Source organism: Cryptomeria japonica, chromosome 10 (genome assembly GCF_030272615.1).
Source record: "Cryptomeria japonica chromosome 10, Sugi_1.0, whole genome shotgun sequence".
NCBI classification, from domain to species: Eukaryota; Viridiplantae; Streptophyta; class Pinopsida; order Cupressales; family Cupressaceae; genus Cryptomeria; species Cryptomeria japonica.
Window position 1 is genome coordinate 388,949,599 of NC_081414.1, and position 288,358 is coordinate 389,237,956.

Consider the following 288,358-nt stretch of genomic DNA (forward strand, 5'->3'; position numbering starts at 1 on the left):
GTTCTGACATGTTTGAAACTTGGGTTGGTGTGTGCTGCAACCTTTGTTTCTGAATGTTTGGTTGTAGTTGTTGACATTGATATTCCACCATTGGTTGAACTATTTGTGGACATTGTATAGTTGGTTGGACATATTGTTGAAATTGGACCATTGGTTGTGTTGGTTGTATATGTTGGACCATTAGTTGTGTCTATTGGATATGTTGTTGATTCAAGATTTGATTGAATGAAATTTGACCAAATGAATTTTGATTTGGGACTTGATTGAAATTTGTGCTTGTTTTTTGAAATTGTTTCATCATCTCTATTTGAGAGATGAGAGCTGGTATGTCTGATCGTTCGATAAGAGCTTTTACATCAATTGGATCAAATTTTGGGCTTCGACCTTGAAATTTTTTAAATGTTTTGGACATTTGGGATCTAATCTTCTCACTATTTTTCACTTTTTGTTCCAAGATCTCTTTTTCTCGAACTAGTTTTTCCTCTAGTTTTTGTATTTGGAGCCCTGTTTCATCATAAAAAGTTTGACTAATATTGCCTTGTTGTTGGGTTGGATATAATTGTGATTGCCTTGGATTAAAATTTGATTGCATTGTCGGTTGATACGTCAAACTTTGTTGCATCATTGGTGCTTGGAACCTTGTTTCAATAGACATGTCACTATGCAATGTTTTTGGGATTTTTTATTTTAAAAGGATGATGTATGATATGCAACTAAATGCAACCTAAATAAATGAAAATGCAATCTATGGCAAGAATGTAACCTATGTTTTTGTTGTTTTTCAAGATTTGGACAAACTTTTTGGAATGCAAACCTAAAGACTCAACCTTGGGAAGTTGAAATGAAGCCAAGACCTTAAAGGACAAAGGACCAAATGACAATAGGACAAATTGACAATGTCTCACCTATATGCTTGGATACTAAGCTAGGTTTGACAAAATGATATTAATGAAAGGACAAATTTTAGACAAGGTCAAGACTCCCTAACAACAACTTAGGGTATCATCCAAAGTTTTGATTTTTCAAATTTGACAAACCAAATTTTTGAGACTAAATGCAAGAAGGCAATGATTATGACAATGAGGATATGACATGAAAATGATCTAAGGATATGATATGACAAGATGAAGCCAAGACAAGATGACAATACAATGATAAGGATATGTGAAGACCAATGACTTGGAATATGCAAAATGCAACCTAGGCAAGACCTAATTTTAGCATGACAAGGATAATGCACGAATGTCACCTAAATGGAAATCTAGCCTGGATATGACAATGAAATGCAAACTTAGGGAAATGATTTTGAACCTAAGTGCAAAATGAGGACGCTTGCAATGAAAAGGACTAAAATGAAGGGAGATGACAATATGCCCTAGGACCTAAGTTGGACTATGCAAAACCTAGCCTAAAGTGACATGAATTTTGAAACAAAGACATTCAATGTTTTGACAAGCCATGTTCAAATGTTGGATGAATACTTGGACAAATTTGGACTTTTGTTTGGATTTTGTTTTGAATTGAAGGTTGTTGATTTTGAAAACCCAAGTTGATTATGAGCACTTTTGAAAGTTTATTTTTGATTTAACTTTTAACAATCATGGAAGACAAAATGTTTGTTTGACTTTGACTCAAGACAATCAAGCACATTTACAACAAATCCTATGGCTGGCAAGGGTAATATCTGTTGAATCCTCTAACCATAAAATACAACACTCAGCCGGATAGCTAGATGCTTGGTAGCATTGGCTCCCCCTTATAGTGCACTCACTTCTCAGGCATACCAAGCTTCAAGTTCAAGGGGCATCACTTCCCAAGAACTTGCTATCTCTAACTGAGGAGTACATGAGAGGTGTCTTTGGCATGCGCGTATCACAACGCCTGAGCCAATAGATAGAAGGATTTTGGCATCTAAAAATAAGAGATTCTAGTAAGGGCATTCGTTCGGGTGGGTATTGATTCGGCGAATAAATCGTCGCAATACCATTCCAGCACCTGTTGTCTACAACTTTCGTTGCATCCATAGTTATTTAGAGTGGTTCGGAAGAGCTTGGCTTTAGCCCGTCACCACTTTGGGTCATTCCCTCTCACCAATGCCTGTGCGAAGTGCCAGGCAAATCGAGAGGCGGGCCCAATTCTAAGGGTTAAAACATGCAATCAAATTAAAAACAGACAAAGCATGCATGGTGTTCATTAACCTTTAAGAAATGAAATGTGCAACTACTTTAAAAATCGCAAGCAAGATGTTTTAATGAGAGCCTTTGATCGTGTCCTGCATAAGATTCATTAGTAGTTGCATTTTTAGTCTTCATCACATGTAATGCCAAGATGCTGCACAAAGAATTAGTACCAAAGAAAAACTAGAATGCAAGAAAGAGAATGAAAATAAACAAACTTGCAAGTAAAAATAACTGATTTTACCTCTGTTTCTGGCCTTACACAAGCGCATAATGCCTCAACACAGGCGCATAACCCATGAAGTTGCGCTTGTGTACCTTACACAGGCACAAAACCCATCAAGTTGCACCTGTGTACCTTAAACAGGTGTAGAACATCACTACACAGGCACAAAACACTTTGACACAGGCACAGAAGTGTCTAGAGAGCTCCGAGTCGCCCTGTTTCTTGAGTTTTTCACCTACAAACAACTCAAAAGCATTCACAACATGGTTAAGGGGTTAGTTCATGTTAGGTTCACCAAAATGTAGATCAGGAAATTGAAAATTCATCAAAACAAATAGCAATTAGGACAATCACAAAACCTAAAGCATCTATGAAAACAATCCCAATCCAATCAATGAAGACATAAAGACAAGATATTCAAATTACATGAAATTGAAGCAAACCGATGCATATATCTCCTTCATGTGGCTCCATTGTTCTTCTTTCACCTTCAAATTTGATGTGGATCTCACCTACAAGTGCAAAATGCAAGTAGAAAGCAAGTTGTTGAGAGATGAAATTCGCAGCATAAGGCTACTCGAAAATGTGGTTGATTACTTTTTTGATTGAAGAAACTCATCCAATTTATAGACAAATTGGAGAGAGGACAAGATTAGCATGAACAGATTTGAAAGGAAATTCAAATCAAGAATGGCAACACTATGACAAATGTATGACAATTGCTATGCAAGATGTATGACAAATTATGCAGAAATTATGGCAAGTTGCTATGCAAAACGCATGACAAATTATGACAAGATTGAAATAGAAATAGAAATTAGAAATTAGGAGAAATTAGCAAATTAGAAAATTGAGGAAAAAGATGAAATAGAAATTAGGTGAATTAATTAATAGGTTTTCATCCATTAATTAATTCATGAAAGAGACCTAGGACTAAATAAATAGATTTATTTAACCCACAAAGAAGAAGAAAAGGATTAAATGAACAAATCATAAAACCCTAGAAATAAGAGGACAAGGAATTAGGTCAAGACAACAAGAAATTAATGTAGGTTCGATCATGATTCTGATTGACAAAGGACCAATGTTGATAAATGATTAAAATTGGTTGACAAAAATCAATGACAAATTGACCAAGATTGACAAGGAGATCAAATTTATAGGCGCCAATTGACGAGGAACAATGACTAATCGATCCAAATTGACATGATTAAAAAGGACAAGGATCGATGACGAATCAATCGCAAAATGACAAGATTGACAAGGACAAGGATCGATGAAGAATCGATCACAAAATGATGAGATTGACAAGTTGAAGGATCGATGACAAATCGATCGCAAAATGACAAGATTGACAAGTTGAAGGATTGATGACGAATCGATCGCAAGATGACAAGATTGACAAGTTGATAATTGCAAATGATTACTAACAAGCTAAAGATGATTAAAATATTGACAAGAGGAAAAAACCCTAATTCTGTCATCGATTAGGATTGACGATGTCCAAAATGATGATAAATGAGGACACACCATGATGCGACAGGATAAGATCGACCAAAATCATGATTGAAGATTGCTATCGACAAGACCTAATTTGAAAGCGATAAAAATGAGGAATGCAGAAGAAGGACTCGATGCTCGCAAATGATAAAGACCAAGTGCGCAACATAGAAGAAATGTTAATGCAATGCAAGAACCCTAAAATAAGGCAATGCACAAATATTAAAGTATGACTCCACAAGCATTGACCATTTTTAGATGTCTACAGTGGGTTTGGATGATATAGGGTAGTTAATACAGTTGGATCTTGGTTTTAAGTAGTAGTTGATCTAGTTTCAACTAGTATTGTAATCTATATGGATATTATATGTACAACTTTTTGGAGTAATATAGGGAGCTATCCCCATAAAGATAGCACTTACCTTAAAAAAAACAAAAACATTCCACCTCACATGTCACAAAAAAATGGCAAACCAATCTCAACCAACAAACACAAACTTCAAAAAAATCCTAAATCAAAACCCATTTAACCAAATCTTAAATCAAATCCAATTCAACCAAATCCTAAATCAAAACCCATTCAAAAAAATCCCAAATCAAATCCAAATCCCTTACAACCAAAACCATCACAAACCAAGACCAAAACCTCAACCAAAACTATACACCTCAACAACAACAACAACAATAACCTTCTCTACAAACACATACAACCTAAACCCTCAAGTCACACATCAAAATAACATCCCCAAAATAACATAATCCCCAAACAAAAAATGATATACACACCTACACCTCAAAAAAATTAGATATACACATCCAATTTCACAAAACAACCCAATCTATGATCTCCCATCACTACCAAAAAACACATCACCCAACCATGTCACTGCATCCATCCCCATGACAAATACTCAAAACCAGTCACATGTTCCTCCAAAAAATAATCACATACTAAATCTTCTCACAATGTCTCTCCAAGCATCAAGACAAAAACACACTAATCAAGACACATTTTCCAAGCATGATCAAAATCATCTACCTATTTCTAGCAATGGCTTATCCCAAAACAATCACACCAATGATATATCTACCTCTAATGAAGAAATTGGACCTCAAGTAGCCTCCATATCTCCCACCATTCCTTCATCTCCTAAATCTTCATAAAATCAATCAACCCCATCTCCATCAAGCAATGCATCCAACAATGAAACCTTTCAAGTTCATCCCCAAGGGATATCTATAATATAAATTCAAGCTAATCTATTTCTTGATATAAATCCCTTCTATAATTTAGAAATATTAGATCCAATGCCACCATACACCCCCTTTCCAAGCTTTGCACTCGAGAGATTCAAAATCCATTTCTATCATACCAAAATATGGATTCCATCCAATTATTCCCCATACATATCCAAACTCCTACTCCATGTCAATAGGATAATCAAAAGTATAGAGAAACAAGTCTTGAAATAAATCAAGATCAAGATACCAAAATTCTCCCATCCCATCCATTTGTTTACCAATATCCCATTTTCTAATAATATAATGAGGATCCCACCATCCCTTATAATTCCATCCACAATGATTCCCTTCATCTCAAGAGAAAAACATGCTTCCAAATCCCATTCATAATCCACTCCTTGAGAAAGATCATGATATCCCTTCCATCTCATCCAATGATCCCATTCAAAATCAAGAGCAAATAACCCTTGAAGTGGAATCCAATGATCCTCTCCCAAGTCAAGATCAAAGTATCCCTTCATCTCCAATCCATAATCTTACATGCCCTCCTCAAGATCACATCATCCCTCCTAATCCCCCTCATGATCCCATCACCTCTACCCAATTTTTTCATGAACCCCTTACATATCACATGGGTTCCTCCAATTTCATCTAATCTGGGTTACTTCATAATCCTATTATTCCTTCCATACCATATCCCCCTCAAAATGGACATGTGTCTTGTTTCAAAAGTAACAAGTATCCAATTGGTAATAATATTTATTAAAGTATGCATTATCAAGGAAAAGGGTTAGGAATATGAACAAGGTATATTAGAATCCCTTCATATCAAATAAAATATTCATTGTCATAGCCTTGGCTACATAGCTCACTCTCAAGATGTTGGTATCCCTACGAAATCCCACATTCCTCCATCTAAATCCAAACATGCACATCCCCCTTTATCCCTTCCATCCATATTAGGTTCTTATATCCGAAAAATAAATCCTTCATCCCTTCCATCCATTTGAGGTCCTTATATCCATCCATCCACTATGCTTATGATCCCTAGCTCATAATCCACTTACCCTATCATAAATCAAGATCAGAAAAAGTACACATCTTTGAGAACCTTCCAAACATCTACCTACATTAACTCATTCAAAATACCTAGATATAATTCATATCCACCCATGAATTACATTCCTCTTAGAAGCAATATGGATTGCAAGCATATAATCCATAAGTCTAAAAATCCATATACATTAAAGGATCAACATGTGTCATCTAAAAGACATGTAAAAACAAAGAAAATTTTAATCAAAAAGAAAAAACAAAAATCCAAAAGGTCACAAAAGCCCATCAAGCAAAAATAAAAATCCAAAAGGCCACAAAGGCCCATCAAGCAAAAAGAAAAACCCAAAAGGCCACAAAATCCCATCAAGCAAAAAGAAATAAAAAACCATGTAGATTCCTAAGTTTCTCATGGATGAAAATAATTCCAAAGAACTACAAAGAAAAAAGAAAAAAAAAATTAGATTCCCAAATTGCTAATAAAAGCACTACATTGTAATGGAAAATCAAAAGTGGCATCCAAAGTTGCTATTCCAAAAGCTTCCTTCACTCTTCTAGCTAAACATCACCCACCTTTCAATGGTATTTTGGGTTCCTATAACCCAAAATCCACTATCTTAAACCCTCCATCATCTTCTTCATCCATTTTGGATCTTTGTGTCCCAAAATCCAAATATACTCCTCCATCAAAATCTCAAAATTCAAAACCCTATTTTCCTTTATCATTCCATGACCTCTCAAGTTGTGTGCCAATGTTGATCTTGCCAACATTTCCATCCACCCATACACAAATCTTCCAACATCCTATTTATTATCCAACACCTATTTTCTATCCTTCCATTCCTCCCATCCAATCTTTGCATAAATCCTTACCCCATTCCATCTTAGCATTCATTTCATCTCAATTAACCCTACCAATGTCTTTGAGCATACCTTTATAGCCATGGTCTATTATAACACAATTTAAGGATACCATCCAAATAAAAAGACACTTGAGTCCGTCCAAGGGGTTGAGCTTAACTGGTTAAAACACTGGGTTCTCACTATGGAGACCCAAGTTCAATTCCCAATAGGGACATCTGAAGTGGAATTCTAAACTGTGACTCTTTGCCTTCCATAGGATGGGGAAGGTCTTGGGGTCAATCTAATCAAACATAATAATAATAATAATAATAATAATTCAAAGATATGTAATGGGGATGGGCCCCCCTACTGTGTCCCCACTAGTTCATAGCTTCGGTCAAAAGCTATTCAAGCTTCGGCCAATTACCGATAAAAAAAAAAAAAAAAAAAACCAAAAAAAAAAACAAGACACTTGAATCCTTCCTCCATCTCTTAGCATGCATCCATTATCATCCAAAAAAGTTAAAAAAAATTAAAAAAAGGTTAAAATGGAGAAAAAAGTAGTAAAGAGAAATAATTTGTCCACTAGTGAAAACCACTTCTTGTGTGCCTTGAGAAAGAAGCATGATCAAAACCTGACAAATAGGAATCATGTGTAATCCATCATCCTCTTCTTCTCTACACTTGGGGGCATGTTTCATCCATGATATCCTACCTGCCACATCCTTCTTTATCCTTCATCCTCCACTATCCATCACCCTATCTACATCCATATTCCCTTGTCTACCTTTGATATTGACAAGGCTAAGGATCTCCATAAGCATTATGCATTCTATCTACTTCACCTTATCCACATCCTTCAATCCATATCCCTTATCCATTTAAGATCTTGCTTATCTTATATATCATATCTCTATCCTATCTAAATCCATCCCTTGATCTTGGGCAAAACTAAAGACATAAAATACAAAAAAAATAATTTCAAAGACCTCTTGGCATGTCCATCCCTATGGACCACATTCCATTTAATGCACTAGGCCTTCACCTTGCATTACCATATCTAATCCCTTAGCTTGGATAAACATGTTATCTCATCACAAGATAGTCCTTTAGAAACCAAATCAACTTTGATTCCATAATAAGCTACCTTTGTCCTTTACTTTTTCATTTCTATTCCACTAGTTCCTTCATCAATTCATAATGTTCCATGCCTTGCTAGACACTAGGGAAAACAAATACATTTTGCTTGGAAAAATCACAAAAAATAACAATAAAAAAATATCCTAAAAAAATCCCTAAAATTTGAAAAAATATCTTAGAAATTCCCTAAAAAATAAAAAATGTCTTGAAAAAATTCATAAAAATTAAAAATATCTTGAAAAAATCTCTAAAAATCAAAAAGTGTCTTGAAAAAAATCCCTAAAATATCAAAATGTCTTAAAAAAAGCCCTAGAATTGAAAATTGTCTTGAAAAAATCCATAAAAATCAGAAAATCTCTTGAACAATCTAATAAATGTAAAAAAATGTCTTGAAAAAATTCAAAAACATTCATAAAATGCCTTAAAAAAATGCAAAAAAAGTCATAAAATATCCTTGTAGCGTCATAAATTGTACTTCTTTAATTATGGAGTCCTATTACACACTCCTAGAATTCATTTTAGTATTTCCCATTCCTCGATGCATTATAGGACCTTTTATTGTTTTAAATTAATATCTAATTCAATATTATGAGTTGTATTTCATTTTAATACATCAACACTTTGTTATTTGAGCCCTTACTTTAAGTGTGCTCTTTATCTTATTTCATTTCAAGTTTATATGGGCCTTATGCCATTCCAAGTTTCAATGAACCTTTTCCCCGACTTATGTTAGTGTAGTTTCTTATTTCCTAGTTGGTTATTTATTTTACTATTCTTAGGTTTTTCCTACACTTTTAATTAAACTTTCTTAGGATTAAATAAGCGAATATTAATGTGAGTGGGTGCAAGGTGTTGGCATCTTTCTTGGGAGTTGCACTTGCCCTTTTTAGGCTATTATGGTGGTCTCTTCCCATTGGTCATATTTGCCACCTCTCCCCTCTCTCATTTCCTATATATACTCACTCCTAACTAATCTTTGTATTCCATTCTATTGCATTGTAATTGCATTCTACAACTTTTTTCTCTTCCATTCTCCTTGTAGACACCTAAAAATGGTCAACGCTTGCGGAATCATACTTTAACATTTGCGCATTGCCTCATTTTAGGTTTTTGCATCGCATTAACATTTCTCCTATGTTTCACACTTGGTCTTTATCATTTGTAAACATCGAGTCATTCTTCTACATTTTTCAATCGTCTCACTCTCGAATTTGGTCTTGTCAACAACACTATCCAGTCATGATTTTAATCGATCTTATCCTATTGCATCAATGTGCGTGCTTATTTGTCATCATTTTGGACATCGTCAATCCTAATTAGGGTTTTGTCCTCCTATCAATCTTGCGATCGATTTGTCATCGATCGTTGTCCTCTTATCAATCTTGTCATCCGGCGATCGATTTATCATCAATCCTTATCATTTTCAATCTTGTCGTTTAATGATCAATTTGTCATCGGTTGTTGTCATGTTCGATCTTGTCATTTTGCGATCGATTTGTCATCAATCGTGGTCATTTTCAATATTGTTGTTTTGCAATTTATTTTGTCATCGATTCTTGTCCTCTTGTTCGATCTTGTCATTTTGCGATCGATTTGTCATCGATCGTAGTTTGTCTCAATTATGTCAATTTGGATCAATTTGTCATTGTTCCTCGTCAATTGGCGCATTTTCTCAATCAAATCATTTATCACATTGGTCATTTATCAATCCAAAATCAAATCATGATCGAGTCAATTATCTTTCATCAAGACCTAATTCATCTTCTAGGGTTTCGTGATTTCATCATTTAACCTGGTTTGTCATTTCTTACTCTAGGATTAATAAATTATTATTTATCCTAAGTCTTCTTGTCACAATTAAATGTTCATTTAATTGGTTAATTATTCCTCTTTGTGAATTAATTAATAAATGACAAGTTATTAATTAATTTACCTAATTCCTAAATTCTTAATTTCTCTAATTTCTTAATTTTTCTAATTCCTAATTTCAATTTCCTCCTATTTCTCTCCTAAATTCATGGAAATGACATAAAAATTTGTCATAATTTGTCATAAGTGACAATCAATCATTCCTTGCATAGAAATTTGTCATAAATTGTCATAAATCTTTGCATAGAAAATTGTCATAAATTGTCATAAATCCTTGCATAGCAATTTGTCATACACATGTCATAATTTTGCTATTCTTGATTTGAATTTCCATTCGAATCACTATCATGCTAATTTGATCTTTTTCTCCAATTTCTCTATAAATTGGATGAATTTCTTCAATCAACATCCCCTAATCAGATTATCGAATTTATAGTTAATCACGCTTCGAGTATTCTTGTGTCAATGTCAATCTTGCTTTCTCAATTAGGTTTATGCACTTGAAGGTGAGATCTACAACAAAACTATTTGGAGAAGAAAGAAGGACAATGGAGCCGCATGAAGAAGCATTCAAATCATACCTTTGGTTTGATTAATTTCTAGTTTTGAATGTTTTTATTTCATGTCTTTATTGAGTGTTGTTTAGGATAGATCATTGCAATGAGTGTTTTTGTGATTGAGCTAATGATTAGTATGTTTATAATGTTTGTGATGATTTCCTATTTCCTAACGTACATTAATTGGTGAGCTCGACGTGAACACTAGCCATCTAACCTCTTTATGGTGTTTTTGAGTGCTTTCAAGTTGATTTGCAGGCCAAAAACCCAAAAATAGGGTCATGCAGGGTTTTTTGGAGACTTCTGCGCATGTGTGAAGCAACTTGTGCCTATGTTGAAGACATTTTGCACCTGTGTCCTTCATTCTGCGCCTGTGTCCTAAGTTCTGCGCCTGTGTAAAGTCCAGAACAGAGGTAAAAATGCAGTGTTTTACTTGAAAATTGTCTTGATTTTGCATTCTGTTTTCTGTGTTTTGGTTTTTGGTACTAATTATCTATGCAACATCTTGGCATACACATGACAAAGACAACAAATGAAACTACTAACATGTGTTATGCAGAATCGATAGTCAATGACAACAAATCAAACTTCTAACTTGGGTTTTGCAGGTTGCCTTGGAGAAACAACTAAACTTGGTGTTTGTTATTAATGTTTTAGGCACCTAGTGATTTCTAATAGGTTGGAATGAACATGTTTTTGCTTTGATTGTTGAGTGTGACATTGGAGTAGGAGAGTATGCTCTCATCCTTTTAGGGTGATTAGAAATCCAGATCTTTGATACCATGCTTTTGTCTTTGATTGTGTGTCTCCTTTAGAGGGCCTGCCTTCCCGACCACTTTGCTTTTGCAAGCAAGTGATAATCATGAGAAGGGAATGACCCAAAGTGAGTACGGCTAGAATACCTTGGCATTCTAACTCACTATAAAAAAAATACCCGATGAGCGAAAGCTTTGAAGGAAGTGTTACGTGGGAATTGCAGTTACTTGGGAATTGATGACCCTTGAACTCTTTCTCATATCAACATCTAAGTAGGGCCTCTTGGTCTAAATCGTGCTTGTGCGACTACATTTGTTTGGTATCTTGATGGGCTTAATGTCTCAATCATGCTTGCGTGACATCAAGGAGTAACGCTTAACATAAATCCTTACTACACACCTTGTTTTTAGAGGCCAAAAACCCTTCTAGTTGCTTGAGAAGGACAAGTTCGGATATTTGGAAGAGATACTAAGTTCGCCATGGGGAGATTTCCATGGGGACTGATGCTTGGCTGCCCTGAGAAGTGAGTGCCATGGAGGGGAGCCTGTGGGGTCAAGCATCTATGTATTCTCCTTGAATCCCATAATGAGTCTACCTCTCGAGTACCTAATGTCTTTGCCTACCATAAGAAATGTGGAAATGAGCATGATTGTCTTGAGTCTAAGTTGCAATATCTTGTATTCTTTGCTTGTCAAAAGTTGAATTGCATCTCATTTCAAAAGCAAAACAAATTGATCCAACATAAGATTAAACACAAGAGACATTCATCCAACAAAGGTTCAACAAGATTCAAAAACTCATCTTCAAACATGGTTGTCAAATATTGTTCAAAATCTTGTCTCAAGAAGCATGTCACTTACATTTAGGTTCATCCTAGGTTGCATTTTGCAAAGTTCATTGTCAAGTACCAAGGTTAGGTTTCACCTAAGTCATACTCCTTTGCATATCAATAAGGGTCATCCATTTGCATATGTCCTCTTGCATTAAAGTCATACCATTGTCATACATTGCTTACCCTAGGTCTCTTCATTAAGCTTAGGTCATTATCATATCATATTAGGGTCATTTGCATAGTAATTGTCCCTTTGCATATAGTGCCAAAACTAGGTTTTGCCATACTTGAGTAATCCAAATCTTTGATAAACCCTAAGTCATTGTTAGAAGTCTAGACCTTATTAAATCTTTTGTCCTTTGTCATCAATATCATTTGGTCAAACCTAGCTTAGTATCCAAGCATATAGGGGAGACTTTGTCATTTGTCCTTTTGTCACTTAAGTCCTTTTGTCCTTTGAGGTCTAGATATCATTCCAATTTCCTAAGGGTCCCTCTCTTAGATTTGCATTCAAAAAGTTTGTCAAAATCTTCAAAAACAACCAAAAACATAGATTGCATTTTCATCTATTTAAGTTTGCACTTAGTTGCATATCATACATTATCTTTGAAAATTCCAAAAATATTGCATTTGCATAAGTGACATGCCTGTTGAAACAAGATCAAAATCTAAAAAGATGGGCGAACCAATGTATCAACCCATGGACAACATAGCAAATTCGCAGTTTCAAACTAGTCAGATAGCACAAATTGAAGGTTCATCAAACACATCTCTACCACCATATGAAACAGTTCAACTTGGACCACCTCCATTATATGAACCAGTGTTTGTACCTATGAAACCAGGACATGGGAGTGTTCCACCAACTCCAAGAGGAAGTGCGCCTTTCAATTTGAATCAACCACACCTGCAACATGACATTCAAACTCAAACATTATATGAAGAACAAACTCTCTCACAAGGATTTGGTTTAGATGAAGGCTTTCACCAAGAAATGAATCCAAATGTCCAACCAGATTCTTCATTTGATTCTGATACTTCTGATGATGTTGACATGTTCCTTCAAGATCCAAAGATAACAAAAAAGATGGATAAGTTCTTGAACAAAGTCTTTAAGATGTTTCCACAAAAGTATCTTAACATGATGAGTAATGTGACATCTTCAAGTGACCAAATCAATGTGCAAGAACAACAAGGTGGTGAGTTGTTAAGTTTTTCCCTGCATCCAAATGAAGAAAATGCAGAACAAGCAACTCAACCTACATTGATGAGCAAACGTGCTTCAAAGGCATTGACAGTGACTATTCCTCAAAAGTCACCATTTGAGACAATAAATAATCCACTATTCAACACAACACCTGTAACACAAGATCAAATGAAGAACACCCAAATATTGACAGCTGTCCCTCAACAAGAAGTGGTTCCTTACATGCATAAAGTGGGATCAAAATCTAAGATGCAGGAAAGCTTCACAACTAGAATGCCTAATGTCACCAATGTCCAAAATAATTCCACGATGCAACAAAGTTCTTATGTCCCATTAAGTTCAATATCTTTGCCGAACACTATTGCGACAAATCCTTCGATAATGGCGACACAAAGAGCTACAGATAGTGGTTTGCACCAACAACAATTGTTGCAACAAATGAGTAATATACAAAAGGTACAATCGAATGTGCAAACAAGTAATGTGCAACAACAACAATTTCACATTCGACAACAAATTGCAGTGCCTTCGGCACCATTACAAGTTAATGCAAACTTGCAACCATCACAATGGATTGGACAAACAACACAACAAGTTAATGCAAGTACTATACCCCATCCTAAGGAGAAGCAACGAAAACCATCTAAACAAAGTTTTTTACAAATGATGGGATATACACCACGACAACAATTGGCACAAAGTCAACAAATTTCGATCCGTCAGCTTCAACACCAACATGTGCCACAATATGTGCCAAGGCAAACAAGCTATCCTACTTCACAACCGCAATTGGCGCCTGTACAATATCAACAACCTACTCAATTGCAATATCAACCTAGGCTCCAAGAAGCACAACAACAAGGTCAATATCAAGGCATAGCACAACCGCAACAACAAGCGATGTACCAAGAACTTTATATGCCGGAGACACCAAAAATGGCCATTTCAGAGTATCAACAACCGATCGAAAATGCGATGCATCGACAAAGGATACCAACTGGGATTAATGATGGACCTCTAAATTCTGATACAATTGCGCAACAACTTGAGAAGTTGCAATGAAAAGTTGACGCATTAGAAACTAAAGGAACAAAGAAGTTGTATACAGATCAAGATTTATGTCCTAATCCTTTTGACAAGAGTGTATACATGCCTCCATTCCCTAAGCATTTTGAGGCACCTAATTTTGAGAAATATAAAGGGAATGGCAATCCAAAAGATCACATTCAAGCATTTTTCGCGGCATGTACTGAGGTAAGCTATGAAGAGACGTATTTAATGTGCTTATTTGCACGAAGTCTCATAGGACAAGCTATGGATTGGTATTCACATCTGCCAGGAAATATAAAGACTTGGTTTGAATTGGCTCAAAAGTTTTTATCTCATTTTGTGTTCAACATCGACAGTGATGTGACCATGTCAGATTTATGCAACACCAAGCAAAAGCAAGGTGAATCATTAGTGACTTTCTTGCAACGATGGCGAAGCTTGTATAGTCGTTCTTCTCTTGATATACCCGAAGAACAACAAGTGAATCTGTTTATCCAGAATTTGGTCCCAGAAATGATGTATGAGCTAAAATTGAAAAGTCCGAGTACTATAGAGAAACTCATTAAGAAGGGAATGAGCATTGAAATGGCTCTAGTAGCTAAAGGAATTATTAAGCTCAATAAGGACAATGACAACACCAATTATTCAGGGGATAGAAACAGATTTTGGTATAAGAACAAGAATGTCACTAATGATGGAGTTGTTGATGCAAGAGCGGTGAATGCAAATCAACCCCCATTCATGATCAAGAAATTGAGTGTTCCTAATATGTCAACTATGGAACAAAATCAAGCACCAATGAGCAATGTTACTCAACAGCCGCAATACCAACAACATACTTAGCAACAACATACTCAACAATATAACCAACAACAAGGCCAACAACAAAACTAGCAGTGCAAACCCTTTCGATCGCGGGATGGGCCTCCTCGACAATTTATGCCATTAGGAGAGCCCATTGAATCAGTAATGAGACAATTGATACAAGCAAAATTTATTAAGCTACCAGATATCAAGGCAGAACCAGCGGCAAAACCACATTGGTGGAATGATAATGCGTACTATGAGTATCATCGGTCCAAAGGACATAAAACTGCATCATGTTTTCAATTGAAACATATGATTCAAGATTTATTAGAGCAAGGAGTAATTGAGGTAGATCCACCCCATCCGACCTCTAACACTGATCATACTATTTTCAAAACTCCTTTGCTTGATCATGACAAGGGTAAAGCATCTTCTTCCAACTCTGCCCAAACAACAAATTATGCAAGTTCTGGTTATAATAATGTCATTAATTGTTTTCGCACATCAACTAAGTATGTTTCTACCCTGAGAATAAAGGGACAAGATCCTTCTTGTGCAGTCAACACTCATCGATCCAAAATAGTCCTGAAAGGAGCTCCTGCAGCTCCTCCCAAACCAACTCCTACAAGCCAGTATAATCTTTTGGATCATCTAGGAAAGACACCTGCCCAAATATCAGTTCTTGAGCTACTAAAAATGTCTCCCATACATCGTGCAGTCCTGGATAAAGCTTTAATTGAGTCCACTATCCCGACAGATATTGATGTTGACCAGTTTCAAGCCCGGATTGGACATTTAGCTGTTTCCCAAAATGTCACATTTTTTGACAATGATATCTCACCTGATAAGATCCCTCACAATGATCCTTTACACCTTGAAGTCTTTGTTCATAACTGCAAAATCCGACGAGTCTTGATAGATGGCAGAGAAGGTCTTAATATTTGTACTTTGAGAGTGCTTATTGGCCTTGGATATACAGAAAATGACATTGATGCTTCTAAAAGAATAACAATCAAAGCATATGATGATGCTGAGCACCCATCCAAAGGGATAATTACATTGCCTATCAAAGTTGGTCCAGTGACAGAAAACACTTTCCTACCAGTCCTCGACCTTGATCTCCCTTATAATATGATCCTTGGCCGTCCATGGATCCATGCAATGAAAGCAGTTCCATCCACCTATCATCAATGTTTAAAATATCCTTACAATGGAACTGAGATAACAATTCCTAGAGATCCTAATCCATTTCAGTTTTGTGCTACTCTAAAGGATACCCCTCAGCAACAAGTCCCAGTCAATAGAGAGGCCAAATTACATAGCTATGTGGATCCTAATCAATTGTTAGATGCTGTCAAAGGAAAATTGAAGATACAAGACCAAGGATGTGGAGAATATTCAATGGATCAAACATTCCTCATCGGGAATTTGCCAATATCTCCAAAATCATATGGAAAACCACATTTATTGCAAAAGGAACCTAAGGTCCTTATTCAATATCAGCCTCCCACTACATTTACAAGATGGGGTGAGCTTGACAAAGAAACTGTAGATGATGATGTCATAGATTGGCTTTATAAAGATCCAACTGAGACCCCACCTGTCAGATTGCCAGTGGAACGATATGGCAAAGGATTTACTATGCTGCAAAAGAAAGGATATGATGGTTGCAGTGGCTTAGGCCTAAACAACAATGGAAGGCTAGAACCTATCATACCCAAGAGGCAACCTCCAACTTTAGGGTTAGGTTTTGTGCCATTGTGAATTGGATCTACATCTACCAAAGTACCCACGTGTAGAAAAGGGCGTGATTCTGACGATGAAATAACACCTGAGGATACCCAACCCGAAACTGATTCCAATGAATGGGAGTGGAGTTCTTTTTCTTCTAGATCCTATGCCCTCGACAATATTTTCATTGACCCTGATAATTTGCCTATGGAAGACAAACACGAAATAACTCTGCTTCCTAAAACATGTCCTCATGCTTGGATAGAGACATTTTGGGATCCAAGCTCCGAATCTGATACAAGCAGTTCGGATAGTGACACCACAGATGTTCATATCTTTACCATATCAGCCCTCTGTCTCCTTACAACTGATGATGACATGCCCCTCATCTATCCCCAGCTTATCTAGCATGACCAACAAGAACCACTCACATTGGACTGTTTTCAAAATGATGAAGCAATTGCAGAATTCCTTGGACTACGGGAAGGCATACCACAAGGTGATCATAAGGAAGGATTTGCTATTGACCTGGATTCCACAGCATATTTTGGGGAGTCAACTCCCTCTTCCAGTCATCAAAATGAAAAAAGAAAAGAAAAAGTAAAAAATCAAAAGAATAGATCTTTGAGTGAAAACCGTAAGGCACTCTCTGATCATACAAAAGTCAAAATAAAAGACGTACCTGCGGGTGAAAACCTCTCTGAGGCGCCCAAAGGTGGAAGAGTGGACATACCCCTATCAAGTCAGGACAAATCAACATTGCTAGTGGAAATAACTGAGGAAATCAATTTGGGTACGCCTGACAACCCTAAGGTCATTCATTTTGCCGCTTCTCTCTCACAACAGGAAAAAATAGATTTTGTCAATTTCTTTCTTGAGAAGAAGATCAGCTTTGCATGGTCCTATGCAGATATGCCTGGCCTCGATCCAGAATTGGTTCTTCATCATTTGCCACTAAAAGCTGATGCCAAGCCTGTCAAACAGAAACTTAGAAAGATGCATCCTCAGGTGGCTCTTTTGGTCAAAGTGGAACTAAAAAAATTGCTAGATGTGGGCTTCATTAGGCCCATTGATTATGCAGACTGGATTTCAAATTTAGTACCAGTTAGCAAAGTAACTGGGGGCATCAGAATCTACACAGATTTTAGGGATCTCAATAAAGCATGCCCTAAGGATGATTTTCCATTGCCAAACATAGATATCATAGTTGACATGATGGTTGGATATGAGATGCTCTCATTGATGGATGGTTTCTCCGGCTATAACCAAATTCGCATTGCTCCTGAAGATCAGCATAAGACAACATTCACCTGTGCTTGGGGTACCTACTATTGGAATGTGATGCCCTTCAGTCTTAAAAATGCAGGCGCAACATATCAAAGAGCAATGACGACAATTTTTCATGATTTCATGCACACTTTGATGGAGGACTATGTTGATGACTTGTTATGCAAATCTGTCACCAGAGATAGTCATCTAGCCATCCTGGGCCCAATCTTTGACCGAATGGAGACCTACAAACTCAGGCTCAATCCAAAGAAGTGTGTCTTTGGTGTCACAGTTGGCAAGTTACTAGGGTACATTGTTTCTCACAGAGGCATTGAGGTCGACCCTGCCAAAGTCAAAGCAATAATGGATATGCCTCCACCTTCAAACCTCTGGCAATTAAGAAGTCTGCAAGGAAAGCTCCAGTCAATTCACTTCTTCATAGCTCAGTTGGCCGACAAATGTCATCCATTCCAGCATCTATTGCATAAAGGTGTCGCTTTCAAATGGACTGAGCAATGTCAATCAGCCTTTCAAGCTCTCAAAGAATATTTGTTGTCGCCACCTATTCTAATGCCTCCGATAGACGGAAAGCCATTTTTATTGTATATTTCTGCAACTGAAATGACATTAGGAGTTCTCTTGGCCCAACATGATGAGAACGGCAAAGAGCGAGCCATTTACTATATCAGCCGGACACTGGTAGGCTATGAGCTAAATTATTCAACTATTGAAAGGGCATGCTTAGCAATGGTATTTGCAACGCAGAAACTCTGACATTATATGCTGAGCCACTGAACATTGTTGATTGCCAAAAATTGATCCCTTAAAATATTTGCTTAGCCGAGCAGCTTTGACGGGTCGCCTAGCAAAATGGGTCATGATTCTCAGTGAATTTGACATTGAGTATATGGAGCGAAAGGCCATAAAGGGACAAGTCATAGCAGATCAACTTGCAGAGGCTCCTATTTCTGATGATCATCCCATGTTGACCGATTTTCCAGATGAATCAGTCTTTGCTTTCACATCCTCTAATGAATGGAAGTTATACTTTGATGGGTCCCATACTAAGTTTGGATCCGGAGCCGACATCTTGTTTGTCACCCCTCAAGGTGATGCTATTCCAAAGTCCTACAGAATAACTTTTCACTGTACCAATAACATTGCAGAGTATGAAGCACTGGTTATAGGACTCCGAGTAGCAGTCCACTGGAACATCACACATTTGCAAGTCTATGGAGATTCTCACTTAGTCATCCATCAAGTGAATGATGACTACGAAACAAAAGATGAAAATCTTATTCCCTATAAGCACATGGTAGATTTCTTCAAGACCAAATTCATGGCTATCCATTTCAATCAAGCTCCAAGAATGCAAAATAAGTCGGCAGATGCGATGGCTACGATTGCTTCCATGTTGAATATGCCAAACAATATGGACAAATGTGAATTTTTAGTCGAACAATTGCTGGTTCCTTCTTTTGACATTTCGACAGTGGATGTGATGTGCGTTCTTGTTGGTCCCAACTCCCCATGGTACAATGACATCTATCAATATTTAAAATCCCAAACCTTACCACCCAACCTTTCCGCTAACCAATGCCGAGCCTTTATCCGACAGACAGCCAAATATGTCATCATCGTCGACACCCTTTACCGTCGTTCCTTTGACCATACCCTCCTCAGGTGTTTGGATTCTGATGAAGCACAAACGGCTTTACACGAGGTTCACGATGGTATATGTGGGGGCCATTTCAATGGTCTAAGCTTAGCCAAAAAGTTGATTCGTGCTGGGTATTATTAGCCCACTCTAGAAAAAGATGTTCATGATTTTGTTAAGAAGTGCTACAAATGCCAGATTCATGGAAACTACATTCATGCACTAGCCCAAGAGCTTCATTCTATCATATATCCATGGCCTTTTTCTCAATGGGGATTGGATCTTATTGGCAAGATTCACCCGACATCTGCAAATGGACACAAGTTCATCATTACAGCTACAAAGTATTTTACAAAATGGATCGAGGCTATCCCCATGACCTATATCACGGGTGTCCAAATTTCAAAATTCCTACTGAATTATATCATATGCCGGTATGGGTTCCCCTTGCCATAGTCACAGATAATGGTCGTCCTTTAAAGAATAAAGATGTTAAAGAACTCTGCGAAAATTTTCATATCCAACACCATTTCTCCAGTCCATACTATCCACAGGGGAATGGTCAAGCCGAAGCATCAAATAAAACCATTATCAAGATCTTGAAGAAGGTTGTCAATGATGCTGGTCGAGATTGGCATGTACAGTTGAATCCAGCGCTATGGGCCTATCACACTTCTATCCGCACACCCACTGGCGCCACACCTTATTCCTTGGTGTATGGTGTGGAAGCTATTTTACCTTTGGAGGTGGAGATTCCTTCCTTGCGTGTTTCCTTGCAACACTTGATTGATGACGAGACACACAGAGTCTCTCGGCTGCATCAGCTTGAGATGTTAGATGAGAAACGTTAGACAACTCTGACACATTTGCAAGCATATCAAAACCGTCTCCGTCGCTCTTATAATAAGAAGGTCAAAGGGAGACACTTCGAAGTGGGAGATCTAGTTTTAAAGGCAAACCCTAAGAATGCACAGTCTACTGACATCATCAAAGGTAAGTTTGAACCTAATTGGGTTGGTCCTTTCATAGTAATTGCAGCATATGGCTCGGGGGCATATCAGCTTGCTACCCCAGAAGGTGAACCTCTATCCGATCCTATAAATAACATGCATCTTCGCAAGTACTGGGCATAATTTTCTATCAGTACTTCTTCAAATATGATCCTAAAAAAATACAAAAAAATCAAAAAAGCAAAAAAATACAAAAAAAAAGTGAAAAAGCGAAAAAGTAAAGAAAAAAATGATTCGCCCTCTAGTGAAAACCTCGCAAACAGGCGCTTTGGGCAAGTACCTTGGTGAAAACCTGGCAAACAAGCGCCATGTGTAAAATGAGATCGTTGCTCCGTCATCTATCATGACCTCTCAGCTATGCTTTTTCTCGGCCGGTTTCTCACGTATATCTTTGTCTTGACCCAATGTTCTATTCCAGGCCTATTATTGGTCAACATCATTGTCTTGCATATTCTGGTTGCTTGTACATATGTTTTGGTCCTGATCTATGCATGTCCTTCAGATGCGCATTGGGTGTGTTTCCCTTGTCATGATCAATCACTGGAACTTTTAACATTTAAAAATGTCTTGAAAAAAGATCATAAAAATTTAAAAATGTCCTGAAATAAGATCAAAAAAATTGAAAAATGTCCTGAAAAACATCTCATAAAAATTGAATATGATCCTAAAATAATCCAAAAAAAAAAATTAAAAAATGTCCTGAAATAATCCAAAAAAATCAAATAATGTCCTTAAAAAATATCCAAAAAATTGAAAAACTGTCCTGAAGAAATTCTTAAAAAGTCATATAAAGTCCTGAAAAAATGCACAAAAAATTTTCAAAACACTAAAATCCAAAAACAAGCATTTTGCAATCAATGATCCCTTTTGTGCATAGACAAATCGCTAAGCATACATCCAACAACACACAATTAAACTCATACTTTAATGAAATCACGCTTAAACAGATGAACCTTTTTCACTCAAACTGATCGCACTTGTCATATCAATCAACCTCAAAATCATTCGTCCTTGGCACACTATCATGGGTCTTATATAGGGTGTGGTCTACTTGAAACCAGACTATGTCCTGTCTTAGACGGGGTACCACATGTCCTGAAACTAGACAGCATGATCGTCCTATCAGCATGTTCAACTTTTGACAACGAAGATCAAGATGTTTGTTTGATTTGTTGGAATTTGTGCATCTTATCTTTTTATTGATTTATCTTTGGCTTCGGTCATGTTCCTATGTTGCTCGATGATATCACTGAGTGATTTAGAGTGACCGGGATGGATCATGGTCCTTTTCTTTTTGATTGTGATTGTTGTTTGTCTGTGATGTGTCTGTCTTTTGCAAAAAAGGGTTGCATTTCAGCTCTGGCCCTCAATGCCATGATGCTACGCATCCATTTTGCTACATTAAAATAAAGGTTCTCACCTACAAAGTGCATTACTGAAAGCAAGTTTTTCTTCATCTCTAACTGTCTTCTGTCTCATTTTCTTCTTACTGACATTTCTTCCATCAGTTCGGATAGTTAGTTCGGTCTAGTACTCCGATCTCCAAACATACATGTTGCATCTTGCATCCATTTGGTTAGTACATTTGCATTATATCAAGCATTACATTGAGCATTATATCAAGTATCTTATCCATTTCATTTTATAAATGCATCAAAAACACATAAAAAAATGCATCCATGCATGTTCCACAATGGTACATAAACAATGCATAAGTCATCCATAAATAGAAAATAACATCAGTCATAACATATTGCATCCCATCATATTGATGCATATCATATCATATGTCATAATAATATCGGAGTACAAAATCAGACTGTCTGTCCTAAGTATGGTCCGCAAGCTGACTACAACATGTCAAACTACCTAATATCTACTATCTGTCCTAAGGAGCATGTGCATCTGTCACTGGGTGCTCCCTCTATCCTCCTCATCCCTGCCATGTCTCACGGATGATGTCCCTCCTGGTCCTGGCTGTGGTGGTCTCATAGGTCCACTCACCCCCATGTTGCTCAATGACCTCCGAGAGTGTGCCCTGCTCTCTGTCCTCGATCGTGCCCGATATGAAGGTGCTCTCTGCTCTGGTGGAACTGCACTCTCATATAGTGTCCTCCAATGGCATATCTCCTCTCCGATCTCTACCAGCATCTATGCCATCTCCCGTGCACTGGCATCCCGAATCGACCCAATATACTCAGTGACCCTCTGTTCCTCTCGCTGTGCCTGAGCAATTGCTGCATCTCGAGCCACTATGAGTCTAGCTATCTCTGCTCTGAACTAATCCTGCTGTCTCTCTAAAGTCACAATGTGATCCTGCAGACTCGCTATGGTAGCCCTGCACATCTCCATCTCCTCTGTCCTAGCTGTCTCTAGCTCTATGGGTATATCCTGCAATGCCTCATGCTCGCCTGAATCTGGCTCATCCTCATCATCCCCACCATCCTCATCTCCATCATCCTCATCTCTGTCATCCTCATCCTCATCCTCCTCATCTCCCTCCTCCTCTCCTGTGAGTGGGAAGTCCTCCTATCGCCTCGGTACTGGAATATCCGGATCTGTCAATGGCACTGGCCGCCGTCGTGCAAACCATCTATCATACTCATCTGTCGTCCTAGCGTCCACCACATCTGATCTCCAATCCCACTATCTCTGCTGTAGCTGTGAGAAGTCCGCATGTGCTGTGTGTGGTTGAATCATACTCCCCCACTGACTCATCTCTCTGTGAGATTGGGCAAAGTGTGCAGTCTTCCTAGGTACATCCTGCCTCTCTCCAAACTGTCGTCCGACTCTCTCTGGTAGGTACAACTCAATTACTCTCTGGTGATTCACTGGTCACCCAATCAGGGACCTCTCCTGTCTACAATAAGGTAGCTCCTCACTGTCATCTGACCATCCCGGGCAATCATGATATGGCCTCCATATGAACTCTCTCAGTCGGTCTAGCTCATGTCGCTAGTATAGTATGTATCCAAAAGGACCCTGTCTCAGTGCTCCCCCATAGCAGTACACATATGGTCGGTGTGGTACTACTTGTCTATCTGTAATCGGTCGACATATGGCTATGTGCTCAAATGCCCATACCTGTAGCAATGTGAATCCATAGCTCAATGTCTGAACTCCCTGATACGCTATTTGATGCAACTGAAAATATAGCATAGCCAGCACACATGGTCCCCATGCATACACTGTCCCCTCTATCGCCATCCACTCCAGCACCCTTCCCCATCCAATAGGGAATCCATTTCCTCGTCTGTCTCCTACCAGTAGACATGCTATCACCACGGCTATCACCACATATCGTCGATCATACTCTGATGCCATGGTCTCCCAACCAATCTCCCTCTCTACGATATCTAGGTCATCTGCATCGCACTCAAACAATCTGCACAATGCATCTCTCCCTATCACTGGGTCATACTCTATCATCTCTCCATGAATCAGAATGCGAAGGATACGCCATACATCCTCCAGTGTCATCGTTGCCTCTCCAGTCGCCAGATGGAAGGACGAAGTCTCTGAATGCCATCGTTCTGCCAATACGGTAAGCAGTCCTGTGTTTGCCCTAATCTCGGGCATGAATGTGACATAGTATATCCCAAGTCCTGCTAATGTATCTCTGTCTGTGCTTCTGAGTCTATGTCGTAGCATGAAGCAGTCAGGTCAGTTCTCCCGTGTGATCAACGGATACTGTCGACTCTGCATCACAATTGGGGCATATTTTGTCAGTTTTAGGGTTTTCTCCTACGGGTTGCATATCCTCATTTTCATGTCCAAATCAGGGTGTTTTTCATCTAATCTGACCTATCCTACCCTTATCCCCTTTTTCTGGATCATTTGCATGTCATTTTGACCAAAATTAGGGTTTGCATTGCACAATTACACCTATGTAAGGTAACCTGCACCTGTGTTAGGTACACAAGCGTAGAAGACCCTACACAAGCACATGATTCCCCCTACACAAGCGCAAGAGTCCTTTTTGGCATCCCCTGTGGGCCCCGCAATGTCCCGCAAGCAATCAAAATTCATAAAATTGAAAACATGGGTTTTTGAGATCCATACCACTGCTCCTGCATCGTCTGATCATCTGTAAGTATGTACATGTTCCCCGAGGTGATCCACCATTGGAATGTTCGCCATCTATCTGCAAATGTCCTTGTCCAGAGCAACAAATTCTCCTCTTTGGCTAGTGCAAATGAGCCAATTTTCCCTCTCTTGGTCTCATTTATAGATCTTTGTCAGTGCCTAGATGGACGTGCACCCTCTCCATCTTATGTTGGTCATGGTATTTTGCATCTTCAATTGCATGTCCTTCATGCATCCGATCTCCGATTGTCAGTCCATTCGATCCTATCATTTTTATAGTTCAATTGGCCTCTTTTCTGCATGTTTCCGGCCAATTCCTCGAGGGGGCATGCATATGTCATTATTATTGTCTAGGGCATTTTCATTATTGTTCTTTGAAACAACACTTAAAATTGCATTGTCTCAAAGAGGGGCAAAATGTAGACACCTAAAAATGGTCAACGCTTGCGGAATCATACTTTAACATTTGCGCATTGCCTCATTTTAGGTTTTTGCGTCGCATTAACATTTCTCCTATGTTTCGCACTTAGTATTTATCATTTGTAAACATCGAGTCATTCTTCTACATTTTTCAATCGTCTCGCTCTCGAATTTGGTCTTGTCAACAACACTATCCAGTCATGATTTTAATCGATCTTATCCTATTGCATCAATGTGCGTGCTTATTTGTCATCATTTTGGACATCGTCAATCCTAATTAGGGTTTTGTCCTCCTGTCAATCTTGCGATCGATTTGTCATCGATCATTGTCCTCTTATCAATCTTGTCATCCAGCGATCGATTTCTCATCAATCCTTATCATTTTCAATCTTGTCGTTTAACGATCGATTTGTCATCGGTTGTTGTCATGTTCGATCTTGTCATTTTGCGATCGATTTGTCATCAATCGTGGTCATTTTCAATATTGTTGTTTTGCAATTTATTTTGTCATCGATTCTTGTCCTCTTGTTCGATCTTGTCATTTTGTGATCGATTTGTCATCGATCGTAGTTTGTCTCAATTATGTCAATTTGGATCAATTTGTCATTGTTCCTCGTCAATTGGCGCATTTTCTCAATCAAATCATTTATCACATTGGTCATTTATCAATCCAAAATCAAATCATGATCGAGTCAATTATCTTTCATCAAGACCTAATTCATCTTCTAGGGTTTCGTGATTTCATCATTTAACCTGGTTTGTCATTTCTTCCTCTAGGATTAATAAATTATTATTTATCCTAAGTCTTCTTGTCACAATTAAATGTTCATTTAATTGGTTAATTATTCCTCTTTGTGAATTAATTAATAAATGACAAGTTATTAATTAATTTACCTAATTCCTAAATTCTTAATTTCTCTAATTTCTTAATTTTTCTAATTCCTAATTTCAATTTCCTCCTATTTCTCTCCTAAATTCATGGAAATGACATAAAAATTTGTCATAATTTGTCATAATTGACAATCAATCAATCCTTGCATAGAAATTTGTCATAAATTGTCATAAATCTTTGCATAGAAATTTGTCATAAATTGTCATAAATCCTTGCATAGCAATTTGTCATACACATGTCATAATTTTGCTATTCTTGATTTGAATTTCCATTCGAATCACTATCATGCTAATTTGATCTTTTTCTCCAATTTCTCTATAAATTGGATGAATTTTTTCAATCAACATCCCCTAATCAGATTATCAAATTTATAGTTAATCACGCTTCGAGTATTCTTGTGTCAATGTCAATCTTGCTTTCTCAATTAGGTTTATGCACTTGAAGGTGAGATCTACAACAAAACTATTTGAAGAAAGAAGGACAATGGAGCCGCATGAAGAAGCATTCAAATCATACCTTTGGTTTGCTTAATTTCTAGTTTTGAATGTTTTTATTTCATGTCTTTATTGAGTGTTGTTTAAGATAGATCATTGCAATGAGTGTTTTTGTGATTGAGCTAATGATTAGTATATTTATAATGTTTGTGATGATTTCCTATTTCCTAACGTACACTCCTAATACTATTTTTCTTTTGTAGCATTTGCATTTTTTTCTTGGAGACTAACTTTGTGTTGTTATTTTGATCTTGTATCATTTACATTCACGGTTTTATTTCTATTCATTTGTACTAGTTATTTTGGGTTATTTATATTTTCATATTCTAACATAGTATCGAAGCTATTCTAGTTATGAATAGATTTTAGTTTCCTTATTTGAGAGATCTGGAGGGACTAATAAGTTTCATGTAGGTTTCTTAAAAACTAAGTATGCTCTTCACCTACATTTCCATATGAACTTGAGAGTCAACAAAGTTTGAAGGAAAGTTTAATCTCTAGTTTTTTATTCAAATATTTTGTAAAATTCAAGTGTTAGTAACAATTTGGTAATTTTGGTGGCTTTGTTAGCTATTCTATAGCATTCAGAAAGCTCAAGAAAGTCATATTTGACTTTCATTTCACCGAAATAAGAGCACATAAATTTAGAGAAAGATTGAAATTGTCTTCATTTTTGCATCAGATTTCTATCTTTTGTAAGTAAAATTGAAAAATAATGTTTGGGTTTCCTTGTTAGCTCCAAGAAACCATTTGGGTACCTTTTAGATTTTGTAGATATTGATCAAATTTGGCAAAATTTTATGTCCAAAAAACATCGTACAACCATTTTTTGGCTAGTTGAAAGTTGAATTTAATTAATTTTTTCATCTTGTTCTTGGTGGATTCTCATTATAACTCCTTACAATTTTTTTGAGTGGAAATCATGCAAGGCAATCCGCTTAAGAAAAATTGGTTTATATGGGATAACAATGGGATTGAAAACTAAACCTATATAGATGCAAAAACGCCTAAGTGGTTTAATAGATGTTGTAGACACCTAAAAATGTCTCATCGCTAATATGCTAATTATTCCTCTTTATTAGTTAAATAATTCCTTAACTATTTAATTAAGCTAAGTAATCTTATTCTTCTGAATTAATTCAATCATAACATCATATCCATCATATTACTAATTATCCTATTTGAATTTCTATTCCTCATAAATTAATCATTTAACCCTTTTTCTAAATATGAATTAAATATTTATTATTTAATTAATTATGATTTAATTCTTTTAATTGAATAATCTTAATTATTTAATTATATTCAGTTTCTAAATAATGAAATAGTTTCTTTAAATTATTTAACTAGCTAATTCATTCTTCAATTCCAAATCCCCAAATTCTATTTTCGTCTAATTTCAATATTCTTCTAATTGAAATTTAGATTTGAATTTCTCCAAATTCCAATTTCAATTAATTTCATTTACATGTGCATTTCAAGTTCATGATTCAAAAATCAAATTCAAGGACATGCAAAAATTAGATTCAATATCATGCACAAATAAATTAAAATTCTTAAATCAAGTTTAAATTGCATGCAAATGGAATTGAATTTCAAATAAAATATCCTACAACACATGCTAAATTCATAATTAATTGATTAATTAAATCATGTTTTCAATTATCCTCCAATCATTCTTTTTCTATCTTCCAATTAGCTTTTTTCTTAAAAGCATTCAATTAGTTAACTCAATCATTCCTATTTCTATCTTTCAATCAACTTTTTCTCAACCAGTCATCTCCCCAATTAACTCAATTATCTATTCAATCTATTCAAGTAACAATTAAATCTATTTAGTTCCACCTCCCAATCAACAATTCAACTATCAATCAACATGTGAGCTCACTTGAGTTCCACCTATTATTCAATCCTCTCCAAAATTCTATAAATTCAGCATCAATTCTCCATTTTCAACAATCACAAACTTTAATCTTTGTATCATTTTTATGCAAGTTAGCAGCGCAATATTTGAGAGACAACATCATTACTCAAGGAAGAGAATGACAATGGAAGCGATGTGCAATCATGGAATAGGGAGTTTAAATTGATTATTTTATAGCCCTATTGTCTTTAATTGCATACTTTCATTGATTTATTGTTAAATCATTAACTAGTTAAGGATCTTGATTTCCTTTTATTCTACTTAGCGAGGATAAATTTTACTTTCAAACATTTGGTGAACCTGTTGGATATTGTTGGTCATTTCTTTTGCTAGGATATGTTGTTGTCATTGATGTCAACATATTCCAGTGATTGCAGATTGGGAAGATTTTCTGATCCGGTTTGTAGTGTTGGTTTGTTGATCACTATTTTGCAGAGTTCGATATATCCTCTAGTGTATTCCAATGTGATAAGATCTGGTGTTGAGCCTTTGGGATATTTCTTGGGATGGTCTTGTGTATCTTCATTTCAGTTGGATCATGATTTGGTGCTCCACAAATTATCTTTCTTCATGACAGTTGTTGATCGGTTGTGTTCTTGAGCTTTCAGATGTTGTTTAATGAAGATTTGAAAAGTAGTGTTGGTGCAGCTGTTATGGATGATTCTAACATGCTTTCTAGTTTTTCTTAGTCATGTCCTATTTGTTTTGGCAATCCGCATTGATCCTTGTGCATTTTTTTGGTGGTTTCTATCAATTGATGATGATTTGCATGTTATACAATATTTCTGGTGGTGTAGCATGTTGCGGTTGATCTTGGTGTGATTTCTGATGGAGTTGTGAATTTGGGAATTCAATTTAGGACCATGTTATACTATGTAAACCATTATATTGGTCTGGTGGTCGATCTTTGTATTGTGTGATGTAATTTTGTAATTGAGGGTTGAGGGTTTAGCCGACCTTGTTATCAATGTTGTTGAATTGTATATATAGGTGATATAGTCATGTAGTTTGGGTGTCGATGTTGTGTTTGCATTATCAAAGAGAGGTTTGTGTGTAATCAAGTGATTTATCCTTCGTTGTTGATTTTGTGGTGATATTGGTGTTGCAGGGAAGACATATGTGCTTACCCGGAACTGTAATTAGGCATTTGGAGATGCTATTCTTTCAGTTCATTTCTTGTAGATTTGATTCTGAATCTTATTGTAAGTCAGTGAGACTTCCCTGAGGGTTGTAGCCTTCCAAGAAAATATCTTTTGAGCAGTGAGATCTAGGTAGTGTGCCTGAATGCATGTGCATTACCCATTGTAACATTTTCACATACTATTGCAGAGTATCATCTTATTGTGGGTAGGTTCCCACCATGGTTTTTCCCTTAACTAGATTTTCCACGTGAAAATCTTGGTGTTGTGTGTTGTGTTGTTAATTTGCTTATCTATCTTATTGCTACAATTTATCAGATCTATGTTTTGTGGTTAAGTTTGATATTCCGGTGAAGACCGATTCACCCCCCCTCCTAGTCTTCCCTCTTGGTTGCTGCTAACAATTGGTATTAGAGCTCGATCCTCCAGTAGAAGCTTAACCACTTGAGGAGATCTGAGATGATAGCTCAAGGTGTAATCTTTAAGAAGGACAGTCTAAGATTTGATGGAAGTAACTATGATATATGCAAGGACCGAATGAAAGTGCACTTGAAATGTCTCAGTGAAGATTATTGGAAGATTACAAAGAATGTCTATGTTGTTCCTCAGAATAGACCATCTACTCCTGATGAGGTTAAGGAAGCAAGACATAATATTAGAGTGAAGGAAGCACTGCTTAGTTTCCTTATTGATTCTGAGATGACAAAAGTAATGGGACTTCAGATGTAAGATTACTGATTATTGAAGTATGAGACATTGAAGATGGGAGATGATGAGAACATACACTCTTTTATGGCTAAGGTGAATGACCTTATCCTAGGTATCAGATGTGCCGGTGGAACTATTGAGGAAGATGAGATTATTGCTAAGTTGCTGAGATCTTTCCCTTCTACCTATAAACATAAGGTTGTTTCTATTGATGAGATCTAGAGTGTGACTACTGTGACGAGAGATATGTTGGTTGGAAAGATTACTACATTTGAGTTGAGTGAATTTGGAGAATCACATGGAAAGTATGAGACAACATTTAGAGACTCTACATCTATATCTGGTAAGCAGAAATATGATCCTAATGAGTGCAAAATATCTAGATATGAAAGAGAGAGAAGATAGACAAAAGATCAAGAGAGGGAGTTGGATGAACTTGAAGCACTAATTGCCCAGAGATTACCTAAAGGTGTCGATAAGTATGATGGAAAGTTGTCTTTGAAATGTTTCTCTTGTAACTAGACAGGACATTTTGCTTCTATATTCCTGGAGAGAATGGCTAAGTATGACAGACACGACAAGTTTGATAAGCATGATAGGAATGATAGATATGAGAAGCATGATAAGTATGGAAAGCCTTACAAGCCTAACCGGAAGTATACTAATCAAAGGAACTATTATTATGCTGCTGATGAAGGTATTATAGATGAAGAATCTGAAGGAGATGAAGTTGTATTCCTTGCCATTAAGGAAGATGGACCTGTACCTATTGATTCCACTAGTTGTACTATTGAGGAGAAAGCTTTAGTTGCTAAAGTTGAAGAGAAAGATGAATTGGTGATTGTTAGTGGTTATTCACATCATATGACCAGTGATAAAAGAAAAAATGTAAGCATGGAAAGATATGATGGTGGAATAGTCAGATTTGGAGATGATAAAGCCTATGTGATTTGTGGGAGAGGTTCTATTTCTTTTGATGGTAAGCATAACACTGATGATGTCTTGTATGTTAAAGGTTTGAAGCATAATATTTTGAGTGTTGGATAGATGGTTGATAAGGGTTATGATCTACAATTCAAGGATGGTAAATGCAAGATCTTAAATGCCTTTGGTATAGAGATTGCATCTAGAACTAAGACTGAAGGTAACATTTTTAATTTGAATGCTGGTGAGAAAATCTATTTGATTGCTTAGATTGATGAGAGTTGGTCATGGAATAGGAGAATGTGTCATGTAAATTTTGATTTAATGATTAAGATCTATTCTACACATGTTGTTAGAGATTCACCTAAGATCGTTAATCCTACTAATCCGGTATGTAAGGAATGTCGGTTGGGTAAGCAAACAAGAATTTCTTTCAAAAGCAAACAATATACATCTGATGGATTTCTAGATCTTGTGCATATTGACCTATGTGGACTTACAAATGTTAGAAGTGTGTAGGGTGATAGATATTTTATGCTGCTAATTGATGATTATTCTAGGATGATGTGGGTTGTCTTTTTGAAGGAGAAATTAGAAGAATTTGATAAATTCAAGATATTCAAAGCTAAGGCTGAGATTGAGTCTGGATTGAAGGTGAAGTGTCTGAGATATGATAGAGGTGGAGAATTTAGTTCTGATGAGTTTAATTCATTTTATGAGAAGCATGTGATTAGAAGACAATTATTTGCTCCTATAACCCCTCAACGGAATAGAGTCATTGAGAGAAAGAACATAACTATTTTGGATGCTGTAGGAACTATGCTGATTGAAGGGAATGTTCTGAAGATCTATTGGAGAGAAGCTACTAGTATTGCTGTTTACACATTCAACAAAGTTCACATCAAAAGAGATATCGGTAAGACCCCTTATGAGCTTTGGTTTGATCATGTTCCTACTGTGAAATATTTCAGAGTATTTGGTAGCAAATTTTATACCAAAGAGATGAGGATATAGGAAAGTTTGATGCTAGAAGTGATGAAGGTATTTTCTTGGGATATTAAAAAAAGAGCAAGGCCTACCAGTGCTGCAATATGAGATTGAGAAAGATAGTTGAAAGTGCAAATGTGAAGGTGGATGAGAACCTTGGGAAAGAGATCAAAGCATTTGGTTATGATGATAGTGAACATATTATTTTAGCCCCTATTCAACCTGAAGAGACTAAGAAAAATGATCCAAAAGAGATTGTGACTCTGAATGTTGGTGGTGGAGTGCAGGAACCAAAAAATTAGAACAATCAGAAGACTCCGAGGTATGTAAGATTGAATCATTCTAAAAATTAGATTAGTGGTGATAAAAATAAAGGTGTGATGACTAGAAGAATGTTAGCTACTGAAGAAGTATGTTTGATTTCCAAAATTGAACCTAAAGATGTTGTTGAAACTTGTAAAGATGAAAGTTGGATGAGAGCTATGGAAGAAGAACTAGATCAGATTGAAAAGAATAACACTTGGGAACTTATGCCTAGACCTAAGGATAAGAATGTTATTGGTACTAAATTGGTATTCAGAAACAAATTGAATGAAGCCAGTGAAGTTGTCTGAAATAAAGCTAGAGTGGTCTGCAAAGGGTATTCACAACAAGAAGGGATTGATTATGAGGAAAATTTTTCTCTGGTTGCTAGACTTGAAGCTGTTAGATTGTTGCTTGCTTATTTTGCTTATAAAGATTTCAAGGTATATTAGATGGATGTCAAATCTGCCTTTTTGAATGGTGATCTTGAGGAAGAAGTTTATCTTGAACAACCTGATGGATTTTCACTGTCAGAAGATGGAGACATGGTATGTAAGTTGAAGAAATCTCTTTATGGACTGAAACAAGCTCCTAGAGCCTAGTATGCTAGACTAGATAAATACTTGTTGAAATTAGGAATTAGTAAAGGTGATGATGATAGCAAGATGTACTTTAAGATTGAAAATGATAACATCTTGATTGTTGAAGTCTTTGTTGATGATATAATATTTGGTGGTGATGATAACTTGAGCATGAAGTTTGTTGGTGATATGCAGAAGGAATTTGAGATGTTTATGATTGGTGAAATGAATTTTTTCTTAGGTTTGTAGATTGCACAGATTGTAAAAGGTATATTCATATCTCAAACTAAGTATGTGAAAGAATTGCTAAAGAAGTTTGGATTAGATAAATCCAAACCAGTTGGAATTCCTATGGTGATTCGTTGTAAATTGTCTAAGAATGATGAATCTCCTAAAGCTAATCAAAGTTTGTACAAAGCTATGGTTGGTGGACTATTGTATCTTACTCAGACTAGGCCGAATATTATTCTTGCTATGTGCATGGCTGCCATATATCAAGCTGATCCAAAAGAGATTCATGTCACTGTTGTGAAGAGGATATTCAAATACTTGAAGAGAATTGTGGACTATGGATTATGGTATCCTAGGAATGATGATTTCATGTTGTGTGCCTATACTGATGTTGATTGGGCTGGTGATGTTGATGACTGAAAGAGCACTATCGGTGGAGCATTCTTTTTGGGTAAGAAGTTGGTTTCATGGGCTATCAAGAAACAAGATTTCAGTGTCCTTATCTACTGCTTAAGATGAGTACATTGTTGTTGCTAGTAATTGCACTTAGGTAGTTTGGATAAAGAAAATGTTGAAGGATATCAAAGTTATTTATGATGAGCCTACTGTTATATACTGTGATAATTCCAGTGCTATCAACATGTCAAAGAATCTAGTGCAACATTCAAATACTAAACATGTGTCAATCAAATATCATTAATTGAGAGAGCAAGTCAATGAAGAGAAGGTGAAGCTGGAGTATGTATCTACAAAGGAACAAATAGCTGATATTTTCACTAAACCTTTGCCTGCAGATACATTTGTCTACTTGAGAGACAAGCTAGGGGTATCCACCCCTCCTAATGAGAACTAGATGCATTAAGTTTCATCAATCCGGTGGATTTTTGTGCCTTATCTTCTTATCCAAATTGGTGAGTTGGTGTTGCTCCTCTGGTGGAGTAGTTTGTTGATATGGTTATATAGTTCTGGAGGAGAGAGTTTGGTTTTTTGTTTTGTGAGATTTGGCATTGTTGTCAAAGGGGGAGAGAGATCATGTGAAAAACTTCTTTCTAAGTCTTGATCTTAGGGGGAGTTTGCTGGAGATATCTTCTTTTCTTTGCATTGATTGTTTTTCACATTCATATGTTGCCATCAATGTCAAAGGGGGAATTGTTGGTCATTGTTGCTGCTAGGATATATTGTTGTCATTTATGTCAATATATTCTAGTGATTGCTCTAGTGATTGTAGATTGGGAAGATTTTTGATTTGGTTTGTAGTGTTGGTTTGTTGATCACTGTTTTGTAGAGTCCGGTATATCCTTCGATATATTCTAGTTTGATCAAATCTAGTGTTGATATTTTGGGATATTTCTTGTGATGTTCTTGTGTATCTTTATTTTAGTTTGATCATGATTTGGTGCTCCACAAGTTATCTTTCTTTGTGATAGTTGCTGATTGGTTGTGTTCTTGAGCTTTCAGACGTTGACCGATGAAGATTTGAAAAGTGGTGTTGGTGCAGCTGTTTTTGACGATTCTAACATGCTTTCTAGTGTTTCTTAGTCATGTCCTATTTGTTTTGGCAATCTGCATTGAACGTTGTGCAAATTTTTGGTGGTTTCTATCAATCGGTGATGATTTCCATGTTATGTGGTATTTCTGGTGGTGTAGCATGTTGTGGTTGATCTTGGCATGATTTCTAATGGAGTTGTGAGTTTGCGAATTTGATTTAGGACCATGTTATGCTATGTAAACCATTATATTGGTCTGGTGGTTGATCTTTGTATCATGTGATGTAATTTTGTAATTGAGGGTTTAGGGTTTAGCTGACCTTGTTATCAAGGTTGATGAATTGTATATATAGGTGATATAGTCATGTAGTTTGGGTGTTGATGTTGTGTCTGCATTATCAAAGAGAGGTTTATGTGTGATCAAGTAATTTATCCTTCGATGTTGAGTTTGTGGTGAGATTGGTGTTGCAAGGTAGACATCTGTGCTTAATTGGAACTGTAATCAGGCATTCGGGGATGCTATTCTTTCAGTTCATTTCTTTGTATTGTAGTTTGAATCTTATTGTAAGTTAGTGAGACTTCCCTAAGGGTTGTAGCCTTCTTAGCAAATATCTTTTGAGTAGTGAGCTCTAGGTAGTGTGCTTGAATGCATGTGCATTCCCCATTGTAACATTTTCACATACTACTACAGAGTATCGTCTTACTGTGGATAGGTTCCCACTGTGGTTTTTCCCTTAATCGGGTTTTCCACGTCAAAATATTGATGTTGTGTGTTGTGCTGTTAATTTGTTTATATGTCTTATTGTTGCAATTTATCAGATCTATGTTTTGTGGTTAATTTTTATTCCAGTGAAGAATTATTCACCCCCCTCTCAGTCTTCCCTCTTGGCTACTGCTAACAGAACCCAATGTGAATCTACAACTGATTATCTTTTTGTTTTTGTTTTTCATGTTTTTGCAGATTTGTACTGATTTTTGCAGGTTGCAGCATCTGTATAGATTTTTGCAGGCACAAATAACTATTTTGTATTTGATTTGACACTATTTCATATTAGTCTTGACATAAATTCACATTCATGTGCATAAATATTCGCATTTGTGTGCATAGAAATTTGCATTTGTCCACAATCCATGTCGCAGTTGTCTAGATTTATTTTCCATTCATTTAGTTTAGTCATATAAGGTTGTGATTCTGATTTCTATCTAACCCCTCAGTAATTTCTCAATTCTAAAATCCTTCCTTTCATATGTTTCTTAAAATACATGCAATCTTATGGCAGGAAAAGTAAGGTTTAAAATTTCAGGTTCCAGAATGACAATAAAGCAGAGAAGACAAGCAAACTATTATCAAAGAATATTTAGAGTAGAAAGAAAGATCCAAGATTTGGAAGATCTAAGTGCCCTTGCTAAATTTTATAACCTTGTTCAATCTTATATCATGAAATACAACATGATCAACATAGGAACGCTAGTGATTAAACTAATGAGAGATTAACTTTTTGTTTGCAGGTTTATTCATTATTTTTTTTAGGTTTTCTATTTTGCATTTTGCAATTGTTTAGACAGTAATTTGCAATCATTTAGATAGTAATCCGCAATCATTTAGATAGTAATTTGCATTCGTATGCACAGTGTGTCACATTTGTTTAGATAGGTTTTTGCATTCGTCTATTAGGATAGGAGCTTCACTATCTATATTTTTTCTGTTCTATTCAGGCTTTTTGATATTACCAATAATCTTTTTACAGCCTATGGTGAGGAAAATAGGGAAGGTTTTGATCAATCCAAGATTTTTGGTGAAACTACTACTGTGTTTAATTGTAGGATCTTGTAGATTTTAGTTCATTTTTGGAATTGGTGCTTAAAAATTGACATGCATGATCTCACTTTTGGATTTGGTGCTTAAAATCGACATGAGATACAAGTAAAATTGACATGCAATACAAATCTCACATTTAGACTTTGGTGCTTAAAATTGACATGAACATACGTATCTCACACCTTAGTTTGGGTTTTAAAATAGACGTGAATCTAGCTTATGTTTAGTTTAGTTCACATTTCAATATCTAAAGGAAAAATAACTTTTTTGTGCCTAGGGTGGACCCACTGTTGCATTGAGTACCTTTCCACCCACCTTCGGGGCCTTGGGAGAGAGGGAAAGGTGATAACGACACTCACTTTTTCTTTCAGTAGTTGAGGGGTATCTTTGACTAGGGATTTCATCACCCCACAAAGGTATTTCGAATTGGGATGCGTTGGGGATATCATCTCTCCCAGCATACTCTCGAGTGGGTTTTTCGAGTTGCTATATAAATATACTAGTTAGGGGTGTTGAGTAAATTTGACGTATGTGAAGGCCTTCTTTGCACTGATAAGCTCAACTAAAGCCTTAAGTGGCTTACTCTGAGAATCCATAATTGGATCGGAACCCCTCAAAATTACACTAAGAACCAAATTAGTAGCCCAAATCCCAAATTTGATGATTCAGGGAGTGCGGATCGTACCCTGTAGATACCCTTCATGTACCTTGCATTATGAGATAGAAATCCCTCAGTGATAAGATCTTCAGATCTTTGGAGTAAGAGAAACTGGCATGCTCAAGAAGTGTGTGTTGTGGAGTGAAGCCAATGTTGTTAGATTCTCTATCTGTCCCTTATTTTGGTATTTCATAAGGGCCTCATTGGATGGTTTAAAATTCCCAACCTAAGCTTTGTTTACTTTGTTTTTCTGTGTATCGCTCATGTTGAACCAGTATTGAGTTAGTTTTTAGGCTAATTTAGGCCCTTCACCTTACATTACTCTAATTCACAGAGTATAAGAACAAAATTCAATTGGCCATACTTATTTATACATAGTGTTCACAAAATCATTAAAATTCGTCAGTCCCAAACAAAGTTACCCCGACAAAGAGTCCATTCAAAACAAACAACATTTCAAACAAAGGTCCCTAATTATAAAACATAAACATTTTATTCTTTGCGATCATAGGTCCATAGTCCTTACATAGTTCTTGCATAGTCCTCATTTACGTCCTTACTTTGCATAAGTCCTTGCATAGTCCTTACATAGTCCTCATTTAGGTCCTCATTTACATCCTCATATTGCATAAGTCCTTACATAGTCCTCATTTATGTCCTCATATTGCATAAGTCCTTGCGTAATCCTTACATAGTCCTCATTTATGTCCTCATATTGCATAAGTCCTTGCATAGTTCTTACATAGTACTCATTTTTCACTTAATGACGAGTCCAAGTTGCACTATGTATAGCATTCATTTAGTCCTCACATTGTCTCATTCACATCTTTGTGATCAAAAGTCTATCCAAAATCCATAGGTCTAATAGGTTGCATAATCCTTATTTTAAACTTGCATTGTGTTAAGATTTAGTCTAGAGTCTATAGGCACATCTAGTTCATCTTTTTAGAGTCATCTTAAGTTCAAAAAAAAAATCCAAAAAACATAGGTGCATTTTAGTTGCATTATCATCCAAAACCTCAAAAATTAAAACAATATGTCAAAACCAACTCCAAAGAGTACTGTTCTTATCATGCCAAAGTGTTGATTCTGATGAATCTTTCCAAGAATCCTCCATACACATCCAAATTCCCACCTCATGTCAAGAGGATAATCCAAGGTTAGAAGAAATGAGTCCTGAAATAAATCAATATTCTTTACAAATCTTTTCATCTAGTCCAATTTTTTATCAAGATCCCACATACCAAGAATCTTATGAAGATCCCCTCATCCTTTTTTATTCCACCCAAGATGATTCCCTTCCACTTCAAGAGAAAACCATCCTTTCAAATCACATCCAACACAGACCTCCTAAGCAGGATCATGATATCACTTCCATCTCCTTCAATGATCTAATTCAAAATCAAGAGCATAGCACAAACTCTAATGATCCTATTACAAGTCAAGATCAGAGATTCCCTTCACCTCCATGTCACAATCATCCTAATATTACACAAGATCCCATCACCCCTATCAAAGCTATTCATGTAGTACTTGCCTATCAAATGGGTTCCTTTACTTTAAACTGAGCTAGTCTACTTCATGATCATGTCATTCCTTCCATACCATGTCCTCCTCAAAATGGACTTGTGTCTTGTGCTAAATATCATATCCCTTCTTCTAAATCCAAATATAAGCATACCTCTTCATCCTTCAAATCCATTTTGGGTCCTTTTATTCCAAAGTCAAAGCCTTCCTCCCTTCCATCCATATTAGGACCCTACATTCCTCCATCCACTATTCGTATGACCCCTAGCTCCCAATCCAATTACCCTATCATAAATCAAGATCAACAAAGGCATACATCTTTGAGCACCTTCCAACCATCTATCTACATCAACCCATCCAAAAGACCACCATATCAGTCCTATTCATCCATGAATCCCATTTATTTTGGAAGCAATTTTAATGCCAAGCATAAATTCCACAAGTCCAAAAAGCCACATACATCTAAAGATCAACATGTCCCATCTAAAAGACATGTCAAATCAAAGAAAAATCTGATCCAAAAGGCTACAAAGGCCCATTATGAGAAAATAAAAATAAAAAACCATGTGGGTTCCTAAATTTCTCATAGAAGAAATTTGTTCCAAAAAACCAGAAGGAAAAGAAAAATCAAAATCAATATGGATTCCCATAAAAGCATTGCATCCCAAAGAAAAATCAAAATTGGCATCCAGACTTGTTGTTCCAAAATCTTCCTTCAATTGTCCATCTACACATCTCCCACTTTTCAAATCTATTCTTCCATCACCTCCTTTGTCTATTTTGGATCCTTATGTCTCAAATTCCACATCCACTACATCAAAATATCAAAATCTAAAATCCACTTGTTCTCTATCACTCCATCACCTCTCAAGCTATGTGCCAACGTTGATCTTGAAGACATTTCCATCTATCCTTGTACAAATCTTCCAACATCATATCTATTATCCAACACCTATTTTCCATCCTTCCATCGCTGTTCAATCCTTTACCTAAATCCTTCATTTGTGAAATAAGAATTTGTATCATTTTGTCACATGCTATTTCCTAGATATCTATTCATGAAATGCTTTAGAATCTAAGGTTGTTCCTCTTTTAACATTATCTTTTGGTTAGGATTTGTACTCAATCTGGAAAGAGAATCACTTATTGTATCTTGATACCAACATCTTTTGATTACTATATTTCACACACTTAATCAATTGCCCTAAGTCATTGCGGTTTTTTAGGTGAAGACGTGGCTAGTGAAAAATATAAAATCCTACTTCAGCACCATTGTAATTCTCTAAGCTGCGTGAGCTTCATTTCTTATGAACCAATGTACAAAAAATTATTGACAAGAGAAAATCAATATCAAGAGATCAAAACAAAAGAATGAGCAAGAAAATAAATATCAAGAAAAGAAAAGAAAAAATACTTTGAATTGCAATATCAAAATGCTTGGCTTTGGGAATATGCAAGTAACTCCATTGGGGATATGGAGACCTGGTTGGCAATGGAGAAATATTCATGAGATTACAATGATAACCTTGTCGAAGTTATAGATGCTCGTTGGTAGTGAGGCTCTATCTAGGATGTTTTTGAAGTTAGGATAACTCACGTAGCTGGTCATGCTAGATTCTAAGGATTACAATGATCATATGGAGCAGAATGAACCCACTTGCACACACATGGGTAATCAAAGACTAAGTACCTTGATCCATTTTGGGATACTTCTTCCATTTTGAGTATGCTTCCTAGTCACTAGATATGTTTAATTGAATTTTCCAAACGTTCTAAGTGTGGATTGGGTGTCTATCTTTGAAATGTTCAAGAACACTCATTCGGGTGGCGCTACATGTTCTAAAGATTTCACACATCACATTTTTTTCAAATGGATACCTCTATACTTGGGGGAAATTTTTATCCACTCTATCCTTCCAACCACATCTCCCCTTTTTCTTCCTCTAATGTCCATCACCCTATCTACATTCATCTTGTTTTTCCCTCTTTGATCTTGACAAAGCTAAGGATCTTCATAAGCATCAAGCATCCTATTTGCTTCACCTTATCCATACCCTCTAGTCCATATCCCTTATCACATCAATTCCTTACTTCCATCACCCATCAATATCTATGATCTTGCTTCTCCTATCGATATCCTATCTCCATCTATATCCCCTTTTTCCATCCTTGAGCTTGATCAAAACTAAGGACAAAAAGAAAAATGCAAAAACATGGGTTTCAAAAATCTCTTGACATGTCCTTTTATGTGGACCACATGCTATTCAATGCACCATGCCATTGCCTTACATTGTCAAATCCTCTGGCTTGGAAACATGTTATCCATTGTAAGATAGTCCTTAGAAACCAACTCACCTTTGATTCCATAATAAGCTACCTCCATCTTTCTCCTATCTATCTTCACCTCAACAATTCATTCATCCATTCATAATATTCCTTTCCTTGCTAGACACTTGGGGGCAAACAAATAAATCTTTCTTGTAATCCAAAAAAAGAAATCAAAAGATCTTTCAAAATCCAACAAAAAAAATCATAAAATGTCTTGAAAAATCCAAAAAAAAATCATAAAAAGTCTTGAAAAAAGTCCTAAAAAATCACAAAAAAAAAGAGAATCAAAGTAATAAATTATCCTGTGCAGATCGAATACCTAAGTGGATACAAAGAAACCAAAGATCGTCCATCAAATCAAATCAACAACAAACAAGCTCTCAAAGTTTACAATCAAATTGATCACATGTCTTGTTAATCAATCCATCAATCAAAATCAATCAATCAATGAGCATGTCTTATATAGAGAAGGATACAGTAAAAAAAAAATAGATCAATCTTACACAGGCTACTCACTCTTTGAAACCAGACATTCCTATCAATCGTCAAGCAATGAAAAAATGACAGATCAATATGGTTGTTGGATTTTGTCATAGTCAATCTAATCTTTATCAATTGATGCCAGGTCATGTTTCATCAAATCCAAAAAAATAAAATACCAAAAAACATTCAAAGACGATCCTGAAAAAATGACCAAAAACATTCAAATACGATCTTGAAAAAATCATCAAAAATATTCAAATACAGTCCTGAAAAAATCAACCAAAAACATTCAAATACGATCTTGAAAAAAGCACTAAAACATATAAAAAGCTCTTGGAAAAGAACTAAAAATTGAAAACAATAAAAAAAATTGCAATAAAATGTCTCGCAAGAATCAAACACCCTAGTAGATATCCAACAAACAATTCGCACAAAGTTAACAAAGGATGCAACTATCTAATCAACAATATGCAATCAAACTGATCAAGTTGTCTTATCAATCATATTAACTATCCATATCAAGTGATCATTATCTTGTCTTAAATAGAAGAGGATATAGTCGAAATCAGACAGGTCAGTCTTAAATGGGGTCCACATTTTCTAAGATCGAACATTATCAACCATCACATCAAACAATTAAAGCAAAGCCACAAATCAGTATGGCTATTGCATTTTGTCCTAGTCAGTCTTTATCTTTTATCATTTGGTGATAGGTCATGTTTCTATGCTACTCAAGGATGTCCACAAGTGACTACAGGAGACAAGATCACCATGATCCTTTTCTTTGTTTTTTGTTTGTGGTGTGAACCAATGAAGTTATAGGGAAATGGTGCCATGGGTGTCTGTGATTGTTACATCAATTCGGCAAGTATCCCATGAAGGATAACTATGCTTGTGACTACCCCACATACCTCAACCCCTAGAATTGTACCCAGAATGGAGGGTTCACTCCTTGTCTACAACGTGTTTGTTTCTGTAATGAGATATCTTTACACCTTGGTTCCTTATACCCTAGTGTGCAAAGCTCCATTGTTACATAATAAGCCTCACTGATGAATATATATTGCGCTAAGAATAAAGGCACAAGTTAGTGTATCTATCACTATCAATCATTTCCATTTTCTCATCTTAATTTTGCTGATTCTTTCTCACGATCACTCTCTCTTCAAATATCTCTTTTTGAATCATCTATCATTCATCTAACACATTTTCTCATCAAACATCTCTTCTCAAATCAATTTCATCAATTCTCTCTAATCTTTCATTCTCATATCTACTAACATTTCTTCTTAGTTAATTGAGTCAAGTGGTACTAACAATTCTTCTATTACTCACTAGCATGGTATCATTAAATTGGTCTCAATTCCATATTTTTTCAAACACTTTTCCGAGGGGGCATATTTACACCCTAAGCGTCGTCGGGGCACACTGGGGCAAGAATTTTTTTGTTTTCTTTGAAACAATGTCATTCCGACATTGTCTCAAAGAGAGTCAAATGTAGACACCTAGAAATGTCTCATCACTAATATGCTAATTATTCCTCTTTATTAGCTAAATAATTCCTTAATTATTTAATTAAGCTAATTAATCTTATTCTTCTGAATTAATTCAATCATCACCAAAATCAACCCAAAGATTTTGCATCACACATTACACCAAAATAGCTCCGTTCTAACTAAATTATGAGATACCGGACCATCAATCTCACTCGTGAATCAACACCAGATATTAGGATTATGGAATAATTTGCCTCGAACCTCAAATCAACTACCTCTATCACCACAACTAAAGTTACACAACCAAAAACAAGATATGTAAAATATACTTGTACTCTATCGGCTACAGTGTTCCACCTTATAGACTTATGCCTTATGAACAATATGACTTTCGATAAATCAAATCTATATACACCAGATGTGATTTCTTAACTGGGTTGCCACCAATGACAATTCCTAAGCATCAATCATGCATCAATCTTCACTGGAACAATGTCTCTTGCCAACACTATCCTTCTTATATTTCCCATGGTTTGTTGGGCTCTTTCCTCTTTCCCTCTTTCTTCACCTCTTCTTAGCAATCAAAGCATTACGTGATGTTTCATATGTACTTTTTTAGCACATTTATTTCTATGGATAACACCAACCACATAATCAAACATTAAGGTGTTTGAAACAAAGATAGAATTACTTACAACCATGACCAAGCTATTCCAACATTTTGGCGATGAGCACAAAATCAAAGATCCCTAACCTCGTCACCAAAAGTTACTTTTGTAGAACTTAGCTAGCTAGTGACCGTGTTAAGCTCATTTAAATGATCAACAATAGATCCAACTTTTGTCATCTTCATATCAAATAAAAATTTCATAAGAAATAACTTTTTGGAAGTCAATTTTTTTCATACATTTTATCTGACGTCGATATTAGGTCCACCATTGTTGTTTCTTTTTCTACATTGAAAGCCATCAACACTAGAAGGCAATATTGTATTATTCCTAGTGCCTTTCTACTAAGAATGTCCTATTATAGATCTTTCATAGTTGTTGGATTCTTTTCTTTTCCAGCCAATAGTAAGAAAAAATCCTTTTGATATAGATAATCTTTCATTGCCAATACTTATATAGGCCAACATGTCTGGGTCCTTTCTTATACACATGCTAGGTTAAATATCATGATGATATAATTTGGTGCGATGATGTAGATAGATGCATAGAAATATAAAACATACATATTCTTAACACCCACACATGGACACATTATAACACATAAAATAAAAGAATGTGTTAATGAAAAAATGCCAAGGCAAGATGATCTTAGAGAACTAAGTATCATGTGCATGACACATAATGAATTATATGCATAATATGATTGCAAGTGTATTGGTATAGGTTCTTTAAGCAGTGTGTCATCCATTTCATACAAAGCGTAAGCACCAGAACCATAGACAGAGGTGACTATGTAAGGACCTAACCAATAAGAGTTGAGCTTCCCCTTTTGGTTTGACAACTCATTCACATTTTGCTAATTCTCATAGAGAATGAGGTCACCTACTTTGAAATTTTGAGAAAGAACATTTTGGTTACGTTATTTAGATAAAGACTTTTGATAGGCTTGAAGATGCTAGAGGGCCTTTAATCAACTCTTGCCAAGCAATTCAAGCTAGTTGAGATGAACAGCAAGGTAAGAGTCATTAACAATAAGCCCCTTAAGGGAAACCTATAAGGAAGGGATTTCCAACTCTAGAGGCATGATAGCGTCAACACCATATACAAGGTTATAGGGAATTATTCCAGTTCTCATACTAACACTTGTGTGATAGGCCCACAATGTGTATACTAGTTGAGTATGCCAATCCTTACCGTGCTTGTTAACTGTCTTGCATAGGATCTATTCAATGGTCTTATTTAATGCTTCAACATGACTATTGGATTGAGGATAATAATGTGTAAAAAAATAATGTTGAATATGAAATCTCTCAAGAAATTTCTTCACTTCTTTATTCTTAAAAGATGTGTCATTATCAAAAACAATAGTAGAAGGCAATCCAAAATGAGAAATAATATTTTTAAGAAGAATTGTCTCAACAATGGCATAACTTAATGGTATACCTTCAACCCACTTTATGAAATAGTTTGTAGCTATAATGATGAATGTATGTCCTTTAGAAGAAGGAGGAGCTATCTTGCAAATAATATCCAACCCCCAAGTTTGAAATGGCCAAGGAGAAGCTTGAGCTCTAAGTTCCTATGTGGGAGCCTAAATAAGATTACTATGATGTTGACATTGAGGGTACTTGTTGACAAAAGAAAAGGAATCTTGCTCCATTGTTTGCCGATAATATTCCATATGAATTAATTTGTGGAGAAAAGATTTAATACCAAAGTGACCACCTCTAGATCTTGAATGGAATTCTTGAAGGGCAATGGGTATCTCTGCTTTAGTCAAACATCAAAGTAAAATACCATTATAAGAACTATGGTAGAGAATGCTATAGTGAGCCGAATTTTTTTGAATTCTAATATGAGTATTTTTATTAGCATCATTAGGAAAACTTATAGATTTTAGATGATTGTAATGTGAGAAAACCATTCCCCCGAGTCTATGTGAGCACACATGAGATCATCAAGCCTAGGTTGACCGAAATTGCAGGAGAACGAAGGACTTGTACCATAAAGTGATACTCATCTGCACTATAATCAGGGCGTACAAGGGAGGTTGTACTTGTCATTGCATCTGTGTGATGATTCTCTCTCCTAGGTATATTATCTATAGTATAAGAGGAGAAACATTTAAGAAGGGCTAGAGAAAGATCTCTATACTGAGATAACTTAGACTAATTAGCTTGATATGATCCTATGATTTAATTGATAATAAGTTCTTAATCTCCATGATTGAGGATATGTGTAACTTCAATGACAATCACAACATGTAAGACAACAATAAGGGCTTCGTATTCAATGATATTATTAGTACAATGTGTAAAGGAAAAAAATGATTTCCCTAGGGTTTCCACCCAAGGGATGAAAACTGCTAGAGATATTTTTCACTTGGGGGCCTTTACATTCAAAAGAGGATTGAGAATTCACTAGATCTAGTCATGAATCAGATCAAGACTAAATGCTAAGTGAATTTGGATTGAAGGGGTTATCATCTTTTGTGAGTTGAGAGCTGAAAATAGGTAAAATGCTAAAAAATGAAGGTAAAAGCATGAAAATAGTGAGCTATAGTCATAGGATTTTTGCATGCACCTGGAATTAAGCAATGCAAGTCAAATCAAACCTACTCCCAAAAACTGCTCAAAATTTTCCAAGACTATGGTGCATCACAACTATCCTCTGAACTTTTCGCACACCAAAAAAAATATGATTTGTTGTTGTGAATGAAGCTTAATCTGAGGAGTACAACTTTGTACTTGTTTCCTAATCACATAAATAAAGGGAACTATATTAGGAATAGGGATTTTCCTTTGGTCAAACCTTAGTTTTGGAATTAACCATGAAATTGAAATAAATGTAATCAAAATGACTGAAAGGAAAGGATCTCCTTTTGAGGGAGATGCTGAATTATGATTGAAAATTGAATTATGATACCTCCTTGTGAAGTTTTCCTTTCTTCCACATGGAATTAGGGTTTAGGAAGTCTTCAAAAAAATAGGATGAATAATGTCTCCTTCAATTCTTGAAACTTGACTTTACTGTTGCTCCTAAGCTGAAAGAAGGTTGATTGATGCTCAAATGCTCTTGAATGCTTGATCTCATGTGTGCTTCATTGATTATGTGTTGATGTGTTTGATGGATGTCCAAATGAGAGGGGAAATCCTCTTTATATACTTGCATGTCGGTGAAATTGGCTAATTTTCCCACATGAGCTGACATAGAGGGAAATCCTGCTCAATTTTGAAATAGGACCAAGGGGTCAAATTGGGCCCAATTTAGGGAGGACCATGGCATGGCGCCTTGGTCCTACCCTATTTTGGGGCAGGAATAATGTGCTATGTGAGGTGCAATTTTAGTTTAGATGCCATTTGTGATGTGCAAGAGCATAATCAAGTCTTCAATCGGGCCAAGGGGTGCAAACACTAAGGTGAAGACCCAAATGCGGTCAAAATTGAAAAGGGTACAATTTTAGGACACTACATTTAGCCCCCACTTTAGCAGGAGTATGAATTATATCATACTCTTGGTAAAGTACAAAGGGTTTAGATTGAAAACCTTTACCAAGTCATCAAAGAGGCAAGATACACCAAGCCCTCAGTGGACTTTAGGATCTTACAACTTTGATAACAAGATAAAAGGGACATTATGGGAGAGATAAATAGAGAGCACCATGACTAAAAACTAGTAAGGTTCTCTTACTATGAGTCATGAAAATAAAAAATACAAAAAATTACAAAGCAAAAGGCAAAGTTTGCTAAGTAACTTAAGTATCAGAAGAGAAATCCATTGAACGGAGTGTATGCCCGCGCGTTAAAGCAATTGCGCACATCTTATCAAGGGTAATTACTTTAAGGTAGGATACACCCCAAGAAGATAAGCATGTTATCACAATGATTTAGCCCCCAAGAGGGTACAAGTCAAAGGATAATGATCACAAAATATAAACACAGGGTGGTTTTACATAACCCTGGGGTCAGTGTGCATTTGTATGATAACCAATGTATATCAGGTATATATATATATATGCATATAATTGTCCTCATTCCCCAAAGAAAGGAAACCACCTTGGAAGAAGAGCACACGTGTCTTTTGAGTCAACATAGGAGAGACCAAAAGAGGTCTCAATGTTTTGCATCATCCTCAAGTCGACAACAGTAACAAATAGAAGAAATGAGAGACAAATAGAAGAATGTCACAAATAAGCAAGAGAAGAGAGGGAGAGAGAATCTAAGATGATAATGAAGTTGATCAAGAACCTTATCCACCTCCCAATCTTTCTCATCATTATTTCAGGAAGGAGGACAATATGCAAGAGGAGCCACATTAAGCACAGTAGATGGAGCTATCACAAGTTCCAAACACAGACCATGCTCTAATGATGGATCACTAGATTAAGGCTTGCAAAAATCTCTTAGATAAATCATTATCAACATCAAAATATTCATATTCATCATCAGAAATATTAGGTCTCATCATTAACAATATTCTCACCTATTTCTTCATCAATATTAATGAAAATAGGAGCTCTAATAGGAATAGAACTTGAACCATTATTTGTCTGAAGCATTTTGTGTCTTGGAGATTTAGTTTGAACCTCTTCATTATGAGAAGATTGAACAAATGGAATTATGTTAACAGTTGGTGTCTTGGGAGAAGGAATTGTTTGAGAGATGAGTTCATGAGATCTCGCATGACATCTCCATCAACATTCTCTCATAGAATGGTTTCATTTAGTTTTAGCCGAAGGTTGAAAAGGTTTAGGTTCAACTAGTGTAGGTTCTTTTTCTTCATTTAAGGAAGGATACATAGGTTGGGGTCTTCTATGTTGAACAATAGGAGGTGTTGGGTGCTTCTCTTTATAGGTTGTAGGAGGTGAAACACCATATAGAGGATGAATAGAGGGTGTAGGAAGGAGACCAGGTCCATCATGACGAGGAGGAATAATATGTTTATCCTTATGTTGAGGCTTAGGAGGAAGATCTTTTCTACCTTTGGGAGAAAGAATAGACTCATCCTTAGGAGAGGGAATGGATTCTTCCTCAGGAAAAAGAATATTGCTTTCCTTAGGAGGAAATATAGTCTTATCTTTGGGAGAATAAATAGAGTCCTCTTTGGAAAGAAGATTATTTCTTCCTTAGGAGGAAGAACAATCTTATCCTCAAGAAGAGGTATATGATGATTAGTTCAGGGAAGACTAAGTGTTGGATTTCTAGGTTTACTCAAGGATAAAATCATCTCTTTTTTAAATTTTGATATGATTTAAAGAGAGCATCACTTCTAGGTTGAAGAGGTTGGAATTGTTTGGACCAAAAATAGTCAAGACAAATATCTTCTCGTCTCATTGTAGGTTGATATATGATATGATTAACAGTTATGATTTTACCATCATGAGGAAATTTCAAACACTTATGAATAGTAGAAGCGACCACTTTCATGGAAGAGAGCCAAGGATGTCCTAAATTCACACGAAATTGGTCGGATGTAGGAATGATAGCAAAGACAACATCTAAGAATTTAGTGCTAACCTCAATAGGAAGCTTAATAGAACCAATAGAAGGATAAGAGAAACCATCAAAGACTTTAACTATCACATCAGATTTATCATATTTCCGTTAATGCAATTGCAAAGTATAAAGAAATTCTTCAGTGATAACATTAACCATACAAGTAGGATCAATAAGGATCCCTCACGAGGGCATGCCCTTGATCTTTGCAACAATATATAGAGGTCCATCAGGTTCTTAAATACACGTCATTAGGAGAATAGGCACATTGTTCAATTTTAGTCACATTAGCAGAATGAGAAGGTAAAGGATCAATGAATATTTGAATATTTTTGTTAGGAGGAGCAACATATTTGTTTCCTTTATCATTCACACCAACCACAAAAATAGTATTATTATCAATCAAGTCTTGAATCTTACTTCTAAAGGAATAACACTTTTTCATGTCATGACTAGGTTAACAATAGTATTGGCAAAATGATTTGGAATCAAAGGAAGGTGACATAGGCTTAGTTGTATCAATTGGTTTATTAAGGGGAAGCTTCAACACATTCCTTTGTAACAACTGCGTCATAACACTATGCAAATATTCATTAAGAGGAGTGAATTATTTTCTAAAATATTTGGATAAAGGAGGCACACCTATTGTAGCTGCTACTTGAGTGTTGTTGTTGTCATTGAATTTGGTGAATCCATTACTTGGTTTGAACTTCACAAAATGTTGTTGAGCACTTTCACCTTTATCACTCGGAGCCATTGAAGAGGATGATTGTTCCAGTTGACTCATGGTAAGATGATAATTGTGAATTTGCGCACAACTGCATAAAGGAAGTAAACTCAGAAAAGAGAAGTTTATCCCTAATATCTTTTTGCAAATTAGCAATAAAAATCTTTTGAATATCTTGATTAAGCACAGGAAAAAAAATTTGAGAATAAAAATTCTTATTTCTACCAATTAAATTAGTCACTTTTTCTTTAACACCTTGTTTACAATGCATCAAATCAGTCATTTAATTTTAGGACCAATATTACTGTAAAATTGTTGAATGAAAACATTAGCTAATTGTTGAAATGAAGTAATAGAATAAGGAGACAAAGAATAATACAATTGCAAAGATTTATCCCTTAATGTTCTAGTAAACAATTTAGCCAAAAGTCTTTGGTCATGAGCAAAGTCACTACACATTGCTTGAAATATTTTCACATGAGTCAAGGATCACCTTTTCCATTATAAATCTTTAATTGAGTAACTTCCGCATGTTTAGGAGGGACAACACGAACAATGTAACTAGATAATGGGATCACTACATCAAATGTGGGCACACTATACTTAGATTGATTCATGGAAGCTATTTGTTATTGTAAGGAAGACACTGTTTGGGCTAAGACTATTGATGGTAGCTTTGGTGGAAGAGTTGAAATTGGACATGTTAGATTGAGGAGGGGTAACATTGTTGAAAGAGGGAGGGGTGATGTTGTTGTATGAAGGTGGTGGTTGAGAATAAGGAGGGATATTGCTATATGAAGGTGGGGGTTGAGAATAAGGAGGTGGAACACTATGGTAGGTAGGTATTGGAGAGGATTGGGTAACAAATGGAAGACTCATAGTAGGAGGAATGGAGGAAATATGATTAGAGGAATTGCCCCCTTGACTAACATGTGTAGGTATGACATTTTGAGTAGAAGTGGCCATGATATTAGATGTAAAGGTGGGAACACTAGCCATAGAAGTAGTCAAAGGAATGGATTGGTTGTTTTGACTAGGAGGTTGTGTATAACCAAGAACTTCAACACAACTCTTCATAGACATAATATTAGAATCAACAATATGAGCAATACCACACAATATATCAACACCAAGTTTATCACTTTGAACCATTATTTTCAATCCCTCAATCAATGGGAGAGCTTCAATTTCCAACTATTGTTGACTCATCCATTGTTGAAGATTTTTAAATTGATTGTCAATCTTCTCCAATTGGTCAATGGAAACCCTAGTTAGTGATTCCTCCACATCATGAGAACTGTCTAAAGAATGAGGATAAATGGGGACATTTGTAGGATTGGAAGAACCACCAACATCCTCTTGAAATAAAGTTTCCAAATTAGGCTCCATCTCCTCGGTAATTAAACCTTGGGAAGCCTTAATTATATAACTTCTTCTCATGGGGATATCATACGATGGAATAATAGTAGTAAAACTCATGCACTAAGGGAGGGAATTTGGAATTTTGAAATTTGAATCTAATCTTGAAACTTGCAACAATAATTGAATAATGATTACTCAATTAAATAAGCAAATTTATTGAAAAGATAGAAATAATAGTGAAAAATCATGCAACCCACAAATAAATTTAAATTTAAATTAGGGCTTTGTGAAAATAACCTCTTAATTTAAAAAAATTAAATTTAAAATTATGCACAGGGGATTTAAATTTAAAATTAGGGTCTTGTAAAAGAACCACTTAATTTTTTAAAATAATATTGAAATTTGGAGATTGAAATAATTAATTTAAAATCTAAAAATTAGGGCTCTTTTAATTGACCACTTAATTTTAAAATTTAAATTTGAAATTATCCACAATAAATTAAAGGGTCTTGTGAAAAGAACCTCTTAATTTTAAAATTTAAATTTAAAATTAGATCTAAGGTTGAAATTTTAAAAATTGGAATAATTAATGGAAAATTGGGAAATGCACAAGATTAATTTAAATTTAAAAATTAGGGATTTTTTAGTTAATTACTTAATTTTAAAATTTAAATTTTGAATTTGATACAAATTTGAAATGTGAAATTCAAAACTTAAACAACTAACAAGCTCAATTTTTAAAATTTTGGAAATTAGGGTTTTGAAAATTAACCACTTAATTTTAAAATTTGAAATTTGAAAATTTGAATTGGAAATTGAAGAAACCTAGATCTCAAATAATTTATCCAAATTAAATAAATCACAAGTTCAATTTTTAAAATTAAAAATTAGGGTTTTAGTGAAATTAACCTCTACATTTTCAAAATTTGTGTGGAAATCAAACTTGTAAATGAAAATTTGAATTGTAAATTGCATAAACACTCAGATCTGAAAACAAAAATCAGAAGCAAGCATAGGACATATCAGGTTCACCAAAATGTAAAAGGGAAAAAATGATTTCCCTAGGGTTTCCACCCAAGGGATGAAAACCGCTAGAGATATTTTTCACTCAGAGCCTTTACATTCAAAAGAGGATTAAGAATTCACTAGATCTAATCATGAATCAAATCAAGACTAAATGCTAAGTGAATTTGGATTGAAGGGGGTATCCTCTTTTGTGAGTTGAAGTGCTAAAATAAGGTAAAATGCTGAAAAAATGAAGGTAAAGAATGAAAACAGTGAGCTATAGTCACAAGATTTCGCGTGCACCTGAGATTAATAAATCTAAGTCAAATCAAAACCTGCTCCCCAAAACTACTCAAAATTTGTCAGGATCATGGCACAACACAATGGTCATTCAAACTTTTCGCACACCAAAGGGAGATGATTCGTCGCTATGAATGAAGCCTAATCAGAGGAGTAAAAGTCTATACCTATTTCCTACATAGAGAAAGAAAGGGAACTGTGTTGGGAATAGGGGTTTACCTTAGGTCAAACCCTAGTTTTGGAATTAACCATGAAAGTAAAATAAATATGATCTAAATGACTTAAAGGAAAGGATCTCCTTTGGAGGGAGATGTTGAATTAAGACTAAAAATTGAATTATGATACCTCCTTGTGAAGTTTTTATTTCTTACACATGGAATTAGGGTTTAGGAAGTCTTCAACAAAATAGGATGAATAATGTCTCCTTCAATGCTTGAAACTTGACTTTACTGTTTCTCCTAAGCTGAAAGAAGCAAATTGCTACTCAAATGCTCTTGAATGATTGATCTCATGTGTGCTTCCTTGATTGTGTGTTGATGTGCTTGATGTATGTCCAAATAAGAGGGGAAATCCTCTATATATACTTGCCCATCGGTGAAATTGGCTAATTTTTTGACATGAGCTGACACAAAGAGGGAAATCCCGCTCAATTTTGAAATAGGACCAAGGGGTCAAATTGGGCCCAATTTGGGGAGGACCATGGCATGGCACCATGGTCCTGCCCAATTTTGGGGCAGACATAAGATGCTACGTGAGGTGCAATTTGAGTTTAGATGCCATTTATGATGTGCAAGAGCATAATCAAGTATTCAATCTAGCCGAGGGGCGCACACACTAAGGTGAAGACCCAAATGTGGTCAAAATTGCGAAGTGTGCAATTTTATGACATTACACAATGAAATTCTAATTGAAAGGATAGGGGAACTAGTTTTTCTTCAGGTGAGATCAACACTATACCTTCTCCAGATGCATTTTGACACCTTGATCATCAAAATAAATATCCCATATAGGCTCATGGTTGATTATGAATAAGGAATAGGTCTAGAGTGGGAAATAATTTAGGTGAAGGAGCCTTGGCTAGTTGATTGGCAATAGTTTGACCTTTAATTAATTTTTGAGTTATGAATTTGAGATCAAACTTAGAGAGAAACATTACCCATTTTGCTAATCTTCTAGAGAGGTCAGACTTAGAAAAGAGATGTTTAAGAAGATAATTTTTAACTATCACCCATGTACCTACATAAAGGAGGTAATGTCTTAGATTTTGTGTTGCAAAAATAAGAGCCAAACATTATTTTTCCATGGTAGAGTATATATTCTCATAGTCGAAAAGAACAAGACTTATATAATAAACTTCTCTTTCCTTACCATCGTCATCATAATGAGCCAACAAGGTTGCCAGAGGATTTGGTGAGGTGGAGATATACAAGAGAAAGGGTCTATCCTATATAGCCAACATGAGAATAGGGGGATTTGCCAGATATTATTTGATGGAATCAAAATATTTTTGACATTCTTCACTCCATTTGAAATGTACATCTTTCTTCAACAATCATATAAATGGAAGAGTATGATCGACCAATTGAGAAAAAAATCTACGAATGGTTTGAATCTTTCCTTGTAGACTATGAAGTTGTGATATGTTCTTGGGTGGTGGCATGTTAATGATTGCATCAATATTGTTTGTATAAGTCTCAATCCCATTATTAAAAATAATAAACCCTAGAAGTTTGCCAGCATCAATGTCAAAAACACACTTAAGAGGGTTAAGCCTCATCTTATATAATAGAAGTCTTTCAAAGATAAGCTAAAGATTCTTGATGTGATCTTGATGAGTTATGGACTTTGCCAAAATGTCATCTACATAATCCTCCAGGATCTTATGAATGAAATCATTAAATATGAGAGTCATAGCATGCTGATAGGTTGTTCATACATAATTGAAAATACCCCAGGGTGTCATGAAGGCTATCTTATATTGATCTTCCAAATTAATACGAATTTGATTAGAACCCAAGAAACCATCCATGAAAGAAAGTAAGGCATGGCTTGTAGTTTAGTCTACAATCATATCAACATTCAAAAGTGGAAAATCATCTTTAAGAGAGGCCATATTTATATTGCAAAAATCAATGTAGATTCAAATGTGGCCATTAGGCTTGCTGACTGGGACATTATTCAAAATCCAAGGTGAATAGTCAATTAGATGGATAAAATCAGCTTTTCATAGATTTTCTTAGTCTTAAACTAATAAGCCAACCTTGAGATTCATCTTTTGAATCTTTTGTTTCATCGGGTTAGTGTCGAGACATACCACAATATTATGAATCACAATCGATTCATCAATACCAGACATATCCTCATATGACCAAGGAAAACATTTGGATACTGATGTAGGAGATTTGAATGTGACTTAGATTCCTCTAGAGAGAGGAATTTCCTAATTTTAATCACCTTATCATGAGCCTTGGCATCCATGATAACATCGGTAGTGTCTCCTTTGAGAAGGGAACTACGGTCCTCAAGATGAGATGCAATTATATTTTTCTCATCATGAGATAAGGATTCCTCCTTATTTACACTCATAAAAAATTCTCCAAAGTATGTTTGAGCATTCAAACAATATGGAAAATGATTCTTCTGGTGATAAGAAGGTAAGCCAAAAAAAACACCCATGAATTATTTTAGAGCCTCCTTTGAGGAGAAAAGGTCTAAAGAAATTTTAGTTGATGTAATAATATCAATATACTCGAGATACGTAAGCTTAAGAGGAAGAGGTTCGACATAAATCATGTTAACATTCAACTATGGTTTTTTCTTGTGCGACATAGGTTGGTATTCGAGTCTAATATTATGATCACAAAGTTTAGGGTCCAGGGGAACTCGAATACCTTGCTCATTAGGTCCACAACCTCTACCATCATAACCAATTTTAGAAACTAGATCACACCTTGGATCATAGATGACATGTAGCTCCTTGAAGGTCAATGAATTTGTATACAAAAGATGATCAACATGATAAGTATTACTTGGCTTTATGGACACATAGTCATCTTATGTAGCTAAGGTGAACAAAATTTTAGGAAACTTTAGGTGGAATGGATTGACCTTGTATTCACCAATATGAGAATTGGTCAAATCTAAAGAACCCCAATCATCACCTAAACATGCATTCCCTTTTGATAGAGAATATGACTTGATAGAATGTGATTCAATAGAGATAGACTCAAGGCATCATGCTTCCAAAAGATCAACTCTTGGAAGGTCCTCTTTAGGTGTGTTGATTGAAAATTAGGGTTAAGGTTAAATTAAGATAAAGAAACCACTAAATGACCTAATTAACCAAAACATTTATAAATAGAAGAAATTGAATAAATATAGCCTTAAAAGATTGAGATTTTGATAAGATTCAAGCTCTTCGGGTAGGGCCTTTCACTTTCCAAAATTGAATTGATTTGATTGTTGATGATTAGGGCAAAATAGCTGATAATTGAAGTATTCTAATAGAATTAGTAAGCTAAAGATGTCCCATGGAGCCATTGACCTAGATTTGGCAAAAATAAGCTATCTAGAATATGTTCTCAAAAGTTCAACTTGATTTTTCAAGACTAGGTAGTATCAATTCGCCATGGTCGTCTGAATTTTATCGTCGAAAGCTAAACCTATTCGTTAATGTGAACTTTGTCAATCCTCAGTACAAATTTTTACCCGTTGCTTCACATAAAGAGAAAGGGAAATATGTTGGGAATAGGGATTTTCCTTAGGTCAAACCCCAATTTTGGAATTAACCATGAAATTGAATTGATAAAAGTAAATAAAAGACTGTAATGAAATACTTTCCTTTTGAGGGAAAAACTGAAAAATGCTTGTAACAATATTGTATTCCTTAATGAAGTTTTGTTTGAACTTCACAAAAGAATTAGGGTTTCATGTATGTTGTCTTTGTTATCCTTATTTTTTGCTTGAAGGAAAAACTATATAACCCCTACGAATCATTTTCGAATTCATTCTCATTTCTCTAAAGGGTTTGTTTTTTTAGGCATCTTGGTCACCTCATTAGTCCTTGGGAAACTTTGTAGTTGTTTCTCATCTTATCTTTGTTGGTTAATTCAAAAAGTTAACTTTAATGTCTTTTTGTCTTTTGGTACGAAGTCGGAGTTAAGACCTGAAATTACACCACCTTTTAGTCTTTTGTGCAAAGTCGAATTTTAACTCTGACATTACACCCCTTTAATTTTTCAATAATGTGATTTAGACTTATAAGTCCAAATTACACCATTTTGAGTCTTTTTTGTTTGAATTAGACTTATAAGCTTGGATAGCATATTTATGTCACACGATTGAGTGCATTAATTGTTTAAGGTTTCCTAAGTCTTTTTATTTTCTTCTTCTTTTATTTTCTTTTTAATCCATTTTTTCACCCTCATTAGTTTTCTTTGCTCAAGGTTTTTTAGTGGATTTTAAGAGAGACTACACAAGGTCAAAGCCTTTTCTTAGCTGGTATGTCTTTCTCTCTCTTCATATCATTTCCCCTTTTTTTTTTCAATATACATCAAAGGTTAATACTTGACACACACAATTTTTGTATTTGGTGTATGTCGGGCCTTAATCTAGACATACACTATTTTATCCTCTTTCACTAAAGTTTCATGTGAATTACGGTGTATCTCGAGCTTGTGCTCACAACATACACCATATTTCATATGATGTGTGTTGGGAGCACAAGTTTGACACACATTATTTTTGATATGCCATGGTCATTTGGTGTAGGTCAGGGTGATAACCCCAATATACACTGAAGTCTCACCTTATGGTGTATTTTGGGGCTATACCCTACCCTACATCATCACCGAACTCACCAAACTTTATGTGCAGTTTTTCCAAGTATTGCACATGGTGCATGTTAGAGTCATAAACCTGATATACACCAAATTTCCTTACCATGGTACATGTCAGGGTTATAACCTTGACATACACAAAATGCAGTGTATTCTTTCCTTTTCTCTTTTACATGGTGTAAATCGGGTTTGAAAGCCCGATTGCCACCATTTGACATCATTTGATCTTCCTAGGTGCAAATTAGACTTTCAAGCCTAATTTACACCATTCTATATTTTTTAGCCTCTCAAGTGCAAATTGGACTTATAAGTTTGAAATGCAATTTGTTTGTCTTTTCTCCAATTTTTGGTGTAAATCAGATTTATAAGCCCAATTTACACTAGATAAACACACATGTAGATAGGAGATTCGAATCTAATTTGTGATCAAAGGTATTCTTGTTTTATCAACAAACTGGGGTTTTTGGAATCCTAATAAGGCAATTTTAATGAGTTAAAGCATGGTGATGATCTATTCAAAATCTTGCAGTTGTAATCACCAGTCAGATGACAAAGCCATCACCAAGCAAGAAAGAAATGAAGTTCAAGAAGCAAGACCCTCATCAGGTCTTCCTGTCTTCATTTGTGTCATCTAATATTGACAACATAAGGGACATAGAGATAAGTCATATTGATCTTGAAGAATTTTTGAAGAGAGTCAAAGAGTCACCACAATACTACAAAATAGAGGCAACCATCAACAATGGTATTCACTTGGTTGTGGTTTTATCAATGTCAACACGTAATCCTGAGTTTGTGTTAGCATTAGCTAGCAAATATGATCTAGTAAGAAGGCCAGACAAGGATACAGAGGGAAAGAAAACTATCATCAAATTAGATGAAGATTTATTTGACACTATCTTCAAGTATCCTAACATTGATCAATATGCCAATATTGATATGCAATCAACACAAGCATATTATGATAAAAAATCAGATAAGTGTAGAAGAAATATCAATGATAATTGGTTGAAGACACCAAGGCCCACTATGCAAGATGGTCTGATAATATTCATCAAAGTGACTTCATTGAAGAAGTAAATGATTTGATTACTCTCCTCAGTAGAGTAAAGGGACTTCATGTTTCAGATACTTATCATAAGTGGATGTATCAATACATCCATATTATCTGACAAAATAAAAAGATATATTGGGGTAAACTAATAAGTGATGCTTTGTCTGAGAAGTTAACCAAAGTTCCTACCACTTTGAAGTTCTATATGACTTCATATCTAGTATATGTAGTAGCCTCAATGAGGCATTTTCCAAGGTTGTCTACCACAGGAGACATGAGTCAAATTCTTGTAGATTAGTATTACTCACAATTGACTCTCAAGAACAATTTACATCCTTTCAAGAGAGTGAATGATGCTTTCTTTTATCATTATATGTGCATGTTAGATAAAGATATTCAAAAGAAGAGAGTATTGGATAAAGCTTGGAATGTGGTGAACCAATATGGGTGCATATTCTTACAATTCCCTACTTTTACATATCTCAGAATAGGATTATTTGATGGTGAACCTTTCATCCTTCCTAGGTACCCATCAAACAAAATTGTACTCATGGAACTAGCTTGTCAAATGATAGCAGTGCATGAATGCCAATTTGGTTTGTATAAGACTAGTTTCAAGTTCTCTCTCACTATTGGGAGATATTCAATCAATTCCATCTATAAAGCCAGAGCCATGGATGAAGAGATGAGAAGACTAACAATGAGGTTCTTCAAGATCATAAAACACTTTGACTATAGAGGTATGGAGAACAAACTTAAGAAAAATTACACTCATTTTGACCAATTGGAGGATGGATTGATTGCATGAAAAATGAGGATATCAGAAGGCTCAATTATTGCCACCTTACTATGGATCAAATTGGGAATCTAAATCTTGAAAAAATTCTTGAGGATCTTGAAGATGATGGAATCATTGTAGATCCTATGCATGAAAAGAAAAAGGTTGTAGATTCACCTTTGCATCTTATACAATGGTCCCAAAAGGAAAATACTTCAACAAGAGATAAATTTTAGAATATCCTTGCCAATACCAATGTATGGATTACACAGAAGGGGATTCAGTTAAAACCTTTCCAAACTAAATCTAAAGATGACATCGCAGGACTAGTTAGGAAAATTCTGAATTGAGAACTAAGAATAGACAAGATCAGATGGCTCCAAAGGGACCAAAATTCAAATTCACAATTGGAAAGGGTAAGTCAAGGGGAATCCTCAACCTAGGATATTCAAACACAGGATGAAGCTGAAGAAGAATTGCTTGATGAGGAGCTTCAACAACAATAAGAAGAAGACTTAGAAAAGGAGCATGAGGAAAAATATGATGAGGAGAGATTACTAGAAATTCCTAGTACTTCCTAGTCTAAAGGGACACAAGAAATCATTCATCCTACATCTCATGATACTCCAAGTATAATTCCCCCTCTAGTTTTAGTTTCTAATCCCATTCCTTTTGGTTCTACCATTTCATATGCATCTGAAACTCCTGGTGTTGTGATTCACACAATCCCTTCCACAACAACTAGCAAGTCAACTCTAGATACCCCACAAGATAACATTGAGAATGTTTTCCTTCCTAATTTGTATGAAGTGAATTCCTCCGGGTTAGAAGATTTTGATAAATTCATGTCAAAAATTGATCTTCCTCCCAAGGTTTTAATTGTTGAGAATCCACCTGTAGTAGTAACTACCACTTCTCCTATTGTGACCACAAACATATAGAATCAAGAGCTTGAATCTTAGGTATTGACCATAGGAGTAGAAGATGATACACCTTTGCCAACCTAGTTAGTTTCCAATACCCCTAAGAGGAAAAATTAAGCCATCTCCCTAGATGACTTTGACTTTAGTTAGTTGGTTCCTTTTAAACCTGAGGGTACAAATAAATCCAAAAATATATCTAGGGTAAAGGTGGATAAGTCAAAGAACAAGTATGTAGAAATGGCGATTCCTCCTCCCGACACATGCATTGACAAAATGCAACCCATAGATTATGTTATTAATAGGATTGAATTGGAAAAGAAAAATCATGAAAAAATAGTAGAAGATGCTCAAGCATCTTTTGATAATCTTGTGGCAAGGTATAATAAGGAAAAGGCCAAGAAGGATAGATTGAAGAAGCAGGTGGAACAACTCACCAATGTGCTGATTAAGATAACAAAGTCCTCAGAGATAATTGAGCCAGTCACTTCATCAGTTGATGAATAGATCATCAAGTAGGTTGTGTAGATCAATTCATAAGGAAGAACAATTGGTGAGTGGATGGATAGGATACTCAATAAGGGAACACATCTTAAAAATTTTGCACTTGTCTTAATCAATAATCTAGAGGGTGTTAATGTTGGAATCAAGGAGCACTGAGAGGGGGGGATGAATCAGTGTTCTTCAATCTTTAACATTATTAACTTGATTCTTGAACCACTTAATGCAAATTAACAAAAGAAAGATGCAAACACATAAAGAAAATATCTACAACAATACAACACTAGGATTTTTATGTGGAAACCCAGTTAAGGGAAAAATACGGTGGGATTAGGACCCACAATATTAATATAATCGATTAGAAGTATATAAATATTACACAAGGGGAATGCAAATGCATTCAGACACACTACTTAGAGCTCACTGCTCAAATACAATAAGGGCTGCAACCTCGAAAGGCTCACTGCCTTACAAAATGATTACAAAATATTACAAGAATGTCTGAACTATTAAATAGAATCAACAAATTCTTGATTATAGTTCCGATTAAGCACAAAATACATAATCTTACTCTACTCTGTTATGTTGTTCTGCTGTACTCCAGAGCACAAATCTTCTACTTGCGCACATGAAACTACACATAATCGCTCACAACCACTTTTCACACAACCACCAATAGAAAAAATGATCTTATCAATCACTCTTTTATATCCACAACATCAAATTATGTCTTCTTCATGTAGACCCAAAAATGTATAAGACACAAATGAAACATGTATACCGAGTCAGCTCAATACAAACTCAAATGCATATGCGGACAAAAAAAAAATTGTCCACACACTTCCCACATGTTGGCTAAACATCCTCAATTACACAAATGACCACCAAAATCAACCCACAAGATCCGCACAATGAATATCCACACATTAATACTGATGAACACTATTCTAACCAAAAACCTATACACCGTATCTTCCAACTTACTCAAGAATCATCACCAGAGGCCATAAACCTATAATATAGTAGATTACACATCCACAATGCTTCTCCAAGATCCTCAACAAAAAACATTCAACCAAAATGAACCGCCAATCAAAATACTGCATACTACCGAATACACTATTCTATCTCACCCGACCTCATCGGACCTTACCAAAACTCAATCACACTTTCGGTATGAATAAATTATGAATTGCAGATGGAATATATGACATCAATTGACATCAATGACAACATCCAATCATCTTGCAGCGTGTCTTGCCAATAATCTCCCCCTTTGGCATTGATGGCAACCAAAACCAAAATACTATACACTGTAATACTCCAAAAAGCTAACAAGCAGACTCCAAAAATCAAAGACTCCCTTAATTAATCAAAAAAAAATTTTACTCCTCTACACTCTCCCTTTGACATCAATGGCAAAGGTAGGGATCCAAAAATCAAAATTCAAGCCAAAATTTGATATACATATATACACACAGTCCTTAGTTACAAAAGTTTGAAAATATCTACATAAGTGTTCTTCAATGAATCTAAGTGACTATCCCAACCCTTCTTGAGGCATTCTAAAATTGTTATAAGTCCACCAAACAAATATGCTTGTGCCTTTGCTAACTTAAGATCTGTCAGTTCACTGGAAACCTGAGCATCCTTAGCATCCTTAAGAGCATTGAGCAATGTGTCTAACTTCAGTGTAATATGACTCCGAAGATCACTGACTCCACCAATTATTCTTTCCCTATAATGACTCAAACTTCTAATTTTTTCAAGTAAGGATATTACTTGATCTTCATGACTACTTAGAGAAACTGACAATGGATCTTGACTGATTGAGATATCCAGGCTAGCTCATCCTCATGCTCCTTTGACTTCTCCTCAATATCCTTATTGAACTTAGACAGTGATAAATATGATTTGTAAATATTTCCTCCTTCAGATAATGCATCCTAAACACTCTTAACACAAGCACCTAATAAGGTCCTGTCATCAACAATCACCCTCTTCAATATCTAGAGCCTTTTTGCATTGAACTCACTACAGCCTTTTCCTTCAGTAGACTTCTCAAAAGACTCAAAGTGACTATCCATAGAATTGATTAAACTCTTCAACTAGCAGATGGGGTGTCTGAAGTGTTCTTCTAAAATGTGGGCATAATTTTTTCCAGAACACCGGATGCTAGAGTAAGCAGCTTACTGTCTTTAGTGTGAGACTTTAAGAGATCCTCACTGACCTTAGCTTGAGAAAATGATTCCTATTGAATCTTTTGGATGGGTGATAGAGAGGCAAGGTTGATTGGTCCTTGCACAAATTCTGGATCATCTATTGTTTACTTTCCCTTCACTACCCCTACAATATCTCTTGCTTTCGGAATGGGTTTTGTTTTTACCTCAACCTTTTTCTTCTCTACATCCTTCTCTATTTCTACTTCAGCTAGAGGATTTTGAATGTCCTCAACCTCATCTTCTTTTCCTGCATCTCCTTGACTCTCATCCATTGCATCCTCATTTTTGGTATCTTCCAAAACATTCACCTCTACATGATCATTTGCCTGCACATTCAGAACTGAAGGAGTATCATCCTTTTTCCATTCTTCCAGATCATCCTAAGTTTTCTTAGGGACAACTTCATACTAATTTTATAGCAAAAATTTCCTCAAAATTATTTATGTGTCCTTTACAATCTCATATGTTTTCCCTGTCATTATCTTATTTACTCTTGTCTTACTCCGAAACTCATTCTTATCTATCTTAAGAATTATAGCTATCCCCTCCTTAGAAATCATGGAGCTTAAATTAACTAATACATATTCTCTTAGTCTCTCATCTTCCTTATTACCCATTAGTCTTCTTGCATCCAAAATTTCATGCAAACCCTTGGGTATCTCTGACATGATCTTAATTAGAGCTTTACTATACACATTCAAGTATTCTATAGTAGCTTCCTCTAATGATCTTTTACCATTTGCATCAGAATTGTCATACCATTCTATCAGAGGCTTTGGATTACCATTCTTTACTACCTCATTTACAATTTCATTCAAGGACATAAGAGGTTTAACTTCAAGTTTTCCTTGCTTCATTACCTTATCAATTCAAGATGATTTTGGTTTCTTACTGGATTTTGCTCCACTGGATGGTTTCTCCTTTGTGACTTTAGAGGCCTTAGTAGCTTTTGCTTTACCTCCTTCACCACTTCATCTAACTCAGTTTCTTCATCATCCTTTATAGTGACAAACCTTATTGTCTTCTTTCTCTTCTCACCACCACTAGATGACTTTACTGATGATTTGGTTGGTTTTGCAAGACCAAAGGAGGGAGCAGTACTTCTTTATTTCTTTGGCTTAGATGCAACAACTTTCGGTTTAACCTTCTTAATAGTTTTCTCTTCAAGGAGAATGTTCCTCTTCCTCAGCTCCCAAACTGCCTCCTTAGAAATCCTTATACTCTTTGCATAAGCTTCAACTTCTTTACTAACTTTCTTTTGGAATTCTGGCCTTTTGAACTACCAGTGTAGCTTCAAGATTTTCTTTGCATAAGTATGAAACCTTTCCTCAGAGGGATCAACTGACTTGCTTAGAAAGTATAGTGCATGAAGTTCCAAAATATTCTCATCCACTTCATATCCCATTGGCATTATCCATGATGTTCTGGGATCAATGACTTCCATTAAACACTAATCTCTATCAACCATGAAACAAATTGTATCCTAATATTTCTCCACTATGGACTTGGGAATTCTTTCTCTCTCATGCATCTCCTTCTGAAAATTCTTAAAGTATCCCCAAAGATTTGCATTCTGGACCTTAGAGTCACCAGAGTTGTACAAGTATTCTCAGATCTACACACCTACAGGTCTATCAAAGGCCCATTGTACCTATCCAACTCTCGGTACTTCATTCATGAAGTAGAAAACATAGAATCATAGTTCACTCTAGAGCAGTTCATAGAGGTCATGCTTCTTATCTTCTTTCACCATCTCATAGGCAACATAGATGGTTGTTCTGAAAACAAATTTTTCCCTACTAGACTAGTAAACCTTGTAACCAATCACCATTGAAGAAAACTTAATATCATACTCTAGAATATCATTAATTGTCATTGATGTGTGATCAAACTTTAATCCGGTTACGTTTTTAACAATTTCATTCTTCACAACCTTTAATGACGGTAGTTCTCTAGATGAACATAACCCTGTCACAAACCTAATAACATTATTTGTGATCTTGTAGGGCTTGTTTAACCAAATGAATTCATCATGCATTCGAATCAACATGTACCGTACCCATTCAGGTTCATCAAACATCATAAATCTAGCAAATTGTGCAAAACCCTTATTCTCCAATACTTGAAATTCTGATTTCAAGTTGCCAACCTCATCCACCATCTGCTTGGTGTATAAATTCAACATCTGTGCACTTCCAAGATCCTCAATATTTCAATGTGTGTAAACCCTAACATCCTCAATATGAAAAATGCCATGTGGTATGAATGAGAACGTGCTCTTCAGATTGTCCTCCACGGATATGAATGGATACTTTTTAAAGTCAGATCGAGCCCTTTCAGTGATGTCAATGACTAACACGGTGATAACTCAATGATGAACGAATAGTACCAAACCAGTATTGAGAGGGGGGGTGAATCAGTACAGACAAAAATACAGTCTTAAACCAATTTGACAATAGATACTTCAAATGACTGATAAAAAGTGATACTGGTTCAACACAGACTGCAACCGGTAAAGCCTAAAGTGTCAAATACAAACATTAACCGGTTGAACACTTAGCTTTTCACTGAACTCAAAGCAACACTATCATTTCACCCTTATGCATAAATAGGTAATCTAACATCAAATCTTCATAACCGTTAGTTCAATATGTTTTATAGACAGGCATAAAACATAGAACCAACATATGCTCAACAGGTAATAACAAAGCATCACAAGATAAAAACATTACACATGACACACATATTTTTCACGTGGAAACCTAACTAGGAAAAACCACGGTGGGGATGAATACCCACAAGTTGCTTTTGAACTCTTTTGAAGTTCGCTCTATTAGGAGCCTTGTCCGGTTAAAGACATTATAATAGGTTCTGCTAGGAACCGATCCTGTTAGGGATCACCTAGTTAAGGGATGGCTATAATACCCGGTTAAGGGTTAAACCTAGTAGGGTTACCTTGTTAGAGGATTTCAAGAACTCAATAGCTAAAGGATCTCCAGAGCTCTATAGCTTCTTAGAACTCATTAACTTCGAGTTACCCTATTAAGGGATTTGAATCAAGCCGGTTAAAGCTTACCCTATTAGGGGATTTTGCATCAAGCCCAGTTAAGGCTACCCTATTAAGGGATTTCACAACTGTTGAAGTGGTTAGAGATCAATAGGAATTACAATGATATGTTAACAACACTCAATGCTAATGCAGATCTGTTTTGGCTCCTCTTCTCCTTCTGAACATTCACTTTGCAGGTATCTCTTCTCTCTCTTTGGTCTGGCAAGAATCACATATCACTTCCTTTGGATACACATTCACAACTTTTGCCAACAACCTTAGAAAGAAACACAACATTGACCTTATAGGAAACAGACAGGTCGATAATAAAAACCCTAAACCTTAAACCTGTTAGGTTAAGCAATTCAAGCGGTTCAATCTTGACCATTGAATCATACTGCATTAAATGCAACAATCTTGAATCAATCTCAAGACATTCTCCATCATCCATTTTCCACCGATTTCATGGTGGCCGATAACCCATCACATGTTATCACCATTTGACAGACTTCGCACATTCCTGAGGTAGATAGGAATAGTCTTCTTCATGCAAGATCCTTCATGCGCATAGAGCTTACATGGCAACATGATCTGTTCTCCATTATACTGCTAACTCATCACATAAAGATCATCGATTGAGTCACACAGGCTTGAGATACTCCAACCGAAAATCTTGACGTGGAAACTACCTACCAACCGGTAGGAACACAATGCTTCCATGTGCCAGTTCCCATAACTGCATGCCGGTTCATCTTGAACAAACATGCCACTTCACTTTGGCATATAAACCAGTTCATACATATGCCAGTTCCTCTCTCTTTTCACCTATCACATGTGCCGGTTCACACCATGTCACATATTGACATCGAAGACAACATACAATATCATTATGTCTTCATGCTGGTTCACATAATGCCAACACAGGGTAGCAGTACCAAATGCAGCCATTTCAAAAATCTTAAATTTCAAACTAAAGGGTTTCACTGATAAATACCTTTACCACCAGATTTGGTTTTCGCTTGAGAAATCTTCTTTCATGCTTCGGTTGCTAAAAATTCTGCTTGCAGAGCTCTCTTTTCTTCTTCTCTTCAAATGCAAGGTGAGAAATGAAGTGATTAAAATTCTTTTTATCTTCCACAAACCTTACTTTTCATTGTAATAAATGCACTTTACCCTAATACTTCCAGATACTCTGTATCTTTAAGAATTCCTTTTCAGATCTTCAAATATGCTCATTCTCTTCCGAAAATCCTTTAGATAGATTAGAAATCATCAAATTCAATTTCTGCAACCTGCCAAAATCAGGCACAAATCTCAAATAGGGGGTTTATAATATTTCCATGAAAACTTCCCCCAAGGCCAGATTCCTTAGCTTAGTTATCGGATGAAGTTCCAACACCAGAATCAGGTGCAGATCCACTCACTACTTCTGAATCACTCTTTTAAGCCATGTATTCTTCATATGATCTCTTATTTCTTCAACTTTCACTTTTCCCTTCTCATCTACCTTCACATTCTTGTTCTTGTCTTCTAGACCTCTCCTATTCATGTTTCTACTTCTATAGTATTTTGCAATGTGATTGGATTTGTTGCAAGCATAGAAAACAACATTTCCATGCATAGGCCTAAAGTTCATCTGATTTCCTCTTGATCTCCATTGATTAGCAACATGTCCAAACCTACCACATTCATAACATCTGACATTTCTCCTATTTTGAAAGTTGTTCATCACACTTCTGCATTCATTTGACTTATGACCATACTTGTTGCATTTAAAACATTGACCGAAGAAATATGGATCATTATTATTCATCCTATATCTGTGCTGACTAGCCATATGATCAAATTTATTGCAAAGAAAACAATTACCATTGAACTTATGAGTATTAGGTTGCCTTACCGCAGGCATTCTTGAATTGTTCTTCTATTGTGCTGATTTGGAGCTTTCACCTTTCTCAAATCCAAGACTTCTTGTGTCATTAGCATTCTTATGGCTTTCTAGAATCTAATCAAGTTTGGCTGAGCTGATCCAAAACTTCTTCTTATACTCATTTGCATCTTCTGTTAGGTCCCGGAGACAACTGAGAGGGGGGGGGAATTAGTTGTCTAATAAATTCAAACCAAAACAACTCAACCAAACTTAATGCTTAATACCGATAAACCAAAGTTAATTCTGGTAGATAGTTTATCAGTTAATTGCAGTATCGGTAAAGATTAATTCTTGAAATAGAAAGACAATAACATCCACAACACATAACACTAGTATTTGTCTGTGGAAACCCTGTAAGGGGAAAAACTATGGTGGGAAACCATAACCACAATTAGATGATACTACCATAGATAATATGTGTATACAATAGGGGGTTTGCACATGCAGAAAGACCGAGCACCTAGAGCTCACTGCTAAAACACAAATAGGAGTCACACTGGCTACAATTGGATGATTAAATCCAATAATGATGTACTACTCAAAATAGCATCTTTATATGCTAGATTCAGTACCGGTTCAGTTCTGATATGTCTTCACAAAACCTTTCTTCTTCCTTCAAATGATGTTTTTGTGTATAGCTCTTCTTATTCTTGCATATGCCTTATTCCATTCACATTCCTCTCTTCTACTTCGATCAAATAAGATCTTACATATATACCGAAGCCTAGGACCAAAATGTATAGGTTGGCTTTACAAAAGATATTAATAAAACAATTTACAAGACAATAATCGATGCAATATTTGATTCAACATGTTGTCTTAATGCATTTACAACATTAATAAATCATCTCCATAGCGTGTCGTGCTAATCTAGAATAGATAATCCTACTGGTGCTTATCCATGACCTATTTGCCGGTAACAACAAATATGAAAACCAATGAACAAATTTCCAAGACAAAGTGTGCAAACAATGTCTTCGATATAACCAAGTGTTTTCCATGTCATTCCAAGTGTTGGTGAACAATATATCCTGTCGGTGAACTAGATACCAATGACTGTGCATAAGTCACTTGCTTGCCAGTAAACATTGCCAATTCTCCAAGTGCCAAAGGTAATAAGTGTTGACATCAATGATAAAACCATATCAACATATCCAAAATACCAATATCTTCAAGATCAAATTTATGAAGAAGGATCTCCTTTTCAAGTTCTTCCGTGGTTTCATGCAAGTCATGCTTCAGTTGGTCATTCTCATAATCAAGTCTATAACATTCATCAGATTTGTCTTTCAGTAATTTTGCAATATTTTCCTCATTCTTCTTCCTTTCCTCAATCTACTTTGTCAATTTCATCACAACATATTCCATCTCATTCTTCTGAACTGCACTATCTCTAGCAAGCTTCTCATACTCTTCTGTCTTCTCCTTCAAGGCTTGATAATCAATGCTTTGGCTTTCTTTCTCCTTCAACATATCAACAAGTTCCTTTCTCTTTTCTCTTGACTTGTTCAACTGGTCTTTCAATGATTCAATGAAGTTCTTAGCATCCCTAAGGTTTTATTTTACTTGCTGGACCTCATCTTGTGATAGATGAAGATCTTCAAGTGCAACAAGAAGCTGTTGTCTAAGACTACCCAAATCTATTGATTCACTTTCCCAGATCCTCCTCAAGCTATTAGGTTTCTTCCAAGGGACTAGGCTCTAATACCAATTGTTGGAATCAAGGAACACTAAGAGGGGGGTTGAATCAGTGTTATATAATCTTTAACATTATTAACCAAATTCTTGAACCACTTAAAGAAAATGAACAAAAGGAAGATGCAAAAACACATAAAGAAAATATCTGCAACACCATAACACTAGGATTTTTACATGGAAACCTGGTTAAGGGAAAAACCATGGTGGGATTGGGACCCACAATATTAATATACTATGTTATAAGTATATAAATATTACATAAGGGGGATGCACATGCATTCAGACACACGACCTAGAGATCACTGCTCAAATACAATAAAGGCTACAACCCCAGAAGACTCACTGCCTTACAAAATTATTACAAAAGATTACAAAAAGGTTTTAACTATTGAATAGCATCAACAAATGCCTGAGTATACTTTCAGTTAAGCACAAAACACATAATCTTACTCTGCTTTGCTATACTACACTGTTATGTTGTTCTGCTATATTTTGGAGCATAAATCCTCTACTTGCACATGTGAAACTGCACACCATCTCTCACAACTACCAATATAAAAATTAATCATATCAATCACTCTTTTATATCCGTAACATGAAATTATCTCTTCTTCATGTCGACCCAAAAATGCATAACACACACAAATGAAACATGTATACCAAGTCGGCTCAATCTAAACTCAAATGCATATGTGGATCGAAAAAAAATTCCACGTGTTTCCCACATGTTGACTAAATATCCTCAAACACACAAATGATCACCAAAATCAATCCATAAGATCTGCACAATGAATATCCACACGTTACTACTGATGAACACTGTTCTAACCAAAAACCTGTACACTAGATCTTCCAACTTACTCAAGAATCATCATCAGAGGCCACAAACCTATAATATGGTATATTACACATCCACAATGCTTCTCCGAGATCCAAAACACAAAAAATTCAACCAAAATTAACCTCCAATTAAAATACTGCACATTGTCGGATACACTGTTCTTTCCAACTGGACCTCACTGAACCTTACCGAAACTCAATCACACTTCTGGTATGAAAAAATTATAAACTGTGGATGGAATATTTGACATCAGTTGCCATAAATGACAATATTTGATCACCTATGCAGTGTCTCTTACCAACAATTAAGTCTGAGATAGATAAACATTAGATCTAGTCTCACAAGATTTAAAGACACAAGAGAAGGACTTCAACTCATGGTTGAAGTTAGAAGATTTTCAATTAAATGTTTTGGTTGATAATGGAGTGCTTCCTTCAAGGGATATGTACATCAAACAAAGGGAAGTGATAAAACATCAAATGGACACCCTAGAAATGCTTATCAAGGATATGAGAAAGGCTCAAAGGGAATGTAATGACAAAGGAAATGAGATCATTGAAAATATATCAACACTTCCTTGTGCATTCCTTGATGAGAACAAAAATCCTCTTCATGATGATGTTATTATCAAAGAATTCAGTTTGCTCATTGGAGAAGAGGTGGACAAAAAGTCTTCTCAATATCATCCATTGATAAGTTTATAGACATTCAAGTCAATGTGGATGAGTTGGCTTCTCTTCTAAAGAAGCACAAACAATGTTATGTGAGCCTTAGAGATTCAATCACTCGGGTGAAAGTTATCACAAGCCATACCAAGGGATTTGCTGAAGAACAAATGAAGATTTCTCTTCAAAAGTTTAAAGAATTCATGAAGATCATAATGGAGTTTCTGGTGACACTTAGTAGTTTTCATATTTCTAAAGTAGTAGGTGCATTTTTGTAGTGAGATTTTGACACCTCAAGTGCCTTTTTTGTATTTGAGTTTTTGTATCTAGAACGTGCATGAGTTCTAAGTCAAATAGGACTCTTCTTTGATTTAGTCATAGTTTTCCTAGATTAGTTCATTGTACCTCACCTATATATAGGAGGTTTCTCATTGTAACTATCTATATTTAATCTTATACAATAAAAACTCTACCAAAGTGAAGAGCAAAGTGAAACTTTGAGTTCATATTGTTATTTTGCAAATTTGATCAAATAAGAAGACATCTTTGGCATTCAGACTTTGTGTTGGATTCATTGTGGTTTATGGTGAGAGTGTTCTTTTATCATTCTTATTAAATCTTATTTTGATTGAGTAAAAGCATTGTGGAAAAGTATTATTAAAGAGTAGAACAAGTTTTGGTTTGTAAACTTTGTCTTACATTTCAGCTCTTGTTAAATAGAATTAGCAATTAGCACATGAAGTAGTAATTTGGAGACTTTGAGCTTCATTTTGTTGTTTCGGGAAAAGATTACCAAAATTGTAATCAGATATCAATACAAAGACTTTGTTATTTTCTTTGTTATCTTAAATAAATATTGTGGGTTACAGAAGTTGTTTGAAAAAGGTAGATAAGAATATAGTGATTGTAATACTTTGTGCTTGAATGCTATTTTCTCATCTTGCAGAAGCAATGGAGGAATTTGCACCTTTATAGAAACTTTGTTTCTCTTTATTTGTATTGTTCATTAGCACGCTTTAAGTTATTTTGTAGTAACATCAAATTTGTATTAATCATTATCGCTCCTAATTGTAACTTTAAAAAAAAAAAAGAGAAAAGGATAACATATATTCTAAAAAAGAGAATACGATGATGTACAACCCAACTTTATATTAGAAATCACAGTTTGTATTTTGTTCTAAATTAAAGAGAGTAATTAGAAAAAGGAGGAGCCTTCCCTTAAAATTAGGAGAGATTTAATCTAGCACATTTTGGTTGAAACCACAACTTTATAAATTTTCCCAGTTTTACGAAATTTTCACCCAACAATCTTCATAAAACATAGATCATGGATGTCATCTTCAATGCTTAAAAATTGACTTCACTTCTGCTCCAATTCTTGATGAAAGAATGATGTCTTGCTTAGTTAAATTTTTCCTAGAGTGCAATTGATTAATTGATTGATTTGGTTTTAAATGAGAGGGGTAGACCTTTTATACTTGTCTACCCAAAAATTAAATTAAATTTTTGAAGTAGGACGACATGTGATCCAAAATCCTGCTCACATGATGTGACCATTATGAGGCCCCAAATTGGGCCCTATTTGAGGAGACCATGGCACTTGGTGCCATGGTCATGAAAATCAGGGCTCAAAGAATGGGGGGAGACTATGAAAGTAGTGAAAAAATAGGTTTGATAGGTGGCGTGAGTAGATTTAGCACTTTAATCAAGCCTTGGAAGCTGAAGCGCCAAAGTGAGGTCTAGGTGAGGACAAAATTATAAGCAAGTACAATTTAAGATGCTACAATTAAACCCCACTTTAGTGGGAGTATGAGACTAAGTATACTCATGGTAAAGTACAAAGGTTTGCGTTAAAAAATTTCATCAATATATCAAAGAGACAAGACACACTAAGCCCCCGGGAACTTTAGGATCTTACTACTCTAATATCAAGATAAAAGGGACATCATAAGAAAGAGGAAAGAGAGAGAGAAAATGACTTCTAGCCTAGTAATATTCACTTACTATGAGTCATTAAAAAGTAAAATACCAAATTACAAAGAAAAAGGCTCAGTTTGCAATGTAACTTGAGTATCAAAACATGTCATGGTGTGTGCATAAAGTGTAACATTGACTGGAGTGTATGCCCCCATGTTAAAGTGATTGCATACACGTCATTGGGAGAAATTTCTTTAAGGTAGCATGCATTCAAAATACAAGCACATTACCATAATGAGATGACCTCAAGAAAGGACAAATCAAAGGATAATGGTCACAAAACATAAAAGAGCACATAAGGGATCCACTATCTTTTGGGTTAGTATGCTCTTATGATAAATAATTTATATCATGACTATTTTCTATGGAATTGACCTCATCCCCCCAAGGTAGTGGAACTACAAACACAATGGAAGAAGAGAACATGTGTCTTTTGAGTCAATATGGAAGAGACCAAAATAGATCTCAATGGTTTGCATCGTCCCCAAGAAGACAATGGAAGGGACAACATATAGAAGAATTGAGATACAAATAGAATAATGCCACGATAGATTTGGTCTCTTTATTACCTTGTACCAATAATGTAACAAGGTTCATCCAAAAGAAATCTAACATAACACAATAACACATCACAGGGGAAACACATTACAAACAAGCAAACACATAAGAGATGATCTATGACATGAATGAAGCTAATCAAGAAAATCATCCACCTCCAAATCTTGTTAAACATTATTTTGGGAAGGTGGATAAGATGCAAGAGGAGCTAGTACAAGTTCCAAACAATGACCATGCTCTAATGATGTATCACTTTGTTTGTCACTAGAAGCTAGGGTTAATGCTTTTAAAAAATGTGAAGGTAGATCATGATTAACATCAACAAGCTCATACATATCATAAAAATCATTAGAATCAATATTGTTAGCATGAAAAACATCATCATCCATATTATCATCTAGATTAATAAAAATAGGATCTCTAATACAAAAAGAGCATGAACCATCATTTTTCTTAAGCCTTTTTTATCTTGGTGATTTAAGTTGAACTCCCCCCCTAGGGTTAGGCGAAGGTTGGACAAATGGGATCAAGTCAACATGTGGTGTCTTTAGGGAGGAAATGGTTTGGGAAGCCTATTCATAAGCCTTAGCATGAAATCTTTGTCAACATTCTCATGCACAATGATTCCTTTTAGTTTTAGCCAAGGGTTGTGAATGTTGAGGATCAATGGGCATATGCTTATTTTCTTCCTTTAAAGGAGGAGGACTAGAAGAAACCACACTAGGTTGAGACATAGAATATGCCAAGTTCTTTCCTTTGTAAGGTGTAGGAGGCAGGAATATGACACATATGGGAGGAATAGAAGGTGTAGGAAGGATACCCGATCCATCATGAGGGGGAATAGGTCTAGGGTCTCTAGGCTTACTCAAAGATACGATCATCTCGTTTTTCCACTTATGATAAGATAGAAAAGGGCATCACTTCGAGGATTAAGAGGGTCAAGTTGTTTAGGCCAAAAGTAATCAAGGGTGAAATTTCTATGCTTCACCATAGGTTGGCAAAGGCTAGATTAATTGTTATGATAGTGCCATTATGAGGGAATTTTAAATATTTATGAATGGTAGAAGGGATAGATTTGATGGAAGAGAGCCAAGGTTGTCCCAACTTCACACAAAATTGATCTGATGTAGGAATAATAGAAAAATTCACAACTAAGCACTTATTGTTGAATGTCTAGACAACTAAGCGGGGGGCGGGGGGGGGGGGGGGGGGGGGGTGAGTCAGTTGTCAATTAAACTTTTTAATTCTTTCATAGATATGAAATAACCAACATATGAATTAATCTAACATGAATAGATATAAACATGAAAGCACACACATACAAAAAGAAATAATACATAATGAACACTAGGTATGATGAGGAAAATCCAAGAAGGGAAAAACCATAGAGAATGTTAGTTCTTAATATATTAAACCTGTTAGGGTGACACTGATTAAGGTAATTTTTATAAAGGTGGCTTACTGCCAGAATGCTCACTGCAGGAGGGTTCACTGCCCAGAAAGGCTCACTACCGAAAGAGAAAGAAAGAAAAGAAAATTTGCCACTGTGTTACAACTACCACAAATAATGATGCCAGTATAGTCTCCTATACCTAACAGCACACTACACACCTATGCACAACTTCTCACATCAATCACACCTTTGCACAACTTCTCACATCAATCATCAGTCAAATTCAACTTTTCAATCTTGTGTATCTTCCTAAGCATCCTAAAATGCCTCCCCTGTGCAACCAGACCTTATATTTGCATCCTACAACTTTAATAACCATTTGATCCTCGCTTAAACTGAGGTAGGACCAGGGTTCCATGCCTTGGTTCTCACTAATTGGGACCTATCTTGGCCCCTAGGCCCTATCTCAATTTTGAGCAGGAAATGAATCCCCTATGTTGGCCTTTGTCAGAAAATTAAATATTTGACAATAGGCAAGTATATAAGGAGGTATTCCCCTCTCATTTTGATATAGCGGCATAACACACAATCATAAGGTGAGAGCATAACAAGGTGGAGAAGGCAAGGATACTACATTCAAGCATCAAGCATTTCGCAAGGCTTCATATTCTTCATTGGAGCATCATTAGATCATTCATCTGCAAGCATGTGTGTGCATGTTAGGTTTTTTTCATGTTCATGCCATTTCATACAACATATGTGATTACATCTAAGAAGCAAAACATCATCATCATCTATTGCAGATCTGAAGGTATACCTTTCCATCATTTATTTCATGCATTTGTAGTATTTCATTCAAGGTGGATTCTAAACCAAGGTTTGACTTAGGTAAACCCCTATTCCCAACCCCTTTCTTCTTCTTTTTGTGTGCAAGAAACAAGTGCACAAATGTACTTCTAGAATTAAGCTTTATTCGCAGAGACGAAAAAACCCTTTTCAACACGCAAAAAGTTTAGAGGAATAAGTGGAGGGCGCCCCTGTCTGGACACACGCTCCCTGCAACTTTCGCCTGATTTTGTGGAGCAACTTTGAATCATCTCAAACTTCTCAGAACTAGGTGGATGACTGGATCTTGAATCTCTAGCTCGTTGTTTTCTCATACTTTGTCTTTATTTCCAACACTTTACTTATTCAACTTAAAAAAGAGGGTCAAACACATTCCAATCTCAACCAATCTACTTAGTATTTAGTCCTTGTATCCTTTGGGATTGGATCTCGTAGATTCATCCCCCTCTTTTGAATGTAAAGTTTCCTCAAGTGAAAATTGAGCTTAGTGAATCTCCCCTTCCAAGTGGCAAATCTTCTAAGCTCCCAATTTTCCACTTTATATTTTGGTGAACCCGACTCCTTACACTGTTAATTTTGATTTTTGTTTTCAGACCTGAGTGTATGCAATTCAAAATTCAAATATTCATTTACAAGTTTGATGTCCTTGCAATTTTTAAAAAAAAATTTAGAAGTTGATTTCATTAAAACCCTAATTTTTTTTAAAAATTCAAAATTAAGCTTGTGATTTGCATAATTTGGATTAATTATTTCAGATCTGAACATTTATTCAATTTGCAAATTCAAATTTTCATTTACAAGTCAAATTTCACAATTAAATTTTAAAATTAAGTGGTTAATTTCAAAAACCCTATTTTTAAATTTTTTTTTAAAATTGAGCTTGTGGGTTGTTTAAATTTTGAATTTCCCTCTTCAAATTTGGTTGCTAATTTAAAATTGAAATTCAAAATTGCAACCTTGGATCAAATTTAAATTTTAAAATTAAGTGGTTCTTTTTATAGTACCCTAATTTTAAATTTAATTCTCTTGTGGACAATTTCAAATTCAAATTTTAAAATTAAGAGGTTATTTTTTTTGCTCGGTTAATTAAGAGGCTATTTAACAAAGCCCTAATTTTAAAATTAAATTTTTATTGGATAAATTCAAATCTTCTAGTGGGTAATTTTAAATTTAAATTAAGAGGTTATTTTCAAGGCCCTAATTTTAAATTTAAATTTCCTAGGAGGTTGCATAATTTTTCAAAAATTGAATAATCATTTTTCAAAAATTTTAAATTGTTCAAATTGCAATTTCCAAATCTCAACTTTCAACTTCTCATTTTCAATTTTCAAAATTAAAAACAAATCAAATTCGAATCTCATCAATTTAAATAAATTAAGTGGTTTTATTTATAAAATCCTAATTTATTTATCAAATAATTTGCTTGGACTTAAATTTCAATATTCATCATGACAATTAATGGACTTTATCTATTTGATATTTCACATATGATTACATTGCTTTTTATGTATATTTATTATAATCATGTGTTGGATAATGACTTCTTTCACTTCATGTTACTTCTTTTCATTCATAGCACTTGGACATATGGCACTTTTCAAATTTCCAAGTTGATTCCTTTTCATAGGTTAGATCTCAAAGCTTTCATTTTTCATATATGTTGTGCTATGGTGATATTTTTGGAAAATGCATTTCATACGTAGATCACCTAAAAGGTTTTGTAGATCCTAATCCTAGAGATGACAATGAGAAACCTAATACTTGTACCTCTCCTAGGGTATCTAATGTGAATGAAGAAAGAGCTAATACTCCTATCAATGATCTGTCTAATGAAAAACAAGCATTTAAGAGAAACATGGCCACATCTTCTTCTCATATACATACCCTTGCGCAAGGGGGGAAAGGTCCAAATATTGGTGTTTCTATATCTCTAGATCCTCCTTATTCTCCAAGAGCCTATCTTAAAAATCAAAATATTTGAAGAGAGGATGATGTCATGCATTTTATTCATGATATCTCTCCCCATATAACATTAAGAAAAGATGAGGCCTTAGATGATAAGGATCTTCCTTCCCAATCTACCAAAGATGATATGCATGATGAAAGAAAGGAAATTCCTCCTCTACAAGATATTCCTTCTTTGTCAACTAATCCTTTCATTCCTTCTAAACATCCTTACACTACAAACTTCAAAGAAATTTATTATAATTTTCCCTCACCTTCTCAATTAAAATTTTCTTATATGAGTGGCTTTAACATAATATCAAAACAAGGTTTTAGAGGACAAGGACTTGGAAAATTTGAGCAAGGAATTTAAGTCCCTATAAACCCTCCTTCATAGATTTCCCTTAGCTTTTCCCAAAACTCATTAGCAATATTTAATGAAATAACCTTTGTTATTTCTATTTTTGATAAAGCACTAAAGATGGCATACCTTGATTTTTAATTTTCTTCATAAGCCTAAATCTCATCTAGAGTAGTAAGACCATTTTCCAAAAATACATACTTAGTCTCCATCACTTTTCAAGTGTTGTAACCCAAGGAGATCAAGAAACCTCTCATCTTCACTTTTCAAAATCCATAGTCGGATCCCTCAAAGACAGGAATAGTTAGTTTATGCACCATTGGATCTACCTCAAGTAGTTAAGCTCTGATACCAATTGTTGAATACTTCAACAATTGAGAGGGGCATGAATCACTTGTCAATTAAACTTTTTAATTCTTTCATAGATCCAGAATACTAACATATGAATTATTTAATATGAACAAATCTAAACATGAAAGCACACACATACAAAAATAAATCATACACAATGAACACCAGATATGACGTGGAAAATACAAGAAGGGGAAAACCACAAAGAATGTTAATTCTCAATATATAACACCTATTAGGGTGACACCAGTTAAGGTGATTATTACAAAGGTGGCTCACTACCAAAATGCTCACTGTAGGAGGGCTCACTTCCCAGAAAGGCTCATTGTCGGAAGAGAAAGAAAGAAAAGAAAATCCACCACTGTGATGTTGGCCATTTGGAGGAATTGATTATGTGTTGCATTGATGTTTTGTCATTGATGTCAATACTATCTTTTTTGGTTACTTTACCGGTATCCTTCTAGTCTCGGTAGGCTATTTGGTTTCTGGTTGGATTAGATCATGATGATCCGGTATGCTTTGGTATGTTTGGGTTATGGAATTGGCTTATACATGCTACTCAAGTTCATGCTCAGTCAATTGGTTTTGGATCTGGTGATTGGATGCTAACCTATTTGCTGGAAAGCTTGGTTTGTTGTTCCGGTGAGGGTTTCACTGGCAGAGCCTTGTTGAAGATCTTTGATGATATGCATAAGTGGTGTTGGTGTGGCTTCTAGTGGAGATTCAGGATGCTAATGGTGATCATGTTTGAGACTTGGTTGTTTGGGATCATTTCTTTAGCATGTGTGGACCTATATTGGGTCCCGATTTTTCTAGGTTATGGACCGACTTAATGTAATGTGTGGATTGGACCTGTCGATGTGTTTTCGGGATGTATTATGGATTGGATATTATTCGTTTGGTCTCAGGTTGACATGTTTTGCAATTATGTAAATGTTTTATTGTCTGGTGGTTGACCTGATTGTTTATGGTTGAGAGTTTGTATATATATGATGTAAGATCTCATTATAGATCATGTGTGGGAATGGTATAGGAGCGAATGATGTAATAATCATTCAGGAAGAAGATTTGGTTGATCATTGGTGATCGAGTTGGGTTTATTTAAGAGGATTTAGTCCTTTGGTATTGAGCTTAACTGGAACTGTACTCGGGCATAGGAAATGCTATCTTTGCAATTCATTCATTCTTCTAGATTGTAGTCTGGATTTGTATGTAGTCAGTGAGACTCCTTTTGTGATGAGTAGTGTGCTCTAGATTGTTGGCCTTCTTGCAAGTGGAGGCCTCTCACTTGTAATCACATACTTATTGCAGAAGTATTATTTGACTGTGGGTAGGCTTACCATCATGGTTTTTCCCTTTACTGGGTTTTCCATATACAATTCTTGGTGTCATGTGGATGGTATTTATTCTCTGATTGTTGTTTATGCTTAATTGGTAAATCTGTTGTTTCGGTAATTGGTTTACGCATTCCAATATTAATATTTTGGGTTCTGGTATTAAAGTTTTAATTTCTTAAGGTTCCTATAATCTGAGACAACTGATTCACTCCCCCCTCTCAGTTTTCTTCCGGTTATTTGAACTGTCTAACAACAAGCATATAGATGTTATAACAAGAGATTGTAGAGAATTGTGGAGAGTGCTAATGTCATGGTGGATGAGCTGAATATAATTCAAATTAGTTTATGAGCAAGAATCGGAAGTGGAAATGATCATAACTGAACCGGTAACACCTTTACTAGAATAAATTGTCTAACCAGTTACTCCGATAGTATCAGAAAATTCAATAGTAACTGAAGAACTGGGAAGAGGAATAGAGAATCAAAAGACTCCTAGGTATGTGAGACTGAATCATTCAAAAGATAAGATCATTGGGGATAAGAACAATGGAGTGATGACAAGAAGGAGACTGGAAACTAATGAGGTATGTTTAATTTCTCAAGTTGAACTGGTATCAGTAATTGAAGCATGTAATGATTAATGTTGGATGAAAGCTATGGAAGAAGAATTAGATTAGATAGATTAGAGTAACATATGGACTTTAGTTCCCCAACCTAAAAAAAAAGAATTTATAGGAACTAAATGGGTTCTTAGGAATAAGTTAAATGAAGATGGACAAGTTGTAAGGAATAAAGCTATACTGGTTTGTAAAGGATATTTTCAAAAGGAAGGAATTGATTATGGTGAAAATTTTGCACCTGTAGCTAGGATTGAAGCTGTAAGATTATTTCTTGCCTATGTTGCACATAAAAACTACAAGGTTTATTAGATGGATGTTAAGTGTGCCTTTTTGAATGGGGATCTTGATGAGGAATTTTATATTGAGCAACCTGATAGTTTTTTACTTTTAGATGATAAACACTTGGTTTGCAGGTTAAGGAAAGCTTTATATGGATTGAAACAGGCACCTAGAGCCTAGTATACAAGGTTACATAAATATATTTTGAAGCTTGGTTTCACCAAAGGTAATGCCAACAATAATCTATATTATAAAGTCACTGATGATGATATACTAATTATTGAGTTATTTGTTGATGACATCATTTTTGGAGGTGAAGATAAGTTGTGCATGGAATTATCTAAAAATATGGAGAAAGAATTTGAAATGCCTATGATTGGGGAAATGAATTTTTTCTTAGGTTTGAAGATTACTCAAACTAATAAAGGTATTTTCATCTGTCAAACTAAGCATGCTAGGGAATTATTGAAGAAATTTGGTATGGTTGACTCTAAACTGGTAAGTACTCCTATGGTTACAAGTGAGAAATTGACAAGGAAAAATGAATCTGTACCAATAAATCCTACAAGATATAAGTCTATGATTAGAGGTCTGCTATATTTGACTCAGAATAGGCTTGATATAATGAATGTTGTTTGTATTGCATCAAGATATCAAAGTGATCCTAGAGAGAATCATGAGAGTATGATGAAAACAATTTTTAGATAATTGCAAGGTATATTTGAATATGGTTTGTGGTACCCTAAGGATGATGACTTTACTTTATGTGCATATACAGATGCAGATTGGGTAGGTGATGTTGATGACCAAAAAAATACTTCCAGTGGAGCTTTCTTTCTTGGAAAGAAGTTCATTTGATGGATCAACAAGACACAATCATGTAGCTCTTTATCTACTACTAAAGCTGAGTATTTTGTTGCTGCTACTAACTGTACACAAGTTCTGTGGATGAAGCAAATGTTGAAGGATATTAAAGTGCATTGCATTGGACATGTAGTTATTCACCATGATAACTCTATTGCTATTGACATATCAAAGAATTTGATATTTTACTCTAAGACAAAGCACATATCTATCAAGTATAACTTTTTGAAGGAGAAGGTGGAAGAAAATGAGGTTAGACTAGTTTATGTGAATACTAAAGAGAATATTGTAGATATTTTCACTAAATCTTTGCCTAAAGAATCATTTGAGTACCTGAGAGATAGATTAGGGGTTTATACCCCTCTGATAGAGAACTGATTGATGTTATTTGACATCAGTTTGGTATGCAATATCAAAGATATCATTCTTTCTGGATTGATGTGAGGATGCTACTGCTCAGGGGGAGTAGTTAGGCTTGTAATTCAATGCTTTTTGTTTTTTATTTGATATTTATGTTAGATTTCTGGCATTGATGTCAAAGGGGGAGAGATATTCATGTGAAAAACTTAAGGGATAAATACATTAGGGGGAGAAATTTCAGAACTTCATTCCTATATTCTTTTGAGGGAGATTTGTTTGGCATTTATTGGCACTTGGATGCTTTTCACATCTAGTGTTGCCATCAATGCCAAAGGGGGAGATTGTTGGCCATTTGGAGGAATTGATTATGTATTGCATTGATGTTTTGTCATTGATGTCAATACTACCTATTTTGGTTGCTTTACCGGTATCCTTCTGGTCCTGGTAGGTTGTTTGGTTTTTGATTGGATTAGATCGTGATGATCCAATATGCTTTGGTATGTTTGGGTTATGGAATTGGCTTATTCATGCTACTCAGATTCATGCTCAGTCAGTTGGTTTTGATATGGTGATCAGATGCTATCCTATTTGCTGGCAAGCTTGGTTTGTTGTTTCGGCAAGGGTTTCACCAGAAGAGATTTGTTGAAGATCTTTGATGATATGCATACGTGGTGTTGGTGTGGCTTCTAGTGGAGATTCAGGATGCTGATGGTGATCATGTTCAAGACTTGGTTGATTGGGATCATTGCTTTAGCATGTGTGGACCTATATTGGGTCCCAATTTTTTTAGGTTATGGACCAGCTTAATGTAACATTTGGATTGGACCTTCGATGTGTTTCTGGGATGTCTTATGGGTTGGATATTATTTGTTTGGTCTCAGGCCGACATGTTTTGTAATTATCTAATTGTTTTATTGTCTGGTGTCTGACCTGATTGTTTATGGTCGAGGGTTTGTATATATATGATGTAAGATCTCATTGTCGATTTTGTGTGGGAATGGTATAGGATCGAATGATGGAATAATCATTCAAGTAAAATATTTGGTTGATCATTGGTGATCGAGTTGGGTTTATGTAACAAGATTTAGTCCTCCAGTATTGAGCTTAATCAGAACTTTACTCAGGCATAGGAGATGATATCTTTGCAGTTCATTCATTCTTCTGGATTGTAGTTTGGATTTCTATGTAGTCAGTGAGACTCTTTTTGTGATGAGCAATGTGCTTTAGGCTATTGGCCTTCCTACAACTGAAGGCCCCTCATTTGTAATCACATGCTTACTAAAAAATTATTATCTGACCGTGGGTAGGCTTCCCACCATGGTTTTTCCCTTTACTAGGTTTTCCACGTATAAATCTTGGTGTCATATGGATGGTATTTATTCTCTAATTGATGTTTATGCTTAATTTGTAAATCTGCTATTTCGGTAATTGGTTTATGCATTTTGGTATTAACCTTTTGGGTTCCGATATTAAAGTTTTAATTTCTTAAGGTTCCGGTAATCTGAGGCAACTGATTCACCCCCACTCTCAGTTGTCTTTAAATTATTTGAACTGTCTAACATGTGATACAACTACCACAAACAATAATGTCAGAATAACCTTAGGTACCTAACAACACACTACACACCTTTGCACAACTTCTCACAATAATCATCGATCGGATTTATCTTTTCAATCTTACATATCATCCATACCTCATTCATTCTAATCATCCTTTACTTATACTATCATTCTAACTACATAACCTTCCAAGTCAGCCAAACATAATTTTGAAATAGGTCTGCACTAAACATTCTCGTGGTGGAAAGGAATGAGAAGTGGACCACACCACAACACACTTAGTTGTATAGATCAACATGTTACACATCCATCACAAATACTGGAGCCAAAACAAGATTCATACGCTACACAAATGTCGTTACATAGTCTCAAATTTTGGATTGGTCCGGACCTAAAATAGCACTTTTTCAACTTAGCAAAACAAGAATGGAACCAAGATAAACATGAATCCAAGCAATCAACACCATATCAAAAAAAAAAAAATTTGGATCACAACCAACACTATCAATTACCAGTCAGCACTAAACAACATCCGAAGCACAACTTCTGGAGTACTAATCAGTTTGGGAAACATATTCTAGATCACCAACTCAGAAAAACCAATACCAATTTAGTATGTTGACATCAATGTCAATCATTAATGACAACCCTAACAACACCATCAACATCACATTTTCAATAATTACTACCAACCTCAATAAGAAGGGTAATAGAACCAATAGTAGGGAAAGAGAAACGATCATACACCTTGACCATAACATAAAATTTATCATATGTTACTTGATGCAATTATTAAATGTAAAGATATTTTACAGTGCTCACATTCACCATACATACTAGATCAATGAGAACTCATGAGAGTTTGTCTTTGATCTTCACAGTGATATACAATGGACCATCAGGTGCAACAATCATCTCACTAGGATCAAAGGTAAATCATAGGTCCTTAGGTGGTGTAGGTTTGTCAACAAGATTCACAACATTATTAGATTCTACACTAAGGTCATCAAGAGAAAATGCAAGAGACTTTGACTGAACAATATTAATAGAGTGAGAAGGCAAAGGATTGGTGAAGATTTGGAATTTTTGATTAGGAGGAGCTATGGATTTGTTTTCTTTGTCATTCACACTAGCTATGGATATAGTATTATTAACAATTGTCTTGAATCTTACTCCTCAAAGTATAACATTTCTCAGTATCATGACCAGATTGATGTGATATTGACAAAAGGCTTTGGGATCATGATAGGGTTGCAATAGTTTAGAAGATTCAATTGGTCTAATGGGAGGAAGTTTCAACACATTACTATTTATCAACCTCTACATTATACTATGCAAAGACTCAAAAAGAGGAGTTAATTTTTTTCTAAAGTATTTGGATAAAGGGGCTACACTTGATGTCATGGCTGCCCCTTGAGTATTGATGTTGTCATTTATCTTGAAGTATCCTTTGTTAGATTCAAACTTCACAAAATATTTTGAGCACTCTCATTATTATCGACCAAAGACAATGATGGAGATTATTCAAATTGAATCACTTGAAGCTAATACTTATGAAGCACTACACATAATTGCGTAAAGGAAGTAAACTAAAAAAATAAAAGCTTACCTCAATGTAGGTGGGAAAAGTGAGACCGAGTGACTAGGACCTAATCCCACTTTAGTCAACACATTGGGAATACAAAAGAGCCTAGGGAAATATCTCAATTTGGATACTTCTTGTGAGAAAGAGAGAGCCAAGGATTACATCTTAGGGTTTCTATTCCTCTTGTTGCAAATGATGAGAAAAACTAGGGTTTGAATGATCAACTAGATTAGGAGATAAAGAATGAAGCATAAATGAACTTGAAATTGAACAAATTTGCAGATCTGAAACTGAGATACTAAAAGCATGAAAGAGGGAGGATTTTGGATGTGTAACTGATGCTGTAAACCAAGCCAAACTGACCAGAACCAGGGTGCCACGCCACTATCCCTGAGAATCTGACAGAGAGCTGCAACTGAAAGGCTAAAATTTGAAGGTCTTGAGGCTGCAACCTGTCAAAATTCACTTGAAAGTGGATAGACCATGGCACCACGCCACTGTCTTGGGTAGGAGTAGGGCACCACGCCCCTGTCCTTGACAATTTTTTGCACTTTTGATATTTCTGAGTGGTGTTGATGTCTTTTCCTGATCCAAAACTGCCTTCGGGTACCTGTTCCTACACTTGCAACTGAAAAGGAAGGGTTTGGGTGGCTATATAGGGTTTTGCCTCAGTCAAACCCCTATTTTGGTGATTTCCACTTCCACAAATAATTGTTTTGTATAGTAAAATAGCGTGTGCAAGAATCTTGTGTGTGTGCAAGATCCTAAAATGAAAGCAAACAATCTAGAGCAACCCTAAAGAGTAAACCCTAAATGCTTGTAATTGACAAATTAAATTCTCTAAATCAATGATGCAAGTGATGTAAAGCATGAATATAAATATGAAAGTTGATGTAAAGAATCTCATACAAAGACATGAAAATAACATCAAATCATACCAATCCCCAAGGGAGAGATATTGTCACAAGATCTCCTATTACTCTTCAATGTCTTCAAGGCTCCTAATTGATGATGAATACTTGATGAAATATTGGTGAATTTTGTTGAATACTCCACATAGGCTTCTCTTTCACTACATAGAAGGCTCCTTGTCCTCCAAAAACATGCTCTTAGATTCCTAGATTGATCCTAGTTGCCTTCAAATGAAGAAAGAGAGCTCTTATGTATGAAACCCTAGATCTTAATTTTGACTCAATTCCATCTTTAGGCCAACCTATGAATTGAATTTCCCACCAATCTTTTGGTTTTAAGCTTTATAATATCATAGAATTGTGCTCCCAAAATTTTAGGAAAAAAGTCGAGGACCATGTGCACTCCCCACCACGGTCTGACCAACTTTTCACCAAAATTTTTTGGGTTGTTAGATATGATGATATTATAAAGTTACAACAGATTTAGAGGTGTTTTGATATGTGAAATTGGGCCTTAAAGGTCAAAATAGGACATAATTAGGGTTTATGATTAAATGATTTATTGGAGGAATAAAATAAAAAGGGGCACACTTAGGGTAAAGGGTCCAATTTTATGATGTATGAAGTGATGAAATAGGACTTTAGATTTAATTAAATTAATTAATTAAATGCTTAAAGGGAAATTATAAATTCAAGATGCAAGACACACTAAGGTGGGTGCTAACCTAAGTGTGAAATTGTACCACCCTAGCAAGAGTGTACAATTTACGACACTACAACCTCTAATGTCATTTTGTAAATTAGTAATAAAAATTGTTTGAACATCATGATCAGACATACGATAATTGTTAATGCATGATAGCCTCGATAAGATAAATGATTGAATGAGAGATAAATGAAGTCTCTCATTCAAACATTTATTATCATGAGGGGGCACGATCAAGTGATATCTTGATTGGCCATGTCCAAAAGACATGGCCGGTCAAGGCATCGTTTGACTGTACCCATCCCACTACATATACCAAATGAAATGTGTGAGAATGGACATTGAAATAAAAATGCTTCTCCTCTCCTGCAACATAAAAGAAGACAATCAGATTTACACAATAATTCAGTGATAGATAATACATAGAACAAGATAAATTTTAATTCTGATCCACAAAATTAACATGGTATCAGAGCCAGGTTTCCTTCTATAAAGCCTAACCACCTAAAGGAAGATCAGATTAAGATCAGATTGATATCTCCTTGAAAGTCTCGATTATGGCCACATTGCAAGAACTTGTCCTCTCAAACTTAAACTACAAGCGTCCCTTGTTGAAGTCAAAAATTCATACATATGTTCAGAAAAATATGTTCTCTAGAAGAAACTCAAGATAACTTGTGATTGAGAGGGAGCTTACTAATCAAGATTGAGCACTTCTGAGGTAAAAATTGTAAATATTGATTATTATTATTAATACTAATGATTATTTTATGGGCCCTGTGTAAATCATAAGAAAGTGATGACTTCCAAATGATTTCCACTTGTATTTTTGAGGTTATTGGAAGGTGAGGATCTTACAATAACTCAAGATTGTGGATAGAATCACCGACTGAGGCAATCCACATAAAATCTTGTGGATAGAATTGCCAATAGAGGCAATCCACACAAGAGCTCATGGATAGAATCGTTGACTGAGGCAATCCACGTAAGAGCTCATGGATAGAATTGCTAATTGAGGCAATCCATGTAAGAGCTTGTGGATAGAATCGCCGACTGAGGCAATCCACATAAGAGCTTGTAGATAGAATCTTCGACTAAGGCAATCCACACAAGAGCTCATGGATAGAATTGCTAACTGAGGAAATCAACATAAGAGCTCATGGATAGAATCGCCGACTGAGGTAATCCACATAAGAGCTCATGGATAGAATCGCTGAGTGAGGCATTCCACACAAGAGCTTGTGGATAGAATTGCCAACTGAGGCAATCCACACAAGAGCTTATGTATAGTATCGCCAACAAAGGCAATCCACTCAAGAGTTTGTGAATAGAATCGCCGACAGAGGCAATTCACATCTTGAAACTATGGTCCCAAGATAAGCATCATATGATTTATGAATATTTCTCCCAATACCTTTTATATTTATCTTACCTAGCTAAGAGGGAGTGTTAATGCATGATAGCCTTGGTAAGATAAATGATTGAATGAGAGATAAATGAAGTCTCTCATTCAAACATTTATTATCATGAGGGGGCACGATCAAGTGATTTCTTGATCGGCCATGTCCAAAAGACATGGCCAGTCAAGGAATCGCTTGACCATACCCAACCCAGTACATATACCAAATGAAATGTGTGAGAATGGACATTGAAATAAAAATGCTCCTCCTCTCCTGCAACATAAAAGAAGACAATGAAATTTATACAACAATTCAGTGATAGATAATACATAGAACAAGATAAATTTTAATTTTGATCCACAAAATTAACAATAATCTATTTGAGAATACAAATGTTTATATCTACCAATAAAATCAATTGCTTTTTATTTAACTCCTTGCTTACAATGAATCAAATCAGTTAAAGTAATCTTAGGACCAGTATTATTTTAAAATTGTTGAATAAAAGCATTAGCCAGTTGTTGAAAATAAGTGATAGAATAAGGAGACAAAGAACAATACCATTTCAAAGATTTATCCCTAAGGGTTCTAGTAAATAATTTACCCATACGTCTTTGGTCATGAGAAAAATCACTACACAAAATTTGAATTTTTTTCACATGAGTCAAGGGGTCACCTTTTCCATTGTTCAACTCCAATTAAGGGAATTCCATATTCTTAGGAGGGACAACACAAAAAATATCATCAAAGAATGGGATTTCTACATCAAATGTACGGACATTAAACTTTTATTGAGTGATGGAAGCTAATTGATGTTGTAAGGATGTAATAGTTTAGGCTAAGTTGTTAATGGTTGCTTTGATAGAAGGATTGAATTAAACATATTGTACTATGATGGAGGAGTAATATTATTGTATGTGGGTGGATTTTAAGAATAAGCAGGTGGAACATTATGATATGTATGTATGGTAGATGATTGGGATACAAATGGAAGATTCAAGGAAGGAGGGATATAAGAATACTGAATAATAGGATTGCCCCCATGGCTAACATGTGTGGGATTAACATTTTGTGTGGAAGTAGTCATGATGGAAGATGTAAATGTAGGCACACTAGGAAAGGATGTAGGAATAGGAATAGAATGGTTGACTTGACTAGTGGGTTGAGAGTAACCAAGGGCTTCAACACAATTTTTTATTGGCATAGTATTAGTGTCAATAATATGAGCAAGGATACACAACAAATCAACAACAATTTAATTGCTTTGCACCATTATTTTTAATCCTTCAATCAATGGGTTTGCCTCAATTTCTAGGTATTGTTGAGCCATCCATTGTTGAATATTTTCAAATTCACCATCAATATTATTCAATTGGACAATGGTAACCCTAGTTAGTGACTCATCCACATCATGGGAATTATGAGGAGAATGAGGATAAATGATATCATTTGTTGGGTTGGAGGAAGCACCAACATTCTAATGAAATAAGTTACCCAAATTAGGCTCCATATCCTTAGTGTTTAAACCTTGGGAAGCCTTAATTCTACAACTTCTTCTCATAGGAATATTGTATGTAGGACTAATGTTAACAAAACCCATGCACAAACGAGGGAAATTCGAATGCAAAAATTGAAAATTATGATTAAGCAATGCAATTTGTTGTAACAATGATTTATTAACCAATGAATTAAGCAATTTGAATTGTTATTTTGAATAATAAATGCCTTTAGGTCATAGCATAACATGTCATAATAACCAGATGTGAAAATACACTTGAAAAATTATGCAACCCACAAATTAATTTTAGAATAATAAATTAGGTTTTTTATGAATTTATCCTCTAAATATATGTAATTCAATTGAAAATGAAATCTATGAGTGAAAGTTTGAATTTTAACATGCATAAACAATTACAATCCGAGACAATAAATCAAAATTATGCAACACACAAGTTTAATTTTAGAATAATAAATTAGGGTTTTTGTGAATTTAACCTATAAATTTATGTAATTCAATTGAAAACAATAATTATGAGTGCAAGTTTGAATTTGAAAGTGCAAATCAGATCTAAGACCACAAATGAAAAATTATGGTGCAAGAAGTTGAGTTCACCAAAAATGTGTTGATTGAAAATTAGGGTTAGGGTAAATTAAAATAATGAAACCACTAAATGACCTAATTAACCAACACATTTGGAAGGAGAAGAAATATAAGAGAACAAGCCATGTTGAAAACAGTGAAAGGTTGAACTGGTTCTTTGGTGGGAAGGAAGCCCCTATGAGGTTGCAAGGTTGTTACACAAGGGAAGAGCTCCCCAACCACTTGAAAATAGAACATTTAATGATAATGAAATATTTCACCCTCAAAGATCATCATAAGGTTTATTATTTCTACCATATGCTTCTCTTGAACCATTTTAGGAACCATGACATTATTTATTTCCCTTTCTACCTATTCCACTCCTTGGAACACTCTATTAGAGAAGCTCTTGATAAAAAAAACAAGACAAAAAGTCAATGCCCTTGTACTAGGGTCTAATTTATAGGCTTTATTTGTTCCATCTTTCCCTTTGTCCACCTAGAAATATTGTTGTTATGGGATCTCCTACCATGAGTGCTTCCCCCTTGCTAATTGGTGGACCTAGCACCTGGACCAAGCACTACATTCCCCATTTAGAGGTTGCTTTCATTGCTTCCCCTAGAACTCCTTCCACTTATGTGGTTATAATAGAAATGGATATGCCCAAAACCCAAAAGGCCTCAACTAGCAAAAAGAAAGGGAAGATCTTAAGACACAAAAATATTACAATTATTGATGAGTCAAGTAAGGAGATTTAGCGTCCTAAATTGTACTCCTTTACAATTTTTTCCTCAATTTGGTCCTCACATTGGTGTTCATTCCCTAAAGCTGATTGAAGCCCTAATTCTGCTCACACTATGTATTTCACTCAAATTTTCATCATTTGCATTTCCTTCCCCAAGATCCTAGGACTTTGATGTCTAGGACCAGAGCACCTAACACCCGAGTCCTCTCTGAAAGTGCCCATTTTGGGGCCTCACAATGATAACATGATTTGAGGGGGAACCTAGATCCCATGTTGGCTCATGTAAGAAAATTAATTTGTTTTTCAAGTAGCATGTATAAAAGGAGGTCTACCCTTCTCATTTTGACAATCTGATCTAACAATCAAGCATTCATAATTCAAATTCAAGTGAGAAAGAAATCAGTCTTCCTTCGAGCATTGGAGCATAAGTAAAGTCAAGATTCAAGCATTGGAGATGGCATTCATGTTCTATGTTTTATGAAGACTATCTATATGAAACCCTAATTCCTTATGAAGACAAACAAAACTTTATAAAGAGGCATAACATTAGTGTTTGAGACATTTTCAACATTTCCCTCAAAAGGAAATCATTTCCATTACAACGTTTCATTTACAATTCAATTCTATTTCATGGTTAATTCCAAAACTAAGGTTTGACCTATGGTAAACCCCTATTACCTACCATTTTCTCTTCTCTACTATTTTCAAGAGAAGTCAAGTCAAGTTCAAACATTAAAATTCAATAATTAATGATCAAAATTCTATGAAGACTTTCTACATGACCACTTAAACCCTTGTTTGATGATTCAATCAAGTTTCATCATTGTATCAAGCTCAACTTCAAGCATTTTCATATCAAATATATCATTTCCTTCAAAAGGTAATCAATCTACTTCAATTTTATTTAAATTATCATTTCAATTCAAGGTTAATTCTTGAACCGAGGTTTGACCAAAGGCAACCCCCATCAACAAACATATTTGCTTTTTTCTATGGCAATAAATGCTATTAGGAGCTACGAGTGAGGAATCTAATAGACTAGTTGACAACAATTAGACTCAACTTTTGAAGGTGCAAAAAGTGGAGGATCAGGATGATTGGATCCCCTTGGTCTTGGGAATTTTTGATAGTGGATTATGTGCATCATATTGGTTTGAAAAATATCAAGTTTGTCTACCCCCAATATTAAGAGGACTAGGACAATTTGTTCCCCTTGGTCTCGACAATTTTGCATGAACATGGATGATTAGATCCCCTTGGTCTTGGGAATTTGTGACAATGGATTTTGTGCATCATATTGGTCTGAAAAATATCAAGTTTGTCTACCCTTGATATTTAGAGGACTAGGACGATCTGTTCCCCTTGGTCTCGACAACTCTGCATGATATATGGAATATTTTGTTGTTGTTATTTTATATTGATTTCTCATTGTTTGTCCTAGATCTAGCATTTCAATTTAACCCTAATCCAAATTTAATTTCAACTAAAACAAAATGAGGATTAATTTTATGTGTATTCAACCCTTTTAAGATTGGATCAATCAAATTCAATTCCCTCCTTAATGTAAGGTTGGTACCAAGTAAAATCAGTGGCTTTATCAATCCAAGTGGTGAAGCCCTAATTTCAACACATTAGACTTTGTTAGAAAGTTCTTAAGAGGTTCCAAAAAGTATAAAGGTAAGATTTCTTGCAAATATTTTAATTTGGTGAAGTAGGACATTTCATGGGTAGGTGTCCATACAAATATTCTAACAATGATGATTATAATAATGGGAAGAAGTCATTCCCAAAAGAGAAGTATTTTTTAGAAGAATCATAAAAGTTTCTTCACTAATGAGGAAAGTTACTCATCCAATTATGATAAGTAATACACTTCTAGGAATAAGGGAGAAAAGGCTCTATGTGTGGATATGGAGACTATTGATGGTGATGCGAAAGGAATGAAGTCTACGATTGATGGTGTTGATGTAGATCTTGCATAAGAATTGTATTATTCTAGAAAAGAGATTAAGAGGTTGAAGAAGACGATTTCTAAAGAAGTGAAAGATATAGACAAATTGTCTCACCTTGAGAAAGTGGAGAATATGGTCATCGATTTGAAGATTTAGGTGGAAGAAGAAAATAGGAAAGAAGAGGTTATAACAAAAAGTCTATTGTCAAGAGACAAGGATTGTGAAGACTTGAGGAAAAAATTGTCATTAAGAAAAGGACAAAGTTAAAGAAAATAATCATTTAAAATTGAAGTTTGAGAAAATCACTAAGATTTGGGGCCATGTCATAAAGAGTCAAAGATTTCCACATCAAAATCTACATTAATTTTACAAAAATATAGAAGAATAAGATGATTGAGTAGCTCATTAAAGAAGTTAGTGAGATTCCAAATAGAATGGCTCCAGATGTTCAAAATTTGAACAAGTTATGTCAACCAAAGAAAGCAAGAAGTTGGATGATGGTTTCACTCAAGTGAATAGAAAAGATAAAAGATTCAAAAAAGAAGCTTCAAGAGGACAAGCATACAATACCAAGTTCAATTATTCCTTTTTTTGGTTACTATTTTAATTACAACCAATTTGGTCATAAGGCTATGAATTGTAGAAAGCTTCCAACAACAAGAAATAACTTTGTTAGCAATAATTTTTTTCTATTGTTTGATTTCAATATTATTTGTCATAAGTGTGACAATTTTAGGCATATTGCAAGAAACTATCGAAGCAATTTTGTAAGTCCCTGTATGTTGGATGTGAAAGGAAATAACTTGAAAAGTTAGAGTAGTGAAACTAAAAAGGGTTGAAAGAAGAAACTAGGAGGATTAAAGAATAGAGAAATACATGGTGGTTTAGAGTGCACTACATGCTCAAAAGGAGAATAATCTATGGATAATTAATAGGGAATGTTCAACTCATATGAATAGAGACAAGAGAAAGTGTGTTGGATGTTTGGGGAGATTGTTGGAAGTACACTACAAATATGTGCTTAAGAGATATCTGAGAGATGCGTTGTCATTGATGTCAACATATTTATCTGTCTATGATAGTGATGCAGCGAAGTTCACTGAGTTGGTTTGTTCTGCATGGTGATGACCAGAGTTTGCAGATTAAAGGGTTTATAGAGGATTTATTATAGATGATTCAGTGCAATTTTCAAAGGTCCGCATGAGAATTTGAGTAAGTTATGGATATTCTTGTTGTGGCTGGTTTTTTAATTGTTCAGTGATGATAGTGCTTAGTATTTTGATCTACATTGATCTGCATTGTAATATTTTGACCTACGGATTTGAAGGAATGTTTGGGATGTTGATGTGTATCTACAACTCAAGTGGTTCATGGTTTGGAGCTCCACAAGTTATTTTTCAAGGTTGACAGTCATTCCAGGTAGTGTTCTCAAAGTTTGGTATAATGATGATGTGATTCTAGTAATTTGTGTTGGTGCCAATGTTGCGGTGGTAATTCATGATTCTTGTGGATGTTTCTGGATTGTGTGCATTTTGTGTTGGTGGTCCACATTTATTGTTGTGCATGTAATTGATGATTTTATCAGGTATGTTAGTGTTCTTCATATTTGTGCTCGACAAGATGCTTATAGCATGTTGTGAATGTTTGATGCATAATTCTTCAAGGTGTTTCATATTCAAGGCATGTGATATGGGTTTGTGCTATGTATTAGCCAACATGCCTTGGTCCACATGTGACATTGTAGCATGTGTGATTATATTTTGGTATTTAGGTGTTGAGTGTTGAGTTGACCTTGTGAAGAGTTGATGTCATGTATAAATAAATGCAATATCTTTGTAATTGGATGTGTGTATGGATGAGAATCATAATGTATGTGTGTAAGTTTGTGAGACAACTAATTCATGCCCCCCCCCCCCCCTTAGTTGTCTTCTTGGAATCAGAGCTATTTCATCAATTGGTATCAGATCTAGTTCCTCTAAAGAAGCTTGACTACTTGAGGTGATCCAGGATGGCAACTTACAAGAAGGATAGTTTGAGATTTATTGGTACTACCTACTGTCTTTGGAAGAGCCACATAGAGTCTCATATGAGATGCATTGGTGAATCTTACTAGACTATTATAAATAATAAGTATACTATTCCTACAAATGGACCTTCTACTCTGGATGAGATAAAGGAAGGTGACAAATGTTATGGAATTGCAGACTGCTCATAAGATCTGGAACAAGTTGGAAACTTTGTATGAAGGAGATAGTTATGCGAAGATTGCTAAGTTGCAAAGCCTAAAAGGAAATTATGAGATGTTGAGGATGGGTGAAGATAAGAACATCAATGATTTTATGCAAAAGGTGAATGAACTAGTGTGCAATAGATGTGTCAGTGGAAAGTTGGAAGAATCAGAGATTGTTGCTAAAGTGCTCAAATCCTTAGCTGCATCCTACAAACATAAAGTTGTTGTTATTGAGGAGATTTGGACCATGACTGATGTGACCCGAGACATGTTGATTGGTAATATTTTAACATTTGAGTTAAGTGAGTTTGGTAATTCCCTTCCTAAGGTAGAATCTGCATCCAAAGCCACTGTTTCTGAAAAGGATAAGTAGAGATATGATCTGGGAGAAAGTTATTCAAGGTGGATGTATAGATATGAGAAGGAGAGAGAGGAGATTGAAAAAGAAGAGCATGAGATTGAAGCACTTATTGCCAAGATATTACCTAAAGGAGTCAGTAAGTATGAAGGAAAATTGTCTCTTAAATGTTTTTCTTGCAATAAGATAGGTCATTTTGCCTTAAGGTGTCCAGAAAGAGTTCCTAGAAAACCTTACAAGCCTAGATTTCAAAAGAGATGTTATTATGTTGTTGATAAAGGTGTGTCAAATGATGAATCAGATAAAGGAAATACAAGTGATAATGAATGGGTGTTTATTGTTATCAAGGAAGATGATCCAATACCTGCTGATTCTGCTAGCTACATGAATGTGGAAAGAGCTTTGGCTGCACAAGTTGAAGAGAAAGATGAATGGGTGATTGACAGAGGATGCTCTCATCATATGATAGTGATAAGAGTAAGTTTGTAAGCTTGGAAAAGTATGAAGGAGGACTTGTGAATTTTGGTGATGACAAAACTAGTATAATCTGTGGGAGAGGTTCTATTTCTCTTGATGGTAAGCACAATACTGATGATGTCTTGTGTGTGGAAGGCCTAAAGCATAATATTTTAAGTGTTGGATAGATGGTTGACAAGGGTTATGATCTTAAATTCAAGAATGGAAAGTGTAGAACCTTGGGCAGCTCCATAATTGAGATTGCATCAAGTACAAAGACTAAAGGTAATATCTTTCATTTAAATAGTGTCAATAAAAGATGTTTGATTTCTCCAGTTGATGAAAGTTGGTTATGGCATAAAAGGATGTGTCATGTGAATTTTGAAAACATTATTAAAATAAGTTCTACTCAGGCTATGAGAAAACTTACTAAGTTGATGAAACCTACTAACCCTAAATGCAAGGAATGTCAGTTAGGGAAGAAAACCAAAATTACTTTCAAAAGTAATAAGCAGTTTTCAAATGGATTATTGGATCTTGTGCTTACTGATTTGTGTGATCCTTTTAGAGTTAGAATCTTGCGAGGAGATAGATATTTCATGTTGTTGATTGATGAATATTCAAGGATGATGTGGGTTACTTTCTTAAGGGATAATTATGAAGCTCTAGAGAAGTTCAAGATTTTCAAAGCTATGGTTGAGACAAATATAGGTTTGAAGATAAAGTGTCTTAGATCCGACGGAGGTGGTGAATTCATTTCAGGTGAGTTTAATGCATTTTCTGAAGAACATGGGATAAGAAGACAATTGTTTTCTCTGAGAACCCCTCAACAAAATAGAGTTGTGGAAAGGAAGAAGAAAACCATTCAAGAAGCTTCTAGAACCATGATGTTGGAAGGAAATTTTCCGCATGTCTATTGGAGAGAAGTTCCAGTAAGAATCCTTATGAATTATGGTTTGGTCATGCTCCTACTATTAAATATCTCAGAATTTTTGGAAATAAATGTTATACCAGAAGGGATGAATATTTAGGAAAGTTTGATGCTAGATGTGATGCAGGAATATTTCTTGGTTTTCTACTAAAAGCAAGGCCTATCAGTGTTATAACAAGAAACTAAGGAAGATAATTGAGAGTGCAAATGTCAGGATTGATGAAAGAAATGAGAGATATTACATATCTTGTGGATATGATTCAAATGATCAGAATGACAATACAAATACAATGAAGCAACCTGTAAGTCAGAACCAAGTTCAGATTTTTCTAGTGAATCCAGTGAATCAAGAGGAAGGAACTAGTGCAAGTGCATAAGAAATAAATCAAGAGTCTGAAATTCAAGAAAATCCTAAGAATCCTACGTATGTAAGATTAAATCATTTTGGAAATCAGATCATAGGAGATAGAAATAAAGGTGTTCAAACCATAAGAAGAATTGTTGCAGATCAAGTTGAGTATTATTTGATTTCTAAGATTGAACCTAAGGATGTGAATGAAACATGTAAAGATGAACATTGGGTAAAAGCAAAGGAGGAAGAATTGAATTAGAATGAAAAGAATAATACATGGATTTTTGTTCCCAGACATAAAAAATGTAACTGGAACCAAATGGGTCTTCCGAAACAAATTGAATGAGAAAGGTGAAGTTGTTAGAAACAAAACAAGACTTGTTTGTAAAGGATATTTTCAAATGGAAGGAATTGATTTTGAAGAGACTTTTTCTTCGATGGCAAGAATTGAAGCTGTTAGATTGTTTCTTGCTTATGTTGCTTACAAAAATTTCAAAGTTTATCAAATGGATGTCAAGCCAACATTCCTAAATGGTGAATTGGAAGAAGAGGTGTACATAGAGCAGTCAAATGGATTTTAGTTGACTGATCAAAGTGATATGGTGTGTCGGTTGAAGAAAGCATTGTATGGATTGAAGCAAGTGCCTAGAGCATGGTATGCCAGATTGGTTAAGTATCTATTGAAGTTAGGATTTAACAAAGATATTTCCGATAGTAATTTATATTTCAAGATTGATCATGATAACATTTTGATTGTTGAAGTTTTTGTTGATGATATTATTTTTGGAGGAAATGATAGTTTGTGCAAAGAGTTTGCTAATGAGATGCATAATGAGTTTGAAATATCCATGATTGGAGAGATGAAATTCTTTTTGGGTTTGCAAAATTACTCAGTTAGAAAAAGGGATATTTATATCTCAATGCAAGTATGTGAAAGAGTTATTGAAGAAGTTTGGTTGGGATGATACAAAGCCAGTTTGAACTCCTATGTTGACTGAATGTAAGTTGACTAAGGATGATGCTTCCCCTCAAGAAAATTAAACTAGATACAAATCTATAATTGGTGGATTATTCTATTTGACTCAAATCGAACCTGATATCATGAATGAAGTTTGTCTTGTTGCTAGATTTCAAGTTGATCCTAAGGAATCTCATGTTGTAGTTTCTAAGAGAATTTTTAGATATTTGAAGGGAACTATTGATTTTGGTTTATGGTATCCTAAGGATGATGATTTTACTTTGAGTGCTTTTACTGATGCTGATTGGGCAGGAGATGTGGATGATAGAAAGAGTACTAGTGGTGGTGCATTTTTCTTGGGAAAGAGACTGGTTTCATGGTTGAGTAAAAAACAAAATTCAATTTCTCTATCTACTACAGAGGTAGAGTATATTGCTACTGCTAACAATTATACACAAGTGGTATGGATGAAGCAAATATTGAAAGATATCAGAGTAGTGTATGATGAGCCTATTGGTATCTATTGTGACAATTCAAGTGCAATTAATATTTATAAATATCAAGTGTTTCTTTCAAAGACTAAGCATATATAAATCAAGTTTCATTTTTTGAGAGATAAGGTAAATGAGAAGGAAGTCAGATTGGAGTATGTGCCTACAAAGGAATAGATTTTAGATATTTTCATGAAGCCTTTGCCTAAAGATACTTTTCAGTATCTCAGAGAGAAGCTAGGGGTGATTGCCCCTCCTGATCAGAACTAATATGCATTGGTATGCATCAGTCTGGTGCATTTCACAGTCATATCTTGTGATTCAGAGTGATGAGTGGAGGCTGCTACTCAGGGGGAGTAGTCAGTAAGTCAGTTTTGTGTTTTATGGTGTAATATGTTCCTTTGCCATTGATGTCAAAGGGAGAGAGATACACATGAAAAACTATGTTGGGAGAGAGTAATATGAGAGTTGTTTATTTCTTTGTCATTGATTGTTTTTCACATCATATGTTGCCATCAATGCCAAAGGGGGAGATTGTTGGAAGTATGATGCAAATATGTGCTTACGAGATATTTGAGAGATGTGTTGTCATTGATGTCTACATATTTCTCTATCTATGATAGTGATACAGTGAAGTTCAGTAAGTTCATTTGTTTTGCATGGTGATGATCATAGTTTGTGGATTAAAGGGTTTGTAGAGGATTACTTATAGATGATTCAATGCAATTTCCAGAGGTCTGCATGAGGATTTGAGTAAGTTATGGATATTCTTGTTGTGGCTAGTTTTTTTATTGTTTAGTGATGACAATGTTCAGTATTTTGATCTGCATTGCTCTGGATTGTGTCTTCATCTGTGGATTTGGAAGAATATTTGGGATGTTGATGTGTATCTAAAATTCAAGTGATTTGTGGTTTCAAGCTCGGTAAATTATTTTTCAAGGTTGACAGTCATTCTAGGTAGTGTTCTTAAAGTTTGGTATAATAATGATGTGATTCTAGTAATTTGTCTTGGTGTGGATGTTGTGTTGGTAATTCATGATGCTTGTAGATGTTTCTGGATTGTGTTCCTTTTGTGTTGGTGGTCTGCATTGATTGTTGTGCGCGTCATTGATGATTTTCTCCGGTATGTTAGTGTTCTTTATATTTGTGGCCGACAAGATGCTTGTAGTGTGTTGCAGATGTTTGATGTATAATTCTTGGAGGTGTTTCATATTCGAGGCATGTGAAATGGGTTGGTGTTATGTCTTAGCCAACATTGCTTGGTCTGTATGTGATGTTGTAGTCTGTGTGATTATATTTTTGTAATTAGGTGTTGAGTGTTGAGCCAACCTTGTGAAGAGTTGATGTCATGTATAAATAAATGTAATATCTTTGTACTTGGATGTGTGTATGGATGAGAATCAAAATATATGTGCATTAAATGTATACATCTTTTGGAGGCAAAGAAGAATTGTGAGAAGAAGGAAGTTGTTATGTTATTAATGGGAACTGCAACCAGACATTAAGGAGATGTTATTCTTTAGTTCATGATCTTACATATGTGATCTAAATATCTTTGTAAGACAGTGAGTCTTCCCTGTGTTGTAGCCTTGTTGTTTTTGAATAGAGAACTCTAGGCAGTCTGCTTGAATGCATGTGCATTCCCCATTGTAATATTTCATATACTTCTAACATAGTATCATCATATTGTGGGTAGGTTCCCACCATGGTTTTTCCCTTGACCAAGTTTTCCACATCAAAAATCTTGGTGTTATGTGTGTTCTTGATGTGTTGTTGATTTATGTTTTGATGCTTAATTATCAGATGTAAGAATAAGTTTGATTTGTGTAAGTTTGTGAGACAACTGATTCACGCCCCCCGCCCCCGCTCCCCTCTCAGTTGTCTTCCTAGAATCAAAGCTATTTCATCAAAGTTCACAAACTTAAAGAATTTTGATAGATGAGCTATAACCCTTGATAACAACTCAGTTTCTAAGATTATAGGTAAGAGTAATTTGATTCTTGATGATGGAAAGAAAAAAAATATGATATCCTATATGTAGAAGCTTTGAAAGACAATCTTCTAAGTGTGGGCCAGACATGTGATATAGGATACAATTGTTCATTCAATGCAAAGGGTTGTGAAATTAGAAAAAATTATACTAGAGTGTTATTTGTGGAAGGAAGTAGAATCAATAATAATGTGTATCCTTTGACTAAAGTAAATGGGTATAATTATTTTGTTGCTCAAAGGGAAGAAAGTGGGCTTTGGCACATAAGGTTGGGAAATATCATTTTTGATGATCTTGTGAAGATTAGTTAAAAATTTGTAGTAAGAGACATTTTTAAGAGAAAGAATCCTCCATCTACCAATTGTAAACCATGTCATTAGGGAAAGAAAATGAAGACCAAATTTTCTACCAAGGATTACTCAACTTAAATTCCATTGGATTTAATTCATACATATTTGTGGACCAATGAGGAAAAAGACAATTTAAGGTGAAAGATATTTTATGATGCATATTGATGATTATTCTAGAATCACTTGGATTACTTTTCTAATAGGTAAATTAGAAGTTTTTGAGAAGTTTAAGGCTTTTAAGGAAATGGTAGAATGGTAAAATAATCAAGCGCTTCAGACAAGATAGAGATGGAGAATTTACTTCTAATGGAGATAAAGAATTCTATGAGATACATGGAATATATAGACAATATTCTGCTCCAAGGACTCCTCGAAGAAATAGAGTAGTAGAGAGAAAGAATTGATTAGTTCAAGAGATGGAAAGAACTATGTCAAGGTAGTAAAATAAATATTTAGATATCTAAAGGCTACATTGAGTTTTGGTTCGTGGTATCCAAAGTGTGAAAAATTCACATTGATTGCATACACATATGTAGATTGGGTTAGAAGTGCATATGGCTATAAGAGTACAAGTGGTCGATCTTTCTTTCTGGGTGAAAAAATTGTCTATTAGTTGAGGAAGAAGTAGGATTCAATATATGTATCTACAAATTTTTCTTGTTGCACCTAGGTGTTATGGATGAAGTATATTTTGAAGGAGATGAGGATTGAGCTTGGTAAGCCCATTTCTATTCATTCTGACATTACAAGTGCCATAAATATTTCCAAGAATTTGACGATGCATTAAAGGAAAAAAAATATTACAATTAAGTATTATTTTTTGAGAGAGAAGGTTGCAAACAACAAGTTGAAGATATAGTATTTTGATACTAAGGAGAAAATTGTAGACAATTTCATAAAAACCTCTTCCAGTGGAGACTTTTGAGTATCTCCAATATAATTTCGGAGTGGTTTCTCCCCCCCCTCCTTAATTCAACAGGAAGTGAAACATAAGGGGGAGTGTTGATTTCTTATTGAAAGCAAACTTAGTAGTTAATATTATTTGGGGAGAAAGAAAGAGCATATGAGCCAATCGAGTGCGAAACTAAAGATGAAATGGGGAGTGTATCAAAAAAGATACAAAATGCTAGTGTTATCCTTTTTTCATTGATGTCAAAGGGGGAGAAAGAAACCCAAAATACTACATCTTTCAAAGAGGAGTAAGATGTTCAAACTCTCAGATGCTTCTTATAGATCATGTATACTTCATTGGGGGATAATCTTACTGGTTTGGTTTGTGTTGATGTGATAGTAGAATTTTGTTATTTTCCATCAATTATAAAGGGGGATTTTATTGATCATATGGTTGTGTTGATTTCAAAGGTGTGTCAAATATTTAATATAGGTATTTTGTCTAAGATGTCAACTAATCAGTGAGAATTCAATGTAATTGCTTTCGACATGATATGGATAAGCATTTGAGTTCTGGATTCCTAAGGTTTGTTGGATAGTTCTCTTAATGTTATCATTATGCTTTGGTTTATGTTGTTCCTAAATGTATTTCTTGTGAGGTCCTATCTAGAATCATATGTGGTATGCTTCTAAGGTTTTTAGCTTATGAAAAAATTAGGAATTCAATTGCACTATCAAAATTCAAAGTTTTGCATTTTGTTGTATATTGGAGTTATGGTATACAATTTGGATGTGATGTATATATAATGTATCATATTTTTTATTTTCAATGGTTGATCTTTAGTAAAGAGAAAATTTAAAATGACAAAGTGTTCAATGTGCTTGTTGGCTGATTGGGTTGATGTTTCAATTTGATCTGCTAGAGGATTGTAATGAATTCCTTCTAGAAGTAGCATGTGATTGTACATTTGGGCAAGTGGAATGTATGATGGGTAATCCACGTTTTGTCCCTTATTTTGGAAGTAACATGTGGTATTTTTTACTAAGCCTATTACATGTTTGGTGTAAGGTTTATTGTTGTGGCCGACTTGTAGATGCAATAATCTTATTCTAGACCAACATGTTAATGTAATTATGATTATAATTCATATATATATCGTTGATCTAGGTTAATTATTATGTGTTTACTTAATGTATACATCCAAAAGGTGTGATTGATGTGTGAGTATGTGACTAATGTTGTGAGTAGCATCTCAATCATTGTGTGCAATTTGAATTGAAGATCATATTCACTATGTGAAGGTGTTTTGATTTTGTTCAAATAAGAAGGAATCTAAATATTTATCCTTGAAGGTCTACAATTAATATATCTTGTATTTTAGTGAGATATGTGTCTCACATGTTGAGTTAGTGCACAGATCTTGGAGTATAGGATCGGTGTCTCTTGTAGGTTAGTGTCTGCAAATATAATTAGGGATTGGTGTCTTTGGTAGGTTGGTTCCTACTTCATATTATAAATCATTTATAATATTCCTTATTTTGTGAGGCTATATTTGGGTAGTAGATCTAAGTAATCATTCTCACGTTGGTTTTTCCCATTTCGAGTTTCCACAAAAATATAGTGTATTTTGTGTGGATGTGTGTATGTGTGTTAATAACATGTTTTATCATTAAGGAAAAATTAGTAAATGCTACTTTGATAATTGGCATATATTGATTCACCCACTCAGTATATTAGTGTGCTCTTCAAGAACAACCTTATACACACTAACAAGCAAGTCATTTTGGTAATCACTTTGCATGATTATTTGAACTTCATCATTAAAGAGTTTACTATGTTACTTATTCCTAACTTATATATCAATATTAGTCAAGTGATTATCTTCATCATTAGAATCATCAAAATTTGATATACAAGTGAATTGGATTGAAAAAATATATCCTAAAAAAATAAAGTAAAATGAATAAACCTCATATAAATAAATAAAAAAAACTTCCTTGTTTTAGTTTGTGGTTCATGTTGAAGTGATATATGATCATGTACAAAAATAATGAAATATCGTAAACCTTTATGTACCTGGACTCATTGTGTATATCATCATCTACTTTATATTTCAACAAGGGATTCATTTATTTATTATATGATAAAAACAAAAGTGTTAGTTTATCATCAATATATTCAATTAGTTCATTTAAATAATCTTCTTGGTTACACCAAGTATGATATAATGGTCATCATAAAATACAGATAAAATACTCATCTATTTAATCAATTTTCTCTAAAACATTAGTTTGAAACTTCTTCACATAAATTAAAAGAACCCTTCATGGTTACAAAGTTTGATTGTTTTTCTAAGTTAATATCAACTTTGTTTTCCAAAAACATAATCCCATAATGCCACTATACAGTATCCATTTCAATCACATATTTATCAAAAAAGTGATTTCAAATATCACCATCCAAATTTTCATCAATATTATATGACAAATCAATTATATGATCATTTCTTATCTTGTTGAATTTCATCTTAATTTCTACTTTCCAACCTAATTAACTCATCATCAAATGTTTGTTTAATAAGAGTATACCTTTGAGTTTGACATTATTTTGATCATTAAAACCATGATTACATTCATCACAAATATATTCATTTCTATCCATAGATTGAAATATAATAGTGTAGATTAGGAAATTGAAAATCATCAAAACAATAACAATTAGGACAACCACAAAACCTAAAGCTGCTATGAAAGCAATCCCAATCCAATCAATGAAGACATAAAGACAAGATATTCAAATCAAATGAAATCAAAGCAAACCAATGCAAATATCTCCTTCATGTGGCTCCATTGTTCTTCTTTCACCTTCAAATTTGATGTGGATCTCACCTACAAGTGCAAAATGCAAGTGGAAAGCAAGTTGTTGAGAGATGAAATTCGTAGCATAAGGTTACTCGAAAATGTGATTGATTGATCTCCCCCTTTCATTGAAGAAAATCATCCAATTTATAGACAAATTGGAGAGATGACAAGATTAGCATGAAGAGATTTGAAAGGAAATTCAAATCAAGAATGGCAAAATTATGACAAATGTATGATAGTTTCTATGCAAGGTGTATGACAAATTATGACAAATTATGACAAGATTGAAATAGAAATAGAAATTAGGAATTAGGAGAAATTAGCAAATTAAAAAATTGAGGAAAAAGATGAAATAGAAATTAGGTGAATTAATTAATAGGTTTTCATCCGTTAATTAATTCATGAAAGAGACCTAGGACTAAATAAATAGATTTATTTAACCCACAAAGAAGAAGAAAAGGATTAAATGAACAAATCATAAAACCCTAGAAATAAGAGGACAAGGAATTAGGTCAAGACAACAAGAAATTAATGTAGGTTCGATCATGATTCTGATTGACAAAGGACCAATGTTGATAAATGATTGAGATTGGTTGACAAAAATCAATGACAAATTGACCAAGATTGACAAGGAGATCAAATTGATAGGCGCCAATTGACGAGGAACAATGACTAATCCATCCAAATTGACATGATTGAAAAGGAGAAGGATCGATGATGAATCGATCGCAAAGTGACAAGATTGACAAGTTGATAATTGCAAATGATTACTAACAAGCTAAAGATGATTGAAAGATTGACAAGAGGACAAAACCCTAATTCTATCATCGATTAGGATTGACAATGTCCAAAATGATGATAAATGAGCATGCACCATGATGCGATAGGATAAGATGGACCAAAATCATGACTGAAGATTGCTATTGACAAGACCTAATTCGAAAGCAAGAAAAATGAGGAATGCAAAAGAAGGACTCGATGCTCGCAAATGATAAAGAGCAAGTGTGAAACATAGAAGAAATGTTAATGCGATGCAAGAACCCTAAAATAAGGCAATGCGCAAATGTTAAAGTATGACTCCACAAGCGTTGACCATTTTTAGACGTCTACATTTTGCCCCTCTTTGAGACAATGTGATTCTAAGCGTTGTTTCAAAGAAAAATAATGAAAATGCCCCAGACAATAACAAAGACATATGCATGCCCCCTCGAGGAATTGGTTGGAAAAATCCAGAAAAGAGGCCAAGTGATCGATAAGAATGATAGAAGACGATAGATTCGAATGGATCAAAAATCGAAGGTCGGATGCACAAAGGATAAGCAGTGGAATGCACAAAAAACCATGACCATCAGATGTTGTAGATCAGATAGCATATGCCGACTTCATATAGCTACAACAGAGACAGTGGGATTGGAGATCAGATGTTGTAGATGCCGAGGTGACAGAGAGGTATGAGCGATGGTTTGTACGATAGCAGCCAGTGCCATTGATGGATCCTTGTATTTTGGTACCTAGGAGACAGGAGGACTTCCCACTCACTGGAGAGGAGGAGGAGGATGATGATGAGGGAGAGGAGGAGGGAGATGATGAGGAGGAAGATGATGAGGAGGGAGATGATGAGGATGAGGGGGATGAGGATGAGGTTGATGAGGAGGCTGAGGAGGACGATGAGGGAGAGGAGAGTCCTAGGTGCACACAGAGAGATGAGCCAGATCTAGCAGATCATGAGTCCTTGCAGGATATACCCATAGGGCAGGAGATAGCTAGCATAGAGGAGATGCATATATGTAGGGCCACCATAGTGAGTCAACATGATTACATTGCTACATTGGAGAGACAGAATGCTATCTTGAGGATAGAGCAGGATCAGTGGTCAACTGAGAGGGATAGGTATAGAGCAGAGATAGCCAGGCTGATAGTGGTTCGAGATACAATGATAGCCCAGGCACAGCAAGTAGAGCAGAGAGTGGCCGAGTATATTGGGTCGATTAGGGATGCTAGTGCGTGTGAGATGGCACAGATGTTATTAGAGGTAGGAGATGAGATGCGCCATTTGAGGACTCTATATGAGAGTGTAGTTCCACCAGAGTAGAGAGCAGCGTCATATCGGTCACAATCAAGGACAGAGAGCAGGCCATGCTCTCGGAGGTCAGTGAGCAGCATGGGGGTGAGTGGACCTATGAGACCACCACAGCCAGGACCAGGGACAGGAGGGGCTTCATCCTTGAGACATGGCAAGGATGAGGAGGACAGAGGGAGCACCCAGTGACAGAGGCACGTGCTCCTTATGACGGAGACATATATAATTTGACATTATGTACTCAGCCTATGGGCCATACGTAGGATAGATAGTCCAATTTTGTACTCCAATATTGATATATGATATGATATGCAGCTATATGATGGGATGCAATGTGTTATGGCTTATGTTTACTTTCCATGTATGGATGTCTTATGCACCGTCTATGTACTATCTTTGTAACATGTATGAATGTTGTTTATGTTTTTGATGCATTTATAAGATGAAATGGATAAAATGCTTTGTATGGGCTCGATATATTGCAAATGTACTAACCAATGAATGCAAGATGCAGCTTATTTTTATTTTTTATTCTTTAGAGATCGGAGAACTAGACCGAACAGACTGCCAAGACTGATGGAAGAAATGTTAGTAAGAAGAAATTAGATAGAGGACAGTTAGAGATGAAGGAAAACTTACTTTCACAAATGCACATAAGTAGGTGAGAACCTTTATTTATTGTAGCAAAGCGGATGTAGAGCATCATGGCATTGAAGGCCAGAGTTGGAACGCAACCCCTTTTGCAAAAGACAGACACATCACACACAAGGAATGAGTGAAGCATCCTAGGGTGCATACATCAAGGGTCGAGGTATGTGCGGCATTTACAAAGAAAATGTACTTATCATAGACACCCAATGATATAGTTGCCCCAGTTTGTGACAAACATTCCACAAACAGCAAACACAACAAAAAAAGGAAAGGGACCATGACCCATCCCGGTCACTCTAAATCACTCAGTGACATCATCAACAAACATAGGAACATGATCGAAGCCAAAGATAAATTAGTAAAAAGATAAGACGTACAAATTCAACCAAGTCAAACAAACAGTCTGATCATCATTGTCAAAAGTGGAAAACAAGAATGATCATGCTATCTGGTTTTAGGGAATGCGGTACCACATCAAAGACTGGACATAGTCTAGTTTCAAGAATACCACACCCTATATAAGACCCATGATAATGTTGACAAGGACCAATGGTAACATTGATGCTATTTGGATTGATGTGACAACTGTGATCAGGTTGAATGCTTGCTTGGTCGAACAGTTCATCTGTTAATGCGTGATTTCATTAAAGCACAATGTTTGATTGATTGTCATTGGATGTATGCTCAGCGATCTGTCTATGCACAAAGGGGACCATTTATTGACAAAATGCAAAATGCCAAAGAAATTGTTTTTGGGTTTTGATGTTTTTCACTTTGTAGGAATTTCGAGTTTTTTACAATTTTTGTGTTCATTTTTCAGGACTTTATTTGACTTTTTAGGGACTTTTTCAGGACATTATTTGATTTTTAGGGATTTTTTCAGGACATTATTTGATGTTTTAGGATTATTTCAAGACATTTTTTTTAAATTTTTAGGGATTTTTTCAGGACATTATATGATTTTTTTTTTGGGATTTTTATGATTTTGCCCCCAATGTCTAGCAAGGCAAGGAATATGATAGGTGAATAAATAGGCTTGCTGAAATGTTGGTGGAGATAGGGAAGACAAAGGTCTTTTATTATGGAGACAATGGGACAAGAGACTGGATATGACAATGTAAAGCAGTGACATGGCATGAGGGATATGCCAAGGTTTTGAAAAACATGTTTTGCATTTCACGTCCTTATGTCAGATCAAGATCAAGGGACAGAAAGAGTGTATGGATAGTGATAAGATATGGATAGGATAATCAAGACCAAGAATGGATAAGGGACATGGACTGAAGGTTGGGATAGGATACGGGATAGTGGCAGAAAGTTGCAATAAGCCAGGGAATATGGATGAAAGGTTGTAATAAGCAAATGGATAAAAGACCAAAAGATATGATAGACGGAAAGATATGAATAGGATGCATGACGCTCATGAAGATCCTCAGTCTTGTCAAGATCAAAGGTGGAAAGGGAAACTGGACATGAAGGACAATAGGATATGAAGGGTAATGACAGGGGTTCGATAGGATAAAACTTGTCCCCAAGTACGGTATGAAAGAAGTTCATAGATTATGCATGACGCTTGTTTGCCAGGTTTTCATCATGGTACTTGCCCAAGGCGCCTATTTGCCAGGTTTTTATCAGTGGACGAATTATTTTTGCTTTACTTTTTTCTTTTGGCCTTTTTTTTTCACTTTTTTTAAATTGGATTTTGACATTTTAGTTGAAAATGGACACATGATAGGGGATGAAAGAAGGACTCAAACATCTTTTTGTTTGGATAGTAGCCTTGAAAAAAATGGACCATGACCTTTAAAAGTATGCTCAAAGACATTGGTAGGATAAGGACATGGAAAAAGAGATGAAATTAAGGCAAGGATTTATGCAAAGGATGGGATCAAAGGGATCGAAGGATGGAAAATATGCATTGGATAATGGATAGGGTATTGGAAGAATTGGGCTTCACTGGATGGAAATGAAGGAAAGATCAACATTGGAACACACCTTGACGGGTGGTGGATTGATGGAGGAAAAATGGATCTCAGATTGTGAGATTTGGATGGAGGAATAGCTTGGGATTTTGGGACATAAGGGCCCAAAATGGATGAAGAAGGTGATGGAGAAACAAATTTGAGAGGTTTGGATGGAGGAATATCAATTTTGGATGCCAAGTTGGATGTTTCTTTAGGCTTTTGTGCTTCAAGGAGCCGCTTAGGGATCCACATGGTTTTTGATTTTTCATGCTTTTGTGGTTCCTTGGAGTGCATTGCCAACACAAGGGATTTAGGAACCCATATAGATTTTAACTTTTGTTTTTGAGCAATGGGCCTTTGTGACCTTTTGGATTTTTCCTTTTCTTTTTGGATCATATTTTTCTTTTCTTTGACATGTTGATTAGATTGGACATGTTGATCCTTGAATACATGTGGATTGCTAGACTTATGATGTTTATACTTGGCATCCAAATTACTTGGAGGGGGAAAGGAATGCATGGATGGATATGAATGAAATAGACTTCTTTTGGATTGATGAAATTTACTCAAGGATGTTTGCCTTTTCTGACCTTGCATAGAGGATGAAGGAATATAAGGATCTAAGATGGATGGAAAGTATGATGGGGAAGGTGTATGTTTTGATTGTGATGGAGGGATACCAACGTCTTCAGAGTGAGTTGTGTAGACATGACCCTTAACATTTTCTTTCATATTAAGGAGTTCTTTCTTGTGAAGGTCTACCCCTTGGCCTTTATGAATATCTTGACTTGTAGGATACTCTTTTCTTTGGGAAGAAGACGTGAGTCCATTATGAGGTGAGTATGATATGAGAGAAATAATGAGACCTTGAAGTGGATCGGATTGCACCAAAGAGGAAGAACCCATTATGCATGTCGAGGGTTCATGAACATCTTGCACCATGTTAGAATCATGAGGGGGATTAGGATCATGAGGGGGACTAGGATTTTGTAGTGGACATAGTTCAATGATAGGCTCTTCAAGAGATGGAATTGGAGAAATAATGGGATCATCAAAAGAAATGCACTCTTGGAGTGTATATGGAGCATTAAGACAAGGAGATGGAGGAACAAAAGGATCTTGTGGAGGACTTAAAGGAATAATTTGATCTTGACAAGGAGGAAGATCATTGGAATCCTCTTTAAAGGTGCTTTGCTCTTGACTTTTAATGGGATCATCGGAAAGGATGGAAGGGATATCTTGATCTTTCTTAGGAAGTGGAATGCCAATGGGATTTGAAAGGAAATTTTTTTCATGAAATGGAAGGGGATCGTTTGGGATTGGATGGACTAGGATATCTTGATCTTGCTCGGGGAATGGAGTGCCAATAGGACTTTGGATAGGATGAACAAGAATAGGGGAATCATCATGAGTGTCTAGGGAAATGGGATCTTGGTCAGCAAATGGATGGGATGATAAGGTTTCAAGATCTTTATCTTCATCTATTTCAAGACATGTTTCTTCATGCTCTAAATTATCCTCTTGACATGGGGTTGGACTTTGGATATGCATGGGGGATTCTAACAAGGAATCAATGCTTTGGCACGAAGGAAATGCACTTTGAACATTTGTGATGGATTTTGGCAAGGAATCAATGCTTGAACATGAGGAAGAGGGACTTCAAATGGGGTCCTCTAAAACAAGTAATGGCAATAAAGTACATGGCGGTATTGGGTCTTGTATTTTTGAAACATGACAAGGATGTGCATTGTGAATTGGATTATCTTGGCAATAAATTATGGATAGCCCTTGGATAATTTCATCCTTGGGTGTATTGTTTGATGAGGATAATATGGAAGGGTCTTGTGAAACTTCTAAAGGTGTACGGATAGATGCCATTGGAGAGTCAATTTGTTTGTGGGGAGATGAGGCATTGCTAGACATACGTGTATTATCTTGATCTTCCTCAAATAACTCACTTGGTAATTTCCTTAAGATCCTTGCAATAAGGCCACCTTTCTTTTGAGGTTTTGACATAGTTGTATCTGGAATTTGAACTTGTTTGGAAAGAAGTTGGTTCTGGTCTGATGTCATGTTTTGATTTCAAACTAGGTGTTGATCAAATTGGTTTGACATGTTCAAAATTTGGCTTGGTGCATGTTGCAAGTTTTGTTTTTGAATGTTTGGTTGTGGTTGTTGACATTTATATGTTGATTGAACTTGTTGATATTCCACCATTGGTTGAACTATTTGTGGACATTGTATAGTTGATTGGACATATTGTTGAAATTGGACCATTGGTTGTGTCTGTTGGAAATGTTGGAACTGTTGAACAATTGGTTGTGATGGTTGAAAATGTGATTGATAGTAAACACCTTCTAGTTCTTGTTGTGGAGGCACATAATGTTGTTGTCTCTTTTCTTGAAATTGTTTCATCATCTCTGTTTGTGAGAGGAGATCTGGTATGTTTGATTGTTCAATAAGAGATCTTACATCAATTGGCTCAATATTTGGATTTCGACCTAGAAATTTTTGAAACATTTTGGACATTTGTGATCTATTCTTCTCAATGTTTTTCACTTTTTGTTCCAAAATCTCCTTTTCTTGAGCTAGTTTCTCCTCTAGTTTTTGTATTTGGACATTTACATCGTCATGATAAGTTTGACCCATGTTCTAAGACATGTAGAGATTGGATTGACATGATTGATTTCTCAATTGTGATGACATGGCTTCGTAAGAAGGTTGAGACCTCATTTCAACAAACATGTCACTATGCAATGCAACTAATGGGATTGATAAATGCAACCTAAAAGGATGACAATGCAACTTAATGTTTTTGTACCTTTTGAATTTTTGGAGACAAACTTTTGAAATGCAAAGCTAAAGACACAACCTTGGGAAATTGAAATGAAGTCAAGACCTTAAAGGACAAAGGGCCAAATGACAATAGGACAAATTGACAATATCTCACCTATATTCTTGGATACTAAGATAGGTTTGACAAAAAATGATATTAATGAAAGGACAAATTTTAGACAAGGTCAAGACTCCCTAACAACAACTTAGGGTATCATCCAAAGTTTTGATTTTTCAAGTTTGACAAACCAAATTTTTGAGACTAAATGCAAGAAGGCAATGATTATGACAATGATTTAGGATATGACATGAAAATGATCTAAGGATATGATATGACAAGATGAAGCCAGGGCAATATGACAATACAATGATAAGGACATGCGAAGACCAATGACTTGGAATATGCAAAATGCAACCTAGGCAAGACCTAATTTTAGCATGACAAGGATAATGCATGAATGTCACCTAAATGGAAATCTAGCTTGGATATGACAATGAAATGCAAACTTAGGGAAATAATTTTGAAGCTAAGTGCAAAATGAGGACGCTTGCAATGAAAAGGACTAAAATGAAGGGAGATGACAATATATCCTAGGACCTAAGTTGGACTATGCAAAACCTAGCCTAAAGTGACATGAATTTTGAAACAAAGATATTCAATGTTTTGACAAGCCATGTTCAAATGTTGGATGAATACTTGGACAAATTTGGACTTTTGTTTGGATTTTGTTTTGAATTGAAGGTTGTTGATTTTTAAAACCCAAGTTGATTATGAGCACTTTTGAAAGTTTGTTTTTGATTTAACCTTTGACAATCATGGAAGACAAAATGTTTGTTTGACTTTGACTCAAGACCATCAAGCACATTCACAACAAATCCTATGGCTGGCAAGGGCAATATCTGTTGAATCCTCTAACCATAAAATACAACACTTAGCTGGATAGCTAGATGCTTGGTAGCACTGGCTCCCCTTTACAGTGCAATCACTTCTTAGGCATACCAAGCTTCGAGTTCAAGGGGCATCACTTCCCAAGAACTTGCTATCTCTAACTAAGGAGTACATGAGAGGTGTCTTTGGCATGCGCGTATCACAATGCCTGAGCCAATAGATAGAAGGATTTTGGCATCTAAAAATAAGAGATTCTAGTAAGGGCATCCATTCGGGTGGGTATTGATCCGGCAAATAAATCGTCACAATACCATTCCAGCACCCATTGTCTACAACTTTTGTTGCATCCATAGTTATTTAGAGTGGTTCAGAAGACCTTGGCTTTAGCCCATCACCACTTTGGGTCGATCCCTCTCACCAATACCTGTGTGAAGTGCCAAGTAAATTGGGAGGCAGGCCCAGTTCTAAGGGTTAAAACATGCCATCAAATTTAAAACAGACAAAGTATGCATGGTGTTCATTAACCTTTAAGAAATGAAATGTGCAACTACTTTAAAAATTGCAAGCAAGATGTTTTAATGAGAGTCTTTGACTGCATCCTGCATAAGATTAGTTAGTAGTTGCATTTTTACTCTTCGTTACACGTAACGCCAAAATGCTGCACAGAGAATTAGTACCAAAGAAAAACTAGAATGCAAGAAACAAAATGAAAACAAACAAATTTGCAAGTAAAAACAACTGATTTCACCTCTATTTTTGGCCTTGCACAGGCACAGAATGCCTCAACATAGCGCAAAACCCATCAAGATGCGCCTGTGTACCTTACACAGGTGCAGAACCAATCAAGATGCACCTGTGTAACTTACATAGGCGCAAAACATCTCTACACAGGCGTAGAAGTGCCCAGAGAGGTCCGAGTCGCCCTATTTCTTGAGTTTTTCACCTACAAATAGCTCAAAAGCACTCAAAACATGGTTAAGGTGTTAGTTCACGTCAGGTTCACCAAAAAATGTAGATTAGAAAATTGAAAATCATCAAAACAATAACAATTAGGACAACCACAAAACCTAAAGCTGCTATGAAAGCAATCCCAATCCGATCAATGAAGACATAAAGACAAGATATTCAAATCAAATGAAATCAAAGCAAACCAACGCAGATATCTCCTTCATGTGGCTCCATTGTTCTTCTTTCACCTTCAAATTTGATGTGGATCTCACCTACAAGTGCAAAATGCAAGTGGAAAGTAAGTTGTTGAGAGATGAAATTCGTAGCATAAGGTTACTCGAAAATGTGATTGATTGATCTCAAAATGTGATTGATCCTCCCCTTTCATTGAAGATATTTCAAGAGGATCAATACATGGTTGATAATATTTGATTACATGATAGTTTTCATAAATATTGTTAGACTTGTTAGGACCCGGAGGCAACTAAGAGGGGGGGGGGTTGAATCAATTGTCAATTAATTTCAACCCAAATATAACTTAATCAAACTTGATACGTAATACCAGTAAACCAAACTTAATGCCAGTTGATATATTAGCAATTAATATCAATACCAGTGAAACTTAATGCATAAAATAGAAAGAGAAACAACATCCACAACACATAACACAGAGATTTGTACGTGGAAACCCTGTAAGGGGAAAAACCATGGTGGGAAATCTTAGCCACATTCAGATGATACTATTGCAGATAGTATGTGTGTATAAATGGGGTCTGCACATGCAGAAGGGCCAACCACCTAGAGCTCACTGCTCAATCACAAAATAGGAGTCACACTGACTACAATTGGATGGTTAAATCCAATGATAATGTACTGCTCAAAGTAGCATCTCCAATGTTGGATTTAGTACCGGTTAAGCTTTGATAATCACCTTCAAACCTTCCTTGAACCTTCTCTATGGTCTACTCATATGATCTTCAATATTCACACATACCATGATACCATACCACACTTCCACTTACAATATTTTGCTATTCTACTTATTACATTATCTCACAAATGAGATCTTACATATATACCAAAACCTAAGACCAAATGTGTAGGTCGGCTTTACCAAGAATATTACAATTAAACCAATTACAAATAAGTCAAGATGCGATGCATCATGTCAGCTCAATACATTTACAACAATATCCAATTAATTAAATTATTTCCATAACGTCTCGTGCTGATCTAGAATAGATAATGCATGTCGGTCCATAAGCTAGACCAATTTGCCGATAACAACAAATATGTCAACCCGATTAGACCAATAACCAAAATACCAAAACCAAGTGTCCAAACCATGTATGTGACATATTCAAGTGATCTCCAGATGATAACAAGTCATCTTCAATGCCGGTGAACAATATATCGGTGACTGTGCATAAGTCACTCAGCTTTCCGGTGAACATAATGTGCCGGTTCAACATAACCAAAGATCTCCAGAAGTATAAGTGTTGACATCAATGACAAAACAAACGCAACACATCCATAATACCAACAAGACTTGTGTGAATATTATCATTGATGTCAAATCTGGTTATCCGGTTAGGACCGGATCATGTATGTTGTTGGAAGTAGTTTTGGTATTGCAGTTCTAGTGTTGTTGGAAGAAAGATTTGAGATATGATGCAGTAAGGCATAAATGATCTACTGGAGTTATTTCTAGAAGATCCTCATTTTTGAAATCCTGAGTTGTTCTTATCTTAGTTTACATTCTATCCCGGTATCAATTGCATGTTTGGGCATCATTCATATCAGTTATATTGTTTGTATCTATCATGTTTTATGTTTCAACATATGTGGTATATGTGTATCTGTATTTTGGAGTTAGGAGTTGATGTACTTGGCGTTATGTGCTTATGGGTTCATATCTATGGATCTGGTAGACCCCTATTTCGTTCTGGTAATTAAGGTGTATACATTGGTAAATAAGATGTGTGAAGGAATCATGTAGAAGATCTTGTGGAAGCTGACTTTGTTATCACATTTTTGGTTAGGGCTTTATTGGATAACGTGTTGTTTTAAGAAGCATATTACTTGTGCTTGGCTGACATATTATCCTAGTGTATAAACTTTTTGGTACATATATATGTGTGTACGCATTTAGAAGTGTAGTAAGTGAAAGTGGAGTAGTGTGTGTGTGAAGTGAGATAGAAGAAGAGTAGAGTGTGAATTTGTGGAGTACATGTTGTATGGCAGAGTAAGAAGCATGCAGAGTTGTAGTCAGTGTTGCAGTAATCCTTTATTGAATATGCTACAATTATTTGTCGTCAGTAGTATAGTAATCCTTTACTCGATCTACTATAATCTTTGTGAGTTGTGATCTAAGCTTAATCTAGAATTGATCTCATGCATTTGGAGATGCAACTTTCCTCAATTCATTTATATATATTGCAGTGAGCATTCCGACAGTGAGCTACTTTTGTAATTTGGCGGTGAGTCATCTGACAGTGAGCCACCCCATTTTGTAAACACCATATAACTAGTTATATTATCTTGAGATCTAACACTCTCCATGGTTTTTCCCTTTTGGTTTTTCCACGTATAAAATCTAGTGTTCAATTTGTGGCTATGTTTCTTGTTTATATTGTATTTTCTATTTCATGTTGATAAGCTTGATTAATTGATATATTAGTAAAAGGTTTAGAATTTGTGAGATTTTTTTAAGAATCTGTGGCAATACTGATTCACCTCCCCCTCTTAATATTTCAGTCCTTTCAACCAATCCAACAAATAGATCCAACCAAACCATATAATGTGTTAAATTCCTTACCTTCTTACAAATCATCAAGAATATCCAATTTCAAGGTATCATCAAGATTTTCATTATCAATATGAAAAGTAGGAAAATCCATCATAGGGTTGCTTTGACTAAGAAAAACATCTTATTTTTCTATTAAAGTAGGAAAATATGGCGTACCTAATTTTTCTCATCATTAGTGGTCAACATGTCATCATTAACAATGTTTTTTATGTTTTCTAATGGGTGAAATTTAGTATTTCCAACTTATAGAATAGGAACACTTTCAACTTGTGTGTTAGCACAACTATCCATTAGCTTATTAATCATTCTTTCAACTTCACCATCTTGTTCATTTTGATAATTAATTTAAAAAAAAATTATTTACCCATATGTTTATCACCATGTTAATCTTGATTGACATAGTTGATAAAGAAAGGATGATTCATAACATTTTCACACTTCTCTCCATGAGTTGATCTAACTGGTTTTTCTTCTTCAATGTTGAAATCAAGATCATCATGGAATGGAAATATTTCATGGTTTTCTCCATTAGTTCCTTCAAATGGCTATATACTTAAAAGTCTTGTCATCACTTGTTGCATACTAGGAACCACATCTACCTCATCAAGTGTATGTGTATCAACTTGTACTTCATTTTGTTGATCTTGAACATGCATAACTTCCTTAACAAGTTCTTGAATAGCTTCTTAATATTTTTTTAAATTTAAATATTTTCAAATAGAAATCCATCATTATGAGGAAATTTCAGCAATCAATTTCACAGTTCTTAGTTGTAAGATGTATCCTACATCCATGTAATATAGAAAAATATGATAATGCATGTGGACAAACCAAATATAATAATAGTTTGTCTATCCTTTATTGCATGAGTGGAATATTTATTTGAAATGAGGATTGAAATAGATTTCTCCTAACATGTTGACCAAATGCAGATGTTGGAGAACCTTTAGAATCACTTGAGAAACATGTGAAAACTTCTATATATTTATTTCTCATGACAATGGTTTCGGAAAAATACTGTAGGTTCTTATTTACCCCTTGTTTTGGTCATCTTGATGATCCATTTTTTGTAACTAAATAACTTGAACTATTTAGCTCTTTATTTATATTACTTTTAGCATTATTTTTTCTCCTTGACTAAAAAAAAGAATATCCAACTTGAATTGTTTGATCATCACCTTCTTCATTGAAGAATCATCATCACCCAATGAGCATGGACCTTTTTTGACTAAAATTTCATTATATAACTATATGTTGAGTTAGTATGAGTATTTTGTATAATTCAATATTGACTATATAGACCAAAAATTTATCCTTGAAAGTTGCTAACCTAATTTATTATAGCTATTAGTTGCAAAGTTTAAGGATATGAATTATTATAACTACTAGTTGCACTATGCCTAAGATTATGTATTGTCTTGCCATTATGATCTGAGTCCTATGCTCTAGAATCATTGTATCTTCTTCAAATGCATATCTATCAAAATCATAGGAACTTCAACATCTAACAAATTATTATTTTGTTATACCTTAGAAAATATATCCTCGTGCCATGACTAATTTGATTCCTTTAATTCTACATCAATATATATTAGAGGTAATAGATTGATTAGTTAATGAGCCTACATGTCAAAAATTTAAGGTACCTTACCTATGTGTGTGAATTCAGATATATTGAGTCTTTTGTTAAGTCGAGAATATCTTAAATCGATCAACAATTCCATTTTTACATATTTAACTTAGCAACATTTTTATAATGATCTCCTTCTCGTGCAAATATCTACTCTATTTTTAAAACTCTTCTCTAACTCAAGAAATCAATGAAGTGAAGTAAAAATATTCATTTTATTTTTATTGTATTCATCACTTCATTAATGATCTCTCATGTAAACCCAACATTCTAAATGTTTTTTCTTAATATATTGAATCCATGGTAATCTATGAAATCACATTTAACTTTGTTGACTTATCTAGCAAAAATAAATATTAGGTTAAAATTTGAACATACTTGAGAGATCCTCATTATTTTGTTAGTTACAAACTTTTTTGTTTAAGCGATGTAAGTTAGGTTTTCCATGAGCTCACCTTTCCTTAAGGTTCCTATTGATTAGTCTATGTTTGAGTTAACACCCCCTTTTTATAGTTATTTCTATCAATATATCCACCACCAAGTCTATGAGAGAATATTAAGTTGCTATCTCTTGGTGATCAATGTCTTGCCTTGCTTGTTGTCAACACTCAATCTAGCACAGATTGGAATGGAATGACCTTCTTGTATGAAATTATACCTCACCTCTATTATGCAATTACTTAAACTAAAAAGAACACATAACCATATTTTAAATATCTATATTTTTTCTCAATTATATTTAAAGCTTGGGCTTATTAATCATTATAGTTTATGGTTGAGAAAGATAAAATAGAAGTAATAGTTATTTTGTTTAAATAAATGGAAAATCTTTATTAGTGTATTGTCTCATTTTATTGAAGTAATATCTCTTTCTACTTTTATTCATCAAATATAAGGTGAAATTATCCCTAGATTAGGTATAAATAAGGTTGTAGAAAGATGTGGTTTTTGATAGATATTTTTTCACACAAAGATTTTATTATTGGTAGAATAAATCATATTTATTTAGTTTAATTACCAATACTCTTGGTTATCCTTACATATATTTGATGTTGACTTTTAAAAAGCCTATTTTAGACAATTTATTAGATTATATTTGTTGAAAGATGGAGAATAGTGTTGAACATGCCATGGGACTAAGAGGAGGGGTGAATCAATCTAGACCTTATAATCTTTAAATATTGATGTTCAAACTTTAAATCAAAAGAACATAATCTTAGCAATAACAAATTATGAAAGTATGAAACACAAAAAACACATGAACACCATATTTAAATGGAAAAACCACAAAAAGAATAAAACACAATATAAATATAATACGTTACAATGTTGCCTCTAGAACACCCTGCTCATAGGAGGAATTGTAGAACTAAAGTGCACAACCTTAGGGAAAGATACAAATGACTTGTAAGACTGAAACTCATTGTTTTAGGGCAAGATATGAAAAGTTGCTAAGAGACTCATTATCTTCCAATAGAGAAACAAATAACTCAATTAGAATGAACAAGATCGCCTAATCATGAAATTGATCTTGAGCCACTATGTCAAGTGATCAATATCATAACAAACTCTTCTAATTCAAGAACATAATATCCGATCTCTATCACGTTGAGATTATTATCATCAAAGCTCTTCACAATAGTCTTTCACACATCTCCAATACCAAATATTCTTGTAGATATTTCACACCTTTGACAATTCACTACACACCCATTCCTCACTCTCACTAATACGTTTGTGTTCCTTTATATACAAGGTTAATCATCAAAATCCTTAACTAGGTCAGTCATAGACAAAATATACATTACTAGATAAATTCGGCAACCTAGACCTAAAATATCAAATTTGGTGCACTCCAGAAGATACATAGGACCTAAAAACATTACAATACAATATTTCCAAACAATTGCAATGAATTGCACACACTATCACATCCTTCAAGGTCGCCATTAAATGAAATGTGTAGATGAATAATGAAGCATGCCAACGAATAGGCCTAAAACATTCTCCAATGCATGAATTTCACTATGGAACTACACAGACCATGGTGAGGTCCAAAATATTAGCCATACACATACTTTAAAGAAAACATAAACCAAAAGAATATGATGCGAGTAGAATACAACATCACAGTTAGTCAAAGACCAAAATAACGGACACCTGAAACTCAAAATATCATAACTTTACTTGCCAGTCAAGTTGCCACTTGACAACAAAACTGAATCACTACATAGATCACATGAACATATCCTCTAAACCACAACACCTGAATCCACATATTCAAATGACACCATACCTCTTCCATACCTATTATGATAGACAACCTTGCTATAAAAAATAATAGTAATTAACTCAACCAACTAAGCCATAGAGCATCTGTAAAATAGATAGAGTAATGTACACAGAACATACACATTATATGTAGAAATATAGCATATAATCTTAAAAAACTAGAGGAATTCAAGATATTCTTCCAATGAGACACTAAAAACTCTTTCCCACATAAATATTGTTTCTTGCATATTGAAACTTCCACTATACCAATCTTTTGAAAACACCACAACATCTTCACCAATACAAAACCACTCAACAATGTACATAAGTACTCTTTCCTACATATAGAAACAAATTCTATACTATCATTACTTTCATATCAATACAAGATAGGTTGACATCAACGACAACAAGGCACACCAACTCAATTTTCCAACATTCTCTCCCTTTGTCATTGATGACAACACATATCTACCACCAAAGACAATTGAACTTAACCTATATATCTCTCCTCCTTTGACATCAAGGACAAATGAAACAATATTGAATCTTCTCCTCATTTGACATCAAGGACAACAAACACAACTCTGAATAGTTCTTCCTATAATTGAAACTCTTTTTGTTAATGAGCACAACATATCTTAAATGTAGCAAGAGACTACACTACTCCCTCTATCAGGTATACCTGAATAATTTCATCCTTATCTTCTCCCCTAAGAGTAGAAACAAAACCAATCAAGAAAACAAGAGTAGAGCTAGATGGTTCCCCATAGACATATACACCTTCCCTTTCTATCTTTACAGTTTTTGAACATTATCTTTAGTTATTTCTTCCTCTATCATGCTTGCATTGACTTCTGGATTGGCTCCAACTTAGCAACATCTAGGAGCCCAAATAACTTCATCATCTATATGTATGAATGATTCTTTGTAGACTTTTGGAACCTCACAAATGAAAATAAAAACACAAGAATATATGCCATGCTGAAAACTTCTTCAGCAACAAACCACTAGAGGAGTCATAAAATTTTCATTTCGATCTCCCCCTCAGATAGTGCATACTATCTAGTTACTAGAAGAAGAATTAGTACCACCAGAGGGTGTAGATCCATCCCCACATTTTTCCACCACATCTAATTCCTTCACCCACATCTTTAACATCTTCTCCTTTTCTATATTGATATCACTCTTCTTTACTAGACCATTCTTAACACTTATTTCTCTACAAAATTTGGCAATGTGTCCATGTTTAATATAGTTGTAACATACCAGACTTTGCTAATAAGAACTTCTATTTATTCATACTGTTATCACTATTTAGAAAATTGGGTATTCTTGTCCCATAGTCGGCTAAAATTTTGCAAAAATGTGCTTGGCATGGCCTTGTTGCCTCTGTGTTTTTTGGTGAAAAGAGGGTTTAGGGTTTTTGAATTTTTAAGCCTCTCCTATGTTTTGGAAAAAACCCTCACGTTCTATTCTTCAATTACTTTTTCCACTTAAGGAAGGGTCGGTCTATCATGAAAAGTGTTCCCCCCCCATCAGATTTTCCCTAGGCGGTCTTAATTTTTTTTAAAATCTTTATGCCTTTACCTAGGTCTTGTTCTAATGTTTTTTGGGCTCCTTAATAATTGTGCAAGTCAATGTTAGTCCTATGGTTGTCGTTCTTTCACTAGGAAAAGATGATCAGTGCAGAAGAGATCAATGGCTGGCATTGCTTCGCTAGCCAAAAGATGCATGTGTTTTACCTTTCGTGAAGTAGCTAAAAGGTGGAGGGCCCAGGCAAGGTGACCATGGCAAGGGTAACAGATGAGCGGGTTTCTAAGATCTAATGGTGGTCATGGCTTCACGAAAGGAGTTGCCTAAGATTTAAGGTCCGCGAAGTAGCAAAAAGGTCTGTGGGCCCAAAGGACATGCAGGTCGTAGTTTTAAAGACTGATTAAGTAGGAGTTTATCAGACGGTTGTCATGGATTTGTAGCCTCAAGTCAAGTGAAGGTTAATGTTTGTGAAATAGCAAAATGATGTGGTGGTCACTGTAAAGCGGAAAAATCAAACCCTAGTTGTTCTCCCCTCCCCAACTCCAAGGAGAGAGAAGGGAGAGTCACTAGGGTTGATGGTTTTCACTTAGGAGGGACTTTACATTCAAAAGAGGGGTTGAAACCCACAAGATCCAATCCCACGCAATGCAAGATTGGATTCTATATGAGTTTCAAGGGTTAAGATAGCAAGGATACCCTCTTTTGTAAAGAAATGTGGAAAGAATGATTGAATTAGGAATGCATGTAAAGTAGGAAAGATTCACTTATAAACAGAGATAGGGATATGGGATGAAGCTGGGGACCTGGAATTAGCAGTAAAATGTCGAGACAGTGCTATTCTGCAAATTTGAGCGAAAGTTAACGGGACGATGGCGCCCAGCGTGCACACAGTCCTCCAAAAAATCTGTGAAACGAAGGGGGATCTGTTCGTCTCTGCACAAGGATTCTAGATCTTCAATTACAGCTACGTACCTGCAACCTACACACAGAAAAGCGAAGACGATTGGGGGGTTAGGGATGAGGGGTTTGCCTTTAGGTCAAACCTCGGTTTTGGAATTAACCAAGAAATGAGAATGTTGTAAATGTAAATGTTTGTAATGTAAACAAGTACTGATACCTTGTTGTAAGAATGTTTGTATTCTTACATGCGAAGGTGTAATGTATGTAGTATGTGATCTCCTCTTCAATGGTTGAATCCTTGTCTTGAATGCAACACTTAGCCTTGAATGGAGACTTAGAATGATCAATTGCTTGAAGGAATGCTTGAATGCTTGAATGCTTGAATGTTTGAGTATCGTTTCCACATCTTGTACACATATGTCCTTCCCTCTTCAAAATGGGAGAGGAATTGTAGTTTATATACTTGTCAATTAGGGTTGAAAGACTAATTTTCTGGACCTTAGGCCAACCAGGAAAGGTTATTTTCCAATTTGCAAACTTAAAGACCCGAAGCCCCACAAGAGACCGGGCCCAAAATAGGGATAGGGACCAGGGCGCTGGGCGCCATGGTCCTGGGGGACCAGGGCGCTGGGCACCCTAGTCCTGAAGGACTAGGGCACTGGGCGCCATGGTCCCACCTCCAGGGACAGCAGGGTGCAAGGAGGATTACGCCAGGGTGCTGAAAAATGCAGTTTTTGATGTCATGAACAAGTTTCGGGGTCTCCATTCAGGTTCCATGTTGCATCACCATCGTGAAGACCCAAATATAGTCAAAATTGCAAGTGTCACAATTTTAGGATGCTACCATTAGCCCCCACTTTAGCAGGAGTATAAGCGTACGCTCATACTTCCGGTAAAGTACAAGGAAACAACATTGAAAAACTTTCACCACGTCAAGGAGGAAAGATACACCAAGCCCCCAGTGGACTAAGGATCTTACAACTTCGATTGACAAAGTAAAAGGGAAGATCACGAGGGAGAACCATGACTATCAGTAGTAAGGTTCCCTCACTATGAGTCATGCAAGAAAGATATCAAAAATTTTCAAGGCAAAGATAAATTTGTCAAGAAATTTTCAAGTATCTTGAAAAGATATGGACGGGATGTATGCCCCCCTACGTTAAAGCAATCGCACACGCCTCACCGGGGGTTATTTCTTTAAGGTAGTGATACATATAAGAAATGAGAAAGGAGCACGTTATCACAAGGATTTAGCCCCCAAGTGTGAGATAAGCCCAAGGATAATAGACACAAAACACAAAGCACAAGGTGACTTCGCTTTCCTTGGGGTCAGTATGCTGTATGATTATTCATGTATATCATATGTATGTACGCATAATTGTTCTTCATTCCCCAATCAAGGAAGGTCACCTAGAAGAAGGGAACACATGTGTCTTTTGAGTCAACATGAGAGAGACCAAAAGAGATCTCAATGCTTTGCATCATCCTCAAGTAGACAACACCAAGGACAACAAATAGAAGAATGAGAGTAACATATAGAAGAAGTAACAAAAGAGAGGAGGAGAGAGTCTGCTATGCTAATGAACTAGTCTAGCATGTCATCTACCCCCCGATCTTGCTGATCAATGTTTCGGGAAGGCAGGGAACATGCTAGAGGAGGAACATCCAACACAGCAGATGGAGCTATCACAAGATCCAAACAAGGGCTATGTTCATGTTCCAAGCCACGTTGTTCTTGTCTAGGAGCTAGGATAAGTGCTTTAGAAAATTCGTTAGATAGATGGTTATCAACATCAACATATTCATACTCACTATCAGAATGAACAGGAGTAACATTTTCATCATGAATAACATTTTCATCTATATCATCATCAAGATTTATAAAAATAGGATCTTTAACTCGCATAGGATCAAGACCATCATGCATCTTATGTTTAGGAGATTTTGGCTCATTTTCTGGCTGAGGAGAAAATGGAATAATATTAGCTGAAGGTGTTTTTAGGGATTGCAAAGTTTGAAAAGCAGCTGCCTGAGCTCTAAGACGACGCTTTTGTCGGCGTTCACGTGCAGAACGATTTCGTCTAGTCTTAGTAGGAAGTTGCAAAGATTGAGGAGGAGGAATGTTCTCATCCTTATCACTTGGGTGTTTAGGTTGTGTTCTCTTAGGCTGAATAATAGGAGAAGAGGAAGGTCTCTTCTCTCCATAAGAGAAAGGAGGAGGAACTGCTCCATATAAGGGAGGAATATTTGGTTTAGGAAGGAGACCAAGTCCATCATGACAAGGAGGGATAGGTCTACTTTTAGGAAGTTTATTAGTCATAGGCATAGTCACATCCATAGGGATGGGTTGGGAATCTTCTTGAGGAAAGACATTAGTTTTATCTTTCAAAGGAAGAACTTCCTTCTCAAGAACAATAGGAATGTCAAGTTTGGGTGTTCTAGGTTCACTTAGAGATAGGATCATATCTTTTTTCCACTTTTGATAAGATTTGAAAAGATGATCACTTCGCGGAGGAAGAGATTGGAATTGTTTAGGCCAAAAGTAATCAATAGGAACGCTAGAAGTTCTTTCAGCTGGTTTAAAGAGACTATGATTGATAGTAACAACTTCACCATTATGGGGAAATTTCAAACACTTGTGAATAGGAGAAGCAATAGCTTTCATGGAAGATAGCCAAGGATAGCCTAGCTTCACACGAAATTGTTTGGATGATGGAATAATAGCAAAGTCCACATCAAGGGATTTGTTGTGGACCTCAATAGGTAATGTAATAGAACCAATTGCAGGAGAAGAAAATGCATCAAATAGTTTCACAACCACATTTGTTTCATCATAGATCACTTGATTCAATTGCAAAGTAAAAAGAAATTCTTCAGTAATGATATTAACCATACAAGAAGGATCAATAAGCACTCCACGACAAGGTGTATTCTTGACTTTTGCAACTATATATAAAGGACCATCAGGTGCCCTGATAGTCTCACTGGAATCAAATGTGATGGAAAGTTCTTTAGGGATTTTCTGTTGCTCTACAAAGTTAATCACATTCGGAGTCATAGACACAAGATCATTAGGTTAGACAGAGGAATCAATAGTATCAATTGCATTAGAGGAATGAGAAGGTAATGGATTGGTAAAAATTTGAAGATTTTGGTTAGGAGGAGCTACAGATGTGTTGCCTTTATCATTCACTCCAGAAACAGAAATAGTATTATTATCAATCAAATCTTGAATTTTACCCTTTAAAGCAAAACATTTTTCAGTATCATGCCCAGGATGACGATGAAATTGACAAAAAGATTTGTTATCAAAATAGGGTGAATTAATCTTTGCAGGATCTATTTGCCTTATAGGAGGAAGAGTAAGCACATTTTGTTCCAATAACTTATTCATAATACTATGCAATGATTCATTCAAAGGAGTGAACTTTCTTTCTTTCTTGAAAAACTTAGAAATAGGAGGCACACCTGATGCCGCATTCACATTGTTGTTGATGATGTTTTCATTGAATTTAATGGACTCTCTATTCGGTTTAAACTTCCCAAATGGTTGTTGACTACTATCACCCTTATCACTCGGAGCCATAGGATTTGCTTGTTCCATTTGACTCATAGTCAGTTGATAATTGTGAAGAGTTGCGCACAACTATTTGAAAGAAGTAAACTCAGAAAATAGGAGTTTTTCTCTAATGTCTTTTTGTAAATTAGAAATAAAGATTCTTGAATATCATTGTCAGGCACTGGAAAAGAAATTTGAGCATACAAATGCTTATATCTACCAATGAAATCAGTCACTTTTTCTTTAACACCTTGTTTACAATGCATTAAATCAATCAAAGTAACTTTAGGACATATATTGTTTTGAAATTGTTGAATAAAAGCATTTGCAAGTTGTTCAAAATAAGTAATAGAATAAGAAGGCAACGAGCAATACCATTGTAGGGCTTTATCTCTTAATGTTCTAGTAAACAGTTTTGCAAGCAACCTTTGGTCATAAGCAAAATCAGTACATATTGTTTGAAAAGTCTTAACATGTGTTAGAGGATCACCCTTACCATTATAAAGCTCCAAATGCAGAATTTCAACATGTTTAGGGGGGATATCTTGAACAATGTCAAGAGAAAGTGAGCTCGCAACATCAAATGTAGGCACACTAAACTTAGATTGATTCATAGAGGCAATTTGTTGCTGTAAAGAAGAGACAGTTTGTGCAAGATTGTTAATGGTCGCTTCAGTCGAAGAATTCATATTAGATGTGTTAGATTGTGATGGAGGTGTTATGTTATTGAAAGAAGGTAGAGAGTAAGGTGGTGGGACACTATGATAGTTAGTCATAGGAGATGATTGGAAAGGAGGAACACTACAAGGAGGAATGGAATGATTAAATGAATTGCCCCCTTGCGTCATGTTCATTTGTGATGATATAATAGCGACACTCATTGAAGGAATGAATGAAGAAGTCGGATTGAATGAAGGAAGAGGGTTGATTGAAGAAGAGGGATTTCCCCCATGACTGGTGATCATAGGAGGAATGTCTTGCATTGAAGTAGTCATTATGTTTGATGTAAAAGTAGGTATACTAGCAATAGGAGTTGTCAAAGGAATAGAATGATTAACTTGAGTAGGAGGTTGTGTATAACCTAAGGTTTCAGCAGAACTCTTCATAGGCATCACATTCGAATCCACAATGTGTGCAATACCACGCAAAATATCAATTCCATTCTTATCACTTTGAAGCATACGTTTTAGACCCTCAATTAAAGGAAGAGCTTGACTATCAGGGCATTCTTGAGATATCCATTGTCAAAAATCATCAAATTGGTTATCCAATTTTGAAAGTTGTTCTACAGAAACCTCATGGAGAGCTTCTTCATCATTAAGAGGATTAGAGGAATTACCCATGTCCTCGTTAAAAAGGCCATTCAAATTAGGTTCCATCTCCTCGGTAATTACACCTTGGAAAGACTTAATTCTAAGGCTTCGTCTAACGGGAATAGTGTAAGTAGGGCTTATTGTTGTAAAACTCATGCACTAAAGAAAGAGAGAAGATTTTGAATTTTAGGGGTAGCAAATTGCAGTAAAATCAGCCAATCTCCTAGATTTAAGCTGTTAAATGCAATCAGGACAATCTCCCGAAATTTCGGAAAAAATCTCTGGGACCGTGGCGCTCGGAGTGCACACGGTCCTCGCAACTTTTTTTGAAATTTTCAGGGATGAAAGTTATGATGATTTTAAAGCTAATCTGAAAAAATTGAGTGATTTTACGATCTGTAGATAGGCCAAATTAAAGTTGCAATCTCAAAATTGAACCCTACCAAGATCGTTGAAAAATGTAAAATTTAAATTTTGAAAAAGAGAGGGAAACTGAAATTTTGAATTTTATGATTTTAGAGGGAATGCTGAAAGCAATGCAAGTTTTGAAATTTAAAAGTTGACTCGATTTCATGCAAAATTCAATTTTGAAAGTGGAAATCAAGGTTGTTGCAATTAAACACTTAATTTCGAAAGTCACAAATTGCAAAAATTTGAATAAAGCACTGAAATTTCGAATGAATGCTAACACACTTTTCAGATTTAGGACTGTAAGAAACACAATTTTGATACAAATTTCAATTTCAACAATTTTTGAATGATTAGAATCCTCAATCCAAGCAATTGCTAGACCAACTTCGACTTTAATTTTGAAGGTGTTAAAATTGATAAAATCAGCCAAAATTCTGGATTTTAGCAGAAAAATACAGTAAGATCTAGCTCCCGAAATTTCGGAAAAAATGTCGGGGACGATGGCGCTCGGGGTGCACACGGTCCTCGCAACCTTTTTCCAAATTTTCAGGGATGAAAGATATTGTGATTTTATTGCGGAATCCAAAGTTATAGCTGATTTGGAAGTGTTTTGATCAGTGAAATTATCAGTCAAAGGTTGAATCAAGAAGGTCTTAAAAATTAGGGTTTTGACATTTAACCACTTAATTTTCAGAATTAAAGCACAAATATGAATTGACAATTTGCAATAGAAGGGTAGATCTGAAACAAGCATTAACATTTAAACGTTTCACAAGTTTAATTACTAAAAAGAAAATTTTAGGGTTTTTATGCAATCAACCTCTAAAATTTGCAAAAGATCAAACATGGAAATTTAGGAAGGCAAAATTTTCAGATCTAATCATGAATAATCAGAATGAGGATGTTCACATCGGGTTCACCAAAATGTAAGGTGGAAAAATTGAACCCTAGTTGTTCTCCCCTCCCCAACTCCAAGGAGAGAGAAGGGGGAGTCACTAGGGTTGATGGTTTTCACTTAGGAGGGACTTTACATTCAAAAGAGGGGTTGAAACCCACAAGATCCAATCCCACGCAATGCAAGATTGGATTCTATATGAGTTTCAAGGGTTAAGATAGCAATGATACCCTCTTTTGTAAAGAAATGTGGAAAGAATGATTGAATTAGGAATGCATGTAAAGTAGGAAAGATTCGCTTATAAACAGAGATAGGTATATGGGATGAAGCTGCGGACTTGGAATTAGCAGTAAAATGTTGAGACGGTGCTGTTCTGCAAATTTGAGTGAAAGTTGACAAGACGATGGCGCCCGGCGTGCACACGGTCCTCCGAAAAATCCGCGAAACGAAGGCGGATCTATTCGTCTCTGCACAAGGATTCTAGATCTTCAATTACAGCTACGTACCTGCAACCTACACACAGAAAAGTGAAGACGATTGGGGGGTTAGGGATGAGGGGTTTGCCTTTAGGTCAAACCCCAATTTTGGAATTAACCAAGAAATGAGAATGTTGTAAATGTAAATGTTTGTAATGTAAATAAGTACTAATACCTTGTTGTAAGAATGTTTGTATTCTTACATGTGAAGGTGTAATGTATGTATTATGTCGTATGTTGTATATGATCTCCTCTTCAATGGTTGAATCCTTGTCTTGAATGCAACACTTAGCCTTGAATGGAGACTTAGAATGATCAATTGCTTGAAGGAATGCTTGAATCCTTGAATGCTTGAATGTTTGAGTATCGTTTCCACGTCTTGTACACATATGTCCTTCCCTCTTCAAAATGGGAGAGGAAATGTAGTTTATATACTTGTCAATTAGGGTTGAAAGACTGATTTTCTAGACCTTAGGCCGACCAGGAAAGGTTATTTTCCAATTTGCAAACTTAAAGACCCGAAGCCCCATAAGAGACCGGGCCCAAAATAGGGCCACGGACCAGGGCGCTGGGCGCCATGGTCCTGGGTGACCAGGGCGTTGGGCGCCCTAGTCCTTAAGGACTAGGGCGCTGAGCGCCATGGTCCCACCTCCAGGGACAACAGGGTGCAAGGAGGATCAGGCCAGGGTGCTGAAAAATGCAGTTTTTGATGTCATGAACAAGTTTCGGGGTCTCCATTCAGGTTCCGTGTTGCATCGCCATCGTGAAGACCCAAATGCAGTCGAAATTGCAAGTGTCACAATTTTAGGACGCTACAGTCACATGGTGGATGATGTGGCAGTAGAGATGGATTGCTTCATGGAAGGAATTGGTGACTCAAAAGAAAAACACGTGGCAGCCTTAGAATGGTACCTGATGGAATTATCTAAGCAAATAGTTGACTGCCACATGGCATTTATTCACCGATGATGAAACAAAGGCAAGTTTTTTTTGAGTTGGGGGCCCACTTTGAAGGTCTGAGTGTGTTAAATGTTGTGCATCTCATATTTGATCCAATAGTTATCGTTGTTTCACAGCTTGAAAATGCCTGCGGTTTATGTCTTCGCGAAGTGGTGAAAACTATGAGCCATCATGGTTGAGCGTAGTTAGTTAAGAAGACTGGTGGTCACTGTAAGAAGTAAAGATCGAGCATGTAGATGATGATCTAATGGCCAACGTTGTTTCGTGTGGTGAAAGTGCACAAGGTTTAGTGTTCGCAAAATAGTGAAAGGAAGGTAGGGCCCGTCACTAATGCAGAGGGACCAGAAGGAATAAAGGTAGTGCAAGGTCCAAGGATCCGATGATCATCATTGCTTCGTGAAAGAAAAGTGTAGAGTTTTAAACTCTGTGAAATGGTGAAATGACGAAATAGGAAAGTACTCAGAAGGTTTGTGATCCGTTGGAGCTTGTTTTTGAATTTGATTTACAAATTCAATTCTGAGGTGATGGCTGAAGCATGCGGGATTAAATTCTCATTTCAATGCTAAATTTCCATATTAAGGTCCGCATCAATGGAATACTGGTACCATTTGGACAAGTTTGTTGCAGAGGAGCTGGTGCAGAGTGAGTTTCTTCAGGCGAATAGCCAGGTTTTTTTTGTGTTTTACTTGCTAGTTGCAATCAAAGAATTGATGTTGTTGTGTGACTTGTTTCATTAGAGTTTTGTGCAAATCTCAATTGATATAATTGCATTAACGGGATGGCACCAAGAAGGGAGTTAACAGGAAAGGTAAACTACCAAGATAGAAATATATGTGATGACTTTCTGGAACAACTAACTATGTTTACCAATTTCGGGGCCAAAGCAAAAGAGTTGGTGCTAAAGAACCCTCTTTTAAGAATTGGGGATGGTCTATATGACAAAGGTAATTGGTTAAGGGTTCCACAAATAGGGATGTCAGGTTTGAGACTGTTCAAGGTAGGTTTTGGTCAGAGACATTCCCTTGCCCCTTTAAATAGTATATGGGAATTGGATGTGGGGAAGCTTATAGTCCCTGGGGTCTTCATGGATGTAGATTTGTTGACTTTGATTGCACAAAATAATGACCCTGTAGCTAGATGTATCGGGAATGTGAAGGGATCAACCCTGATTGAAATTAATGATGATGAATTCAGAAATGTGTTTAAGCTCAGTGAGGCTTCAAATTTGTTAGAGCCTATTAATTTTGAATCACTGGCCCAGGTTTATAATGCACAAAGGGATCACCTTAGGAGTGGCCCACTGAAAGAGATTTTTGTTAAGATAGGGGGGCTAACTATTGTAGGCCCTAGTTCCATGAAACCTTTCTCCCTGAATTTGTTTACTTTAAGAGCTAAGGGCATGTATTGGGCATTTTGTCAGATTTTTGGAGAAGATGCTGAGAAAAACATGCCAACCCATTATATGTTGATGATTGCATACATTCTAAACCCCTCTCTGGCAATAACATTTGACTATGCGCCTTACCTCGCTGATGCAATTCATACACGGTTGGTAGGGATAAAAAATGGTAACGTGGACAGACCATTTGGATGGTATTCTCTTTTAATGCACATGTTTTTGTTCAAGGGTGCTGATTATTTTGCAAAAGGAATGGATTTGATCAAAGTGAAAGATAAGGAAGAGATGCCTATTCAACTTTGGAGTATTGTTTTGTCTTGGGATAGAGAGGATACTAGCTATATAAAGTTTTACAGATGCTTTGCATCTAAGATTAGGATTCTTTTGTGCACAGAAAACCCTAGGATCCCTAAGGCTCTCTTAGAATTCCTCAGACCTAAAGAGTTTGCTGAGGATATTAAGATTGTTCATAATTGGGGAGATATGTATTTGTACCCTGTTTTTATAGTTTTCAGAGTATATGGTTTCAGAGGCACTCCATATTTATTGCCTTATCAAGTCCCGTTGAAGATAGGAATTGTAGAAGTCTTAAGGCAAATTGGAGGTGTGCAAGAGACAGAGCTAACAAATAGGGGTAAAGGGACTATTTTCCCAACTATTACCATGGCTCATCATTTTGTGATCACCAAAGGTGGCTGGAAGTATCTTGAAGAATTCTTTAAAATATAGAGATTGTCAACTACAGTTTCAAGATTTGCAGACCCTGAAGACTTTATCAATCGCATGTTTAGAAAAAGAGCAGTTTGTAAAGGTAGGCCTCACCAATTTCAATTCCCTGAAGATTTAATTAGGAATGAATTCAATTTGGATGAGCAAGAATTGAGGAAAGAGAAGTAGGTTGCATACAAAAGGGCTCTTGATTTCATTCATCAATTTGATAGTAGTTATGACCCTCTTTCTAGTTTCAATCCCTTTGAGGAGAAAATCAAATTCTTAATCCTTTATTTTGAAGACCTCATCCAAAATTTGAAGGAAAAGAGGGAGGCTATAATGAGAAATGACCCTAACAGGGTTAAATTTGTTTTGGCTAAACCTACCTTTGCTAAGGCTATCCCTCCAGGTGATTATGTCATTCACAAAAAATCAAAATACAGTGTGATGATGCCAGTGACTGGTGAGCCTTCTACTTCAAGAGGGAAAAGAGCAATTGAAGATGTCATTGACATCCAAGACTCCCCTAAAAGGAAAAGAGTGGGGAAGGAAGTGCAGACAAATGAGGCTATGTATTCTCCATCTCAGTCCCCTATCCACATAGGAGATGAGCAGGCGGTGGCCGAACAATTGTTACAGTTAGGGAGTCTCGGGGAGATTGCCTACACATATGAGGAGACACAAGAAGGGATGCCAGAAGAGCCACCTAGTTCTGAGATGAACTTGACTGAAGGTGAGCTCAAAGGTAAAGAGTTAGACCCAACTGTCAAGTAAACCAGTGAGGAGTTCCTAGCTTATGGTAACTTTGTTACAATAGGGGCCTTCATGCAATTTGTATGGAATCAAAACATGGAACAATTTAAGGCTAGATGTGAAGAAAGAAAGAGTGAGCAGCCTCATAGAGATGTAACTTAGGTGGAGGAAGAGGTAAAACAAGAAATGATTGAAGAATTCAAGACCATTACTCCTAAAAAGGGAAGAGAGATGGTATCAAAGGCTGGTGTTGTGATCCTCCTTGAGTGGGATATAGTTGATGCTCTGGTACTTGAAGTGGTCAGGAAGGAAACTAAACCCATGGCAGGAGTGACCTTCAACAAAGATAATGTTGCTTTAGTTATATGGTCATTGAAGAAGGATGAAAATAGAAGAAGGAAAGATGCCTCAGATTCTAGTTTTCTAGGAGGTATGATTGTAAAAAGAGTTCGAGACACAAGGATGGTGGAAGCTGCAAGCAGAGTCTTAGAAACTACAAAGTTCAGTGTAGTAGTGGTAGAAAAGGAGGCAAAAAAAAAGGCTAATCTCCAGTTGAAATTGGAAACAATCTTGAAGGCTTATAATGAAGCCAAAGAAGGAACAACCAACCGAGATAGCATTATTGCTAGGCTTCAAAGTCAATTGGTAGGTCAGTACCATAAAGGTGAGTCCTCTACTCTTATGATAGCTTCTTCTCCAACAAGACCTCTAGCTACAAGTCCTATGATAGAATATCCCCCTTCTCCTATGCCTTCTAGTTTCCAACCAACTAAAACTATACAACATGAGTTAGAAAAGATGAAACAGGCTCAAGCCCTATTTGCAAGCAAATAAGAGGACAAGGTAAAGGCTACAATTTTGAAGTTTGTTGATTTAGTTAGGACCTCTATCATTCATATTTATATGAAGAGGATTCTAAATATTTTGACTTAATTAAGAGAAGATGAGACCACTTTGGAACTAATTCTAAGTAAGTGTGTGCCTAGGGGAAAAGAGTTAGAGCTTATGTGTTCATCCCATGCAGATGTAGAGGCAAATGACAATCTCAGATCCAACTGTGAATTCATAAAAGAAATGAATATACTCTTAGAAGAAAGGGTAGGTGTGAAAAGAAAATCCCACTTTTATAGAAAAGAATACTCTGATCACAAGTATGAGTTGTTTCTAGGGGGTTTTGTTGGTCCAACTCAACTAAAAGAGGAAAAAGCATGGTTGGAAGAACTAGACCACAAATTGTCCCATAGGGTCAGTAAAATCATTAACACTGATGACATGTCCTTATTTGTTAAGATAATTGAGGAGATTGAAAAGGTAAAATCACATTATGGTTTCATAGAAAAAGAAATTGGGCAGTTAAGAGTTACTTGGAAAAGGCTAGAAGGGATGAAGAAAAAGATTGTTAGCTTCTCTTTGCCGAGTGATGACATGTTCCAGGAGTGGAAAGACAAGTATGCCAGACAAAGAGAAGAAATTCTAGAACAACTAGAAGATGTTGCAGTGGAGCAACCAACTGAACAGGTTGTTGATGCTGAAAAGGACTTGTAACTGTTTCTTGGAGAATATATTTAGGGATTTTTTTTGGTTTTAAGCAGATTACTCTGAGTTATGTAATATTTTCAAGAATGAATATGAATATATAGATCAAAGTTCCAGGCCTAAAATTTCTTTGTCTTCTGGTGTGCATTCTTTAGTTTGCTGGTTTCATTTGGATAATCTAGGGTTGTTTGAATGAGCATGGATTGCAAGGCAATCTTATAGACGTTATTTATGGCTTTTCTCTTCAGGAGAGGGATTAAATGTGCATGAAATATTTCTGCCAGCAAATCTATTGTTTGTTGCTATGAATCTGATGAATTGTTTTAGTTAAATGGGAGAGGACCTATGTATATGTTAGGCATGTATGGGGTTCATAAAAGCCGAGATGATGAGATGTATGAGAATGTTCAGTTTTGAAAATTATTGCTTGATTTAGGTGACTTTGTGGCTTGGATAAGGCATTGGTATCCGATTGTAGGATTTCTTTCTATCTTTTCTTGAAGATCAATACTGAAAATGAATACAAGTTTTTCTTTTTAGTGTTTCAGTTATGTCGAGGTGATGAAGTCCACTAATTTTTGACACTGGTTTACTATGGATGTCATTTTTAAATTGTGAAAATATTCACAGAAGGTATACCCACCTGAACTTTGGATAAGTTCAAAGTGTAGAAGGTTCTAAAACCTTTCTATATGTTACTCTAGAGTTCTATTTCCCTGATCTCTTCATACATAGACAGAGTTACTCATTTTCTTACAGGAGGATATGAGGGTAGTCAAAATTTGAGACTAACAAAACTGGCGACTCTGCTAGGGAGAGTCATAGTGTGTATCTATGCTACAGATTAGTGCTTGAAATCGGTTCAGAAATTTGTTTGGATATCTCTGTGTTTGTGGCAGATTGTATTATCTCTCATTTGTATTGTTCTTTTCTCTGGAAATTCTCCCAATCTTTAAGGTCTTTGCAAGAAATTTGTTAAGCTTTTTTCTTATTTAACCTGCAATTGGTGGGTGGTGACTCTGACGATTATAACCAGTCCTTTTGAATAAGTGTAACTCTTTTAAGAAAAGCAAGTATAATGTAGAGAGGATGGAACACTAGGTCTTTCATGAGGAAGCATCCTCATGAGATGTTGCAAGAGGGATTATTTGAACAGTCATGGAGAGGCCAAAAAAGATCATTCGTACATGAGCCATCTAATGTTGCTTGAGTACAAAAGAGCATCAATACAGGTAAGTCATCTGAGAGACCTGCATATGCAAATTCAAATTCTTCTTCCCGCGAATCTGAGCAAGATATTTTAGGCTTCCATTCTGGTTTGTTTGGTAATATTGAAGGTGTCCAAGTTCTAAATCAGGGGATCTCCCATGCTAGTTTGTCTGGGAAGGACATGAATAGTTCAAATATTAAGAGAGATTCTGTACCTAGGACCGTTGATGGAAACATCAGTCTAATTGATATTGACCAAGTCAATGTGTCAGACTCTGAAGAAATCTTCCCTGATGAAGATAAGGTGTCTCAAGAAATTGAAGTCTTGAATAGAAAAGTCCATCACTTAATTTCCTTAAGAGCACAAAAGGAAGCAAACAAGGAAAAAGAGGTAAAAGCAAAATTGATGGAGAGAGACATGCTTTTAAGACAGATTGCTGATCTTGAGTTATTTACCCAAGATAAAGCCAAGAGTGAGGATGAGGCACCAGTCATCAAAGAAATTCTAGTCCCCAAGACCAACCTTCCATACAAATCTATTGTGTAACCAAATAGGGAAATACTTAGTGACCCACAACCTGTTAGAAATAATGTAGACAAAGGAAAGCAGAAGTGCATGGAGGATGGGTCTGGATCTAAGACTACAATGGAGATTTCTCATATGTTATCTGCACATGAGAGAGAGATGGAGAGGATGAGGAAAGAGAAAGAAGATCTACAAATGGAGTTAGAAAAGGCTGAATTAGGAGCAGCCAATTTAGAGGTTAAAAGAAAGATTAATTATCTAAAAGCTCCTCCTATAATTTTTCCTTCAACAGACCCATATAAACTTGTTCCTCAGCAAGCTTCACTCCCTCCAGTCAAAATTTAGTCAACCTTGCCTATGAGTACTATCCCAGCTAATATAGCCTCTGCTAATAACCAAGGTAACCAAATCCCTCTGACTCATAGCCCTAATGTAAGAGTGAACATGGGAAATAACCGTGTTGCTAACCAATTCCAGAGAAGACCCATTCATTTAGAACTGTATAGGCAACTCTTTTTTGATGGAATCCCAGGCTATCCTAACCATGTTCCTACAAAATTAAGGGATAGACTCCACAAATTTGCTGGAAACAATGCAATCAGTGTAGAGGAGCACTTAAAATCTTTTGGTGACTTAATAAATGATTATAAAATTATAGATGAAGATGTCATCATGAAATTGTTTTTGCAGTCCTTAGTAGATGATGCAAGGGATTGGTATAGAGGTCTCCCTATGAATAGCATTGGGTCTTGGGAAGATTTTAAAAACTGCTTTCAAGAACAATATGGTGACAAGACAAATGTGAGCTTTATGCTCAATGAGTTCAATAATATCAGAAAATCTGATAACGAAATTGTCATAGACTTCAATGCTAGATTTCAGAAAGCGATGCATAGGCTATATCAAGTAATGAGGTTAGATGATAATATGTGTCTGAATACTTATTACAATGCTTTTGATTCTAAAATGGCCTATATTCTGAGGGATAAAAATCCACATAGTCTGAGAGATGCATTTAGAATTGCCATCAATGTGGAGAGTAATAGGAAAGCAACTAGGAAAGTAGGGAGAAGAACTGATGGTAGGTTGTGGCAAGAATCAAAACAACAACCCAGTAAAGTTGCTAAAGAAGAAGACAAAATAGAGAAATTAGTGACTGCCATGAATGATCATACTACCAAGGTGAGTAAAAATGATAAGCCTCATTACAACTGGTAAGCTAGACCTCCTAGGTTGCATGACATGCCTTATAAAACCACTTGGAAGGATGGCAAACCCCAAAATGAGAAGCCAAAAAACACTCAGAACCAAGATACCCCAGATCCTTTAAAAGGAGGAAATGTTCATAATATGGAGAATACTCCTTGGTGCATGGCTTGTGATGGACCACATTCTCCTCATCAATGTGTTGTAGCTCAAGCGCTTGAAGAACCCATGAGACAAGAGGCTGAGCCTGATATCAATATGTTTGAAACTATTATTGAAAGTGATGATGAGTCATTACAAAGTGAACTTAGTGAATGTGATGTGCTAAATAGTAAAAGGTCTTACCAAGGACAGTTGACCCTTGATTGGCATCCCACTTTGAACGTGGTAACAATTGAAGATGAAGAAGTTCATCTCAGAAGACCCAATGATGAAGAAGTAAGAAATCTCACTAAGGCTTCCATAGCCAAAGCCAAGCACAATTACAATTTGAGAAGTACTAAGAAGGATGGGGATCAAGGTGAACCTGGCTCAATGTTCATGAAAGAAGTATCCCAGAAGAAAGCAGCAAGTAATGCCAGCTTGCCTCAAGATGGTCAAGAAAAGAAAAACCAAATTAAAGATGTAGCCAAGGGTATGGATAATGGTGATATACAAGGAACTGCCGCAATGAAGAAGACAAGTCAGTCTAAGACAGAGAAAGTCAAGACTAATACTGAGTTGATTAATAACTCCACATTTGATATGACTCAGGCTCTAACCCCGATGAAAGACACTATTCCATTGATAGAATTATTGAAAATAAAGGAACATAGAGAAGCTACTTTATCTTTATTTTCTAAGATATCTGACAGTAGCACAGCTTTGCCTTCAGGTTCAATCAAGGATGAAAAGGATCATGAGCTGCAAACCCCTGAGGTATATGCTGGAACAACTATTACACAAGAGCCTTCATAGGTTGATCCTTTCTATGTTACTTTGTTAGTAAATAACCAATTAATTAAGAACTGTATGATAGATTCGAGTGCAGCTGCAAATGTAATGCCATATGGTGTCATGAAAGAATTAGGATTGTTAGTAAATATAGTGTATGGGAAGTGTTATGCTATGGATAATAGAGAAGTTCTAGTGATAGGTACAATGAAAGATGTGGAAGTAAAAATAGCAGCATTCCCTGAAGTAACATATAAAATGGATGTCATTGTAACTGACACTAAACCTCATTATGGCATGCTTTTATCTAGACAGTGGGCTGCAATAGTAGGTGGAAATGTTCAGTTGGATCTGTCATATGCTACCATCCTAATTAATGGAAACCAAGTCAAATTGTATAGAGAACCACGTGCCCCTAGGGTAATTGAAAAAGTAGACCCTAGTATGCTCAACTGTATGATTAATGTGGATCTTGACAATTTTTAAATACAACCAATTTTACCTCAATTGAAAAATACTGACTCTATTGTGACTGAATTGAAATCTCAACAACATGATTTGTGGCACATGTATTTTGATGGAGCTTTCTCTAAAGAAGGATCTAGAGTAGAAGTTCCTTTTGTGTCCCCATCAGGTATAACCTTCAAATATTCCTTTTTGCTAGCCTTTCAGTGTACAAACAACACTGTTGAATATGAAGCCTTGTTATTGGGGCTTGAAGTTGCAAAAAGGCATGGGATTCAGTTGTTAAAAGTGTTAGGAGATTCAGAATTGGTTGTTTCTCAAGTTAGATCTAAATATGCATCTAAGAATGATAGATTGAAAAGATATAAGCATGCAGTGTGGGATGTGATTGAACATTTTAGTACATTCTCTATTAATTGGATAGAAAGGTCAAAGAATATTATGGCTGATTTCTTAGCAAATGTTGCATTAAAAAATGATGATGTAACACTAACTGGTGTGTCCACCATTGAGATAAAAGCTAGGCCTACTATTCCTGATAATGTATATAATTGGCAAGTGTTTGCTAATGATGAAGACATTCTTAGATTCATACAATGCATTGATGACTATGATGGACAAAAAATTAATTGCAATGCATTGGTAGAAGTGGTGGAAGATAAGGAATCTGTGTTTGGAAATGACTTGGTTCAATTGGAAACTAATGAAATACCTAAAGGATTAGTAGAATTGGAAGGTATGTTCAGGTATAATGACAGTCATTTGCATCAGCAGTCAACCACCAAGTTAGATGAATTGGAGGAAGTAAACTTAGGCACGTAATCATCCCCTAAGTTGGTATATATTAGAAAAAAATTATCTCCTCATGTCAGAGTTAACCTTATTAACTTGTTGAATAAATATAAGCATGTTTTTGCCTGGTCTTATGAAGATCTGAAGGCATATAGACAAGACTTGTTTCAGCATGAAGTCCCCTTGCTTCAAGATGATAAGTCTTTTAGATAGAAACAAAGACCTATCAACCCCCTGCTGGAATCTAAAATGCAACAAGAGTTAACCAAGCAAAGGGAAGGGGGAATCATTAAGCCTATAAGGCATTCATCATGGGGGAATCTTTAACCCATATAGATTGTCAACTGTAGTTTCAAGATTTGTAGACCCTGAAGACTTTTTCAATGGTATGTTTAGAAAAAGTGCAATTTCTAAAGGTAGGCCTCACCAATTTCAATTCCTTGAAGATTTAATTAGGAATGAATTCAATTTTGATGAGCAAGAATTGAGGAAAGAGAAGTGGGTTGCATACAAAAGGGCTCTTGATTTCATTCATCAATTTGATAGCAGTTATGACCCTCTTTCTAGTTTCAATCCCTTTGAGGAGAAAATCAAATTCTTAATTCTTTATTTTAAAGACCTCATGCAAACTTTGAAGGAAAAGAGGGAGGTTATAATGAGAAATGACCCTGACAGGGTTAAATTTGTTCTGGCTAAGCCTGCCTTTGCTAAGGCTATCCCTCTGGGTGATTATGTCATGCACAAAAAATCAAAATATTGTGTGATGATGCCAGTGACTGGTGATCCTTCTACTTCAACAAGGAAAAGAGTAATTGAAGATGTCATTGAGATCCAAGACTCCCCTAAAAGGCAAAGAGTGGGGAAGGAAGTGTAGACAAATAAGCCTCTGTATTCTCCATCTCAGTCCCATATCCACATAGGAGATGAACAGGTGGTGCTTGAATAGTTGTTACAGTTAGGGAGTCTCGAGGAGATTGCCTACACATATGAGGAGCCACAAGAAGGGATGCCAGAAGAGCCACCTAGTGCTGAGATGAACTTGACTGAAGGTGAGCTCAAAGGTAAAGAGTTAGACCCAACTGTCAAGCAAGCGAGTGAGGAGTTCCTAGTTGATAGCAACTTTGTTACAACGGGGGCCTTCATGCAATTTGTATGGAAATAGAACATGGAACAATTTAAGGCCAGATGTGAAAAAAGAAAGAGTGAGCAGCCTCATACAGATGTAACTTAGGTGGAGGAAGAGGTAAAACAAGAAATGATTGAAGAATTCAAGACCATTACTCCTGAAAAGGGAAGAGAGATGGTATCAAAGGCTGGTGTTGTGATCCTCCTTGAGTGGGATATAGCTGATGCTCTGGTACTTGAAGTGGTCAGGAAGGAAACTAAACCCATGGAAGGAGTGACCTTTAGCAAAGATAATGTTGCTTTAGTTATATGGTCATTGAAAAAGGATGAAAATAGAAGAAGGAAAGATGCCTTAGATTGTAGTTTCCTAGGAGGTATGATTGTAAAAAGAGTTTAGAATACAGGGATGGTGGAAGCTACAAGCACAGTCTTAGAAACTGCAAAGTTCAGTGTAGCAGTGGAAAAAAAGGGGGCAAAAGAAAAGGCTAATCTCTAGTTGAAATTGGAAACAATATTGAAGGCTTATAATGAAGCCAAAGAAGGAATAGCCAACCGAGATAGCATTATTGCTAGGATTTAGAGTCAATTGGCAGGTCAACACCATCAAGGTAAGTCCTCTACTGTTATGATAGCTTCTTCTCTAGCAAGACCTCGACCTACAAGTCCTATCATAGAATATCCCCCTTCTCTTATGCCTTCTGGTTTCCAACCAACTGAAACTATTCAACATGAGTTGGAAAAGTTGGAATAGGCTCAAGCCCTGTTTGCAAGTAAATATGAGGAAAAGGTAAAGGCTACAATGTTGAAGTTTGTTGATTCAATTAGGACCTCTTTCGTTCATATTTCTATGAAGAGGATTCTGAATATTCTGACTGAATTAAGAGAAGATGAGACCACTTTGGAACCACTTATGAGTAAGTGGGTGCCTAGGGGAAAAGAGTTAGAGCTTATGTGTTCATCCCATGCAGATGTAGAGGCAAATGACAATCTCAGGTCCACCTGTGAATTCATAAAAGAAATGAATATACTATCAGAAGAAAGGGGAGGTGTGAAAAGAAAAGCCCACTTGTATAGAAAAGAATATTCTGATCACAAGTATGAGTTTTTTCAGGGGTTTTTGTTGGTCCAACTCAGCTAAAAGAGGAAAAAGCATGGTTGGAAGAACTGGACCACAAATTGTCCCAAAGGGTCAATGAAATCATTAACACTAATGACACGTCCTTATTTGTTAAGACAATTGAGGAGACTGAAAAGGTAAAATCACATTATGGTTTCATAGAAATAGAAATTGGGTAGTTAAGAGTTACTTGGAAAAGGCTAGAAGGGATGAAGAAAAAGATTGTTAGCTTCTCTTGGCCGAGTGATGACGTGTTCCAGGAGTGGAAAGACAAGTATGCCAGACAAAGAGAAGATATTCAAGAATAGCTAGAAGATGTTGTAGTGGAGCAACCAACTGAAGAGGTCGTTGATGTTGAAAAGGACTTGTAACTGTTTCTTGGAGAATATTGCGGTCTGTAAAAAACTTTTCTTAGAAATTGTCCAAAGCTTGTAAGCATCCATGATATTATAAATGGATACCAAGACTAGTAAAAAAGGATCACAAGAATTTTGTAAAGAAGGTCTGTTAAAATATATTTAGGGATTTTTTCTGGTTTTAAGTAGATTACTCTGAGTTATGTAATATTTTCAAGAATGAATATGAATATACAGATCAAAGTTCCAGGCCTAAAATTTCTTTGTCTTCTGGTGTGCATTCTTTAGTTTGCTGGTTTCATTTGTATAATCTAGGGTTGTTCGAATGAGCATGGACTGTAAGGCAATCTTATAGACATTATTTCTGGCTTTTCTCTTTAGGAGAGGGATTAAATGTGCATGAAATATTTCTGTAGCAAATCTATTTTTTGTTGCTATGAATCTGATGAATTGTTTTAGTTAAATGGGAGAGGACCTATGCATATGTTAGGCATGTATGGGGTTTATAAAAGCCGAGATGACAAGATGTATGAGAATGTTCAGTTTTGAAAATTATTGCTTGATTTAGGTGACTCTGTGGCCTGGATAAGGCACTGGTATCCGATTGTAGGAGTTCTTTCTATCTTTTCTTGAAGACCAATACTGAAAATGAATACAAGTTTTTCTTTTTAGTGTTTCAGTTATGTTGAGGTGATGAAGTCCATTGTTTTTTGACACTGGTTTACTATGGATCTCATTTTTAAATTGTGAAAATATTCAGAGAAGGTATACCCACCTGAACTTTGGATAAGTTCAAAGTGTAGAAGGTTCTAAAACCTTGTTATATGTTACTCTAGAGTTATATTTCCTTGATCTCTTCATATGCAGATAGAGTTGCTCATTTTCTTACAAGAGAATATGAGGGAAATCAAAATTTGAGACTAACACTTACACTCCTATCTCTTATGATGCTTCTATTTCTATTGATAACTTATCTACACTGAATAGCTTTATGACCCAGACTGTTACAAGTATAACAACGTCCATTAAAATTATGATCATTTCTACTATTTGAATTCCTCATTATTTCACTTCTACACTTATTAGCCTTATGACCAATTTTTTTACAAATATAACACTAACCATTAAATACTTGGGATCTAATTTTATTTCTACATTCACTAGATCTCTCTCTAATAATATTGCATGAAAAATAGTTACCATTGAAATTTGATGAGTACCTAATTTGAGTTTAAAACCTCCTAGACACATGTTTGTTCTAGATTTGAGGGAAAATATTTTGACTAGGATTCCTTGATTCATTCATAACCTTTTCTCAACCAGTTTCATTTTGGTTGTCTTCTGCAGATTCTTGTCAATAGGTTTAGGCACTAGTTTCATTGTCCTACTTATTTCTATCTGATTCAATTCTTCTTCTATCGTATTTTCCCAACTTTTATCTTCTAATATATTCTTCTTTATTATAGTTGTAGGCATAGCCACAATCATAGCTACATCCTTAGTTTGATTACAAACTTTTGCCTGTAAACAATTACGTCCATTATTTTCCTTCACAAAGTAAACATTGTCATTAGTTCTTGCACCTTATGCAACCAATTTTATAGAGCTTCCATTTCTAATTTCACATCCAATTCCATGAAATATGAACTTATACCCTTTTCTACACATTCGAATTACACTTTTTATATTATGTCCTAGACCTTTAAAATAGTAAACATCATTTTTATCCTTACCATCAATAGAGATGCTTCCTCTCTTGCAAAATTGAATGATCCACCATCATATGTTTCAAGTTTAATAAACTTGACTCCATCACTGATCAAATGATTTGAACATCTAGAGTTGATGATCCTTGTCTTTGGTTCCACTTTAGTATGTAGGAAGATTTGTCTTTTAAATTTTCGGACTATCCATCACTCTTTTCTTCTAAAGCCAAAACAAGTAATCTTCATTCGAGTCCTCTTCCTCTTTAGATGAATAGGTCTTCATTGAACAATAAATTCTCTTCTACTTGTCTCTATCATCTCTCCTAATATCCCCGTTAATCCCTCTATTGTTTACCCTTCCATCGTTATCATCATTGGGTCTTCCACCATAATATTCCTTATACATATATCTAGAAGCACAATGTTCTATTATTCCACCACTGAAGAATTTTAAGGGTAAATTACCTCTATACTTGTCAGTTCCTCTCTTAATGATGCAACCATAACCGGTAAAATCCCTCAAATGAGTCAACCGACTTATGCAGCAAGAGAGACACAAAGAAAAGAAGTAAGAAAACATAATAAATTCACATAAATAGATCAAATTACAGTCTTAGAACTTATAGAAATCACCTGAAAATCTTCATATTATCATCAAAGAACATCTGGTAGTTAACCGGTTACATGCAGGCTTCAAGCCAGATACAATCCAACCAGGACTCTAAGAATCAACCGGATCACAACATGCGAATCTCAATCCTTATTCTCAGTTCTACTTCCTCTGCCCCCAAAAATGATTACATAACATCATATTTATACCCACCAGAACATATCTGAGTCAGCCTCAAAGGATTACATTCACCAATGCAGGAAAATGAAATGTGTAATTAGGTCGGCCCTAAGATTTAAGAATTCTTTTCGGAAAATAACAACCAAGTGATGTAGATCAGTAGGAAGGTCAGCCACACATCAAAGAACATCAGACAAGACCCAAAATGGATCCAGACACCAATAATCAAGTTGGTAATGAAGGAAAACCAACCGGTAAGAACAAGAACTATCCCAAGAACCTAGAAACAGCCAATCAAAAGCGATGACTGATCGGAGAAGAACCCAAATGAACTAGAAATCTAGAATGAACCGCATGAAATTGCAAGGAAACTGCAAACAAGATCTACCATGAAGAACAAGCAACTACCGGTACATACCGGTAAGAATACTGAAACTGCACAAAGAACTAAACAAGAACAAAACTAAAAGGAAATATTTTTTTTGGTTGATGCAAGATTTCTCATCGACTGGGGATGCTCCTACATCAGACAACCCAGGTAGAAAAAGATGTTCCATGAGAGGTAACTCATGAACATCTAAAATGATTCAAAATGAAGATCCCATGCTCATTTTTGATCCAAACATCTTCTTTATCTGCCAATTTCTGCTCTATCTCTCTCGATGCTTCAACTAGATTCTCTAACCTATGACTCTTTGTTTCTCTTTCTTTGCTTCAGATCTGCATATTGCCTTTTTTTTCTATGATTCTGATTTGGTTCTGCCACAAGACTTTATTCGATTTGTTAGCATTAGCTCAATGTCATTCGGTTCCATCTCCTTGATCCTTCTGCCAAGTCATGTCACCCTCCGGTATAATCTCTACAACTGGTTCTATCAGATATTTCTTCAAAACCTCCGCTATAACCTCTGTAATTGGTTATGTCAAACCTTTTGGTATAACCTCTACCACCAGTTCTTTCAAACCTTCTGGTATAACCTCTACCACCGGTTTCCTACAACTTTTCTCAGGACTCAGATTCTTCACCTCCTTCTCTTTCTCCTTCAAAGAAATCAATGTTAACTTTTGCCTATCCTTTTCAATATTAACTAGGTTTCTTCTACAGTCATAAATATCTCCTCTATCATACTACCAAGGTTTTCCCAACAAGACATGAAAAACATTCATTGACACAATATCACATAAAACTTCATCTCCGAAAGGCCCAATATTGAAACTCACCCAACACTACTCCTTTATCTCTATCTTTTGATCATCTTGTAACCAACCTACTTCATAAGGACAATGATTCTCAAGCCTCTTCAACCCAAGCTTCTCAACCATCTCCTCAAATACTAAATTATCATTACTTTCTCTATCTACAATGACCTTGCAACACTTACCACCTGATCTGCATAAAGTCTAGAAAAGATGACTCCTTTGAGTAGATCCGGTATCCTTTCCTCTGAACATAAGGGATTCTCCTTACTCCAATGAACAGTTAGATCTAATACCATCTGGTTCTTCACTTGCCACACAATGTCTTGACATTCCTTGCCTACATTCATAGAATCTATGTCCAGTTTCTCCACTCTTGAAGTATTTGCCAGGGAATTCTCTACTGGTATTGTTGTTGTTGGTCATTTGGTGGAATTGATTATGTGTTGCATTGATGTCAACACTAGCTATTTGGATGCTTTACCAACACCCTTCTAGTCCCAGTGGGTTTAGTGGTTTCTAGTTAAGTTGGATCCGGTATGATCCAGTAGGCTTTAGTATAGTCTAGTGATGGAATTGGCTTGTTCATGATACTTATACTCATATTTGGTTAGTTGGTTTTGGTCTGGTGATTGGATGCTATCCAGCTTGCCTACAAGATTGGTTTCTGGTTCTAGCGAGGGTTTCATCGATAAAGCTTTTGATGGAGATATTTGATGAAGTGCATAAGTGGTGTTGGTGCAACTTCTGATGGAGTTTCAGGATGTTGTTGATGATCATGTTCGAGACTTGGCATTTGGAGATCATTGCTGAAGCGTGTGGACCTATACTTGGTCCCGATTGATCTAGGTTATGGATCAACTTTAATGTAACATGTGGATAGGACCTATTTTTGTATTTTCAGGATGTCTTATGTGTTCATATTACTTGTTTGGTCTAAGGCCGACCTGGTTTGTAATTATGTAATCAGTTTATTATCTAGCGGCTAACCTGATTGTTTATGGTTGAGGGTTTGTATAAATAGATGTAAAGATCTTATTTTAGATCATCATGGTTAATGTAAGAGGTCATGGTCAAGGAATGTAATGTGCAAATAATGTAATATCATTTAGGAAGAGGAGTTAGTCGATCATTGGAGATTGAATTGGGTTTATGTAAGAGGATTTAGTCCTCTGGTATTGAGCTTAACCAGAACTATACTCAGCCATAGGAGATGCTACCTTTTGTAGTTCAACACTTCTCTAGATTGTAGTCTGAATTTATATATAGTCAGCAAGGCTCCTTTTGTGATGAGAAGTGTGCTCTAGGTTGTTGGCCTTCCTGCAAGTGTAGCCCCCTTTATTGTAATTCACATACTTATCGCAAAGGTATTGTCTCACTATGGGTAGGCTTCCCACTGTGGTTTTTCCCTTTACTAGGTTTTCCACGTACAAATCTTGGTGTTGTGTGGATGTCTTTTATTCTGTGATTATTTCTTATACTTAATTGATTAAATCCTATTCTGGTATTATTGTTTTGGGTTCCGGTATTAAAGTTTTAATTGTTGAATGTTCCTATAACCTGTGACAACTGATTCACCCCCCCCTCTTAGTTGTCTTCTGGTTATCTGAACTGTCTAACAATTGGTATTAGAGCTTTGGTCCTCTCTGCAGAAAGCTTAACCACTTGATGAATATCCTATCTCGACTAATAGTTCAAGTTCATCCAGTTCTTCTGGGGCTATCTTTCAGAGGGATATTCCAAGGCTTGATGGAACAAATTACAAATTATGGAAGATTCAAATGGAGACTCATTTGATATGTCTTGGCAAGGAGATTTGGGAGATCACATAGAATGGTGTCACACCCTATAATCCAAGATCTGGAAATCCTCCTTCGGCAAACCTAGACAAGGAGTTTGAGAATGATTGTAGAGCAAGAGAAGCCCTCTTTTGTGCACTTTCTGATCAGAAAATAATCGGATTAACCAACAAATCATCTGGAAAGGCTATATGGGATAAGTTGGAGACTCTTAATGAAGATGACCCTACAGTAAAGATTTCTAAACTTGATGGTTACCGGGTGAGATACAAAAACCTGAAGATGGAAGAAGATGAAAGGATTACTGCATTCATGGAAAGGGTAAATGAGATTGTTATGAGAATTCAATGTTGTGCTAGAACTCTAAGAGAAGATGAGATTGTTTCTAAAGTCCTTAGAGCCCTACCATCGGCTTACAAAATGAAGGCTATTGCTATTAATGAGTTGAGAAAAATGGCTAATACATCTATCAACAGAGATACTTTTGTTGGGAAACTATCTTCTTTTGAGCTTGAGGAGTTTGGACCTTCTGGAGCTATGAAGACTCAGCCTACTTTTCATGCATCTACATCTACAACTGGTAAGCAAGACTAGAAAGCTTTATATGTAAAGGAGTTAGAAGATATGAAGAGAGAAGATGATGAGTTTTAGCAACTTGAAGCACTATTTGCTAGAAGAGTATCGAAAGGCCTCGTAGGAAGTAAGTATGAAGGAAAAGCACCTTTTAAATATTTTGCATGTAATAAGATTAGTCATTTTGCATCTAGATGTCCTGAAAGGAATTCAAGATTTGAAGAAAGAGTTAAAAGATCATTTAAGCCTAACCCTGGATATCAAAATAAATTTAAATACAAGAAAAACATAGACAAATCATGCTACGTAGAGGATGAGGAAGGCATTACTGATTCAGATGATGAACCAACAGAAAACACTACTAGTGGATCTAACAATGGAAAGGAATGGGTGTTCCTGGCTATCAAGGAAGATGATCTGGCACTGGAAGAGAATGTACCTGAAGAGAAGGCACTTGCTACTAAAATTAAAGACAAGGATGAATGGGTAATTGATAGTGGTTGTTCACATCATATGACTGGAGATAAAGGGAAGTTTTTGTCTTTGCAAGAATTTGATGGTGGACTAGTTAGATTTGGAGATGACAAGGCATGTATGATTAAAGGAAAAGGAACTATATCTTTGGATGGTAAGAACAATGTTGGAAATTTTTATTATGTTGAAGGTTTGAAGCATAACCTTTTGAGTGTAGGAAAATTGGTAGATAAGGGATTTCAATTATAGTTCAAGGATGGAAAATGCAAAATCATTAATAGATCTAGGTTGGAGATTGCAACTGGTACACAGACAAAAGGTAATATATTTCATTTGAACTCCAGTGAGAAGACATGTTTGATTACACAGATTGATGAGAGTTGTCTATGGCATAAAAGGTTGTATCATGTGAATTTTGATTGCATTGTGATGATCAGTTCAACTAAGGTTGTTAGGGATATACCTAAGATTATGAAGCCCTATAATCCGATATGTAAAGAATGTCGAATGGATAAAAAGGTTAGAACCTATTTTAGGAGTATACAAGATAAATCAAATGATGTTCTTGATCTTATTCATACTAATTTGTGTGGCCCTGCTATAGTTAAAAGTTTTCATGGTGATGGATATTTCATGCTAATCATTGATGATTATTCTAGAATGATGTGGGTTACTTTTTTGAGAGAAAAATCTGAAGAATTTGAAAATTTTAAATCTTTAAGGCTAAAGTGGAAACTGAGACAGGATTGAAGATTAAATGTTTGAGATCAGATCATGGTGGAGAATTCACATCCGATGAGTTTACTAACTTTTGTGACAAGCATGGTATAACAAGACATTTTTCTGCTCCCTGGACACCTCAGTAGAATGGAATTGTGGAAAGGAAGAACATAACTATCTTGGATGTTGCTAGAACAATGATGATGGAATCTAATCTACCTCATATCTACTAGAGAGAAGCAGTGAGTACAGCGGTTTATATATTCAATAGAGTACATATCAAAGGAGAAACTAGTAAGACACCTTATGAATTATGGTTTGGCAATACACCTATAGTTAAGTGTTTTGGAATTTTTGGTAGTAAATATTATATCAGGAGAGATGATACTATTGGAAAATTTGATCCTAGATTTGATGAAGGCATCTTTCTTGGTTATTCTAATGAAAGAAAAGCATATACATGTTATAACAAGAGATTGCAGAGAATTGTGGAGAGTGCTAATGTCGAAGTAGATGAGTTGAATAGAAGTCAAATTAGTTTTTATGAGAAGGAACTGACAGTGGAAATGATTATATCTGAACCAGTAGCACCTTTACCAAAACAAAGATTTGAACCAGTTACTCTGGCAACATTAGATAATTCTACAGTAACTGAAGAATAGGAAAGAGGAATAGAGTGTTAGGAGACTCCTAGGTTTGTGAGATTGAATCATTCTGAAGATCAAATCATTGGGGATTAGAGCAATGGAGTGATGACAAGAAGAATATTGGAAACTAATGAGGTATGTTTAATTTCACAAATTGAACTGGTATCAATAATTGAAGCATGTAAAGATGAACATTGGTTGAAAGCTATGGAAGAAGAATTAGATTAGATTGAGAAAAATAACACATGGATTTTGGTTCCCGGACCTAAAAATAAAAATGTTATTGGAACTAACTCGGTTTCTAGGAATAAATTGAATGAGGGTGGTCAATTTATAAGAAATAAGGCTAGATTGGTTTGTAAATGATATTCTCAGAAGGAAGGAATTGATTATGGAGAGACTTTTGTACATGTAGCTAGGATTGATGCTGTAAGATTATTTCTTGCCTATGCTTCTTATTAAAACTACAAAGTTTATCAGATGGATATCAAATGTGCATTCTTAATTGGGAATCTTGATGAGGAAGTTTATATTGAGCAACCTAATGGTTTTTCATTGTCAAATGATACAAATATGGTTTGCAGGTTAAGGAAAGATTTATATGGATTTAAACAAGCACCTAGAGCTTGGTATGCAAGGTTGGATAAATATATTTTGAAGCTTGGTTTAACTAAGGGAAGTGCTGATAGTAATTAATATTATAAAATCACTGATGATGATATACTGATTGTTGAAGTATTTGTTGATGACATTATTTTTGGAGGTGAAGATAAATTATGCATAGAATTTTCTAAGAATATGGAGAAAGAATTTGAGATGTCTATGATTGGTGAGATGAAATTTTTCTTAGGTTTGTAGATTACTCAAACTGACAAAGGTATTTTTATCTATCAAACTAAATATGCTAAGGAATTGTTGAATAAATTTGGTATGGGAGATTCTAAACCGGTAAGTAAACCTATGGTTATGTTGGTAAACAAATTTGTCACTGCGGTCGTTTACCTAAAACTGACCCTGTTTACCTGATAAGCAGTGACGAACGTTCCAACAGTTGGAGAGATTGTTCTATGAAACATGATCTTCCTCTACTTTTGAGAGGGGTGGCTCCCTCGTATGATAGGGGTGTTTAGTATTTTCATGTACTTTTAACCTAAAAGTACATAAAGGAGAAAACATAGAACTTAAACAAGATTAATAACAAAAACCCTACTAGAAGACATATGAACAACAAGTAGGATTCCTTAAATGATAACGATCACAAAAGGGGTTACCACAAAAAAGGTTAGTTATGCAATAATGATGAAAGAAGTACAATAAACCTCGACACGTGAAGAGATAGGTTGTACTAGCACATGCAAGTCAAGATACCATGAAATGATGCGTTTCATCAATGGATTTCACCAATACACAAAGGGATTACTAATTCAACTTACGCAAAATTACCAACAATAACTCATGAATACATTCAAGACACATGAACTCAATGCATTCTTCATTATTCTTTTTGAAAATATACAATTTCAAAAACCCCTTAGTCAAAGGTATGAATATCAAAAGATCTCCCTTAGTTTCTCTACAAAATTCTGCAGAGTTGTCCCCCTCTGTCAAAGTCTCCCCTTTCATTACAAATAGCCTTGTATTTATAGGCTTGTAGGATATCTACCTTATAACCAACTTCAATTATGGGTTAATAACTAACTCTTTTCTGCGTAAATTTCAATGAGTTAGTAATTTACACTCTTATGCGCAGAAAAAGTCAATTTCCTAATGTTAGGTTACAATAAGCGACATAAGTCACTTTTTACAAAAATAATATCAAACCCATTACATTAAAGAAATAATTTGTTTGTTGATTTTGTCGAGGTGGCCTCCATCTTAATTTGCGTCATTTGATCTTGTAATCACTTCACCATCTATTCCATATGTCGGTATCTTGATCATTGAAACAAGGTATTCATCTACCAATATATTTTGTTCGAGGACACACCCATTATGATCACATCAACTAGAATCCTTTATTGCCATCTTGCATGTTTGCCAATTATGTGCAAAAAATCTTTGCTGTCATAAACTAACCCACATGTCGTCCTTTTGACACAATATTTAATCAACATTGTTGGGTGCCTTCATTCCATAGCTATCCCATATTGGTGTGGCTTGTAGAATTTGAAATAAATGCAGCTCATGAGATGATATATTTCTAAAGCATTTCTATCAATCGGTTCAACTCCATGTCTGTGCAATCATCGTATTATTTGAGATGTCGACTCCTTGAGGCATGTTGTCAAATGTTGACATGCCTTGTCTACATTTTCACATTTTACATGTATGAGCCAAGCTAATTATAAATAATATGAGTTGCTGCAATCTTAGGATCCAACTAAAACATTAACATTAGAAATATTAAACATATATTCATATATGATCTAGCGGCACCACGAAAACATGCTCACACAATTGCCACAAACTTGACTGGCATAAAAATAATGAGATTTGTTATGTCCTCAAGATATCCGCCATGGGCATGAAGGTTGACCACAACTGTAGATGACAAAAAAAGCTTATAGAGTTAAGAGGGTTCAAGATCTTCCTTGCAAAACCCATTTTGAGCACATTCTGCAATCATTTCATTACATGAGATGACATCTCTTTGAAACATTCTATCAAACAATTCGCTTGCCTTGCCTAAGCTTCCATGATTTGCAGTTCAAAAACATGTCTTGTGTCTTGTTTACCAAAGCATTTTGAACTATAGAATCTAACAAAAATCCTGAATTCTATTATGCTTTGATGAATGCCCATGACACCCCTTTCAACAACAGTTTGCATGCATTGTTTACATTAATGGTTCCTTCAAAGCTTTCATGAGATGATATTGCTTTGAGGCATCTTCATTCAGAGCTTCTTTGTTGTCTACTGATAAAGGTCATGGAATTCTGCTATACACCTACCAATTGCATTATCTTGAAAGATTAAAACTTAATAACAAATCTGCAGATCTTGTGTTCATCACATTAGATGAGATGAAATCTTTTTGAGGAAACAATTCAAACGATTCACATACGATGCCTATGCTTCCACATTTGACATTCTGTCAAACAGAAAGTTATGACTTTTCAACACATCCATCTTAAATAAATCTTTCAATCAATAAATTTCACTCCTTGAGATATCAAATCTCCAAGGTATCCATTCGGTCAGCCTTCAACAATGATGTGTGGGCCCATGCTAAGGCTACAATTGCAGGATACACATTAAACTACATTTGCTGAAAAGGATACCCAGACTTTGCATCCTCCTAACCTGTGTCGAATGACATAGACATAGATGAATATTGGCAAAGCTTATAGAACTTAACAGTATACATGCCATTGAGGTTTCTTGAAAGTTTGTAAAACCTTTTCAACAAATTCATTTTTCATATGTCCTTCAATTGGGTATTTAATGAGATGACATCTATTTGAGGTGGTCTGTTAAATGCCTATGTGCTGCATTAATTCAAACATTTTGAGAGCTTCCTCGCAAACTCCATTCTGTGCATATCCTGAGATCATCGCATTCCATGAGACCACATTTCTTTGGTCATATAATGTTATATCCTGCATTCATCGCATTCCATGAGACCACATTTATGTGATCAAAGCATGCAATGAGTTAATGTTTCTTTGAAGCATTCTATCAAACTATTAGCATGCCTTGTGTGAGCTCCACATTCTGCATACAAGTCTGCCAAAGCGGATGTAGCTTCCACGGATGACAAAATTCCTTTATTTCTGGAGTTTGACTGAATGTCCATATTGCCATTCTTCCCTCCACGTTTGGCAAGAAGTATTCTATAAAATAGTTTGTGGGTTATCTATGCTTCATAGATCACATACCACGGTGCCCAAAATGCCATGTAGGAAAGTTCATGTGCCAGCATGATGCTCTTATGATCTTCATTCATATTCACCAAAGAAACAGTTGTGATTCCATTTTCTTTTAGTTGATATTATGTCGTGGATTGATTGATTCCCTCTTATCGTTGGCAAGGAGGATGCTGGGAAAGGTTGTGAAAATTGACCTTACTCATTTCCATGCCATGAGACCGTGTTTCTTTCAGGGAATCTGACAAACAGTTTACATGCGCTTCCTATGCATTCACTATGTCATGAGACCACATTGCTAGAATTAACTTCTATCAAATATTTTACATGCGTGGTCTATACTCCCATGATGCCTTCAAAGCTGCCATGTGATTTGTTCAAACAGTTCACATGCGTTGTCTGGGCTGCCATGGTTTGCATTCACTTGTGACATACTCCTCCTTTGTGATGACTTGTCAAAGAGTAAATGCTTTGGTCGATGGTTGCATTATCACGTGGACTGTGGTGATCTCCCAAAATAGTTTATGTACATTTTCTCAAAATAGTAGCTACACCCCTATATTCTTCATATCAATCATACCAAGCAACTGCAACTCCACGTCTGACAAAGTTCTTTGATTCTCTATGCTATGATGAATATCGCAGTAGATTAACTCAACCTCAGCTAAAGGCATTCATTCATTCTGACAATCTACGCCTTCTAGACTTCACATCCATATTCCATTTCCAGTATGCCCATGCTTCTTTCAGTACATTGATGAATGTTCATAACTTGCTACTTGGAACTCTCTTTTTTTTTTTTTTAAAGCTTTTATTCAAAAAGGTTAAGAATGCTCACTTTTTGAGCATTTCTAACCTTCTTTGACAAAGTGGGACCTGCAAGGTTAAGATATGAGGTTAGAAATGCTCAAAAAGTGAGCATTTCTAACCTTTTGTGAAAGGTTAGAAATATGGGTTAGAAATTCTCAAAAGCTGAGCATTTCTAACCTTCTTGGCAAAGGTTAAGAAATGAGGTTAAGAATGCTCAAAAACTGAGCATTTCTAACCTTCTGCTTCAACAAACTATCCTTTAGACCTTTGGAAACCATTGATCATAGAGAGGAATCAAGGAAGAATGCAACTGATGTCTGAAGATGATTTTCTTATTGCAAATGACCAAACATATAGAAATAATTTTAAATTTTAAATTATCATTTGAGAAATAATTTAAATATTTTAAATATATCGCTTTGGCTGGAGAAAAATGGCATAACTTTCAAATGGTAGGGAGTTAGGTCCTAAAATTTGAAACATGCATCAATGGAAAGGAAAATGGTCCACACAATTATTTACACCTCATGACAAAGCCTTAAATGATATATTTTAATCATTTGGGAGCAATAGACACCAAAAATTGAAAGTTTAAAATATGACAAAGTATTAACTGGGTTCGGGTGAAAGTTGAACATGTGATACAAAATGATGTTTAGATCTTAAATGTCATCTGGTTTCCCTTAATTTGTGGTAATTCTCAAAATCTTCCATTTTTCATATTTTGACTAGTAATGACCATAGACAACACGCTCATTACTTACGCATAAACACTCACTGGACCTTCATTCAACATTGAGATCAATTTGAAATTCAAATTTTAGGCATGCCAAATATGGGGGCAACATGTTAGAAGTGAGAAATTGACAAGAAAAAATGTTTCTGCACCGATAAATCCTACAAGATACAAATCTATGATTGGAGGTCTAGTTTATTTGACTCAGACTAGACTTGAAATTATGAATGTTGTTTGTATTATTTCAAGATTTCAGAGTGATCCTAGAGAAAATCATGAGATGGCAGTGAAAAGGATTTTTAGATACCTACAAGGTACATCAGAATATGGCTTATGGTACCCTAAGGATGATAACTTTACTTTACGTGCATATACAGATGCTAATTGGGCTGGAGATGTTGATGACCAGAAAAGTACTTCTGATGGAGCTTTATTTCTTGGAAAGAAGTTGGTTTCATGGATCAGCAAGAAACAGTCATGTACTTCTTTATCTACTGTTGAAGTTGAGTATGTTGTTGCTGCTACTAACTGTACACAAGTTTTATGGATGAAACAAATGTTGAAGGATATAAGGGTGGATTGTGATGCACCGATAGTTATTCACTATGATAACTCTGCTACTATTGATATATTAAAGAATCTAGTATTTCATTCTAAGACAAAACACATATCTATTAAGTATAACTTTTTGAAAGAGAAGGTGGAAGCAAATGAACTTATCTTGGTTTAGGTGAACACTAAAGAGTAGATTGCAGATATTTTCACTAAACCTTTATGCAAGGAATCATTTGAGTACCTGAGAGACAGATTGGGAGTTTATGCCACTTCGGTAGAGACTTGATTGATGCAGTTTGGCATCAGTCCGAAATGCATTATCTGAGATACTATTCATTCTAGCACTGATGTGGGATGCTATTGCTCAGGGGGAGTAGTCAGCTTTGTGATTGAGAGGCTTATGTTTTTGCTTGATATTTCTATCAGATTTTTGGCATTGATGTCAAAGGGGGAGTGATATTGATGTGAAAAAGAAAGAGAAATTTAGATCTTTACATAGATATTATTCACAGGGGAGAGATATTGATATTCAGAGCTATTTGTGGGAATTTGTTGGTTGTCTTCCATAGGGGGAGACTTTTTTGGTATTTCTTGGTACTTAGATGTTTTTCACATCTAGTGTTGCCATCAATGCCAAAGGGGGATATTTTTGGCCATTTGGTGGAATTGATTATGTGTTGCATTGATGTTTTTCCATTGATGTCAACACTAGTTGTTTGGATGTTTTATCGATGCCCTTCTGGTCCTGGTAAGTTAAGTGGTTTTTGGTTAACTTGGATCCGGTATGAGCTAGTAGGCTCCAGTATAGCCTGGTGATGGAATTGGCTTGTTCATGATACTTATACTCATATTTGGCCAGTTGGTTTTGGTCTGGTGATTGGATGTTATCCTGCTTGCTTAGAAGATTGGTTTCTGGTTTTGGTGAGGGTTTCATCAGCAGAGGTTTTGATGGAGATCTTCGATGAATTACATAAGTGGTGTTGGTTCATCTTCTGATGGAGTTTCAAGATGTTGTTGATGATCATGTTTGATACTTGGCATTTGGAGATCATTGTTGAAGCGTGTGGACCTATACTTGGTCCTAGTTGATATAGGTTATGGACTGTCTTTAATGTAACATGTGGATAGGACCTATTGTTGTATTTTCGGGATGTTTTATGTGTTGATATTTCTTGTTTGGTCTAAGGCTGACATGGTTTGTACTTATGTAATCGATTTATTATCTGGTGGTCGACCTGATTGTTTATGGTCGAGGGTTTGTATAAATAGATGTAAAGATGTCATTGTAGATCATCATGGTCAATATAAGAGGTCATGGTCAAGGAATGTAATGTGTGAATAATGTAATATCATTCAGGCAGAGTATTTGGTCAATCATTGGAGATCGAATTGGGTTTATCTAAGAGGATTTAGTCCCTCGGTATTGATCTTAACCAAAACTGTACTCAGGCATAGGAGATGTTATCTTTTGCAGTTCAACACTTCTTCGGATTCTAGTCTGGATTTATATGTAGTCAGTGAGGCTCCTTTTGTGATGAGCAATGTGCTCAAGGCTGTTGGCCTTCCTGCAAGTGCAGGCCCCTTCATTGTAATTCACATACTTACTGTAGAAGTATTATCTGACTGTGGGTAGGCTTCCCACCATGTTTTTTCCCTTTATCGAGTTTTCCACGTACAAATCTTGGTTTTGTGTGGATGGCTTTTATTATGTGATTATTTCTTATGCTTAATTGATTAACTGCTATTCCAATATTATTGTTTTGGGTTTTGGTATTAAAGTTTTAATTGTTGAATGTTCTTGTAATCTGTGACAACAGATTCACCCCCTCCCCTCATGATTGTCCTCCGGTTATCTAAACTGTCTAATAGCTACTACCCTTCCTTGTTGTCTTTTTTTCTAGTTCTTTACTCCACTTAGGTTTTGACTCCTCTTCCTCAACCGGTTTCTTCATGCTATCACTCATCTTGAATTTCTCCTTTTCCTTATTCGGTTGTCTTCTTCTCATCTTCTCCTCAGCCTTAAAACCATACTAGTAAGCTTCTTCAACTATCAAAATCTTCAACATACTCATCTCATCTCGAATGTTAAAAGCAAACACATTGATGTACCTCGCCACCTTTTCTATGTCTAGATCTAATTACCACCTTGTATAATTCCTTAGTACATTCCTTCATAGTCATATTTCTCTGTTTCAGGTTCTATAACTTATTGAACAACTCCAATTCATAGTCTCCCGATATGAACTTGGCCTTCAACCTTCCAACCATCTATCTCTATCGGGTGATCTTCAATTCACCATTCTCCACTTTGTCTTTCTGCAATTCTTTCCACCACAAGGCAATATGCCCTTTCAACTTGGTCTATTCCAACTGAACTCTTTGTGGATCCTTGACATCCTCAAACTCAAAGTAGCCCTCCAACTCTCTAATAGAATCGATTAGATCCTCCAGGTTCAGCATTCCAAAAAAGTTAGAAACCTCAACTTTATGTAGTTTACTTGCTTGCACCACTACTTTCAGGAATCTTTCCTCTCTCTCATCTTTTGGTCCTTTAGCTTCCTCAAGATCTTCACCGGCTTCCTCATACTCATCCTCAGAGTCAAGGTTTCTTCACAAACCAGCCAAAGCATTCTGAAATCTCATTCCTAACAACATTCTTGAAGTCTTCCATCATCTGCTCTACCCTCCAGTGGTTTGTTCTCCTTGATAGAATCTCTTCTTCCACTCTGGTGAACTGCCTCAACTCGGCGATCTGACTACCAATTTCAATTGCTTCCCCTCGGCGATCTATTAAACACACACGTAGCTTGCTGCCAATCAGCCATCTGTCCACCTCAAGGAATACCTCAATGTTTGCTAATGACTCTTCCACCAGCCAGTCCATAACCAGTTATGATACCAATTGATGCAGCCATAACCGGTAAAAACCCTCAAAAGAGTCAATCGACTTATGCAACAAGAGAGACACAATGAAAGAAGTAAGAAAACATAACAAATTCACATAAATAAATCAGATTATAGCCTTATAACTTCTAGAAATCATCCGACAATCTTCATATTACCATCAAAGAACATCCAGTAGTTAACTGGTTACATGCAGGCTCCAAGCCAGATATAATCTAACTGAGACTCTAAGAATCAACCAGATCACAACATGTGAATCTCAATCCTTATTCTTAGTTCTACTTCCTCTGCCCCCACAAATGATTACAAAACATCATATTTATGTTGGAAACCAAGAACACTGGGGGGGTGAATTAGTTTTCTACCGGTTTGGAGAAATTTAACTTTATTAACACAACTTATGCACCGGTAAACATAAAAGCACATAACAATAAGCAACAATGTAATCACAAAGATGAACACCATAGATTTATACGTGGAAAACCTCAAAGAGGAAAAACCACGGTAGGATTGGAGACACACAATATCTATCCACTGATCAGATGAATAAATATTACAATGAGGGGCCTACACATGCAAGAAGGCCAATAGCCTAGAGCACACTGCTCATCACAAAAGGAGTCTCACTGACTACATAAAACATCAGACAACAATCCAAAATCAAGATTGAACTGCAAGAATAGCATCTCACATACCTGAATACAGTTCCAGTTCATCTCAATACTGGAGGCCTAAAACCTCTTCCACAATCCCACCTTGATCACCTATGATCGACCAAATCCTCTGCTCAAATGAATATTACAGTATTCTCTCGCATACAATATCCCATACATTCCATACCCTGATCTATAATGAGATCTTACATCGTATTTATACCAACCCGGGACCTAAACAATTAGGTCAGCCACCAAAAAGATAATACAATAAATTCATAACTTAAACCCATAATCAAATGATCAACCAAGTCAGCTGCAATGAAAAAAAATCCTTAAATCTCATTGGTAACACATCAGGAACATCCTCCAACACATTACATAAGTTGATCCATAACCTGGATAATACCAGGACCCAATATAGGTCCACACATGCCAAAGCAATGATCCCAATCAACCAAGTCTCGAACATGATCACCATCATCATCCCGAGTCTCCACTAGAAGCTGCACCAACACCACTTATGCATATCATCAAATATCTTCATCAAAGTTTTACCGATGAAACCCTCGTCAGAACAACAAACCAAACTTGCCAGCATACAAGATAGCATCCAATCACCAGATCAAAACCAACTGACTGAACATCAATCTGAGTAGCATAAATAAGACAATTCCATAACCCAAACACATTGGAGCATACAAGATCATCATGATCTAAGCCAACCAGAAACCAAACAACCTATCGAGACCAGAAGGATACCTGTAAATAGCCAAAGCATCTAGTGTAGCCGGTGTTGCCAGTGTTACCATCAATGAAAAATATCAAAGAAACACATAATCAAGTCCTCCAAATGTCCAATAATTTATACCCACTGGAACATATCTGGGTCGGCCTCAAAGGATTACATTCACCAATGCACGAAAATGAAACATGTAATTAGGTCGACCCTAAGATTTAAGAAATCTTTCCAGAAAATAACAACCAAGTGATGTGGTTTAGTAGGAAGGTTGGACACATGCCAAAGAAAATTGGACAAGACCCAAGATGGATCCACATGCCAAGAATCATGCCGATAATGAAGGAAAACCAACCGGTAAGAACAAGAATTGTCCCAGGAACCTAGAAATAGCCAACCGGAAGCGATAACTGATCGGAGAAGAACCCAAATAAACTAAAAATCTAGAATCAACCACATGAAACTGCCAAGAAACCACAACCAGGATCTACCACAAAGAACAAGCAACTACCAGTACATATTGGTAAGAATACTGAAACTACACAAAGAACTAAATAAGAACAAAACTGAAAGGAAATATTTTCTTGGTTGATGCAAGATTGCTCATCAACTGGGGATGCTCCTGCATCACTTAAATATTCTTACAAAATTTGCTTCAATCTCACTCGTCTTTATTTTCTTCAGGTTCATCTTCGATCTTCTTTGTGTCTTTGAATATATCTTCATTCCTTTCTTTTCTGATGCCATCTAATTCTATAATCTCAAAGGAAACAAGTGACTTGAGAAGTTGATTCACTGTGTATTTATTCATGTCATGACTTTCCTTAATGGCATACTTATTTGGTTTATAGATTTTGGGTAATGTTTCCATTATCTTCCTTATAAATTTACTTTCTTCTATCAATCCATCAACATTCTAAGAGCATTTACTATTTTATTCACTCAATGAATGTAGCCTTCAATATTTTTGTTATTAGACATTCTCAAACTTGTGCTTTACATTTATAATCTTGGATTGTCTTGTCTTCTCATCTCCTTCAAATACACTCTTCGGCTTGTTCAAAATTTCTTTAGTTGATGTAGCCTTATAATTTTTCTTAACACTACATCATTCAAGCAAGTAACAATCGCAATAGTATCCTTTGCATTACTCTCATATCCTTTGATTTCATCTGGACTTGTAGGACCATTACGTGTAGCAGTATATGTTAGGTCCCAGAGACAACTGAGAGGGGGGGTGAATCAGTTGTCAAATAAATTTAAACCAAAAACAATTTAACCAACTTAATGCTTAATATCGGTAAACCAATTAAGTATGTCGATAGATAGTTATAACAATTAATTGGTATACTGGTAAGGATTAGTGTATGAAACATAAACACAAAGTCATCCACAACACATAACACCAATATTTGTATGTGGAAACCTTGTAAGGGGAAAAACCACGGTGGGAAACCTTACCCACAATCAGATGATACTACTGCAGATAGTAAGTGTACATAAATGGGGTCTGCACATCCAGAAAGGCCAACAGCCTAGAGCTCACTGCTCAATCACAAAATGGGAGTCACACTGACTACAGTTGGATGGTTAAATCCAATAAGAATGTACTGCACAAAATAGCATCTTCATATGTTGGATTTAGTACCAGTGTAATGCTGATATGCTTTCACAAAAACCCTCCTTCAATCTTCAAATGATGTTTGCATGTATAGCTTTTCTTAATCTTGCATATACCTTCACACAATCCTTTTTCGCATTTCACATTTGATCTTACAAATAAGATCTTACATTTATACCATAACCTAAGACCAATTTTAGCAAGTCAGCTCTACAAGATATTACAATAAAAACATTTTACAAACAATATAATATCTGATACAATAACCGATTGAACATGTCATCTTAATGCATTTATAACAATAATTAATCATCTCCATAGTGTACCATGTTGATCTGGAAAAGATGAACCTATCGGTGTAACCCTAGACCTATTTGTCAGTAACAACAAATATGCAACTATGAATATACCAATGAACAAAACTCCAGGACAAGATGTCCAAACAATCTCTTCGATATAACCATGTCTCTTCCATGCCATTCCAAGTGTCGGTGATCATTATATATTTCCGGTGTACCAGATACCAGTAATTGTGCAATAGTTACTTGCTTGCCGATGAATGTTGCTAGATCTCCAAAGTGCCAGAGTTGATAAGAGTTTAGTAGGTGTTGACATCAATGACAAAACCATACCAAAATACCAACAGTATAACCTTTCTTAATGCCTTCCCAAATCTCACCCAACATAGTAACCAAATGATACTCCATCCTTTCTCTCCAATAATAATATTTGGTCCCATCAAACTTTAGAGTCTTGAATGTATAGTCTTGTGCCATCCTGGATCTTCCTCAAGTGGTTAATCTTCAAAAGAGGAACCTTGCTCTTATACCAATAATTGAACTCACCACATGACTGAGAGGGGGCTGAATCAGTTTGGACCTTCTAATCCTTGAATACTGATCTTCAAACTTTAAACCATAAGCACATAATCTCAGCAATAACAAATAATGAAAATATGAAGCACAACAAACACATGAACACCAAATTTACCTAGAAAACCCAATCGTGAGAATCAAACTCACAATATAAATATAATCTATTACAATGTTGTTTTGGAACACCCTTCTCCTAAGAGGACTTTTATAGCTAAGGTGCATAATCTTAGGACAAGATAAAAATGACTTGCAAGACTAAAACTCGCTATTTAAAGGCAAGATACAAAAAGCTACCAAGAGACTCACTATCTTTCAGTAGAGAAATAAATAATTGAGTTGGAATGAACAATATATCCTGACCATAAAATTGATCTTGAACCACTATGTAAAGAAATCAATATCATAAAATACTCTTTTGATTCAATAACACAATCTTTAATGCATATCACGTTGAGATTATCATCATTAAACATCTTCACAATATCCTTTCACACATCTCCAATACTAGATCTGCTTGTAGATCTTTCCCACCTTTGGAAATTCACTTCACAATCATTCCTCTCTCACTAATACATTTGTGCTCCTTTATATACAAGATTAACCATCAAAACTCTTAACTAGGTTGGCCATAAATAGAATATACATTATTACATAAATTTGGCCACCCAGACCTAAAATATCAAATCTAGTCCACTCCAGGAGATAAAGAGGACCCAAAAAAGTTACGATGCAACATTTCTAAATGATTCCAATGAATCACACACACTAGCACATCCTCCAAGGCTAGCATTAAATTAAATGTGTAGATAAACACTAAAGCACATCAACCAGTTTGCCTAAAACATTCTCCAATGCATGAAAATCGGTACAGATCTAAACACTCCATGATGAGACCTAAAACTTATCTATATCATCCTCTAAAGCAAACCCAAACCAAAAGGATATGATCCAAGTAGAATACAACATCACAATTAGTCAAAGATGAAAATAGTTGACACCTGAAACTCAAAAAATCATAACTTCACTTGCCAATCAAGTTGCCACTTGACAACTAAACTAAAACACTACATAGATCACATGAACACGTCCTTCAAATCGTAGCACTTGAATCCGTGTATTGGGAAGCCACTAGAGCTTTTTGGGACCTCTTCTAATAGACATCCTTACTATCAGAAACAATAGTAATCAGCTCAGCCAACTGAGCCATAAAGCATATGTAAAATAGATAAATTAATGTACACAAAGCATAAATATCATATGTAGAACTATAGCATATAATATGCACAACCTAGAGGAATACAAGACATTCTTCCATTAAGACAATAAAAACTCTTTCCTGCATAAAAACATTTTCCTACATATTGAAACTTCCACTATACCAATCTTCCAAAAATATGACAACATCTTCACCAATACCAGAACACTCAACACTATACATAAGTACTCTTTCCTACATATAGAAACATCTACTATACTATTCTTACTTCCATATCAATACAAGATAGGTTGACATCAATGACAACATAGGATAGGGTTTACATCAATGTCAGCAAGGTACAAAAACTCAAGTTTCCAAAATATAGATAATGGATAAAGGTTTTCAATACTTTGAATGTAGTAAAGAAGATGATTAATACAATTTAAGAATAACATTGTTCAAAGGGAAACCTATATTATGTAGTGTAATTTTGAGTATATTTGAGTTGATCCTCTCTACACACGATTTTATAATATTCAAAGGTTAAGTTTAAAATTTAGTACAAAAATTAGATTTGAAGGTTCTAGGCAATTTTTGTTAAATAATAATAAAAATATTATGAGGTTTCATATCGAATTATTATCACCAACCCTAAGTCAATAAATATGGTCAATAGGGCCATTGGTGATATGTATAATAAAATTAAGATCGTGTTCTTTTGTTTGAATGTGGTTGATCCTTTTTAAAATGGTGTATTATCAAGGTTAAAATTACATCAAGTTTTGGAAGGAATTGTATAAATAAAAAGTTTCTATAATAATGTAAATTATTATATTCTACTCTTATAAAGGAGTTATTAAATTAGTCTAAGGACATGTTTTTAATAAAGAAACATGAATATACCAATATATTTATGAATATTAAAGTTATTTTCAACATTCAATAAAATCTATGTTTTTATGTGATGATGTTCATTAGAAAATTATGGTATTGTTATCAAATTTAATTCCATTTTAAAATTGATGTTTATTAATTGCATAAACTTCAAGTAGTTATGCATAGATATGTGCTTTTGAGTGTTTTTTTATAATTGTGTTGTTCAAGTTTGATGTCAAACAAATGTTGAATATGGACTAACAAAGAAGGGTAGGTTTCTACTTCATATCTACCTACCAAAATTTGGCCCAAAAAGATACTTTTGCCAAATCTTTCTAATCATTAGTAAATATTTACTATTTGATTATTTCTTTCTTTCTTTCTGCCATATCATGATATTTATGCATGTAGAATTTTAGATGTATCATGTTGCACTATATTCCATCACTCTTGTTGATTTTGGATTGTTATTCATCCTCATGTAGGATTGGTTATTTTTCAGCTGAAGAATTAAAGGGAAGCTTATGCTTTATGGTTGGGAGGTAAAGCACTCTGATGATGTTCTCACCATGTTGTTATTATGTATAGGTCGCAAGTCAAAATAACTTATCAATATTTTTTTAGTTATATAATTTATGTACTTTTTATACTCAACCTTATGGATTTCATGTAAAGGAAATAGTTTCTTATGTTTTTCCTAATCAATGGGCATATAAACTCTCACATTTTGTCATAATATAATGTCTCTATACTTATATTTGGAAAAATTCGGTTCAATTTATGTTTAATTATGTGCATTTTGTGTATTTTACTATTTTAATTTTAAGGAGACCTCCTTACATATAACAATTATCTATGCTTCTAGTGTAAGGAAGTTAAGGTAGAATAACAACTTCCTACACTAATCTTGAGAGGGGCATAATAAAAATCATTTTAGATCTTTACAAAAGTTACAAAAAGTATATATATAAATATAAATATCATACATACCATAACACATTGATTTATGTGGTGAAGTCCTTTCAAGAGAAAAAAAACCCACACTCCAAAAGTTTCCCAATATATTATTCAAAATATAATAATAGTATGCTAGTGCAACGTCCTAAAATTGCACCCCTTGCAATTTCAACCATATTTGGGTCTTCACCTTAGTGTTTGCACTCCTTGGCCTGATTGAAGACCTGATTATGCTCATGTGCATCACAAATGCCAAAAAATTTGATTTTTCTCTTGTCATACACCTTGACCCTGGCCTAAAATAGGGCAAGACCAAGGCATGGCACCCTGGTCCTCACAAGGAATAATGCATGGCACCATGGTCCTCCCTAAAATGGGGCCTCTCAAAACCCTTTTTCCCCATTTCAAATTTGAGCAAGATTTCCCTCTCCGTGTCAACTCATGTTAGAAAATTAGTCAATTAACCCAACATGCAAGTATATAAAGAGGATTTCCCATCTCATTTGAACATCCAGAAGCATCCATCAATCACATGAGCTAGCATTCAAGCATTCAAGAGCAATTGAGCATCTTTAGTCTTCCTTCAATCCTTGGAGCAGCAATAAATTCAAGATTCAAACATTGAAGTGGAGATCTACATCCTAATTCACGAAACCCTAATTCCATGTGGAGGCAAGAAAAACTTCATGACATATAATCATTCAATTTTCAGTCATAATTCAACATCTTCCTCAAAATGAGAACCTTTCCTTTCAGTCATTTCAACTACATTTAGCTCAATTTCATGGTTAATTCCAAAACTAGGGTTTGACCTAAGGAGAGCCCCTATTCCCAACCTATTTATCTTTCTTTCTATGTGCAGGAAATAGGTGTGTAGTTGTGCTTCTCAGAATAAGCTTCAAACACAAAGACAAAACAACTCTTTTTGGTGTACGAAAAATTCAGAGGATCGTGTTGCTACGTCGTGGTCCCTACTTTTTCTGGGCATTTTCATAGGGCAAATCTAAATCGGCTTATATTACTCAAATCTAGGTGCACGACAAAATTTTGAACCTGTAGCTCATTATTTTCTCATTTTTGTCTTCAATTTCAGCATGTTACCCTAAATCAACATTTCAACTTACAAAAGAGGGAAAAACACATCATAATCAATCAATCCACATAGTATTCAATCCTTATCTAATTTGTGACTGAATCTAGTGGATTCCTCCCCTCTTTTGAATGTAAAGGAATTCCTCCCCCAAAAGTGAAAATTGATTTGGTAATTTCTCGTTCTATGTTGTAAATTGTCAAATCAAATATTCCCCTTTACAACTAGTAGAGCATGATTTCACAAGAGTATCACTAGCTAGAGATATAGAGGCAATAAAAAAGCTAGTAGACTCTCAAAATACATAATAATATCCATCCATAATACAATAACCCCATAAAATAGGGTTTCCTTGTAGGGCAAGCAAAACCAACATAATATCTACCATCACATCTATGACCTCATGACGAATGATATAGATTTGTGATACAAACTTATATATCAAATGTGTCTTTTAGGGGCACTTCCCCTAGACGCCCACTAGGGCATGTGGGCCCTAGACCCCCCACTAAAGAGTTCATCCTCCTAGACCCTATAAGAGAGATACTCTCTTGCAACTCTACATAGTCAATATATTAACTTGTTATAATTGCAAGGTTGAGGAACCATTTTTTCCAACATTCTCCCATTTGTCAAACACCTTGCAAGAGTAGATGGAGTATAATTGTCATGATTTCATGTAATGGCCCACTTAGCTTAACCCAAAAATTCCAATTAATTATTTATCTATTTATCTAATCTTACTTGTGTTTGATTCAATTATTAGGTCTCGAAGATAACTGAGAGGGGGGGGGGGGGGAGTGAATTAGTTGTCTAATAAATTCAAATTAAAAACTTATTAACCAACTTAATACTTAATACCGGTAAACCAGTTTAGTATGTCGGTAGACAGTGTTAACAGTAAATTGCTATACCGGTAAGAATTAATGCATGAAACATAAACACAAAGTCATCTACAACACATGACACCAATATTTGTACGTGGAAACCTTGTAAGGGGAAAAACCATGGTGGGAAACCTTACCCACAATCAAATGATACTACTGTAGATGGTAAGTGTACAAAAAGGGGTCTGCACATGCAGAAAGGCCAACAACCTAGAGCTCACTCCTCAATCACAAATGGGAGTCACACTGACTACGGTTGGATGGTTAAATCCAATAAGAGTGTACTGCACAAAATCGCATCTTCATATGCTGAATTCAGTACCGGTGTAATGCTGATATGATTCTACAAAAACCTAATTTCACCTTCAAATGATGTCTTCGTGTATGCCTCTTCTTTATCTCGCATATACTTTCACTTGAATCTTTATTGCATTCCACACTTGATCTTACAAATAAGATCTTACATTTATACCATACCCTAAGACCAATTTTAGTAGGTCGGCTCTACAAGATATTACAATAAAAACATTTTACAAATAATATAATATCCGATGCAATAACCGATTAATCATGTCGGCTTAATGCATTTACAACAATAATAAATCATCTCCATAGCGTGCCATGCTGATCTGGAAAAGATAAACCTGTCGATGTAACCCTAGATAACCTGGACCTATTTGCCGGTAAAAGCAAATATGCAAATATGAATGTACCAATAATTATTACTTCAAAATAAAGTGTCCACATGATGTCTTTGACATTACCAAGTGTCTTCCATGTCATTCCAGGTACTAGTGAACATTATATCCTACTGGTTAATCATATAACGGTAACTGTTGCATAGATTACTGCTTGTTGGTGAATGTTGCTGGATCTCCAAAGTAGGTGTATTTAGTAGGTGTTGACATCAATGACAAAACCATACCAAAATACCAACATCAATCGCATACTTAGGTACTTCTATCCAAACTATATAGGCATCCATCCAATTGGGATAGGCATCTTACCTTACATGTTAGGCATCTATCCATATAGGATAGGGAGTTTCATCTATCCAATTCAGGATAGGAATCTACCCAAACAGGGTAGGCATCTATTCATAAGGAATAGGACATTCTTTGGCCAAAGAATTAGACTCGTCAAGACCATCTGGGTCCTAAGTCACTTTTTAAAGACTACACTCCCCCACTAGGAGTGTACCGAGGTTATTTTCCTTAAGAGTATATGAAAATATTTATATAAACAAGCTTGAGTTATGCCTCATAATTTGACGTAAAGCCTTGGGAAGTCAAGCAAATCCATATAGGATTCCTTTCAAGTATGCATTGAATTAATTTTAATCTTTCAATTAGTATTATCTAGACCCTTGATTGAAGGACAATGGAGCTTCAAAATCCATCAACCCACCCTTAACCAAAAGCTAATCCCCATCCTCGAATGTTTGAGTGCTAGGGACAACTTCATCCCTAGACTATCTGCATATCTGTTTCGATACGAGATCAAGGCGTAAAGTATGTAGTTTTGGTTTCTAACTATGGTTTAATGTAAACTTTTTGGTGGTTATGCAACCCTTTCTAGGATCAATGTCCTAGATTTTTTCTTGGTAGTTGCTACCCATGACGGTAGCTCTATAGAAAAAAGGTTTGAGGTGGCCTTATGCTTGTGGCCTAAAACAACTAAGTCCTATTTCCTATTATTTTCATCACCCTTGACCTATTATCATATGTTGAATTTCTATCAAGATAAATAAATTTCCAAAATCATCACACACAACCAAACCCTAATGGGGTTTTCTAAAGTTTAACTAAATAGATGATAATCATTTAAAATTTCTTTTTAGATTATTGATCCAAGGGAGATTACTTGCCCCTTGGATTTCACTTCCAAATGACCCTTATTTCTCCTTGGCAGTTTATAGGGACAATGTCACAGATGTCGTTGTTCCAACTTTATTAGGTGTTAAGTCCAGTAGTTCAACACGATGACAATATTTGTAAGTGTGACCCACAGGCACCATAGATACTGAACATTGCTAAGGTTTTTGGTTTCAACTCCTCTTGTTTAGTTGTCTAACTAAGAATTCAACTGTAAATTCATGAAAGCTTAAGTAAAGCAATATACTAATACAACTATGAAAATTAAAGTATGCAAGGAATTATTGCTTGAATTTTAACTAAAATTTTGATTTTATGTAATTTTGAAAGGAACATTTACAAATCAATTCATTGAAGGAAAACTATGATAATATTTAAAACTCTAACAATTGAACTAAATATATAAAAGTACTAATTTCTTGAAAACTATGATAGTTGTAAGAGATAGCTTATGAAAATGATTTGAATTATTTGTAAGATACTAATTGCTTTGAAACAAAAACTATTATACTTCTAAATATAAATCTTATTACTTGAAAGGCATTAAATTGCTTGAAAGAAAACTTAAATTATTAAATAACATAACTTTGGAAATGAATTTAATACTTACTTGTTTGAAGGGGAAAAACTATTAACAATAAGCTTGATAACCACATTATCTTTAAATTTACTAGTTGTTTGAAAATAAGATTAGAAGAGAGTCTAAATACTTTCTAGTTAACCAATGTAAATAATAATAAGGCTCCTAATAAATAATTCTAATCAATCTACTTCTAGTTGCTCTTGGACTAATGTCAAATCCTTTGCAAAATTATAAAGAGATAAACTAACTATTCCTTCCACTTGAAGTAACATTAAATTTAGCTTTAGATATTTCCTACAAATGATAACCTTATCAATTTCAAATTCATAGAAGAGAGCTAATGTTTTCTCCTAAAATTTACTTCAATTAAAATTATTGTTTAATTTTCTAAGTGATAATGGGATAGGTTTCTTGATAACTCATTTGCTTGATTAAGAGGCAAGCTTTAACTAAACATTAATTCATATTTCTTGAAATACATAAAAAGGTAACTAAACACATTTACGTGGGAGGTAAATTCCTTTAATCTTTAATACTTGCACTAATTGAAGTATACCGAAAAGGTATTTTCATTGTCCAAAAAATAAAGAACTTAGATATTCGAAATGTATTGAATGTCTTGAAGGGAATCTATTTACTACTAGAATTTATTTGACACTAACTACTGATACTTGATGAAAAAGAGCCTCCTTTGCTTCTTCTTCACTGTATCTAAGCAAGGATATAGGGTTTTCTTTCCGGTTCTTTCCTTATTGAGCTCTTGAATCAGTTTTCTTATTAATATATATATCAATGGCTTGCCACTTTTGTTTTAAAAAAAAAAATACTTAGATTATAAATGTAACAAATTTCAACTATTAAAATTCTTTATAATACTTTAATTATAAATTAATTCTAATGATATAAATATCCTTTAATTATCAAATGTACAAATTAATTTTAATAATACAAATAAATTTGAATAACTTAATATATATTTTAATTTATAAACTCTAAAATATAATTTAATTTCAATAAAATATTTTTTTTAATAAACTCAAAACATAAATAACTTTTTAATAGTATAATAAATTTTAATTATTTTTTTTTGTCAATAAAAGTGGAGAACCACTAATTTTATTAATATTTATAATTTTTATACAACCTGGTTCAAAGAGCACCGATAGGAAAGAACCAGGCAAAGAAAACCTCTGGTCTAGCTCATAAAATCCCAATGGGAAAATAGTACAGCCAGTTATAGTCGAAGATGCAAAGAAAAAAACCAACCAGCCCCAAAATATCCCTGTAAAGCGGAAAAATCGAACCCTAGTCGTTCTCCCCTCCCCAACTCCAAGGAGAGAGAAGGGAGAGTCACTAGGGTTGATGGTTTTCACTTAGGAGGGACTTTACATTCAAAAGAGGGGTTGAAACCCACAAGATCCAATCCCACGCAATGCAAGATTGGATTCTATATGAGTTTCAAGGGTTGTGATAGCAAGGATACCCTCTTTTGTAAAGAATGTAGAAAGAATGATTGAACTAGGAATGCATGTAAAGAAAGAAAGATTCTCTTATAAACAGAGATAGGGATATGGGATGAAGCTGCGGACCTGGAATTAGCAGTAAAATGTCGAGACGGTGCTGTTCTGCAAATTTGAGCGAAAGCTGACGGGATGATGGCGCCCGGCGTGCACACGGTCCTCCGAAAAATCCGCGAAACGAAGGGGGATCTGTTCATCTCTGCACTAGGATTCCAGATCTTCAATTATAGCCGCGTACCTGCAACCTACACACAGAAAAGAGAGGACGATTGGGGGTTAGGGATGAGGGGTTTGCCTTTAGGTCAAACCCCGGTTTTGGAATTAACCAAGAAATGAGAAATTGCTGTAAATGTAAATGATTGTAATGTAAAACAGGTACTAGTACCTTGTTGTAAGAATGTTTGTATTCTTACATGCGAAGGTGTAGATGTTGTTGTATGTTGTATGTTGTATGTGACATGTGATCTCCTCTTCAATGGTTGAATCCTTGTCTTGAATGCAACACTTAGCCTTGAATGGAGACTTAGAATTATCAATTGCTTGAAGGAATGCTTGAATGCTTGAATGCTTGAATGTTTGACTATCGTTTCCACGTCTTGTACACATATGTCCTTTCTCCTCAAAATGGGAGAGGAAATTTAGTTTATATATTTGTCAATTAGGGTTAAAAGATTGATTTTTCCGACCTTGAGCCGACCAGGAAGTGCTATTTTCCAAATTGCAAACATAAAGACCCGAAGCCCCATAGGAGACCGGGCCCAAAATAGGGCCAGGGACCAGGGCAATGGGCGCCATGGTCCTGGGGGACCAGGGCACTGGGTGCCCTAGTCCTGAAGGACCAGGGCGCTGGGTGCCATGGTCCCACCTCCAGGGACAGCAGGGTGCAAGGAGGATCAGGCTAGGGTGCTGAAAAATGCAGTTTTTGATGTCATGAACAAGTTTCGGGGTCTCCATTCAGGTTCCGTGTTGCATCACCATCGTGAAGACCCAAATGCAGTCGAAATTGCAAGTGTCACAATTTTAGGACGCTACATTTAGCCCCCACTTTAGCAAGAGTATAAGCGTACGCTCATACTTCAGGTAAAGTACAAGGAAACAACATTGAAAAACTTTCACCACGTCAAGGAGGCAAGATACACCAAGCCCCCAGTGGACTAAGGATCTTACGACTTCGATTGACAAAGTAAAAGGGAAGATCACGAGGGAGAACCATGACTGTCAGTAGTAAGGTTCCCTCAATATGAGTCATGCAAGAAAGATATCAAAAATTTTCAAGGCAAAGCTAAATTTGTCAAGAAATTTTCAAGTATCTTGAAAAGATATGGATGGGATGTATGCCCCCCTACGTTAAAGCGATCACACACGCCTCACCGGGGGTGATTGCTTTAAGGTAGTGATACATATAAGAGATGAGAAAGGAGCACGTTATCGCAAGGATTTAGCCCCCAAGTGTGAGATAATCCCAAGGATAATAGACACAAAACACAAAGCACAAGGTGACTTCGCTTTCCTCAGGGTCAGTATGCTGTATGATAAGTCATGTATATCATATGTATGTATGCATAATTGTTCTTCATTCCCCAATCAAGGAAGGTCACCTAGAAGAAGGGAACACATGTGTATTTTGAGTCAACATGAGAGAGACCAAAAGAGATCTCAATGTTTTGCATCGTCCTCAAGTAGACAACACTAAGGACAACAAATAGAAGAATGAGAATAACACATAGAAGAAGTAACAAAAGAAAGAGAGGAGGAGAGAATTTGCTATGCTAATGAAAGTAGTCTAGCACGTCATCTACCCCCCGATCTTGCTGATCAATGTTTCGGGAAGGTAGGGAACACGCTAGAGGAGGAACATCCAACACAGCAGATGGAGCTATCACAAGATCCAAACAAGGGCTATGTTCATGTTCCAAGCCACGTTGTTCTTGTCTAGGAGCTAGGATAAGTGCTTTAGAAAATTCGTTAGATAAATGGTTATCAACATCAACAAGTTCATATTCACTATCAGAAGCAAGAGAAGTAACATTTTCATCTATATCGTCATCAAGATTTATAAAAATAGGGTCTTTAACTCGCACAGGATCAAGACCATCATGCATCTTATGTTTAGGAGATTTCGGCTCAATCGTCGGCTGAGGAGAAAATGGAATAATATTAGTTGAAGGTGTTTTTGGGGATTGCAAAGTTTGAGCTCTAAGACAAAACTTTCGCCGGCGTTCACGTGCAGAACGATTTCGTCTAGTCTTAGTAGGAAGTTGAAAAGATTGAGGAGGAGGAATGTTCTCATCCTTATCACTTGGGTGTTTAGGTTGTGGTCTCTTAGGTTGAAAAATAGGAGAAGAGGAAGGTCTCTTCTCTCCATAAGAGGAAGGAGGAGGAACTGCTCCATATAAGGGAGGAATATTTGGTTTAGGAAGGAGACCAAGTCCATCATGACGAGGAGGGATAGGTCTACTTTTAGGAAGTTTATTAATCATAGGCATAGTCACATCCATAGGGATGGGTTGGGAATCTTCTTGAGGAAAGACATTAGTTTTATCTTTTAAAGGAAGAACTTCCTTCTCAAGAACGATAGGAATGTCAAGTTTGGGTGTTCTAGGTTCACTTAGAGATAGGATCATATCTTTCTTCCACTTTTGATAAGATTTGAAAAGATGATCACTTCGCGGAGGAAGGGGTTGGAATTGTTTAGGCCAAAAATAATCAAGAGGAACGCTAGAAGTTCTTTCAGCTGGTTTAAAGAGACTATGATTGATAGTAACAACTTCACCATTATGGGGAAATTTCAAACACTTGTGAATAGGAGAAGAAATAGCTTTCATGGAAGATAGCCAAGGATAGCCAAGCTTCACACGAAATTGTTCGGATGAAGGAATAATAGCAAAGCTCACATCAAGGGATTTGTTATGGACCTCAATAGGTAATGTAATAGAACCAATTGCAGGAGAAGAAAATGCATCAAATAATTTCACAATCACATCTGTTTCGTCATAGATCACTTGATTCAATTGCAAAGTAAAAAGGAATTCTTCAGTAATGACATTAACCATGCAAGAAGGATCAATAAGCACTCCATGGCAAGGTGTATTTTTTACTTTTGCAACTATATATAAAGGACCATCAGGTACCCTGATAGTTTCACTAGAATCAAAGGTGATGGAAAGTTCTTTAGGGATTTTCTGCTGCTCCACAAAGTTAATCACATTTGGACTCATAGACACAAGATCATCAGGTGAGACAGAGGAATCAGTAGTATCGATCGCATTAGAGGTATGAGAAGGTAATGGATCAGTAAAAATATGAAGATTTTGGTTAGGAGGAGCTACAGATGTATTGCCTTTATCATTCACTCCAGAAACAGAAATAGTATTATTATCAATCAAATCTTGAATTTTACCCTTTAAAGCAAAACATTTTTCAGTATCATGCCCAGGCTGACGATGAAATTGACAAAAGGATTTGTTATCAAAATAGGGTGAATTAATCTTTGCAGGATCTATTTTCCTTATAGGAGGAAGAGTAAGCACATTTTGTTCCAATAACTTATTCATAATACTATGCAATGATTCATTCAAAGGAGTAAACTTTCTTTCTTTCTTGAAAAAATTAGAAATAGGAGGCACACCTGATGCTGCATTCACATTGTTGTTGATGATGTGTTCATTGAATTTAATGGACTCTTTGTTTGGTTTAAACTTCCCAAATGGTTGTTGACTACTATCACCCTTATCACTCGGAGTCATAGGATGTGATTGTTCCATTTGACTCACAGTCAGTTGATAATTGTGAAGAGTTGCGCACAACTGTTGGAAAGAAGTAAACTCAGAAAATAGGAGTTTTTCTCTAATGTCTTTTTGTAAATTAGAAATAAAGATTCTTTGAATATCATTGTCAGGCACTGGAAAAGAAATTTGAGCATACAAATGCTTATATCTACCAATGAAATCAGTCACTTTTTCTTTAACACCTTGTTTACAATGCATTAAATCAATCAAAGTAACTTTAGGACTTATATTGTTTTGAAATTGTTGAATAAAAACATTTGCAAGTTGTTCGAAAGAAGTAATAGAATAAGAAGGCAACGAGCAATACCATTGTAGGGCTTTATCTCTTAATGTTCTAGTAAATAGTTTTGCAAGCAACCTTTGGTCATAAGCAAAATTAGTACATATTGTTTGAAAAGTCTTAACATGTGTTAGAGGATCACCCTTACCATTATAAAGCTCCAAATGCAGAATTTCAACATGTTTAGGGGGAATAGCTCGAACAATATCAAGAGAAAGTGGGCTTGCAACATCAAATGTGGGCACACAAAACTTAGATTGATTCATAGAGGCAATTTGTTGCTATAAAGAAGAGACAGTTTGTGCAAGATTGTTAATGGTCACTTTAGTCGAAGAGTTCATATTAGACGTGCTAGATTGTGATGGAGGTGTTATGTTATTGAAAGAAGGTAGAGAGTAAGGTGGTGGGACACTATGATAGTTAGTCATAGGAGATGATTGGACAGGAGGAACACTACAAGGAGGAATGGAAAACGAATTGCCCCCTTGTGTCATGTTCATTTGTGGTGATATAATAGGAACACTTATTGAAGGAATGAATGAAGAAGTCAGATTGAATGAAGGAAGAGGGTTGCCTGAAGAAGAGGGATTGCCCCCATGACTAGTGATCATAGGAGGAATGTCTTGTATTGAAGTAGTCATTATGTTTGATGTAAAAGTAGGTATACTGGCAATAGAAGTCGTCAAAGGAATAGAATGATTAACTTGAGTAGGAGGTTGTGTATAACCTAAGGTTTCAGCACAACTTTTCATAGGCATCACATTCGAATCCACAATGTGTGCAATACCACACAAAATATCAATTCCATTCTTATCACTTTGAACCATACGTTTTAGACCCTCAATTAAAGGAAGAGCTTGACTATCAGGGTATTCTTGAGACATCCATTGTCGAAAATCATCAAATTGGTTAACCAATTTTGAAAGTTGCTCTACAGAAACCTCATGGAGAGCTTCTTCATCATTAAGAGGATTAGAGGAATTACCCATGTCCTCGTTAAAAAGGCCATTCAAATTAGGTTCCATCTCCTTGGTAGTTACACCTTGGAAAGACTTAATTCTAAGGTTTCGTCTAACGGGAATAGTGTAAGTAGGACTTATTGTTGTAAAACTCATGCACTAAAGAAAGAGAGAAGATTTTGAATTTTAGAGGTAGCAAATTTCAGTAAAATCAACCAATCTTCTCGATTTAAGCTGTTAAATACAATCAGGACAATCTCCCGAAATTTCAGAAAAAATGTCTGGGACCATGGCGCTCGGGGTGCACACGGTCCTCGCAACTTTTTTCAAAATTTGCAGGGATGAAAGTTATGATGATTTTACAACTAACCTGAAAAAATTGAGTGATTTTACGATCTGTAGATAGGCCAAATTAAAGTTGCAATCTCAAAATTGAACCCTACCCAGATTGTTGAAAAATGCAAAATTTGAATTTTGAAAAAGAGAGGGAAACTGAAAACTTTGAATTTTATGATTTTAGAGAGAATGCTGAAAGCAATGCAAGTTTTGAAAATTAACAATTGACTCAATTTCATGCAAAATTCGAATTTGAAAGTGGAAATCAAGGTTGTTGCAATTAAACACTTAATTTCAAAAGTCACAAACTGCAAAAATTTGAATAAAACACTGAAATTTCGAATGAATGCTAACACACTTTTCAGATTTAGGACTGTAAGAAACACAATTTTGATAGGAATTTCAATTTTCAACAATTTTTGAATGATTAGAAGCCTTTATCCAAGCAATCACTAGACCAACTTTGACTTTAATTTTGAAGGTGTTAAAATTGATAAAATCAGCCAAAATTCTGGATTTTAGCAGAAAAATATAGTAAGATCTAGCTCCCGAAATTTCAGAAAAAATGTCGGGGACGATGGCGCTCGGGGTGCACATGGTCCTCGCAACTTTTTTCCAAATTTTCAGGGATGAAAGATATTGTGATTTTATTGCGGAACCCAAAGTTACAACCGATTTGGAAGTGTTTTGATTAGTGAAATTATCAGTCAAAGGTTGAATCAAGAAGGTCTTAAAAATTAGGGTTTTGACATTTAACCACTTAATTTTCAGAATTAAAGCACAAATATGAATTGGCAATTTGCAATAGAAGGGTAGATCTGAAACAAGCATTAACAATTAAACATTTCACAAGTTTAATTACTTAAAAAGAAAATTTTAGGGTTTTTATGCAATCAACCTCTAAAATTTGCAAAAGATCAAACATGGAAATATAATTAGGAAAGCAAAATTTTCAGATCTAACCATGAAAAATCAGAATGAGGATGTTCACGTTGGGTTCACCAAAATGTAAAGCGGAAAAATTGAACCCTAGTCGTTCTCCCCTCCCCAACTCCAAGGAGAGAGAAGGGAGAGTCACTAGGGTTGATGGTTTTCACTTAGGAGGGACTTTACATTCAAAAGAGGGGTTGAAACCCACAAGATCCAATCCCACGCAATGGAAGATTGGATTCTATATGAGTTTCAAGGGTTGTGATAGCAAGGATACCCTCTTTTGTAAAGGATGTAGAAAGAATGATTGAACTAGGAATGCATGTAAAGCAAGAAAGATTCACTTATAAATAGAGATAGGGATATGGGATGAAGCTGCGGACCTGGAATTAGCAGTAAAATGTCAAGACGGTGCTGTTCTACAAATTTGAGTGAAAGTTGACGGGACGATGGCGCCTGACGTGCACACGGTCCTCCGAAAAATCCGCGAAACGAAGGGGGATCTGTTCATCTCTGCACAAGGATTCCAGATCTTCAATTACAGTCGCGTACCTGCAACCTACACACAGAAAAGAGAGGACGATTGGGGGTTAGGGATGAGGGGTTTGCCTTTAGGTCAAACCCTAGTTTTGGAATTAACCAAGAAATGAGAAATTGCTGTAAATGTAAATGATTGTAATGTAAAACAAGTACTAGTACCTTGTTGTAAGAATGTTTGTATTCTTACATGTGAAGGTGTAGATGTTGTTGTATGTTGTATGTTGTATGTGACATGTGATCTCCTCTTCAATGGTTGAATCCTTGTCTTGAATGCAACACTTAGCCTTGAATGGAGACTTAGAATGATCAATTGCTTGAAGGAATGCTTGAATGCTTGAATGCTTGAATGCTTGAATGTTTGAATATCGTTTCCACGTCTTGTACACATATGTCCTTTCTCCTCAAAATGGGAGAGGAAATGTAGTTTACATACTTGTCAATTAGGGTTAAAAGACTGATTTTTCCAACCTTGAGCCGACCAGGAAGTGCTATTTTCCAAATTGCAAACATAAAGACCCGAAGCCCCATAGGAGACCGGGCCCAAAATAGGGCCAGGGACCAGGGCGCTGGGCACCATGGTCCTGGGGGACCAGGGCGCTGGACGCCATTGTCCCACCTCTAGGGACTGCAGGGTGCAAGGAGGATCAGGCCAGGGTGCTGAAAAATGCAGTTTTTGATGTCATGAACAAGTTTCGGGGTCTCCATTCAGGTTTCGTGTTGTATCGCCATCGTGAAGACCCAAATGCGGTCAAAATTGCAAGTGTCACAATTTTAGGACGCTACAATCCCCAACGAAACCATAAGGGCCAACAGAGCCATTTACAACAAAAAATCCTAGGCCACAAAATATGTGAAGCCAATACAAAGACTATGAGAAGGTGAGTCTGAAACATCATGAGTGTAGAAACCAAGTATTGGAACTCTCCTCGGGAGGGGACAAAGGCTAAGAAGTCCCCTCATTCTAATCCACTGGAACCACAACTTGAAGAAGCACAACTACACTTGGGAAAGACATTACCACCTTCAACAAATCAAGAAGGAAGTTAATGTTACTACTTATCAAATTACCATTAGTTTCATATCCAAAGTCATACTATATTCTAGTCGGTTAGTATTACCGAATCATGCAGTCGGTACACACAGAGAAGTCAGTATGAATAGTCTAGTCGGTTACTGAAGAAAGCATTCACAAAACACAGTATTCACTGAGTTGTTTATCGAGTAAAGTTTCATGGCTACCAAGTGGTAAAGTTAACTCACCAAGTTGATATTCACCGAGTGAAACATTTTACTAGATACATTGAACTTGGACATGCACATGAAAACGTGTTACAAGATTGAGGCACATCTAACCATTTTTGCATTGGGAATTGCATTAGGAGATTGTGTATGATTACAAGGCCAATCTAACCTATGAGATATTTTGTTTAGTTATTCATTCAAAGAATCTTTTTGTAAGATCAAAGCAATGAATCAGATCACCGCTGTAAGAGATCTATTTATACAACATGATTCTAGGGTTAGACATGATATGGTATGAGATGCAATGAGATAGAAGTGTGTATGCATGAAGGAAGACTGTTATAGAGACACAGAGAGGTCATCAAGAAGGTTATCAGTGAATAGTCGAAGAACAAAGTAAACAGAAGGGTTTACCGAGTTTCATTATGGGTTGCTGAGGTATGCTACAAGCTAGGTAATCTTATTCAGAGCACATAGAATCTGCTTTTGCATTTCAGATGTAAAGTTGTAGATATTTGTAATGATTATATTGTAATATTTTGAAGTTGTAAGAGAAACCTTTAACAGGGTAAAAGACTCTAACCAAGTCTATAAATTGTAAATCCTTTAACCAGGTGCTACACTTATATAGTGTTGTAAAAATCCTTTAGTAAGGTAGATCTAACTGATCTTAATACTCCTAACAGGGTAAGCTATCAGAAATAGCTAAATGTAGCTCTAACTGAGCATTCTTTATTATTGTAGTAGTGAAGTTGTGGGTGCCATCCCCACCATAGTTTTTCTCTCTAACCAAGAGTTTCTGCGTGACCAAAATATATGTGTTATGGAGTGAATCATGTATGATTGTTATCTATTGATTATAGTTTTATTTTATGTTACTGCACTATTCTGTTTATGCATAATAGTAAGGTTATTATCAAGGAAAAGTTTTGGAGTACTGATTCACCCCTCCCCTCTCAATACATTAGCTTTCTATATTGGGCCTAACAATTGGTATCAGAGCTTAAATCTTGGAAAAGGGTTTAATTACCCAAAGAGAAAGATCTTAGCAATGGAAGGCTACAAACAATCTTGAAGGATTGTGCATCTTCAAGAAGAGCTGGATAATGCAAATCAAGTGATAGCAGACATGTATTGGCAAATGCAAAAATATTTGAAAGTAAGGAGAAGATTATCTGATGACTTGTAGGATTCTCAAGAGCTAGTGGAACAAATCGAGACATCATCTGAGAATAGTATATCTGAAGAGACTAAAGAAATGATTGGAATGATGAAAGAAAAGAACAAAGCATTGGCTGATCAACTAAAAGCAATGAAAAGAGAGCATGAACATTTCAGTACACAAATGACTGAAAATCTAGATGCATTAAGGATAGTTGAGGATAAAGTAAGAGATCTACAAAGAGAGAAACAACAAATTGAAGCTCTAGTATCTGATAAGGATGATGAAATCATAAGGTTAACTAGTATTGAACAAAATATGACAAATCAACTAGGTTATGCACATCATGAAGCAATTTTGAAGAATGATGAAAATAAATTATTGAAACTTGAAGTATCAAGGTTGACTGGTGAACTTGAAAGAAAAAAGAAATCCAAAGAATCATTGGAGAAAAGTTATGAAGCATCAAAGATGTTGGATGAGCAATTGAATACAAGAAAACTCTACAAAGATGGAGGACTCGGTTACAAAGGAAAATACTCTATCGAGAAAGGAATTCATACTACCGAGAGAGGAGAATCATCAAAACAAGCTGGAAAAAGGAATAACATCAGAAGGAAGAAGCCTATTTGCTACTACTATGGAAATCAAGGTCATACTGCTAACATATGCCAGATCAGAAAAGGTAAGCAACCAAATATCTCTAAGTCCAATGGATATTGTTATAATTGCAATAAATATGGTCACATACCTAATCAATGTAGGACAAAGTCTGTTAACAACCATCAGAAGGCAAAATTCAAAGGGTTTTGTAAAAACTGCAATAGATATGGACATAGTACCAAGAAGTGCTGGTTTAAGAAAAAGAACTACATGAAGTATCCACACTGAGCAAACACTGGAGGTTACCGAACTCACACAGATCCTTACCGACAATATGCAGCAGTACCATGGGATTACAATACAAGGATATGGTGCGAATTTTGTGGAAGATATGGACATATAAGTGCCAACTGTTTTATAAGGTTTGGAATGAACAACCGAAGATCATGGAGAAATCCCAGTATGGCATGTTTTCATTGTCACAAAGCTAGACATTTAGCTAGAGATTGCAGAGATCAACCGAGAAGAGACACTGAGGAGATAAAAGAAAAATTCAAGATGATTTGGAAAAAGAAAGAAATTATGTCTGATGAAGAAAGCACCTTACCTACCGAGTTAGGTGCACCTATTTCAAATTAGTTAAGAAAAGGTATGAAGGGACTGCATTCTTTTAAAGTTAAATCATAATAGTTCCTATTTTATTATGAACAGAATTCAAAATCTACATAGTTAAGATGCAATTAGTCAATTTGCATACTATACAGGAAACCTGTCAAGTCGGTGTATACAGGAAACCTGTCAAGTCAGTTAATAAAGCAAAGTTGGGTACTCGGTGAAAACAAAAAATGGAGTAAATCGGTAAAAGGTGAACCGAGTGCATTTAATATCTTGACCTAACTTGTACGGAGCCCAATAAGGTATTTTTGAGTACTTAAAAGTGTTTTTGCGGTCATTATCATTCACCCAAGTTTTCAAGAAGCAGAGCAGAGCGAATCAAAGCGATCAAACTTCATTCAGAGCGAATTTTGAGGTATTTACATCAATCTATTCACACTGTTTAGCAGGTTTCCGATCTAGTCAAATTGCTAGTGTCTACCGAGTGTGAAGAGTAAGTCACTTGTAAACCCTAAGGATAACCTGTCAAATTTTACTCGAGATCTACCATGGCGCCCAAGATCCAAGACCCTATAGTTGTCCAAAATATGGAGAAACCATCTCTAAAGTATTCCCTAACTCCTAAAGTTGCCTCAGAACCGGATGATAAAACTGTGTTTTCACTCATCCCGGATCGAGTCTTATTGGTAGAAGATGTCAGATTCTTTACCAAGTGTCGTGTTGAGGAACTCGGTCATGTAGAGATTAGCAACACATATGATGAACTATGCACTGATGGCAAACTGGATAGTAAATTTGAACATATCAGAATCAAGGGATTAACTAAAGCCCTAGTCTATCCTCGTGTGTTCAAACCCTAATGGGTTAAGTTTGTATTGAGCAAAGTACATGATGATTTCATGTGGCTACAAGAGCAACCGTTCAAGATCATGAAGGAAGTAATTCACCTGATCACCGGATATCCCATCTACGATCATGCTCGTGCACAGAAAATGATATCACAAAAGGAGCTAATCAGTCTAAACGAAGTAGAATCTAATTACCAAGGACTTAAATTAAATAATGTCACTAATGCTGAACTAAAATTTGCAATCGGAGTTATTGGTTACTATTTTTTCCAATCTGCAAGAGAAAACAGTGTACCATGTGCTGCAGTGGACCTGACCTACAAAATGGTAAGAAGGGAATGAAAGTAGACTTATGTGAAGTACTACTAAAAAACTTATTTGAGAACCTGAACACAATAAGGAAGCCGAAGAAGAACAACTTGGCAAACACACTAAAGTTCAGTTCACTACTTGTATGTATGTTTTTCTATTTTGAGAAGTTCTTTCCCTCAGTCGGTAAAGTAGTACGGGAGCTACACTGACCTATCACCCATCGAATCAATGATTACATCAAGAAGCTAGGAGATAACTTTAATGATATCATGGATGATTATTTTAGCAAATTCCAAGAGAAAATGCACAACAGGTACAGGATCCCACCATAGCTAGTCGAAAAATACAAGGACAATATATGTTTTGAAGTCAACACTAATTATTGCTATGTAAATGCTATTGAACCAAGGATTCAATCGCTACAACCAATGGGTTATGAAATTGATTATGATATCACACAACAAAAAATTGATGCCTATCTATCATTGCCAAGGCATGCAACTGAACTAAGGTATGGAACTTATGAAGAGGTGAAGGAGAAAGTAAAAATGAGCATTGTAGTTCCTAAGGCTACAAGAAAAGCTACAAAGATGATAAAAGCTTTATCTAAGAAATTCAGAGAAGAATCCTCATCTACACCTGTCAAAGGCAATCTTGCCATTACCGAGGAAGAATAAGAAGCATAGGAGGCTGCAATAACATTGAGCACAGAGTTGCCAAAGGGAAAAGTTCTAAAAAGAAAGAAACAGGACATCACAAAGGCCCTGCCGACTCCACCAACAAAGAGACCCAACACCAGAGCATCAGCTACATCACCGAGCAAGAAGCAAAAGACTGTTGCCACTCCTAAGGTAACTAAGACTTACAAGAAATCTACTCGGAGACTCATTTTGGCAAAAGAGTCGAGTGATACAAAGTCTGATGATGCAAACAAATTCTAGATTGTGAAGAGAAAAAAGGTAAACATTCACAGTGTTGAAAACTTTTGTGCCAATCTTAAAGAATACGAAGGATTTGCAGGATTTAGATATGTTAAGTATGAGACTAGGAATAATGATGAGAAACGACAGATTGAAGAAGCTGTCATATGTACACTTCTGAAGTTTCGGTTAGCACCATTAGAACTAGCAAAGTCACTTCTGAGTGAACTCTACTCACATATTGATAACAGGTGGAGATATGCAATGGATTCAGAGAGACAAATAAGAGAAAGAAGTCTTGTCCATTTATTTCCTGACATGTCCATAGCTAAAATTAAGGATCATCTGATCACATACAATTCAAAATTTCTTGTGAAACAAAGAGCCTTAAAATTGATGAATGGGCTATATATTGATGTGGAGAATGAGACTAAGGCCAAGTGGCACAAGATCTTCAAACAAAAGGATGTCGGTGAACAATCTCAAATTGAAATTGTTGATGTCACCAAGCAAGGTCCAGACCTAGTTGACACTATACAAATTGATGAAGATGTAATGGATGAAGCTGCATCGGAGCAGGAAATGATTGAAGGCACCACTTATGCAAAACTTGTGTCTAGTGAATCAGTCTTAGAACAAGTTTAGCCTTATCTACCGGTGAAGCCACCAGTCCCAACCGAAGCTCCTAAGGACACCGAACAAGTTACCAAAGGTAACAAATCTGAAGCTGCAAAAGATACAAGTAACAAATCTAAAGCTACAATAGACACAACCAAAGATCAAACATCTCAAGCACAGACAAGCACAACAAATATTACAGCTGAGACCCCTAGCACCGAGCCATCCAAAGACACTGCAACTACTACAGGAATAGTCCAAAGTGTTGCATCTACTAAGCAACCTATCGAGGGACAGCAAGCCTCACAAGCACTTGTCTTAGTGCCACAGACCAAAGGAAAAGAGAAGAAGGTGAGAAAGCATGGTTTTAAATTTGACTTATCTAAACCGATCGTGTTGCCCAATGTCGACACTTCCAAATTAAAAGGGAAAGCACTCACTAAATTTGGTGAACTATGCAAAGCAAAGGTCGAATAGGAGAAGCAACTGGCCATACAGAAAAAGAACAAGGTACTTCAAAAGGTTAGGACACTGCTCACAGAATTGCTACCATCAGCAACAGTGTCAACCGATGCAGCCATCCATATTCAGTTGGATGAACTCCTTAATCAGATTGAAACATCTGGAGTTGATGCATCCGAGTACCTAAGCAAGCTCAAGGCTAAAGAGATCATAGAAAAAATGATAGAGGAAGTCCAAAAATCAATTGTTGTTGGCAAGGTAAACCTTGTCAAATTCATTGTTGAGTTGTCCCCTCAACTCAAGCACATTCTTTATTTATTCCAGAAATTGTGTACATTTTCTTTGTTTATTAAAGACATCAAAAATAAAACTAATGCAATTGAGAAAGAGATCACTGATCTCTTATCCAAGTTGACCACTGAGCCTAATTCAGTTCAAAATTTTTACAAAAAGCTACAACAGCTCATGGCTCAACAGTTAGAACTGAGGAATGAAGAGCATAAAATTAGGATGGATATAATGACCCTTCAAACATTATTCCTTCCTCATCTCTCATCAGTCCAGCTCGACCGAGATACAAGCTTATCAACTACACAAGAGGGAAGCACTCTTGATGGCTTGATATCACTCTTATCTAATATTCAAGCACAGAACTCATTAATGGAAAGTCTCAAGGACTCACTCTCAGTCGCCCTCACTAATGCCCAGACCAAGTATAAGACTATTTTTGATCAGTTACTGCCTCTGGATGCAAATTAAGTTTTTAATGTTTGTCAAAAAAGGGGGAGTAATATTATGTTACTACATAGAGGAAAGCCTAGCAAAGGGGGAGTAATTCTACTGATAACACAATTTTGAGTATTGTATACAAGGGGAGTATACCGAGCAGAATATATAGAGCATTCAGAGCACACAAGTACAGGACAGAACCGAACATGCAAAATTCAGAGTTATGTATAGGATAATGATAAGGGGAGTATATCTACATATACTATTGACTATTGTACATATTGTCAAGTATAGTAATTTTGTCAAGTATATAGTTTTTTGAGTTATGACTTTGTAAGTAGTTTTTGTCAAACATCTCAACTAATGTAAAAAGGGGAGATTGTTACTACTTATCAAATTGCCATTAGTTTCATATCCAAAGTCATACTATATTCTAGTCAGTTAGTATTATCGAATCATGTAGTCGGTACACACAGAGAAGTCGGTATGAATAGTCTAGTCGATTACTGAAGAAAGCAGTCACAGAACACAGTATTCACCGAGCTATTTACCGAGTAAAGTTTCATGGCTACTGAGTGGTAAATTTAACTCACCGAGTTGATATTCACCGAGTGAAATGTTTTACCAGATACATTGAACCTGGACATGCACATGAAAATGTGTTACAAGATCGAGGCACATCTAACCATTTTTGCATTGGGAATTGCATTAGGAGATTGTGTATGATTACAAGGCCAATCTAACCTATGAGATATTTTGTTTAGTTATTCATTCAAAGAATCTTTTTGTAAGATCGAAGCAATGAATTAGATCACCACTGTAAGAGATCTATATATACAGCATGATTCTAGGGTTAGACATGATATGGTATGAGATGCAATGAGATAGCAGTGTGTATGCATGAAGGAAGTCTATTACAGAGACACAGAGAGGTCACCGAGAAGGTTATCAGTGAATAGTCAAAGAATAGAGTAAACTGAAGGGTTTACCGAGTTTCATTATGGGTTACCAAGGTATGCTACAAGCTAGGTAATCTTATTTAGAGCAGTATGGTGACCTAAGCAGCCACAACCCAATCTCAATCAATCAGTACAACACAAAGAAAAATGCAATCAAGAGCAGTATGGTGACCTAAGCAGCCACAACCCAAGCCACCAAAAAGTGTTAAATTAATAAGAAAGAAAGCTGAAACCAAATGGTAATATAACACAAGCAAGAAGGCCCCCTACACCCTCACATAATGTTGCATAAACAATCAAGATCAACATGATAACCCAAAATCTAGGCAATGGCCAGCACCATGGCTAAGATAACAAGCAAGCATGTAGAAATAATGTGGTGATATAAACAAGACCCAAAAGACCCCATACACCATCACACTAGGCTGCAATCATGCTAGCAATCCCAAACAAGATGCAAGGTCAAGGCGAAGAAAAAGAGTTTGCAACAAGAACAAAAAAAATTAAAACTTTAAAGGATGAGGGGTCACGCAACTCTCTTCAATATCAACCAAAGATTGAATATTTTCATTTAAGGCCTTATTTGCCAAGAAATCTACAACAATATTAGCTTCTCTATAACAATGAGAAATAGAGAAAGAATTAAAAAACTCGAGCTACAATAGAATCTCATTCAACCAATATTTTAAATGCCAAGAGTTAGAAAACTGATTCGTGATTGCATAAAAGACAACTAATGAGTCACCTTCTATCACCACATCTGAAACGTATAATGAAAGAAGAAAATCAAGCCCAACAGATAGAGCATGCAACTCTGCCACATTATTTGTCCCATCAGGAATACACTGACACTGAGCTTTGATGATTCTAGACTTATCATCAGAAACCACCACCCCAATGGAAAACTTCTCTGGATTGCCTCAAGAAGCCCCATCAAAGTTTAATTTATATTTGGAAAGAGGGGGAGGCAACCAAAATACTTCTTTTCTATTAATTGGGGGAGACCTTTTCTTAGAAATGTCCCCTTGCATAGGAAGGAAATGTAACACCAGCCAATGCCTGATGACCTAACTATCCCATGAAGTAAAACTACATTTAGAACTAAGGCCCTTATAAATAAAGGCCAAATCAGATTTTGAGATGGATTTCTCAATACAGAAGAGTACATCTAATAATGGGGAAGAATGTTTCCTAAAAATTTCGTTATTCCTTTCTAGCGAAATTTTCCAAATTAGAATAGAAGGGGAAATTATCCATACACAAGCATACAAAGAAGATGAACATAATAGTGGCTAGCTCAAAAATTGAGACCGAAGATCCCCACATAAAGCTGAAGACCAGTTTAATTTCTTGAGTAGCCAATACCAGCATTGAGAAGCAAAAGGACAAAGAAGAAAAAGATGATCAACTGACTCTAGAGACCCCCCACACATGACACATGGGAAAATGATAGTGATACCAAGCCTATCTAGCTTCATGCCCATGAGAATTCTATCTTGAACAGCTAGCCAAGCAAAAGCTTCTTCCTTTGGAAGACAGGCAACATGCCAAAACAACCAATAGGGCAAAACTTCCCCCCTGCAGTCAGCAAATAAATAATTATATCCATCCTTAACCGAATACTCCCTAGATTTAGAATGAACCCAGATAAGCTCATTGTTAGCCTCAGAGTAAAGCAATTGATGCTTACTCAATTCCACAACAAAAGCAAATTTGAGCTCTTTATCAACTGGAAGAGATTCAACTGATTTCCATCTGGCAACAAGAACAAGTTCCAAGGAATCCACACAAAAATAATCAACCACAAATAAACCCCAAGAAGATTTGAGAAGAGACATAAGAGGCAACCAATCTCTCAGACTAGTCAGAGCCAAGAACCCATTCCAAACTTCCTCCCAAAATCTAGCTTTTCGACCTTTATGAACAAGCCAAGCTAAACCAGGAAGAATAACAAACCTACATTCGACCATGAAGTTCCAGATTACAGACCCCTTAGGGAGCGAGGAGGCAGTAAAAATTGCTTCCCTAGGACAATTTCTTAAGTATTTTGCAAATAAAATAGATGCCCACTTAGATGAGGGTTGCTTATATAACTCCCAAACTAACTTAGCACCTAAAGCCAAATTTTGTTTACTTAGGTCCCTAATCCCTGCACCACCCTTGTCTTTCGGAAAACAAACCTTATCCCAAGCTAACAAAGGGATTTGAGCCCTGTTATTAACATTATCATTCCACAAAAAAGACCTCAGAATTGACTACAAGTCAGCCATTTATTTCTTGGGGGCCTTTAAAATAGATAGTAAGTAAATAGGAACCATATTTAAAATAGCCTTAATCAGCACAATCTTTCCTGAAAAGGAGAGCCATTTATGAGACCAAGAGAGAACCCTTGAAGAGATAGAAGCAAAAATTTGTTCCCAAAAATTATGTTTCTTAGACCCAGTGAAAAATGGAATCCCCAAATACTTACAAGGGAATTGACCAACAGAAAAACCCCAAAAATTTGACATACTAGATTGCACCAAAGGAAAAACATAAGAAAAAAGATCTTAGATTTAGCAATATTTACCTTCTGACCGGAGAAAGTAGAGTAATCCCTAATGATCCTATTAATAACCTTTGCTTCCCCCATCATGGCCTGACCAAACAATAACGTATCATCAGTAAATAAACAATGAGAATGATGAGCAACCATATGTGGAATGCTAATACCCTTCCAAAGACCTCTCTCCCTAGCACTCAAATAGCTCTGCTAAGAGCTTCTTCCAGAATAATAAACAAGAAAGGAGACAAAGGGTCCCCTTGCCTAAGACCTCTAGAAGAAGAAAAAAATGACATGGGGAACCATTCAAAAACACTGAAAAACCTAGCAGTAGACTGCATGGGGGCAGAGGGGGGGAACCACCCCCTCTCCCGCACTTTTAAAATTTAAATTTAAATCACACTTTCTTTTAAAAAAATGTTTAATAAATTTTATTTTAAGTTTTGTATTTGTATATATATAGATTTAATTTATAATTATTTTATTAATATTTCTTTTTTGAAATTTTATTTATTATTTTTTTTCTAGATTAATTAAATCTACTTTAATTGATATTTTATATATAGATTTATTTTTATTTTTTTTAAACCTTTAGAATACAAGAAAGGAAGGGTTTCTTTCAAATATAACTTAAATAATACGTACATTTGTATATATATATTTTTTGAAAGAAACTACTAATTAATTGATCAAAAAGGAAAGTAAAATATACACATTTATTTGATAAAGCTAAACAAGGCATATATATTTTTCTTATCAGAATTTGAAATAAAGGAGAATTCTTTTTTTGAGAAAGATGAGAAAAGAAACCCTTATACTATTTAACCCATCCTCTTTCAGATTTAAACAAAATATCTATATTTTAAAACAACATTTATCCACTAAATTTTCTCATAGAAAAAATACAAAATGCATGCAAATAAAATTTCCCCCTCTTCTCCCATTTTTGAAAGAAAAACATGAAAGTAAGCAAGAGCAATCAAATTTACAACAATGAAAGTAAGCATCAAGAAAGAATGGAAGAAGGGAACCTGGATCTGCAAGATGAACAAAAACCTTCTTGTTGAATCAAACTCCCATTTCCCTAGGTATCCTCCTTCAATCTTCTTACTTTAAACTGGTAAAGATCTTCTCCAAAAACCTCTAAGATCCTATCTCATACTATAAAACATGTTTACAAAATATCTCCTTCCACTTGTTAGCAGCAACAATGGAGGAAACCTGAGAGCGAGGTGGGGGGGTGACTCATTTTTCATTGGATCTACAAACTTAATCACAAAAATAGATCTGATAAACTGCAACAATAACATAGATAAGAAAGATAATAACACAACACACAACACCAATATTTTAACATGGAAAACTCGGTTAAGGGAAAAACCATGATGGGAAACTACCCACAATAAGATGATACTCTGTAGTAGTATGTGAAAATATTACAATGGGGAATGCACATGCATTTAGGAACACTTCCTAGAGATCATTGCTCAAAAGATAATGACCCAGAAGGCTACAACCCTTACGGAAGTCTCACTGACTTACAACAAGATTCAGACTACAATCCAGAAGGAATGAACTGCAATAATAGCATCTCTAAATGCCTGATGATACTTCCAGTTAAGCACAATTATCTCCTCTCCAACACCAATCTCTCCTCAATGCACTACACCAAAAGATGAATCTTTGTTTTCATATACACCACTCTCTGATAATGCATACACAACCTTGATACCTAAGTTACATGATAATATCACCTACTTATACAATTCATCAACCTTGACAACAAGGCCAGCTAAACCCTCAACTCACAATTACAAAATTACAACACACGATACAAAGATAGACCACCAGACTAATATAATGATTTACATGACATAACATGGACCTAATTCAAATCTCCAAGCATGCAACGCCACCGGAAATCATGCCAAGATCAATCGCAACATGCTACACCACTAGGAAAACTGCATAACACGAAGAACATCACTGGTTCAAAAAATCACCAAAAAACTTGCACAACGATCAATGTGGATCATTAGGACAAATAGGACACAATTAGGAAACACCAGCAGGCACGTTAGAATCATCAACAATAGCTGCACCAACACCACTTATCAAATCTTCATGGATCAACATCTGAAACTCAAGAACACTTAAACAACAGCAACTGCCACAAAGAAAGATAACTTACGGAGAACCAAATCACAAACCATCTGAAATGAAGATACACAAGATCATCCCAAACAATATCCCAAAATATTAGATCTAGATTTGATCACAATGGAAGATACCAGAGGAAATACTGAACTCTGCAAAGCACTGATCAGATAAACAAACTGCAAAAGTAGATCATATGATATGATCAATTAAGCTTTTGAGATCACCAACACCAGAATAAAAGAATATAATGATACTAAAGATACTCCATACACCAAACTATAATCAAAATGAACCAATTTGCAATCACCAGAGCAGGAATATGTTGACATCAATGACAACAACATATCCTAGTAGTAGCAATGCCCAACAATCTCCCCAATGCCCAACAATCTCCCCCTTTGGCATTGATGGAAACATATGGATGTGAAAAACAATCAATGCAAAGAAATAAACATCTCCAACAAAACTCCCCTTAAGATCAAGAAGATAAAAGAATTTTTCACATGCATTTGTCCCCCTTTGACAACAATGCCAAAGACAAAATACAAACTATGCATCTTTCCCCAAAACTCATCCTTATGAATCTCTCCCCCTAAAAAACATAACCAAACTACTCTACTAGAGGAGCAACACCAACTCATCAATTTGGATAAAGCGATAAGATTGTGAAGTCCACCGGATTGATGCAACTCAATGCATCTAGTTCTCATTAGGAGGGGTGGATACCCCTAACTTGTCTCTCAAATAGACACATGTATCTATAGGCAAAGGCTTAGTGAAAATATCAACAATTTTTTGTTAATGTAAGGATCTGGTTAACACTAAGAGGGGGGGTGACTCAGTGATAACAATAAACTACAAACTTTCACTAATCTGAGCAATACTTCACAAAATAGTTCACAGCTAGTACCGGTAGCTAATCAAACAATCACTTAATGCAGATTTACCAAAACATTACAGGTAGCAACTTAAGTGTTCATCATTAAGTAAAGACATCAAATGCGTAACTAAACAATCCATCCACAACATGAACACAAGGATTTTTCACGTGGAAACCCAAATGGGAAAAACTACGATGAGAATTGATCCAACAAAATATTTGCATTCTTTCAAAATGCGCCATGTTAGGAGCCTAGCCCAGTTAGGAGCTTTACAACAACGCCCATTAAGAGAAGACCCTATTAGGAGTCACCCAGTCAAGGGATTTTACAACTTAGCTCGGTTAGGAGCTTTACCCTATTAAGAGTAACCTCGTTGGAGGATTTAAACTCATGTAGTTGAGCTACATGATTAAGGGATTTTAACAATTAGACTTGTTAGGACCTACCTGGTTAAGGGATTTTAATGTTGTTGCAACTATTAGGAAACATCAGATAAAAGATCTAGACTCGGCACTTCATAGCTTGCTATAATAGACCATTGCTAGCTCCAATCTACTTCTCTCATGCAAACTTCTCAATCTGGTTCAACACACACACACACACACTTCTCTTATCACCGACACACTCAACCTTCTCAAACTCATCCTAAATAGACTTTACAATTAGGTCGGTTACAAAACCCTAACCTACAATGAATCTACATCATAGATCATATCGAATCATTACAAATCATTATATATCATCATATAGATCATTACAACAAATTGCAAGACAATTACAATCATTGAATGATCATAACTCATCATCGCACATCAATCTGATAAGTTGTCAAACCCATATCACATTCTACTAAGCACTTCACTGCTTCCCAAGAAATTTGATCCTTGTACACACCAAAACAACATCTTATCTTCATAATGATTCTGACACATCATCATCAACTTATGAACATGAAAAGAATCACCACCAAACCATAAATCATCACTGGTCAAAGATCTTGATACTGGTTTTCAAACCCTAGCTCATTATACAACAGTCAATTACAAACATGACTTCTGATTCTCCAAACATGATGTGTTTCATGTCATAGACTCATATGATGTCATAAGCACACATTCCAAACTGCAACACCTGACTCAACACAGATCTCTATCGCAACCATCTCCTTCTCTGTTCCTTCTTATCGGTTTACTGTCACTTGGCAGTTTTTCTTTCCAACTCAATCTATTTCCAGTTAGACTTAACTAGTAGAATTAGATGGCATAAAAACACATGGACAAATATGGTTGACATCAATGACAACACAAATAGCTGATCATCAAGCATCATATCATAATTATATCATCACCAACAATCCATCAATATATATCATCACCAACAATCCTTTACCGGTACACCATCATCTCCATCAATTATGCCAACATGCCAACATTTGTTCCTTTGTAGACACATACTCCAACTTCACTTCCTCTTCGCTAACTTTATCCCTCAAGTAATGATATTTGGTTGACACATGTTTAGTATTTCAATGTTGCACCGAATTCTTTGACATGTTGATAGCACTGGAATTATCATAGTATATGATAATAGGCTCATCATAGATAAATATGATATCCTTCAGCATTTGCTTCATCCAAACCACCTAAGTGCAGCTACCAACAGCAGCAATGTACTCAGCTTCAGCAGAAAATAAGGACACTGAATCTTGTTTCTTACTTGCCCATGAAACCAATTTCTTACGCAAAAAGAAAGCAACACTAGATGTACTCTTATGGTCATCAACATCACTAGCCCAATTAGAATCAGTGTAAGCACATAACATGAAATCATCATTGCTCGGATACCACAATCCCTAATCCACAATTCCTTTTAGGTATCTAAATATTCTCTTAATAGTAGTGACATGATTCTCTTTTGGATCAGCTTGATATCTAGCAACCATGAACATAGCATGCATAATATCTAGCCTAGTTTGAGTAAGATATAGCAGTCCACCAACCATAGACCTATGCAAACTCTGATTAGCTTTTGGAGATTCATCATTCTTAGATAATTTGCAGCCAGTCACCATAGGAGTTCCAACCAGTTTGGAGTCATCTAACCCAAACTTCTTTAACAATTCCTTCACATATTTAGTTTGAGATATAAAGATACCTTTTCCAGTCTGTGAAATCTGCAATCCTAAGAAAAATTTCATCTCACCTATCATAGACATCTCAAATTCTTTTTGCATATCACCAGCAAACTTCATACTCAAGTCATCATCACCTCCAGAGATAATATCATCAAGAAAGACTTCAACAATCAAGATGTTATTATTTTCAATCTTAAAGTATAGATTACTATCAATAGTCCTTTTATTAAATCCCAATTTCAACAAGTACCTATCTAACCTAGCATATCAGGCTCTAGGGGCTTGTTTCAATCCATAAAGAGATTTATTCAATTTACATACCAGGTCTCTATCATTTGATAATGAAAATCCGTCAGGTTGCTCAATCTAGACTTCTTCCTCAAGATCATATCATTCAGAAAGGTAGATTTGACATCCCTCTGATATACCTTGAAATATTTATAGGCAGCATATGCAAGTAATAGTCTAACAACTTCAAGTCTGGCCACCGGAGCAAAATTCTCCTCATAATCAATTCCTTCTTTCTATAAATATCTTTTGCATACCAGTCTTGCTTTATATCTGACAACTTTACTGGCTTCATTTAATTTATTCCTGAATACCCATTTAGTACCAATCACATTCTTATCTTTAGGTCTAGGCACAAGCTCCCATGTGTTATTCTTCTCAATCTGAACTAATCCTTCTTCCATGGCTCTCATCCAATTTTCATCTTTGCAAGCTTCAACAACATCTTTAGGTTCAATTTTAGAAATCAAACATACCTCTTCAGCAGCTAGCCTTCTTCTAGTCATCACACCTTTATTTTTATCTCCAATAACTTGCTTTTCTGAATCATTCAGTCTCACATACCACAGAGTCTTTTGATTGTTCTACTTTTTTAGGTTCCTGCACCTCTCCACCACCAGCAATAACATCCGAATTAACAGTCTCTATTGGATCAGTCTGCTTCAGTTATTCAATCTGAATAGGATTCAGAACAATGTGTTGAGCATCATCATATCCACATACTCTGATCTCTTTCCCAAGGTTCTCATCCACCTTCACATTTTCACTTTCTACTATCTTTCTTAGTCTCTTATTGTAGCACTGGTAGGATTTTCTCTTTGTAGAATAACCCAAGAAAATTCCTTCATGACTTCTTGTATCAAACTTTCCTATGTCGTCATCTCTCTTGATATAACATTTGCTACCAATTACTCTGAAATATCTCACACTAGGAACATGACCAAACCATAACTCATAAGGAATCTTACAAGTATCACCTTTGATATGAACTTGATTAAATGTATAAACAATAGTGGTAATAGCTTCTCTCCAATAAATCTTCAAAACATTTTCTTCAATCAACATAGTCCTTGCAACATCCAAAATAGTCATGTTTTTCCTTTCAACAACTCTATTTTGTTGAGGGGTTTCAGGAGCAGATAATTGTCTTCTAATCCCATGCTTCTCATAGAATTAATCAAACTCACCGAAACAAAATTCTCCACCTCTGTCAGATCTTAGACATTTCACCTTCAATCTAGACTCAGTCTCAACCTTTTCTTTGAATATCTTGAACTTGTCTAATGCTTCATATTTCTCCTTCAAAAAGACAACCCACATCATCCTAGAATAATCATCAATTAGAAACATAAAATATCTATCTCCCTACACACTTCTAACATTTGTAGGTCCACACAGGTTAGTATGCACAAGATCTAGCAATCCATTGCTTTCTCTTGAAAGAAATTCTTGTTTTCTTACCCAATTGGCATTCTTTACACACTAGATTAGCAGGCTTAACAATTCTAGGTAGATCTCTAACAGCTTGAATAGAACTGATCTTAATCATAGAATCAAAGTTAACATGACACATTCTCCTAAGCCATAACCACCTTTCATCAATCTAATCAATCAAACAACTTTTCTCACCAGCATTCAAATGAAAAATATTACCTTCAGTCTTAGTCCTAGATGCAATCTCTATACGAGAGGTATTTAGGATCTTACGTTTACCATTCTTGAATTGTAAATCATAACCTTTGTCAACCATCTATCCAAAACTCAAAAGATTATGCTTTAAACCTTCAACATACAAAACATCATCAATATTATGCTTACCATCAAAAGAAATAGAACCTCTACCATGGTTCACACAAACTTTGTCATCTCCAAATCTCACTATTCCACCATCATACCTTTCCATACTCACAAATTTTCTTTTATCACCGGTCATATGATGTGAACAACCACTATCTATTACCCATTCATCTCTTTCCTCAACTTTAGTTGCTAAATATTTCTCCTCAATAGTGTAGCTAGTGGGATCAATAGGTATCGGTCCATCTTCCTTAATGGCAAGGAATACAACTTCATCTCCTTCTTATTCTTCATCTGTAACACCTTCATCAACTACATAATAGTAGTTCTTCTTATTCTTATACTTCTGGTTAGACTTGTAAGGCTTATCATACTTCTCATGCTTCTCATATCTATCATTTTTGTCATGCTTATCAAATTTATCATGCCTATCATACTTATCCATTCTCTTTGGGAACCTAGAAGTAAAATTTCCTACCTTATTGTAAGAGAAACATTTCAAAGGCAATTTTTCATCATACTTATTGGCTCCTTTAGGAAATATTTGGGCAATCAATGCTTTAAGCTCATCTAGTTATATTTCTTGCTCTTCCATCTCTCTCCTTTCTCTTTCATATCTGGATATTTTGCATTCTTCAAGTTCATACTTCTGCTTACTGGATACAGATTCTCTAAATGTTGTCTCAGACTTTCCATGTTATTCTCCAAATTCGCTCAGCTCAAATGCAACAATATTTCCAACTAGCATATCTCTTGTCACTATAGTTGCACTCTGGATCTCATCAATAGTAGCTACCTTATGTTTATAAGTAGGAGGCAAAGATCTCAACACCTTAGCAACAATGTCATCTTCTTCAAGGGTTCCATCGGCACATATGATACCTAGGACAAGGTCATTCACCTTAGCTATTGTAACATGAAAAAAAAGGATGATAAAAAAGGGATGAAATTTTCACAAAGGATTCCCTTCAATTTTTCACACATTACATTCAAAAGAGGGGTTGAATTCACTAGATCCAATCCCCAATGGTAAGAGATTGAATACTAAGTGAACTGCACTAAATTTGGAAAGTATTAGGAAAGTAAATTAACCCTCTTTTGTAATAGATTAGTTGAATTAAGCAAATTGAGACTAAGTGTAGAAATGACAACGGAATGATTATATCTTGACATAGATATGCGGGATGAAGCTATGCACTAGGAATTAGTAGTAGAATGTCGAGACAAAGCTTCCCTGCAAATCTGAGAAAAATTTGCAGGGACCGTGTGTAAGTTGCACACAGTCCAAAAAATTTGCACGCAGAAAAGTTTTTCCATCTTTGAAAATGAAGCCTAAACCTGCAATTATAGTCGCGCACCTACAACCTACACACACAAAAGAGAGGGAAATGTTATTAGGATTGGGGGTTTTCCTTTAGGTCAAACCCCATTTTGGAATTAACTAAGTGGTTAAAAAATGTTGCAAGTAAATGAAAGGAAATGTCTAAATTAAATCCACCTCAAGGAGGGGATGTAATTGAAAGGTTGATACCTTTGTAGATGAATTTTCTTGAATGGATATGTGAAATAGGATGTCTTGCATATTGATAGAAATCTCCTCTTCAATGGTTGAATCCTTGTCTTGAATGCAACACCTAGCCTTGAAAGGAGACTTGAAATTCTCAATGCTTGAATGCTTGATAATGATAATGGAGACCTCTTGCTTGTTCACCCTACTGTCGCTTCTCTTATGCAAATAGGAGGGGAAGTGCTCCATATATACTTGCCAATTAGGGGTTTTTAGGGCTAGGACAATTGACAAGCCCAATGCAAGGAAGCACCAAAGGGGGACCAAAATAGGGCTAGGACAAGGGTGCCATGCCCCTATCCTACCCTGATTTAGGATAGACAGCAACAAAAGGCAATGCAAAATGATGAAAAATGCAAGTTATGATGGCCTGAGCATGTTTTGGGTCTCCGATAAAGCTTAGGGATTTGTCCGCAAATGCAAAGACCCAAATGTGGTCGAAAATTGCATGGGTCGCAATTTTGTGATGCTACAACCATAAAGGCATTTATGATCTCATCTTCTTCCATCTTCAGCATCTCATATTTTCCTTTGAAATTGTACAACTTAGCAACTTTGACTTGTTTATCTCCTTCATACAGGGTCTCAATCTTCTCCCAAATCTCATGTGAAGTCTGAAGTCCCAATACATTTGTCATTTTTGAATCAGTCGGGGCACTCAACAATGCTTCCTTTTCTCTAATGTTATGTTTGGCTTTCTTGATCTCATCAGTAGTATTTAGTCCATTTAGAGCAGCAAAATAGGAATTCTTTTTAATCTTCTAGTAATCTTCTCCAAGACATCTCAAGTGCACCTCCATCCATTTCTTCCATATAGCATAGTTACTACCATCAAATCTCAAACTCTCCTTATAGATAACACCTCTAGTTCCAGTTGCCATCTCGGATCTCCTCAAGTGGTTAAGCTTCTTCTGGAGGATCTAGCTTTGATACCAATTGTTAGCAGCAACAATGAAGGAAAACTGAATGAATCATTTTTCACCAAATCTACAAACTTAATCACATAAACAAATATGATAAACTACACCAATAACAAAGATAAGCAAGATGATAACACAACACACAACACACAAAACCAAGATTTTGACGTGGAAAACCCGATTAAGGGGGAAAAAAATGGTGGGAACCTACCCACAATAAGATGATACTCTGCAGTAGTATGTGAAAATATTACAATGGGGAATGCACATGCATTCAAGCACACTACCTAGAAGGCTACAACCCTTAGGGAAGTCTCACTTACTTACAACAAGATTTGGACTACAATCTGAAAGGAATTAACTCCAATAATAGCATCTCCAAATGCCTGATGACAGTTCCGGTTAAGCACAATTGTCTTCTCTACAACACCAATCTCTCCTCAATGCACTACACCAAAATATGAATCCTTGTTCGCAGATACACCACTCTCTGATAATGCAGACACAACCTTCATACCTAAGTTACATGACAATATCACCTATTTGTACAATTCATCAACCTTGACAACAAGGTCGACTAAACTCTCCACTCACAATTACAAAATTGCAACACATGATACAAAGATCAACCACCAGGCCAATATAATGATTTACATGACATAACATGGACCTAATTCAAATCTCAAAACATGCAACACCACCGGAAATCACGCCAAGATCAACCGCAACACGGTACACCACCAGGAAAACCACATAACACGAAGAACATCATCGGTTCAGCAAAATCACCAAAAACTCGCACAATGATCAATGTAGATCATCAGGACAAATAGGACAGGATTAGGAAACACCAACAAGAACGTTAGAATCATCAGCAACAATTGCATCAATGTAACTTATCAAATCTTCATCGATCAACATCTGAAACTCAAGAACACTCAAACAACAACAACTATCATGAAGAAAGTTAACTTGCGGAGCACCAAATCATGAACCATCTAAAATGAAGATACACAAGATCATCCCAAAAAATATCCCAAAATCTCAAATCAAGATCTCATCACACTGAAATATATCAGAGGAAATATTGAACTCTGCAAAGCACTGATCAAATAAACAAACTGCAAAACCAAATCATATGATATGATCAATTAAGCTTCTCAAATCACCAACACTAGAACAAAAGAATATAATGATACTAAATATAATTCATACACCAAACTATAATCACAATGAACCAATTTGCAATCACCAGAACAAGAATATGTTGACACCAATGAAAACAACATATCCTAGTAGCAGCAATATCCAACAATCTCCCCAACACCCAACACTACTAACATAATTCAAAACAATTTTATTAAGAACTCAAGGACTAAATCACATAACCAAAATGAACTCCCCTTTTTGAAAATATAGTATTAATTATATAGAAAAAGAGATCCAGTTCCCACTTCAAAAAGAAATTAATGATTTAGACATTCTTTTCCCAAAATATTTCTATGCAAAACTATTATTGTTATATTCTATGACATATTCCTTATGGCTTGTCATAGTGGGGTTAACACTTGTCCATTGATTCCTTAATTTTGAATTTGAAATTTATTTTCTATTGTGTGCTATGTGTCTAGAATTTTCTCATTTTTCCTACACCATGTGCTCAATCAATTTGTTGAGTAATTAAGTAATTTCCAAATAAATTTATGACCTCATGTGTGTGTCACCACTTATTAATTCTTTTTATTTGAAAATTTTAGCCTTATTCTATTTATTATTTCTAACTAACATTACTCATAATAATAATAATAATAATAATAATAATAATAATAATAATAATAATAATAATAATAATAATGTTTTATTAAAGTCTAAAATAAGGGTTATGACATTTTAATTGCTAGGGGCAAAGAGACCCATACACCTTGAACAACATATAAAAATATTTATACTCACAACCTTAGTTAAAGAATCTACAACATTCATCAAGTCTCTACCTAACTAGATTCACCCTACCATCTTTGACCATAACTCCAAAAAAAAATTGTTTTAAATCAATGTGCTTGGTCCTGGCATAAAAATTTATGTTCTTAGAGATATCATACTCTGACTGTCATAATAAGTTATCCTTGCACCTTGTTCTATTCAAATATTTAAACACAACCTCTTAATCCAAATGGATTTGTTACAAGCGTCATGACATACCATATACCCAACTTCAATAGTAGATTAAGGAACTGCAACTTGTTGCTTACTCATCCAATTGATTAAAAAAACAAATAAATTATTAAAAACATAATCACAGGTAGATAACTTCTTATCAACATCACCTACCCAATCTAAATCAACATAACCATGAATATCAAGAGAAATCGTGTCTCCTATCAAATTATCATGATAAAACAAGAAATAATTTGATATTGCCCACAAACATTTTAATACTCTTTTAATTGTATCCCAATGAATTCTACCAAGATTAGACATATATTTAGAAATAACTTACAAATATTGAGCTATGTTTGATCTAGTACAAACCATATTATACATGAAACTTCCAATTTTACTCGAGTAAGACACTTCAGTCATGTCTTCCATCTCTGATGGGGATGTTGCACAATTTGAAGAAAATAAATTCATTCCAATTGTAAAAGAAACATAATGGTCTACAATTATACATGTTAGACCTTTGTAAAACTAAATTGACATAATTTTCCTCATCAAGCCATAACTTTCTATTTACTCCATTTCTTCTAATTTCCATCTCAATAGTGTTCTTAGGTACACCAAGATCTTTAATCTCAAATTTAGCTACAATATGATACCTTTTTTTTAAATCATTCATTTCCCTTTACTAAGAAATAACATATCATCAACATATAATTCAATAGATGGGAAATGATTGCCATAAATTTTATAACAAACATAGTGATGTGATTAAGAACACTCAAGTCCAAAACTCAACACATATGTAGCAATTTTTTGGTATCATATCCTAGGTCTCTCTTTTATGCCATACAAATATTTCTTCAATTTATAAACCAAATTATATTACCTTTCAACATGTAGTGCATTAGTTGTGTCATAAAAATATCCTCCTCCAAATCACCATGAAGGAAAGCTATTTTCACATCCATTTTCTCAACCCGTAGATCATAAATAGTAGCAATAAAAAGTATAAATTTAATGGATGTTATTTTATAATATGATAAAATATCTCACTATAATCAACATCCTCAACTTGAGAGTAATCTTTCACAACCAACATTCATTTGTAATTCTCAATACCTCCATCTAAACCAATCTTTTTCTTGAACACCCATTTACAACCAACAAGATTTAATCCTTTTAAAAATGGTACTAGATCCTATGTATCATTCTTTTTAAAAGCTACCATTTCTTGATACATATAAAAAATCTTTCAGGATTCTACATCATCCATACCTAATGCCTCTTCTAAAAAATTGGGTTCATTCATATTAGTATTCAAAGAAAAAATACATCTCCAATCATCAAGTGAATACCTTTCAGATGGTTGTCTATGTCTTGCAGACCGTCAAAAAAATTGAATTGGAGTTTCTTTCTCTACTTATAAAGATGCAGAGTTAGATGAAATCTCCTCTTGTATATCTAAGGACCTTAGTTCAACTTTCTCAGTAATAGTGTCACAACCCTCATTTATCACTTTTGATTTAAATACAATTCTATCATATTTTTGGATAAGCTATTTAAATGATTGAATAAATGTTATATAAAGAATGAAAATAATAATACACACACACACACACACACACACACACACACACACATGGAAAATTTACATTATTTTTATTTATTTATTTTCCACTTCCAATTATGGCACATGTTGTAGGAAGAATAAGAAGCTTCTAGAGGATTCTCCACTGCCTTGCATGTAACTCCCCCACTAAGCTTAATCAATTTGCATGAAGTCCAAAATTGGGAAAGAATCTCCTTTTTAATTAAATTTTCTAGATAGTGGAATGGAGGGATTTTTTCTTATAAAATTGTATGCAAGTTTCAAAGAAGGGAGTTGATTATGTTTTGAAGAAATTTCCCCAAGCTTTAGAAGTAGATCTTCTTTGGTAGTCTCATTTTCATTGCAGGAATTTTAAGTTGTTGTTTGAAGGATTTCTCTCAAGTTGCAAGGAAGGATCAAAAGGATAACCAATGGATTCAACATCAAGCTCAATAAACCAAGTTCTCTCCTTGTTATTTCACATTCACTTATGAGGAATTTGTATTATCAAAAAAAAATAGTTATAGATCTTCCTTTTTATTAAGAAATTCTTTTATTAGATTTTAAATCTTTTATTTGGGGATAAATAATAATGATAATGCTTTCATATAGTGCATACAAAAGATAGTTATTTATTTATTTTATTTCCCTTAAGAAAATATGCACATGATCTTGCTTTTTGTTTTTTTCAAAGATTTTAGCAAAAATAAAAAGAGAAATCATATTTCTTTAATTTTTTTTAAAATCTCTTTTTCTAAGAATGAAATTCTTCCCTGTGTGATTTGAATCTTAACCTTTACCTCTTTCCTCTAATTCATTTCTCTGGTTCTTCGAATGGAAATCTGAATCTCATTCTTTAATCTTCCTGTGAGTTGAGTAAGATCTCTCTGTGAATAATAGTTGAATCAAAATCTCTCTGTGAATTTTAGTTAAATAAATCTCTCTGTGATTATTAGATTAAATAAATCTCCCTGTGAGTTGAATAAGATCTCTCTGTGAATTTTAGTTAAATAAATCTCTCTGTGATTATTAGATTAAATAAATCTCCCTATGAGTTGAATAAGATCTCTTTGTGAATTTTAGTTAAATAAATCTCTCTGTGATTATTAGATTAAATAAATCTCCCTGTGAGTTGAATAAAATCTTTCTATGACTTTTAGTTAAACAAATCTCTCTGTGATTATTAGTTAAATAAATCTCCCTGTGAGTTGAATAAGATCTCTCTATGAATATCAGTTGAATAAACAATCTTCGTGTGATTACTGGAAATAAACAATCTTCCTATGAATACTGGAAACAAACAATCTTCCTGTGAATACTGGAAATAAGTAATCTTCCTGTGAATATTGGAAATAAGTAATCTTTCTATGAATACTAGAAATAAACTATCTCCCTGTGCATACTAGAAATAAACTCTCTATTCCCCTGTGAATACTAGAAATAAGCAATCTTTCTATGAATACTGGAAATAAACTATCTCCCTGTGCATACTGGAAATAAACTCTCTATTCCCCTATGAATACTGGAAAATATTAACCTCCTGTCTACTGTAAAATCAATCTAAAACAATTGATTGATTATCTATTTTATTCATGTTCTTATTTTCATAAATAAATTCTCTTTTTGTTTATATACATATCATTAAATAATTGAATGTAAACTAGAAATATATATATATATATATATATATATATATATATATATATATATATATATATATATATATATATCGTAAATTCATTTCAAATGATAAAATATATTAAACGTTGTAAAGCAATTTTATTTTAACAAAAAAATGGTTTCAAAAAAATGTTGGGCGGCATGCATGGGGGAGGCAGTTATGGTAACCGCCGGGGAAGTGGTACCCTCCACTTCCCTTGCGGTCACTGTCACGGCAGTGGCCGCAGGGTAGTCGAGGGGACCACGGGGTCCCCTCATCACTGTGGACCTACTTATGCAGACCCGCAGTGGTGATGGGACCCACAGGTCCCACTCCCCACTATCCCTTAAACAAAAAAATGCCTATCTTTTCCTTTTTATATATATTTATTTTTTTATTTAATTTTTTTGTTAAATATAAATATAAATGTTTAAATTTCAATTTAGGAATTGTCAAATTCTTTTCTTAGAATAAATTTTAAGTTATTAAATTTTAACTTAGAAAAGTTCATAAATATTGGGGATTATTGTGTAGTAAATTCATAATTAAATTATCCTTGGTAAATTTCTATATTCGTAAATTATATTATATCAAATTCTTTTAATTAGATTTATTCATTCCATTTAAGATCCATTGGGGCACTTAGTTGGCCTTTAGCAATTAATTCACATTAATATGATTTGAATCGAATGCCTAAATTAATCACTATTTTTGGGTTGCTTAATCATGCATGCAAGTTACACTATTCTTATAACATGCAAATTACTTATAGATTAATTACATTTATTGACGTTTTCATGCAAGTTGCACTATTCTTATAACATGCAAATTACTTATAGATTAATTACATTTATTGACGTTTTCATGCAACTTGCACTATTCTTATAACATGCAAATTACTTATAGATTAATTACGTTTAATGATGCTTTCATGCAAGTTGTACTATTCTTATAACATGCAAATTATTTATAGATTAATTACATTTATTGACGTTTTCATGCAAGTACACATGTAATTATCAATATGCAAGCTTCATGATGGTCATTGTTATGCAAGTTATATTTCAAGTAGTTACTTCAATTAATTAAATTTTGCGCATTCAATTAGTAGTTGTTTTCAAGTATGATGTTTTCATAGCTTGTAGTTAGAAAACTAAATAAAGGAAGATGGAAACCAAAACATAGTAGTGTTCGGTATATACGGTACCTCTGGGTCACGCTTACGAGTAATGTTGTCGTGTTGAACTACTGCACTTAATGCCTAATAAAGCTACATCAACGACGGTTGTGGCATCATCCCTATAAATCGGCAGGGAGTAATAAAGGACACTTGGAAGTTAAAATACAAGGGGCAGGTAATCCCCCTTGGATCAATAATTTAATAAGATAATTCTAAAACGATCTTTCATTCGCTGAGTTAAACTATAGTAAACCCCTATAGGAATGATGAGTGAAATGCTTTTGTAAAATTGATTTAATCTCGAAGAATTGTTGTCAATTAACAATTGGTCAAGGGTGATGCTCATGATAAAAATTAGGGTCTAGTTGTTTTAGGCCACAAGCAATAGGCCATCTTGAGCCTTTACTTAAGCGCTACCATCTTGGGTAGCAACCGCAGAGAAACTGTCTGGGACATTGACCCTAGAAAGGGTTGTGTACCCACTAATCAGTTTACATCAAACCATAGAGTAGAAAATAGATCTACATACTTTAAGCCTTGATCCCATGCCAAAGTGGGTATGTAGGTAGTCTTGGGATGGAGTTGTCCCTCGTACTCAGGCATTCGTGGGTGGGGTCTAGGCTTGGCAAAAGAAAGATTGAGTAAGAATCCTATTTTGAAAGATAAGATAATTAAATTGGAAAAAGTAATTCAATGCATACTCGAAAGGAATCCCGTATGGATTCGCTTGACTTCCTGAGGCTTTAAGCCAAATTCTGAGGTAGAATTCAAGCTTGTATTATGTTATTTAATTACTCCTAAGGACGGCAACCTCAGTGTATTTTTGTTAGAAGAGTGTAGTACTTAGTGAGTGGCTCGGGACCTGAATGGTCCCAATGAGTCTAAGTCTCTGGCCAGAGCACCTCCTATCCTGATTGGATAGATGCCTACCCCATATGGGTAGATGCCTATCTCGTATGGGATAGATGAAATCTTATGTCCCGTATGGACCGATGCCTACCTCATATGGGTAGATGCCTATCCCATATTGGATAGATGAAATATTATATCCCGTATGGACTGATGTCTAACCTGTATAGCTAGATGCTCATGCCGGATGGATGAATGCCTAATCCAAATGGATGGATGCCTAGAGTATGCAATTGAATCAAACACAATGATTAAATTAAACAAAAAAAAGAATGGTTAATTTTGTTGAGTTAATTATGGCAGGTTATTACATGTGGTATCAGAGCAAAGGTTCATATCCAGGCCTTGTGCTCACTTCAATTTATACAACTAAGGGAATGTTTTGCATTAATAGAAATTAAATTTTAAAAATCTTAAATCAAGAACTAACTAAGTGTTTGCTGAGGGCAAGGGTACAATTTCCTAAGTTTGAACAAGGGTAGACCTCTATGTGGCACCCCTAGGATTATATGATATAATTATTGGAGTGAGTTGGTTAACAGATCATTAAGATAATTTAGATTGCTATAATAAAGTTGTTGAATGTTTGGATGACGGGGGGAAGAAGGTCAAAATCCAAGGAAAGTTTAAACCCATTAATATAGAAACCATATCAGCCATGCAATTAAAGAAGGAAAGAAGAAGAGGAGGCCAAATCTATATGGTTGAAATTGATGAAGGAAAAGAGGAAAATACACCAACCTTTGAAAATACCCCTTTCTTAAAAGAATTCAAGGATGTATTTCCAAAAGAATTACCCGGCTTACCCCCTAAAAGGAAGTTTGACTTTTCTATCGAAGTACTACCAGGAGTTGAACCAGTATCAACGGCACCTTACCGAATGAACACAACTGAATTACAAGAGCTCAAAATGCAATTAGAGGAACTCTTAGCTAAGGGATTAATAAGGCCAAGTGTATCACCATGGGGAGCGCTAGTTTTGTTTGTTAAAAAGAAGGATGGAACCTTAAGACTATGCATCGACTATAGGATGTTGAACAAGGTCACCATAAAGAATAGGTACCCCTTACCTCACATAGAGGATCCTTTTGACCAAATAAAAGGAACAGCAGTTTTCTCAAAGATAAACCTTTGGTCAGGGTACCATCAACTCAAAATTAAGGAGGAAGACATTCCGAAAATAGCTTTTAGGACTAGATATGGGCATTATGAATTCACAGTAGTTCCTTTTGGTGTAACCAAAGCCCTAGCTGCATTTATGAATGTAATGAATAGTGTACTCCATGACTACTTGGATAAATTTGTTTTGGTATTTCTGGATGACATATTGATTTACTCTAGCAATGAGGAGGAACATTTAGTACACCTACAAATTGTTTTGCAAAGGTTGAGAGAACATAAGTTATATGGGAAATTGTCAAAATGTGCCTTATTCGAGGAAAAGATTCACTACCTTGGGCATATAATATCAAAGGAAGGAATAGCAGTTGATCTAGATAAGATAAAGGCAATAGTAGAATGGTCGATCCCTAAAAATGTTTTAGAAGTAAGAAGCTTTATGGGGCTAGCAGGCTACTATAGCAGGTTTGTGGAAGGATTCTCTAAGATAGCAAACCCCATCACCTCATTACAAAGGAAGGGTAAAAGGTTTGTGTGGATAGAACAAAGTGATAAGGCATTCCAAATTTGAAAGGGAAACTAACGTTAGCACCTATTCTAAAAGTACCATACCCGAATGGACACTTCACAGTCGTAACTGATGCTTCTATTGAAGGTTTAGGAGGAGTACTTGTCCAAGATGAAGGGGTAGTAGCTTACGAATCTAGAAAGCTAAAGACTCATGAAGTTAATTATGCACCCCACAACTTAGAGTTAGCAACGATTGTGCATGCCCTACAGAAATGGAGACACTTCTTACTAGGGAAGCCCTTTGAGTTAAATAACCAAGGACTAAAGTACATCTTTACCCAACCCCACTTAAATGCCAGACAAAGAAGGTGGTTAGAGTTTCTAAGTGAATATGATTTTGAAATTGAATATATTAAGGGGAAGGAAAATAGGGTGGTAGATGCTTTGAGTAGGAGGAGACACTTGATGACTATAGCAACTTTCAAAACTTCTTTCAAAAGGCAAGTGATGGATGAGCAGGAACATGACCCATGGTATGAGCAAGTCAAATTGACATTAGAACATGATCCAACTGATCCTAAGATTGGAGGGTATACATTAGATGAAGATGGGTTTCTCAGATACAATAATAGAATCTATATTCCTAATTCAGGAGACTTAAGGGAAGTAGTCTTGTTGGAGGCTCACAATGCCCCTTATTCAGGGCACCCAGGAGTTAACAAACTTTATGCAGATTTAAAGAAGTTATAGGGATGAAGAATGACATAGTCAAGTATGTGGCTAAATTTTTGGAGTGTCAAAGATTAAAGGCAGAACATAGACATCCTAATGGATTGTTACAGTTGCACGATGTACCTCAACACAAGTGGCAAGTTATTAGCATGGATTTTGTGCAAGGGTTGCCCATGTCACCTTTTAGGCATGATACAATAATGGTGGTAATTGACAAACTCACTAAGGTGGCACACTTTATACCAGGGAACCTAACGGATGATGCACCTACCTTGGCTAGGCTCTTTGTTAAGGAAATATTTAGGTTACATGGAATACCAGAGAAAATCATATCATATAGAGATGCTAGATTCACTTCAAGGTTTTGGACAACTCTTCAAGCAGCTCTGAGAACTCAACTAAATTTTAGCATTGCATACCATCCTGAAACTGATGGACAAACAGAAAGGACAAATCAGATTATGGAAGACCTACTTCACATGTATTGCATGGACCAACAAAATAAATGGGAAGAGTACCTACCTCTGGTAGAGTTTGCTTACAATAATACATATCAAACATCTTTGGGAATGGCACCTTTCGAAGCTTTGTATGGCAGACCATGTCAAACACCTTTGAGTTGGGATAGTCTTGAAGATAGAGTAATTGTTGGATCAGATATGTTGAAAGAGATGGAGAGGAAAACTAAGGAAAGTAGGCAAAGATTGAAGGAAGCCTCAGATAGGTAGAAAAGTTATGCAGACAAAACAAGACACCAAGGGAGTTTGAGGTGGGAGAGAAAGTCTTCCTAAGGGTTAGGCCACACAAGAGTTCCATAAGATTTGGGAAAAATACTAAGCTTACACCTCGCTATGTTGGACCCTTTGAAATATTGGGAAGGATTAATCTAGTTGCATACCAGTTGGCCTTACCTCCCCAAGTGAGCCGAATCCATGATGTCTTCCATGTATCCGTTCTTAAAAAGTATGTACCTGATGAGAAACACATTTTGAATTGGGATGCCTTACAGGTCCAGGAAATGGGAGGAATAATGATAGAGCCATTCAAAATCTTGGAGAGGCACCAGTGCCAGTTACGCAACAGAGAGGTTGATCAATGCAAAGTACAATGGAACCAGTATGATGAAAGGAATGCCACGTGGGAGGATACTAAGGATATGCAATAGTTGTTTCCTTTTTTGTTTTAATCATGAACTATAGACTCTTTTGGATGCGTTCAATAAGTGCATAGGGATGATGCACAAATTAAGGGGGGGAGGATGTCACAACCCTCCTTTATCACTTTTTATTTAAATACAATTCTATCATATTTTTGGATAAGCTATTTAAATGATTGAATAAATGTTATAAAAAGAATGAAAATAATAATACACACACACACACACACACATGGAAAATATACATTATTTTTATTTATTTATTTTCCACTTCCAATTATGGCACACGTTGTAGGAAGAATAAGAAGCTTCTAGAGGATTCTCCACCATCTTGCATGTAACTCCCCCACTAAGCTTAATCAATTTGCATGAAGTCCAAAATTGGGAAAGAATCTCCTTTTTAATTAAATTTTCTAGATAGTGGAATGGAGGGATTTTTTCTTATAAAATTGTATGCAAGTTTCAAAGAAGGGAGTTGATTATGTTTTGAAGAAATTTCCCCAAGTTTTAGAAGTAGATCTTCTTTGGTAGTCTCATTTTCGTTGCAAGAATTTTAAGTTGTTGTTTGAAGGATTTCTCTCAAGTTGCAAGGAAGGATCAAAAGGATAACCAATGGATTCAACATCAAGCTTGATAAACCAGGTTCTCTCCTTGTTATTTCACATTCACTTATGAGGAATTCGTAATATAAAAAAAAAATAGTTATAGATTTTCCTTTTTATAAAGAAATTCTTTTATTAGATTTTAAATCTTTTATTTGGGGATAAATAATAATGATAATGCTTTCATATAGTGCATACAAAAGATAGCTATTTATTTATTTTATTTCCCTTAAGAAAATATGCACATGATCTTGCTTTTTGTTTTTTTTCAAAGATTTTAGCAAAAAAAAAAAGAGAGAAATCATATTTCTTTAATTTTTTTAAAATCTCTTTTTCTAAGAATAAAATTCTTCCCTATGTGATTTGAATCTTAACTTTTACCTCTTTCCTCTAATTCATTTCTCTGGTTCTTCGAATGGAAATCTGAATCTCATTCTTTAATCTTCCTGTGAGTTGAGTAAGATCTCTCTGTGAATAATAGTTGAATCAAAATCTCTCTGTGAATTTTAGTTAAATAAATCTCTCTGTGAATTTTAGTTAAATAAATCTCTCTGTGATTATTAGATTAAATAAATCTCCCTGTGAGTTGAATAAGATCTCTCTGTGAATTTTAGTTAAATAAATCTCTCTATGATTATTAGATTAAATAAATCTCCCTGTGAGTTGAATAAGATCTCTCTGTGAATTTTAGTTAAATAAATCTCTCTATGATTATTAGGTTAAATAAATCTCCCTGTGAGTTGAATAAAATCTCTCTGTGACTTTTAGTTAAACAAATCTCTTTGTGATTATTAGTTAAATAAATCTCCCTATGAGTTGAATAAGATCTCTCTATGAATATCAGTTGAATAAACAATCTTCCTGTGATTACTAGAAATAAACAATCTTCCTGTGAATACTGGAAACAAACAATCTTCCTGTGAATACTGGAAACAAACAATCTTCCTGTGAATTCTGGAAAATATTAACCTCCTGTCTACTGTAAAATCAATCTAAAACAATTGATTGATTATCTATTTTATTCATGTTCTTATTTTCATAAATAAATTCTCTTTTTGTTTATATATATATCATTAAATAATTGAATGTAAACTATATATATATATATATATATATATATATATATATATATATATATATATATAATATATATATATATATATATATATATATATTCATTTCAAATGATAAGATATATTAAACGTTGTAAAGCGATTTTATTTTAGCAAAAAAATGGTTTCAAAAAATGTTGGGTGGCGTGCATGGGGGAGGCGGTTATGGTAACCGCCGGGGAAGTGGTACCCTCCACTTCCCCTGCGGTCACTGTCATGGCAGTGGCTGCAAGGTAGTGGAGGGGACCACAGGGTCCCCTCATCACTACGGGCCTGCTTCTGCAAACCCGCAGTGGTGATGGGACCCATGAGTCCCACTCCCGACTATCCCTTAAACAAAAAAATGCCTATCTTTTCCTTTATATATATATATATATATATATATGTTTTTTTTTATTTAATTTTTTTGTTAAATATAAATATAAATGTTTAAATTTCAATTTAGGAATTATCAAATTCTTTTCTTAGAATAAATTTTAAGTTATTATATTTCAACTTAGAAAAGTTCATAAATATTGGGGATTATTGTGTAGTAAATTCATAATTAAATTATCCTTGGTAAATTTCTATATTCGTAAATTATATTATATCAAATTCTTTTAATTAGAGTTATTCATTCCATTTAAGATCCATTGGGGTACTTAGTTGACCTTTAGCAATTAATTCACATTAATATGATTTGAATCGAATGCCTAAATTAATCACTATTTTTGGGTTGCTTTATCATGCACGCAAGTTACACTATTCTTATAACATGCAAATTACTTATAGATTAATTACATTTATTGATGTTTTCATGCAAGTTGCACTATTCTTATAACATGCAAATTACTTATAGACTAATTACATTTATTGACGTTTTCATGCAACTTGCACTATTCTTATAAGATGCAAATTACTTATAGATTAATTACGTTTATTGACGTTTTCATGCAAGTTGCACTATTCTTATAACATGCAAATTATTTATAAATTAATTACATTTATTGACGTTTTCTTGCAAGTACACATGTAATTATTAATATGCAAGCTTCGTGATGGTCATTGTTATGCAAGTTATAGTTCAAGTACTTACTTCAATTAATTAAATTTTGCGCATTCAATTAGTAGTTGTTTTCAAGTATGATGTTTTCATAGCTCATAGTTAGAAAACTAAATAAAGGAAGATGGAAACCAAAACATAGTAGTGTTCGGTATATACGGTGCCTCTGGGTCACGCTTATGGGTAATGTTGTCATGTTGAACTACTACACTTAATGCCTAATAAAGCTACATCAACGACGTTTGTGGCATCACCCCTATAAATCGTCAAGGAGTAATAAGGGACACTTGGAAATTAAAATCCAAGGGGCGAGTAATCCCCCTTGGATCGATAATTTAATAAGATAATTCTAAAATGATCTTTCATTCGCTGAGTTAAACTATAGCAAACCCCTATAGGGATGATGAGTGAAATGCTTTTGTAAAATTGATGCTCATGATAAGAATTAGGATCTAGTTGTTTTAGGCCACAAGCAATAGGCCATCTTGAGCCTTTGCTTAAGCGCTACCATCGTGGGTAGCAACCACAAAGAAACTGTCTGGGACATTGACCCTAGAAAGGGTTGTGTACCCACTAATCAGTTTACATCAAACCATAGAGTAGAAAATGAACTACATACTTTACGCCTTGATCCCGTGCTAAAGTGGGTATGTAGGCAGTCTTGGGATGGAGTTGTCCCTCGTACTCAAGCATTCGTGGGTGGGGTCTAGGCTTGGTAAAAGAAATATTGAGTAAGAATCCTATTTTGAAAGATGAGATAATTAAATTGGAAAAATTAATTCAATGCATACTTAGAAGGAATTCCGTATGGATTCGCTTGACTTCCTAAGGCTTTAAGCCAATTTCCGAGGCAGAATTCAAGCTTGTATTATGTTATTTAATTACTCATAAGGACGGCGACCTCGATGCACTTCTGTTAGAAGAGTGTAGTACTTAGTGAGTGGCTCAGGACCCGAATGGTCCCGATGAGTCTAAGTCTTTGGCCAAAGCACCTCCTATCCTGATTGGATAGATGCCTATCTTGTATTGGATAGATGAAATCTTATGTCCCATATGGACCGATGCCTACCCCGTATTGGATAGATGAAATCTTATATCCCATATGGACTGATGCCTAACCCGTATGGTTAGATGCTTATCCCAGATGGATGAATGCCGAATCCAAATGGATGGATGCCCAGAGTATGAAATCTAATCAAACACAATGATTAAATTAAACAAGAAAAAAAGAATGGTTAATTTTGTTGAGTTAATTATGGCGGGTTATCTCAAATAGAAGAAATTTCAATCACATCTCTCTCTTTAATTTTTGTTGTTGTAATATAATACATGAATGCTTAGTTTCTCTATAAATAGAACTTCTACTATATATTAAATTTTGTGCAACATGATCCTAAAGCATGTATCATTTCACAATATAATTGTACCTAATGAAGATACAATTCTTAGCTTTATTCCCCAACATTGTTCACTTCTTCTTTGGCACATGTGTACACACTTCACAACCAAAAACCTATAGATGTCTTAGTGAAGGTTTTTAACTCAACCATTCCTCCAAAAGTGTTTTATCAACAAGAGTTAATGTAAAAGATCTATTCATTAGGTGGCAAGTAGTGGAAACAACATCAACCCCAAACCTTTTTTCTAGACTAGAACCATTAAGCATATTGTTAGCCTTCTCCATATGTATCCTATTCATTATATCTACAACTCCATTCTTTTATGGAGAATATGAAGTTTTCTTTTATCTAAAAATGTTAAAATATTTATAAAAATATTATTAAATTCACTGCCATTATCAATCCCCAAGCATTTTTATTTCTTTATAGTCTACAACATAACCATTGTTTTAAATTCTTTAAATCAACTAAAAACTTTAGATTTATTCTTTAGAAAATACACTTGTGTCTTTCTACTATAATCATTAATTGATAAAACATAATATGTGGATTTTCCAATGGCAAGAACATCTATAGGACCAAATACATGTGAATAAATAAGATCCAACACACCACAAGAAAATACACTTGTGTCTTTTATAAATGAAAAGCTCATAGAAAATAAATAAATATTAAAATTAATCAAACCTTCAAAAATGTTTTTATTTTTCAAGGTCCTTAGACCCTTTTCTCTAGTATGGTAATGCCTCTAGTGCTATAACATAGTCTTCTTTATAGGTGGAATGTGTGGAAAATTAGGAATTAGGGTTATAAGTAAATCCACTAAATAGCCCAATTAACCAAATTGAATTAAAAGAGGATTGAACCCAATAGATCTAGGCTCAATCCTAATGAGAAAGAGACTAACATTTTGATTGGATTCAACTGGTTAGGGTTAATTATCCTCTTTCTAAGTTGAATTGTAATATAATTGTGAAATTAGGGTAAAAGCATGAATAATTGAAGTAAACTAATAGAAATAGTGAGCTACATATGTCCCACTAAGCCACAAAATTGGATTTGGACAAAAGCAGATGTGTAGAACTTGTTGTTAGAAATTCAACCTAATTTTTTAGACCGGGTAGCATAGATCCACCCTGGTCCTCCAAATTTTCTGTCATAAGTAATAGAACTTGTTCGTCACTGTCGACTCTTTCATATTTCTCAAGTACATCTCTGCACCTATTTCCCACACACAAAAGAAAGGGAAATATGTTGGGAATAGGGGTTTGCCTTAGGTTTAACCCCAATTTTGGAATTAACCATGAAAATGAATTGCCAAATGTAATGAAAAACTGAAATAAAGTAATTTCCTTTTGAGGGAAAGATTGAATCTAAAATGTAATGATTGAAACCACAAAGTTTACCTTGACGAAGTTTTGTTTGTATTCACATAAAGCTTTTAGGGTTTCATGTAGGATGTCTTTATAAAACATCAACCATGAATACTATCTTCTATGCTTGAACTTGACTTCACTTCTACTTCAATGCTTGATGAATGACTAATTTCTTTCTCACTTGAATTTGCTAGAGTGTAATTGAGATCTTGATTTTGGTTAGTTAGGATTTCGAATGAGAGGGGTAGACCTTCTTTTATACTTGTCTATCGAAAATCAAATTGAATTTCCACAACAGTACAACATGGGATCCAAAATCCTACTCATTAATGATGACTATTATAAGGCTTCAATTTGGGACCCAATTAAGGGGCCTAGAGCATGGTATGCCCTGGTTCCAAATATACCCTAGTCTTGGAAGTTAGGACACTAGATTGAGCGGAGAATTGGGAAGTTGATAAAAATGTAGAATAAATGTGTGATGTGAGCAGATCTAGCATTGCAATCAGGTCTATAATGAAACTTAGATGTGCACCTGTCAACAAAAATTGAGCCTGATTGAGCCAGAACAAGGCACTGGGCACTCTAGTCCCTATTACTGCACTGAGTTGTAAGTCTGGAAACTACAAATTGAAGATCTGCAAATTTGAACTACCAAAAGTTGCTAAGAAATGCAGAGGACCAGAGTGTTGGGCACCCCAATCCCAAGGATCTGGGGCCTTCCTTTGGATCTGGTCCTGTGACAGTGAATTCTGGTTTTTCAGAAGATCACAGCTCCGTCGGATTTATGTACCTGCAATTAGAACTTGAAAAAATGGTGTTTGGGTGGCTATATAGGGTTTTGCCTTAGTCAAACCCCTTGTTTTAGTGATTTCCACCTCCACAAATAGATGATGTAATATTGAAAAGTGTGTGTACCCTAGAATCTCATGTGTTTGTAAGATCCTAAAGAGATAGAATGCAAATTAGAGTTCTACCCTATGTTTTGAGTAAAAACCCTAAATGAATGTAATATAAATGTAAATGCTTCAAATTACAAATGCAATTATGGATCTAAGGAAATAATGTAAATCTGAAAATAAGTGATGTGAAACTCTCATAGAGATATGAAAATAACATGAAACCATACCAAACCCTAAGGGAGAGGTACAAGCCAGTCAACAGTCGGTGATCTCCTTATTATTCTTCAATATCTCCTAAGCTTTGATTGATGATGAAGAAGGTTGATGAAGACTTGAGGAATGCTTGATTTTTGGATTGTAGACTCCACATAAACCTTCACTTTCACTTCACAAGAGGTTCCTTCAATTGCTAATGTTGTTGGATCCTTGAAATGAGGAAAGGAAAGGTTATATATATAAAACCCTAACTTCATTTTTTATCATGGGCCAACCTAGAATTGATATAATTTTTCTCAAAGCAATATTTAAATATTATAATACTACCAAAACATGATCTCAAAATTCGGGGAGAAAAAGTTGGGACCATGGTGCCATACCATGGTCCTACCAACTTTTTTCCAGTTTTTTTTAGGGATGCAAGGTTTCATGATTACAAAGCTAATCCTAGTTTGGTGTGGAATTTCAAGGTTTTTAGATATATGAAATCAGGCCTTGAAAGTTGAAATAGGACCTTATCAGGATTTGATTAATTAATTAAAGATAAAATAAAAAGGGGCGCACTTAGGGTTAAGGGCCCAATTTTATAATGTGTAGAATGATGAGAGATGACTTTAGATTTAATTAAATTAATAATTAAATGTATAAAGGAACCTTGAAAATGAGAAATGCAACACACTAAAGCGGGTGTTAACCTAAGCGTGAAATTGTACAACCCTAATTAAGGGTGCACAATTTATGATGCTACATTACTATTCAAAGAAATAAAAACTTGGTTTAATTTTTAAATGATACTTAACACCTTTACCTTACCAAGGGTAGTAGTCTAGTTTACAAACAAATTAATTCCTATTCAAAATTTCAAGGGATCCAAAATCCCAAAAAATGTAATTTTGGGTTAAATTGAATAGTATATGACTCTGCCAAACAAAGCAATAGAATAAATATGCTAGTCTTTAAGAAAAGGGTTTCCTACTTTGGGTCTAGTTATTAAAATAGGTCTAGAAAACCACACTTTACCTTACATTATAAATTCCTAGAAATGGACAGGCATACATGGCAAGTCTAATGATGACCTCATGGCCTAATGCACAACTAACATGGCATGATTAAAATCTTTTCTCTATTGATCCTAATTGATGAGAATGCCTAGTTATCTTGTAGGACTCCCTTTTTCCCCTTATGTTTTTGGATCATTTTCCTAATGATCGATGTTAATTATCACCTTTAAAAGCCTACTTTTTACTTCTAGTTGAGAATTTTTTCCCTTTTGAATCAAATTTCCCAGACAATTTTGTCATTGACCAAGCAATTCTACATCACTCAAAGAATTATATTACTATCCAAACTATTGATTTTATTATTTGAAATTGTGCATGTGAACTCTTGCATGCAACTACTTTGACATTATTTTTTTCTTGATAATTCACATTTACTTGATCCTTGAATGTAACTTTCATGTCTAAATCTCACTATCCTCCACTAAATTTGAATTTTAAGGGATTACTATATTTATCTATACATCCTAAACTCAACCTTTCACATTTGGAAATTACAATCACCAAATTACTCTAGACAACAAATAGTCATGAAATGAAAGAAATTCACATTTATTTCCTAGCATCATTAAGAAAGCAAAAAGCTATGAGTTATTTGCTCTTCTTTTGTAAATGAAAAACTAAATAAGAATTAATTAAGAAAACACTTGGATTGATTTCTATTTATTTATTCTTTTATAATCATTATTTGAAGTGTATTTTAAATAGTGACAAAATAAAATAAATAATTAAATTGATTTCATGTTGAGTTCATTCATGTTCAATTTAAATTATTCTTGTTGAATGCAAATCATCCCAAAATGTGTAAAGAACAAAAAGATTAATTGTATTCACAAATATTTTTGCATTCAATAATTATAATTTTATTTTTCTATTTACATATTAAAAGACATAAAACAAAAAAAACATAGATTTAATTTGTTTAATTTCATTTTGTGTTGTTTATTTCAACACCTGATTTAATTCACACTTTATTTTTTAAGCAATCAAATCATCCAAAAACACAGTGCCATCACAACAAATTAGGACATTTTTATTTAAGTGAAGTGCATTCCAAAACTAAATGAAACATGCAAGCAAAAATATAATGAAACATAAATGAATGGAATCGTCAACAAATCACAATCAATCAAAAGTATCCCAACCAACACTACAAGGAAATGTGTATTCACATCTTTCTTCTCTCAATCATATTTAGCATATCATGCTTATATGTATGGTAATTAGAGAGACTTGCATACAAGTAACCTTGAAAAAGTTAAGGAAAAACTCACCTTCTCGGGTAATCTCATTAAAGAACAACTAGCCATCAAAATTAGTGTGCTTGGAAGCAACATTTGAACTAGAAGCTATGTGCTCAATATATTCCTTAAAAATTCTCATGAAGCATATTGTCATATAAAAAAAGATGACAACCTCAAAAAAAAACCCAATCATCCATATGTGACCAAATATCCATGTACTCCATAAAGTGTTCCTTTCTCATTAAGAGGGTAGCTTACCTAATCCCCCACTATTAAACTTGTAATGGAAGAAAAATTAGGGTTTCACAAGTTATGCTTTGTAAACTAGGAAATGGCCTAACTTTCACAAACATTACATAAAAGGAGGATGAACTCAATAGATCCAACCTCAATTCTATTAAGAAGAGGGTTGAATGTTGGTTGAGGTCCTATTTCCCCTTTTGTTTTAGTTGAAATTGTGTTTGAATTAAGTTTTGAATTGCAAATGCTAAAACTATAACAAACAATGAGAAATTGAAATGAAATGATGAAAACAAAGTGTTGCGGAAGTCAAGCAGAGCTGTAAACTGGGATTTGAGTAGAAGAAGAGGATCAAAATGTCTACATAAAAATTTGGGAAAAAATGCCAAGACTAGAATGCCATTCTAGTCTGGAAGGACCAGAGTGCCCATCGTCTAGGTCCTCCAAATTCGCCTTAGTCCTGTGATTTTGCTTTGGTCTTGTGGGGTCTTTGGAACTTTTGCAAAAGCTAATTTTGTTTCTTTGTGTCTCCATTATCCTTTTCTACCTTCACGGCTCTCGAATTTATCACCTACACACCAAAAGAAGGGAAATTGTGGTTTGGATAGGGGTTTGCCTTAGGTAAAACCTTGAGTTTGGAATTAACCCTAATTGAAAAAGATAATTAACTTGAATTGAAATGAAAAAGCTTGCCTTTTAAGAGCAAGGTTGAAATTCTTGAATGTAGATGATTATACCTTCAATAGGTGATGCAATGTTCTTAGGATAAGACCTTCATGTGTTGATGCAATAAAATGATAAATCACACAAATTCCATCATGAAATCATAATTGAAACATAAGTTGAAGATGCCTTGATGCAGCTTGCTACTCCTTGAATCAAATCTACTCTTGAATTGATGATAATGTTTGCATATGATTAGATTTTGAAAATGAATTGAGAGGGATGCCTCATATAGGGATTTCATAATTGAAATCACCATTAGGCCAACTTAGAAGTGATAAAAATTGACACAAAGAGGGATTTGAACATTATAATACCTCCAAATTAAGCTCTTGAAATTCGGGGGAAAAAGTACGAAACCAGAATCCTAGCATTTTTGTCCAGTCGACTTTTTTCCAATTTTCTCGGGATGCAAGATTTTGTGATCATAAAGTCAAATCCAACATGGTAGTTCAATCCAAGGTATTTAGATATGTGAAAATGTGCTTTGAAGACGTAATTATTAGGATTAAGTAAAATAGAATTAAAAGGGGTGCACTTAGGGTCAAGGGCCCAATTTTATGATATGTGAATTGTTGAGAGAGGACTTTAGATTTAATTAAATTAATAATCAAATGCCTAAAGGAACCTTATAAATGCAATGGGACACACTAATACATATGTTAACCTAAGTTTGGAATTGGAAAACCCTAATTAGGGGTGTACAATTTATGATGCTACATTTAGCCCCCAGTTTAGAAAAGTATGATCTTATGGTCACACTCTCAATAAAGTAGAAATGAAGAGATAGAGCATTTGAGAGCAAGAAAAACTAGGGATATGATAATACTGAGGGATGATCAAGCCCCCAAGCATAGGATTTTATCAATCCATGCAAGTAACCCTCAAGTATAAATAAAAGAAAACAAGGTTAGTACTAAAAACACAAAGCTCCAAGTCAACTAGTTGAAGAGACCTCGATAATCAAAATGTCTCAACCGCTAATATCATTCTTGGCATGTTATTGCACAAGTAGAAGTGGACTTATAGAAAGAAAAAGGACACACACCAATTGAAAGCATAAGAAACCATGATCCATCACTAGAAAATGTGTGTTATGTTATGGGTTCATGGGAGAGAAAGAAGGAACATGGATTCCACAAGCTACCAAGTTGCATCAAGCTAGGTGATCCATGTTGGGGAGGAGATTTGGAATAGTAAAGCTATGTTTTTCTAGTTCTACTCACTTTGTTGCATATTCCATTGTCTAGTTTTGGGCATGAAGCATCTCATGTAAGACTTTTTTTTGTCTAGTTTCAAGAATGAACACCCTATAAAAGACAAGTGATGCATAAAATGAGGATAAAGCATGAGGACTCAAAAATCCCATGTTGATAAATAATGAGGATTAGGCATGAGGATGCAATAATTCCATAAATGATGGACAAAATAGGGATGAAACATGAGTATGCAACAATCCCATATTGATAATCGGTAGTTTAAAATGCAACTTGGAGGTTGCATATATGCTCCCCTCTTAAGATGTCAAGATAGTCCTATTTTGATGTCTTAAGGTAGATAAACAAGGATACGCACTTTCAACACCAAGGAGATATTTGTTAATCAATAATGCATGCATTCCAAGCTAGGAAGAAAGATGTTTGAATAGGCTTCATTTCCCTAAACAAGGAAGAGATAATTGGAAAGAGATATCTAGCAACAAATGTAAAGGGATCCTTTATAAAGATTAGATCTTTGAAAAAAGAAGAGGACTAAGAATACACACCTTCTCCAACATTTAGGAAAAAGGGGATTCTTAGGATTGCACACTTTCACAAGGAGAGATTGTTCATAAAAGATGTGCTATTTAAAACAAAGAATATATCCTAAATAAATAACACACATGCACTCGTATAAAGGACAATTCTATGAAAGAAATGACATCAAATTATGAAAGATGCAACTCGACAAAGGAAAAAATAGTATTTGGAAAAAGAGAGACAATTGAAATAGTATTATTGGACCCCCACGCATGGAGACAAGGACACCAAAGAGAGATAATTTATAAAAGACACACTCTTCTAAAATAAGGAAAAGATCCTTAATAGGGATGCATATCACAATATAGAAGGGTTCATTATAAAAGATACAACTCAATAAAGAGAAGAATTTGATGAATTATTATAAGATTTAAATATTAAGGAAGAGGTCCAATTAAGGATATCCACTTATAAGGCAAGGATAAGATCCTTATTAGGGATACTTGTTCCAATAAGAGGAAGGAGATCCTCAATAGGGATATGCACCTCCACAATCAATAAGAGATCCTTATAGTTAAAACACTACTTCACAAAGGAAAAGTTTAATCTTAAAAAGGAGAGATTTTTGGAAATCATTCTTGCCCCCAAACATAGAGACAAGAGAAGATATAAAATAGGCTATTATGTTGCCACCAATGTATGATTGCACTTGAAATTGTGTCATCATGAATGACAATGAGCCCCTAATAGGTAAGCTACCAATGTCACATAATGAGGAGCAACATAACAACCACTAATGTTATGTAGAATAAATAAGATGGGAGTCCAACTCATTGTCATCTAGTATTTGAATGGTACCAGTTACAATAAGTTGTTGAATTTTATCTGCTAAATAATGATATTAATTAATGGAATGGCCATGAATTTGATGATACTTTCAAAAAGAACAATTGTGTTGATTTTTCTTACGATTATTTCTTTGAGTTTTTAAAGGGATAGTAATCAAGTTGGCTTCAAGAAGCTCATACAAAATACTCTCTTGTTTTTATGAGAAGCTGTAAGAAGATATAGATGTATTAGACAATGGAGGAGGGGATGTATACAAAGGAGGACTTTGGAAACTTGTACCTTCTTTGGAAAAGTGTGATGTATATTTCTCATGACCGTCAAAAATGTGTTGCATACATCCTAAACTATGTCCATCGTATCCATTTGTAAAATCAGATATATGTGTTGAAATGTCTAGAGGAGAGGGTTTATTATTAGTGTTAAAGTCTAAAGAGCCCCCATCATCATCAAGACATGTATTGGAATGAGAGGTGGGAGTTGATTTAGAAGAAGATTGGATAAATGACACATAAGGCTCCTTCAAGGCTTCATTCTTAGATTGAGGGATTTTATACCTTTTGTTGGAAAGCATAAATTTTAATGTACCCCAATTCTTTGCTAAGGAAGCATCATTGGTAGGAGATTGTGTTGTTCAAGGAATCATATTATTAAAAGGAGAAATGTATCCTACTTCATCGTGAACAAAATCATAAGGATTAGGATCATCCTTGATTGTGTGAATTTCATTGTTATATATTAATGTTATTGTGCAATGAAGAGTAGAAGGGATTGCTTCCATATCATGAATCCATGGTATACCTAGAAGAAGGTTATAATTAAGATGGTTGGGAATGACATGAATAGGAGTAGGTAAAGTCATGGGTCCTACTTTGATAGCTAATATGACTATACCAAGTGACTCTCTAGGAACATTATCAAAGTCATGAACACAAAGAGGGTCAAGCTGAATAGAAGAATGATCCCAATTTATCTTGTCTAATAAGTCAACACAACAAATGTTATTTTTTGACCCATTATCAATTAAGGTGCCTCTTATATTTTGTTCATGAATGCAAGGATTAATCATAAAGGGGTCATCTCCAGTTTTAACCTCTATAGAAGGCAATTCATCTTGCAAGAATGTAATATCATTTGGTTTAGAAGAAGGATGAGGAACCACTTTATGAAATATTTCTTGGATCAAACTATGGTATAAAGGGGTAGTTTGAATCAAATCCCAAAGGGAGATATTAGCTAAAATATTATGGAGTTTCTCAATAAGATGTGTTTCTTAGGGTGAGAGGGTGAAGAAAGAGAAGTGAGAAGAATATTGGGATCTTTCTTTTTGACACAAGCATTAAATGTGTGATGTATTTCAAAACCATATTTTTGTTCTAGTTGTCTTTCCATATCACCTCTTTCACATATGTATTTCACAGCTTTTAGGATATTGTGAGGTTCTTTGGTTTTAGGATTCTCATAACTAGAAACATGAATGGTATTTACTTGATTAAGCTCTTTGTTCTCCAGGGATACATCTTTAGAAGGAAAATCATTAAGGAAATTACTAATGATTCCATCCTCTTGCGCCAAAGTATCACTATGGGTAAGACAAGATTTAGAAGAAGGACAAACATAACCCATGAACACTTCAACTCTAGTGGGAAATTAATTGAAATGAAAAGATATAGTATTACTAGGAAAGGTAGCTACAATATCATTTGCTTGCACCAAATGATCCTTGTGGGGAGGTACATTTACAATAAATATCATTCTTCAAAGATCCATCCTTAGGAGGGAGATATTTGAAGGAAGTTCTCATTACCTCTTCTTGCACCAATGTGCCCTCATTGGTAGGACCAAATTTGGGAGAGGGTCAATCAATTTCCATCAACATTTCTTCTCTAGGAGAGGTACCATGTATGGAAGTTAAAGTGACATTAAGGAAGGTGTTTATGATATCATCCCCTTGCTCTAAGATATTCTCATGGGAGAGGCTATTTTTAGGATAAAGATTAACATCAATTGTCAAAACTTCATCTTTAAGAGGAAGACTTGTAAAAGAAGTGTTAATAATATTTTCTTGCACCAAATTATCCTCATGAAAAAGAGAATATTTAGGAGAGGAACTATCATGGTTCATTAGGGCCTCATCTCTACAAGGTAAAACTTGATAAAGAGGATTGTTAGCCACATCAACTTGTTTTATCACAAAAGCTTCTTCATAAATAGGATTGATAGAAGGTAAAGGTTCATAAAGTGGATTGTCATGCATGATAATATCCTTGTGATTTTTTGGATATTTAGAGGAGCAAGAGTTTCATCTATCATCACAAGGTAATCACTACTAAATTGCTTACACATTATGTTGATTAACCTTTGGTAAAAGGATGGTTTAGAAGAAGGTTTAGGATAAAGGAAACCATCAAGAGCCTCCTCAAGTTATTCTCTACTATATACTTCTTCGAAAGGATAGTCATTATAAGCAAATGGATTGTTAAAGGCAGGATAGTCTTGCAAAGAGTAATTTGACATTTTGAAAAGAAATGCTAACCATCACAATACAATGATCTAGAGCATGCAAACACACAAAATGCTTAAAACAAGATTTTTTTTAATTTTAATTTTAAATAAAACTATGAAATGAATACATCTAAATTTGAAAACACACTTGAAAAATTATGCTACCCACAAGTTAATTTAGAATTATAAATTAGGGTTTTTGTGAATTTAACCTCTAAATTTATGTAACTGAATTGTAAATTCAATCTATGGGTGCAAATTTGAGTTTTAAAATGCATACAAATCAGATTTGAGACAATAAATCGAAAGTAAGCATGAAAGATGTCAGGCTCACCAAAATTTAATGGAAGAAAAATTAGGGTTTCACAAGTTATGCTTTGTAAACTAAGAAATGACCTAACTTTCACAAACATTACATTAAAAGGAGGATGAACTCAATAGATCCAACCTCAATTCTATTAAGAAGAGGGTTGAATGTTGATTGAGGTCATATTTCCCCTTTTGTTTGAGTTGAAATTGTGTTTGAATTAAGTTTTGAATTGCAAATGCTAAATCTATAACAAACAATGAGAAATTGAAATGAAATGATGAAAATAGAGTGTTGCAGAAGTCAAACAGAGTTGCAAACTAGGATTTGAGCAGAAAAAAGGATCGGAACCTGTACCTAAAAAAATTGTTGAGACCTGAATGGTAGCATTTTGGTTCAGCAGGACCAGAGCACCCATCGCCCTAGTCCTAGGGGGTCTTTGGAACTTATGCAAAAGCCAATTTTGTTTGTTTTTGTCTCTTTTATCTAGTTCTACCTTCATAGCTCCTAAATCTGTCACTTGCACACCAAAAGAAGGGAAATTGTGTTGTGGATAGGGGTTTGCCTTAGGTTAAACCCCGGGTTTGGAATTAACCCTAATTAAAATAGAAATTGAACTTGAACTAAAATGGAAAAGCTTGCCTTTTGAGGGCAAGGTTGAAATGCTTGAATGTAGATGATTATACCTTCAAAAGGTGATTCAATGTTCTTAGGATAAGACCTTTATCTATTGATGCAATAACATGATAAATCACACAAAATCCATCATAAAATCATAATTGAAACATAAGTTGAAGGTGCCTTGGTGTAGCTTGTTGCTCCTTGAATCGGATCTACTCTTGAATTGATGATAATGTTTGCATATGATTAGATTTTGAAAATGAATTGAGAGGGATGCCTTATATGTGGATTTCATAATTAAAATCACCATTAGGTCGACTTAAAATGAATAAAAATTGACACAAAGGAGGATTTGAAAAATATACTACCGCCAAATTAAGCTCCCAAAATTTGAGGGAAAAAGTACGAGACCAAAATGCTAGCATTTTGGTTGGGATGACTATTTTCCAATTTTTTAGGGATGCGATATATCATGATTATAAAGTCAAATCCAACATGGTAGGTCAATCCAAGGTGTTTAGGTATGTGAAATGTGCTTTGAAGATTGAAATCAGGACATTATTAGGATTACTTAAAGTACAATAAAAAGGGGTGTTCTTAGGGTTAAGGGCCCAATTATATGATATGTGAATTGTTGAGAGAGGACTTTAGATTTAATTAAATTAATAATTAAATTCCTAAAGGAACCTTATGTTGGTATTTTGGTATGGTTTTTTCATTGATGTCAACACCTATTAAACACTTATCAACTCTGGCACTTTGGAGAATTAGCAACATTCACTGGAAAGCAAGTGACTCATGCACAGTCATCAGTATCTGGTACACCAGCAAGATATAATGATCACTGGCACTTGGAATGATATGGAAAACACTTGGTTATGTCGAAAACATCCTGTGGACACTTTGTCTTGGAGTTTTTCTTATTCGTACATTAGCATTTGCATATTTGTTGTTACCGACAAATAGGTCCAGGTTACACTGGCAGGTTTATCTTTTCCAAATCAGCATGGCATGCTATGGAGATGACTTATTATTGTTGTAAATGCATTAAGTCGACATATTGAATTGGTTATTGCATCAGGTATTAATTGATATGTAAATTAATTTTATTGTAATATCTTGTAGAGCCAACCTACTAAAATTGGTCTTAGGTTATGGTATAAATGTAAGATCTTATTTGTAAGATCGAATGTGTGGAATGCGAAAAAGGATTGTGTGAAGGTATATGCGAGAATAAGCAAAGCTATACACGCAGACATCATTTGAAGATTGAAGGAGGGCTTTTTGTGAAGACAATCAGAACTACACTGGTACTGAATCCAACATATGAAGATGCTATTTGAGCAGTACATTCTTATTGGATTTAACCATCCAATTGTAGTCAGTGTGACTCCCATTTTGTGATTGAGTAGTGAGCTCTAGGCACTTGGCCTTTCTGCATGTGCAGACCCCATTTGTATACAATTACTATATGCAGTAGTATCATCTGATTGTCGGTAAGGTTTCCCACCATGGTTTTTCCCCTTACAGGGTTTCCACATACAAATATTAGTGTTATGTGTTGTGGACGACTTTGTCCTTTTGTTTCATGCATTAATCCTTACCGGTATTGCAATTAAATGTTAAAATTGTCTACTGACATATTAGATTGGTTTACCGGTATTAAGCATTAAGTTGGTTAAGTTGTTTTTGGTTTGAATTTATTTGACAACTAATTCCCCCCCCCCTCTTAGTTATCTCCAGGACCTAACACCTTATAAATGCAGTGGGACACACTAAGACGGGTGCTAACCTAAGCAGAAGTTTAACAACTTGAGTAGGTCCAATGTCTACTAACTATTTCAGGAAGTACAGTCCTAAACTTGATGGAACCAACTATGGCATATGGAAGATCAAAATGGAGACACATTTAAATTGCATTGGAAAGGACATCTGGGATGCTACAAAGAATGGCTATGCTGCTCCTACTCTGAGTCAGCCCAATACACCCAACTTGACTAAAGATGAAGAAAATGATTGCAAAGCAAGAGAAGTACTTTTGAGCGCATTATCTGATCAACAAATCATGGGACTATCAGATAGGTCTACTGCTAAAGCTATTTGGGATCATTTGGAAACACTGAATGAAGGAGATTCCACAGTCAAAATTGCAAAACTTGAAAGCTTCCAGGTCAGGTATGAACATCTGAAAATGGAAGAAGATGAAAGGATTTCTGCTTTTATGGAAAGAGTAAATGAGATTGTTTTGGGTATTAAATGTTGTGGAGGAACCTTAAGTGAGGATGAAATTGTTTCAAAAGTTTTAAGAGGATTGCCACCGGAATATAAAATGAAAGTCACTGTTATAAATGAGTTATGAAAAATGCCTAATACATTAGTAACTAGGGATACATTGATTGGAAAACTTTCAGCTTTTCAAATTGAAGAATTTGGTCCTGTTGCTACTATAAAAATAGATTTAGCCTTTAAAGCATCAACATAATCTGCGTCATCATTTGACAAATCTGATTGGAAAGCCTTTTATGCAAGAGAACTTGAAGAAAGCAGGAAAGAACATGAAGAACATGAAGAACTTGAAGAACTTGAAGCACTATTTGCAAGGAAAATGCCTAAAGGTCCAGTTGGAAGTAAGTATGAAGGTAAAGCACCCTTTAAATGTTTTAACTACAATAAGATTGGTCATTTGGCTTCAAGATGCTCTGATAGACATGCCAGACTAAGAGAAGAAGCTAGAAGAACACACAAGCCTAACCCTAAATATCAGAGATACAGATTTAAGAAGAATAAAGACAAATCTTGTTACATTGTTGATGAAGGAGTGACTAATGATTCTAATGAGGATCCAATAGACAACGGATGGGTTTTTGTTGCTATAACAGAAAATCAACCGACACCTACTGCTCAACCGATAGAACAGGCCTTGGCAGGTAAAGTTGAAGTAAAGGATGAGTGGATCATTGATTCAGGATGCTCACATCATATGACAGGAGACAAAGGTAAATTCTTGAACCTTCAAGAATACAATGGAGGCTTAGTGAGATTTGGAGATGACAAAGCTTGTTTGATCAAAGGTAAGGGTACAATATCTCTTGATGGTAAGCATAACACTGACAATGTTTACTATGTTGAAAGATTAAAGCATAATCTTTTGAGTGTTGGTCAATTAGTTGAGAAAGGATTTTAGTTACAATTCAAAAATGGAAAATGCAAAATCATGAATAGAACTGGTTTGGAAATTGCAACCGGTAATCAGACTAGAGGTAATATCTTTCATTTGAATAACAGTGAAAAGACATGCTTAATTGCACATATTGATGAAAGTTGGCTATGGCATAAGAGACTCTGTCATGTAAACTTTTATTGCATGATGAAAATCAATACTATTAAGGCAATTAGAGATTTACCTAAAATTGTCAAACCTCACAATACAGTATGTAAGGAATGTCACTTTGGAAAACAAGTTAGAGCTAGTTTCAAAAGTATTCCAGAAAAATCCAATAATGCTCTTGATTTAATTCATACCGATTTATGTGGTCCGGCTAGAACTAAAAGCTTACAAGGTGATAGATATTTCATGCTAATCATTGATGACTATTCTAGAATGTGTTGGGTTACTTTTCTCAGAGAAAAATCAGAAGCACTTGGAAAGTTCAAACTGTTCAAAGCAATGGTAGAAAATGAAACCAGTAAGAAAATCAAATGTCTAAGATCAGATCAAGGAGGAGAATTTACATCTAAGGAATTTAATACATTCTGTGAAGTAAATGGAATCAGAAGACAACTATCAGCACCTTGGACACCACAGCAGAATGGAGTTGTTGAAAGGAAAAATAGAACTATCTTGGATGTAGCAAGAAGTATGTTATCAGAAGCAAACCTACCACATGAATACTGGAGAGAGGCAGTCAGCACAACGGTCTATACATTCAACAAAGTTCACATAAAAGCTGAAACCAGTAAGACCCCTCATGAACTATGGTTTGGTATTACTTCTACTCTTAAATATTTTAGAATTTTTGGAAGTAAATGTTATATCAGAAGAGATGAGTATATTGGAAAATTTGATCCTAGAAGTGATGAAGGAATATTTCTTGGTTATTCATCTGAGAGCAAGGCATATAGATGTTTTAACAAAAGATTGCAGAAAATTGTTGAAAGTACAAATGTAAAAATTGATGAACAATTCAGAGGAACTTCAAGGTATATAGACTCTGAACCGGCAATAGAAATTTTGACAAATGAACCTACTCTGAATCAACCGGTACAGAATGAAGATCCAGTTACCCCGATATCATCTGAGAATTCCACTATAACTAAGGAACAACAACAAACAAAGACACCATGGTATGTAAGACTGAATCACTCTGAAGATCAAATAATTGGAAACAAGTACAAAGGAGTTATGACAAGAGGAAGATTGGCAAATGAAGAGGTATGTCTTATTTCTCAAATTGAACCATCATCTATTAATGAGGCATGTGAAGATAAATTCTGGATTAAAGCTATGGAAGAAGAATTAGAACAAATTGAGAAGAATAACACTTGGACATTAGTTCCTCGGCCTAAAGATAAAAATGTAATTGGAACCAAATGGGTTTTCAGAAACAAACTTAATGAAGATGGTAAGGTTATCAGAAATAAAGCAAGACTAGTGTGTAAGGGATATTCTCAGAAAGAAGGAATTGATTACAATGAAACCTTTGCACCAGTAGCTAGAATTGAGGCAGTCGGATTATTTTTGGCTTTTGCAGCACATAAGAACTACAAAGTATATCAAATGGATATTAAATGTACATTTTTTAATGGAGATCTTGAAGAAGAAGTTTACATTGAACAACCTGATGGATTTTCTTTGACAGATAACAAAGATATGGTTTGCAAGTTAAGAAAAACTTTGTATGGATTGAAGCAAGCTCCAAGAGCTTGGTATGCAAGATTCGATAAGTATCTTTTGAAAATTGGTTTCTCTAAAGGTAATGCAGACAATAATTTATATTATAAAGTGACTAATGATGACATCTTGGTTATAGAAGTATTTGTTGATGATATAATCTTTGGAGGAGAAGATGGATTATGTAAAGAATTTTCTATCAAAATGCAGCAAGAATTTGAAATGTCTATGATTGGAGAAATAAAATTCTTTTTAGGATTGCAGATTTCACAGACTGATAAAGGTATATTCTTGAGTCAGTCCAAGTACTTAAAAGAGTTACTAAAGAAATTTGGGATGGAGAACTCTAAACCGGTAAGCACACCTATGACTACAAATGACAAATTATCACTAAGGGATGAATCTACACCTGTTAATCCAACTAGATACAAATCTATGATAGGAGGTTTACTGTATTTGACACAAACCAGACTTGATATTATGAATGCAGTATGTATTGTTTCAAGATTTCAGAGTAATCCTAGAGAAAATCATGAATCGGTAGTAAAAAGGATTTTCCGGTACTTACAATGCACTATAAATCTTGGATTATGGTATCCTAGAGATGAAAACTTTGAATTATGTGCATACACAGATGCAAATTGGGTAGGAGATGTGGATGATAGAAAAAGCACCACCGGCGGAGCATTCTTTCTTGGAAACAAACTAATTTCTTGGTTGAGTAAGAAACAAAGTTGTACATCTTTATCAACAATAGAATCAGAATATGTTGCAGCAGCAACTAACTGTACATAGGTACTATAGCTTAAGGAAATGTTGAAAGACATAAAGGTAAAATGCAAGGAACCTATTACTATCTATTGTGATAACACTGCAACAATTGATATATCTAAGAATCTGGTATTACATTCTAAAATCAAACATGTTTCTATCAAACTGAATTCTCCAAGGGAAAATGTTGAAGCAAAGGAAATAAAACTGGTTTATGTGAATACTAAAGAGCAGATTGCAGATATCTTTACTAAACCTCTGCCTAAGGAGACTTTTGATATCTCAGAGACTAGCTTGGGGTCATACCCCCACTGGTAGAGACTTAGGAAGTTGATGATTGTCATCAACCGACAGAATTAACAGAGAAATCTTTTACTCTGGCTTTGATGGGAAGCTACTTCTTAGGGGGAGTAGTTGGTATACTAAATTGATTGGTATTTTGTATATGAGCTTGACTTGGTAAGAACTTTGGCTTTTGATGTCAAAGGGGGAGAGATTGGTATGGAAAAACATAAGGAAAACACATGTTGCTCCCAGGGGGAGAGATTGTTGTTTGGGAGAGATTATTACTCTCTGTATCTGTATTTTGATTTCTGATTATGATCTCTTTTTGAAGATTGTTGGTTTTTGGTATTTGGCATTTTTGTTTTGGCACTTTGATGGTTTTTCCATCTTGTGTTGCCATCAATGCCAAAGGGGGAGATTGTTGGTATTTTGGTATGGTTTTGTCATTGATGTCAACACCTACTAAACACTTATCAATTCTGGCACTTTCGAGAATCAGCAACATTCACCGGCAAGCAAGTGACTCATGCACAGTCACCGGTATCTGGTACACCGGCAAGATATAATGATCATCGGCACTTGGATTGATATGGAAAACACTTGGTTATGTCGAAGACATTGTGTGGACACTTTGTCTTGGATTTTTGTTTATTGGTACATTAGCATTTGCATATTTGTTGTTACCGGCAAATAGGTCCAGGTTACACTAGCAGGTTTATCTTTTCCAGATCAGCATGGCACGCTATGGAGATGACTTATTATTGTTGTAAATGCATTAAGCCGACATATTGAATCGGTTATTGCATCGGGTATTAATTGATATGTAAATTAACTTTATTGTAATATCTTGTAGAGCCGACCTACTAAAATTGGTCTTAGCTTATGGTATAAATGTAAGATCTTATTTGTAAGATCGAATGTGAAAAAGGATTGTGTGAAGGTATATGTGAGAATAAGCAAAGCTATACACGCAGACATCATTTGAAGATTGAAGGAGGGTTTTTTGTGAAGACAATCAGAACTACACCGGTACTAAATCCAGCATATGAAGATGATATTTTGAGCAGTACATTCTTATTGGATTTAACCATCCAATTGTAGTCAGTGTGACTCCCATTTTGTGATTGAGCAGTGAGCTCTAGGTGCTTGGCCTTTCTGCATGTGTAGACCCCATTTGTATACACTTACTATCTGTAGTAGTATCATATGATTGTGGGTAAGGTTTCCCAGTGTGGTTTTTCCCCTTACAGGGTTTCCACGTACAAATATTAGTGTTATGTGTTGTGGATGACTTTGTCCTTTTGTTTCATGCATTTATCCTTACCGGTTGCAATTAAATGTTAAAATTGTCTACCGACATATTAGATTGGTTTACCGGTATTAAGCATTAAGTTGGTTAAGTTGTTTTTGGTTTGAATTTATTTGACAACTAATTCCCCCCCCCCCCCTCTCAGTTATCTCCAGGACCTAACACCTTATAAATGCAGTGGGACACACTAAGACGGGTGCTAACCTAAGCATGCAATTGGACAACCCTAATTAGGAGTGTACAATCTACGACACTACAATACCTATTATTGCCTCAGGAACATGTCAAAAGTATGAGCTTGTATGGTTGTCATTGATGTCAAAATTGGATATTCGGATTGATTTTTGTCCAAATATGCTCTTAGTTGTTGTAGTTGTGATTTGTGTTGTATGTTGAGTTTGGTACTTTTGGTGTTGGTTGTGGTATTTCAGATTAGATGGTTATCTCCTCTCTGGCAGTAAGTGTGTTTGTTGAATTGGTCCAAAAACTCTTCAGTGGCCTCCAAATATTCTCAGTATGCTTCTATGATGGTTTCTTTGTTCCGCAAGAAAGTTTTGTTTTTTTATGTTCGGGACATTCAGTTGTGTTATGTTTTAGTGTGTCTGATTGAGTTATCTTGGTTGGATCATTTTAAATTGGTCTATATATGCATTGGAGGATGTATTAAGAAGTTATTATAGGTCTCACCATGGTATGTGGAGATCCACGCAAGGTATTTTGCATTGGAGGATGTTTTTTGGCTTATTGATTGCTATTTTTACACATTATGTTTGGTAGCATCTTTGGTGAATGTGCTAGCATGTATGGATCATTGGATTCATCTTAGAAGGATGTATTGTGATGTGTTTTAATTATCTCATTCTCCTAGAGTGGACCGCTTTGAGTGTTTTTGGTCTACGTGGCTTATTTTGTTTTGGTCGACCCTAGATTAACTTTTTCAATGATCTATCACTTATTTAAAAGGAGTGAGCATGTATGAGTTGAGAGTATGTTGTATGGATTTATGAATTGATGAGAAGAGTATGTGAATGATGTGTAAGCAGATTTGAGATTGCAAAAGTCAGAGCTTTGAAGATGATATATTTAGTGAGATAGTGTGTTGTGATAGTGGTGATTAATTAGAGATGTTTTCCATGATGTTGGTTGCTTGATCCAGTTGTTGAAGAATAATTTCATGTTCAAGAGATCCTTCTCAATTTTAGTTATACTATTTCCTTTGTTGTTGATTGACAGTGAGTTCTTTAGCAACAACTTTTATCTTGCCCTAAAGCAACGAGCCTCAGTTGTGCAAGTCTTTGTATCTTGCCTTAAGGAAGTGTGCCTTATCCTTATAAGTCTATCAGGTGTTGTTGCTCCATGGCAGTGAGCCTAAAACTTTGTAATTATTTATATTCATATTGTGAGTTAGATTCTCATCATGGTTTCTCCCTATTTGGGTTTTCCACGTAAATTTGGTGTTCATGTGTTGATGATTGAGTTGTTACTATTATGTTAGTTGATGTTGTTTATAATTAATTTTTTTTGAAGTTTCGAATTGATTCACCCCCCCCCCCCCCCCCCCACCTCTCAGTCTCGTCATGTGTTCAACAAAACAACACTAACTAGTTATGTATAATCAAAGTGAATGGTAAATGTACATGTCAATTATGATTCTACTTAGTACTAATAAGTTAAGATTTGGATAACACATACACAAGGATTTAACCAATAAGCAAGTTTTGCTCTCAAAATGCATTTCAAGCTTGATATCTTGCCAAACACGAGATGTTTTAACAACACCCAATCTTGTTCTCAATATCTATATGTTGAGTCTAAACTTTAGGGACATTGGTAAGGGTTATAAGAAACTTTTCTTTGAAAATGAATTGTATTAAAAAACATAGAAAGATTTTCTTTAAAGTAAAAATAAGGATTTTAGGTTTATCCTAATTGCAAGTCAAGCTTCTAGAAGGTTAATGTATAATCGTATAGACATGTCATGTACATAATGCAAGATGCAAATGATTTAATAAAATTAGTGTGAGATGTAGAAATAAAACTTCAAAATATTATTGAACCAAATTACTTATTACAATGACTCTCACTATTTCTTCTTTGTAATACCTTATAATTAACAAATATATATCTTTGGCTATTCAACTTAAAACTTTTAATAAAAATAAAATAACAATAGTATTCTCCAAAAGATAACCTCAAAACAAAACAAAAAAAATTGAAATTTGAAAGATGGAAACTTAGATGCATTGTATGACCTAATCCTAGAAAAAAACATAGACAAGATGAGTAATCCAAACCATATAAAACTATAATTAACTTCGAGATTCCACATAGTCCCTCAAGGATTGTGAGCCAACTACCATATTGTCTATTAAAGTTTGATTTGGATATTTAACACTTGTAATAAATGAAAACATCATTTGTATTGTGGGTAAGATAAAGTGAGAAAAGAGTAGGTAGGAACGACAAATGACGTAAGAAAAGACATTGATATTTGAAAAGCATGTGAAGTAGACAGTAGACAGTAGAAAGCACCTCGATTCACATTTCCACCAGTAAAAAATGAGTTTTACAAGTCTTAGAATATCAAGTCCGTGTGAACTTTTTGGACGTGCTCTCATCATGGCTTTTCACACATGTTATATTAAAAAATACAGACTCTTTAGAAATTTCATACTTGTAAAGAATTTTTGTATTTGTCATGATGAAATTTGAATAGTCAAGTTAACTTTTAAGTATAATTGTATATTGATATATGGTACTTACATAAGGTGGGGTTGGTTCTTTCATTACATGTTCTCATTTGAACTGTATGTGTTGTTATGTCTTTGTTATTTATTGTATCGATCTTTATATTTGTTCATATATTTTTATTCTCTGCGTTGATGTTATCATTCTCGTCTTAGGTTAATTTTATGGGTGTAGGATCGAACTTGAACCTATAGAACTAGGCCCTGAACTTTAGAAATTCAAATTCAAATTCTTGTCGAATTCCATCTATTTTATTCCCACCATTAATTGAGTTGGTACACATTTTGCATGGTTATTGCTATAGAGTGGTATGTGTATTCATTTATCATTCAATAATCATTCACAAAATCCTTAATTTGTATGGGACAAACAAATCATTCTAAGAATACTTCAATTAGAACACTATGATGAACCTAAATTTGCATAGTCATTCTAGTGCATCTACATGTGTGCATTTTTATGTCTTTGATCATTTGCCATTTATTGTATCTTCCTTTGCACTCACCACTCATTTATATGCAATTATTGGTATGCATCTTCAATAATTATACCTACATTTGCACTTGATCCTATACTTTCATCCCCTACATTGATATTATCATTCTCTTATCTTAGGTCAATCTCATGGGTGTAGGATCGACCTTAAACCTATAGAACTAGGCCTTGAACTTTAGAAATTCAAATTCAAACTCTTATTGACTTCTACCTATTTTATTCCCACCATTAGTTGACTTGGTACATATTTTGCATGGTTGTTGCTATAGAGTGACATTTAAAAACATCCAATCTATATTCATTTATCATTCAATAATTATTCACAAAATCATTTGCATTGAACAAAAAAAATCATTATTAGAATACTTCAATTAGAACACTAAGATGAAACTAAATTTGCAGAGTTATAGTGCATCTGCAAGTGTGTATATTAGTGTCTTTGATCATTTTCATACTCATAAAGGTGGATTTATAGGGGTTAACCTAGGAGAACTTGACCTAGCTATACAATAATCTTCTCAATTTATTTTTCAACACTATCGGTCCTTGATTATTAGCATAGAGCATAGTTTAAAGCATCACAAGTTGTAGAAACTCATAATGTACTTTCCCAAGCTATGTTTCAAATGTTATCATTCTATTTGCAAAATATATATATATATATATATATATATATATATATATATATATATATAGTTGTGATTCAAGGTTATTATTCAAGAGTTATGATAAAAATAGTAAGCATATACCTTTTACCAATTAAAATTAGCTAAATGTATTTATTTCTATTATTTCTAGATTCCAAAGTTTTATTACATGATTTGTCCAAACTCTAAATGACATTCCCTGATTGTCTTAATCATTGAAACCAATTTTTATAAAGGATTCCATTTATTTCTTTATCCAATATCATTAAGTTAAAGAATAGTTTTTACTTTTTATATTTTAGTGTAAATTTTTAATAGTTTTTTAATAGTTTTCAAATCATAATACGTCTTCCACCTCAGAAAAATTAAGCCAGACTTAGTTTAATTTACCATTGCAAGCAATACATAAGTATTTGCAATAGTAAACTCTTATACTTAAAAAATTTGCATACTCGTTCCAATTCTCATTTAGTTTGTGTCCATTTGAGAGGATTCTGAAATATAATTACATAACATGTCACACACTCTTGTGTTATATTTAGCTCCTTCTTTGATCCTTATTTGCCCTCCTTTATTCTCATTTCCACACATTCATATATTTATTGACCTTGATACACATATAATTGATCCTTGCCTCAAAATCACATCCCCAATGTTAGGTCTTTCTATGATGTGTGGGATTAATCTTGCATGGCAAGGATCCAATCTAGAATTCAAAATGTTAAAATTCAAAATATTAATTCATGCCCTTTTCTCATAGTTGTTAGGAGCCAATTAACTCTCACCCCTTTCCCATAGTTCCTAAGAGCCAATTTGGATGTGTGCAATGATTTATTATGTCTTGGTATTTACAGGTGTTATTTTAAGCATTAATATATGTTTGATTATCATTCAACATAGAACATCAAAGAGCAATCAATAAGAATATTTTGATATGGTGCACTAAACAAGTTAGTATGTGCATTATAATTCACATCTTAGATCACTTGCATATGTGTTTTTTTGTCTTAGGACACTTGCCAAGGTTGTAATGTCAATCATAGAAGGGGTTGACTAAGGTGAATGTGAATCCTCACACTCAACAATCTTTGCAAGGTATTTCTAAATTCTACCATTCCTTGAGCACCAACATAAATAAATTATCATAATAAATTAAATCATAAGGATTTTCATTGCACTAGATTAGAACTATGCATCAATGCTTAAATTTGCATGTTGTGGGATCAATTATAACCATGAAATGAACCTAAAGAAAATCTTAGGTATGTGTAAATTTCTAGATAGATGACACATCAAGGACACTTATTTTTTGTATCTAGGTGTTTGAATTTTGCATGTCATTCAACTTATCCTTCATTATAGTTCCAAGAGATAAGTACACTCTTCACATATTATTTTTTAAATTATATTTTATTATTTTAATATTACCCAACTCAATAATTTAGGCTATTTTATTTCTATTAATATTATTTAATTAATTCACCTTAGAGATAGCTCCTTAGGGAAATAATATTTTCCTTCGCATATTTGTTGAACTCGTTTGATCTTACACTGCCCTAGGGCTTTTCTCTATGCTTTAAGCCTTCGTTTGTTTTAGGGTTCAAATCTATACTTTTTAATCACTCAATCATTTTTAAAATCTTGATAGTTTTTGTGTTCATATCTAGTGCTCCTTATGTACATCGGTATATATTTCCTTATAGGATTTGTGCCTCAATTTGGGATCTTTAATCTTACCCACCTTACCCACCCTTGGATAGCTTATTATGGTTTCAATTTTATATTTACTTTTTTTCTTTTAGTTTATAATCTTTAAAATATAAATGTGGTTCATAGTGTGTGTTCTTCTTATCTTCCTCTACCACCAAATTGAATTATTTGTGTTGTGATCTATTTGTAATCCGAATATTCCTTAGAGAATGAGTGATTCTCTAAACTATCATATGTAAGGCCATTCTAAAGATAGTGATATGTACTAATACTTGTCTTGAGAACATTTTGGATGATTATGATTATGATTCCTATCTTAAGAAACAATATTTTGTTTTTTTTATTTGAATGATGTCAATAATCCTACATAACTAGTGAACATTTTTCATAATTTATGTTTATTAAAAATCCACAAGGGAATATACAATAGATAAGATTGCTTCCTCTACATTCTTATTTGGTCTATCTACCTCTCCTACTTCTTTAGATATGCATACCTTTATTGTTATTCTATCTCATTCAACTACACCTTATAATACCTTGGTTCCACCACTTAACATTACACCTAACTCCACTAGTGTACCACCACATGGTGTTCATCCTTTTTTTACCTCAAACTATCTATATGGTTGACCTCCTAACTACTCGCATTGGATCATGCTTGCTTCAAACATGATTTTTAATACCCCCATTCCTATTTCATCCACCACTACCCAAACCTATTATGTCTACTAGTCCTCTCACTTGTGGCATACCTATGTCTACCACTTTGTTCTTTATTATTTCTACCCCTTTCTTCATTCTTTCATCCATGTCCATGCACATATTTCATGATACTTAATCCTTGACACCTCTTTCCCAACCCATTACCTCTTTCTTTTCTCATACCAAACATACACATATCTATACCCACTTGGTGCAGGAGCACCTACCTATGAAGACATGAACCAAGAACAAGCTGATTTTCTATTAGCTAGAAGGAATGTAATGAGAACCTATGGGTCCTTTTTTGTAATTCAATTTCCTAGGAATGTGACAAGGTTGTCCATGTTTGGGTCAAATTGTCATCTAGGGTCTGGTAGAGCAAATTGATTAGAGTGTAAGATTTTTGCATCAACATTTCGGATCACACTCCATGATCCATCATCAAGATGAAGAGAGTCAATTAAGATGAAAATTAGAAGACTTGGAATAAAAAGGAGGGATAGGAGAAGTGTGCACGGAGTACGAGATACTAAGTTTGGACTCTCTTGGTATCTCGCACTTCGTGCACACTTCTCCTATCCCTCCTTTTTATTCCAAGTCTACTACTTTTCATATTATTTGACTCTCTTCATCCTGATGATGGATCATGGAGTGTGATCTGAAATGTTGATGCAAAAATATTACACACAATCGAATCCAAAAACTACACTCTGAACATGATGGATTGTGGAAATATCTTAGAATAGAGAAAATTGAGTCAATAAGGGTCATAATAGTCTAAATTAAGGGATCAAGTGAATACAAGTGTATTTGAGACATTTTTTATGTTTTAGAATCAAATGTAATCATTTTGGGGGACTATGACAGTCTAGAGTCTAAGTTGGTCGAATTATGCAAAAGTTTTCATATTGGCAATTTGTTGTCTTAACAAATTTTGCACTTTTTGTATGTTGTGATTCTCCAATGGTCAGTTTGGTTTGAAAAATAGTTGGAGGAGGCTATGGTAATTTAGGAAACACCTTTAAAGGCCCCAAACACCAAAGAATGCATGTTGGTTGAGTTGTCTGATTTGGAAAGAAATTGAAGCATCAAGAACTGTTGGAAACTCGAAAAAACTACCTAATTTATATTGATTGCATATTGAAGGTGGATTGGCAAGAATTCTCATGGCATAGTTCCTGTAACTAGATCATTTTACCTTTTTTTTGCATTCGGTGTGAAGTCTTGAAGTGATCGCTGTGCCATTCTACAAACAAATCTCTATCAAGTAGCCTAAAACCCTTAAACCCCTAGGGTTTGACTGCAATAATGGATTTTGGCCTATCAATCCTTAACTGAACATTCTTTTGTTAAAGGAGATGATAGGCCACTGTATCATATGTCAGTACCAAAAGCCATTAAGGGGATACAACAGGGCAAAGAAGATGGAGAACTAACCCTAGGTCTGGCATTCTATGTGACAGACTAGTTTGATGAGTGCAGTGCATGAGAATTGAGTGGTAGAGCACTAAAGAAGGGTTTGAATGTGGTAGAAGAGTAATTTGGAGGTTTTAGATGAAATTTCATGGTCATTGATGGTCACCCATTAGGAGAACCAAACTAGTTTGTGGAAGGCATTCGGTCAAATAGGTCTAAAAGTCCTATTAGGCCTGTTAGTGCAGCACCGGTTGGAATATCTGCAAGTTGGACCTGTTGGAAACCAATAACATTGAGAGGGGGGTTGAATTAGTGTTATACTGGAATAGTAGATTTTAGCCTTAACAAAACATTCATACACCAACTGGTATACCAATATAAACAAAATTGAAAGAAGTAAAGCAACCAATAAGCCAAAAACATAAATGAGAATCATAACACATATTTATATGTGGAAAACCTCAACTAGGAAAAACCACGGTGGGATTTGTGACCCACAATATCAATTCACTGGCCATATGAAGAGATATTACAATATATGATGGGCTTGCACTTGCAGGAAGGCTTACAACCTAGAGCACATTGTTCAACCACAATAGGAGCCTCGCTGACTACATAAAATTCTAGACAACAATCTGGAGAAGTGAGAACTGCTAAGATAGCATCTTCTATGCCAGAATATAGTTCTAGTTTAAGCTATGTCTGTTTCGATTAAAACCCTAAACCTTTGTACCAGAATAACCCTTACAATAAATTCCTCACATACAGTCTCTCTAATATATTTCACATCATATCACATTTACACATCCATTACATCACATTCCTATCATATCCTTCTTATTCAAAATGATCCAATCAATCTTCCCTATATACCCTATACAAATTTATGACTTATGTTGGCTTACAAGGATATATACAATATCAGATTATATGTCGGCCATATAACATAAATGAATAAACATTAAAACAAGTTGTCAATGCCGGATCCAAGATAAGTCGGCCTCCAATACCGATAACCTTAACTATACCATGTCGGCCTTCATTGCCAGTGATCAAAGAAATCTTCTATCCTGCTGGTGGTAGTGTTGGTGCCAATGTAGAGTCTATGAAGTGCCTGCCGGTACACCATATGAAGCCGGAACCCAAAATCATGTTGTCATCAATGACAACATAATGAAACCTAGCCAATAGAGTATCAATTGCCAACATGATCGGTACCAGAAACTGAGACATTGTTTAGAACTCCCAAAAGGGTATCTAAAAACATAATTTGTTTGTCTAGATCCCCAGGGTGTCAAAAGTTATCACCCAATTCCTTCAAAAGGAGGCCTAATAGCAATCGGTTCAGGTTTGTGCGCGAGTGAGTCAAAATTGATGTTTCTGTGGATCTAAACCATGAAATCCTATTTCATTTGTGTTCAGGTGTTGTGAGAAAACCCCTCCGAGGATTTTTGTATTGAATTGGTCAAGTGGGGCATTCAAACCCTAAAGCCTAGTAGTAGCCCACTCATTGTATGCAAGGGTGTGTGTAGTCACACAAGAACTTGAGAAGTGTTAGTGTCTGTAAGTGGACATAGTGGAGCCTTTGGGTTTTCCAAGGTGTTGTTTGTTGTCATTAAACCATTACTTGACTTGGTGTTGTGTAAGGATATTTGGAAACAGGGATTGCCGGTTGAGTCGGTGAGTCTTAGAGGTTGGCTTGTTCAAGGTTAACCTCCTTCCGGTCTGTTGCCTCCTCATCACCAACTTACTAGACCCCAATTGTAAGGTCTAAGCATTTTATGATCCTATTCATTCTCTACAAGTTTGATGACTTTGATAACTAGCTAATTTTGTAACAATACATGAAATATTCTAACTCTTGTTTAGTAAATTTCATATTGATGGTGTTTTCATTACCAAGTTTTAATTTGCATTTGTATAACTTTATTGGTAAGGTTTAATTAGGCCTTAATTAATGTTGAATTAAATATGTATAAGCAAACTAATTTTTTAATAGCATGACTTAATTTGGATATAGTGCATAATCTAGAGATTTAGGTTATTATTATCACCTTCTAATCGAATTTATAGAAATTTATATCCATCTATGCAAATGTGAGCAATTAATCTAGAGAATGATGTAATAAACAAGATATTATCTTTTTATAGACATTTCTAGCCTCCTACACACATGTGAGTAGTTATGCACCTGCAATTTGAGGTAGGTGATCATTCCATTGAAAAAGTCTCAAGGCACTAGGGCAACACACCCAATGCATTCTATATTCAATAAGTATCTAAATTCAGTGTCCTTTTGTATGACATCATAGATTGTATAGAGGTAACTTTCTATTTAGAGAAGTAAAACATTAATGCAATTATTTCTCCAATTTATGACATAAGATTTGGCTCGAGTTCACTAAATATTTTAGTTGTCCTAGGAGGAAGTCCTATACTACAACCCATCATGTCATAGGTTTAAGGTGGTCATCTATAAAATTTATTAATAATGACACATTTAATATTTATTCAATGTGAAGTATTGCAAAAGAACGTGTCCTCTCTAAGTGAAAAACCTAAAGGTTAACCTCACTACCACTTTGGTTTCCAACTAGGCAGACCGAATTCATTAGATATCAGTAGAATTAAAAGTGAAAATAAATGAGGAAAGGATCTAAGTATGAAAGTAGACATTAAATATTTGTATACCTAGGTGATGTGAATAACTCTACTAGGGCTATGGACGCTCGACTGGTAATAGAGCTATGTTTGTTGAAAACCAAAGTGATATCCTTGTCGTGGCTATGGATGCCTATTTGCCAACAAGGCTCTATCTAATTGGCTATTAGAGATAAACCCTAGTATGCATCTTAAAAAAGACATGGCTTCTTTTCTATTTCACCTTGTAGAAAGGATAAATTAGAAACATGATGCACCCACTCAAATGATTGGATTCCTCCATCCAATGCCCTGATTCTTTGTTGTATTGAAATTTTAAATATGGAAGATCTTTGTCTTTGGTAAGCTATTTTGAATCTTTTGTTATAAATTTAAGACCTTAATGCATTGATTTCTTGTTTTTCTCTTAAGGGTAGTTTCCTTTGTGTTGGTATTTAATGAGCTTCATGTCATTTTTTTTGGAATCGGAACATCACCATATCCCCTACTCTATATGTATGCATTCTTGCTCACTTGGGCCTTCTCCTTTTTCCACAACCCTTTTCGTTCAAGTTTGCCCTTGTTTTTTGATGCATCCATCATGTGTCATCCTACCCGTGTACCTCAGAACATGATGATATTATTCCTAGAGGAGAGTTTCTCCCTACCCCCTACCTCTAATGTAATTGCGATTGTGTCAATAGGTTATGTCTTCATGTGTTGATTGTGCTTTAGAGCATGAAACACAAGTTGAATTTGTTGGACTCTTGCTCAATTTAAATGATAAATATCTTGATTTTTGAAACATTTTCCTTATATATATTTGAAAGGTTTGACCGAGGCAGGAGTAAGTAGAATGCGATAACGGTAAAGAAGATTGGGTCATCTACCAATAGGCTAATGGTTCATACCAATGATCAAAACTTTCCCCAATTCACCATTATAAATCAATCTGAGAAATCTACAATGAGTCAATGTAAGTGATCCAGAGGTGTAGTTGTAGAAACCGAGTTTCTAGGTTCAACCTTTGTAGGTGAAGGTTTTCTATGAGTCGCCAAAAGTTGTAGATTATACTCACAGCTAAATCGGGTTGAGCTTCAATTCGATTTAGTGGCCATATAGTTTCTTTCTCTATTGTACTTCAAAAGTGTGACTTTTGATATAAAAGTTTCCCTCTCCAATTCATGTTAAATAAATGGTAACTGCTTTTGTTATTCAAAGAATAAATGTACATATATAGGCATTACAGAGATATTATTTCCTAATGAAACAATTAGAAAACTAAGAACAAAAAAATGAAATATATCTATCTATGTAGAAATACAATATTGTCCATTAAATAAGATATTCTAATATTAAACTAATACCCTCCCTTAATGTTCAATCTGTCAACTACACCAAGTTGCCCCCTAAATTTGACAAAATTATTCAGGCTCAGAGACAGTGAGGATGTCTGTAGTCTAATACTCATTTGGAACATAATTTAAATCTATTGATCCATCTTCAACCAACTTTCAAATGAAATGACAATGAAGCTCAACATGCTTGGTTAATTCATGGAAGACTGGATTATTGGAAAGTTTTAGCACCCCTTGATTGTCACAAAAGAGGGGTGAAGGAATTGCTTAAGACATTTGCATGTTTGAAAGCATCCTTCGAAGCCAAACTGCCTCACAAGCTTCTTTTATAATTCCCTGATATTCTGCTTCGGTCGAGGAAAGAGCTATGACCTGCTACTTCTTAATAGTCCAAGTAACAACACTTTTTCATGTTGGCATTTGATCATTTGAACTAAACCGGTAATGTGTGTTTGCTTGATGCAACCGGTATATGTCTGTTGTGCATAGAGATTAGATTTATGTATGATGACTATTTTGTATGTTGTCATTGATGACAACTATGTTTCTTTAAGTCATCTAAGTCCTACAGTTCAACTGACTAGACTTAACCAGTAAAGAAGAGAGAGTTTTTATCAGAACCGGTAATCAGGACTTCAACAGGTAAATGACAGACAATGTTACATTCCGACAACCGATACATCAAAATCATGAAGATTGAGATGATATGGTTTTGTAGCAGCATTGAAGACTATCAGATGTAGATATTTTTGTGACTACACGTGATGAATCAATTAGCTAAACGAGATTTATTTGAAATAATAGATTAGTTGATGGAGACTTAATCGGTAGTGATGAAAATCACTCAGATCGATAAAATGACACATAATTGGATTTGTTATGTCGACGACCAACATAACTAAAGAGTACAATGCAAGATTGTCTAGATGCATTGAACCTAGGGAATTGTAATAAGGTTCTAGCTGACCTTATGATGATTTTAATTGTGTGATGAGATATGAAAGGGTATATATATATGAGCTTGATAGTACGATATGTAATGAGCAAATTTTGTATTTTTGATAATGCGAAGTGATAGTACTGATACTTAATATAAGTACAGATCCAATAGCCAACAAGATGAGAGGGGGGGGTGAATCATACAAACTTAATCTTCCATAAAAATGTCAAATTCAACCTCGGTAACATATATTTCAGTAATATAACCAAAACTGTTAAACATGCAAACTCAAAAGCATATAAACATCATAAACCTCATAACACCAGATTTAACGTGGAAACCCAAATAGGGAAAAACCACTATGGGATTTTGGACCCACTAAGAAATATACTCTTCTAGAGTATGCTTGGTTAAAAGCAAATCATGTTAAAGATTACAAACACATTGCTAGATGTGACCCAGTTAAGGGATTTCCCTCAGATCTGTTAGGATCTTCACCTTGTTAGAAGTGAGCTTGTTAAATGATTTCAAACACTCAATCAGAATGTCACCTTGCTAGAGGATTTTACAAATAAGACTGTTAAGTCCACTCAGTTAAGAGATTTTCTGTCACTTTAACAAAATAACAGTAATAATATCTATCTGCAACTTCACATCTAAAATGCTAAAGTAGATTCTTATTTGTTCAATACAATCTAGACATAGAACTAATCTTGTCTATCTACTGGGCTTCTATACTCTGTTATTCAAATAGGTCTTCAAGCTTCTGTGCTCGGTAATCACTATGTAGCATCCTTGTGCATACTCTTGCCCGCATTCATTGTTTATCAACAGTTTCCTATTTATAAACAATTAGGTAACCGCTTAATCTCCTTGATCACATTTCCCATGATCATTCATAGCCATCAGATCTTCGATCTAGTCTAGGTTCAATGCATCTTTCGATCTGAAAATATTTTACCCCGCCTAGGAACTTGCATATATTTCTTGGAATTTGTGCCAGGGTATTGCGGTTCAATCTGTGCTATAGATCTTCATGTCGACTTTCTATTGCCTTAGCTTCATTAACAAACTATATTAACAACATACCAATCATTCAATTAGTTCCAGCTCATTGGCTTCCTTCATTAAATAACACATGCAAACATTTAATGCATTCTGTTATAGATCGATTACAACTCGATAAATACTAAACTTCACTCGGTAGACATTCCACCTTCATTAACCGATAGTGATAACCTTAGGGTTTACCGACTAGGTTCCTTAGGGTTTACCGACTAGGTTCTTTGCTTTATAACATAGTATAGTATTAACCTTTACAATTTACAACATATGTATGATGTTAAAATAGTCTAAACATCATGCTATCATCATTATTTGACTCGGTAATAGTTGCCCATTGAATACCTTATTCATCCCCTTATTCATCATAATCTTTTTGTGTCTTTTACTGACATCGTTATATTCTTCAAATCATACTTCTCAAGATATGACAACATCATATTGAATTAGAAAATCAATTTCTTGACATCAATGACAAAATAATAATATCAAGACAGTAAACATCCTTAATCAGTTATATCCATAATCATCAACAACCTTCTCAATATCCTTATTGGAATGCCAACAATCTTTCATTGTCTGTTATAATGCAATATTGCCAACAATCTCCCCCTTTGGCATTGATGGAAAAACCAATTGATTTGACCTTAAAAGATTCAGATTATTGTGATTCTGAAATGCTGAAATGCTCTCCCCCATACATTAGACTTCTCCTATTTTCTTCAGTCTTCTTTCCAATCTATAGTCTTCTCAGTTTTCTTTAAGTCTTCTCCCCCGATATTAGTCTTCTCCCCCTTTGACAACAATGCCAAAAAGTAAAGAACTAAAACATAATTTATGTCTGTATGAAGTGATTTCTTGTTGTTGTGTATCAATTCAGTCTTAGTCAGAGCATTTTGTCTTCAATTCCTATTCCCTGTATTATTTCTTGGAATAATTCCTGTACACCTTTAGAAAACATCCTAAAGTGTATAAATCAATATCAACTCCTAAAAGATATTCGATAGAGTCATCAGATTGATGCTTTCACCAAACTCGATCAGTGAGTAGAAGATAGGGGTAGGACCCCTAACTTGCTTCTGAGATATTCAAAAGTGTCCCTTGGTAGTGGCTTGGTGAAGATATCTGCTATTTGTTCCTTTGTGCTAACATACTCCAACACCACTTTCTTCTCTTGAGCTTCTTCTCTAAGATAATGATATTTGATAGAGATGTGCTTTGTCTTAGAGTGCATAACAAGATTTTTTGAAATATTAATGGCACTAGTATTGTCACAGAATATAGTTACTAGCTCGGTAACTTTCTCATTTATACCTTCCAACAATTGTTTGATCCATGCAATGTTGGTACAATTCAATGCTGCAACAACGTATTCAGCTTCTGTTGTTGACTGTGAAACACATCCTTGTTTCTTGCTAAGCCAACTCACTAGTCTTTCTCCTAAAAAGAAAGCTCCTCCACTTGTGCTTTTTCTATCATCAATGTTGCCTGCGCAATTAGCATCAGTATAAACTTTTAAATCAAAATCATTTCCTTTCTGATATACTAAGCTATAATCCTCAGTGCCTTTCAAGTATCTAAAGATTCTTTTGATTGTTGTCATGAGTGTTTCCTTAGGATCTGCAGAGAATCTCGCAACTATACCTACTGCATGTGCTATGTCTGGTCTGCAGTGAACAACATATTGTAGCTTTCCAATCATGGATCGGTAAAGTGTCTCATCAACAGATGCAGATTCATCATTCTTTGATAATTTACAGTTGGTTGTCATAGGAGTACTTACTGGTTTTGAATCCTCCATTCCAAATTTCTTCAAGATTTCCTTTATGTACTTGGATTGAGTAATGAAAATCTCATTTTTCATTTGCAGTATCTGTAAACCTATAAAATACTTTATCTCACTGGTTAATGACATCTCAAATTCTTTGCTCATTTCATTTCCAAAGTTCTTGTATAAAGAGTCATTTCCACAAAATATGATATCATCAACAAATATGGCTGAGATCAGTATTCCATTTTCATCATTCTTCATGTACATATTGTTGTTCTTACTTGTCCTTAAAAAAAAAATCTTAATCAAATAAGAGTGCAATCTTTCATACCATGCTCTAGGTGCTTGTTTCAAACCAGATAAAGCTTCGTTCAATTTACATACCTGATCTTTATTCTTGTCTTCAACAAATCCTTCAGGTTGTTCAATAAAAACTTCTTCTTCTAATATTCCATTCAAAAATGCAGATTTGACATCCATTTGATATACCTTGAAATTTTTGAAAGCAGCATATGCCAACAATGTTCTTACTCCTTCAAGTCTAGCAACAGGTGCAAAAGTTTCACCATAATCAATTCCTTCTTCTTGAGCATAACCTTTGCAAACTAGTCTTGCTTTGTTTCAAATGACCTCTCCTTTTTCATTTAGCTTGTTTCGGAAAATCCACTTTGTACCGATTAAATTTTTGTCCTTTGGTCTTGGGATTAGTGTCCACATGTCATTCTTTTTTATTTGATCAATCTCTTCTGTCATAGCATTTATCCAATCTTCACTATTAAATGCCTCTTTCACTATTCTCGGTTCAAATTCAGATATCAAACATGTGTTCTGTCTCAGTTTGTTCCTTGTCATCACTGGATCATCCTTATCTCCTATAATCTGACTTGGTGTATGATGTCTTCTGACATACTTGGCTAATATAGGCTCGGTAGGCTCTGTATGATCTTCTTCATCACTCGGTAACTGGATATTCTCTTCATTTTCTTCAATAGTCTTCTCGGTAAGACTTCTTGGTTGAACATAGACAAATTCATCATAGTCTTCTGGTTCCTTGGAATTTCCTTCATCATTTCTTTCTTTCTTCAATTGTACTCGGTTCAAGGTGTAAACTGATGTGCTTATTGCTTCTCTCCAAAATGTTTGTGGCACTTTCTTTTCAATCATCAGTGTTCTAGCACAATCCACAATAGATCTGTTTCTTCTCTCAGCTACTCCATTCTGCTGTGGAGTTCTCGGTGCAGAGACTTGTCTTTTAATACCATGATCATTGCAGAATAAGTTGAACTCATCAGATGTGAACTCTCCTCCTCTATCTGATCTAAGACATTTCAGTTGTCTTCCTGTTTCATTTTTAACTCTTTCCTTGTACCATTTAAACATTTGAAAAGCTTCTGATTTTTCTTTTAAAAACATTACTGACATCATCCTTGAATAGTCATCCACAAATAATATGAAATATTTATCACCATAATAACTTTGAACTTTCATAGGACCACAAAGATCAGTGTGCACTAGATCTAAAATTCCCTTAGAAGTGTAAGACTTACTTGTAAAGCTGGATCTTGTCATCTTACCCATCTAGCATCCTCAGCACATAGCATTCTCAGGTTTTTCAAGACTCGGTAGACCTCTTACTTGGTGCTTCTTACTTATTTTGATCAGATTATCAAAATTTACATGATAAAACCTTTTATGCCATAACCAGGTATTATCTATCTTTGCATGCAAACACTTATTCCGAGTTGAGTCAAGGTGAAATGTGTTACCTTTTGTTTGTGTCCCAATAGCAGCTAACTTTCCATTCTTGTCATGAACTTTGACAATTCCTTTCTAAAATTCTATTTGGTAACCTGTGTTGTTTAGCTATGCTACACTCAACAAATTATATTTCAAACCTTCAACCCAATAAACATCATTACATCTTGCATTGTCAAGAAGTGTTATAGATCCTTTACCTTTCACCAAACATGGTGCATCATTACCAAATCTAACATAGCCTCCATCATAATCTTCTAATATAACAAACTTGTGTTTATCTCCAGTCATATGATGTGAGCATCCACTATCTATGATCCAAGAATCATTAGTATTTATGTGAGATATTTGGGCTTTTTCTTCATACCTTTCTTCATCTGATCCATCTTTGATATCCACATAAACTACTTCCTCTGTATCAGTCTCATCTAATTTATCATCGTTAGATTCCTCATCAGCTATTAAACATGTCTTTCTATCTCTTCTTCTAAAGTCTCGATGTCCTTTGTAATGATGTTCTTTCTGTCTGTCATCTCGGTAATCTCTCTTTTCAGTAGAATCTTTGTCAGGACAGTTAGAAGCCATATGTCCTATCTTATCACAATTGAAACATTTCAAAGTTAGCTTTCCTTTACACTTACCTTTGCCTCTCGGTAACCTTTTGGCTAAAAGTGCTTCAAACTCTTCTTGTTTTCTGATTTCCTCATACAATTTGTGTACTGCCTCCATGTTCTTACAAAATCTTTCACTTGCTCCACTGTGATCTCCTTCAGAGTACTTATACTTTCTTTCATTGAAATCATTAGATTCATCAAGATGAAAAGAACTAAATGCAGATTCAACTTTATTTACCGAAGATCCACTGTTATCAAAGTTACTTAATTCAAATGCATGTAGCTTACCAATAGTAGCATCTAAAGAAACTAGCATATTAGGTACAGACCTCAATTCATTGATTGCAGAGACTCGGATTGCATAAGCTGATAGAAGGGTTCTTAACAACTTACTTGTTACAGACCTCAATTCATTGATTGCAGAGACTCGGATTGCATAAGTCAGTAGAATTGTTCTTAACAACTTACTTGTTCTATCCTTTTCTTCAATAGTTCCACCTGCTCCTTTGATTTGATTGACAATCTCCTTTAGTCTTGTACTGTACTGAGTTATGTTCTCACCTTCATTCATCCTCATAGATTCAAGTTGTCCTCTTAGACTATCTACTTTTGCTCTTTGAACATGTTCATCTCCTCCATATACTAATATGAGCTTATCCCACATAGCCTTTGCATCATTGCGGCCTTCTAGATCATTAAACTCTGAGTCGATCAATGCAAATGTTATTTCAATCATTGCTTGAATATGTTCTTGCTTTGCCTTTATCTCTTCCATAGTCAATGGATAGGTGCTCAGTGTAACAAAATCATTCTCCAGATGGTATACAACATATTCTCCAACTCCTGATAGATGTAGCTTCATCATTTTCTGTCATGTAGAGAAACTTGACTTGTTCAACTTCGGTGCATCCCTCTTATACATCTTTGGATCTTTAACTCAAGTGCCTTTAAACTTTTCTTTCGGAGTCCAAAGCTCTTATACCAATTGATAGTTCTGATACTTAATATAAGTACAGATCTAATAGCCAATAAGATGAGAGGGGGGGGTGAATCATACAAACTTAATCTTCCATAAAAACATCAGATTCAACCTCGGTAACATATATTTCAGTAATATAACCAAAACTGTTAAACATGCAAACTCAAAAGCATATAAACATCATAAACCTCATAACACCAGATTTAACATGGAAACCCAAATAGGGAAAAACCACTATGGGATTTCGGACCCACTAAGAAATATACTCTTCTAGAGTATGCTTGGTTAAAAGCAAATCATGTTAAAGATTACAAACACATTGCTAGATGTGACCCGGTTAAGGGATTTCCCTCAGATCTGTTAGGATCTTCACCTTGTTAGAAGTGACCTTGTTAAAGGATTTCAAACACTCAATCAGAATGTCACCTTGCTAGAGGGTTTTACAAATAAGACTGTTAAGTCCACTCGGTTAAGATATTTTCTATCACTTTCACAAAATAACAGTAATAATATCTATCTGTAACTTCACATCTAAAATGGTAAAGCAGATTCTTATTTGTTCAATACAATCTAGACATAGAACTAATATTATCTATCTGTTAGGCTTCTATACTCTGTTATTCAAACAGGTCTTCAAGCTTTGGTGCTCGGTAATCACTATGTAGCATCCCTGTGCATACACTTGCCCGCATTCATTGTTTATCAACAGTTTCCTATTTATAAACAATTAGGTAACCGCTTAATCTCCTTGATCACATTTCCCATGATCAATCATAGCCATCAAATCTTCGATCTAGTCCAGGTTCAATGCATCTTTCGATCTGAAAATGTTTTACCCCGCCTAGGAACTTGCATATATTTCTTGGAACTTGTGCCAGGGTATTGTGGTTCAATCTACACTATAGATCTTCATGCCAACTTTCTATTGCCTTAGATTCATTAACAAACTATATTAACGACATACCAATCATTCAATTAGTTCCAGCTCATCAGCTTCCTTCATTAAATAACGCATGCAAACATTTAATGCATTCTGTTATAGCTCGGTTACAACTCGGTAACAACTCGGTAAATACTAAACTTCACTTGGTAGACATTCCGCCTTCATTAACCGATAGCGGTAACCTTAGGGTTTACCGACTAGGTTCTTTTCTTTATAACATAGTATAGTATTAACCTTTACAATTTACAACATATGTATGATGTTAAAACAATCTAAACATCATGATCTCATCATTGTCTGACTCAGTAATAGTTGCCCATTGAATACCTTATTCATCCCCTTATTCATCATAATCTTTTTGTGCCTTTTACCGACATCGTTATATTCTTCAAATCATACTTCTCAAGATATGGCAACATCATACTGAATTAGAAAATCAATTTCTTGACATCAATGACAAAATAATAATATCAAGACAGTAAACATCCTTAATCAGTTATATCCATAATCATCAACAACCTTCTCAATATCCTTATTGAAATGCCAACATTGTCTGTTATAATGCAATATTGCCAACACAAAGATCAGAGGAGTTGAGAGATGAAGTCTTGGTTATATTGTAATGTTCTGAAGCGGATCTTATCAGACACAAAAGGTGTTATATTGAGATTATTTGTACTTGTTGTCTCCCTAACAGTTGCAGCAAGAAAATCCTCTTACAAGATCACTCGTAACAGGGTGCAGTCAGATCCTAATAGTTCTGATCATTAAATCCTCTAGCCAGGTGATACATTAACTTGTGTTTTCAAATCCCAGTATCTTGGGTAGCTCCTAACAGGGCTGGTCCTAATAGGCCTTTTTGTAAAGCTCTTAACTAGGCTTAGACACTTCTAACAGGGTGTGCCCCTAACTGAGTGTTGTAGACCTTAACCAATTAGATCTCTATACTACAGATAGTGGATCTTGTGGGTACTAACTCCCACCATGGTTTTTCCCATTTGGGTTTTCCACATATAAACTCTTGTGTCATGTCGTTTATGATTTATGTGGTTATTGCATACTTGGTGTTATTTCTTACATGTCTATTGATTTTTAAGTTGGTGAAATTAATATTTAGATTTGTTTTGTTTTTACTATCACTGATTCACCCCCCCTCTTAGTGCCTTATAAGTATATCAATTGGTATCAGATCTTTGGTCCTCTATGTGTAGAAAGCCTAACTACTTGAGGAAAAGATTTTGAGTAATTCAAGATGATGAAGAAAGAGGGTCTCAAGTTCAATAAGGATAACAACAAGATCTGGAAAGATAGAATGAAGATCTACATCAAAGGTCTTGGTGCACTATATTGGAAGCAAGTTGAAACAATATATGTTGCTCCTACCACTATTCCCTTGACACCAGATGAACTCAAAGAATAGAAAGTTAACATGCAAGCCCTAGAAGCTATTGTAAGTACTTTATCTGATTCAGAATATATTGATGTTCAAGGATTGAAAACTGCATGTGAGGTTTGGGAAAAGTTAGAGACAATCTATGGAGGAGATGAGGATTTTCAAAGAGCCAAAGAGGAAAGCTTAAGAGGAAAGTTCGATGACATGAGAATTCTTGAAGGAGAGAATATTAGATAGTGGATGTTCACACCACATGACCGAAGACAAAAGTAAGTTCATATCCATTAATGAATTTGAAGGAGGTGTTGTTAGATTTGGAAACAATTCTCCTTGCACGGTGAAAGGTAAAGGTTCAATCTATCTAAATGGAAAGAGTAATGTTGATGATGCATTTTGAGTTGATAGTCTTAAGCATAATCTTTTAAGTTTTGATCAACTCAATGATAAAGGTTATTTGCTTGAGTTTAAGAGTGGAGTTTGCGGAATTCTTGGAGGTAATGGTGAACTGATTTCTACTGGGAAGCAAACTAGAGGTAACTTATTCAATTTCAATAGTAATGTTAATAATTGTCTAGTTGCAAGAATGGAAGACAGTTGACTATGACATTAAAGATGTTGTCATGTTAATTTTGATAATTTAGTTAAGATAAGCAAGTCAAGTGTTGTAAGAGGATTACCCCAACTTGTCAAACCGGATAGTCTGATATGCAAAGATTGTCAAATTGGTAAGATGACCTCTATTTCTTTCAAGAGCAAGAATGGTATTTTTGAGAATGTTTTAGATTTGGTACATACTGATCTCTATGGACCTATGAGAACAAAGAGTTATTATGGTGATAGGCATTTCATGATCTTCACTGATGACTATTCTAAAATTATGTGGGTAACATTTTTGAGAGAGAAATCAGAAGCATTTAATAAATTTAAATCATTTAAAGCTCTAGTTGAGAAGGAAACCAGTAAGAACTTGAAGTGTTTAAGATCAGAATGAGGAGGTGAATTCACATTTGATGAATTTGTTAAGTATTGTGATGAACAAAGTATAAAGAGACAGATGTCTGCTCCGAGGACACCACAACAGAATGGCATAGCAGAAAGGATGAACATAACAATAGTTGAAGCTGCAAGAACCATGTTATTATAGAGTAATGTATCCAAAATATTTTGGAGAGAAGCATTAGTACTATTGTATACACTTTAAACCACGTACTGGTAAAAAGAGGTAACAATAAGACATCACTAGCCAAAAGGAAGGAACTGACCGAATAATTGTTGGAGACCTCTGACAGCAGCTCTCCAGATTCAGCTACTTTCAAAAGTAGATATTCTTCAAAGAGAATTCAAGGAGTCAGAGGCAATTTTGCCTACTCTTGAGATGAGTGCAGTTGATTCTATGGAGGAGTTTGCAACATAGATCTTGACACATGTTGAGATTACCGAGACACTATTGGAAACATGGGACACTGATCTTAAGTAGTTGAAGTTTCATTCCACTAATGTTTTCTTAAGAAATGCATTGTAAAGACCTTAAAACTATTATCTCTATATATACATGCAGCTTTTGATGACAAATTTTGTTGTAATATATGTATTTTACATCTTTATTTGGCATTGTTGTCAAAGGGGGAGTAGAATTAGTTTAAGTGAGTCAAATTTTTGTATGTACATGATTTCATTTTTGTAATGGCATGCAATTGCTAAGGGGGAGTGTACGTCATGATGTAAATTTTTGTTTTGCACACTTGGTTGACAAAATTTTCCTAAGTGGGGGGAGATTGTTGGCATTTGATCATTTGAACTAAACCGGTAATGTGTGTTTTCTTGATGCAACCGGTATATATCTTTTGTGCAAAGAGATTATATTTATGTATGATGACTATTTTGTATGTTGTCATTGATGGCAACTATGTTTCTTTAAGTCATCGAAGTCCTACAGTTCAACCGGTTAGACTTAACTAGTAAAGCAGAGACAGTTTTTATTAGAACCGGTAATTAGGACTTCAACTGATAAATGACAGACAATGTTACATTCCGATAACTGGTACATGAAAATCATGAAGATTGAGATGATACAGTTTTGCAGCAGCATTGTAGGCTATCAGATGAAGATATGTTCGTGACTGCACGTGCTAAATCGATCAGGTGAATGAGATTTGTTTGACATAATAGATTAGTTGATGGAGACTTAACTAGTAGTGATGAAAATCACTTAGATCGGTAAAATGACACAGAATTGGATTTGTTATGTCAGTGGTTGACATAACTAAAGCGTACAATGCAAGATTGTCTAGATGAATTGAACCTAGGGAATTGTAATAAGGCTCTAGCCGACCTTATGATGATTTATGAAAGGGTATATATACATGAGCTTGATAGTGCGATATGTGATGAGCGAATTTTGTATTTTTGATAGTGCAAAGATCAGAGGAGTTGAGAGATGAAGTCTTTGTGATGTTGTAATGTTCTGAAGTGGATCTTATTAGACACATAAGGTGTTATATTGAGATCATTTATACTTGTTGTCTCCCTAATAGTTGCAGCAAGAAAATCCTCTTACAAGGTCACTCCTAAAAGGATGCAGTCAAATCCTAACAATTATGATAACATGCCTTTTTGTAAAGCTCTTAACCAGGCTTAGACACTTCTAACCGAGTGTTGTAGACCTTAATAGGTCAGATCTCTATACTGCAGATAGTGGATCTTGTGGGTACTAACTCCCACTGTGGTTTTTCCCATTTGGGTTTTCCACGTATAAACTCTTGTGTCATGTGGTTTATGCTTTGTGCGGTGATTGCATACTTGGTGTTATTTCTTACACGTCTATTGAGTTTTAAGTTGGTGAAATTGATATTCAGATTTGTTTTGTTTTTACTATCACCGATTCACCCCCCCCCCCCCCCCAACCCCGTGTCTCAGTGCCTTATAAGTTCATCAGTTTCTAGACTGAATACATACCCAAATGTAGATTTTTTATCATCAATAGAGACTGACCAATCTGAGTCTGTGTAACCAATGAGTCTTGGATCTTTCTTTCTACCATAAAAAAATGCCAAAGTTAAAAGTGTCCTTGACATAGCGTAGGACATGCTTTGTTATTGCCTAGTGTTCAATTGTAGGGGTTGTCATGAAGTGAGAAATGCAGCTTATAACATAATTGAGATTAGGTATAGTGGGAGTGAGATAGATTAGACTACCCACTAGTTGCCTGAATGCAGATTCATTCTCCACAAGAGAATTAGATTTGGTTGACAACTTCAGGCCTTTCTCCATAGGTGTAGATGCAAGTTTGTAATCCCGCATTCAAAACTTGTCTAGAAGAGCCCTGACATACTTCGACTAAGAGATGAAGATGATGTCATTATTCTGCCAAAATTTAACACCTAAGAAATAACAAAGAAGCCCAAGGTCGATCATGTCAAATGATTGTTGTAAACTTTGTTTGAACTGCCAGTGATAATCAAATCGTCCACATAGATGAAAAGAAGGATGATATCACTACCAGTGGTTTTGACATACAGATTTGAGTTAGAAGGACTCCTTTGGAAGCCTTGATCAGTGAGGTACTTATCAATTTTCATGTACCAAGATCAAGGAGCCTATTTTAGGCCATAGAGTGCTTTCACCAATTTTCACACCTAGTGTTATTTATCAACAACCTTGAATCTAGTAGGTGGCGTCATGTGGACTTCTTCCTGCAACTCGCCATTGAGGAAGACACTCTTGATGTACATACAATGAACCTTCTAGGAAAGCTAAGATACCATGGCTAGAACTAATTTGATGGTGCTCATATTTTCTATTGGAACAAAGGTCTCGTTGTAGTCAATGCCTTCACGGTGAGAAAATCCTTTTGCTACCAGTCAAGCTTTATACTTATCCAATGCGTCATTAGCCTTATACTTGACCTTATAGACTGAAGCAGTCACCAGTGAGGAGGGACCTCAAAGAGATCAATCTAGACTGGTCAGCAAGAGTAAACACAATGAAAACACAAAGATATGATGGAGGTAATGTAGAATAGATTGGTTTATTGCATGAAAATTGATTACAACCAATTGATAACAATCGGGTTACAACATACCGGCTCACAGGCCTGGTAGAACATAGATAATAGGTCACAACTGATACCTTGAATCTTGAGATCTATCTTCTCCACACAATCTAGCTACTTGGTTGTCTGATTGATTACATTCTAATGTATAATTATAATTATAAATATTAATTCAAAGGATCCAGTCAACCCAAAAGGGATCAAAACCCAAAGCATAAGACCTAACATGTAAAATAACAAGGTCAGCCTCCGCGAAGAGATTCTTCTGGAAATCCAAATGATGAAATGAAGAGCATGGAAAAAGGTTGGCTACATGCCAAGGAACATCAAAATTAACATCCAAGACTCTACAAGCTTTGGAAGGGGTTCCCGTAGATCACCAAAATAGGTCCAGGCAATCGGTAACAAAGAACTGCCAACCGGTAATAGGAAACTGTCAAGGAAACCAATAGTGATATCTTGCTGAAAAATGATCCAAATATGATGTGGTCTAGAAGCAAGAAAGATGATCAAGTCTTCAAGTAGAATCCAACTCCACAGGTTCTGATGAGCCAAAACCGGGACACATAGAAAGGAAAACTGAAACTACAAACAAAAAGAAAAATGGAAAGGAAAATGATTTTTTGGTTGATACAAGATTGCTATGAACCGAGGATGCTCCTGCATCAGACATCCGGGGTTATTGAAAAAGTGAACCTCTCACTTTGCTGGGGTCAGAGGTAAACCAAGGCGGTCTATCTCTTCTTGAGAAATCCAAGATGAATCTTAAACTGGTCTGTCCTTCCACTTCACAAGATATTTCTTATACCGACTGCTCTGGGTACTACACCCAATCCTACTGTCCAAAATATCTTCAATCCGATCTGGTTCCTTTCGAGGAAACTGTTTCTCCAAGTCTGCAACACTATTCTCAATGAATTCTAGTTCATGAGACTCATGAAGATCTGCAATGTTAAACACAAGTGAAATACTTACACTATTTGGTAACTCCACTTCATATGCATTTCCAGAACTGAACTTCCTCAAGATCCTGCAAGGTCCAAACTTCTTCATCTGCAACTTGTTATAAGTTCCAACCGGGAATCTCTCTTTTTTCAGATATACCATCACTTCATCGCCAACTTTAAATTCCTTATGTCTCCTCTTCTCATCTTCCTTCTCCTTATATTTTCTGTTCATGTCTTCCAAATGCTACTTAACCTGAATATGCAATGTTGCCATGTGATCTGCAAAGTCTTCTGCTTCTAAACTTCTTTGGTCTTCACTGCTAATGTCTCTCAATTCTGATATACCTCTAGGATGCACTCTAGTAACAATCTCAAAAGGTGTTCTTCTGGTACTTCTATTCACTGAATTGTTGTAGGCAAACTCTATTTATGCAAGGATCAAATCCCAACTTCCAATGTTATCTCTCACTAAACATCTCAACAAGTTTCCCAAACTCTGGTTAACAAATTTTGTTTATCCATCAGTCTGTGGATGAAAAGTAGAACTGAACTTCAAATCTGTCTTCCTATTCTTCCAAAGTGTTCTCCAAAAATAACCAACAAACTTAGTGTCTCTGTCTGAAACTATGCTCTTAGGTAATCCATGCAACCTTACCACTTCCTTGAAAAATAGGTATGCTACATTCAATGCATCTGATATCTTCTTACAGGGTATTAAATGAGCCATCTTCAAGAATCTATCCATTACCACAAATATAGAATCATTCCCTCTCGGTGTCTTAGGTAATCCAATTACAAAATTCATGCTTATATCCTTCCAAGATCTTACCGGTACTGTCAAAGGTTTATACAATCCCATATTCTGACTACTACACTTTGCAACTTGACAAACTCTACTACTTTGCACATATCTCTTAACATCCTTATGAATCTGGGGCCAAAAGTACTGCTCACTCACCAATGCTACTATTTTGTCAATACCAAAATGTCCAACTAGTCCTCCACTGTATTTCTCCTTTATTAGATTCTCCCTCATAGAACTCTTCCTAATAACATCCCATCCTGAATGAAGTAATCTAACCACTTGCTTCTATCTACCATAACCAATTCTCTACATGCTTTCCAAGGTTCTGCGAAATCCGAGTCATCATCATACAAGGTCTTCAAATGCACAACTAAACTCCTAATAACATCCCATCCTAAATGAAGTAATCTAACCACTTACTTCTATCTACCATAACTGGTTCTCTACATACTTTCCAAGGTTCTGCAAAATCCGGGTCATCATCATACAAGGTCTTCAAATCTTCAAATCCTAATATTGTCACTCTCATCTCTATCATAAAATTCCTTCTTTGACTCAATGCATCAGCAACTCTGTTAGATTTCCCACTTCTATGCATCAACACAAAGGTGTAACTCTGCAAGAATTCTACCTATCTCATATGTCTCTGATTCAACTTACTCTGACTATTCAAATACTGCAAAGCTTGATGATCTATATACAACACAAACTCCTTAGGCAACAAGAAATGTCTCCACTTCTTTAAGGCTTGAACTATGACATAAAACTCCTGATCATACACTGAATATGTCCTTTGGGCATCATTCAATTTTCACTAAAATAAGCTATTGTTGTCCCTTCCTGACTCAAGACTGCTCCTATTGTTGTTCCACTTGCATCACAATCCACTTGAAATACTTTATTGAAATTCGGTAAAGCTAACATCGACTGCTCAGTCACTTTCTGCTTCAATAGTTCAAAACTTTTGTTTGCTCCAATGATCCACTTGAATTCCTTCCGATCTCCTCTCATTGTCTCAGTCATAGGATTACAAAATGAACTGAAATTTCTGATAAACTTTCAATAAAAACTAGCCAATCCATGAAATTATCTTACCTCTCCAATGCTTTTTGGTGTAGGCCATTCAACAATTGCTTTCACTTTCTCAGGGTCCATCTTCAAACCATCTTCAGATATCACAAATCCCAAATAGACTAATTCATCCTTCATGAAAGTATACTTCTTAATATTTATCAACAACTTCTTTTCTCTCAATCTCTGCAAAACTTATCTTAACTGCAACAAATGCTCCTCTTTTGTCTTACAGAAAATCAGAATGTCATCCAAACACACAATAACAAACTTACCCAAGAATTTCTTCAATACCTCATTCATCAGCCTCATGAAAGTACTCATTGCATTAGTCAATCCAAAAGGCATCACCAACTATTCATACAGTCCTTCATTTATTTTAGATGTTGTCTTCCACTCATCACCTTCTCTGATCCTCATTTGGTGATATCCACTTTTCAAATCTAACTTTGTAAAGTATTTTGTGCCACTCAAATAGTCCATTATGTCATCCATCCTAGGCAAAGGAAATTGGTATTTCACTGTGATCTTGTTTATTGCTCTAGAATCAATACACATTCTCCACTCTCCATTATTCTTAGGTGCTAATATTGTTGGTACTGCACAAGGGCTCAGCCTCTCCCTGATCAAACCTTTCTTCAACATCTCATGTACTTGTCTATTCAGTTCTTCATTCTCTGTCGATTCCAACCGATGTGTAGCTTTGTTAGGCAAACTAGCTCCGGGAACCAAGTCCATACAATGACTAATACTTCTCATGGTGGCAATCCATCAGATACATTATCTGAAATGATGTCCTCATATTCTGTCAGCAAATATTTTATCTCTTCTAGGTGTTCTCCTTCCGGTTCCGGTTTCCCAGTCTTCTTAAGAATTAAGGAAAAACACACATTCTCATGTCTCAATCCATCTAGGAATTTCCTTCCATCTACCAAATAGATTCTAGCATTCATATAAACTTCATTCTTCAAAGGTTCCTCCAAGGATAACAAGGTTTGCTTCATCCCATTGGCCATAATAGTGTATGTATTCTTCCTCCCATCATGTACTTCCTGTCTATCAAACTACCAAGGTCTACCCAATAAAAGGTGACAAATATCCATAGGCATAATATCACTCAAGACTTCATCATGATAATTCCCAATTTTCAATTTCACCAAACATTATTCACTTACTAACAACTTATGTTCATCCTGAATCCATACTATCTGATAAGGCTTAGGGTGTTTCAATCTCTCCAATTTCAACTTATTCACCATTTCTTCTAAAATAAGATTATCTGAACTACCACTATCAATAACAACTTTACAACACTTACTGAATACCTTACATTTAGTCTTGAACATATTCTTCCTCTGAAAGGGCTCTTCATCTCCTCCAGTATGACACAAAGCTCTCCTCATCACCAATAGTTCTCCATCTTCTGGTTTATTGTCTAATCCAGTGAGGTTTTCTTCCACCACTACTACTCTTTCAGTAATTTCTATCTTCTTACACTTGAATGCATGATGTCCTTCTCCTCCACACTTAAAGTAGGTTCCTCTAAATGTTCTCTTCGCTTGTCTTCCAAAACTCTCATTCCAGTAACCACCTGGTTCTCTCCTCCGATAGAAATTTCTATCATCCTTCTGATATGAATTACCTTCTTTGTTCACTTCCTTGTCCTTTCTCTGATCTGTACTGGTTCCTCTTCCTCCTTGAAATCTTCCTCGAGTAAACCTTCTATAGACGTATAAAAATGACCATATTCCTAAATGAATATATTATGTTCATTTCTCTATTTAATTAAATCCAATTTAATTGAATTACTCACATTCCTCTATTTAATTAAGTAAGTTACTCCATTTATTTAAATTAAATTCACTATACCTCTTTAACCATTTAATGGGATAAATCATTTTATTCAATTAAATCCCCTATCCACTTTTTAATTAAATAATTTATCCTAAATTGAATAAATCTAATTTATTTAATTTCCCCAATTACAACCAAATTGAATTAAATTTATTATCCCTTCATCCACTTGCAAAATCCTACATCTCCCACTTGCTTCCTAAACCCTATTCCTAACCCCTTTTAGACTCTTCTAAACACTTCTAAATTAACCTAACCCATCTCCTAAATATTGTCACATCCCTAAGCAAGGGGAAGTCACTTCTCAAACCCTCAAAGTCTTTGAAAACCCTTAAAGGCTTCAACCACTTAACTTTGAAAGTCTCCCAAACCATTAATGGTTAACTCAACCCTCTAGCATGATTAAAGAATTTCCCTAAACTCAACCTTCATGTAACCCAAGGGTCTCATCAAGCATTTATTGTTTTGACGATGGTTATCCTTAAATCTTTGCACAAGAGTTTATCCTTTGGATAAAACCTTTATCCAATGGGTAATCCTAACTTAACCATAACCCTTACCCCCTAAGATAACCATGAGGTCTTCTCAAGCATTTAATGCTTCTTACATCTCTTCTCAACCCAACCTTATGTTGACATTTGTCACCATTTCATTGGTGCAAATTGCAAACATGGATTCCCAACTTTCAAACTCAACCCTTGATTACCTCTTTCAATCCTGGCCATTCATTGCCTTATTTTTGCTATAAATAAAGCTCTTCATCCTCCATTTTAAGAATCCAAGTCTTTAGCATCATACTTATACTAAAATCCATCCAAGCTTTAATATATCATTTGTGCTCATCATTTAGCCTCTCTTTTCAATATGAATTAATCTAAATATGCATGTTTAGAGTATTTTCCTTATCATTTAGCTTAATCATAGACTAGTATATCATTCTAGGATAGTCTTGCTACTAATCTTGTCATCTGCTAATCTAGTTTATCGCATTTATAGGATCATGCATAGCTTCGGATGCATTTCATCTTAAAATAAACCAAAGCATCCCTCGTTCTTGCATTTGTCATCCCTAAACCACTTTGCTCAGTGATTTGAGAGAAAAGACATTGGTTTGAGGGATCTTGTGAGATAGAGAACCATGAAACCAACCTTGAGAAGCTGAGCCATACTTCATGACTCCATACCTTGCACCAAGAAGTCCTGTGGGTGTGTGAGAAAAACTCCTTAGGCTTCATTTTTTCACATTTTAAATTCTATCGACCCGCTTTTCCTGCATACATTTATGGCACCCACCATGGGGCCTGACCCCATACATAAAATTGGGTTTTGAATTTAACCCCTTTTCCAAGTACGCGAGAATTAAGAATTAGCGCGTGGGAAGCATTCCCTAGCGCATTTGGTTGACAGCCTAGCGCATCCCGCTTACTGTTCAGCGCATTGGATCCATCTTGTAGCATGTTAGGTCTTTTCTATAGCGCATCATCCCACTAATATTTTCTTGTAGGTCTCGGCGTGGGAGAAAAATAAAGCAGCGCATCCGAAAATCAGCTTAGCGCATCTTGAGAACAGCCTAGCGCATCACTATCATCTTGTAGTGCATCACTGTCATATTGTAGCGCATACAGTTTGTTCTGTAGCACATCAACGACCAAGACAAAATCAAAATTTGTAACCAAACCAAAAATGTTTCTAACAGTTTGACTGACTTTTGCAGGGTTTTAACATTTTCTTGTAGGGGGAACTTAGATTTTATTGACAAAATTGCAAAGAATTTTTTTTTTTTTACTTAGTTAAGTTAGTTAAAGCTTGGGATTCTTTTACTTCTATTTGGATAAAATTGAACTCACTTTATTTTTGGACTATAAAAAGAACCACAATCAAAATTTTCTTGCTTTCATAGGAGAAAAACTGTATTTTGGGCTATAAAAAAAAAAAAAAAAACTTTCCTTTTTGCAAAACTAGCTTTAAAAAGAACCTCACCATCCTTTGGTGTATAAAAGGATTCATTTTAAATTTTTGCAAGGAAAAGAACCACACTTAAAAAGTTTTTGTTTACAATAAAAAAGGGAAGTTCTTCCCCTTTTCCGATTTTCTTTTGTTGACCAAATCAAAGTTTTGCTTTGTTGACCAAGTTCTTTTGCTAGATTAGATAATCATTGCTTTAAGGAAATAAAAAGAACACCATGTTTTGTGGGGCAATATCTCCATATAGATCTTAGAAAATCATTGACTTGAAAGGTAAAAAGAACGTTGTTTGCCTTATCTCGAAAGTGGAAGGTATATGCTCTCCCCTTAACTGGGTGACCAAAAAGCCAAACCACTCTTATGCTTTCGGTATTTCAAGTAATAAAAACCTTTAGCAGGCCTGCCTTCCTGAGGGGTTGAAATCAACTCTTAAAGCCATTTATGGCCGGTGTGAATGGAACGACCTAAGTGGGAAACAACTTTGACGCCAAGTGTTCCAACCCACTATAATTAAAAGTGGAAAGTGATGAAAGTCCTTTTCAACAGTTGCGTGCAGCGATTAGCCTTCCCCCAGTATCCTTGAGATACATAAAGCCTTTGTTCTAAAGGTTGGGAAGCCTCCTAAGAGAGGTTATCACTGACGGTCAAACAAGAAGCCTGATTACGAACCTTAGAAGTAGAAACCTTGAGCCGAGTCAGTAACCAGACATTTATAATATCATAGTGTAAGGGTGGGGAAGAATCCGCCCCCAAGATCACTCACCATATATCTCCCAAGATAACTACTCAATTGTGAAGCAATTCACTTTGGGTTAATTTATGGCAAAAGGCAAAAAAATGGGCACCCCCTAGGGGGTGACATGACTGTTTGAGCTGACAAAGTATCAAGACTAGTGGGCTGTGGTATTATTTATGACCCTTGAATAAAGAGTCTTTCTGAAGTGTATTATTTGTATCCAAACCTGTTAAAATATTGGGGATTTGAACACATCCTTGCAAGAACATACACTTATTGTTAGATTAAGCAAAATGGTTGTCTCTTTGGTGCTGTTTTTGTATTTATTACTTCAAAAAATCATCTATCAATACTAAAAAACTCAAAAAAAATTTAAAAAATTGCAACAACCAAACAAAAGAAAATATTAGGGCAGTCTAGCACATGAGAGAAAATTCTTAGTGCATGTGATACATATTTTAGCACATCAAACCTTCACTTTAGCGTGTCCAGTTTTAACAATAGCGTTTTACCAAAATTTAGAAGCAGTGTTAAACAGTTAGCGCATCCAAAAAATAGTCTAGCACGTCAAAGCATTAGCTTAGCGCGTGGGAGTCAATCTCTAGCGCATCAGGTTTATCAGTTAGTGCGTGGAAGGCCCATACTAGTGCATGATCTTTTAGGAAAAAATAAAAAACAAATTTTAATAGTCTTAACCAATTAGCGCGTAGATCGGGGCAGCCTAGCGCATGGGATCTTTTCCCTAGCGCATCAAGAAATTTCTGTAGTGCATTCAGTCTCTGTTTTAGCACGTGATCAAACCTAGAAAAATAGAGGGCAAAACAGTGAAAAATTTTGAAAATTTAGATAGCATTTTTGGGAACATCCTTTCATCAAGCTTTATTTTCGCCAAACAAGAGTATAAAAAATAGAGCTTTAAAAACTATTTCTTGAACAAATTTCATGTCAAAACAAAAGTTGTCCAGAATCCAAAACTGATAACACGATAAACATATCTATCCTATCAAAATCAGGAAACATCATCGCAAGTGACAAATAGGTCCTTTATTATCTCATGGATTATATCTCAAAAACACTTGTTCAAAATCTCAGGTTGTCAAATCAAGTTTCCATATTAGGAGACTTTATCCATATCATTTGACATGCTTTGTCGTGAGGGGGCATCTAAACCTTCACTTTGATAAAGTAAAACTTGAGTTTTCAAAACAAGATCAAATAAATCCAAAACAAATCAAAGGAAACCATTAAATCACTTATGCATGACTAATCCCCATATTCTGAGAAGAAAGAATATTTATCATAACACCATGTTGAAGAAACAACAACCAAGTTTTTCCAAATTTGTCAAAAGAAATAAATTTTTATACATCAATCGTCAACTCTTCAAATCTCATCGCACATTCCTTCATCGCGTCAAACTTTATATCCAGAACAAATCCAACGAATTTGACAAAGAGCCTCTGAAGACTAGGGCATATTGTCAAAAATCCGCATTCAATCAAATCATAAACCGTGGAGGAAAGATCAATCCGGCATTCTTTCCCGACGAGTGCATCACTTACAACACACCTTGACTTGAACCACCAACCCCCAAGCAACATATTGAAGAGGATTTTGTCCCCTTTATCACAGAAAGATTCTACTAAAATGCCCATTACTCACTGTCAACAAAACAAACAAAGCGAGGCACAAGCAGAATCCAGTATGAATCGGAGGTTATCAAATCCTTTTGAAGGTCCACACCTAGAGGATACTGAAATTTCTGAGGAACTTCTTCAGGAATGCCAAGAAAGTGCTTCGTTCCAAAAAATTCTAGAAAGACTCATGGAAAATGACAAGGAAAAATACTTACTCATGCTCACAAGCAAAGGAGTTAAAATTCCTGCGGACCTTGACCCAGACATTTTTCGAACAAGATCTCAAAATTACGAATATCAAGAAAGACAAAGAGAAGAAGATGCATGTGACCCTGAGTAAGAAATTCCTAAACAACACATCCCCGAGCAAAACATACCATTCCATACACCATTTCAACCCAAGATTAATGCAAGGGAAGACCAATCACATCTACAATAACACCATCAATCATATATCAGTTGTAGACAATCATGTAAACATCATCACAATCCAAGACCAACATAATCATGAATTTGTCAATGTAACAACCAGCTCAGAAATATGTCTTAAAGGGCCATATACCAACAACAAACACTACACCAAAAATCCAATATGATTTAGTCAGCCAACTGCACAAAACACCTGCTCAAATATCTATACTAGAGTTGCTGAAACTTTCGCCAAAAGACAAAGACATATTGGAACAAGTGCTGTTGGAAACCAATGAACCTCAAGATCTAGATGCTGACAAATTCCAAGCCATGGTCACTCATATGACAAGGCCTCATAATCTCACCTTCTCAGAGCATGATAATACTTCCTTAAGTCATCCGCATAACACTCCTCTCCATATTGAAGTAATCGTCTATAAACATCAAGTAAAAATAGTACTGATAGATGGAGGAGCTGGACATAATATATGTACCTTAAAACTTATCTGTGCATTAGGCTTCTTAGAGGAGTCTATTGATCCATGCAAAAAAGTTACTATAAAGGCATATGATGATGAGGAAAGATCCTCTAAAGGGACAGTATTGTTACCAATTCAAGTTGGCCCCATACAAAGAGATACTATGTGCTAGGTCTTAGACATAGACCTCACATACAATATTTTATTAGGTTGACCCTGGATACATGAAATGCAAGCAGTGCCTTCTACGTATCACCGGTGTGTCAAATTTCCCTATAACGGACATGAGGTCTCTATATCTGCTGATCACAATCCATTTCAACATTGTAATGCAATGGGGGCAGCCCAGGACAGTTTGGTTCCCCATAATAGGGAAAAACAAAAATCCTCAACATCTAATCTACAACAGGCAAAGTTTGAATCATTACTTGGAGATTTCAAGCAGAAAATGCAAATCAGAAAACAAGGCATGGGGGAATACTCTTTGGAACCCATGTGTTTGGCTAACTTACCAACATCACCTAGATCTCATGAATTACCTACAACATCAACACATCAGGTAACTCAACCCATCACCAAATTTGATGGTACCTTCATCCAACTCGGCACTCTAGCACATGAATTAGAGGAAAAGGATATCCTTAGCTAGTTATACAAAGATGAGGAAGAAGATAATAGAGCAGCTGCTCTGGAAATAGTTCTACCAACACACCTATATGGAAAGGGCTACTTAATCATGCAACAAATGGGATATAATGGTAAAGGACCTATTGGAAAATGCAAAGAAGGAGTCACTAAACCAATAGACCTTCCTTCACAGCCCAGTATGGATAAAATAGGATTGGGTTGTAAACTCACTTTCCTACCAAGAAAGATACCCCGCAAGAATCCAAAACCTCAATGGAAAGCAAAGAAGAAGTACAAAGAAGAATTCTGGTAGGAAGCACTATTTGAGTTAGCCGAAACAATCCACAAGGACCATGAACATCAAGAACAAAAGAAACATCAAGAGAAACTCCTTAGTCACAAGAAAGCCATATCTGCAGTAGTAGCTCATATTCAAGCACCAATATCTAAAAAAGTAGAACTACCTCATGATATCATTATTCCTCCCCAAGGAGGAACAGTATATGAGCAAATACAAAAGGTAGAAGCAGGATCCGACACAAAATCAACAAAAACTATCAAACTAGTATCAATTATCAAAGATCTATTTTCACCATACAACATACCTGTTTACAACACTGAAAAGATCTAGGATGATAACTCTGAGACTGATTCCAATGAATATGAATGGGGTAGCTGCTCAAATGCTATTGAAGATACCACTAAAAATACTAGTTCCATATCCCTTTCTCAAGAAGAGCATAATGTAGAAATTAGACTACCTGAATTTGGACCATAGAATATCTATGATGCTAAGGAAAGTGAGCAGAAACATTATGAACAAGTCTATACGGAGGATGATACCAGTGAAGACCTCGATGAAATCCTAAACTTCTTTAATACCCAAACCAATCATGATGAAACCTCTATCTTGACACTTACAATAGCAGAACTTGATCCACCAAATGGTTCCTTACCACTTATCTTTCCCGGCCTTATTAACTGGGATGAACCCGAAATACATGATATACCAATTTTCCCAGATGATGAATCTATTATCCACTGCCTATGTACCATTAACCTAGAAATAGGCTCTATCAGTGAACAAAGTAATGATGTCTGCAACCAAGGGAGTGCCAAGTCTCTCAGTCGCAAAAATGAACCAAATAAAAGATTTGATGTTGAAAACCAGTCAATGGCAGCTCTAGATCACAAAAAAGTAAAAATAAAGGATGCATCTGAGGGTGAAAACCTTTTTAAGGCACCTAAAGATGGGAGACTTGACACTCTTCCTGAATATTTTCAAGAGCGATCACCCATATTGATTGAGCCCACTCAATCAATCAACATTGGTACTACAGAAGCAGCCAAAAACATACAACTAGCAAAATCTCTGACAGAGGAGGAAAGATCAGCATTTATCATTTTTTTAAAGAAAAGAAAATTAACTTTGCTTGGTCATATGCAGATATGCTCAGAATTGATCCACACTTAATCATGCATCACTTATCCATCTCTCTAGGAGTTAAGCCAATCAAGCAAAAACTATAAAAGATGAATCCACAGGTGGCACTCATGGTCAAAGCTAAACTAAAGAAACTATTAGATGTCGGATTCATTCGACCCATCGACTATGCAGAATGGATTTCCAACATAGTACCAATATCAAAACCAGATGGTAGTATTAGAATTTGCACTAATTTCAGAGATGTCCACAAAGGCTGTCCAAAGGATGACTTTCCTTTGCCCAGTATCGACATAATTGTAGACCTCACAGCGGGCCATGCAATGCTCTCACTAATGGACGGTTTTTCAGGCTATAATCAAATAAAAATAGCCCCAGAAGATCAAGATAGAACAACGTTTACCTGTCCTTGGGGAACGTACTGTTGGAATGTTATGCCTTTTGGCTTAAAGAACGCAGGAGCTACTTATCAATGAGCAATGACAACAATCTTTCATGACATGATGCATACCTTCATGGAAGACTATGTGGATGATTTACTAGCTAAATCCTTCACCAGAGTAGAACACCTTAGCATCCTAACAAAGATTTTTGATCGATTGGAAAATTTCCAAGTTAGGCTCAACCCTAAGAAGTGTGTCTTCAGGGTTACATCAGGCAAGTTACTAGGCTACATAGTCTCAGCTAAAGGTATTGAAGTGGATCTAGCAAAGGTACAAGCCATTATGGAGATGCCACCACCAAAGAATATCAGTCAGCTCCGCTCTCTACAAGGATGACTTCAATCAATCAGGCAATTCATTGCTCAACTAGCTGATAAAAGTCTACCATTCAATCACTTGCTACATAAGAATGTACCTTTTAGATGGGAAGCTAAGTGTGCAGAATCTTTTTATCAAATCAAACAGTATCTAATAAACCCACCAGTTCTAGTACCACCAATAGCAGGAAAGCCACTCATTTTATACATTTCAACAACAGATATATCACTGGGGGCACTATTGGCACAAGAAGATCAACAAGGAAAGGAATGAGCCATATACTACATCAGCAGGACATTGAATGGCTATGAAATCAACTATACATTCATTGAGAAGGCTTGTCTAATAGTAGTTTTCGCTTCTCAAAAGTTTCAACATTATATTCTAGCACACACAATTAAGCTAGTGGCAAAAATTGATCCTCTCAAATATCTACTCAGCAAGGCAGCTCTTACAGGCTGATTGGCTAAATGGGTCATGATTCTCAGTGAATTTGATATCCACTACATAGAACGAAGAGCTATCAAAGGACAAGCAATTGTAGATCAACTAGCTGAAGCACTGCTACCAGGAAAACAAACTATGGAGATTGAATTTCCGGACAGAGACCTTGCTATTTCTACCAAGCAATGGACCCTATACTTTGACGGATCCTACACACAACATGGTTCAGGTTCTGGCATTCTATATATCACTCCTGAAGGACACACTATACCGAAATCATATAGACTGATGTTTCCATGCATGAATAATGTGGCTGAATATGAGGCATTAGTTATAGGCATCAAAATGGTCATAGAATGGAAAATCATGGAGTTAATGGTCTACGGAGATTCACAACTAGTCGTCAATCAAATCAACAATGACTATCAGACAAAATATGACAAACTACTACCCTACAAATGAATGGTGGATGACTTCAAACAGTATTTTGTACACATCACCTTCAAGCAAATACCAAGGTTGAACAACAAAGTAGTCGATGCAATGGCCAATATCACTTCATTGCTATAGATTCCAGAGCAACAAAGTCATTACGAGTTTCTGGTAGAGCAACTGTTCTCCCTAGCCTATGACCACTCTGAATCCCATGTTATCTATGCCTTGACTGGATCGGATTCTCCTTTGTATGGACTGATATTTGATTATCTAAAGAACAACATCCTACCCATTGACCTATCTCGTAACCAAAAATGTAATTTTATCCAACAAGCTGCCCGTTATACCCTTACCGCTGATACTTTGTACCGTCGAGGTCTAGATGGTACTCTTCTTCATTGCCTTGATGGTAATGAATCTGATTCCGCTTTACACGAGCTTCATGAAGGTATTTGTGGCACACATTCAAGTGGGACTACTCTTGCTAAAAAGCTTCTAAGAATGAGATATTACTGGCCGACAATGGAAAAAGATTCTTATCATTTTGCAAAAAAGTGTCCTAAATGCCAGATCCATAGCAATCTGATACATGAACCAGCATAGGAACTGCAACCAGTTACAACATCCTAGCCTTTTTGTCAGTGGGGACTCGACTTGGTCAGCAAAATTCATCCTTCATCTTCACATGGACACAAGTTCATTATAACTGCAACAAAATACTTTACCAAGTGGATAGAAGCAGTCCCCATGACCATAGTGACTAGAAAACAAGTTGTCTCTTTTATCCTATACTATCTGATCTGCAGATATGGTATTCCAAGCTCCATCATCACCGATAATGGATGACCTTTCAAAAACCAAGACGTCCGAGAACTATGTGAACAATTCAAAATACAACATTGGTTCTCTACACCATACTATCCACAGGGGAATGGTCAAGCAGAAGCATCCAACAAGACAATACTGAAAATCCTAAAGAAAACAGTGAATGATGCAAGCAAAGATTGGCATGTACAACTCAATCCAAACTTTGGGCATACAAAACTAGCATCCGCACACCTACAGGAGCAACACCTTTCTCATTAGTCTATGGATCAGAAGCTATTTTACCCCTGGAGGTAGAAATTCCATCTCTCAGAGTCTCTCTAAAAGGCTTAATCCTAGATGAAGAGTATCTAGTCAACCGACTACAAGAACTGGAACTATTAGATGAAAGATGTCAGCATGCTTACACTCATCTCAAAGCATATCAGCAACACATGTGCAGAAGCTACAATCACAAGGTCATTCCTCAAAATTTCAAAGTTGGTGACCTAGTCCTCAAGGAAAATCCAAGAAATCAGCAAGATCGAGAAAAGAAAGGGAAATTTGAACCTAACTGGTTAGGTCCCTATGTCATCATATCAGTCTATGGATTAGGTGCTTATCAGCTAACAACTTCAGAAGGAGATGTGCTCGACGAACCAACTAACAACATTCATCTGAAGAAATACTACACTTGAGTAGTCTAATGCACGGAAAAAGTGAAAAACAATTAAAAAAAAAAAAATCAAAAAAATCAAGGAAAAGCAAATAAAAAGGTACAATAAAAGCAACTAGTGAAAACCTGGTAATAGGCGCTATTGTGAAAGGACGGCTCCTTTATCTATATCCACATCCTCATCTCTGCAGTAAAACACTATCGGCCATCACCCGACACTTCACAAATATCCATTTAGGACATACTTAGCATAGTCACTATCCTGATTTATCCATCTATCCTTTCACCACATTTTACCATGGCTTGGTGATCATTGTACATACCCACATCGAGAGGTACACTTAGCTAGGGACAATAATTGTCAAAACTTACAAGCATGTTCAAACCGTCAAGACTATTTGCAAAACTCAGAGCATCATCTCCAACAAACAAAAACTTACACAAACCCAAATCAAAACATCAATCGATAAAAGATTCAGAAGAGAAATATGATGGATGATTTTCTGAAGTACCAAATGTTGCATTTTGCATAAAGTTTCGACTATTTTTGCATTTAAACTTTTTAAATTATTGGATTCTCTAAATTTTCTCAATGATGCTTCCAAGCTAGAGAACATCGAGAAACTCCAATATTTTCTTAGTCTTCTGTCTGTGAGGCGATCATTTGTACTGTGTAGATATTTGTCTCGAGACGTGATTCACAACATATCACTGAAGACATGATTCCACTTTATGCATACAAATGGTTTAATCTTGTCTATTTATATGCAATCTGCACTCTAGTCGTCCTAGTTCAATTATACCTTGACGCTTGTGCTATCTTGCAAAATCAAACATCATGTAAATTTTTCTCAGGTTATCATGGTTCAATTATACCATTATTCTTGTATAAATTTTCAACATATCCAAAGATTAATCCATGCTCAATGATGATACATTTACCAAAAGCAAATAACATGTGGTTATATCGGATGACAAATGCAGAATGAGGATGCTCCAAAAACAATTAGTTGCATATCATTTTACAATTAGTTGCACATTAAATCATACATCTCATTTTCATGATACATCTCATAGCATATCAAATCATAAATCTCATTTTCATGATACATCTCACAGCATATCAAATCATACATCTCATTTTCATGATACATATCACAGCATATCAAATCATACATCTCATTTTCATGATACATCTCACAACATATCAAATCATACATCTCATTTTCATGATACATCTCACAGCATATCAAATCATACATCTCATTTTCAAGATACATCTCATAAACATCATTGCATTTCACTTCATCATAACATCTATCTAAGCATTGCATCATCATAAAATAAGCACAAACATATAGAAAGCATGCATCCATAACACATCACATGATCAAAGAAAATGGTGTCATATATATATATATATATATATCAAAAATGATCAAAATATACAATATCTGTCATGTCTGTGCCCCGTACAACAAAAACAATGATAAAAAATACAAACGGAGACATCGTCTCTCAAGTATGACTATCTCCTGAAGGAGATGGTCTCGCCGTAGAAGTCCCAGCCCCTGGATCTCCAGGAGGATCATGTCTCGATGGCCCTGTCACACCTCTGCTCTCTGACCGCGATCCAGTCTCTCGAGATCGACTCGATCTCGACTACGTTAAACTCTGCACTCGACGCTCCCTAGGCACCACAGCCTCATAATGTCGACGGTAGTACTCCACCTCATGGGCTCTCAAAGCCAGCTCTCTCAAGGTGTCTCTCATCGAACCACCTACTACTGCTCTCTGCATGCTCGCTACGAGCTCCTCTGCTCGACCCCGCCGCTCTATCACAGTGTCATGCTCAGTGGTCAGTTTTGTAATCTAACGCTGTTGTGCTAATAACTGTGCCTGCAGCTGCAACACTGTCACCTGTAGGGTCCTAATCTAGGCATCCTCCACATGATTCAGAATCCGAACTCGTAGGGATACCTGTGAAGGGGTACCCCTTGTCCCTCTACCTGTCCTCGGTGCTGGTGGAGGTAACACATCAGTCCTCCTCCTCTGGGCTAGCCGTCTCACCTCATCAGTCCCTCCCACTGCTACTATCACCTCTCCTACCATCCCCTCACCCCCTGCTCCAATAGCCAAACCTCCTCTACCTCTATCCATCACAACTCATCGAACTTCTCTCTCCACCCGCACCCCTCTATCACTACCTTTGTCTCCTCTCCTCCCCTGATCTCCTCTCCCTCATCGTCCTCCTCCACCACCTCCATCATCTCCCTCATCCCCATCTCCACCTCCCTCATCCCCATCATCATCAAAAGTGAACCGCATCTCCGTTGGATCCGATATCCTTGCCACGACATGAGCTGCGAACAATCTGACAAACTCATCCGTCATCCCAGCATCCAAAATCTCTGGGGCATAGTCCCATATCTAGCCCGCTAACTACATAAACTCCTCTACGCCCGTTGCACTATCAATAGTCAGACCCCAATCTGGTATGTCCTGCCTCTGGCATGCATACAAACAGGTCCCTTGTGGTATCCCCTATTGACGACCAAACTGCCGCAAAACTCTCATAACCAAAAATCTCTCGATCACAAAAGGGGTCCACCCTATCAAAAACTGAGTCATGAAGATGTATGGCATCTCCAGCCCATCCTCAGCCCAAGCCTCACAACCTGTGTACAGTCGCCATACGACTGTATCAATGTCATCCAATACCCTCTTCCAATGCTCTAGCTTGCCCAGCTTTTGCTGGACAACTAATCCCCTGTATCCATATGCATAGGCACTTCCAACATGCCTCTCTATCCACTAGTGGCCTAGCTATAGGAATGTGCTCCCAGCACCATACCTGTAGATGTGTCACACTAGTTGACAAACTATCGTAACCCAGGTAGACTACCTCATGCAAGTCCCTATACAAATGGGCTAGCATAGCTGATCCCCATGCGAACCTGCGGCCCTGTGTCACCATCTCCTTCAACACCAGTCCCCATCCCACAGATAATCCCTTCGACCTACGGTCGGGACATAGAAAACCACCTACAAACCCTGCCAGTACCGATGGAAGAGGCGCATAGTCCAAATCCAAAAACTCCTGCCACAGAATCTCGTATCCGCACTGTATCATTGTGAAATATCTGACGAAGTGCCTCTGTCCCACCCTCCTCTAACTTCTCATAAGGTAGTAGTGCACCTACTACAGGTATGCGCAGGATCCGGTAACAATCCTCTAGGGTCATTGTCATCTCCCCTATGGCAAAGTGGAAGGTATTCGTGTCACTGTGCCATCTCTCTACAAGCATTGTAAGTAAACCCCGGTTCACAGTAAACTAAGGCATATCTAATAGAGAAGACAGGTCGCATCTCTCAATAATGTCTAGATCAGCCTATGCCAACTGTGGTATCAATGCCCATGGTCTTGGGAACCGCTCGCGTGACTGAACCGCTCCCAATCGCTCCTGTCAAAAAGCAAAACAAGTCCAATATCAGTTTCCTCATCAAAACATAGATATCAAAATCAAAATCACATCAAAAACCATATCAACTTGTAACACAACTCAAGTTTTCAAAAACCATATCAAACTTGTAACACAACTCAAGTCCCCAAATCACATCAATTTGTAACACAACTCAAGTTTCCAACCCATATCAACTTGTAAAACAACTCGGGTTCCATAATCATATCAGCTTGTAACACAAATCAAGCTCCACATATATTAACTTGAAACAATGCAAATCAAATCAAGTTTTTATCAATTCCACATCAATATCTATGAATAACTTGAAAAATCGCAAATCAAACCAAGTTATATCGACACTTGTATTGGACAAACTATCAAAACCATGACAACAAACACAGAAATGAAACATTTACACATATCCTAGCAAAACTGACCTTATCCTATCAATTTTCTTCTCTCGCAAATCATCTTTTCTCACAAAACTGACTGCATGCGCTAACTAAATTTGGCTATGCGCTAGATTGACTCCATGCACTAACCTGTTTTCTATACGCGTTATCCTATCTACCCCATGTGCTAGATCGATTCTATGTGCTACCTATTTCTTCCAATGCGCCATCTAATCTACCCTAAGTGCTAAACCTATCGCATGCGCTAACCTATCCCACGTCTGTGCTACCTATCTAACCCTATGTGCTAGGTCTAACCTACGTGCTACTTATCCCTACCCATGCGACTCCCTGTGTCCCTAATGTGCTAATTTACATTTATGCACTAACCTAGTGAATTTGTGTGCTAACCTAGCAAATTTATGCACTACCCTAAGTTTTCAGACGCTACCCAAAATTGAAACCCTTATGCGCTGCAAAATTTTTTGTATGCGCTAACCAATGACCCCTATGCACTAAACCGAAAAAACCGCATGCCAAAATTCAAAACATTACCAAAAATGACAAAATCAAAAATAAAAAAGGGGTCAAAAAGGTTGAATTACCGGTTGTCCATACGCAGCAGGCCTCTAATACCTCCGAATGCACTCAAATTGATGTGTAGAATACGGGATAGGCATTTTGTCTTCTCTCCAAAAGTCTCTCTCTCCAAAGTCAACAAAGCACAAATGAGACAAAATAATGCACTTTTCCCCTTTTATAGGGTGAATTGAAATTAGGGTTTGGAGATGGGGCATCTAACTTGCTTGCGGTCTCCATCTAACCCTAACAGACATCATTATCGAGAGATGAATCAAATAAACACATTCAACACACACCAAAATTCAAAATGCTATTATCCAAAACAATCCAAGAAATTTTTCAAAATTTTGATTCATCTCCCAAGGGGACATTATCAACATCAAATATCAAAATTGGGGCATGGCATATCTCAAAATGACATAAAAAATTTATTTGATCATAAATCACGACAATACATCATTTTCTTTGAATTAACATGAGCACACATGTCACTTCAAAGAGGGGCAAAATGTAGATGTATAAAAATGACCATATTCCTAAATGAATATCTTATGTTCATTTCTCTATTTAATTAAATTCAATTTAATTGAATTACTCACATTCCTCTATTTAATTAAGTAAATTACTCCATTTATTTAAATTAAATTAACTAGACCTCTTTTACCATTTAATGGGATAAATCATTTTATTCAATTAAATCCCCTATCCACTTTTTAATTAAATTCAAATTTAATTAAATACTTTATCCTAAATTGAATAAATCTAATTTATTTAATTTCCCCAATTACAACCAAATTGAATTAAATTCATTTTATTCAATTAAATCCTATTATCCCTTCATCCACTTGCAAAATCCTACATCTCCCACTTGCTTCCTAACCCTATCCCTAACCCCTTCTAGACTCTTCTAAACACTTCTAAATTAACCTAACCCATCTCCTAAATATTGTCACATCCCTAAGCAAGGGGAAGTCACTTCTCAAACTCTCAAAGTCTTTGAAAACCCTTAAAGGCTTCAACCACTTAACTTTGAAAGTCTCCCAAACCATTAATGGTTAACTCAACCCTCTAGCATGATTAAAGAATTTCCCTAAACTCAACCTCCATGTAACCCAAGGGTCTCATCAAGCATTTATTTCTTTGACCATGGTTATCCTTAAACCTTTGCACAAGAGTTTATCCTTTGGATAAAACCTTTATCCAATGGGTAATCCTAACTTAACCATAACCCTTACCCCCTAAGATAACCATGAGGTCTTCTCAAGCATTTAATGCTTCTTACATCTCTTCTCAACCCAGCCTTATGTTGACATTTGTCACCCTTTCATTGGTGCAAATTGCAAACATGGATTCCCAACTTTCAAACTCAACCCTTGATTACCTCTTTCAATCCTAGCCATTCATTGCCCTATTTTTTCTATAAATAGAGCTCTTCATCCTCCATTTTAAGAATCCAAGTCTTTAGCATCATACTTATACTAAAATCCATCCAAGCTTTAATATATCATTTGTGCTCATCATTTAGCCTCTCTTTTCAATATGAATTAATCTAAATATGCATGTTTAGAGTATTTTCCTTATCATTTAGCTTAATCATAGACTAGTATATCATGTTAGGATAGTCTTTCTACTAATCTTGTCATCTTATAATCTAGTTTATTGCATTTATAGGATCATGCATAGCTTAGGATGCATTTCATCTTAAAATAAACCAAAGCATCCCTCGTTCTTGCATTTGTCATCCCTAAACCACTTTGCTCAGTGATCTGAGAGCAAAGACATTGGTTTGAGGGACCTTGTGAGATAGAGAACCAAGGAACCAACCTTGGGAAGCTGAGCCATACTTCATGACTCCATAGCTTGCACCAAGAAGTCATGTGGGTGTGTGAGCAAGGCTCCTTAGGCTTCATTTTTTCACATTTTAAGTTCTATCGACCTGCTTTTCCCGCATACACCTTCCACCTCCACCTCTTTGCCTCTTCTCATGTCTTTTGTTTAACTTATCTTCTACCTTTAGGGCATGCTAGTAAGCCTCTTCAACACTCTCCAATTTGATCAAACTGAGTTCATCTTGTATAGACATCCTCAATCCATTCAAATATATTAGAACTTGTTCAACTTGTTAAAAGCTTCGGTGTACTCCTTCACACTAGATTCCTTTTGTCTCAAATTTAGCAACTTCCGAAACAAATTCACTTGATAATCAACTGGCATAAACTTTGATTTCAACTCAACAATCATCTTATCCCATGTCTTAAACTTCTCTTTACCTCTTCTTTGTCTATCAACTTGCAAATTCTCCCAACAAAGAGATGCATGACCTTTCAACAGGGTACATGCATATTTCACCTTCCTCTCTTCTGCAATGTTTTCAAAATCAAAATAATTCTCCATCTTTAAGATCCAATCCATCAATTCATTTAAATCTAACTTCCCATCATATTCTAGTGGGGTAAAATGAGGTTTAGTATTCGCCCTACTCAAAACCCTCAAAAACCTTTCCTCATCCGGATCAACTGCCGGTAGGTTTTCTTGTTCTATCGGAGCTTCTTCTCCTTCATCTTCACTTACATCTTCAATATGTTGGCCTCTTCCTTGGGTTGTCTCCATGACTTCCAATTAGGTTGCTATACCTCACAACATCTCCATCACTGTAGGGTATGCATTCCCATGCGCTCCACCATTCCTATCTCCTCTTTGCACCATCGATCACGCTAGTCCTCTGCAGCTGCAAGTTGAATCCGCAATCCGCCACCCTACAACAACATTTCAGGACACACAACCTCCAGAATGAAACTTCGCTCTGATACCACTTGAAGTAGTCATCGGTGAGGAGGGACCTCAAAGAGATCAATCTGAACCGGTCAGCAAGAGTAAACACAATGAAAAATACAAAGATATGATGAAAGCAATGCACAACAGATTGTTTTATCGCATGAAAATTGATTACAACCAATTGGTAACAACCGGGTTATAGCATACTGGTTCACAAGCCTAGTAGAACATAAAAAATAGGTCACAATCAGGACCTTGAATATTGAGATCTATCTTCTATGCATAATCTAGCTACTTGGTTCTCTGACTGATTACATTCTAATGCATAATTACAATTATATATATCGATCCAAAGGATCCAATCGACCCAAAAGTGATCAAAACCTAAAGAACAAGACCCAACATGTAAATTAACAAGGTCAACCTCCGCCAAGAGAAACCTCCAAAAAATCCAAAGGATGAAATGAAGAGCACAAGAAAAGGTTAGCAACATGCCAAGGAATATAAGAATCAATGCCAAAGGCTCCACAAGATTCAGAAGGGGTTCTGATAGATCACCAAAATAGGTCTAGGCAACCGGTAACAAGAACTACCAACCGGTAACAGGAAACTGTCAAGGAAACCGATAGCGATATCTTGTCGTAAAATAATCCAAATGCGATGCAGTTTGGAAGCAAGAAAGATGATCAAGTCTTCAAGTAGAATGCAACTCCATAGGATCCGGTGAGACAAAACTGGGACACAGAGAAAGGAAAACTGAAACTGCAAATAGAAAACAAAACAAAAAAGAAAAAGTTTTTTTGATTGATGCAAGATTGCTATGAACCGGGGATGCTCTTGCATCATAGACCCATTTTTAGCCAATATTTTTCTTCCCTGGTGGATGCTCAGACAAAACCCAAGTGTTGTTCTTCAGAAGACTATGGTTCATTGCCTCCATAGCTTGTTCCCACTCAGGTATCCCTTTCGCCACAAACTATGTTTGAGGCTCATACACATTGTGAATGTTAGCCATGAGAGCAAAAATAATTGTATGTTGTTGTTTGCTCTTGTTTCTAGATGATCTATCCTCAATGAGCTCATCATCATGATGAACATCACCAATAATTTTGGCCCATCACTTAGACGAGAGAGGAATGTCAATAACAAAGTCATCAAGATGTTGGTCAAGATTCTCTCGAGGAAAGTCAAGTGGTGCAATTTCTTATCTTGGGGACCATACAATAGTGGTGATAGGTGCAAATCCTAAAGCAACTATATCCCTCCCATCAAGTGGACCTAACAGAAGATGAACACCCAAATCTGTAGCCTTAGAAGCTGATCCTCAAGGCTCAAAACATGAGAAGAGAGCTAAAAAGGCCCTCGTTCTTCATCAAAAACAACATCCTGACTGAATATTAGATGATATGTGTCTATATCAATTAGTTAGTAGGCTTTGTGATTGTCGCTATAACTAGTGAACATGAGTTTCTAACTCTTGGAATCCAACTTGGTGCGCTTGGTATTAGGAATCCAAAGAAACATTGTGGAGCCAAAGACTTTTAGGTGATTGATTTTGGGCTTGCAACCTGACTAGGCCTCTTCCAGAGTCTTCTTCTTGACGATCATTGTAGGGGACCAATTCAAGAGATAGACAACAATGTAGACTATTTCTACCTAAAATTTCATTAGAACATTCTTATGTTCCAACATAGACCAATCCATTTTGGTTATTGTGTGGTTGCACTTCTCAACGAAATTATTTTTCTGAGGGGTGTAAGGTGTTGTAAGCTAGCACTTAATGCCATGATGTTCAAAGAAGTTGGATAAAGTAGAAGAACAAAACTCCCCCCCATTATCTGACCTAAGAGTAATTATGTGTTGACTAGACTCTTTTTCTACCAAGGCCTTAAACTTCTGAAACACACTAAACACCTCTAATATTTGCTAAAGAAAATACACTCACGTTTTGCAATTGAAATCATCAACAAATAATAAAAAAATACTTGGACCTAGTAATTGAGGGTGTGCTCATTGGCCCACAAATGTTAGCATGAACCAATTGCAATACCTAGGAAGCCCGCCAAGAGTCACCATAAAAAAATGAAGTTTGATTTTGATTTCTATCCCAACAAGCTCTGTAAACTCCTAAAATTTGGGTCTGAATCTCTAACAATCCAATAACTAGATCCTCCCAAACAAGCTACGAGAGATATTGCACATTCAAGTTCCCATACCATTTATGTCAGAGGTTACTAACGGAAGAGCACTCGGTTGCCTTAGCATGCTCCTGAGAATCACCTGAATTAATGAGTCTATATAGACCATGATCCTCAAGACTAAATCAACTATAGACTAAGTCTCTCAGTTAGTAATGTTGCCCTTATGCCAACTGAAGATCACATCGAGCCGAGGAGAGTGTCTTATAATTTGACTAACAAAGAGAATGTTGAGTTCCATTCTTGGAATGTAGTACACATTGAAGAAAATCAAATTCCTCCCACCAAATTGAATCTGCATGTTGCCCTTTCCAACAATGGTATACTCTTCCCCTCCTTCAAAGATCATATAATCAGTCAAAGGCTAATATTTTGTGAACTAATCATGTCGATGACTGAAGTGTTGACAAGAACCTGAATCAATATACCAAGTAAAATGCTTCACATGATATGCAGGTATTTTAGCAATGAAGGCATAAAAGGCATATTCATTTCTCCCAACATGCTCTGCAACATTCACCTTAGGTTGAGAACCTCCTTTCTTGGACTGAGCAACCAAGAGTTTATGACATTTTGGCTACATGTGATTGTACTTGTGAAGGTAGTTACACTGAACGTTCTTCTTCTTTGAACCTTCTGATGACAGATCAGAGCTCTTCTATTGAGAAAACTAAGATTTGCCTTTATCTTTGTGAAAGGATTTAACTGTGAAATCTTGTTCTGTGGAGGATGACCTGGCACTACTACCAAACTGCTATTTCCACTGACCTTGTTGTAGAAGTTTGTTGTACAGTTCTGGAAACTCAAGGTCAACATTAATTGAAGCAATTTTGAGTGTCTTGACAAAGTACTCATAGGACTTTAGCAAACTCTTCAAAGTGATGACTACCATGTACTCTCCCTCTATCTTTTGCTCATTTGCTTCCAATTGATCACATATGTCTTTGATTTTGGTAAGATGCCCCTAAAGAGATTTGTATTCATCCATGATGATAGAAAAAAGCACTTTCTTGAGAAAGAACACTTAAATTTTATCGAAAGTCTCATGCAACGCCTTTAGATTCTCCCAAATCTTGACAACTGTCTTACGAGACGAAACTTGTGGGAGTTGATCATTGTTAATCGATAGTTTGATGAGCATGATAGCTTCATGATTCTCCTCATCAAATTTATCTTGATTAGAACTGGTTGTCCGAGGACATGTGGATTTACCCAAACCATCTAATAAAGGCAACAATATCCAAAGATTGTCAACATCTACTGCTTCTAGGTGTTATAATTCCTGCCATTAAACTTTTGACTGCCTTCCAATGTAATGTTGGTCAAAGATGCCATCTTTCACACTTTCTAAGGCACAAAAAATGAGGTAAACTAAAGAGGAAAAAGGCTAAATGCATGAACCTGGGGCACATATCCCAATGCATAGATAACAAAGGTAGAATGCTAGCACAAATATCAAGGCATACAAAAATGTTCTTGCACAAATCCCAATGTATAGATTTGTTAGGACCCAAATTTTGCTAATGAAAAACCTAGAAAGTTGCAACAACATTGAAATTTTTTTATAGAATTTAATCCATACAGAACCCTAGTTGTGGAATTAACCCACGACATGCAGAGCCTGAACCTTTGGAATGGTTTAAAACGTTTGCAAACAACATGATTTTACAAAACTCAAAAAAAATGTGAGCATAAACCCTCAAGTTTGATTTAACCCTAGATGACACAAACAAGTAAAACTCAACACAAACACAAGTAGAAAGAACTCCATTGCATAGGCTAAAACCCTTGGCTGGCAAAAAAATGGGTCGCGTAAAGAAAAAAATGCCCTGAAATCTTTCGCGAGGGCAAATGAAGCAAAACCGACTGAACACAAAAGATGAAGAAAAGTAATAAACGTGGGTCAAAACTGAAGAAAATCCCCCGATGAAATCAATCTTCATATGGGCAAAACAAACGTGCATCTTCACTCATGGAAAAACAAAAGGGATCATGCAAAAGAAAGTGTGGGTTGAACAAAAAACATGAAAAAAATATCATTAAAACCAACAAGTATGAGATCACAAAGAGGCCCTCGACGAACACACATAAGTATCAATGATCAGAGGGAGCAAAAAAAATATTATTCTGAGAATCTCATGTGAAAAAAATAATCACGAATCACAGATTAAAAATTTGCCTAGAATAATTATCGAAGTTATACCATGATAAATTAAATGGTAATTGCTTATGATATTCAAAGAATCAATGTACATATATAGGCAATTACAAAGATATTGTTTCCTAATGAAGCAATAAAAAAAAGTAAAGATAGAAAATAGAAAGAAATCTATCTACGTAGAAATACAATATTAACCATTAAATAAGATATTTTAATATTAATCTAATACCACCATGTGGCGACTTGTCATTATTTCCTCACATTGATTACCTTTCCATTTGCATGAGGGCCTACCTACTCACCATGTAAGCCTCTCATTCCCTTCTTAAATACTTCTCGACTCAAACAAGCCTTGTGGCAAAATGCTCCACATGTAGGCCTTGTGGAAAACTAGAGCATGATTAAAAATGGGACTCTCAAGAATCCCTACCAATGTGCAACAAGTCCAGGGTGTGGGCAGATTATACTACAAGTTGATAATGTTATGTCCCCTTTTCAAAAATAAAACTTACAATATATGGTAGGCCAGTTTGTCCAAAATTAGTAAGTCAAGCCATGCTAACAATTTGGGAAATAATGTTCTAAATCAAGAATCTCAAAATTAGCAGTTATTAGTCTTCTTGAGTTCAAATGAAGAAGTTGGATAAAATGGCAATTTCTATTCAAGTGCTGGAAGTGGAGACACATTTTTGGAAAGGTGGTTACAAATTTTGAAATGCAAGATTCTCTCCTCTTTGGCATGGGGATTTTGGTGCCCAAAAGTGTTTTTTGAATATTGTGCCTTTTATAGTGATTTCGACTTGTTTTGGATTCATTTTATCTTATGATTTTAACAAATATTTGTTCTTCTTCTTCAGAGGCCAAGAAACCATTAAAGTAGTGATCTCCCAAGCTAATAAACTAGGGGGATAAAGGCTTGCAGATAGTATATTTATAAGTCTCCAATGGTACTCACATCCAGGGGTTGAAATTATGCTTCAAAGAGACTTTGTGTGTATTGTTTTGACGGGGGTTGTAATAAATAGTGTGTTGTAGTTTCTCAGTTTACTTTCAGATTTGTATTGCTGGTAATAATAGTGCATCTTTCTATTGTGGGAAGTGTGAGGAGTTTGGAGAGTATTTTGGATTTGTAGTGGATTTGTGAAGCTTTGAGCTTCATTTATGGAGTCTGTTTTGAAATGCTTCATGGAAAATTTGTAGACTATCACAAACATATATTTGCATGCTGTTATAATGCCAATTTTTTTTGTAGAATCTTCTTCTTATGTTTTATGAGGGTTCTAAGTGTTTATAAGTTCATTGGTGCAATTTTTGGCATACCCGATTTCACCATTTGGTTGTAAAACGTAAATATGAGTTAGATTATTAGAAATATGTAAATCTGATATAAAATTGCAGCAAGGGTTATTATAGTGGTATTAGATCCATGATCTTGCATGCCTAAGGGTTTAACAATATTTATGCAGTTGAGTAAAAGGGAAATGAGATATTTATAGAGGGAGAAAAATAAAAAGCTAACTAAAAACCCCCTCTCAGGAGAAAGTGAAGGGTATAACCAATAGAAGAAGGAGATGGCTAATGTTGAGGAGATGC